This window comes from Catharus ustulatus, chromosome 18 (genome assembly GCF_009819885.2).
Source record: "Catharus ustulatus isolate bCatUst1 chromosome 18, bCatUst1.pri.v2, whole genome shotgun sequence".
Lineage (NCBI taxonomy): Eukaryota > Metazoa > Chordata > Aves > Passeriformes > Turdidae > Catharus > Catharus ustulatus.
In genome coordinates, this window is record NC_046238.1 from 12,781,659 (window position 1) to 13,057,069 (window position 275,411).

At 53.5% G+C, this 275,411-nt stretch overlaps 14 protein-coding genes across 27 annotated transcripts; 9 read left to right on the forward strand and 5 right to left on the reverse strand.

Annotated features, from left to right (window-relative positions):
* Window positions 1-1,688: 1,688 nt before the first annotated feature.
* SF3A1 (splicing factor 3a subunit 1) lies at window positions 1,689-14,649 on the reverse strand. The gene is made up of 16 exons (XM_033076060.2): window positions 14,477-14,649; window positions 12,265-12,377; window positions 10,965-11,169; window positions 9,949-10,206; window positions 9,473-9,547; window positions 8,820-8,970; window positions 8,174-8,367; window positions 7,457-7,574; window positions 7,176-7,361; window positions 6,773-6,894; window positions 6,346-6,588; window positions 5,526-5,736; window positions 4,657-4,811; window positions 3,604-3,705; window positions 3,374-3,445; window positions 1,689-2,369 (listed from the first exon to the last, which is right to left on the reverse strand). The coding sequence occupies exons 1-16, from the start codon at window positions 14,540-14,542 to the stop codon at window positions 2,268-2,270; spliced, it is 2,373 nt and encodes a 790-aa protein (XP_032931951.1). The 5' UTR covers window positions 14,543-14,649; the 3' UTR covers window positions 1,689-2,267.
* Window positions 14,650-14,859: 210 nt separating this feature from the next.
* Window positions 14,860-15,366, forward strand: CCDC157 (coiled-coil domain containing 157). The gene has a single exon (XM_033075992.1). It carries the CDS (start codon window positions 15,115-15,117, stop codon window positions 15,364-15,366), a length of 252 nt encoding a protein of 83 aa, XP_032931883.1. The 5' UTR covers window positions 14,860-15,114.
* A 1,050-nt stretch (window positions 15,367-16,416) lies between these two features.
* On the forward strand, window positions 16,417-22,291 carry LOC117004866 (coiled-coil domain-containing protein 157-like). The gene is made up of 9 exons (XM_033075989.1): window positions 16,417-16,647; window positions 17,132-17,981; window positions 18,271-18,348; window positions 19,069-19,259; window positions 19,365-19,532; window positions 20,008-20,176; window positions 20,547-20,686; window positions 20,950-21,014; window positions 21,092-22,291. The coding sequence occupies exons 1-9, from the start codon at window positions 16,417-16,419 to the stop codon at window positions 21,291-21,293; spliced, it is 2,094 nt and encodes a 697-aa protein (XP_032931880.1). The 3' UTR covers window positions 21,294-22,291.
* On the reverse strand, window positions 21,775-25,772 carry RNF215 (ring finger protein 215). Its single transcript, XM_033075991.1, has 10 exons — window positions 25,485-25,772; window positions 24,705-24,836; window positions 24,373-24,444; window positions 24,214-24,299; window positions 23,521-23,575; window positions 23,196-23,300; window positions 23,001-23,117; window positions 22,782-22,919; window positions 22,538-22,640; window positions 21,775-22,423 (listed from the first exon to the last, which is right to left on the reverse strand). Exons 1-10 carry the CDS (start codon window positions 25,770-25,772, stop codon window positions 22,401-22,403), a joined length of 1,119 nt encoding a protein of 372 aa, XP_032931882.1. The 3' UTR covers window positions 21,775-22,400.
* Window positions 25,773-28,625: 2,853 nt separating this feature from the next.
* On the forward strand, window positions 28,626-33,411 carry SEC14L2 (SEC14 like lipid binding 2). Its single transcript, XM_033076133.2, has 12 exons — window positions 28,626-28,722; window positions 30,400-30,475; window positions 30,560-30,603; window positions 30,762-30,821; window positions 30,914-31,102; window positions 31,837-31,932; window positions 32,081-32,141; window positions 32,216-32,299; window positions 32,424-32,530; window positions 32,606-32,745; window positions 32,828-32,997; window positions 33,075-33,411. Exons 1-12 carry the CDS (start codon window positions 28,669-28,671, stop codon window positions 33,203-33,205), a joined length of 1,212 nt encoding a protein of 403 aa, XP_032932024.1. The 5' UTR covers window positions 28,626-28,668; the 3' UTR covers window positions 33,206-33,411.
* Window positions 33,412-34,066: 655 nt separating this feature from the next.
* On the forward strand, window positions 34,067-36,281 carry MTFP1 (mitochondrial fission process 1). Its single transcript, XM_033076134.2, has 4 exons — window positions 34,067-34,248; window positions 35,277-35,404; window positions 35,480-35,703; window positions 36,073-36,281. The coding sequence occupies exons 1-4, from the start codon at window positions 34,197-34,199 to the stop codon at window positions 36,146-36,148; spliced, it is 480 nt and encodes a 159-aa protein (XP_032932025.1). The 5' UTR covers window positions 34,067-34,196; the 3' UTR covers window positions 36,149-36,281.
* A 408-nt stretch (window positions 36,282-36,689) lies between these two features.
* LOC117004867 lies at window positions 36,690-40,747 on the reverse strand. The gene is made up of 7 exons (XM_033075990.1): window positions 38,758-40,747; window positions 38,089-38,272; window positions 37,840-37,954; window positions 37,581-37,660; window positions 37,235-37,329; window positions 37,046-37,126; window positions 36,690-36,949 (listed from the first exon to the last, which is right to left on the reverse strand). Exons 1-7 carry the CDS (start codon window positions 38,894-38,896, stop codon window positions 36,690-36,692), a joined length of 954 nt encoding a protein of 317 aa, XP_032931881.1. The 5' UTR covers window positions 38,897-40,747.
* A 36-nt stretch (window positions 40,748-40,783) lies between these two features.
* Window positions 40,784-47,694, reverse strand: GAL3ST1 (galactose-3-O-sulfotransferase 1). Of its 4 annotated transcripts, none has more exons than XM_033075921.2 (3): window positions 47,522-47,694; window positions 44,445-44,581; window positions 40,784-42,979 (listed from the first exon to the last, which is right to left on the reverse strand). In XM_033075921.2, exons 2-3 carry the CDS (start codon window positions 44,567-44,569, stop codon window positions 41,830-41,832), a joined length of 1,275 nt encoding a protein of 424 aa, XP_032931812.1. In that variant the 5' UTR covers window positions 44,570-44,581; window positions 47,522-47,694; the 3' UTR covers window positions 40,784-41,829. The 4 variants fall into 4 exon arrangements, with proteins under 4 accessions (XP_032931812.1, XP_032931809.1, XP_032931811.1 ...); XM_033075918.2 differs by having other exon boundaries at window positions 44,445-44,578; window positions 47,522-47,600; XM_033075920.2 differs by lacking the exon at window positions 47,522-47,694 and adding an exon at window positions 46,071-46,328.
* A 2,722-nt stretch (window positions 47,695-50,416) lies between these two features.
* PES1 (pescadillo ribosomal biogenesis factor 1) lies at window positions 50,417-57,959 on the reverse strand. Of its 2 annotated transcripts, none has more exons than XM_033076145.2 (15): window positions 57,643-57,959; window positions 57,169-57,248; window positions 56,399-56,552; window positions 56,212-56,321; window positions 55,274-55,445; window positions 54,986-55,075; window positions 53,488-53,604; window positions 53,272-53,349; window positions 52,826-52,915; window positions 52,533-52,663; window positions 52,263-52,388; window positions 51,984-52,168; window positions 51,744-51,898; window positions 51,202-51,369; window positions 50,417-50,893 (listed from the first exon to the last, which is right to left on the reverse strand). In XM_033076145.2, the coding sequence occupies exons 1-15, from the start codon at window positions 57,664-57,666 to the stop codon at window positions 50,807-50,809; spliced, it is 1,767 nt and encodes a 588-aa protein (XP_032932036.1). In that variant the 5' UTR covers window positions 57,667-57,959; the 3' UTR covers window positions 50,417-50,806. The 2 variants fall into 2 exon arrangements, with proteins under 2 accessions (XP_032932036.1, XP_032932037.1); XM_033076146.1 differs by lacking the exon at window positions 57,643-57,959 and adding an exon at window positions 57,524-57,596.
* An 872-nt stretch (window positions 57,960-58,831) lies between these two features.
* TCN2 (transcobalamin 2) lies at window positions 58,832-61,730 on the forward strand. Of its 2 annotated transcripts, XM_033076072.2 has the most exons (10): window positions 58,833-59,021; window positions 59,524-59,713; window positions 59,787-59,834; window positions 59,915-60,048; window positions 60,145-60,303; window positions 60,447-60,622; window positions 60,804-60,978; window positions 61,060-61,252; window positions 61,406-61,527; window positions 61,624-61,730. In XM_033076072.2, exons 1-10 carry the CDS (start codon window positions 58,961-58,963, stop codon window positions 61,683-61,685), a joined length of 1,320 nt encoding a protein of 439 aa, XP_032931963.1. In that variant the 5' UTR covers window positions 58,833-58,960; the 3' UTR covers window positions 61,686-61,730. The 2 variants fall into 2 exon arrangements, with proteins under 2 accessions (XP_032931962.1, XP_032931963.1); XM_033076071.2 differs by having other exon boundaries at window positions 58,832-59,713.
* A 557-nt stretch (window positions 61,731-62,287) lies between these two features.
* Window positions 62,288-65,369, forward strand: SLC35E4 (solute carrier family 35 member E4). Its single transcript, XM_033076073.2, has 2 exons — window positions 62,288-63,178; window positions 64,491-65,369. Exons 1-2 carry the CDS (start codon window positions 62,575-62,577, stop codon window positions 64,916-64,918), a joined length of 1,032 nt encoding a protein of 343 aa, XP_032931964.1. The 5' UTR covers window positions 62,288-62,574; the 3' UTR covers window positions 64,919-65,369.
* A 12,879-nt stretch (window positions 65,370-78,248) lies between these two features.
* On the forward strand, window positions 78,249-86,725 carry IQCD (IQ motif containing D). The gene is given in 6 exon segments (XM_033076131.2): window positions 78,249-78,548; window positions 79,263-79,438; window positions 79,441-80,055; window positions 81,256-81,489; window positions 83,695-83,766; window positions 86,159-86,725. Coding segments are annotated over 6 exon segments (1,581 nt in total). The 5' UTR covers window positions 78,249-78,349; the 3' UTR covers window positions 86,444-86,725.
* A 1,506-nt stretch (window positions 86,726-88,231) lies between these two features.
* OSBP2 (oxysterol binding protein 2) lies at window positions 88,232-180,562 on the forward strand. 7 transcript variants are annotated; one of them, XM_033075702.1, is made up of 15 exons: window positions 96,070-96,089; window positions 98,565-98,594; window positions 113,815-114,023; window positions 151,801-152,051; window positions 166,540-166,738; window positions 168,783-168,903; window positions 169,764-169,830; window positions 170,160-170,327; window positions 172,982-173,227; window positions 175,847-175,967; window positions 176,641-176,744; window positions 177,013-177,108; window positions 177,451-177,635; window positions 178,488-178,708; window positions 179,733-180,562. In XM_033075702.1, the coding sequence occupies exons 1-15, from the start codon at window positions 96,085-96,087 to the stop codon at window positions 179,873-179,875; spliced, it is 2,166 nt and encodes a 721-aa protein (XP_032931593.1). In that variant the 5' UTR covers window positions 96,070-96,084; the 3' UTR covers window positions 179,876-180,562. The 7 variants fall into 7 exon arrangements, with proteins under 7 accessions (XP_032931591.1, XP_032931592.1, XP_032931595.1 ...); XM_033075700.1 differs by lacking the exons at window positions 96,070-96,089; window positions 98,565-98,594 and adding an exon at window positions 88,232-88,534; XM_033075701.1 differs by lacking the exons at window positions 96,070-96,089; window positions 98,565-98,594 and adding an exon at window positions 88,232-88,534 and having other exon boundaries at window positions 168,786-168,903.
* Window positions 180,563-183,967: 3,405 nt separating this feature from the next.
* Window positions 183,968-189,441, forward strand: LOC117004896. 3 transcript variants are annotated; one of them, XM_033076049.2, is made up of 10 exons: window positions 183,968-184,161; window positions 184,798-184,830; window positions 185,056-185,565; window positions 185,737-185,828; window positions 186,075-186,160; window positions 186,301-186,370; window positions 186,514-186,606; window positions 187,146-187,277; window positions 188,223-188,291; window positions 188,566-189,441. In XM_033076049.2, exons 1-10 carry the CDS (start codon window positions 184,155-184,157, stop codon window positions 188,914-188,916), a joined length of 1,443 nt encoding a protein of 480 aa, XP_032931940.1. In that variant the 5' UTR covers window positions 183,968-184,154; the 3' UTR covers window positions 188,917-189,441. The 3 variants fall into 3 exon arrangements, with proteins under 3 accessions (XP_032931940.1, XP_032931938.1, XP_032931939.1); XM_033076047.2 differs by having other exon boundaries at window positions 184,798-185,565; XM_033076048.2 differs by lacking the exon at window positions 183,968-184,161 and having other exon boundaries at window positions 184,434-184,830.
* The last annotated feature ends 85,970 nt before the right edge of the window (window positions 189,442-275,411 follow it).

A 275,411-nucleotide genomic window follows, 5' to 3' on the forward strand; every position in this document is an offset into this window, starting at 1 on the left:
GGGCTGTAGCGAGACCAGACTGAGCCACAGTGGGACTGGAGGGCTGGACACTGGGACTGCAAGAGGCTTTTGCTGGGAAGCACTGGGGCATGCACTGGCATGGGGGAGTGGTGGGATCAGTTTCCCTCTCCAAGGGGAAACTCTCCCTGCCCTGCAGATCCCACAGCCAGCCAGACCACCGCTGCGTCACCCCAAAGTCCCCATCCACAGCATCCCAGACAGGTAAAACCAGCCCAGCTCTCCCAAAAATAACACACCAAAGGATCTGTAGGAGAATGGGATGTGCTGGGACCTGTCCCAGGTAAAGCCTTCCAGGGGCAGGTCCATCGCACCTCCAGCCGCTTCTCCAGAGCCCAGCGCTCCATTTCCTCCCTCTTATAGCAGAGAACAGGGGGAATTGGAAGGATCCCTTTCAAGGTGGTACCGTGCCAAAGGAAGAGAGAATGAGGCTCCCTCAAATCAGCAACTCAACCTACTTGCAGATTTTTCTGGCAGCTGGGCCCTACCAGTCCTTGCCACCGAAGTGGAAGGCTCCGATGGCGCTTGTTTTGTACCAGACCTCCACACACACAGTCTGGTGCAGTCTTCATCCCTCGGATTTAGACGGAAACAGGCTGGCAAGGCTCCATGTAAGTGATTTCCAGGGGGAAGTTTTCTTGCTGGAGTGCCGGTAAAGGGGCTTGGCTGAAAATGTTACTGAGGGAATAGAGGGAACAGCTCCCACCGGGAAGCTCCGTGGGCACAGCAGGAGGAGGAACACAGGGTGACCTTCAGCACAGCTGGGCCCAGCCCCGGATACAAACACAACTTCTCCATTTCAGAGCTCTCTGGGCAGTTTTTTTCTATCCGCTCTGGAAAACCCCGCTCGCTGCCTGTTTTCTCCAGGACTGTACCTATTGTCTGGTTTTGAAAAGCAAAGGGAAGTGACTATCCCGCCTTCCTGCAGGGTAGGAGCACCCTGCATCCACCATCCAGCCATTCCTGCAGCAGGGAGGGAGCAGGCTGTGACAGGGACACGTGGGGACCTGTCAGAGACAGCAGCTGGACACTGTGGCCAGGGAACACTGGCCACCTGGGCTGGGCCAGTGCCAGCCACCTTCCCCACTGCCACAGGGCTTCCTCCAGATCCCAGGGGAGCACACCAGAGGCAGGAGGATGCCGGCTCTTCCCTCCTGCTTCATCCCTCTCTCCCCTCCTAAGCATAGAATAAGGTAAACAGGATGTTCCTGCACTGCCTGAACATGAGTAAAAATATATATAATAATAAATCTATGGCTTTGGGTTACCCAAAAAAACAGGTACCCAAATCCCAGCCACCTGCCTCTTCCTGGGCACCTAATTCCATGGATTAATTTTGCTGTGTTGTGTTTCTATCAAACCTGACCTGAAGGGCCAGGAACCATCTGTTTTCCAGACCCAGATGCTCTCCAGGACATAATTATTAAATCACATTTTCCAATAAAATTCTTGCTAAGTTCAGAGTATTTTTCTCCCCCTCATACACAGACATAAGCATTCCTTCAGGAATAACTGAGGAGCACCAGGGAAACTTCAATAAGCCCCTTTTCTTGCAGCTTTTCCCAGAAAATAAGAGGATTTCCTATTGTAAACTGCTTAATTACAAATCCTGAGGTATTTCCCCATCCGAGTGCTCCGAAACCAGGCACATCTCCATTTAAAACCCCAAATCCAAGGAAGGAGAACTGCATGTTTATTAAAACAAATCATTCAAACAAATCATAGGCTGTCTAGAGAAGACCCAGACCTCCTCTATCACAGGAACAGCAACACAAGCTCATGCCAAGGGAGGAAAAACCTCCAAGTCAGGGTCAGTAAAGGAACCAAGACAGGGAAAGAACAAGAATAAGGGGGTTAATAAGTATGTGGAGAAGAAGTTTTCAATTAGCAGGAGGTTAAGTGAAGCAGTGAGTGCTGAGGGCAGACAGATGATGCTCCTGGCCACCATAAATCCCTCAAAGATGGATCTAAACTAAGCTGGGCATGACCTTGATGATGTCTTTTCCCGAGGGGATTCAAGGGAGAGCCTGCACTCAAGCAAAGCATTGATCACTACAGACTACTCACTACACTGACACATTTCAGGGCTACATCAGCTTCTCCTCTCTCAACAGTGGGGGTCAGAGTCCCTCTGTTCAAACTACTGTTGGGGGGCAGTGGATGCAGCCCCAAAAAGGCCAGAATGGAAACAGGATTGGGAGGGTTTGGGTCACAACACGGACACTTTACATCTCAGGGCTCCACAGCTCCTATTTCTTCCTGCCTCCTCTCTCTTTGAGTGCCAGGTGAATCAGAGAGCCACTCGTCATGTTGTAATAAGCCAGGGAGTTGGAATCCTTGATGAAGATGCCCTGAGGGGAGGAAAGAGCACAGAGCACAAACCTCAGTGTTGTCTTCCCACAGAATCCCACTCAGATCCCAGCCCTCCTAGCTGTACACTCAGAATAGAGGGATGACATAACACTGAAGGCTTTGAAGACCCCAGAGAGATTCCAGTGTCCAAGATGGACACTGGAGGTGGGTACAGAATCCTAGAATGGTTTGGGTTGGAAGGGACCCTAAAGATTCCCCCATTCCACCCTCTTGCCATGGGCAAGGACACTTTATATTAAACCAGTCAATGTAGACAACGTGGCTCCTACAACACACAGTCATCACAAGGGGAGTTATTCAGGCTCCACTCTCCCCCACCTTTCCCCCTCCTCTCACTTAAAAATAATTGCTTAGCTCCCTTTCTCGTTAAGGGTTAACAGAGTATCTGCCCAGAGATGAACTCTGAGGAGGTAAGTGCACAAAGTTCACTGCTTAGGCAGCAGGTTGTGCCTGCCTGGGCACATGCATGACTAGAAACAAGTCATTAAAAAGGAACGGGGCCTTTCTCACAGCTCTTTCTCACAGAGCAAGAGAGAGAAAAGAAAGTGAGCTCTTCCCTTCCCTTCCCTTGGAGAAAGTCTTCCCCGAGCTGCAAAGCATGCTCGCCCACCTCCACAGCAGAGCTGTGGGAGCAGGTTGCTGCAGTTAAATGTCAAAAAAAAAAAACCAAACAACAAAACCAAAAAAACCCTCTAATAAAACAAGAGGCTGATTTCAGAGAAAGCCACATCAAGTTTGGAGGACTCCTCTGCAGCAGCAACAATGTGAAAATCCACGGATTTAATCACCTACTAAAAGCCTCTCCTGCTGTAACAGAGGGCAGTTCTGTCACAGCTGTGCCATGCAGGTAGGAAAAACATTTCCTTTGCTCTTCCAGTATCTCATTGTGCATTAAGTTATACACTATAGCTTTTCTTTGTAAAAAAGTCATGTGAGAGAATGCACTGAAGAACCCACCAGCATTTGAAGGGCTTATACCCACCTCATACTGCAGCTTCTGCTTCCCAGCTGGCATCCCTGTGGCCTCGTGGATCTTAACCTTTATAACAGACACCTGGGGAGGATCAAAGGGCTCCTTCAGTGCTTTTGTCCCAGTCCTGCTCCCCAGCCCCGTGGAGCTGCAGTGTGGGGAGCAGGCTGAGCTCCCAGCTGCTGCTCTCACAGGCAGCACACGGAGCAGAGCAGGGCAGGGCAGGAGGATGAGCTACATGCCTGGTCTGAGAGGGGCAGGGTGAACACCAGCACTTGGCCATTCAGCTTCCATTCTGTCTTGTCCTGCATGTTGGGAACCTGGACTTTGACCGTGACCGGGCCCTATGGGAAAACACAGATAAAGTGTCTCAGGGCTGTGATAACACAGCACCAGACTAAGTATTTATTTCCATATCTTGGCTCCTCAGTAAACACACTGAAACGTGTTTACAGGTTACTCCACTGCTCCCACAATAAAACATTTAGTTGGATTTCTCTTCCTTTCGTGTGCCATCTATCGAGCACCACACGCACTGACAGTGTTGCAGGGTGAAGGTGTGAAGCACTGAACAGGAGACAGCTTCTCTGTGCAGACGAAATCACAAAATCACAGATTGATTTGGGCTGGAAAGGATCTTAAAATCCATCCAGTTCCACCCTCTGCCATGGGCAGGAGCACCTTCCACTGTCCCAGGCTGCTCCAAGGCCCAGTGTCCAACCTGGCCTTGGACACTTCCAGGGATCCAGGGGCAGCCACAGCTTCTCTGGGCACCCTGTGCCAGGGCCTCCCCACCCTCATAAGGAACAATTCCTTCCCAGTATCTCACCTAAATATCTTCTTTTACTTTCAATATTCCCAGTAAAACCATACAGCCCTTCCTAAGGATTCAAGACTCCTCCTGTGATGCTGGCACTCCTCAGCAAGGAACTGAGGCTCACATTTAGCTCACCTTGTTAAGGAATATACCACATTACCCAACTATCATGCTGGCACTGATACTTTAATCTCTTTGCATCTCCAGCTTAGCCCTCCTCTCCTTAAAAGCTCATTAGCACTTTTAGTTCTTGTCTGCATTATAACCTACCCCTCACTGCCCTTAATTACAGAAGATCACAATCCCACTCTGTGTAGCTCTTCCCAATAAGAGACAAAGGAATTTGGTTTGTTCAGGAATCACAAAAGAAAGAAGATACCCCAGCAAGGCCCTTTTTTGCCCCTCTGTGCAGGGAATCGGCTTTACAGCCCCTCTGGAGCTGGAGTGGAGCAGCCCAGCACGTGACCCACACACGTACCTTGTTTCTGCGCAGAAATTCCTCCTCTGGAATCAGGCTGTCCTCACTCTTCAGTTTCTTGGAGACTGGCTCATCCTCCATGGGTGGCGGGGGGTGAACGGGAGGCATCGGCGCCGGGGACGGGACCGGAGCCACAGGAGGAGCAGGGACAAAAGCTGGAATGGATGGGGGAGACACAACACAACCCACAGTCACCCCCCGAGTGCACTGCAACACCCCCTCACAACAAAAACGCTTATTTTTCAGCACAGGCTGAAAATAAATGCCACAATACATGGAGGAAGTTACAACCAACAGCAACATGCAAACTTCAAACATTCAGAGAGCTCTTATATTGGGAAGCATTCCAGGAAGAGATAACAAGGCATGAGAGCTTCCTGCAGATCTTGCAAAAAAAGAACATGCTCTCAGTTTGGCAGGCAGCGGTGCCAGCTCCTCTAGTTAGGGAAAAAAAAGAAGATGAAAAAAAGAAGAATTGATTCTGACATCATGCTTTTTAACTTCAAAGCACCTAATGAGGAAAAGGGCCAGCAAACAGCTTTTTCTCCAGCAGCAGCAGCTTCAGTAAGGAGCTGGAGCCCCCACTGAGGTGCTGGCAGCTTCTCTTTACCCTGCATTCTTAATTTTCACCCAGGCAGGCTCCTGGGGCCACAGAATTCCCTGCATTTCATGGTGCAGGAAGAGCCTTGAGCCCAAAAGCAGGACTAGATAAGCCATACCAAACACGTCCAAACTCTTAACAACACAACTTAAGGCCCCCGGTCCCAGTTACACACCAGTACCAGGACACAGGAGGAAGAAGTCTCCAAGCTGAAGCCCACTATAAAGGAATTATCGGAGAATTCCCCAGAAAAGCTGAAGTCACTGACCTGTGGGGACTATCATGGGGGGCGGGCGGGGGCTCATGATGGGGGGAGCAGAGGGGGGCATGGGCACCACGTTGATCCGTGGGGTGTGGATGATGGGAGGCATGGGGGTGGCTATGACGGATCCTGGGGGCAGCCGGACCACGGAAGTCATGGGGGGACGAGGCATGACCGGAACTGCAGAAACCACGGCGGCACGGACGGGAGGAGGCATCTGGGGAGAGAAGGTGAATTTCCTTAGCAGGAATCTCCAGGGCTAGCCACAACCCCAATTAAAGTAACAGGGAAAAACAGAACCACGGGTTCTGCTGCCCAAAGACTTGCAGGGAGCCTTAGTGGCCCCACCATATGGGCAACCCAAGCTGCTCTGAACAGGCACAGAAGCCTCATTAACAGATTAAAGGGCTCCTCCCTCCCTCCCCACTTCGGGATCACACCTCCAGGCACTCAGTTCCTTTGCTAAATTGCTATTTGGGACTCACAGCAAATCCCTTCTTACCCTGGGCTGCTTTTGTCCAACAGCACTCTACACCTACAAAGGCCCCCAGACATCCCTTTCTTAGCCATATTCTCTGCTTCCAAGATCCCACGGCCCCAGCTGATCCCAGTCTCTATGGTACCTCTAAGGCGATACCTCCACCTAAGTATTATACTCTATTTTTAACAGCAAGTTCAGTAAGGTTCTCCTAATATTTCCAAACTACTCTTAAACAACAAACTTCCCACAAAATCCTCTTCCATGCCAGCACCTGTACCCTCCATCAGGACTCCTCCTAATTAACTACAGCCTCAGTAACTGGCTTCTGAGAGCCCAAACACTCACAGTGGGTGGACGAGGTACAGATGTGATGGGCTGGGCACTGGCAGGAGGGTTGGAGGCTGAGGAGGGAGGGGGTGGCTGGGGTATCTCATTGGGTTTGCTGGGCCCAATCTTCTCCTTGCTGTCATCCTCTGGCACCAGTCCCTTGGCCTTGTGGATGGCTTCAATTTGCTCTTGCAGAGTGATATTGGCCTGAGCAGCCTGCTGTGTGCGGGCCATGCTGCCTGAGTGGCCGTCCCAGGTCACCTGAGAGAGTAAAATAAATCAGATTAACCCAACCTGGCCAGACTGCAGAGAAATCCAGAGAGTAGCTTGATAGAAAGAAAAAAATTCAAGACTTTTGTGTCTCTGAGCATTCACAATGCTACAGGGACCTATTACTAAAAAAAAAAAACCCCAATCGAACAAAAATTCCCAATTTCAATTGTACCTTTTCCTCTGGTTTCTGGATCTCTTCTTCACCAATCTTTTTACCAATGGCAGTCTCTTCTACACCAAAGATATCAGTACGACGCTCTGCCAGCTGCTTCAGGCTGCTCTCAATATCCAAACCTGAGGGGAAAAGAGCAACTCTTATCTCAAATATAACTTACTCTCTATTATTTGATACCTAGAGGCTGAATGATGCTCTTTTTACACAGAACATTCTGCGTTGGAAGGGACCACAAGGACCATCAAAGTCCAACTGCTGCCCCCTTTCTATTTTTTGGAAAGATACTGGCCAGCAACAGCTGACAAACATTATCACAGAAAGGGCATAACACAGAGCTACGTTTCAGATGGCCCTGATCAGTGGGGGCAGTGAGGAGTGTGCAATCAGTGCTCAGGCTGACCTGGGGCATAGACCTCGTCATCACTCTGCTTCTCCCGGATGGATCGATCCCGCTGCTCCAGCCACCGCGGATCCAGGAGCCCAATCCTCATGTGCTCCTGCATTTTACTGGCAGGAATCTTTTCTCCAGTGATGGGAGACACCAGGTACTCATCCGGAGCCGGGGCGGGTGGTAATGGTTTTGAGGCTAAAAGAACAAAACCACAGTGTTGGTTCAGTCTGGAAACAAAGGGTTTGGGATTCTTCAGAAAGAAATAAAGATGGCTTTTTAGTTTGGTTTACCTTTGGGATCGTAATCTTTCCGCACAATGACCTGATCTGGTGTGGGAGGGAGTGGGGGTGGCATTGGGGTTTCTGGAGGAGGAGGAACCTTCTGACCTTCATCTTCATCATCTGACCCCTTATTGAAAAGGAAACAAAAATCATAGCCAAGTTTCAGTGGTCAAATTCCTTTGAGAGACATAAAATCCTACACAGTGCTGGAAGAACGGATTACGCAGCTTCAAAGCAACAGAGCTATTTTGGACACCTATGGCATAGTGGTTCCTCTGGACCATGCATCAGAAATTCAGCAGCCCCAAAAGAGGAAGCAAATATTCCTCAGCTTCCACATTACAGCAGCCTTGCATGCAGGGGTTTACAGTTAACCACACTCTTGTTCCCTGTTACCAGAAACAGCTTACAGTGGGCAGAGCCTAAGATGAGTCATCTTTCAGTGCTCCTAACTCCAGGCACAAAAAAGCCTGAAAGACTTAAAACCACAGAAATATAAAATCCACACCAGTGGGAGCCAAAATTACTGGATTTCTCTCTTGGAATTTGTATTGTCATGGAAAACATTTTAAAAAGCAGCAATATTCCAGTAGTAACAGGTTGTTTGGACACTTCATCAGAGGGAAATTTCATTTCCTCAAGAAATTGAAGAACTATTTACAGTGAAAGTGGAGACCATCATAAACCACAGGAACTTTAGGGGACAAAATCCTATTGTCCAGTTACCTCATCCATATCCTGCACTTGTGTGTCTTGATCCAGCTGGGCTGGAGGCTCATCTGTTTTCTCTTGTTTTTCATCCTCCTCATCTGATTCCACCTCCATCTCCACCTCCTCACTTTCCCCAAACTTCTCATAACGCTCCTGGATCAGGATTCGAGCTCCCAGCTCCTCTGGAGTGGTGGGAGGAGGGAAATTCCCTACAATGCAGAAAACAAAGCTTCTGTTTCTCTATCCCATGTCATTACTCATCACACACTGACAGAAATACCAATTCTTGAACAAAAAGCAGTGGCAACAAAATCCTTGGCAGCCAGAGGATGTGGAAGGGAATGGATGGAGTCTATACAAACATCAGCATGACACATGGAGATGAAGTGACTTATAAATGAAAGCACTACTAGAAAGTGGGACAAGCTCTGCTGTCCTGGTGGAAGTGGACACTACTGCAGTCCTGGACTTCCTTCGAGGAGAACATCAGTGACTCCAGAAAAAAAGAACAGCCCTGCAAAATATCAGTGTAAAGCTTTTCCCTTCAACTCTGAAGGATAAAAGGTTGTAAATCCCAATGTTTGCCTAAAAATGGCACTTCAAGACATTTCCTGTACGAAGGGGGCAATTCCATAGAGGTGACAGCATTTAATATCAGTACCTTGCTCATTGGGCTGGAAGTCAACTGTTTCCACAACCACGAAGTCGTGCCAGTCAATCTGGGCATAAGCAACACGCTCCTTCTCCTTCTCCTCCTCTTCCTTCTTTCTCTCTCGCTCCTGGAACTTGGCCCACTCCACTCTGTAATAGACCTGCAGGAACAGATAGAGCACAAATGAAAGAAGAACAGCAGGCTCAGGCTGGAGCTCAGGGAAAGGTTCTTCCCTCCCCCAGAGAGTGCTGGCACTGCCCAGGCTCCCCAGGGAATGGGCACGGCCCCGAGGCTGCCAGAGCTCCAGGAGAGTTTGGACAGCGCTGCCAGGGATGGGCAGGGTGGGATTGTTGGGGGGTCTGGGCAGGGACAGGGGCTGGGCTGGATGGTGGGATCCTTCCCACTCAGGATATTCCAGGATTCCACTTTGTAAGCACTTGGAAATGGGGTTGTGCAGTATCTCTGTGCTGCCACAAACTACCCCCAATACAAAGACCAGTTGCAGTTTAATGCATCTTTGAGCCCCCTGTACTCCAGTGACAGCAAAAGACACATCCATTTTATTCTCTATTTGCTGCCAACAAGCCAAAAACATGCAAAGAGAAAAAATTCAAAACATAACCAAAATGCTTCAGCAATTTTGCAAAATTTTTCTGCAATACCTGATCCAGGACTTCCTTGGGATTTTCGGCTTCCTTCTTGAGCTTGAGGAGTAAACCCTTCGGTGGGATCAAGATCTGAAACACATTTTGCATGACAGTTGGTGACAATTCTTTGTACTAAAGCTTCTTTCAGAGCAATTATTCTCTTTCCACGCTGCTAAAAAATACCAGCAGACTCCCAGGGCTATATCCCCATTTATTCTACTGCAGCACTCTCCTTACTTACTGCTCACCCCCCACTTCAAAATATTCACTTGTGGCCTTCCAATTATTCTCCAGATTAAAAAAAAACAACCTACACTGAGATTACAATAATGTGTGGTGACAGCCCATTGTGTTCAGCACAATATGCACTCTGAAGAGTAGGATTTAAAGGATGGATTTCTGGATCTCTATTTCCAGCCTGGCTGATTTGTACGGCTTCATCAGCCCTCCAAACTCATTCCTGCCTGGAGTTATCATCCTGTCCGGAGTACCTTTGTGTACTGCTCCACCAGCTTGGTGAAGTAGTTGAACAGGCTGTGCTGGGGGCGAAGGAAATCAAACTGGTAATTCCTCTGCTCCTTCTGCATGAGCTGGGTGAGGAACTGCCTCCCGTTGCGGGCCACGAACTGCGCCGTGAGCTTCACCACGTCCAGGTCGAAGGCCGAGATGGACGGAGGGTCCGCGATGAACTCGAACTCAGGCGGGGGCTCCTTCGGAACCACGGTCTCCTGGATCACCTGGGCTTGCACCTGCAGGGAGAAGGACACAGGCTCAGTGACTTCCTCCAAGGAACGCCCACCAAACGCTCAGGAGAATCTTTTTTTCCTCCAGCTGCTGCAGGAAAGCAATGCCATTTGTCATCCTGGCAGGTGCAAGGATGAGACACCAACAGGTATAATTTAATATTATTAAAAATGTTGCTCCAACAGCAAACAAATATGGGAAGTATCAGGATTTTGCTATAGCCCTCCCAGGGCCACCAACACCACAGTGTGGCTGTTGGCCATGCCAAGCATGGAAAAACTCTGGATTCACTCCCTGTGCTCTTCCCACCCAGTATGTTTAAAGGCACAGCTGAACAAGGTGAGCATCATTTTGTACCCCATGTTTTAAGGGAGGTCCTTCTAGCAGGAAAATTTTCTACAAAACAGTGCACAGAACTCCAGGGGATTCCCACACCTTGCCTCTGCCACATCCAGTCCAAGTGATCCTTAGTGCAAGTATTTTGTCAGTCAATACAGAGTTAAACTTAACTTAAATAGACCAATTAAACTGTATACTGGCAGTTTCAAACAACTTTGAGTTACCAGCACTTGGGAGATGCACATCTGCATCAAATCAAAGCCCCAGACATTCAACTCCAAGCCTGTCATTGCCAGCATTTTGACAAATGTATAACCAACTGCTCCTTCTTGCCTTTTGAGCTTCCTTCCTTCTCTACCCCAGGCTGTGACACTACTCCAAAGCGGCCAAATTCTTCCCCCAAGTGATGAAAAGGAACACTCACCTTCTGTGGGAGCTGCTGCTGGGCACTCTGCTGCTGCTGCATGACCTTGGGGATGGCAGCTGAAGGCTCCTGGGCTTTGCCCTCCTTGAACTCGCTGACCTTGTGCCGGTAGTAGGCATGGTAAGGGTCGTTGGGGTTCAAGAAGTTGAACTTGGGGTTATTTATTTCATTTTGACGAATTCGGGCTTCAAATTCTGGACCATTTCTGGGGAGCAACAGGAAAAATTGTTTAGGTTGTCAACTCAAGTGTAAAAGCCTCTTTTAGACATGTTGAAGCATTAGCCCCTTGGAAGATCATTTTCTCTCTCACATGGGAGGAGTTTCGCTCTCAGTAGCTCACACTCATCTGGACACAAAAGTTAGAGGCAACTGTCACCCTAATTTTGTCTTTAATGTGAATATTAAAAATTCACACTCACAAGTGTTCCACAGTCACATCTCTCTGCACTCAAAGGTAATTTCCACCACTAACTGAGTTTTATAAAGCATGAAATTCACAAGTTACTTACTATATCAATTTTATCTGCTCTATTGACAGGTTTTCAAGACTAATTTCAGTTCCAGAATGATCATATAAGGAAAAAAAGCAGGTAACCATCAGCCTGTGCAGGGTCTGACCAGCCCAGAGTGCTGCATTTAGGAGCCCCAGCCCAGGTAACATCCCCTCCCCCCACCCAAAGCATGAGCCAGTTATTTCAAGGCAGTTTGAGAAAATTCCCAGCTGCCAGAGGATGTTCCTCTTCATATTCTCTGGATATCTCCCAATCTCATTTAAACATTCCACCTCCTCCAAAAGAGGAGGTCTCTACAATCCCAAAGGATAAACACAGTCCCTTCCTTATGCTCAGAAGCAGCCAACACTCCTTGGCAGCACTTTAGAGATGAGTTACACAATAAGGGTTTGACTGGAGCAACATTTAGTAATTTTCTAAAACCCACCACATTTTAGCACCAAAATACAGCCATGACTCCTGTGCCAAGGCTCCCTTTGCACCTGGAATTTGGTTTCCCCTTCAGGTCATTCAGAACAGGCCCTGTTACCCAGTTATTGCAGCAACCATTGCACATTTGAACAAGCATTTTATTTATTTATTTACTACCAGTTTCTCTAGCAAAGGGTGTCTTACACTCTCTTCAGTAGAATATTGCTGTTTCTTTTCCAGTCTCACTGGTACAGCCTCAATCCTTAAAATCCTTCATGCAAAACTACAAAACTGGGACCTGCTTCAGCTTCTGGAGCTGCACTGAACAGCAGAAGCATGAAAATCCCAGGAAAGAGAGGCACCCCAGGGCCACTTACCTGGCTACAAAGCTGGCAGTCTTGTCCACAATATTCCTGACCTCTGGAGGAGGGTAAATAATTCCTACCACAGGCTTGGCTGGTGCTGCTTCCTCTTTTGGCTCCTCTTCTGGCTGTAATAAAGATTGTTTCATTACAAAAGGTGAAGGGGTGTCAGGATTAGGCATTCCAAATCCCAATGGCACACAGGAACATTTAAGCCATCCTCCCCCTCAGCCCTTCAATCACTGAACTGGTTGAACAATCTGGATCATCCATCCCACCAATTCCTTGGTTTCTTAGGTTGAAAGACAACTTTCTTCTGTCTCTTAGGGGCACCTGCTGCAGGGGCAGAGACAGCAGGACATCAAGGAAACCTCCATGAGAACGAAAACAATTCTCACTAGATCAGCTTGGACCCCAAGTATGTTTTTAAATGCCGAGCCAAGAGACACCAGTCACATTTCCAGGAATAATTCATCATTCCTCACCAGGTGTGGAAGTTCTGAATGTTCCTAGAAGCCTGTGGGACCTGAACTATTAACTCCACATCAAATAAAACACAGCTTTTAATGCCATTGTAGTTGCAACAGAAGCTGTTTTGAAGAGAAAATCTCCAACAGTATTTTCTCACTGATGTTACAGGAGGATCCAAACTAGAATTCCAGAACCCTCCCTGTGGAAGGCTCTGTATTCCAGTAAAACCAAAAGCTGCTTTTTCAGGATACTAAAGATGCTGTTTCTCCTTCCTCACCAAGCAGTTTCCAAGAAAAGGTGTTATAAACCACGACAGGTCTGCTAAAAATGTTTATAATACTAATAGGGACAGTCAGGGATAACTTAAAATCCAGGTAAAGCTTCCAGCTCTGCCAAATCCATAGAGAATCCAAGTCAGAAAATGTTTTCAAGTCAAACTGATCCCTGGAAGTGTCCAAGGCCAGGCTGGACAAGGCTTGGAGCACACTAGGATAGTGGAAGGTGTCCCTGCCCATGGCAGGGGGTGGGATGAGATGAGCATGAGATTAGATGCAAACCATTCCATAAAATACAACCTTAATAAAGTGTGTTAAGAGAAAGGCACCATGAACATTTTTTAGTTTTTATCCCCACTCCCTCAGAACATCATCTTGAGGAGCTGAAAGATGATGCAACACTACACTTGAGATATTTTATTTAACAGTGGTGCCGAGTTGCCTTGGTAACATCGGTGCATAAAAGTCACTGGGTTTCTGGGGGAGGAATCACAACTTTCCAAGTGAGATCAGCTCCCTGTCAGCTCCAAGAGTGCTGATTTTGCTGTGTAAGAGTCAGGACAGCAGCTCCAGCTCCATGGGAGTTGTACTCCCATTAGCAGGAAGGCTGTGAAGAACATGAATATAGCCAAGAGAGAAAATATCTAGGAAGGTACTGGGATACACAGTACTGCCACACTCCCTCAGACTTTTAATGCTTCCACACATCATTCCTGGAGCCAGGGTAGCTCCCACAGCTCCTGGCAACCTGCCATACTCACTGGAATCACACCCCTGGGGTACTGCCAGGGAAGGGCTCTGCTCCTGACCAGCCCCAGCAGGATGCTGCTGTCTCGAAGGAATCCTGGAACGGTTTGGGTGGGAAGGCAACCTAAAGCTCATCTCATCCCACACTACTGCCATGAGCAGGGACACCTCCCACTATCCCAGGCTCCTGGCCTTGGACACCCCCAGGGATCCAGGGGCAGCCACAGCTTCTCTGGGCACCCTGTGCCAGGGCCTCCCTACCCTCAGAGGGAACAATTCCTTCCCAATATCCCACCCAGCCCTGCCCTCTGGCAGTGGGAAGCCGTTTCCTGTGTCCTGTCCCTTCATCCCTCGTCCCCAGTCCCTCTCCAGCTCTCCTGGAGCCCTTTCAGGCCCTGGAAGGGGCTCTGAGCTCTCCCCCTATCCTTCTCCAGGTGAGCTCCCCCAGCTCGGCTCCAGAGCAGAGGGGCTCCAGCGCCGGGAGCATCTTTGTGGCCTCCGCTGGACTCTCTCCAGCAGCTCCAGGTCCTTCTTGTGCTGGGTCCCAGGGCTGGGGCAGCTCTGCAGGTGAGGTCTCATCTGAGCGGGTACAGGGGTCAATGCCGCCCACCGGACAAAACTGCAGCTCCTCCAAGCCCAGCCCGGCCCGGCCCGTGAGGGTCACACTCCCCAACCCCCGCGGTTCGCGCCATTCCCCGCTCCGCTCCCTCACCGCCCTCTTCCCCGGCCCGCACCGGTTTGCTCTCGGCGGGGGGCGCGGGCTGCGCCGGAGGCACAGCCTGCACGGGTCCGGCGGGCATGGCGCTGCCGGGGCCAGGGGGTCCGCGCCGGGCGGGGCCGATCGAAAGGCGGGCAAGGCGCGATCCGGAACAGACGCGGCGCCGGCACCGACTGGGGCGAAATGGCGGCGGCGGGCGCTGTGCCGCGCGTGCGCGCCGGAAGTGACGCAAGAGCGACGGGAGCGCAGGCGCAGATTGCCGGGAACTGCGTGAGCACAGGGCGCACGCGCTCCCTCCGGGATGTACCATTAGCGCCCCGCGCGGGGGGCGGGACAAGGCAGGAATGCACCACTGCGGCGCGGGAGGGGCGTGGTTGCCACGGCGACAGGGCTGGGACGCCGAGGCCTAGCACAGGCCCCGGGCCCGGCGCTTCTTCTCCGCGGTTGCTGCTGATTCCTCCGATCCTGCCGGTTCCCTCCGGTTACCCGGCACTCCTGGAGACCGCCGGGCCTGGAGGGTACCGTGCCCGTCCCTCTCCAGCAGCCTTTCCCGCTGGGGCATTTCCTCCATCCGAGGATTGGTGACCCCATCGGTCTCTTGGTGGCCCCGTTGTTCCCAGTGTCCCTCCGACCCGGCCCGCCCCACCCCGCAGCATGGCGCACCTCCTGGGCCACCGCGGCTGCATGGAGAGCCTGCGGGCCGACCTGCGGGACCTGCAGGCCGCCATCGCCGACGTGTGCTCTCGGGCCGGCGCGGTGCGCTTCCCCTCCTGGAAGTTCCCCGATAAGGTGTCCTGCGACCTGGACATATCGGTGCTGCTGCAGCGCTACAGGCACAGCGACAGCGACCCCGAGTTCAGCCAGCACGCACACGTTGTGCTGCTGGAGCTGCTCATAGACAGGTGAGAGGCCCCAGGCACCACAGAGCAACTCCTGCCCCACGGGGGAAGGGGAGTTGTGTGTCTGACACTTATCCAAATTTTGGGCACCTCAACACAGAAAGGACTTAAAGCTGTTAGAGAGTGTCCAAATGAAGGCTGGAACTGAGAAGACTGAGGTCAGACCTCACCGGGCTGCAGCTCCTCCCGGGGCTCAGCTCTGATCTCTGTGACTGGGGATGGGACCCAAAGGAATGGCTGGAGCTGTGCCAGGGAGGTTTAGACTGGATATCAGGACAAGGTTCTTCCCCCAAAGGTGCTGAGCACTGAACAGGTTCCCCAGGGAATTATCACAGAATCAGCTAGGTTGGAAAATACCTTGGAGATCATCAGGTCCAACCTGTGACATAACACCACCTTATCAATTAAACCATGGCACCAAGGGCCACATCGTGGCCCCAAGGCTGCCAGAGCTCCAGAAGCCTTTGGACAATGCCCTCTGACACAGGGTGGGATTGTTGGGGTGTCTGTGCAGGAATTGGACTGGGTAATCCCTGGATCCCTTTCAGCTCAGGATATCCCATGTTTTTATGAAGTCTTTTGGATGCTTTGTTGCCTATGTATTTCCATGGTCAACACCTTGGCCTCATGCCCTGCTGAGCTTTAAAATCCAACTCCTTTCCCTGCTTAGAGCTCCTAGCACAAACTGGCCATGAAGAAGCAGAGACAGACAAGCTCCACCCAAGAGCTGAGGTGGAGCAGATGGGACAGGCTTGTTTAAACTGCCTCCCAAAACCTTGGAAACACTTGGACACAGCTGTATCGACAGCCCTGGCAGATCAAAGCCCCTTTTGCAGTCTGGGTGAAATAAGTACAGCTCTGGTTTGAAACATGAGCCATTCCCACTGAGGTCTTGGCCCTTAAAGTCAGGATTTGCAGTAGCATGGGTGCCCCAAATCTTTGTGGGGAGCTTAATCACAGCCTCTTGGAAGTGGCAGCTCCATGAAGTGATCCATGCCTGGGGAGCCCCCGGAGCATCAGTCCCACCTTCCTGCATCACACCGGCTTTGTCTGGGTGATGGGAGGGGTCGCATTCCCGGCTGCCTTGCTCCAAGCCGTGTTTTCCCATCGGGACAGGCTGCTGCTGCTGCTGCAGAGCTTCACGGGGTACGCAGAGACGCTGCTGAGCGGGCGGGCGGTGCCACCCGCGCGGGGCCTGGGGCCCTGCATGTCTGCGGGGCTCACGGCCAGGACCTTCTGGAGCACCATGCTGAAACTCGGGGCCTTCTGCCAGCTGCTCCGGGACGAGGTGGGACATTTGGGGACGTCCCATGAGCTGAGTCATTCCCCTCCCCCCATGGATTTGGATCATAGTCCTTCTCAACACCCTGTGGCCACACCAGATGTGTGTGCAGCCTTTAAGTGCTGGCCCCTGTGTCGCACATCTGTCCCCTCCCAGCCTCAGTCCATTCCCTCCACCCCACCCCTCCCAGCTGTGCTGTTGCTTCCATCCTGCTCCAGGATTTTGGGATGAGTGAGCTGGGCTGCCTCTAGAAACTGGAAAATATTCTCCTACTGCCAAAATACTGCAGCTCTGCTGATCTGCTTGCAGATCTGAGCTGCCTCAAGACAGTGAAATAATTGGCAGTAAAAACAACCTCTCCTGCATTTTATTTTCCCCAAAATGATCTTTCTCATGGAAAAGTCTCACAACAATCCAAGTGGCAAAACCAGGAGGCAGTGCAGGGGGTGGGAAAGAAGGGGTGGTGGGGAGTTGGAGAGTTGGGGAGTAGGTTTTGCTGTTGAGCTTGCCCTTGGTCACTGTCCCTTGGCTGCATTGCTGTCCTATCTCCACACCTGATTTAGGCATTTATGGTAATTTCCACTTTGATCTGGGCTCTGCTTTTGTTCTGTGCTCTCTCCCTCTGGAGAAGGATTGCAGATGGGAGATCCCCACACAGCAATCCACTCTGCCCTCTGTTCCCCAGGCTGGGAAATACCAGAAGGAACATCCAAAAAGCTTCTTGCCGGATGTTTTGGAGTCAGGAACTGCTCCAGAGGGTGCCCAATCCACTTCTGTGTGCCTGTGTCCAAGGGTCCATGTGCTGGGCAGCTCAGGCAGCTCCCAGTCCAGGGCTGGCTCCAGCCAGGCTCAGAGCACCCGCAGTGTCCCCACACAGACACCGGGGTCACCGCTGGGCTCCTGTGACACCTGCTCCAGCGCCCAGGCCAGCCTCCACGAGGTGGGCAGAGCCATCACCAGCATCTGCCAGAGCCAGAACATCCCATCGGCTCTCAGCAAATTCCAGGAGGCGCTGGAGGACAGCGCGGGGAGAAGGAACCTCTCTGCAGCAGATATGAGCTACTGGGCCACAGAGCAGAGCAAGGACCTCTCCCGGATCAACAAACACCTCCAGGGACTGCTGCAGCAGGTGAACCCCGTGAAAGCTGAGCTGGAAAACATGGGCAAACAGAAGGAGAAGCTGCAGAAACAGGTTGAGGACTTTTCCAGGAAACTGCAGGCAGAGAAGGACACCCAAGCAGAGCAGCAGAGGAAGGCTGAGCAGAGCCTGAAAGCCAAGGAAAAGGAGCATTCTGAGGCTGTGGCCAGGCTGGAGCAGGACAAGGACGACCTCCGGAGAGGTACACAGCTGTTCCCAGCATCCCCTCCCAGGCCCAGGGGTATTTTCAGGAGAAGAGTCCATGGGCAAATTTTGGCCCCACCACAACCAGCAGGGCATTTTGTAGGTGCTGGGGTATTTTCCCTGCTGTGAGGCTAATCCTGGGCAGTGAGAGCTGGTTGTCTGTTGTCCTATCCCTGGTAGCACAACACAATCACTGGATGAAAACACTTTGGAGTGGCTGTTTGCTGCCCCTTGGTTTAGTTTTTTTTGAGGGACTGATTAACGAGAGGATTTTTGTGCTGGTTTAGGAACTGCTCTGCTGGAGGAGCGACTCTCAGCCCTGAAGGAGGAGCTGGCAGCAAAGCAGGTGGCTGTGCAGGAGCTGGGTAAGGGGCTCGCCTAGGGACTCAGCCAGCTCACACATCTCCCCTCTCACCCCAGTGTTTCACACCCATGTAGCCCCTAGCACCCCCACATTGGGCTGTGGAGCTCGTGGGGATGGGCAGAGGATGGGCCTCCTTCACAGCAGCACCCCAACATCATCCAGTGCCAGAGTGGGCTAATGCTGGTGGAGGTTTGAGGGGTTCACAGGCCTCCTGTCAGACCTGCCTCCCTTTGCCAGGGCTTGTGGAGGGCATGGGGTGTCCCTGAACCACAGAATCATGGACTGGTTTGGATGGGCAGGGACATTAAAGCCCATCCCATTTCACCCCCTGCCATGTGCAGGGACACCCACTGTCCCAGGCTGCTCCATGCCCTGTCCAGCCTGGCCTTGGACACTTCAGGGATCATGGGGCAGCCACAGCTGCTCTGGGCACCCTGTGCTAGGGCCTCAGCACACTCATAGGGAATAATCTCTTCCCCCTATCCCATCTAACCCTGCCCTCTGGCAGTGGGAAGCCATTCCTTGTTTTGTTACTCCAGGCCCTTGTCCCAAGTCCCTCCCCAGCTCTTTTGGAGCCCCTCTAGGCACTGGAAAAGGTTCTTAAGTTCTCTCTGGAGCCTTCTCTTCTTCAGGCTGAACACCCCCATCCCTCTCATCACCTCCATGGTCCTCCAGCTTCTTGCCCTGCCCAGCCTGGGCTATGGTGGCTGTGTCTTCCCAGAGCTCTCCAAGACCACCTTGCTGGAGGAGATGAGGACCACAATGGTGGCCCGGAGCCAGGTGCTGGAGTTGGAGGAGAAGGTGCAGGTGCTCACAGGCCAGAGGGACAGCCTGGAGCAGAAGCTGAGTGCCACCAGTGTGCAGCTGGAGAAGGAGAAGGTCCGTGTGGAGAGCATGTTCCGGCACGAGGAGGTACGGCCGGCTCCGGAGCACTGGGAACGGCTGAGCTGCTGCCCAGTGTCAGGGCTGTGGGGAATGGGTGCCACAGCCCCATACAGGCTCTCCCCCCACCCACAGTCCCTGCAGGCTAAGCAGAGGGCCCTGCTGCAGCAGCTGGACAGCCTGGACCAGGAGCGTGAGGAGCTGCAGGCCAGTCTAGGAGAGGCTGAGGAGGACAAGGCCCAGCTGGCAGAGCAGCTGCAGCAGAGCCAAGACCAGAGTGGGAAACAGCTCCAGGCACAGCAGGTGAGCACTGGTACCCAAGTGTGGGACACAGCCTCTGCCACAGGGCTGTCAGGAGCCACGCACTGCCTTGTCCCACACCCACAGCCAGAATTTTTCCAGGAGGGATGCTCTGGGGTCCAGGGTGGCATTGCCACATGGCCATGTCCTCATGGGATTCCTAGGGAAGAGCCTTCTCCTTCCACCCTGCGCCAGACAAGTCGCTGTGGGAGTTAGGGCAGAGGGGAGCAGGAGGAAGGGACATCTTGAGGTACTTCCACATCTCCAATGTTCTTTTCTTGGACACCTGGACATGCTCCACACTTCATGGCTGGTGCTTCTGCTTCCAGCACACACAGGGATCTCACAGCTAAAACCCTGCACATTGTCACTGTCCACTTCCCACTGTCATAGCACATCCTATGATCATGGGAGCTTTCCATGAGGGGCTGAGTCCTCTCTCCTGCAAACTTCATCTCCTCCCTGCTGTGCCACACAGGAGCTGCTGGACACGCTGCAGCAGGAGAAGCTGGCACTGGAACAATCCATACTGGAGCTGCAGGCAAACACATCCCGGCTGGAGGAACAGGCACAGGACCTGAGGGAGCGGGAAAGGCTCCTGGTGTTCTTCCCTGATCTCCACGTCCCCGCTGAGATGCAGTTTGAGAGTAAGGCAGCAGATGGCAGCACAGTGGGTTTGTGCCTTGGGGTGTCCAGAGCTCCCAGGGCATCCTGCTCACCTCGTTTGTCCCACTGATAATCCAGGAAGGGCTCAGACCCCATGCAGAGCTGTGACCACCCCAGCTTGCTTCCCTGCATGGGTGCTGTGCATCCCATGTCTGGACCAGGATACACAGCAGGACCAGGACATGGCGGAGCTTCCTTTGCCCAGGGGGCTTGAAGTCCCAGCTGCCACTTCCTGGGCTGTGCCCGTGCTCCCTGCCTGGGGCAGGCTCCTTTCCTTGGGATGCAGGAGGGGTGCCCACTGAGCAGGCAGGCAGCAGCAGCAGGCTGGGCTGTCTTGGATTTTGTTTGCAGGCAGCGCGAACTTGACAGAGGACATGGAGAGTCAACTCCAGGCCAACAAAATCCGGATCCAGGTGCTGGAGCGGGAGAATGCGCAGCTCGAAGCTCTGCTTGCCAAGGTGAAGGCAGCAGCTGAGCAGGGTGTGCTCAAGGTGAGCTGGGTGCCACAGGGGTGGGTGCTGTGTACTGCAAAACCACCCTGTGGCCCCCAGACATCCTCTGGGGACCCTGGGAGGGCCAAGCCTGGGCTCCTCATGCTGCTGGGAGATTGCTCTGGTGTTGCCTGAGGTGCCTGAGTCTAATTCCAGCTCCTTTCAATCACTCTGGCCATTGTGCCACCAGCTGTAGTGGCCAAGGGACATGACCGGGGCTGAAGCTCATGGGGGAAAATTTCACCTCCTCTTCCCTTCCCCAGCTTGTCCCACAGGCCCAGCTGGGGTCCCAGCTCCACAGGGAGGCCAGCAGGCAGGGCACTCCTAGGTGAGTAGGAACCCAGAGGAAGGGGCTGGCAGACAGTTCCCTGCTCTTCCTCCCCTTTAACTGCTCCCACCCCACAGGAGGCTCAGCAGTGGAAGCAGCAGAGCCAGCCCAGGGATGCTGGGATGCATTGACAAGGCCTGGCACAGAGCTCCCAGCAGCCAGCACTCCAGGCAGCTCCGGGCAGAGCCCACGTTCCAGGCCAAACCCTGCCTAACGCTCCCAGTGCGATGCCTGGGGCTTGGCCTCCCCTCACACCACACCAGGGCTCACCGCAAATAAACACGGATCAGTCTGAATTTCCGAACCGAGAAATTGTGTTCCACCAGCAGCCACCCAGGGGACCTCGTTACTGGTTCTTTGTGCGTCAGGAAGGCAAATTCCCTCGGGAAACCTGGGCTCTGCCTTGTTCCTTGGGGAGCTGCTCCAGGGATGTTCCTGGACTCTACAGCTCAGTCACCCATGGTTACGCTGCTGCTGGAGTTCCCACAAGAGCCGTGGGGCTGATGCCAGGGCACAGCATGTGCTAGCTCCTGCTAGGAACCATTCCCAAGAGGAGACTGGGATGTGGCCACACTTGGAAGAGGAAAGCAGAGCAGCCCTTAGCCCACCAGCACAGCCACGACCTGGGAAAGTCCCCCCTCCATGAGCACCCAGAGGGGCCGGTAACCACTGAGCCACTGGCACAGGCTGGCCCTGATCTCTGAGCTGCCTCCTCAGCACTGTGAGCCCCATGCAAGCCCCACACAAACCACACAGCCAGTCCTTGCTCCATATTTAATAGGGATGGACACGTGCCACATTGCAGCCTGTGGGGCAGGATCCAGGCAGGGCCCGTGGTGTGTCCCCAGGCACTGTGCTGGGTGAGCCAAGCCCTCTGTTGGCTCTGCAGCTGACTCGTGCCATCCTTTCTAATAACTTATTATAAATAAAGCGTCTGACCCCTGCCCTCCCATGGTGAGGCCATGACCAGCCCTAGCCCTGGCAGGTCTGTCACCCACCTCCCAGAGGGGCTTGCACTACAGCCAGGCTCTGCCTACCCTGCCATGGCCACCAGCAAATAGACAAAAAACCCAAGACTTAGAAAAATTGCTGTGAGCAGGGCAAGAGCACAGCAGGACAAGGGCTCTCCCTGCCCCAGCCCCCACCCCATTACACCCATGGGTGCCCCAAATCTTCCCAACACTGCCCATCTGGCCCCCCCCACCCCTCTACTCACACCCGGCAGGCGAGCCCCGAGTCCTTCCCTCTCCTAAGTCTGGGCACTGTGAGGGCACAGTCACACCAACGCTGCTCCAGCAGCAAGCGCTGCTTGCCAGGCACCCCCTGCCCCCCTCCCTGTCCCTGGAGCAGCCGTGGGTCTGTCCCTGCAGTGTGTCCTCGGGCCAGCTAGCTGTCTGTGCAGCAGTTCCCTGCAAGGGAGGACAGACAGCCTTGGCACAGGGAGCCTGGCAGGCTCCAGGTGCTCCCCCAGGCTGTGCCCCAGGGTCAGCAGGGGCTTGGCTGGGTGCCAGGGCGGTTCTCACCCAGGATGTTGCGCTTGCAGAGAGGGCAGGTCTGCTGCAGCAGGAGCCAGGGATCCACACAGTCCCGGTGGAACTCATGGGAGCAAGGCAGCACCCGCAGCCACTGCCAACAGGGAAGTGAGGGCACATGTGAGCACAGCTGGGTGCCAGCAGGAACACAGTCCAGACCCTGGCAGGGACACCCTGGCCCTGGCCAGTGACTGGAGGCTCAGCCTAGGGTGGGCACCAGTCCACCCAGTCCGACCTGGCTCTTGTGGAACTGGTCCAGGCAGACAGCACAGCTGTCGATCTCGCAGGCCTGTGTCCGGGGCTGCTTCCCGGGATGGTACCGCCGGGTTTTCAGTGCCAAGAGCCGCCGCTGGATGTGCTGCTTCAGGTCCAGCTGTGGGGGCAGAGCTGAGGATCAGAGCCCACCCCACAGCCCCTAGCACAGCACACAGCAAAGACACTCCCACATTCCCACCTCGGCATCCCGCTCCGACAGGTCCTGCCGTGACTGACGCTGGGCCTGCACCATGACGCCGGTGCAGAGCAGCAGAGCAATCAGCAGGATGGTGTTCCACAGCTGCTGCAGGTACTTCTGTGGGGACAGCACGGTGGGGATGGGAGCCGGAGACCCAGCCCCGCTCCCGGCCCCACCCGAACCCCAGCACCGTACCTGGACCTGTGAGCTGCTCTCCCCAGGGCAGATGACCCCCTGCCACTCCCCGTAGAGGCCCCCTCGGGACAGGCCGCAGGTGGACCACAGTGTGAGGGTCACTCCCTGTAAGGCAGGACATGGCATTGCTGACGGCCACGCGGTGAAAGCACACATGTCCCAGGAGGAGGAGCACTGCTGCTGCCAGCTGCTCGGTTCCCATGGGTTCCCTTCCCTTCCCTGCTCCCTGCAGCTGCTTCCCATGAATCAGGAAAGTTTGGCTGGGCACAGTCATGCCCTGCTCTCCTGTTGGCAGAATGAGGAAGAGGAGGACAGACAGACATACCAGGTTCTCCAGCAGAACTGCCTGGTACGTGATCTTCGCCGTAGCCCGGAGCCCACTGTGAGCAAACAGAAAAATGTCAATTCCATGGACACAGCAGGATCCAGGTACAGCTCTCCAGTGACAGGGAGCATCCCCTCCCCACAGGGATGGGCAGTGACTGAGGGGGACCAGAGGAACACGCATGGGAAGTGACAACAAGATGCTTCCCAACTGTGCCCAGCCCTCAGTGACCCTGCACAGGGCTCTTCCTCCCATCCTCATGCCTCAGTTTCCCCATGTGTAACACCATGGCAGCAATCCCAATGTCCCACATGTCAGGAGGATCTATAGGGTCACACAGCTGCTTGCAGGGAGAACAAGTACCCACAGAGGTTGTACAGAGGCTGGTGCCATGATGAGAAACACCCAGTCTGGATAATTTCTAGAGTCCTTTGGGGACCCATGGAAGGGCTCCAGCCCTGGGGGAGGGCTGGATCTGACCCAGATCTCCCCTGGAAATGCATCTCAGCCCCATTTGGCCTTGCTATGATGCAATACCACCCCAGCAAAGATGATGGGCTGAGTGGGAGACTCCCAGGGTGGTCCCTGGGTGCCACAGCCTTCTGGGGGACAAGGCAAAGACAAGGTAGGGACAATGGAAGGACAAGGTCGTGACAAGGCAGGGTCCTGCCCCTCCCACACCCCAGCCCATACCGCAGCAGTGCTCCCAGCAGCCTGGTGACATTGTCCGAGGACTGGATGACGATGACAGGCTTGGCGAGCAGCTGGGACACGTCCAGCTGCACCGGGAGGGAAGCAGAGCTGTCAGAGGGGCACAACCCCCGGCAGGCCCCACCGCCGGCACTGTCCTACCTCACGGATGGCGTTCTGGTTCAGCGCCAGGATAAGCAGGGCAGAGGCCCCCAGCACCAGGGCTCGCTTCATCTGCAGGGGCAGTGGAGACATGATCAGGGGACAGCAGGGCTGTGTCCCCGACAAGCTCCTGTCCTGATGCAGGAGGCACTCAGCGAAGGGGCCCAAGAGGGGTCAGAAGCTGTCAGAGACGCCCTGGCTACAGACCAGGAAGCCCCCAGATCTGACCAGGAGACACCCCTGCAGGTTTGTGAGCTGCCAACAGCATGGCAACCCTCAGGCCGGGCAGGGGACAGGGCCAGGAGAGGGGACAGGGTCAGACAGAGGGTCACCTTGGTGACAACAGCAGTGGTGAAGGACTCCTCCTTGGCACCCCGGGGGCCCTCAGCTGGCTCCTCAGTGCCTACGGGCACCACCCCAATCCAGCTGTCAGCAGCACCCAGGTCCGGCTCCACGTCACCCACCTGGGGACACGGCAAGGAGAGGGAGAGCCGGGATGGACCCCAAGGTTCAGGGCAATCCCAAAGCATGCCCAGGGGTGCTGGGGAGCTGGCCACTGTGTGCGGACAGGGACAGCAGCTGGGGTAACACAGGGAACACAGCCTGGCTCCCACTGCCTCTGTGCCCCTGGCTGCACCTCCTCTCTGCTGCTGGCCACACGGAGCAGTGGGCTACCTGCCCTGCTCAGTCCCCTAGTGTCTCTGGCCTCCCCACCAATTCCCCAGTGCCTCCCAGCGCCCTTCAGTTCCCACTCCTCCCCTCCCTCATTCCTTTCCCAATGCCCAAGGACTCACCCCACACCCTCTGTCCCACAGTGCCCACCGACTCCCCCCTCCCTCCCTGACCACTGCCCTGCCAATGCTCCCTGGTCTCTTAATGTCTCCCAGTTCCCACTGCTTCCCCCTTATCACTGCCACCCAGCACCCACGTCCCCAACCCCATACCCAGTAGCCCCTCAATGCCTCCCACTGCCCTGTCCCCACTTTTCCCTCCTTTCTTTACTGCCCCCTCCAATATCTCCCAGTGCCTTCCAGTTCCCGCTTCTCCCCTCCCAAAACCTCGCCAGTGCCAACAGCACCCCCCAGCCCCACTCCCCGTTTCCCCGAGCTCACCAGCACCAGGCGGCCTCGGATCTCCATCTCCTCCCGCTCCCCCCGCGGGCCCCCCCGGCCCGGCCCGGCCCGGCCGCCCCCCGCTCCCAGCACGGCCCCGCGCAGCGTGTACGAGCCGCCGGGCACCGCGGCCGCGCTGCCGGCCCCGCTGCCGGCCCCATCCCGGTCCGGCCCCGCCGCCCTGGGCCCCAACACGGCGACCTCGACCCGCGCGGGGGTCGCGGGCCCCGACCCGGCCCGGCCGAGGGCCAGCAGCGGGGCGAGCAGGGCTGCCCGCACCGCCGCCATGGCTGCGCGCCCCGCGCCCCGCCGCGCCCCCTGCCGGCGGGGAGGACCCGCCGCGCCCCCCACCTCCCGCAGGGGGAGCCCGAGAGCCCGGGCCGGGACAGGGGTGGGGACAAGAGTCGGGATAAAGACAGGGACAGAGATCGGGACAGGGGTCGGGACAAGAGTCGGGATAAAGACAGGGACAGAGATCGGGACAAGGGTCGGGACAAGAGTCGGGATAAAGACAGGGACAGGGATCGGGACAGGGGTCGGGATAACGACAGAGACGGAACGGGACGGGACGGGACGGGATGGGATGGGAATCAGGGCAAGGGTTGGGATAAAGACAGGAACAGGGATAGGGGCAGGGGGGATGGGGATGAGAACGCAGACCAGGATGAGGACAGAGAGCGGGAGAGGTACAGTGACAGGGAGCGGGGACCAAGACTGAGACAGGGACAAGGACCATGACCAAATGGACACTGGGGCAGAGCAGGACAAAGAAGGTGATGGGGACAGGGACCACGATGGGGACGAGGAAGAGGACAGGGACCAGGAGAGGGGCAGGGAATGGGGACCAGGATGGAGGTCGAGACAGGAACAAGGACTGAGACTGGGATAGGAAACTGCACTGGGACAGGGATGGGGCAGGGACAAGGACAAGGATGAGACCAGGGTGGGAAACAGAAGCAGGAACTAGAAGGAAAACAGAAACAAGGAGAGGCACTGGAAAAACAACAGGGAATGTGACCAACACAGGGACAAAGGCCAGGACCAGAACCAGGAGGAGGGTGGGAATCAGGAGAGAAACAGGGACAGGGACTGTGAGCAGGAGCAAGACAGGGACGAGGGCTGGGGCCGGAATAAGTACTGGCAGCAGCAGCAGGACAGGGATGGATGCAGGGACCAGGAAACCAACTGTGACCAGGAGACTGACAGGGACAGGAACAGGCATGGGGATGCAGATATCATGTCCACCACAGCCCCATGTGTGGATACAGGGACTCTTGGGGACATAGGGAGATGTGTGCTCTGGGGGAACAGGGACATGGGCACCCACACCATGGCACAGGCAGGGACATGGGTGCACCTGACTGACATGGACACACACCAACACCTGAGTACCACAAAACCCAACTGCCCCCCCACCGGCCACCCCTCAACTCCCCCAGCCTGGTGGGTGCCAGGCAGCCTCCAGTGCCACATCCTGGCCCCTGGGTGCCCCATCCTGGCCCCACTCTGGCCACGTGTGCCCAGCACATGTGCCTCCAGGGATTTGCTGGCTGGATTAGCCGCTGCATGGGCCCAGGCTGACCTGCTTTTGGCAGGGGCCATGCTGGGGACGGAACTTGGAGTTGTGGGACCCAGTTCCCTTGGCTGCAGGGTGCTGTGTGATGGGTCTGGGTGTGTCCCTGTGTCCCTCATGCCCCCATCCATGTTGTAAGTGTGGGGGTGTAATCACAGGGTGGGCACAGTCCCTCCTCCCACGGCTGCAGCCAGAGCCGGTTTAACCACATGGTGAAACATCCCGATTGCAACGGGTCTGGATGTGCCATAAACAACAGCCGGGAGCATGACTGGCTTGGGAACCAGCCTGGAATGGCAAGGACAGATGTGGGGGATTTTGTGGATTCAGGGAATGGGTCACCAAAATGGAGCCTGGGGGTGACTGCTGCCCCGCAAAGGGGACACATAAGGGGTGTGAATGGCTCCGTGGAGCATCCATAGGTTTGTGGGATATGGATGGCTTCCTGAACATCTGCAGCGCCAGGAGACACATCTGGGTCCACAGAACATGGACACATGGGACTCCCACTCCACAGGACATCTACGGGTCCCAGTTCCAAGGGACACATATGACTCCATGGCACATAAATGGCTCCTTGGGACATCCACAGATGGGACATAGATGGCTCTGTGGGACATCCACAGCCCCAAGGGACACGTATGGTTTCACGGGATGTTTCCATGGGTTATTCATGCACATGTACAGCTTCACAGGACACCCATGGGACATCCACAGCTCCATGGGAGAAATATGATTCCATAGCACATGCAGAGCTCTCTGGGACAACCCGGAGTCCATGCGGGACATGGGGCTCTGTGGGACATCCATGGCTCCACTGGACATGCACAGCCCCATGGACATCTTGCTCCTGATCCCCGTCTTCCAACCACTGCACCTGAGCCCTCAATCTGTCCCTGTTACCATCTCCTGTCCCTGTCCCTCCTACCTCGCACCCTGCCCCACTTTCGATCCCTGCTCCCTCCTCTGTGCCTATCTCCCATCCCTGTCACTGTCCTCATCACTGTCCCCTCTCCCTGACACCTGCCCCATATCACCATCTCCCACCCCACAGCCACATCTCCCTTCATACCCCAATGTCCTCCCACATCCCCTCTACCCCACTGTGTCCCCCAAACTCTCACAGGGTCCCCCACCGTCCTGCACACTCCATAACCCCCAGAGCCCCCTCATCTCTCCCTTGCCCCCCCAAATCCCCATACCCCCTGTTTCCCACATTCCCCATGCACCCCTACCCCATGTCCCCCATAACCCGGTGTCCCCCTTGCCCCCATATCTCCTACACCCCCACCCAAGTCCCTCATACCCCCCAGGCCTCCTTATGCCCCCAAACACCCCATAGTTCCCATAACCCCCCCAAGTGTCCCATACTCCCCACATCATTTATAGCCCCCATACTCCCCTGCAGCCCCCACGCCCCTCTGTGCCCCCGCACCCTCCATCCCCGATCCCGGGGCGGCGGCGGGCGCTGACCGGGCGGGCAGGGGTCGGGCAGGGTCCAAGGCCGCGGGGTGGGAGGGGGCTGGGCCGGGCGGGGCCGGGGGCGGTCCCGGGGAGGTGCTCGGAGCCATCCCGGCCGCCGGGGCCGTGCAGAGCCGCCCGCAGCGCACCATGAGCGGCCGCGTCGGGGACCTGAGCCCGCGGCAGGCGGAGCTGCTGGCCCAGGTGAGCTGGGCCGGAGGGACCGGGGGCTGCGGGGGGACCGGGGCCAGGGCCGGGCTGTCCTCCCCGATATGCGCCCGCATCCGCCGCAGGACCGGCATCACCCCCACCCCGCACCCCAAACTCACCGGCAGCACTTCTGCTTCCGGCCCCGGGGGACTGCACAGCCCCCTCCGGACCCCAAACACACCGGCATCACCCCCGCTCCCGGCCCCGGGAGCTCCCACCGTTTCCTCCGGCCCCCCCCATCCCGGACTCCGAACCCACCGGCATCATCCCCCGCTCCGGAGGGCTCCGCACTCCAAACATACCGGCTTCACCCCGATTCCTGGCCCTGGGGATGGCCCATCGCCTTCAGCCTCCATCCTGCCCCCTAAATGCGGCCCTGGGAGGCTCCCCCTGCCTCCATCCCTCATCCCGGACGCCAGACACACGGGCCGAGCCCCACTGTGGCACTGCCCACCGGGCAGGACCGTCCTGGGGGTCCCGCTGGCTGGACCATCCCGCTGGTGGGCCCCTATCACTCTCCCCTCCTCCCCGGGACTCGGGAACCTCCTGCCTCACTGCAGGGCCCTTGGGACGGCAGTCTTGTGCCACCTCCATCCCACCCTGGACCCCAAGCCCACGGGCTGAGCCCCCCGTGGTGCTGCCCACCAGGGAAGGACCATCCCTGATGTCCCATCAGACTGGGCACTCCCGAGCCCTATATTCTTCTTCCACCCTTCCCACGAGACTGGCAAACTTCCTCCCCTCGCCACCGGGATTGCGGGCCTGGGGACACCCAGAACCCGTGATTGTCACCCACCACGGCCACCTCCGCTAGTCCCTCATGTTTGGGTGCCAGCCGTTATCGGAGTTCAGTGCACCCCAGCAACGAGGGCACCCTCGTGCATTTATCTTATCGCTGCCTTTCAGACCCAGCCAAATTCCACGAGCGGGCGATGACCCCAGCGGGTGCTAGCATGGGGGGCAGGGGCAGGCGTGGGGCACCGAGCCCAAACCGTGCCCGGTGCCAGCCGTGCCCTGGGTAGGCGAGGAAGGCGAGTGGCCCAACCCGTTTGTCCACCACCACCGGCTTTGTCCCAGGGTGAAGGAGCTAATCCCGGGTTTAATTACCCCTAAATTCAGCGGGAGATAAGCTAATCAGGCTCATTAAGGGGAGGGCCTCGGCTGGTACGGAGATTTGAGCCGTAGCCTGGTTGGGGTGAGTGGGGCCACATAGAGAGGGGACCCTGGGTCCCCCAAACCTCCCAGTCCTGCACCTCAACACCCTCCTGCCTGTGCCAGGGGGGCTGTGGCTCATTGGAGCAGGGGTACACACAGTGACCGCTTTCATCCATCCCAAAGGACCCCCCTGGAGGGGACTGGTTCACCCAGTCCCTGTGGGACACCCCGGGAGGAGCAGGGTGGTGACAGCCCACACTCACACCTTACAAAAGGACTTGGGGACACCCAGAGCATGGCAGCTGCCCTGGGGATATTTTCCTGACAGGTGACTGCTGATCCTGGCTGCACGTGGGGCAGGGAGGGGATGTAGGATGACCCTGCTCCCCTGGTAATGTCCCAGTCCCGGTTGGCATATTTTTGGGGGGACAAGGAAGGGACAAACCTCCAGCCTTGAGGTTTTTGGGGAGGATCAGGGATCCCTTCACCAACTGTCCCTCTTGTTTGTCTCCACAGTTCCGGGAGAAGCTGCAGGACGTGCTGCCCTCCCTACCCTCCCAGGACGACTATTTCCTCCTGAAATGGCTCCGAGGTAACTACCAAGGGGGGGACAGCCCTGGTGGGGTGGGAGCCCCCGTAGGGCTGACAGGGGGCTGAGCTCTTTGCTCTCTTGCAGCACGCTCCTTCGACCTGCCCAAGGCAGAGGCGATGGTCCGCAAGGTGAGAGGGGCACCCTGCTTTTGGAGGGACTCTGCTGTGCTGAGACATATCTGGCATGGCACCCCCTGCCCTGGGCCACCAACCCCAGCAAGGGGGACTCGCCCATGGGGTTCACCTTGTCCCAAATCTCACCCTGGCCTGCTCTGCCCCCGCTGCAGCATGCTGAGGTCCGCAAGCACATGGATGCCGACAACATCATTGCCTGGGAGCCACCTGAGGTGAGTGTCCCTGGCCTCCCAGGGGTGGCCCTGGAGGGGACCAACCCCAAGGGGCGTGTGTGAGGTGCCCTGATCCCTCCGTGCTCCCGCAGGTGATTCGGAAGTACATGTCCGGCGGGATGTGCGGCTACGACCGGGAGGGCAGCCCGGTGTGGTACGAGATCATTGGGCCAATGGACGCCAAGGGGCTGCTGTTCTCTGCCTCCAAGCAGGACCTGATGAAGAAAAAGTTCCGGGACTGTGAACTGCTCCGGCACGAGTGTGAGCAGCAGAGTGAAAAGGTGGGAACCTGCCCACGCTCTGCTGGCCCCAACTGGCCTGTGGGACCATGTCCCTGCCAGCTCCATGTGTCCACATCTGGTCTGCCCCTACCAGTCATCATCTTCCCCAGCCCTACAGGTCCCTGTCCTGTCCATTCCCCTCTGCCCATGTCCCTGCCAGCCCCATAAGTCCATGTCCATTCCCAGAACTCAAAGTCTTCCCCAGCCCCATATGTCCATCTCTGGTCCATCCCTACCAGACAATGTCCTTGACAGCCCTGCATACCTACAGGTCCACATCCTGTCCACCTCCTTCAGCCTGTGTCACTGCCAGCCCATGTCCTGTCCCTCCCCACCACCCAATGTCCTCCCCAGCCCCACATGTCCATCTCTGGTCCATCTCTCCCAGCCAATGTCCTCACTCACCAGTCCTACAGGTCCACACCCAGGTCATCTCCCTCAGACCCACAAGTCCATGTCCTGTCCACCCCACCATGATCCATGTCCCTGCCAACTCCATATGTCCATCTCTGGTTCATCTTCCCACCCCATAACTCTGCATCCTGCCCATCCCCACCAGTTCATGTTCCTGCTGTCCCTCAGCCTGTATCCCTGTCCCAGCTCCCATGATGCCCCTTCTCCCCACATCAACACTTAAGAGGAGGCTCTGGCTGGGGTGACCAGCCTCTTGGGGCCACCCCATCCCTGGACCTTTCAGTGGGTCCTGTCTGATGCCCCCCATCCTCCCATCCCAGCTGGGCAAGAAAGTTGAAATGGTGACGATGGTGTATGACTGTGAGGGCCTGGGCCTGAAGCACCTCTGGAAGCCAGCTGTGGACACGTATGGAGAGGTGAGGGCTCCTGCCAACTCCCCTTCCTGCTGGACCACAGGGCTGATCCCTGGGATGATGCAGGAGCAGGTCCCTGCAGTGCTCTGCACCCCCCAATGCTCTGGGTGGGGTCATGGCATGGGTGACCTGAGCTCCCCCCATCCTGCAGATCCTGTCCATGTTCGAGGAGAATTACCCTGAGTCCCTCAAGTCCCTCTTTATTGTGAAGGGTGAGTTCAGCCCCAGGGTCCTGCTCCCTTTATCCAGGTGCTGACACCCCCCTAATGCCCTCCTCTGCCCCCAGCCCCCAAGCTCTTTCCCGTGGCCTACAACCTAGTCAAGCACTTCCTGAGCGAGGACACGCGCAAGAAGGTCGTGGTCCTGGGATGTGAGTCCTGACCCTCTCCAGGGTGTTCCAAATGGGGGTGACACATGCCTCCTCTGCTGTCACTCCATCCAGGGGGAATATTCCAACTCACAGCTCCCCTCAAACCTGTTGTCCTCCCCCTCAGCTAACTGGAAGGAGGTCCTGCAGAAGCACATCGACCCTGCGCAGATCCCAGTGGAGTATGGGGGGACGCTGACAGACCCTGATGGGGACCCCAAGTGCTCCAGCAAGGTAGGAGGAGCCCCCGCTGGGTTCTTCAGGGCTGCTGGGAAGTTCCTCCACCCCCACATCCTCTGTCCCTTCCAGATAAATTACGGGGGGGACGTGCCCCAGCATTACTACGTGCGGGATCAGCTGGCACAGAAGTACGAACACTCGGTCGTGGTCAACAGGGGCTCATCCCACCAGGTCGAGTACGAGATCCTCTTCCCCAGCTGCGTGCTCAGGTGAGCGGCGGCTCCGCGCTGCACGGAGGGGTGACAGCAGCAGTGTCCCCACCCGCCACAGCACCGGCCCTGTGCCCTGCAGGTGGCAGTTCCGCTCCGAGGGCTCTGACATCGGCTTTGGGGTGTACCTGAAAACCAAGGTCGGGGAGCGGCAGCGAGCGGGCGACATGACTGAGGTGCTTCCCAACCAGCGCTACAACGCACACATGGTGCCCGAGGACGGCTCCCTCACCTGCTCCACGCCCGGCATTTGTGAGTGCCGAGCCCTCCCCAGGGTGTCCCCTGTGTCCCTAACCCCACCACATCCCTGACACTCCTGTCCCCCACAGATGTCCTGCGCTTCGACAACACCTACAGCTTCCTCCACTCCAAGAAGGTGAGCTACAGCGTGGAGGTGCTGCTGCCCGACACCGCCTCAGCCCAGCAGATCCAGGGGGAGTCCCCCAACCACAGCCCCTGAGCCCCCCCGGGCTGCACTGCGCCCCAAGGATGGCCCTGCAGGAAGATGGAGCCGGTGCTGAGTCCCGGAGCTGCCAGACTGAGGCAGGGACCAAGCGGGGCCAGACGGGGCTGAGCATCCGCAGCGCCCCCAAACTCTGTGCCTTATGTGGGTCCCACACCCACCGCTGCTGCTGCCTGGGGTGGGGAGTAAAGGGATGGACTGAGCGGGGTCTGCTCCGGTTTGTGGCTGCCCGGACCCAGAACTGCCCCTACTGCCCCACTCAGTCCTACAACCAGACCAGCTGCCCCCAGCCCCCTAATTGCCCCCTCAGTCTCATACCTGCTCCCCCAAGTCCCACAATTAACCACTCAGTCCCAGAACTGCCCCTGCTGCCCCCTCAGCCCCACAACCGCCCGTTAGTGCCATGGCCACCCCAGCTGCCCCCAGCCACAGCACCGTGCCCTCAGTCCCACACCTGCCCTCCTGTCCCTCCAGAGCCGTAACCGCCCCCAGCCACAGCACCGTGCCCTCAGTCCCACACCTGTCCCCAGCCACAGCACCGTGCCCTCAGTCCCACACCTGCCCTCCTGTCCCTCCAGAGCCGTAACCGCCCCCAGCCACAGCACCGTGCCCTCAGTCCCACACCTGTCCCCAGCCACAGCACCGTGCCCTCAGTCCCACACCTGCCCCCAGCCACAGCACCGTGCCCTCAGTCCCACACCTGTCCCCAGCCACAGCACCGTGCCCTCAGTCCCACACCTGCCCTCCTGTCCCTCCAGAGCCGTAGCTGCCCCAGCCCCACACTTTGGCCCCCCGCCCCACAGCTACCCACGTGACCGCCGGTGACGCAAGGCCGCGGAGTCACGTGCGCGAACAGGCCCCGCCCCCGCCCGGCCCCGAGGGGCGGGACAGAGACGCAACGCGCGGGGCGGGGCCATGCAAATCAGCCGGGGTGGGCGTGGTTTGGTGACGTAGCGCGGGGCATGCGGCGGGAGCGGTGGCGCGCGCCATGGGGCTGGAGGAGCCCGACCTGTACCGGGACACGTGGGTCCGATACCTGGGTGAGCACCGGGAACCGGGCACTGACATTGAGCGCCGACCCCGGGAACCGCGCGCTGGCACCGGAAAGCGGGTACCGGCGCCGGGCACTGACATTGAGCGCTGACACCACGAAGCGGGTGCTGGCATTGAGTGCCGAGCACTGACAGCGGGTACCGGCGCCGGGAACTGGGCACTGACACCGGGTCACACGGGACACCGGGCATCGACATTGGGCACTAACATCAAATACCGTCACCGGAACCGGGGCACTAATGTCGGGTACTGCACTAGCGGGGCAGTGATGCCGGGCGCTGGTCCCTGTTTACAGGGTACCGACAGCGGGCATTGGCAGTGGGTACTGACCTCAGGAGCTGGGCAGCGGTGTTGGGCACTGAGCACAGCGCTGGACGCTGCTACCGGGTACCGACGTCAGGCACCACAGCAGGAACCAGGCACTGATGCCCCGCACTCCTTTAGGAGCGTGGCACCAGACACTGTGTCAGGTGCTGAGCGCCGATACCACGCACTGCACTGCCCCGGGTACTGGGCACTGACACCCAGCACTGGTGCCACAGAGTGCGCTGGTTCCGTGGTACTAGGCACAGGGCACTGACACCCAGCACCAAGTACTGTGCACTGCATCAGGCACGGGGCTCTGGTACCAGATACCAGCACCACACAGTGGGCACTGGCACAGCACACAGGGCAGCAGCACTGCACACCAGTAGCAGGCACCTGTCGCTGTCACCAGCACCGACACTGGCTAGTGGCATCATCCACCAGCACCAGGCACAAGCACTGGATACCAGGACCAGTTAAGGTACTGGGCATGGACACAGGGAGCAAAGTGGGCACTGTCACTAGCACTGGGCAGTCACAGACACCAGCACTGGCAGTGGTCACCCCAGCCCAGCTGTACTGGTGGTAGTGGGTCTAAGGAGATTCAGGCACTCCACACACCCCCTTTGCCACGTCCATCCCATGACATTAGGACACCCTGGAGGGGTGACATGGGGACAGTCGGTCCCTGACCCTACCATCCCCTCAGGTTATGCCAACGAGGTGGGTGAGTCCTTCCGCCCACTGGTACCAGTGCCCGTGGTGTGGGCCAGCTACGGCGTGGCCACAGCCTACGTGACCGCTGATGCCATCGACAAGGGTCGGAAAGCCGCTACTGTGAGTGCCACCCCCTCCTCACCCCCCAGCCTCTCTGTCCCTGCCCTTCCACTGACCCCCCCCGTGTCCCCCCAGGCCCACCCGCAGGACCCCACACGTGTGGGGGTGGCCGTGGTGGACACCTTCGTGTGGCAGAGCCTGGCCTCGGTGGCCATCCCCGGCTTCACCATCAACCGGCTCTGCGCTGCCTCGCTGGCCCTGCTGGGCTCTCTCACCCGCTGGCCCCTGCCCGTGCGCCGCTGGACCACCACTGCCCTGGGGCTGGCTGCCATCCCCCTCATCATCACCCCCATCGACAGGTAACGGGTCCCCGGGACACCCCTGGGGCACGGGGACAGGCGGGTGGCACCACCCCATGCCCACAGCCCGGAGGGATGAAGCACATTTGTCTCCTTGGAGACCAGTCCCAGTATGGGCTGGGAGCAGAGGGTGGTGACGGGATGTCTCCACTCCAAAGGGGCTTTGCTGGGGTCCAACCAGGACATGTCCCTGCCAGGATGGGGATTATCTGGAGCTGAGCTGGGATTAGCACAGTGAGGCTGTGCTAAGCCTGGTTTTGGTGGCACTGCTGTCTCAGGGAATATTAAGGACAGGCCCACCCCTCCCACATCACATGCACTGTCCCAGAGACCCCCCCAGGACCCCGCTGACACCCTCTCCTGCCGCAGGACTGTGGATTTCCTGATGGATTCCAGCCTCCGCAAGCTTTACAGGACACCAGGAGAGCCCCCGACATCCCACTGAGCACCACCCCACGCACTCTGGGGAAACTGAGGCATGCTGCTGTGACCCACCTACTGTGACCTCTCACTCTGGTGACGCCCAGAGTGGCCACCCTGTCCCACACTATTGTCCTAATAAACCATTTCAAACATGACTCCTGATGGGTGATTCTGAGATGCCACCACAGATGGGCTACATCCTCTCCTGGGGACACATGGGTCGGGGTGGGTCCCAGTCCCTCAGGGGTCTCTACCTGCCCAGAGCAGTCCTGCTGTCCCCACCCTGGAACCTCTCCATCTTCATAGCCTCGTGGGACATCCTAAGGAGCTGCCACCATGTCCATGGTCCCCAAGGACAAAAAATTCACCCAGCCAGGGGCAACCATCTCCAGAACCACAGGCTGGAACAATGCCACAAGACCTAGAAGCCACATCTCCAGGTACCTGGAGGAACCTGAAGATGTGGCTTGCCAGTGTAGGGGCACATCTCCATCCTTTGGTGGCATCCACATGCTACCAACCAAGAGAAGCTTTGAGAAGCTTTAGAGAAAGCAAAACCACATTTATTGGTGAGAAAGAGGCTGTGGTCCCATCTCACCCTGTTTCTCCATCTCCCTGAGGACCAGGGCCCCCACCACGCTCTGCAGCTCTACCTGGAAGGGACACCTCTGCCTTGGTGGCCGTTGTCCCTGCCGGGGTCTGCCCGAGCACCAGGTGGTCAGGGCCAGTGCCAGCAGGACCCCCAGCACAGCCACCACCAGCAAGGCACTGCCCACCAGGGCCAGCCCAGCCAGCAGGAGCCTCTTCACCGTCTGGCACAGTGCTGGGAATGGCAAAAACCACACCTGGGAGTCAGAGGGGGGTTCAGCACAAGGAGTGGGGGTTTTGGGGACATGGGAGAGGTTGGGGTGTCCCTCACCTTTGTACCATGGTACCTTCTCCTTCTGCACCAGCACTGGTCCAACTGTCTCCCAGAGGAGTGTCCCCTCTCCTGGGAATGCTGTGGGAGGATATGTCCAATGCAGTCCAGCCCAGGTCTAGGAGCCCTCCCCAAACCCCCAAATAACATGGGTCACCCTGCCTCACCCCTGGTGGGAACCCCACTCACCTGGCACGTCTCCACGGAGGGTGTCAACAGCAGGACAACCAGTGTCACAGCAGTGGCATGGGGCACTCTGGACTGGGTCCTCTGCATTGTGCCAGCTGGGAGACAAGAGGACAGAATGAGAAGTGGGGGGTGGGCACAATTCTAGGAGTCCCCAGACTCCACCACAAGACCCACATGGTCCCACCACAGAGGAGATGTCTCCAAGGACCTCCCCAGCACATCTGCAGCATGAGGGAGCTGGGACCTGTGGCAATGCCACCAGCCATCAAATAAGAGGTCTTCCCAGAGGTGGGTTCTGCCCCCAACACACCCATGGGGTGCTTGTGTGCCCAGGCACCCAGCATACCTGGCTGTGGTGTGGCTGTAGAAGCAGGACCTGGTGGCACGTCCTTGTCCCCATGCTATCAGCAGGCAGTGCACATAGACCTGCTGAGACAGCACATCCTTCCCCAGTGACCCTGCTCTCCTTCCAAACCACCCTGTGGGCCTGAGGCCACCCCAGCAGGAGCACTATGTCTCAGGATAGACAATGTTTTGGGACACCTAGGTCATCCCCCTCCCTGGAACCTCCAACCTCACCACCAAGGGCATCACTCCCACCTCACCTGCTCCTCCTTGGGCTCACCCTCCAGTGTGGGGGCCAGGATGGAGAGCTGGAGGACAGACCCCCCTCTCTGGTGCTGGACAGATACATTCCCCAGCTTCTCCCCATGCAGGCAACTGTGGCAAGAGAGTGACACAGGACATTCCAGGGCTGTCTCCACGCTCTGCATATCCCTTTCCATCAGGAGGTCCTGCAGGACCCCAAGGTGGCTGGAGAAGGAGCCCCTAATTTCTGCCCCACCAGCACTGACCCACGGCTGTTCACCACCATGAAGAGCCTCCTGGAGTGTCCTGGCTGCTCCATGTTGGTCCCATAGCACTGATCCACCTGGATCTTCATGGAGATGCTGGGACTGAAGCGGACACTGGCTTCAAGGTGCATCATAGAGCCGGGGCTGAGCACTGGCAGCTTCTCTGGAGTGGCACTGGAGTCCTCTGAGAGATGTGGGTTCAGTGTGACACCCCCAAACCTATCCCACCAGAGACAGGGGCACCAGACACATCCCAGACCACCACTCACCAGTGTCTTGCCCCCCATCCTTACAGCTTCCCCCTTCCAGAGTCCACCTCCTGTCCTGGCTCTGCCCCCAGGCCTGCCTTTCCTGCTCTCCAGAGTCCAGCACCTTCCTGAACCCCCGCAGGGGGCTGAGAGGGACCATGTCACCCATCAGGGGCAGAGATGACCCTAAACCCTATTGTGGTATCAGGCACAGGATTAGAAACATCATGAAGTCCTATACCCTTCACAAGGACTGGGGGGAGCTCCTGCAGGGACAAGCACCTTTCCTGTTGGTCCTAGTACTGGGGCCAGCCAGGACAAGGCACTGACTGCTACTGGTTGAGCCCAGGGATTTTGGCTGGCCCCATGCCATGGTCTCATGCCCCCCAGCATTTTCCTGCAGCACCCTCAGAGCACTCACCATCCAGGAGCCTCAAGGTGAAGGTCACGATGGGCTCCTCAGAGTGGAGGTGAGCAGCAACCCTCCCTGTCTCTGTGTGTGAGGACTTTGCTGGAGCTGTCACCCTGTGACCAGGGGGCTCTGAGGAAACTGGAGCCATGGTGGTACCTGCAACAGGAGGGCTGAGCCAGCAGTAACATGTCCCAGACACAGCAGGGACATCCAGGTCCTCAGGTGTCCCTATGACTTGTTGGGGACAGGTGGCAGCAGCACAAAGGCAGGGAGAGCACTCAGGAGCACATCAGGAGCTCCTCTGTCCACAGACCCACCCCAGCAGGAGCTCACCTGCACTGGAGGAATTCACCAGGAGCATTCCCATCACCATGATCCTGCCCAGGGCTGAGGACAGATCAGGAGCTGCTCATGACCAGTCAGCAACCTCAGACCCCACCTGTGCTTCTGATGCTTCCCACCCCAAAAAGGTCCCACCAGCCCTGCTGGGACTTTGGGGGAGCTCCTGGTAACCCCTTGCCTCAACCCTCAGAGCTTGGGATGATTTAGGAAAGCTCCTTTACCCCAGGTGACCATCAGGAACCAGCAAGGGACACCCACCACCCACCTCCCCCAGTACAACCAGTGGGACGACTGAAGGTGGACCCCAGCCTCACTTACCTGCCACCTCCAGCACAGCCCCACACACCAACACCAACAAGCACAGCTCCATCCCCAATGAGCAGCATCCCCACCAGCTGGGGGGTCTTTAAGGACTTGGGGCTGGGTGTCAGTGGGTCCCAGCTGGCACTGATGGGATTGAGGGTTTTGCTTGGTCTCTGCAGCCATTGGCAGCCGCACACCTGGGGCTGATCCCACCCCTCACACCTTCCCATTCCCACCACAAGAGCCTGTGCCCATCTTCCAGTCCCCATCTTCCATCCCACAGTCCCAGTGCCACCACTCAGACTGGTCCTGCAGGTGGTCCTGAACCCATACCCACCAGTTAGTCCTGGTCCCATGCTCACCAATCAGTGCTGTTCCTAGGTGTCATGCTGGGCCTCCCATGTCACTGTTGTGGTCCTGGTCCTCAGCAAGTTGCAGATCCCACCACAAGGTCCCATCCCCACCAATTAGTCCTGGTCCTGTGCATGGTGCTGCTCCACTGTGTTCTTTTACTCCTGCACACGGTCGTGAACCAGCCGGTTTGCCCTGATCCCAGTTCACCACATGGCCTGGTCTCATACCTCAGCCTCGGTCCCTCAGATGTCCCTGGTCCCACCTCATGGTTCCTTAGCCCATCACAGTTTTGATCCCACCCTTGCCATGATCACATGGCTGATCCTGCTCCCACCAGAGACCCAATCCCCAGCACCTCTCCTTGTCCCATCATAGCTCTGCTTCAGCTCTGCTGGAGAGGAAAACCACCTGGGAGCAGCAGTTTGGTCACAGCCAGAGACCTGGTGAAGTGCCTGTGTCCCTGGGTCCTTCCTGTCTCAGGTGTACCCATCACAGCTCCAACACCTCACCACAGGCCTCCTCTGAGTGGGCTGACCTGGTGGCCTCGGCACAGAGGGACAGGGAATGTGGAGAAGTCCCAGTGCAAGTCCCATGGCCACCCCCGAAATGGGGTATCCCTCATCAGCAGTAGAGCTGGAATGTGGTGGCATGAGTGGTTTGTGCCACCAGTGATGCCTGGTCCCATGGCTCTGGTGTCCCTGTGAAGCCAGCAGACCTTCCTGGGGGCATCTGCATACCATGGCGATGTCCCCCAGCACCCAGCAGAAGACACTGGGGACAGACCCAGGCACCTCACTTGCACTGAAGGTCTCATTCCTCAGCCTGCCTGGGGGACACGGGACCTCCCACCCTCAGGACTGATGGGGACAGTGGTGTCAGGACCCTGGGGAGCTCCCAGAAGGAGCAGGGATGGCCTGAGCATCCTGCTGTGGCTGTAACAACATCCTCACCCCATCCATCCCATCCTGGAGAAGAAGGAGATGGCTGGAGGCCAGCTGGACCATCCTTATATCAAAAACTACCAAATATACAAGTATATTACAAAAGTAAATAGTTTTTTTTTTATTTCTGGTCTTTACAGAAGGAGCTGAACACAGGTGGGAGGACAAGGGGGTCCATTTGCTGTGGGGGTGGCTCAGCCACAGGTGCCACCTCTGTGCCCAGCCAGGGCTACTCTCAGTGGGACGCAGTGTCACCAGTGTCATCCAGCCCAGTTGGGATGCACGAGGTTTGTCCCCAAGACAGGGTGGGGACTGGGGATGGCCCCTGCCCTCAGCATCCCCACTGTGCCTGGGATGGCATCACTGGGACAGTCCTACCGCACCCACTCCCATCTGCCCACACCAGTTGTCACCAGACCCTGCTGGCCTTTTGGGATGTCCCCTGTGGGGACCAGGGCCGTGGGGCCCTCTAACTGGGATGATGGGGGGCAGGGAGGGGGTGTCCTTTGCCACGGGGACCTGTTGGTAAAGGCCGGGGCTTTTGGGGTGGGTTTTCCAATCTCCAAATGGCTCCGGGTGGCTCTGGGTCACAGCCTGGCATGGAGTGATGGCTGTGGACAGGCTGAGAACATGCTGCACTCATCCCATCCATGGGCTGAGCCAGTGCTGCAGGTTCTGACATTCCCACACCCCAAAACCAGGGCTCAGCAGGGTGATTGGAGGAGCCTCTGGAGGGTTGGGTTCCTTGTGGGCATTTCTGCCCACCCCAGGCAAGGGAGACCCTCTACCACTGCTGTCCCAGCACATCCCTGCCTGCACCCAGTGACCTGGGGATCACTCAGCAGCCCGCTGTGACAAGGCCACATCCTTCACAAGTCCTTCCTCCAGCTTTTCCATGCAAAAGGAAGAAGTGGATCCTGCAGGAAAACACCACCCCTGAGCCCCCAGTCCCTGACCCTGCTGATGGAGGCAGAGTGTCTGCTCTCCTGCCCAAGCTGGGGCTCTGCAAGAAGGTGAGGGAGGACCCCCCAAAAGTTCCTGGGCTCCAGAGCCTCCAGCCAGTTCCAAACCAAGAGAACCATGACTAACAAAAACAAAAGCACCTGGTTCTTCCCCAGGGGAGCGGGGCACCTGCCAGCCCCTACCACTTGAGGAAGTCTCGTACATAGCTCCACAGCTTGGTGATCCAGAGGTTGGCCCCCAGGTCAGTCAGGTACTGGATTTCGGGTGTCAGCATCTTGCGGCACAGTTTCTGGTGCTTCTTGCTGATCTTCTTCTTCAAGTTGTACCCCAGGATGGTCTTCTCCCCCAGGGGCTGCCAGGGCTGCATGGAGGACTCCTGGATGGCACTGGCATCCACGGCGTGTCCCCCATCAATGCAGATGCTGGTCATCTTCTCATTCTCCCTCTGCAGCTCGGCCACGTCCCTGGCCATCCTCTCCCTCCCATAGGCCTCCACCTTGCGCCAAAAGGTGGCATTGAAGTAGCGGTAGAGCTTGGCATCGATGAGGTTCCAGGCAGTTGCCTGCTCGTACAGCTCAGGAGTCAGCCGGGACACAGTGGAGCCCTTGCGGGCATTGAGCTTGAAGTAGAGGACGTCCTCCAGCTGCCAACACAGCAGGTCCTTGAGCAGCACCAGCGACTCATCAAAGTACTCGAGCAACATGACGAGGTGGAAGCGGCGGTCGATCTCCTGGATGTGCTCCTCCACCAGCGGGCTGTTGGCGTCCATGCTGCTGTCGTAGCCGAAGTCAAAGAACAGGAGGTTTTGGAGGTAGTGAGCGTTGAACCCGTTGGGGTCGTAGTAGTGCTGGGGGTCCCGGAGGAACTGGTCCAGCTTATCCTCCCCCGTGATCTTCCAAGTGAGGGGGATGACAGGCCCGAAGTAGTGGAAGGAGGACTCAAAGAGGTAGGCGGGGTCCCGCAGCACGGTCACGAAGGTGGTGTCAGGCGGCAGGAGCTTGCGCACCTCCTCGTAGTGGAAGCGCATGTGGTTGCAGATGATGTTGAAGCACACCCCGGGCCGGTAGTGCTGCACCTGGCTGCGTTCGAAGAAGGACGGGTAGTAGAAGTCATTGCGGCCATTGGGGAAGGCGAATTTCAGGCGATGTTTCTCCCCAAAGCGGAAGAGGATGTTGAGGATGGTGCTGCTGGCAGTCTTGTGGGTCTTCATGAACATGACGTTGAGCTTGGGCCGGCAGCTCCACCCCGAGGCGCTGCCCGTGCCATTGGATGGGGATGAAGCCTGGACGGGGGACAGGTGGGAGGAGCAGGAGACAGGGATGGGGATCCTGGGTGAAAGAAGAGGTGGAGCACCATGGTGAGAGTGGCATCAGCACTTCAAAGGCTTAGGGAGATTCTGTGCTGGAGGAGCTGGATCTGGGGATGAGTTCTGGACCTGGGAATAGGGGCTGGACCTTGGGAACATATGCTGAACCTGGGAATGGATGCTGGACCTGGGGACAGGTTATGGACCTGGGAATAGGAGCTGGAAATGGAAATAGAGTAGGGGGTCTCCATGGGCATGGCCATGGCAGTCCTGGTGGAGGTGATGCCATAAAGTGCATTAAGGGGAATTCTCCATGGCCACAACTCCCTGGAAAGGAGCTGATAACATTTTTATGGGGTATGAGATCTCTTAACCCTTTGTAGATCTATGGAGAAGACCTAGGAGCTCTCAACCCCTTGTAGGATCAATGGAGGAGGTTTGGGAGCTCTCAACCCTTTGTAGGATTCATGGAGGGGGGCCAGGGAGCTCTAAGCCCTTTGTATGATCCATGGCGGAGGCCAAGGACCTCTCAATCCCTTAAAGGAGTAATGAACCCCTCATGAGATCCGTGGAGGAGGTCTGGGAACTCTCAACTCCTTATAGGAGTCACAAATGCCTCATGGGATCTGTGGAGGTCTGGGACCTCTCAACATCTTGTGGGATCCATGAAGGATCTGGCCCCCAGCAAAGAGGGAGATAATTCCAGAGCCTGGCCCCATAGATGAGTTCATGGACCTGAAGGAGCACATGATGATATACGAGACATTATCTGAGCTGCCTGAGGCAGCAAGCAAAGCCCGCAGGTGACGTTGGACACCTGTAATGAACTCTCCAAAGTGATCCTTGATAAGGATCCCATTCAACAGCAGAAAGCTTGTGAGGCACGTGGACTTTGTTTGCAAGCTTGGAGGTTAATTTGATGACAGGCGGCACTGGAAGTGAAAGAGCACGAGACTTGAGTCCTCTCCTCTCCTCTCCTCTCCTCTCCTCTCCTCTCCTCTCCTCTCCTCTCCTCTCCTCTCCTCTCCTCTCCTCTCCTCTCCTCTCCTCTCCTCTCCTCTCCTCTCCTCTCCTCTCCTCTCCTCTCCTCTCCTCTCCTCTCCTCTCCTCTCCTCTCCTCTCCTCTCCTCTCCTCTCCTCTCCTCTCCTCTCCTCTCCTCTCCTCTCCTCTCCTCTCCTCTCCTCTCCTCTCCTCTCCTCTCCTCTCCTCTCCTCTCCTCTCCTCTCCTCTCCTCTCCTCTCCTCTCCTCTCCTCCTTTCCACCTAGGAGCAGTGAGTGTCCCAGGGTGTGTCCCCAGCCCTGCAGGGAATTGGGGGCCACTTCCCCCTGGCTGTGGGACAGGGTGCAGCCTCCAGCAGGAAGGGGACATCTTGTGGTGAACCCACTAGGGCCTGGAAAGCCATGTCCCCCACCTCCAGCTGGGGGTTCCCGGTGTGGAACAGGGAGGCTGAGCTGTGGGGGAACACGTGGGGGACCCCAGACTCACTCAGTGACGCTGACTTGCAGTGGGGGGACAGCGTAGGAGTAGAGCAGCAACATGAAGCTGGTCAGGAGGGTCCCCAGGACCAGCCCCTTGCACATGGACCTCCAGGGCTTCCCATGCCACAGCATCCTGGTCACCTGCTGTCAGAGAGGAGAGATATTGGTGCCAGGGGTACAGAAACTAGAGGGTGTGTGGCTCACACCAGGCACAAGGCACGTGGGCATTTCACAGGCATGACAACTACCAGGCAAGCATCTCACTGGACGCCTGGCATGACCCAGCCATGGGCACAGCAGATCCATGGCTCAGGCTCAGCAGCTCTGCCTGCCCAGCCAACCTTTGCCCGCCTGGGAAAACCGGGTAACTCTCAGGTGGGAGAGGCTGCAGGGCTGGGACTGGGAGAAGGGGGAGCTGGGCCATGGACAGCCCAGGGTCTGAGTGGGCTACTGAGGGACAGAGTGGCCATTCTCCACTGGGACACTACCAGCATCAGCAGGAGCTCCCTGAGGGCGCTGGGATCCATTTTCCCAGGAAAGTCTGCAGGCCGGAGCAGGAGCTGCAGCAGCTCGGGATGGTTTGGGTGCTGCAATACCCTCCCAGTGGGCCTCTCCAGGCCTTGGGGGGCCCCTCTTGCCATGGCAGTTTGGGCTGGCCCAGGGTGGGGGCCAGGGACGCGGGACTGGGGACAGAGGGGTGCAGGCAGGACGGCACCCCCAAACACACAGAACACATGCACACTCACACAGAGCACACACAGACACCTCTGTACCTTCGTGTGCTCGTGGACACACATATATCAGTGCATGATTATATACACACATGTGCACACACAAAATGTGCACGCACAAAATGTGAACGTCAGTCATGTTCATACACACAGAGACATGTATACACAGACATGAGCACACACACACAGTCACACAAACATAAACACACACACACACAGACACACAAACATAAATAGACACACACACAGTCACACAAACACAAATAGACACACACACACAAACAAACATAAATAGACACAGACACACACACTCACACACAGACACACAGACACACACACACACACACACACACACTCACAGAGCCCCTGTTCCCCCTGCCCTCCTCCCCAGTGCTTCCCCCGTGTCGCCATCCCTGTCCCCTCCCTCCTCCCGGGACACGGCGGGCACCCTTGCTGGGGCACCGCATTGCAGCAGGGCCGTCCCCTGCGGCAGGACACGGGGACACGGGGACATGGGGACACGCCACCCGTGACTGCAGCCCTCCACAGCAAAGCTCCGCTCCCGAGAACCCCCCCGAGCTGGGGGCTGAGCCCTCGACCCTGCACCCCCATTGAGCGGCAGGAGCAGCATCACCTGCCTGCCCCAGCTCCCGCTGCTCCCGCAGTTCCATATCCTCTGGAATCCTTCGGCCGAGGCTGGCTGCGCTCCCACTAAATAACACCCCCAAAAATAACCCCCCCAGCCCCAGCCCCCATCCCCGCCTTGCATCGCCCCCTCAGCGCCGCAGACCCCCCGCGGATATTGCGGCGGGATGAAATCCCGTTGCGATGAGCCGTGGGTCCCAGCCCGGCACATCCCAGCCGCCGAGCCCCGAGGCAGAGCCCCCCGGTTCCCAGCTCACCCCCACGCCACGGTTCCCGGCGATCCCGGGGTGCCGCTGCTGCCGCCGCTCCCCCGTTCCGGCCCCCCCGGGTCGGATCGCCTCGTGCTGCCGAGATTTCCAGCTCGATGAATAATGAATGGAAAATGCAACCGGAGCCCCGGGCTGCGGCCGGGTGCTGGGCACAGCGCCGCGGACAGGGGGGGAGCTGGCAAAGGGGCACCTGGGGCACACCAAAAACTCATCCAAATCCCCCCCACTTCCCGTGGAGCCGGGACCACCGGATCAGCAGGGCTGGTGCATCCAGCCTCTTCCCGAGTGGTTTTTATGCGGATGTGGGGGTACACGGTGTCACCACGGGGGGAGCAGGTGGCTATGACTGCATTCCGTGTGGGTAGGAATGCCAGAGGGCTCTATGTGCCCAGGAGCAGCTGAGTTTGGTTTTACACGGTGGCTGTGATTCCATCACAGTCACCACCTGGCACCACCTGGAAAAACCACTGCAGAGGGCTGGGGAGACACCCATTTTTGTGGGTGCCGCCAGGCAGGAGTGGAGCTGGCACCAGCTCCACAGGCGTGAGTGAAACGGCACCATGAACCCTTTTGATGTGTCCCAATGGATCCCAGTGAGTCCAGATGGATCCCAATGGATCCTGATAGATCCCCATGGGATCCCACCAGGCCCCCAGGACCACACAACACCCTGTCCTGGAGCTCTGGGATGCCAAGGGGATGCTTAGCTCCACCCTGTCTGCCTCCCTGGGGTGGTTCTGGCAAACACGTCTCAGCCAAATACTCTATTGACTTTGCCTTCAGTGAGCAGCTTAATTATTAATAGCTGGTTAGGAGAAACCTGGTGTTCTAGGTGTTCTCCTGGGGCTCCCACGGGTGGGGGCTGGCTGTGGCGCCAGTCAGCTGAGATGCCCAGAGAGAACACGGCTGCCCCCACCGTTTCCTCAAGAGTTACCCCCGGGCCAGGCCGGGCAGCTCTGCAGCCCCATGTCCGTGTCCCAGTAGCTCCCCATCTCCCTGGGGGCATCCCAGAGTCTACTTTTGGGTTTTCCCTACAGGATCAATTTTTTTAGGGCCAAGCCCCTGCCATACACAAAGTGCATGCACCTGCTTGCTCCTGATCCTGCAAATCCATGGACACACTGTTTTCAACTGACCCCATCCCACACAGGCACGGTGCTTCCCACCCCGCTGTCCCCACTGTGCCCCATGGGTACACAACTCCCCCCATCATCCTGCCCCACAGAGCTGCTTCCTGAACATCCCACTGCCACCCCAGCAGCCCAACACCCCCCTCAAGCATCCTACTACCTCTTTATCATTCTGCTGCCCCCCTGGCATCCCACTGCCTCCAGGCAATCCAACAAGCATCCCGCTGCCCCCTCACCATTCTGACACCCTCCAAGCACCCCACCACCTCCCCCAAGTATCTCGACCCCCCCACCCCCAGTACCCATCACCTTTTCCTCTCCTGCACCGCAGGCGCTGGGCCGTGCCTCTGCTCTCCTGTGCTGACCAGGCTGCCAGGGGAGCGGGCAGCACGGGGCGGGGGTGCCGATGCCGCTCCGACATGGAATAAGCTCTTCCCGGGCAGCTCCCCGCAGATGCCGGCTTTTCCAAAGCTTCCCCACTGCACCGCGGTGTTTATGGCATCACCGGGTCGCGGCCCTGCGTCGCCGGTCTGGGAAGGGGGAACGGGACAGGAGTGGGAGCGGCTGGCGGGGGGACGCGGGGCTGCGGCCGGGCACTGCCCGGCTCCCCGGGGCCGGCCCTGGGTGCCTGCGGCCACCCCGAGCCACCCGGCCCCCACCCACTGCCGGGGCACAGAGGAGCCATTCAGCCCTCGCCGGGAACAACGGGGACGTTTGTCTCCATCTGTGACCGCTGCCTCAACGGGGACATTGTCCCCGCGGGCCCCACTTGCCGGCCCCTCGGCTCCCCGCCACCAGCTCGGCTTGGCCCCACAGCCCTGGGTGACGATGGCTGTCCCTGGGCGGTGGCACCTACCTTCCGTTCTCCTCCTGCAGCCAGAGCTCACCTGGGTTTAGGGAGCTCGCTCCCTCCAGGCACAGTCAGTTCTTCATTCTCCTGCAGCTTCCCCGCCCTCCTTCCTCCCTCCCACTATGTTTCCATGGATTTATGGTCATAATGAACAGCAATATTCTGGCATGTCTTGGAGTGACAACTGTGCCACAGTGCCACCGGCCTTTTCACCCTCCTCTAGTCACAGCAGTCAATTGGGTGCTCAGAGGGGTTCCCTGTCCACACCAGGAGGGCTCCACCCTGTCACTGGTGCATCACCCTGCATCACCTGGCAGGGTGAAACAGGGGCTCTTGTGCTCTTGGATCCAGCCTTGGCTCTTCCTGCTGCCCTCAGATCCGGCTCTCTGTCACTAAAGGGGGTGGTGTCAGCATTGGGTCCCCAAGCAAGGTCCCCAAGCTTGGCCATGCCTGGGACTCACCTTCCCTGTTAGAGGTGTTGGGGGTTCAAAGCTTGTCCCTACAGAATGTATGGGCATCACCTTGCAGTGAGCTGGCTGCTCTTGCCTTATCTCTGGCAGCTGCCCCATCCTGCCTGACCTCATCAGGACCAGTTCCCACACCAGGGTAACCTGCACAACCCTCCAGGATCAGGAAAAGCCAGAACACCTCAGTTTTCATCATCATCGTCATCATCATTCATCATTATCATGATCATCATTATCATAGCAAGAGGAGGGGTGAAGACAGGTGATTACAGTCACAGTCACAGGATTTGCTGTGGAATTGGTGGCGTGGGAGCAAGGAGCTGTCCCACCCTTCTCTGCAGGGTACCTCTCCTAATTCCAGTTTTCTCCCTCTTTTTTGGTATAGGTCACAAAAGAATCTAGGTTTCCCCCTTTTTGGGGGTGGGTTATGAAGAGATTCCTGGTTTCCCCCTTGTTTTTTCTGGAGGGATGGATTGTGAATGTTTTCCAGGTTTCCCCTTCTATTTTTTTTTTTAAAGAGGTCACAAAGTGTTTCCAAGTTTCTCATTTCTTGGGGAACGGGTTGTAAAGGGTTTCCAGCCGGAAGAAAGCTGCAGTGGCTGGTATGTGGCACCTCAACCATAGAATGCTGACAGCCTGGGGACAGCCATGACGGAACCGGGAAGCCACAACACCCCATTTCCCACATTTCCCTCATCCACCGCATCCCACATCCCACAGGGGGTGATCAGGAGGGCTCCACCACCTCATCCCCACCCCTGTCCCCCACCATGATTTGGGGGTACAAAGCAGCACTCACTGACAGCCGTGATGGCCGGAACCGTGGATCCTGAGGGAGCTCTGGATCCTGAGGGGTTGCGTGAGGAGGCCGAGCAGGCGGCAGCACTGAGGGGTCACACTTGGCCGGACACACGCCTCGATCAGCCAGAGAGGCCCCGGGCGGCCGGACCGGTCTGTGGCCACCAACACCGGCCTTGCCCGGCCCGCCCAGGCCTGGGCCTGGCCTTGCGAGGGAGGCCTGGAGCCGGGGTTTGTTTGGAATCAAGGTTTGCTCGTTGGGAGCTGGGGCTTTTAGGAGCTGAGGTTTGTTTGGAGCTGGTGTTGGGTTTGTTTGGAGCCGGGGTTTGTTTGTTTGTTTGTTTGTTTGGAGCTGGGGTTGGTTGGTTGGTGGCTCTCAGGGCTGAGACCCTGCTTGGGCTCTCCCGCTCTGAGGGGAGCCCCGGCCCTGGGGGTGCTGCAGGGGTCGGCCCTGCTCCTCCTGGGAGAGGACAAAGAAAAAAAAGGGGGGGGAAAAGAAAAAACAAGGTGAGGGGGAAAATGGGGGGAACTAGTGAAGGGGAAAAAGAAAATAATAAAAAATAAAGGAAAAAAGAAATAAAAAGAAAAAAAAAAACAGGAAAGGAGAAGACAGGAAAAAAATGAAAAAAGAAGAAACGGAAAACAAAGGGGGAGAATGGAAACCATAAAAAGAAAAAAAAAGAAAAAAAATTGAAAAAAGATCTGGGAAAATAAACTAAATCTGAATGTCCTTTGAGCTGGGTGTTCCCAGATGGTCCCTGAGCTCACTCCCTTCCAGAGGCTGTTACTCCCGAGATTGTGTCCCTACAGCAGCGCCAGGGCTGTCCTCCAAAAATTCCTCAGTGTGAGACAGAGCCTTCAGCACGTTTGGGGGCAAAGATGTGCCGACAAATGCCCTGAGACACCTTGTCCCAGCTGAGGTCTCCAAGGTGTTTTTGGGGGAAAACCCAGGACTGACAGATAACTGCTGATGCCAGGAACACATCTGACAGGATCAGCAGCCCTGGCCTCAGCTATGCATCTCCACATCCATCCACATCACATCCGGAGGAGCCTCCTCCAACCTAGGCAAAAGTAGCAGACAACATCACCAGGAAAGCGTCACCTTCTTTATTAAAAATAAAAATACAAGGGAATATGGTTTTCTGTGTGGATACTGGGAAGCAGCTCCAGGGTCTGCACTCCTCTGCCCCAGGGAGCTCCTGGGAGTCAGGCTTCAGCACCCAGGGCTGTGCAAATTCACAGACTGATCCCAGAGCTCTCCTTGGCCTCTTCTTCCTCACACAGAGGTGGCACAAGCATGGAGAGGACAGTCCTTGTAACACCAATTCCACAGAGAGGATCAGGGGAAAGGTAGAGCAGCAGGTGTATTTACAGATGGGAAATGTATCAAATACAACATTTCTGTCCCAGGAGCAAAGCCAAGGGTTTTCCACCCAAAAGCAACAGTGGAAAACCATCCAGGAACCCCTGGGCCCGTCATGCTTGTCGCGCCTTCTTCTTCTTCTTCTTCTGCTCCTTGAGGGCTGCATCATGGGCTTTCCTCTTCTCAGCCAGTTTGTTGGCCTGAGGAGAGACCCCCCAAGACCCTCAATCAGAGCAGGACAGGGGCTGCAACCCCTCAGTCCCACTGAAGCTCCAGGTGCATGTGGAGGATGGACCCAATGCCACCGGGAGCAGAGGTGGGATACAGAGAGCGGCCGCAGGAGTCACGGCCCTGAGGGGGCACAGGGAACTCTGCCCCACCATGGGGCAGCCTGAGGACACTGGGAGGGACCTCAACACCTTCACCAGGGACACGGAAGAGTGGAAGGAGCAAGTGGGTTTGGGAAGAGCCCATCCCAGGATGTAGGTAAGGGGCCCAGTCTCCATACCTCACGGATTTTGCGCTTCTTCCCAAACATGATCTTCTTGTAGAGGTACTTCTCCCTCTTCTTCATCATCATGATGGCCAAGCGCTTCTCCTCACTCTGCTGCTCCTGCTCTAGGCGCTGCTTGTCCTCCACCCGCACCTTCCCTGCCGTCACCTTCACAGGAAGGACCTGTGGGGAGCCAGAGAGCTCAGGACACCAGGAACCCACCCACCTTGTACAGGGATAGAGGCATTTCCAGTCCTTTCACTGCGGGCTAGGGAGAGCCACAGCTCCCTCTGGCCCTGCGGCAGGCCCTGACAGGAATTGGAGCTGCAGCTCATGAATGTGGGGCCAGGAGCACCCCTGAAGTGTGCAAGGCCAGGCTAGACAGGGCTTGGAACAAGCTGGGACAGTGGGAGGTGTCCCTGCCCATGGCAGGGGGCAGAACAAGATGAACTTCAAGACCCCTCCCAACCAAACCGTTTGAGTATCCCACTGGTCCCAGGACAGGGGCACCCCTCAGCAGGGACAGTGACACTGGAGCTGCCTCCATGGGCTCCCACCTTGTTGCTCTGAGTGCTCTGAGTCTTCTGCTCTTCCATTTTCTGTAATTTCATCTCCTCTTCTTTTTCAGACTCATCTTCCTCTTCTTCTTTGTCATTGTCACCTTCCTCTTCCTCCTCTTCTTCCTCCTCCTCCTCCTCTTCACTCTCTTCATCTACAATTAGACACCACCGTTACCCTTGGGACGCTCTGGAGCAGGCAGAGCCCAGCTCCCAAACCCCTCCGAGGGCACCCAGCACCTGGATTCTCTCCCCTCTGCAGGGCCAGCAGCTTCAGCTTCTCGGGAGGAACGTAGTCACCCTCCTTCTCCGTCACGAAGGGTGAAAGGTGCGGGGGCAGCAGGACCCCAGGGAAATAATCAGCCACAGGCAGGCACAGCTTGGCATTGACAGAGTCAAAAACCCACTGGGGCTGCAGGTAGTACCTGGGTGAGGAAGAGGGGTCCCACCTCAGGCTCTGGAGCCCATGGGACAGCTCTGGGAGGGCTGTTCTTGGGAGGGCACCCCTGCCTTACCCACCTGCCAACCACCTGTTTGTCCAGGTGGGGCCGGTCGATGATGTGGTGGGTGATGGACGGGTCGGTGGCCTCGTAGGTGGCACCGATGCACAGGGACTTGTCCCAGGACACCTGGCCCCCAAAGCACCTGTGGGCAACACCACCAAAGAGTCAGGCAGGCAGGCGGGACCCTCAGGGTCACCCCACCCACAGGACATTGGGTGGGTTGCCCCCAAAAGTCCTGCCAGAGGGGGAGGCCAGGGCTGCTGAGGCTCTCGTGCCCACCACGCACCGGATGACAAAGGCCAGCGGCTCCCGCGGCACCTCCCTGTTGAGGAAGAAGCGCAATCCCTCAAAGAGCTTCTTGTGCTTCTCCAGAGCCTCCTGCTCCTTCTTCTTGGCATCCATCAGCTCTGCTGTCTCCTGCTCAGAGCAAAGCCCTCAGCCTCCTCCCCACACACAGCCCTTGCCAAGCCTCCCTTGGCAAAGGGGGCGGGTCTCAAGAGCTGTCCCCAAACTGCCAGCCTGGGCAGAGGACATGATCCCCTAAGGATCCTGGGAATGACCCCCTAACCAGGGTCTTACCCCCTCCACAGGGAATTCATCCATCTCCACCTCATCCTCGTGGGTTGGAGCCACTGCCCGGGCCAGGCTAGCGCTCAGACCTGAGAGCTTCTGCAGGCAGAGGACACAGAGTCACATCCAGGGAGTGGGAAAAGGGGCAGCCCCACGGGGGAAGGGGATTTCTCAGAGCAAGAGGCCAGAAGATACAGGGCCTGGACCGAATCCAGCCTCCTCCAGGCACTATGACCAGCATGGGGGGGTCTCTGGCCATGGAAGAGGACACTGGTGGTGCCTGAGGCCAAGCCCAGCTCTGCCTTACAGGAACAGGAGTTTGGGATCAGCCTCCTCCACCCTGCAGCCCCCTCCACCCCGTCTCTGTCCTTCGGTGCCACACCAGATGGGCTGCGGGCAGCACATGAAGGCCACACACTGTCCCCATGGATCACAATGCCAGCAGTGTCCCTCACCTCCAGGTAGCTCTCTGAATCCATTGCATACTCCTTGCCCTCTGCAGGCTTCAGCTCATCCTCAGCCTGGCTGTCGATCTGGGAAGGAAAAGGGGTGTGGTGGCAGCTCCCATAAACAGACATCCCAAAAATCCCTCATTTCCACCCTCCCTCCCACCAATCCGGGTTGCCACTGTTGCAGGGTGGGACACAGTGACCGTGGGGTGGTGGCCTCACCTTGGGGGGGTACACCAGGTTCAGGGATTGGTAGAGACGGAAGTTGACGAAGCCCAGGAGAGTGGTGTAGAACTCGGTGAAGGTGGCCATGACCCGGTAATCCACATCTGTGGGGTGCTGCCAGCACACGAGGAGACACAGAGATAAAGGATCCCTCTCTACAGGGTCCAACCCCTCCCACAGGAAGGAGGACCACATAACATTCCCATATAGGAAGGGACCTACAGGATCATCCAGCCCAGTCCCTGTCCCTGCCCAGACCCCCCAACAATCCCACCCTGCCCATCCCTGGCAGCGCTGTCCAAACGCTCCTGGAGCTCTGGCAGCCTCGGGGCCGTGCCCATTCCCTGGGGAGCCTGGGCAGTGCCAGCACCCTCTGGGGGAGGGAAGAACCTTTCCCTGAGCTCCAGCCTGAGCCTGGGCAGTGCCAGCACCCTCTGGGGGGAGGGAAGAACCTTTCCCTGAGCTCCAGCCTGAGCCTGGGCAGTGCCAGCACCCTCTGGGGGAGGGAAGAACCTTTCCCTGAGCTCCAGCCTGAGCCTGGGCAGTGCCAGCACCCTCTGGGGGAAGAACTCTTTCCTAAAATCCAACCTAAACATGCCTCAATCGCAGAGATGTCACAGCCACCACGAGACCCGGGGCAGGGAGAACTCTGCAGGCTTCCCCCAGAGTCCTGCTGCAACCCCTCCATGCTTGGGTACATGGAACACTTCATCCCATCACAGATGGGGACCTTGGGGTTTGGTCCAGGGAATCCAACTCTTCAAGGTGAAGAGTGCAGGGTATGGTAGAGCTGGGCAAAAGCAGGACAAGGACAATGACAAGGGACAATAGCTTTTCCCCTGAGAGCGGCCAGGGTTAGATGAGATTCTGGGAAGGAATTCCTCCCTGTGAGGGTGGGGAGGCCCTGGCACAGGGAAGCTGTGGCTGCCCCATCCCTGAACTGTCCAAGGCTTAGAGCTACCTAGTACAGTGGAAGGTATCCTTGTCTATGGCAGGGTTAGAATGGGATGGGCTTTAAGGACCCTTCCAATTCAAAACATTCTGATTCAGAACCATAAAACCATAAAGCCTCCATCCAACTGTGCTCAGCCCTGGAAAGCCCAAGAGTGAATTGAAAGCACCCTGTGTTGCCTGTGACCTCTTGCAAAGGCTCAGCACAGTGGGGACCTCCTCTTGCCCTGCTGCCTGAGGTACACAGCAGAACCCCTTGGGGAGGCTGCAGGATCTGACTCATCCTTTTCCTCCTCTCCACTGCTCCTGCAGGTTAATCTTTAATGGCTGATAAAGGAGCAAATTAATGATTGAGGATATGAGGGACTGGGGAGACTGGTACAGGCAGCCCCAGGGGATCCCAAGCTGACAGAGGGCTGTGTCCCCAAGTGCCTCTGCAGCCAGGCCCTGTGGTGTCACTACAGGCTGGGCACAGCCTCATCTGTCCTGGGATGGTTCCTCACCCCTTCCCTGGTGACCCCCCGGGCTCTTCCCAGGTACTCACGTCGTGGGCGAAGGCGTAGGGGGTGATCCAGGTGATGGGTTGCCCCAGCACCTCTGCCTGGTAGTAGATGCCCTTGATGGAGAGGAACACCTGGCAGCACAGAGCAAAGGCTCAGTGGGAGGAAGGCTGCTGTGTCCCTGTCATTGTCACCCTCCCCCCAGCAGGAGGTTCCTCAGGGAGCATCAGACCCCAGTGGGACCCCTGCTGTGACATCCCAGCGGCTTCCAGTGCCCAAAGCCAGCACCCCAGAGCCCCAGGCAGGGGGCCTGACCCTTGCCCTGCTCACACCTTGCGCAGGGAGCGGGAGGCGATGACGTAGTTCTGGAACTCCACGGCCAGGCGCCGGCACAGCTGGATGGTCTGGACGTGGCACTTGCCCGTGCGGGGGAAGGTGGAGAACAGGAAGCACATGGACAGGGCATCGTCCAGGTCCCGCAGGGCGTCTATGAACGTGGGGTACCTGTGCCCAGGTGGGGGACAAGAGGGGGTCACACCCAGCCCCAGAGTCCTGCAAAAGCTGCTGGGGCTGGGGGAAGACCCCAAGCGAGAAAGGCATGGGAACTGTGCAGCATCCACCTCCACACTGTAGCAGAGTTGGTCACAGAATGATGGAATATTCTGGTTTAGGAGGGGACCCACAAGGATTATGGGTTTTCCTCCCTCCTGTGTCCCCTCCTTGCTCACTGTGACCAAACTCACCAAAGCCTTGGCAGCATTAACCCCACATCAGCCCTCTGAGGAAAACACCCCACAGAGGGAGCAGGGGAGTTCCCTGTTTTCTCTTGGACCAGGATGGCCAGGTATCCCCTGCTCTCTCATTCCTTCTTCTCCAACCCAAAGACACAAAATTCCATCAATAACTCCAGAAATTACGAGGTGGATTCCCAGAGAGGGATAAGATACGGTGAAAAATCAGGGAATTCCAGGATGGCTTAGGTTGGCAGAGACCTTAAAGCTCATCCTGTGCCACCTCTGCCATGGCCAGGAACACCTCCCACTAGCCCAGGGTGCTCTCCTGGAGCCCCTTGCAGCCCTAGAAGGGGCTCTGAGGTCTCCCTGGATACTTCTCTAGGTGAGCCCCCCCAGCTCTCCCAGCCTGGCTCCAGAGCAGAGGGGCTCCAGCCTTTGAAGCACATCCATGGGCTCCTCTGGACTCTCTCTAGCAGCACCAGGTCCTTCCTGTGCTGAGCCCTGGGCTCCAGGTAGCTCTGCCAGGGCTGCCTCACCTCTCCTTGACGATGTGGTCGAGTTTGTAGGTGGGTTTGTTGTCCTTCAGCCGCTCTACAGTGCCCCACTCGCTCTTCCCGTATGCCTTCCGGAGCTTCCGGACAAATACCTGGGCACAGGACAGGAGGATGTGGGGGCTCTGTGGCACAGGACGAGCCCCAGGGGCCCCCTGGGTGGGATAATCACCTTGTATTCCCGGAATTTGTTGACAATGGGCTCATGGAGCAGGAATTTGATGTCCTTGAGCAGGTAGAAGGTCCTGGGGGCGGTGGAGCCCTTGTTCACCTTCTTCTTGTGCTTGGGCTCGTGGGGGTAAATCCCCTTGAGGATGCAGAGGCGCCTGGGGATGTGGACAGGGCTGGGACACGGGGGCCACAGCACCTCTGTGTCCCCTGGCACACCCCAGGCCCTTCCATTGGAGGGGGAACCCCAAACTTGGCAGTCTAAAACCCAGGACACTGCTCCATGACCCCGAGGGAAAGGGAAACTCCACCCCTTGGAGAGGAGCTCAGGGTATCCCACAGCCACCCACACCTCCAGCACACAGACCTCAGTCCCTTAGCTCCCCTAAGGGGGACCTGGGGCTCCCAGGAGGCTAAGGGGGGGTGATCAGTGGGGTCTGGATGGACAGGGTTCAGGGGTTCTGGGCACCTCGGGAGAGGTAGGAGAGCTATGTGGTCTGAGGGTATTTTACGGGTCCTGGGGACCGGGAGCGGGGTGTTTAGGCTGTCCCGGGGGGAGTTCAGAGGGTCTGCGAGGGAGTTCGGGGTACCGGGATTTAGGGAGGCCCGGGACCACCCCACAGATCAACCACGGGATCCATCCCCCACTGCTCCCCTGGGTGGGTACCAGGAATCCTGGGGGAGTTCAAGGGGACGGGAACTCAGGGTGTAGGGCCACCTGAAGGGGGAGGGGGGTCTCAGGGGCTCCGGGGAGTTCTGGGGTCCCGGGTGCACCTGAAGTCGGGCAGGCTCAGCTGCAGCTTCTTCCGCGCCCGGTTCCGAGTGATGTAGTTGGTGGCGGCTCCGCGCTCATACTGGGGAGAGACGGGAGTGTTGGAGGGAGCTCGGGGGTGCTGAGAGGACCCCCACAGCGGGCCCGGGGCCACCGGGACTCCTGGAAGTGGAGAGGGAGAAACGGGACCCGGGGGATGGGGGGCTGGAAGCGGACACCATGCACGGCCAGCGCGGGAGACAGGAGCGGATTCAGGCACCGGGAGAGAGGACGAGCACCACTGCCAGGGAGGGCTGCAGGGGCACGACACGGCCGGAGGGGTGTCACCGGCACCGGAACGGGGGAGCAGCCATGCACCGACACCGGGAGAGGGCAGGGAAGAGGGGGAGGAACGGAACGGGAAGACACCGGGCGGCAGGTACAGGCCCCAGGAGCGTGACCGCGGCTGAAAGGAGGGGTCGGGAAGGACCCGGTACCTTCTTCTTCTCCAGCCCACCCATGGCTCCACCGCCGCCGCCGCCACGTGTCCCCGCTCAATGCAGGACCCCGCGCTGCTCGCGTGCCCGCCTGCGCCCGCGACCGGGCCTGCGCACACCAGAGAGACCTGCGGTGGGCACAAGGGCAGCACGGACACCGAGAACAACGCAGGCAGAACGAGTGGTGCAGGCAGAGAGAGCGGCGCGGGCCAGCCGGGGCAGGTGGCAGAAAGGGAGTCAGTCAGGCGCGCCGGAGGCAGCCCAAAGCCCTAGCAGAAGGGGTCCTGAGGCGCAGAGCACACTGAGATATTGCGGTGTCGCGTAGGGCATGCCGGGATATAGCGCGGCAGGGATGGCGCGAAGTACGTTGGGATATACCGAGGCGTACTAGAGCTGAATGCACAGGGGCGGGGCTGCGCAGGGCACGCCGGGACATAATGAGGCCGCGGTGGCGTAGGGCACGCTGGGATATAGTGAGGCAGAGTTGTCCGGAGCACGCCGGGAAACACCCTGGCGGATCTGCGCGGGGCATGCCGGGATATAGCGAGTCAGGAGGGGCGGGCTGGAGGGTCCGGCTTGGGCTCGGGGTCCGCTCGGAAGCCGGAGTCGCTGCCGCGGGTCCCTGCCTGGGCCTGCGGGTCCCGCTGCTCTCCTGTGGTCCCTGGCGCTACAGTACGGATCGCAGGCACCGGCCTGGGGTGCTTGGCCTGTGAGACCCTCAGCCGGGCGGGTGTCTGGGGAACACCCGGGCACGGGGGGTCTCGGTGGCAGGGCGGCCCCCAGGTCTGGGCACCAGCACTGCCTCGGGATCCCCTCCTGGGCTCCGGGGATCCGCTGCTGTGCCTCAGGACTCCACGTCCCCCCGGCAGAGGGGTTTTACCTCTTGGGGCTCAGGACCCCCACAACCCCTGGCTTTAGGGATTTATGTTTTGGGGTTCGTGCCCCCTCCCCGCTTATTCCTCGGCTCCCGGGTGGCGCTGATCGATCTCCATTTTCTCAATTAAATCGTAGTTCGAGGCGAGCATGGGCATTCTCGTTTCTAAAGGAGCCGCATTTCACCTGTGTCTATTTTTGGCTGTGACCGCCGGTGTTGACCCCAGCAGCAGCACCTCGGGTCAGGGTGTCCCGGGCTGCCCGGGGGGGCCAAAGTTCTCGGCTAAAGTTCTGCCCCGTTTGTGCTGACTCGGCCCCGCTGTGCGGAAGCGGCCTCGCCACAGCTTCCTGTGCTGTCCCCGCTCCCGGCCCTGCTCATCCTGCCGCTCCCGGCTGTCCGGCGGGGCTGTGCCTGTCCCCCCGTGTCCCCCTGGCCCGCTCCAGCATGTGGCTGCCGCTCGTCCTGCTGCTGTTGCTGCCCGCGGTCCTGCCCGCCCGGTGCTGCGGTGAGTGCGGCCCCGGCCCCAAATTGCCCGGGACCCCCTGAGCTCGGGGGAGGTCCCCGAGGAGCGGGGCTGGGAGTGATGAGCCCCATCTCCAGACCCTCGGACGGCGACTCCTGGCAGTTCTCGGTGACCATTTCTCCGGGGCTCAGATCCCCACAATCCAGCCCCTGCAAGTCCCTCCCCTGCCCAGAGCCAGCCCGTGCCCCCCACCCCTCCATGGGTCCCTGGGGACAGGGGTGTCACCCCAGCCCCCTGCCACCCCCTCGGGTTCTCTGGGCTCCTGCTCCACGTCGCGTCTCTTTGTTTCTTCCTCTCTTTTTTGGTGGGAAATCTGAAGGTTATGGGATTTGGGGGGATGCGGAGGGTGTGGGTTGCACAGAGGCGTGGGTGCTGGGGCACCGCACAGCTTTGAGGGGTCTGTGGAGCTGCAGGGCCATGCCTGGGGTGGGTCTCGGCCCTCTCGTGCCCCCTGACCTGCGCTGCCTCTCCCCGGCCGGGGCAGAGGTCCCGGAGGGCTCTGCGGGTGCCGTGCGGGCACTGAGTGCGCGGCTGCTGGGGCTGGCGGGGGACCCCGCGCGGGACCCCGACCCCTCCGTGTACCTGGCCCTGCGCCTGGCCCGCGAGCATGACCCGCAGCTGGAGCAGCGGTACCTGGAGCGGCTGCAGGACGCATTCCGGCACCCCTATGGCAGGTGGGTCCCTGCGGGTCCCCCATGGGCCTTTGGGGCTGCCCCTGTCCCCCATGCTGACGCCCTGTCCCCGCAGGAGCCTGCAGGCCCACGGCCACTCCCGGTGGAATGCTGAGCACAGCACGTATGTGTGGGTGTCCTGGGGTCCCTTCAGGGCAGGTGACACCTCAGGCAGTGTCCTGGGAGGTGACCGGTGCCTTGCAGGAGCGTGGCAGAGCCCCCGCAGACGGGGAGGCTGGCACTGTACCTGCTGGGGCTGCGGGCCACCTGTCCCTCACCCCATTCCCATCGCACGCTGGTGACGTGGCTCAAGTACTATCTGGAGGAAGACTGGATAGGTGAGCGTGTCCCTGCGGGGTGAGTTCCCACTTGGCACCTACATGTCCAGCTGTGAGGCAGCGGCTCAGCCCAGTGACGCCGCACGTTGTCCCCAGGCTCCTGGCAGGACGGCCACCCCCTCACCACTTACTACCAGTACGGGCTGGGCATGCTGGCGCTGTGTGTGCACCACAAGCGGGTGCGGGAGGGGGTGATCCGGCGGCTCCTCACGGCCCAGAACTATGGAAAGCTCGGGCACCATGGCAATCTTGTGGGTAAGGGCCCGTGGGCACAGGTGGTGGCACCCTGGCATGTGTGTGACTCCAGGGTGACACTGGGGTGTCCCTGCAGACACCAGGGCCGTGGTGGCACCCTGGCATGTGTGTGACTCCAGGGTGACACTGGGGTGTCCCTGCAGACACCAGGGCCGTGGTGGCACTGGCCTTCACCTGCCTGGAGCAGAGGAGGTTGGTGGACACCGACCTGGCGGCCGAGCTCCGGGTGGCCGCACACAGTGTGAACAGGGGCCTGGCCGAGATCCAGGGCTCCAACGGCATCATTGGCAACATCTACAGCACCCCATGGGCCCTGCAGGTGGGTGTCACCTGAGGGGACATCTGGGCTGGCACTGGGAAGGGGCATGGCAGGAAGTGGGTGCAGATGTGGGTGCCCAGGCAGGAGCAGCTGCCTCAGGGCAGGTGATGCTCAGCAGTGCAGTTCTCAGGTGTCCAACTCTCCTCCCTCTTCCCACCACCTCCATCCCTTCCTGTCCCAGGTGTTCCTGGCCACAGGCACGTGCCAGACGGAGTCAGCGTTCAGCCAGGGCATGGCTGCACTGCTGGAGAACCTGGAAGCCTTTGGCACTGCTGCCACCATGGCCCAGGTGCTGCCGGTGCTGCACGGCCGCTCCTACCTGGACATTGCCTCCATGCACTGCCAAGACGAGCCAGGTAGGAGCCAGGGGTAACAGGACTGGGGTTAGTGTCACCACAGTGGCTGGGTGTCACCTGTGCCCTGGTGGCTTCTCGCAGGCACGCTGACACCCCTGGACATGGAGCCCCTGGCTGAGGTGCCGGGGAACAAGATGGTGCAGCTGGTGGTGGAGTGTCCCCTGCCCTGGTGCTATGAGCTCCGGCTCTACGACCGCCCTGTGCTGGTACCCGCCTCCGCCTCCCTCCTGGACGTGCTCCAGGCGGCTACTGCCCTGAAGCCCCATATCTTCAAGTATGTGGGGGTCACGCTGTGGTGGCCACATGCCCTGCACCTGTGCCCTGTGCCGGACTCACTCCAGTTCCCACTGCACAGCTCCCTTGGGAGCAGCTCTGTACCAGTGGAGGTCAGACCCTCAGCCCCCTGACCCTGCTGTGTCACCCCCAGGTTCCACACTCAGGACACTCCCCAGGGCCCCTTCCTGACCCAGGTGCTGGGGCTGGAGGCCCGGCAGGAGAAGCGGAACTACTGGCAGCTCCTGACGGCGCCCGACACGCCCCTGCAGATGGGTGAGTGGTGGGTGGGGGTCCCTGGGGAGGTGGCAGGGGTCCCCTGCAGCCCCACAGCTGCTGTCTCACCCCAAACTGTTGTCCCTCTCTCCACAGGTATCGCTGACTACAGACCCAAAGATGGGGAGACCCTCATTCTGCGCCTCAGCGAGTGGTAGAGGGTGGGGGTTGATGGCAATGAAACCCCCACTGTGGGCACAGGACCTGCCGGCTCCCTGCCTCCTGCTTTCCATGGGCCAGCACTCCAAATCTGCCAGGGGCTGGAGGACGGGACATACACCGTGCCCTTTGTCCTGCAGGTGCAGGACACCTCCAGTCCTCCAGTCCTGGTCTCACTCGGGAATGGGGCAGGTGACCGCTGGGAACAGCCGGTTTTGGGGTGTCCAAGCATTTTTGGGGCGGCCAAAGATTTGGGGAGTCCGAGTCAGTGCTGCTCATCCTCTGCAAGGTGTCAGCTAGGATGCTCCTCCCCTGTAAGCCCCGGGGGGGTACTGAGCCCCCACTGTCCTCGGGCTCGGGGACCGCGGTGCCCGAGGGGGACCCTCAGGTGTGCCCAAATCTGCGTGATTCCCCTTGGAGTTTAATCCCCTCCAAAACCACCGGGGCAGCGGCGGTTTGGGGCCCGGATCGGGGGGGAGCGGGGATCGGGCGGGGTCTTGGAGGCGGCCCCGCTGTCACCACGGAGCGACCGCACGGTGACGAGGGCCAGGGCTGGCCGCCGGCCCCCCGGGTGTGTCCCCGGTGCCCGTGCCCGCCGTGCCCCGCCCGCCCGGCAGTGACGCGGTGCCTTCGCAGGGAGGAGCCTCCGCCCTCCCTCCCGCCATCGCCAAACTTTCCCGGGGACCCGGCCGGCGCCGCCGCCTCCCCGGCACATGGCACCGCCACCTCGGCACTGAGCACCGCCAGCACCCCCGGCCGGGCCACGCCACCGCAGGGAACGGGGACACCGCCGCTGTCACCGCCGCTGTCACCGCCACCCATCGCGGGGCTCTGGGGAGGACGGGGCAGAGCGGCGAGCGGCGGCCGGAGGCAGCGGAGCCGGTGGCCATGTGCCCGCGGTCGCGGCGGGGCGATGAAGCTGCGATGAGCACGGCGGGCGGGGGCGGCCTGCGGCCCTGGAAGCCCGACCCGGGGCAGGCGGGCGGGGGGCGGCCCGGGCCGGGGCCGGGGCTGCCGCTGACCCTCAGCGTGCTGGCCTGGCTGGGCACCGGCACCACCATGGCCGGCCTCAACAAGTGGATCTTCGCGGCGCACGGGTTCCGCTACCCGCTGCTGCTCTCGGCGCTGCACATGCTGTCCGGCGTGGCCGTGGGCTACCCGCTGGGCTGGGCACGGCCCCCGGGCCCCCGGCCCCGCGCCAGGATCTACCTGCTCAGCCTCACCTTCTGCACCAGCGTGGCCCTGGGCAACCTGGGCCTGAGCTACGTGCAGCTGGACGTGGCCCAGGCCGTGGCCACCACCACGCCGCTGGTGACGCTGGTGCTGGGGGTGCTGTGGGGCCGGCGGCCGCACCCGCTGCAGTTCTGGGCCATGGGGCCGGTGTGTGCCGGGGCCGCCTGCAGCATCGCCGGCGGGCTCTGCTTCTCCCAGCCCGGCTGCGGCTTCCTCCTGGCCGCCACCGTGCTCCGCGCCCTCAAGTCCATCCAGCAGAGTAAGTGCCGCCTGTCTCTGTCCTGCATGTCTGCCTGCCCCTGGCACGGCCCCTGGGACATGGGAGTGCTGGTGTCACCTCGGTGCCACCGCCGGTGCTGGGGGTTCTCCCTGCTCGCCCTGCCACCCACTGTGCACCCTGGTGTCACCCCAGCCCCAGTGCCACCCCACCCTATCACTGGTATCACCCCAGTGCCACTTGTGCTGGTGACGCTGCCTAGCCACAGTGTCACCCCAAACACGGTGGCACTCACTCGGGCTCCCAGTTTCATCCCAGCCCTGGTGCCACCCTCGTATCACTGCAGCCCCAGTGCCACCCCTTGACTACTCTGTTTTCTGTTGCCGCCCCAGAGCCACCCTTGCCCCTCTCAGGGCTGTGTCGTACTCGTGGCCTTGAGGTGTCGTGACTTTGGTTTGTCAGTGATGACACCATTAGTGTCCCTGCGCTGTCCTTGGACCATGGGGGGTAGAAGTGCCCCGGCTCGGCACAGGGTCACCCAGCCTTTCCCATCCCTGTGGGCTGCTGGACTCCTACGAGTCCCCCCTTCCCGAGGACTCTAGTAGCCGTGGTGCCACCTGGGCCGTGGTGTCCTTGGCAAGTGGCAGCAAGGAGCCAGCTGGAATGTTTTTGGCTGGGAAGAGAGCATTTCCTCTGGAGCCTGTGGGGCACCCTGGGGACAGGCTCTGGCATGGGGCCCTGTGCCCACCCCAAGGTCTCCATGGCTGTACTGGGGTGCTGAGACCCCGCCAAGGGACACCACTGGTCATTGTGCCACTGCCCTATCATCTTGCAACCCCCAGTGGGACATGGACAGTGGCCCTGAGGAGAATAGGGTAGACAGGCGTGTCTGTGTGGCAGCCAGCCCTGCTGTGCCTGCTGTCCCCACTGTCCTCAGATGACCTGGAGGGGGGGACAGCTGGGAGGGCTGCCCTATCCAACTCCCCTTGTGGCACTCTGACCCCAAACACAGGCACCCTTGAAAGCAGACACCCTCTGAATCAGGGCATCCCCAAAGTGGGACACCCCGTGAACCAGGGCACCCCTAAACCAAGGAATCTCAGAAATGAAGGATTCCTGAATTCCTGAACAGACGCGTCCAAACCAGGGAACCTCTAAACTGGGACTCCCTGAGACCAGGGCACCCCAGCCCATGGAAGGAACTGCCCCCCCTCATTTCCCCCTTCCCAGTGACGTTTGGCATTTCTTTACTGCTTGGTCTCGTGTTGGTGGGTGTCTCCTGTGGGTGCTGGGTGTTCCTGCGGCAGGTGGGTGTTCCCGTGGGATGCCCACTGACTGTCTCCTGTCCCCCCAGGTGTGCTGCTACAGGAGGATGGTCTGGACGCGCTGTCCCTGCTCGGCCTGACGTCCCTGCCCAGCTTCGTGCTGCTGTTTGGGGCAGCCGTGGCGCTGGAGTTGGGCCCCTCGTGGCAGGGCGTCCTTCGCCCCGACGCCGCGCTCTGGGGCTGCGTCCTGCTCAGCTGCCTGGGCTCCGTGCTCTACAACCTGGCCACCTCCTGCCTCCTATCCCTCACCTCGGCCCTCACGTTGCACCTCCTGGGCAGCCTCACCGTGGTGGGCAACCTGCTGCTGTCACGACTGCTGTTTGGCACACGGCTGGGCGCGCTGGGCTACGCTGGCGTGGCGCTGACGCTGGCGGGGATGGTGCTGTACCACCAGCCCCGGCTCCTGGCCGCCTGCTGGGGCCTGCGTGGGCTGCGGCGGCACCCACGCCACGAGTAGGGACCCGTGGAGGGGGTTGGGGCCAGGAGGGCTCTGGGGCAGTGCTGTGCCAGTGTGTGTGAGTCTGCACATGCTGTGCCTGTGACTCTGTGTATGTGTGTCAGTGTGCACGGCTCTGTGTGCACACAGGAGCACACACGTGTCAGTGTGCATGGATCTGTGTGCATACACAGGAGCACACACATGTCAGTGTGCATGGCTCTGTGTGCACACAGGAGCACACACATGTCAGTGTGCATGGCTCTGTGTGCCCACACAGGAGCACACACGTGTCAGTGTGCATGGCTCTGTGTGCCCACACAGGAGCACACACGTGTCAGTGTGCATGGCTCTGTGTGCACACACAGGAGCACACATGTGTCAGTGTGCACGGCTCTGTGTGCACACAGGAGCACACAAGTGTCTGTGCACGGCTCTGTGTGCACACAGGAGCACACACGTGTCAGTGTGCACGGCTCTGTGTGCACACACAGGAGCACACACGTGTCAGTGTGCACGGCTCTGTGTGCACACACAGGAGCACACACGTGTCAGTGTGCATTGCTGCATGCTGTGTGGTTTCTGGTGTGCCCAGATGTGAGTGTACACATCCTGCTTTGCACAGTGTCTGTGTGTGCTGGTGTGCACAGCACTGTGCATGTGCTGATGTGCACAGGTGTATGCACGTGTGTTGAATTGCACAGTCAGGTGTGAGTGGGTCTGTGCACAGCTCTGTGCTTGTGGGTATGCACAGGCTCTGCAAATGTGGGCATGGCTCTGTGTGAGACATGCGTGTGTTGATGTGTTTGACACTGCACACATTGGTGTGCACGGCTCTGTATGCACAGGCTCTACGTGCTTGTGGGCATGTGTGCATTGGTACAGACTGTACATAGGTGAGTGTGTGGCACATGTGTGCACAGCTCTGTGTGTGTGCTGGTGTGTGCTGTTGACAGGTACTGCTGTAACTGGGTCTCTGTGCAGGTGAGCAGGTACCTGCGTGTGTGCACTGGCTGTGCACATGGCACACCCAGGGACCTGGTTCTGGATACACAGCTCTGGATACACAGCTCTGTGCATCCGGCTGCTGTCCCACCTGGGAAAACAGATGTCTGTCTGTGTGTGTGTGCGTGTGTGTGTGTGTATGCGTGTGTCTGTGTGCGCGTCTGTGTGTCTGTGCGCGCGTGTCTGTGCGCGTGTGTCTGTGTGTGTGTGTCACTGCTGAGCTCTGCTGGCTGGAGTGGCCCCTGGCTCTCTGTGTACACTCCGTTCTCGTGGCTGAACCGAACACCCAGGACAGGGTGGGTGCATGTCTCCTCTCCTGTCCCCATCCTCACCGTGTCATGACAATCCCATGGGGCTGCTGGTGGTGCTGCCAGTGTTGTCTTTGTCCCTACCATGCCCCTCAGCCCCCACAGCTGTCCCCACCCCTCCCAGCTCGCTGCAGACTGGCATCCGTGGCAGAGATGGTGAGAGCCCAGCTGAGGGGACAGGAGCAGCCTGGACCAGCTGCCATCACTCCAGGACAGTGGTGGGCTGTGACACGGGACAGTGCTGGGCTGTGACACAGCACATACTCGCCATGGCAAAGGGACAGCCGGTGTGTGTACCTGGCACTGCTGCTGGGGTCTGTGGTGGCCGTTGCCACACTTGTATCCACGCCGGGGCTGAAGGACCCAGCTCTGATTGCACTTGTTCCAAAATAAAGCTCTATTTTTGTTGTACTCCACCCTCGGCTCCCAGTGATCTCCTGGCCAAGAAGGAAGGAAGGGAGGAACAGCCCGTGCAGGGATAGGAAACTGAGGCACAGAAATGCCTCAGGATGTTCCAGCTCCTGGGAAGGTGTGTCTAGCATCTCCAGCTCCAGCAGGGACAGCTGCGGTTTGGCAGCCCCAGGGCTGACACTGGGACACCCCACAGGACACCAGAGGGATGCAGTGACATGGAGAGCAGTCACTGACCACAATTGTCTGGAAAAGGGCTGGGAGGTTTGCCCTGCCCTGAGGTGGTATGACGCTGGAGCTTCCTGTCCCTTGAATCATGGAATTATGGAATATCCTGGCTTGGAAAGGATCCACAAGGATCATCGAGTCCAGCTCCTTGCCCTGCACAGGACAGCCCCAAAAGTCACACCGTGTGTTGCTTGCCCGTCCCTCTCCAGCCTGATGACTCACTTGAACACACAAGCACAACCTCACTTCCCCTGGAAAATCCCCACTGGTTCCCACCCTCTTTCCCAAACAGCGATTTTTTTCCATGATTAGGGCAGTGATTTGAGGCTGCTTCCAGCAGCACCTGAGGAACGGCTCCTTCCCAGCACTCAGGAGAGGGGCGGGCACCTCTCCGGGGTGTGCCCAGCATGCCAGCGCTGCTGCCACCTTTGCCAAGGTGCCCCAGGTGTGGCTGGAGTGGTGCCCATCCCAAAAAGGACAAAAAGGGCCCGCAGTTATCAGCCCTGCTCTGGCCGGGAGCCTGTTTGCTTTCTGGGCTCACATTCCAGAGGCTTTTTCATAGCGGGGAGTGTTGGAAGGGAGGAGTGAGGTATGCAAACCTGCCACCTGCAGCATCGCTGGCTCAGGAGCCCTCCTCCAGGGACTCCCATCCTATCCCAGCCCCCTGACTCATTTGCTGACACTGGGGTCTGCCTGCATCCTGGCTCCATCCACGGCTTTGCCTTTTCCACCCTGGATTCAGTGCCTTGTGGTGCTCCCGGGGCTCTGCAGCTCCAGGGAGTGTGATCTGTTGTGGCCGTGTGTGTCCCTGTGCAGAGGAGACAGTAGCTGCGCTGTCCCTGGGGGTCCCGAGGGCAGCACTCCTTCTGGGACTGGGGCTGGTGTTGCCCCAATGGAAAGCCCAGCAGTGGTGGGAGGGGTGGCTGGGTGTGGCGACCCTCTCTCCGGGTATTCCAGGCCATGATCTCAGCCTGGTGTTATCCCTCTGCTCTGGCCCCAGGAAGGATTTGGTTTCCCACCCCACTGACAGCTGCTGAGTGTGCTGAGTCCAGTGCTGCTCTGGCCAAGCTGGATGAGGGAAAGGCATCCCAGCCCTGGGTTTTTTTGGGAGGGGAGAAGATGGGACACCTTCCTGGAGAGCAGCCCCTGGCACAGGGCAGGACCAGCCCAGCTGGAGCAGGGAAAAACAGGCAAGGCCCTCATGTGAGCATGGGTAGGGATGGCCCCTTGTGAGGAGGAGACACAGTTCTGAGGGATGGGCAGCATCTCCACATGCTTGGAGGTGCTGACTGACAAAGAATCATGGAATCACAAGATGGTTTGGGTGCGAAGGGAACCTCAAGGTCGTCTCATCCCACCCCCAACCATGGGCAGGGACACCTTCCACTACCCCAGGTTGCTCCAAGCTGTGTCCAACCTGGCCTTGGACACTTCCAGGGATAGGTCGTGGGACAGCCACACCTTCTCAGGGTAGCCTGTTCCAGGGCCTCCCCACCTCACAGGGAATAATTCCTTCCCAATATCCCATCTCTCCCTGCCCTCTGGCTGTGGGAAGCCATTCCCTGTGTCCTGTCCCTCCAGCTCCTTGCTCAAAATCCTTCTGATCAAGGAGCTCCACGTGAAGTGTGAAAGTCCAAGGTGGGAGAAATAAACCTGTGTCTAGTGAGACGGTGTAGTTATGCCATCGGGCCAGACAGTTTTTCATGGATCTGCTGCTGAACCCTTCCTTGGAATTGACGATGGAACGTGCTGGGATGGTGCTGGAGCAGGAGCAGCATGTGCCCACCCAGGGGAGAGGAAATCCAGGGTGGATTTACTGTGTGCCTGGGAGCACAGGGTGGAAATGATCTCTGCTTCAGGACAGGGATTAACTGTTGCCCTGGGGCCTGTCGGGAGCTCTCTGCACTGGCACAGTGGGATTTGGGATCTGCTGCAGAGACAAATACTTGCTAAGCTGGGGAGCCTGAGCCAGGAAATTATATCCTTCCAGGATGTGCTGGGCTGTGCTATCAAACCTACTGCATCTCAGTCCTCAAGTAGTGTCAGGAACTGTCCTGGGTATGGAGTTGGAATTATGGCAAAGCTGTATCTAAGGTAGATGTAGGAAGATGGCATATTTCCTTGTAGGACAGCCTAGCCCAGAGAGCTGAGGGCATTTCAAGCTGCCCAAATGAGACTGGAGGCCAGGAGATGAACAGGATTACCCCTTCTAGCCCCACAGCTGGTTTCACTGCTGGCTCTCTGTGTCACAGGCTCCTGCCCTGCACTGAGCAGGCTCTTGGCTGAGTAGATGAGTTTCTAAAATATGAAATTACAGGAGCTTAGAGGCATTTTAAAAGTGTTAGAATCAGAAAAAGATGGAATGGTTAAGGTTGGATATGCTCTCTAAGATCACCAAGTCCAACTGTTCCCCCAGCACTGTCAAGGTCAGCACTAGCCTATGTCCCCAAGTGCCACATACTCACATTTTTTTAACACATCACAGCCCTGGGTAGCCTGTTCCAATGCCTTACCATCCTTTCTGTGAAGAAGGTTTCCCTAATATCCAACCTAAACCTCCCTTTGTGCAACTTGAGACTATCTCCCTTGTCCTGTCTCTTATTCCCTGGGAAAAGAGCCTGATCCCCACCTGGCTCCAGCCCCTCACATATATTTGGACTATGGGATCCTACCAAGGAGTGGGGTTCTTCATAATCAAAGAGCAGCTTGCTCAAATCATAAGACATGGAATGATTTGGGTTGGAAGGGAAGGGTTGGAAGTTCATCTCATTCCAATGCCCTGCCATGGGCAGGGACAATAACCAAGGATCTCCCAGTGCATCTCCTGAGAAAGAGTTGTGGCAATCAGGTGGGGGAAGAGAAAGGTTCATGACATCTTTGGGTCTCTCCCAACCAGAGATGCTGGAGCCTGTGCTCTTCCTTCCCTCTCTGGAAGGCAGCAGATGACGGGACTTTGAGTTGCTGTTTCAAAATCCAAAGCACTATCCCAGTTAGGAAAAACAAGTGTCAGTGACATTCCAAGTCTCCTGACTCACACAAGTTGCTGTCCTGCCTCAGCAGCACATTTTGTGCTGGAATAAAACAACACTCCCCGAGCACGTGGTGGTTTTGGAGTCCCTGTCAAAGGCCTGGTACAAATGAGATGTGAAAACTGTGCTGATTTTATTAATAGTAAAATTCACTACTCGCTGGGGTATCTCAAACCCTCTGTACTTTCAGCAGCACAGACTTTATGTTCCAGCTCCTCAGATGTGAGTTTATTTTCAGTGCTTCAGCATGGATCTGGAAGAATTGCTGCTGGCTTTCCCTGGATTTCTTGCCAAGAGGTCACAACAGCTCATTTCTACTCGAAGCAGCAGTGTTTCTCCTACTTGTTTCCATAAACATGGGGCACCACCCTGGCTGGAGAGCTGAGCATCCGGATCTGTCGATGCTGAACTTTGCACTGGCCTGACTCTGCTGCCAGGAGCTGCTGTTGGGCTCTATGCTGGGACTGCAGGATTTGACCTTGGAAAAAGCCACTCTGTGCTGGGCTGATTCCCCAGCATGGGCAGCAGGGGAGGGGGATTCTGCACCTCTGCCCTGCGCAGGTGAGACCCCACCAGCCCTGGAGCCCAGCACAGGAAGGAGCTGGAGCTGCTGGAGCAAGTCCAGAGGAGGCACCAAGATGATCAGAGGGATGGAGCAGTTTTGCTGTGAGGAAATGCTGACAGAATAGGGATAGCTTGGCCTGGAGAAGAAAAGGCTTTAGGATGACCTACTTGCAGCCTTCCAGTACCTGAAGGGAGACAAGAAAGATGGAGACAAACTTAGGATAAAGGTCTGGAAGGACAGGACAAAGAAGAATGGCTTCAAACTGAAGGAGAGTTTTGAAGGAGAGTTTTTGCATATTTTGAAGAAACTGTTCTCTGTGAGTGTGGAGAGGCACAAGTTGCCCAGAGATGCTGTGGCTGCCCCATGCCTCGCAGTGTCCAAGGCCAGGTCGCACAATGGGGCACCCTGGGATAGTGGAAGGTGTCCCTCCCCATGGCAGGGGGTGGAACAAGATGAGCTTTAAGGTCCCTTTCAATCCAAACCATTCAATGATTCCATGATTCTATGATTCTATTCCCGTAGGGGACATGGAATGGTGCCCCACCCATCAGGCCAAGTAGCCAGTGGGGACTGACTCATCCCAGTGTGTCCCCACACTGTGGATCCTGACTGTCATTGAGCCCAGCAGCTGGAGATGCAGGTGGTGGAGATGTCCATCATGGGGACACACGGGTGCTCCATGTCGGGACAGAACCTGGTCACTACTCCAGGCAGACATTGAGGATGGCACTGATGTGGTGGGTGAAGGGCTGGGGCTGGACAAGCTGTTGGGACCACTGTGTCACTGAGGTAGAGTTTGGAGGTGTCAAGGTCACCTTGACAACTGACCACCAACAGCAGAGGCAGGAGGTCATGGAGGAGCAAAGCCAAACACGGCCTCGTGTCACCATCTTTGCACCACCCCAGAGCCAGCAGATCAGCAGGCCCCGGTGCAGGGCTGGGGAACCCTCACACTGCCCTGGGGCTGGGGAGCCCTCACACTGTCCTGGGGCTGGGGAGCCCTCACACTGCCCTGGGGCTGGGGAGCCCTCACACTGCTGTGGGGAGCCCTCACACTGTTCTGGGGCTGGGGAGCCCTCACACTGCTCTGGGGCTGGGGAGCCCTCACACTGCTCTGGGTAACCCTCACACTGTCCTGGGGCTGGGTAACCCTCACACTGTCCTGGGGCTGGGGAACCCTCACACCACCCTGGGTAACCCTCACACCACCCTGGGGCTGGGGGCCCCTCACTCTCTGGGAGCAGGTCCGTGGGCCTCTGACACTAAGCCCTTTCTCACCCTGAGCAGCCCTGCAGATTGGGACCTTGACTTGGACTACCCCCTACCCACCTCCAGTGGCCCCACCAGTGCCCGTAAGCTGCAACTCCTGGAGGAGAAGGTGAGGTCTCCTCTTCCCTGGGACAAAGCTCACGGCTCCCTGTGGCACAAGAAGGCCTTTAGATCTTCAGCCTCCTGGATCAGGAGGGGATGCCAAGGCTCTCTCCAATGCTTGGGAGAGGCAGTTGTTGGATTTGGGCCACCTTTGACACGAGTGGTTGTGCCTCCATCCTAACCTCAGGACACAGCTGTCATATCCTGTCTCCAAGACACCTGTGGTTTGGAATAAGCTACAGGCATCATGGCCATGGACTTAACCTGGACTCAGACATTGTTCCAATGATATGCAAGAGAATGCATTTAGATTGGATATTGGGAAGAGATTCTTCTCTGTGTGGAAAGGTGGGGAGGCCCTGGTACAGGGTGCACAGAGCTGTGGCTGCCCCTGGATCCCTGGAAGTGTTCCAGGCCAGGTTGGAGTTGGATGGGGCCTGGAGCAATTTGATTTAGTGAAAGGTGGATTGAAGCAAGGTGAGCTTTAAGGTCCCTTCCAGCCCAAACCCTTCTGTGATTCTGTGATTCACTGTTTCTGTGATTCTGCAATTCTCTGTTTCTGTGATTCTGCATATCTGAGCTTTTTGCTCAGAGATCACCTTGGCCATAGTGAGGGATGTGGCAGGATCTGTCTCTTCCTGAAGACAAGCACCACTTTGGAATTCTTTTTTTCATGGTAGGAGAGTGGAAATAAGTGGCAATAAGGTCTTATGTTTGCTCTCACAAAGGTAAAAAGCTTTGATGAGGCCAAAAAGAAAACTCATCGTCTCCACAAACAATTACAGCAGCAGTTTTTGAAAGAACAGGAGAGAAAGATGATGTTGAGAAAGAAGAAGGCCGAACAGTTTAAAAAGTCCCTGGAAGTGTTCGATCGCAGGAATGGGAAGGTGCCAGCTCCCAGCACCCCTTTGCCTGCGGATGAAGCAGAGCCCTAGGAACAGGCAGGAGCTGCTGACACAAAAGCAACCAAGAGACACGTCCAGAGAGCTCCTCCTGCAGGCCAAGCCCTGGCTCCAGCCACGGCTTACAGCACACAGAGACTTCAGGAAGTCAACGCTCCTTTTACAGCAATAAACCAGTGCAATCCCTCTGGTGTTGCTGCCTTTAAATTGATGGCAATGGGGTCGTTGGAGAGGCCGGACTGGGAGGGAGCAGTGAGGTAGCTGCAGGAGTGAAACACCTCTTCAAGGGACTGCTTTCCTCTAAGGGAGTAGGAGAATGATGAGAAAGGCAGGGAGTTTTTCTGTGGCTCGTGCCTTGGGGGTGGATGGGCACTGCCCCCAGGAGTGTTTGGACAGCGCTGCCAGGGATGGACAGGGTGGGATTGTTGGGACGTCTGGGCAGGGCCAGGGGTTGGACTGGATGATCCTGTGGGTCCCTTCCAGCTCAGGATATTCCATGATTCTGTGTCCTGGTTTTCCAGCCACCATTGCAGAGTTTTGATTTCATAACATAAACCTTTTCTGCTTGAAATGAAGCTGCTTATTTTTCATGCTTCCCAGTGACCTTGAAGGAATAATTGGACCTTGGAAGATATCTTCCATGTCCTCAATCACGTTAGGTCCTCAATCAAGTGTTTCCTTCCGCTGGATTAAAAAATACTCAGTACCTTCAAGCAGTGCCCCTCAGCTGGGATTTCTGCAGGGAATTCTCAAAACTGACAGAAGAGGTGTAGCTCAGGCACCAGGACAGCACAGGTGAGTCACACCTCAGTGCTCAAAAAACAGGAGCCATCAGGCCTTAGCAATAAATTCTCTATTTACTGTTAAATCTGTTATTTAAAGAAGCACAAATCTTTCCCCTAACCTCTCCATCGACATAATTCAGGTGCTGCAAGGCTGTAGAAACACTGCATGGAAAATCAGGATTTGGCACCTGAATTGCTTCAAATCAGATCTATCAAGTCCTGCTTTTCCAGAGTATTTAAGGTACGTTCTTGTCTTTTCTCCTCCCACTTGTGATAAATCTGCTCTGCATCCTTTCCTCTCCATGGATAGACCCCTCCTTCTTGATCTCAGTTTTTGGCTGCTGGGTTTGATGAACTGGTTGATCTTTAAGGTCCCTTCCTGTCATCAGGGTACTGCTGGGAACCAAGAGGGCAGCCTTGCTCTCAAGCTGCCCAAGGACAAGTACTAATAACAATTATTAAACACCTGCTGGATACGTGACAGACGTGATATTTTTCACAGAAGCATGTTTTCAAAGAGGTGTTGCCTTCTTTGACCAATGAGTCTTTCCTACTTTGTTTTTTGCAATCTTCCTTATATAAATGCCATGGCTTTTTCAATAAATCGCTCTTTCTTGCTTGGAAGAGGAGTCATGTTGCTGTGTCCTTTCGCCGCTTCCTAGCCGTACAGTGACACCTTCCAACCCAAACCATTCCATGATTCAGTGGGACAGCTGCTGTACAGGACAGACAGGGAACATCTCTGGTCATGCAGGTACCAGTGTCCACGTACACCAGCTGGCTTGATGACTGAAACTCCAGAAGAGATGTATTGAGAGGAATAAAAATGAAATGTCAAAAAAGCAAATAATGTCAGAAGTTCTTAGAGAGGACCCTAGAGGCTGTCACTTAGGGGTGACCCATGCTGGCGACCCCTAGGGTATTCCCTGTGGGAAGATGCTGTGGGAAAAGGAGTGGTTTAGAACCAAACAGCACCCATCCTGCACACAATGGGAGGGGTTCCCAAGTGAGCACGCAGCAGCACCCAGGGGGGAGTGGGGGATGTGTCCCCCTCCCTGCTGTAGAAGTAGAGGGGCTTCAGGGCTCTAACTGAGCTCCTCTGTGTGGAGGTTATAGAATTCAGCCTCTCTGAGCCCCTCCCAGTCCTCCCCGTGCTGGGAGAAGCCTTTCACCAGTTTCTCTAGACCCCCAGCTTGGTGCTGTCTTTAGTGCCAGCGTTCCCATGGCAGAGTCAGCCCTGCCATGCAGCAGCACCCCTGAGATGAACAGCCCCGAGCCTGGGTGATGCCTGTCCCCCTTTGCCCTCTCCTTGTCCCCTTCCCAGCCCCGTGGCCTTGATGCCTCTGGAGCTGCAGGAGCTGGACCATTCCCCAGGGCAGGCTGGGGGTGTTGGCACACCCTGGGGCTGGCTCTGCTGGGGCTGGGTCCCGGTGCTGATTGAACCCTGCGTGTTCCCACTCAGCAGAGCCAGGGAGCAGCTGCCTTTGCCTGGGAGATAGGAGGCTGTGACTTGCTGCAGACTCACGGAATCACAGAATCATTAAAGTTGGAAAAGCCCTCTGAGAGCATCAAGTCCAACCATTCTCTCACCACTGCCAAGGCCACCACTGACCCATGTCCCCAAGTGCCACATCCACACGACTGTTAAATCCTCCAGGGATGGAAACTCCAGCACTGCCCTGGGCAGCTGTGACAGTGTCTGAACACCTTTCCATGAAGGAATTTTCTCAATATCCAACCTGAACCTCACCTGTTCCCTGGGAGCAGAGCCCGACCCCCCCGGCTGTCCCCTCCTGGCAGGGAGTTGTGCAGAGCCACAAGGTCCCCCCTGAGCCTCCTTTTCTCCAGGCTGAGCCCCTTTCCAGCTCCCTCAGCCTCTCCTGGGGCTGCAGCCCCTTCCCCAGCTCCGTTCCCTTCCCTGGACACGCTCCAGCCCCTCCAGGTCTCTCTTGTCAGGAAGGACACAAGATTTGAGGTTTGGTCTCAGCTGACAGGTTAAGACCAAACTCACACTTTGGTCTCAGTGCCCTGACACCTCCAAGAATATTTTCCTGTGCTACAGCTGCCCACAGCTGGCTGTGTCCCTGTGCACTCCTGCTCCTGCCACCCAGCACCAGCCTGGTGCTCTCAGAGCCAACCCAGCACCTCCAGCCCTCCCATTTTCCCTGTTGGGTCTTTTATCTCGGAGCTTACACCAACTCTACTACACTCATTCCTTTGGCAAACTCTGCAGGGACTCCCTGGTTTCTCTGTGCCCTGCCTGCCTCTTCCTGACAGGCTCTGGGGGGCAGGAAAGTGCAAACTCCTTCCCACCTGTTCAGGATATGGATGCTGTCATCCCACTGACAGCATGACATGGGAATGAGGCAACAGCAGCCAAAGTTGCATGAGGGATGTGGTTAGGGATCAGTTGGCCCTGTGGAGTCCTCCAGGGCTTGGTGTGGTGCCAGAGCTCCAAGTTCCCAGAAGAGCACAGTGTAAGGCTGCAGCAAAGGACCGTGGCAGGAGTGGACTGTCCCTGCAGTGACAGGCTGGGGTGCTGCTGCCTGCAGCAAGGCTTCATTGTGTGCTTCTGCTCTTTCTCATCATTTCACAATCCGGTCAAATCATCCCCCTCCTGGATGTCCCTTCCCAGGTCCGACACAGGGATGGGTGGTAGCAGGAACAGGGAAACCATTCGGGCAAACCAGGCTGGGGTGAATCATGGTTTTCCAAGCAGATTGGACAGCCAGCTCCCATGCACTGAGCTGTGCTTCCCTTAGCTGCAGAGGAGTGGGATTCAGCATCTGGAGAGAGGTTTGGGTGGTGGGTGAAGCCAGCTGGGGCCAGGGAAGTCTCTGGCCTTCAGCTGTCTGTCACAGAGTCCTGCTGTTGGAGCACAGCTGGACTCCAACTGTGGGGGGTGGTAGTGCCCAGGCTGTACCAGGGGCTCCTGGCTCTCCCTTCCCTGCTTGGACATGCCCCACATACTTTGGATTCTTGGGCATTCTCTGGCTCAGGCAGTGATGCAGTCTGGTGTGTTTGGGTACAGATAATTGTTTGAGGATAGATCTGAGGCTTTTCTACATCCTGGATGAGGTGGGATTGACGCAGGTTTGGTGATGTTTCATCCAGCTCCCAAAGTGACTCGGTTGTCTTCCTGGTTGAAGAGCTGCCACTGGCCTGGAGCAGTGTGTGGAGCTTCAGGACGAGTCAGGGCTGCTCTGGACATGTGTCATCACCCCCCATCTCCTCCTGCAAGATGGGAATGTCTTTAATTACCTAGATCCAGGAGGGAGCAGCAGTGATCCACAGTCTTCCCTACTTTAGAGGAGGTTTGGATGCGACCCATGACTCCACCCCTTTCCTTCCTCTTTCTCTGGATGTCACAAGGACTTGCTGTCCCTTCAAGCAGGCTGTACACACCAGGACACAGGGGACTCTGGTGCCAGTCACTGGACAGTTGATGCCATCTCCAGGTCATGGTTGTCAGGAAGTCCAAGTCTGCACTTCTTGGAGAGCAGCAGCACATTTCAAACAAAGCTATCACGACACTCCTCAATTTTTGGAAAGACATTCTTTTCCTGATGGATTTAATTCCAAAATATCTGCAGGGCATGTGGCAGCCTTACAGGGGGTTCAAGGATCCCTTCTGGAGTCCTTGTCAAGAAAAGCAGCAGTTCTACATGTCTCAAAGGCTGTTCTCTGTTATGTGATGAACTCCCTGAGGACACATCCAACTGACAGCACACCCCTCTGGAGCCTCAAATCATAGCTCTGCTGTGCTCTCAATTGTAGTGGAGCCAGGAAATACAGAAAATTTAGATGCAGTGTGATCCCAGTTGCCAAAAGAGAGCCTGAGAAGGTGTTCCTGGGCAGGTCAGTGCTTTCCTGGAGGTTACAGGACAGCCTGGCCCAGACTTGAAGTTCCAGCTGCCCCTTCTTCCTGCAGTGGGGTGGGCATGTCCAAACCCAGACTCACTGTCACACTCAATCCCATTCTTGATTCAAATCAGTCCTTTGGCTGAGCCACTCAAGGTAGGAGGGAACCCACATGGAGGTCACTGCTCCAGGTAAGGGGCCTGGAGGAAAATGACTTGGAGGTGCTGGCAGTGGTATCAGAATTGCTCAGGCAGGCAGGAAAGCCAAGTGTCCCCTCATCCATCCTCACCAGTGCCACACCAGAGTCCAGCACTGGTGATCCCACTACACCTCCCACCACCAGCCCCTCATTTGCTTTGTGTAGGGAAGCAGTTGGGACTGCAGGTTTATTCATGGACTTGGACAATCCCTGCACAAAAATAAAGGAGCTGCTCAGGCCAGGTAAGGCTGGGATCCAGGACAAGGCTGCCCTTGAGGGCACAGCCGTCACTGTGCTGTGCCAGCTCCTGTGAGGGATAGAGCACCACTGTGAGCATGGCCTGGAATTCAGCATTTTGCCATGTTTCCTGCTGGAAACCAAATCCTTCTCTCCCGAGAGCATCCATGTCTCTGCCTGGGCAGAGGGTGAGGGCACTGCTGCGGCGTTCAAGTGCCATCATGTTCTTTGCAGACGTCATCAACTCACAATTAACTCAGCCTGTACAGCATCAGCATCTCCTGCAGCTGAGGTTCATTACCGCTTTTATGGCCCCGCAAAAACAGTCACATTAACAGTGCGGCTCAGGGGAACTCCCTCGTGTTCTGATGTTTCTAAACAGCCCCCTCGGGGCTCCTGGACACTCACTGGGCTGACCCGCGCCTGGCAGATGTGAACTCGGGGGGAAAAAGTTTATTCTTCAGGTTACTTGTTGTGCTCTCAGGAACACAGATCTGGGCAGCCCGAAAGAGTCCGCTTCCCCCTCATCCCTCACAGACCCCGCGGCCGCCATGACGGACCCTGGCCCTGGCGGTCCGCAGCGGAACTCCTCATTGGACAGCGGAGCTGCCAATCAAGCGATGGGGGCGGAACCAGCACCGCTCGCGATAAATGACCGGGAAGGCCCCGCCCCCTATGGTTGCCTGGCAACGGGAGGCGCTGACGGCTGGATCGGGATCGGGACCGAGACCAGGACCGGGATCGGGATCGGTACTGAGTGCGCTGCAGCGGGTGGAAGCAGCCTGGGGCCGGCATCCCCCAGTAACCAACACCTAAGACCGCGTCCTATGCCCGAGCTCCCACAGACCCCCTGGATTTCCCCCGCACAGGTCCCCGAGCCGCCCGCCCCTCACACCGGGGTCCTTCCCACCCGGAATCACTCCCCCGTCCCTGGGGCTCTCCTGCTGTCCCTAACCCAAACCCGAAGGGACCCTTCACGCCTTGTCGGCCCGCCCGCTACAGCTGTCCCCACCTTTCTCCTCTCCTCCTCTCTCCTCGGTCCCTGCCAGATCCCCTCTCCCGCCTCCTCCTTCCTTGACAGGGACAGGCCCGAAGGGTAGAGGTTTTTCCATAGAGGTTTCTTACTGGGAGCCCTAGGCTCCCTCCAGGGTGGTCCAGGGTTCTCAAAGCCCCTCTCCAACACCCCCCTGGGGACTACAGAGCTGCAGCTTGTGCTGCTCTACCTCAGCTGCTACTCAGAAGCTGTTGGGAACTTTCTCTCCACCACCCTTCAAAGCCAGGGATCTATCAGCCCTTTCCCATGGGTGTTTGGCAGCTTCTCTGGGACAGAGATCAGCTCTAATCCACAACCCCACGTCCTGACCCCCTGCCCAGACTGAGAAAGAACTCCGGGGTAATCTCGGACTCTAGTGTTTTTCTGAATTACATTGTGTCTCTAATCCTGTCACCGTGTTTTCCTCTTAGAGAGAAAATCCAAGAAAGGAGATTACCTGACAGCAGCAGCACAGGGACCTCGATTTTCTTCCAGAGTCTCATCTTGTGTAAGAGCTGCTGTGTCCTTTCTAGAGCTCAACCACCCAGGCCACTGGTGTTTAACTAAATCCATGGCAGCAGGGGATCCAGCTGCATTCCAAGCATCCTCATGAAGAGAAGAAGCTTGGTGAAAGGCATGGCAACTCCAAGGAAGGCAGGGATGCCATTAGATGTCGTGAAGGCGTTAGATCCACGCCAGTTAAAGCCTGATAACATGGAGACAGAAAGAATCCTGACTGTCTTGGATGAGACCACTGTTAAACTGGAGATCACTGGGCTAATCCTAAGGATTATTGGCTCCCTGGAGAGGTATGCTAGGATGCTGGGACCTGAGATGACAAGCAGCCTTCTGGAGCATCAGAAGCTTTCAATGGAAGTACAGCACCTGCTCTCCAGCCCTGGAAATGAGAAGAGCAGGAGAGCTGTGGAGCAACGCCTGAAATGTTCCATGAGAAACATCCTGAGGCTCTTCATGGCCAACCCCTTGCTTTACCATGGACTGAAATACCGAATTCGGCTGAGAGAGTCACCAGCTGATGTGTTTATCAAAGCTTTTATGGAGTTCCGGGATTTCACGCTCGAGAGGCTCCTGACCAGTCCTGATAAAGAGAAGGAAAAGATTCAATTAATGGAAGACATTTCCCTTCAGGTTGAGAAAAACACAGAAATGATCTCAGCTCTACAGGAAGAGCTCGCAGCAGCCATCCAGACTCGAGATGAGGAGGTATGATCTTGTGGGAATGTGTTTTCCAACCAAGCATTACTGGAGCAAAAACTTGGTAACTATAAACTGAAAACCTTGGTAACTATAAACTGATCCCTTTATTGCAGTTCCTAAAGAGCAAGTTCCAGGAATCCTTTCTAAACCAGATCTAAAACTTAAAAAAAAAAACCAACCTAAATTTTTTATTGTAAAATATAATGAAAAATGCTTATTGCATGCTTGATTTTTTTTAAACTCGAATTTGGCTTGTTTTGAACCTGTTGTCACCAGCCAACTTAAACAATATAACTCCCTGTGTTCCAGAGGAGTGGCAGGACAGACACAAACTGCTGTGGTGGTATCCTGGCAGGGTGACAGTGCCAGCTGCATCATTCCCTGCTGCTGAAAGAATGAAAAATCATTGCAGGGAGAGATTGCTCTGATTAAAATCCATTTTTAATATCTGCTCTGTCTTCACTCTTGCTTAAACCAACATTTCAGTGACTACCAACTCTAACAGCTGTCTTGGAGCATTTGTGATTAATCAGTGATTATACAAATTACATGAATCTTTAATTTTATCTGCAGCTGAGGTGCAGCTAATTGACTGGGCACTTCCCAGGCACTTCCCCAGCCTGTGTGCCAAGCTGGAGCTCCTGACAACAATCCTTTGTTTTCTACCTGTGCTTCTCTTTCTCCTCCCTGCAAGAAGGGTTGGCTGAGAAGGTTTTGCCCTGTGCTCCCTGCTTTCCCCTTTCCTTCTGCTCTGTGGAGTTCTGGGAATGGAGATTTTTATGTGCAATTTGGCAGCTTGTCCGAGACATGGTGAATAAATCTGTTTCACTGATCCCTGCTGGGGATTTCCCTCTCTTAGCTGTGTCCCCCAGACAGTCACTCAGAGCCTCATCCAGCCCTTGAGGGAGCCATGGGGCTACTCCAGGGAATGTCTTGAATGCTCCTCAGGTGGCAGTGCCAGTGGGGCTTGGGCTGATTTGTTCACTCTGTGCCCTTACCAACAGGTTCCCAGAGGAGCCAGGGGAAGGTTTCCAAAGCTCCTGTGTAAATCTAACTCTTCCCTCAGCTGGCAGTGGCAGGTTCTTGGTGCTACCTGAGCCAGCCCCTTCTCGAGTCTCCTCCATCTTTGCAATGTTTTTTTCTTCTCACCCACCTTCCTTATGCCTCAGGAGCATTTCCCAAAGTTCCTCTTTTTTTCTGGTCTAGGTTAACAGGAAGGACAAAACGATTGAAAACCTCAAAACCAGCATTGAAAATCTGGCCAAGAGTGGCAAGGCTGACATCCAGCAGATCATAAAGGAAGGGGAAAAGCAGCAAAAAGAGGATGAGAAAGCCTCCCAGGAGAGGTGTGCCAGGCTGAAGCAGGACATTCAGCGGCTGAGAGTACACCTCAATGCGCTGGTGCTGAAGCATCGAGCCTCGGAGCTGGTTCTCAGGAAGGTAAAGAGGAGGAGAGCTCTGGGGTAGGAGGTTTAAGCCTGTTTGCAGAGCTATCAGCTCTGGCTGCTGCCTGCTGCAAGGAGCTGCTTGGTCCCTGCTTGATCCTGGCAGGATGCACATGGTGTTTGTCAGAGCACACCTGCCCTGTCCTCATGCTCTGCTGATTGCAGTGGAAAGCAGCCCTGCAGTGACAGCAGGGACAGCCTGTCACAGGTCCTGATCCTCAGCTGCCTCAGCTCTGGGAACACCTTCACACTGTGCTGTGACATTGGGCAGAGCTCAGGGTGGCAAGGCTGGAGCAATACAGATGTGCGATAGTGAGAAACCAGGGGTCTGCTGTAGAGTGAGCAGAGCAAACAATACTAGCTTGGTAGAAGGCCTTTTTTAGAACTGATTTACTGTTCAAGGTGGAACGGGGCTGATGCTGAGGGCTCAGCAGGTCCTGCTCTGCCCAGCTTGGCAAAACAGACAAGCCAAGGAATCAGGCTGGGCTGAATGAGGGGGAAATGTGATTTCACAGAATCATCCCAGAAGAGTTTGTGTGGGAAGGGACCTTAAAGCCCATCCAGTCCAATCCCCCTGCCATGGCCAGGGACACCTTCCACTATCCCAGATAGCTCCAAGGCCCAGTGTCCAACCTGGCCTTGGACACTGCCAGGGATCCAGGGACAGCCACAGCTTCTCTGGGCACCCTGTGCCAGGGCCTGCCCACCTCCCAGGGAACAATTCCTTCCCAATAACCCATCCATCCCTGCCCTCTGGCAGTGGGAAGCCATTCCCTGTGTCCTGTCCCTCCATCCCTTGTCCCCAGTCCCTCTCCAGCTCTCCTGGAGCCCCTTTAGGCCCTGTCAGGGGCTCTGAGCTCTCCCTGGATCCTTCTCCTCTCCAGGTGAGCACCCCCAGCTCTCCCAGCCTGGCTCCAGAGCAGAGGGGCTCCAGCCCTTGGAGCACATCCATGGGCTCCTCTGGACTCTCTCCAGCAGCTCCAGGTCCTTCCTGTGCTGGGCCCCAGGGCTGGGGCAGCTCTGCAGGTGGGGCAGAGGGGCAGAATTCCCCCCTCCCCTGCTGCTCACACTGGGGGCTCAGCCCAGGGCATGGGGGATTTCAGGGTTGGGGCAGGTTCAGCCCTCACCCACCAGCACCCCAAAGTCCTTGTCCCCAGGGCTGAGCAGATACAGGAGGAGGAACAGGAGCAGCAGGCAGACTCAGACCCCTGTAGCAACAGCCCTGCCCTGAGCAGAATACACTGGTGACACAATCAAGAAAAAGGGCATTTTCCTTCTCATTTTGTTCATCCTGGGTATCCTCTCCAAACCAGCACAGCCTCCCATGGGCAGGAAGCCTACATGGTGATGGGGCACCTGTCATTCTTGCGTGGTGGTGCAGCATGAAGGGCTGGGCTCTGATAAAACATCAAACCCAAGTTAGAGCTGCAGTACAACCCCCAAAATCTTTGGCAGAGTGGCTGTGTCAGGCAGTTCCTGCTGCAGTTCCTGCCACAGCAGGACTGCTTGTGGAGAGAGCTCGTTCCAGCACCCCAGCAGATGCATTTACTGACCACAGAGGCGTCCTTTCCTCAGCAAGTACAAGTTGTACTTGTGGTCTAAATAACTCAGGTGGGACCTCGTGATGGCCTGGGAGCCCTTGGGACATCCTGGGGCAATACCACACAGGAAATGGAGCAGGAATGATTCCACAGAGCACACATCCAGAGCTGGAGGTAAACTGCCCCAGGTTGTATAGCAGTACAGCCACTGCTGAACTGTTTTACAGCCAGAAAGATCTCTTTATTTTAAAGGGCACCATCTTCTGACTACTTTCTGCCCCATGTTCATGTTTTGCAGTTCTTTCTTGCTTTAGTTTTAGGCTGGTTGCCTCAGTTTGTCAATGACTTGCCACATTCCATCAGACATGGTCATTTCCTCCTGCAGAAAGCAACTTCCAGGTGCTGTTCAGCCTCCCAGCTCCATGATGTAAACCAAATAAAGCCCTTTGGGAATGTCCCAGGAGAATCCTCAAACCAGGGCAAACCACCTGTGTGTCAGCTGAGGGAAGCTTGCCACAGGGAGGAGGTGAAATACTCCTCTCTGATATAATAATAAGATATAATGATGCTGGGCTCCAAGTTTCCCTGTTTTCTCACTCAGGATAGTTCTTACCAGGCCTCAGATATCTGCAAGGATCTGATCTTGTTTTGTGTTTCAGGAAAAGTGCAAAACAGAGAGTGAAATTCAGAAATGGGTCCAGAAATACGACACAGACATGTCAGAAAAACAGGTATTGATTTTAAGTGCTTTCTGTGCCATAAGGTGATTTGCTCAGGTAGATTCCTGTCCAAAGGGACACATGGCTCTTACTCAGGAGGCCATGGAAGTGAGAGGCAGTTCTGCATTCAGGTGAACTACAGGAAAGGGATCTTTGTCCTGCCTTGTGTCTCTGCTCTGCTGCTTTGGCTTTAGGAAAAGTTACAGTAATTTCACGACTATAAGGTGCACCCTTTTGACTAAAATTTTCCCCCGAACCCGGAAGTGCGCCTTATAGTCCGGTGCGCCTTATCTGATGTGCAAAGTTCGGAAATTTGCAAACCCGGAAGTGAGAGCTGCGAGCCGCGGGGCGAGCTGGCAGGGCCGCGGCTGCTGGGTGGAGGCGGGGCCACGGGGCCGCAGCTGCCGGGTGGAGGCGGGGCCGAAGGGCCGGGACTGCCAGGTGCCCACGGGGCCAGGACTGCCGGCTGCCTGCGGGGCCGGGGCTGTTGACTGGAGGCGGGGCCGCGGGACCGGGGCCGCTGGGTGGAGGCGAGGCTGGGGCTGCTGGGTGCCTTCGGGACCGGGGCTTCCGGGTGCCTGCGGGGCCGCGGGACTGGGGCCGCTGGGTGTCCGTGGGAGCGGGGCTTCCGGGTGCCTGCAGGACTGAGGCTACTGGGTGCCTGCCTGACCGGGGCTGCTGGGTGCCCGCGGGGCCGCGGGACCGGGGCTTCCAGGTGCCTGGAGGACCGGGGCTGCTGGGTGCCCGCGGGGCCATGGGACCGGGGCTGCTGGGTGCCCGCGGGGCCGCACACCGGGGCTTCCAGGTGCCTGCGGGACCGGGGCTTCCAGGTGCCTGCGGGGCTGCGGCCGCTGGGTGCCTGCAGGACCCGGGCCGCTGGATGTCTGCGGGGCTGCGAGGCCGGGGCTCCTGGCTGGAGGCGGGGTCGGGGCTGCTGGGTGCCCGTGGGGCCATGGGACCGGGGCTGCTGGGTGCCTGCCCGACAGAGGCTGCTGGGTGCCCGCGGGGCCGCACACCAGGGCTGCTGGCTGCCCGCGGGGCTGCGGGACAGGGGCTTCCAGGTGCCTGTCGGACCGGGGCTGCTGGGTGCCCGCGGGGCTGCGGGACCGGGGCTTCCAGGTGCCTGCGGGGCCACGGGACCGGGGCTTCCGGGTGCCTGCGGGACTGGGACTGCTGGGTGCCCGCGGGGCCACGGGATCGGGGCTGCTGGGTGCCTGCGGGGCCGCAGGACAGGGGCTGCTGGGTGCCTGCAGAACCGGGGCTTCCAGATGCCTGCAGGGCCATGGGGCCGAGGCTGCTGGGTGCCCGTGGGGCCGCGGGACCGGGGCTGCTGGGTGCCGGCAGCACCGGGGCTTCCAGGTGCCCGCGGGGCCACGGGACAGGGGCTGCTGGGTGGAGGCAAGGCCGGGGCTTCCTGGTGCCCGCGGGACTGGGGCTGCTGGGGGCCTGCAGGGCTGCGAGGCCGGGGCTCCTGGCTGGAGGCGGGGTCGGGCTTGCCGGGTGGAGGCGGGGCCACGGTGCCGTGGCAGCCGGATGGAGGCGGGGCCTCGTCCAGCAAACACGTGGGGGAAGCTGGGGGCGGAGCCTCGCTGCAAAAAAAAAAAAGTGCGCCCTATAGTCCGGTGCGCCTTATCTGATCTACAAAGTTGCGAATTTTGCTGACTCCTGGGGGTGCGCCTTATAGTCCAGTGCGCCTTATGGTCGTGAAATTACTGTACATCTACTTCTAAATCCACAGTATCTGGGGGCAAATGGGTCACCATGTTCTGTCTGGGATGTCCACCTGATGCCAGGAAACAGGTTTTTCAGTTTTGCTTCAATCCTTATGGCCCTACCCAGAGTCCAAATTCTGCTCCTGTTCCTGCTGAATCCTTGGGGGTTGTGGTGGGTGTTAGGAAACCCAACCCTGCACTCAGCTGAGCTGTAACAGGCTGAGGGTCGCATCAGCACCCCCAAAATTTGCCTCTGGAAAGGCCCTGGTGGCTTACCTGTTCTCGTAGTATTTATGGGGTTGGATAAAAGCTGCTGGATTCCTTACAGAGCAAAATGCAGGGAGGGGCCTGAAAGCTGTTGCTAGTTTTAGGGAATGATCCCCCTGTCAGATGTTTAATAATGGGATTATTTTGGTTTCCTGTCTGTGGAGAGGCAGGAGCCCCATGTTTGGGGCAGAATTTGTCAAGGCAGACCCACCTCCACACTGCTGGTTCTCCAAATCTTCCATTGTGGGACCATTTTACAGGGGAGCATCAAGGGACTCAGCATCTCATGAAATTTCCTGGGTACTGGACACATGCCTTCCTTTTGAATCCCTTTGGAAATGCTCCAAGCAGTTGAGGTTCTCTGACTTTGTGATGGGTTTCAGGAGGAGCTGCTGACCTGCTCCTGACTCCTGCTGTCCCACCAGGCTGTCTATGAGGAGCTCCAGGCTATCTACAAGGAGGAGAAGGACCAGTTGTCCCTGCTGATGGAGAAACACGCGCTGCTGCTCCAGGAGTACACTGAGATTGAGGAGGAGCGCAGGATGCTTAAGGAGAAGGAGGAGGAGGCTGCACGGGAAGAGGCCAGGAGGAACGCAGCTGCCACCTGCATCCAGGCCTTCTGGAAAGGCTACTTGGTGCGCAAAATCTACAAGTCAAAACTGAGGAAGGGCAGGGGCAAGGGCAAAGGCAAGAGCAAGAGCAAGAAATGAAGCCCAAATCCCTTTTCTCTCCCTGGGAAAGCTGCTGTGTCTGAGCTCTTCCAGATAAAAGCATTGAATTGTTAAGGTTCAAAAATACTTTTAAGATCATCGCGTCAAGTCAGTATCACCATGTTCACCACTAACCCATGTCCTCAAGTGCCACATCCACATGTTTTATGAACACTTCGAGAGATGGTGACTCTATCACTTCCCTTGGTAGTCTGTCCCAGGGCTTTAGGACCCTTTCCATGAAAAAAAGTTTTGTTAATATTTAATATAAACATCCCCTGGCACAACTTAAGGTCATTTCCCCTCATCCTGTCACATCCTGCTTGTGTGGATTTGACAGCCCACTCCTGACTTTAGGGCCCCTCCTTGCAGCCTCCCTTCCCAGGAGGGCACTGGTGAGACCCCTCTCCTCAGGCATGGCCAAGGAAGGCGTGTTCCCCTCCTGGCAGCCACAAGACACACTGGGATCCATGTGACTTTGAGAAGTTGGTACCCATGTGGAGGGTTTGGGGTGTAGTTACATGAAGGACATTCCCTGTCAATAAGATTCAGCCCCCAAACAGCCTTCAGGGACACCTTAAAGCTCTTTCCAGTGCTTAAAGGGGGTTCAGGAGAGTGGGAGCGGGTCTTGGAACATAGGGAGGGGTTTCCCACTGCCAGAGGGCAGGGATGGATGGGATATTGGGAAGAAATTGCTCCCTGGGAGGGTGGGGAGGCCCTGGCACAGGGTGCCCAGAGAAGCTGTGGCTGCCCCTGGATGTGTCCAAGGCCAGGTTGGACCTTGGGGCTTGGAGCAGCCTGGGATAGTGCAAAGTGTCCCTGACCATGACAGGGAGTGGAACTGGGATGGGCTTTAAGGTCCCTTCCACCCCAACCCATTCCATGCCTGTCTGAAAAGCAGCCTTTGGAGTCCAAAGCACTCTCAGGCTGTTGCTGACCCAGGAGTGGCCCCATAGACTGCAAGGCCCCTGGTGCTCCTGGCTGAAGCACTCTCCAGGGAGGAATCACTCACCCAGCTCCAGAGACGCAGGAGCTCAGCCCAGAGCAGCGCATGGAACATCCTTCACCCTTGGAACTGCCCAGCCCGGATCCCAAGGCTTGGAGCCTGGTGCCCTCCCCAGGGAATTCCCAGGGCTGGGGAAGCCTCCTGAGCCCCTGCATGGCTGGGACAGTGTGTGAAGGTGATGGCTAAGGATAATGGGATCAGGGGGATCAGAGTGGATCAGGCAGATGAGTGAGATGTGATTTATGATGCGGAGGTGGGAATGAAGGGGAGAGGATAAAGGGTGAAAAAGAAACGGGAAAGGGAATAAGGAAGGGTTAAAAAGGTTGGGAAGAGAAAGGGGAATGGGCAAAGGATAGAACCCTGAGCAGATATGGGGACACCCGGCCAGACAGCAGTTGCCACAGGCCTCCACAGTGCCCTGTGGGCAGGTACCTCCTCAGGCACGAAACCCAGGCCCGTGTGCTGCTGGAGGGAGCAGGTGAGCGGGACAGTAGAATGCAGCTTCTCCTCCAAGCAAGGCAGGCGGCACCTAGGAGGATTTTTTATGGGACGATTTACACGGAAAACTGTCCAACCTCCGCTCCCCGGCACGAAATGGCGGCAGGGGGCCAAGATGGCGGGGGAGGGGGTGAGGGCGGGGGCGGCGGGCGCTGTTCCCGCCCCGTTCCCGCCCCGCCGCCGGGGGGCGCGCGCCGCCCCCACCCTCACCCCCTCCCCTCCCCGTGGCGGTCACGTGGCGGCGGCGCCGCCCCCGGTCGGTGCGGACGGGCCGGGGCCGCCCCGGGAGCGGCGGAGCCTCGGCCGGGCCCCGCGGGGTCTATGGGGAAGGCAGCCGCGCTCTGCGGCGGCGGTACCCGCGGGCTGGTCTCGCTCCTCAGCGCCGTCCCCTGCCTGGCTTGCCACGAGCTGCCGGCCATGAGCGCCGATCCGGGTGGCCGCGGCGGCGGGGGCCCGGCGGGGGGGCCGCCCGCCGCCCCGCCAGGCTCCGACACCTACAAGGGGTGGCTCTTCAAGTGGACCAACTACCTGAAGGGCTACCAGCGTCGCTGGTTCGTGCTCAGCAATGGGCTGCTCAGCTACTACAGGTACCGGGGTGGGGGTCCGGGCAGGGGCCGCCGGGAGGGGGGACACGCCGCGGCTGCACAGCGCAAATCGCCTCGTGTGGCTTTTTTGGCTTTTTTTCCCTCGTTTAAAGCCAAACTCGGATTTTGATCCTACAGAGCCGCAGCGGGGTCCGCTGCGGGGCCCCGGGATGATGGAACGCTCTGGATCTCCCATCCTTCTCTCTCTCCATCCCTCCACTCCTGCTGCAGCGGCTCCGGCTGCTACAGCTGCCCAAATCGCAGCCTCCCAGCCAAACACCCCAAACCCTCCTCCCTCAGCTGTGTGACCTGCTCCGACTGCTGCTGTACCCTGCCAGAGCCTGGCAGTCCTTCCCCTAGCAGCGCTGCTGGCTGCGGGCGCTGCGGTGGCGGCGGGAGGATGGCCTGGGATGCTGTGTGCGAATGTCGGGCTGGGGAAGCGAGCCCAGCCTGGGGGCTGTGCTGCTGGGGCACCGTGGGGAGCTCCGGGGGCACCGGAGAGAGCTCCGGCAGCGATGCCCAGCCGTGCCTGGCTCCCCGCGCTGTCTGTCGCGGTGGGTTTGTGCAGACGGGCTGTGGGCTCAGCCAGGAGCGTGTCAGACACCCCGAGGCTGCATCCAAAGCGGTGTCATCTCTGTAGCTTCTCTTGTGCTGCTTGTCTCACTTGAGTGGTGAGAATATAAACATGGATGTTGATGTTTTCATCCTCTGGGAAAGTGTCTCTGTCTATGGCAGGGGGGTGGAACGAGAGAAGCTTTAAGGTCCCTTCCCACCCAGACCGTTCAGGGATTCTGTGATTTGGATCATGTTTATTCTTGTCACTTGGAACACAAGTGTTCTGTCACCCTCAGTGTTGGGCAGCAGATATTGGCTGTACTTTGGGACGCAGAAACAATGATGGATATTAAAGATGGTTGAGCTTTATGAAATAATAAGTCTTTAAAGTGCCAAATCCCCTAAGACAGGAATTCTCTGTAAAGGTTGTATGCCAAAGCTGTTTTTCCTCCCAACATAAAGTTCACCAGCTGATTTCCTCTCAGCTCCAGTTGCTGACATGTAGCCTGAAGCAGATCACAGAGCTCCAGCTCCCTGTCAGATATGAATATAAACTCTTCCAGCTCTAAGAGAGACCTGGAACCTGGGTCCTGGGGTAGGACCACAGCAGGTAACAGTGCAGGAAGTAAATGATGTGTTTATCTACTTGACATTGTTGAAAACCCTCAAAGAACTTAAGCCAAACAACCTCCCCCCCAAAAAATGTAATTACCTCTCAGTAATTCAGCTAATTTACTGTAATCCTTTCTGGAATGCCTTAACTCTGCTCAAAAAGGCTGTTGGAGTTTAACACCCCACTTGTAACCATGTCAGAATATTATTTTTACGTCTTGGTGCAGAGTCTGTCATGAGCGAACAAGCGATTTTCTTCAATTATTTTAGATGGGAACAACCAGGTTTATTTTAAGACCATTTGATCTGTTTTAGGCTGAAACAACAAATAGAAACACCCAAGGAAATTATTCTTAGCAGCATGTGAAGGAGTTGAAACTTTGTGAATCTTTCAGGCAGGGCAGACCTTCAGCAGCTGCTTGGGGAAAGGGATGCTGGAGGTTTTGTGCTTCTTTTCATCGCTGGGCTTGATGACAACTGAATTAATTTGGTTGTGAGTCAGGAGTACAAAAATACAGTGCAGAACACGTGGTGAAATGTTTCTTAAATGGAGAAAAGCCTCCATGATACTCTTCAAAACCAGCAGTCTGAAATAGTGGCTGTGTCAGCTTGAATTGCTCATCTGGGAGCACTTCTTGGAGACAGTCTGGGGTAAAAACTGGCACTTCTGTTTTGATATGAATTCTAGCTCCATGACAGGAACCAGGCAGGTGTCAGGCTGCTGCCTGTTCACTGATAAAGAGCATGTGTCTATATTTGTCTGCCTATATTCTATAGAGGTCTCTGGCATTCTGAGAGTCACGGGTCTTGCTTTCTGCTGTCTTTTTGTGCTCATCCCAGCTCAGCAGGGCCACACCAGAAGTCTCCTTTCCTGCCCTTGCAGGTGAACTGCTGCGCTCTCCTTGTGTTGACGCCTTGGTAGCTGCACAGCCCACCTGATTTAGCTGTGGCTGCTCAGGAGTAGCTTTGTAGAAACTTTGTTTTACTTGTCTCCTAAAATCACCTAAACTAGGAAAGCTGTCCCCTGGTGCCCAATCAATCCTTGTGTGGATTGATTTTGTTCCAGATTGAAGCTTTTTGTTCCATTTGGATTTCCTGCCACTTGCTCTTTAGCTTTAAACCCCAGGCTGTCACATTGCCTGGGAGGATTTTGGTTTGCGGGTTGAGCTGCTGAAATCTCGGGTGTCCCCTCGGTGTCCCTGGTGGTGCTGGTGCGTGGGTGGGTGCTGTGCCATCCTTTGGAGCTGTTCTGAGGGGTTTGCTCCAGCAGCCAAGTGCGACGCCTGTTTGCTGCCCAGTTGGTTTCACAGGGACAGTTTGCTGAATTAACGCTTCTAATTACAGCATTTTTCCCAAATGGAGCATTTAAAGCCTCCAGTATCTTGGCTACATCGATGAAGACATCAAGTCTTGCTGCCAGGGAAATTTCATATGCTTTTGCTTTGTATTCCCTACTCTGAACCTGTGAAAAATAACAGCTCCTGAGGAATTCTCGAGGAGTTCATGTGCAGTACCCTCCTGGAGCAAGGTGTGTGAGTTTAGGAAGTTCTTAAATCCATGGCAATATGGTTGGACCATTTTACTTGCCCTTGATTGTTCTTCCTAGGTTGTTTTTGACCAGGATTTTTGGCTGATTCAGTGATGCTGGCGTGGGAAGGCAGTTTGGGGATGCAGGACTAGTCTGCTTGACTTGCTAATGATCCAAACTCTCTGAACTCCTCTTGCAGGCTGCCACTCAGATTAATCATTATCTATAATTAGCAGCTCTGTATGGGAGAATCTAATCACCTTGAACAGATAAGTGTTTTCAAGGAGATTAGAGAGGATCTTCAGGTGAGTATTAATTCGTGGAAGATTGGTCTTGGCTCATGTGACCATGGATGCTCCAAGTGTTGTGTTCTCCCAGCTGTTCCTTGACCTTTCTGAGAGCTCTGGGCTGTGTTGGCTCCTCTGTGAGATGGGCTGGAGCTGGGTACCTGTGGTTGGGTATCTGGAGAGCCTTGAGCAGTGCTTCGTGTGGGCAGGGGTATAAGAATGAAAGCAGTGACAAATGGAGAGGGGAAAACCTTGTCATTGTTGGGAAGGGAAAGGCTTCTCCATCAAGCAGCATTAACTCCCCTCTTACAGCAGTGATGGGTGCCTGGGGCACTTTAGCTCTCTTGTCTGGGTCATCCTGCAGCTCATTTCCCTGCAAAAGCTTCCTTTCACAGAGCAGCATTCTTCACCAGCTTTGTTTATCCAGCAGTTAACTCTTGGTTGGCATCATAAGGGCTTGAGCACAGCCCAGAGGTTTTTTTCCTGTTTCTTGTACTAAGACTCCACTGAAAGCTGAGGAAGGGACTTCAGGAAGGAGCTTGAAAACCACTGCTGATGGTAGAGATGTGGGGGGATTGAGGGAGCCTAGGAGAGACCTCTGGGATCCTCTGATCCAACTGTTCCCCCAGCACTGCCAAGGCTGACAGTGACCCATGTCCCCAGGTGCCACATCTGTGTGGCTTTTAAATCCCTCTGGGGATGGGGACTCCACCACAGCCCTGGGCAGCTGTGCCACCCTCACCACCCTTTCCATGAAGAAATGTTCTCAATATCCAACCTTGAACCTCCCCTGGCCCAGCCTGAGGCCGCTCCCTCTCCTCCTGTCCCTGTTCCCTGGGAGCAGAGCCCGACCCCTCCGGCTGTTCCCTCCTGGCAGGGAGTTGTGCAGAGCCACAAGGTCCCTATTGAGCCCCTCCAGATCCCTCAGTCGCTCCTCATCACGCTTGTGCTCCAGCCCCTGAAATCTCCAAGGTATGAGCTTGCAGAGCCTATCCAGGCCCCTCTTCCAGTGTTGGACCACACTTGGAGGGGAAACCTTTTCCTTACATTTAGCTTGTACATGATAGAATGAGCGAACGTGCTCTCCTGGAATGATTTTTGTGACACCCTGTCCCTCTGCAGACAAGTCCTGGAGTGTTTGTCTCTCTCTGGGTACTGGAGCACACAGGTTTCCAGAACAGCTCTGCAGCTCCTGGTGACTTTTAGCTACTTGTTTTTAAACAGTGATGAATAATTGGTGTTCCCAGTCAGCCTGTTTGCCCATGGCTCTCTCTGGATCCATATGGTGCTTTGCTGTTGCTCCTTGTTATTTGCCCATTCTAGAGGCAGCTCCTCACTGTGCTTTGTTGCTGGGGACACGGTGCTGCCACAGCTCTGGGGGGACACTTCATGTCCACATGGCACTTGAGGGGTGCTGTGAGGGTGGGGTGATGCTCTTTGGGCTGCTGGTTTCAGGCTGGATTGCTGTGCTCCCAGGTTAGTGCTGTGGAGGAGATGGGGTTCAAGTCCCAAGAGCACCTGCTGCTGACTCTGCAGGAGGATGTGATACATGGATCTTATCCTGGAGGATGTTACCATCATGGATGGCTTGGTTATAAGTGCTGGGTGAGGGGGTTTACAGCTGTTGCCTGATTCTTCTTGCTGGTTGCTAACTGTGACAACAGCCATGACCCATCTTTCTGCTGTATTTCTATCCATATCATCTTTATTTGACTAAATGGGATTGATGTCATCCCTCATCCCATCCTTGCAAGTTCCAGGCTGAGTTGGACTGGGCTTGGAGCAGCCCAGTCTTGTGGAAGATGTCCCTGTCCATCACAGCAGAGTAGAACCTTTAAGATCCCTTCCCACCCAAACCATTCCACGATTCTATACTGGCCAAATACTTAATTTGATGCAATTGTTGAAGAAATAACTGGTTTGTCTTGTGCAGAACTAAACTTTGAGGGGGCCAAGCACTCTGGATTTGTGTGGGAGCACAGCAGCCTGTGCTGCTGTCTCCGTGTTGGTCATGTGGGGATCCCTCAGGTAGCTTGGCTCACATGGCAGTTTTCACTCCTGGAGCTGTTTGCAGGTGTGGAGGATGTTTATGGGCTCATCCGGGGTCCTTACCTGAGTGAGGTGTCTGTTACCCCTTTCTGGTGTCTCCTGGTCCAACTTCCATTGCTGGAGCACACACTGGTGTGGTTCTGCTTTGCTGTCCCAGGCAAGGGCAGGGGGTCACTGTCCAGCCCTGCATCTCTCCCGCATGGTGCTGAAGCTTCCTCAGCTCTGCTGGAGTGGGACAGCAGGGGCTGTGCTGACCTTTGGGAGCAGAGGTGGGTGTGGACTGGCTCCTGCTCCAGGACATCCAGGAGAAGGGTTTTACCCCTGGAAAACCCTTGCCAGCCATTGGTCTGTCTGCTGTCATGTTGCTCCAGGAGCAGGATGGCTGTCCTTTGCCTGTAGAGGTGACTGGTATCACCTGCCTCTTCCTGCAGCTCCCCTGCCTGTCTTTTTCCAGGGAAATATGTATTCAGCTCTGACTTGGCTTGCTCCAATTACAGGTTTAAGTTGGTGCTTGTATGGCCTGACATCCTCTGTACCCACAGTGAGTCACGGGGAAGGAAGGACCTGATCCTTCTTGTCAGGAGTATTGTGAGGAACCTGCTGTGCTTTTCCATGCAGTATTCCTTGTATCCTGCCTCGTTTTCCCCTGAAAAGGAATTTCCAATCAGTGCAGTGTGCTCTGAACTCACCTCTGAACGATGATGACATTCATTATCTGTAGGTTGAGTTATGCTGCAGCAGGTCAGACTACTGAGCTTCTCTGTACTTTGTGCTTGTGTATCAATTGTTGTAGCTGGGTAACTCAGCCTGGTAATTTTAGGTGCCTGAAGTGTTATCAGTGATATCAGAGCCCTCTGCTCCCTGTAGGTCTGTTCAGCTGATGGCCAGCAGCTCGGGTTGTTTTCCTGAAATGTGAGTTGTCCCAACTTGCTGTCAAGGGGGCAGGCAGCATCCTAAATAAAGATAGTGCTTCCAAACCTGAGCTAACTGGAGGTGTTAAATATCCATTCAGGTCCTCATTATACTGTTCAATTATTGTGGCAGTTCCTGCAGCACCGTGACAGGGATCATTCTACACTTTGCATCAGCCATTGTTTGGTTTCGATCAAAAAGCTTGTTTAATAATTAATGACATAATATTCCCGTGTCTGCTGGCTGGGCAGGCAGAGCTGAAGCTGGAGGAAAACAGAGCTGGATGTGTGTGTGGTGCTGGGGCAGTGGCTGCTGACTCACAGCCGTGTGTGCAGAGCCTTGGGCTGCGAACGGATCAACGCTGGAATTAAACATGCAGATGGAAGCGTGGGACTGCGTGTCAGTGGAGCTCTGCCATGCAAGCAGAACAAATGGGAGCAAATCTCCTCTTTGGTCCCCTTCCAGGCACTTGGGATTCGCTTCCCCCTCTGCAAACCAGGGCTCTTGGCAGGGCTGTTTTGTACCTGACCTGCGCTGTCTCCAGGTGATGCTGCTCCTCTCTGTGAGCATCGCTGTGGGGTTGGAGCTGCTCACAGGTCACATTGTGACAGGGGCACTGACAGAGCTGCTGCCCTGTCAGCATTGTTGACTGTGGCCAAACCCGTTGTCACCTCTGTTTTCCCTGCCCTTCCTTTCACACCAAACTGTGTTAGTATCCCCTTTCCTGGCATTTTTTTTTTAGTTTTTATTTTTATCTAACTCTTCAAGGCTATTTCTGCTTTGAATCACGACTGGATAGATGTATGTCCCTGCAGTGACTCGGAGGGAGGTGCTTCATTCCCTAAAAATAGTCTTAATTCTCCAAATCTTTCTGGATGAGAGCACTGTCTGGGCACGCGTGGCTGTTTAAAGCATCTCCTGCAATGCATGTGGGGGTAAATATGGTGAAGTGGGAGTCAAAGCCTTTCTCTTTTCCTTCTTTAACGCAAAGCAGTGATCTGTTATTAATAGTTAGAGCAGGTTTCTTCTAGGAACTTTATAAGAAACAGAGCAGGAAAATGTTGTCCTTGGGGCTTGCTGGATTGCTGTAGTGAGTAAGTTGTTCTCACTTCAGGCTGGTTGGTTGGCACAGACACCTAAACATTGTGCCTGGGTGGGCTCTCTAAGAACAGTGACCTCTCCTTCCCGTGGTACAGCCATGGATGTGACAGCATCCCTGGATGGGAACAAAGCTCCTTTGGGGAGTCACTTGGCCTCCTGGTGCTGGTGATGTTCAGGCCTATGGCTGAGTTTCCTCAGGGATGCTCCCAGAGATGTGGGGCTGTGCTGTGCTGTGTTCCAGCCGTGCTGTGTTGCTGTTCCCAGCTGACTTGGTGCTTTGTGCCTGTCAGTCACCCCAGCACGGAATTAGAGCATTTGTCACAGCAGCAAATATCCATGGCAACTAATTCCCTAACTCTGTAAATCTTAATGATTTTTGAAGTTTCTCTTTTCCTGTGAAATGCACTGGGGTGGTTCCACAAACTTTTTTTTTCAGGTCTTCTGCAACTGTCAGGAGTGGTGGCTCTTCTTGGAAGCGCTTGAAAAATACACCGGTCCCAGTTCGGAAGATGGGGTGAGTTTGGGAGGATTTGGCTGGAGCATGGACATGGGTGACTGGGATGTGCTCATGACATGCACCTCCTCTCCAGGACTATGCAGAAGTGGAGACCACAAGATTAAAGAAGCAGATTTTTGTCTTTGAGGTGTGGAGATGCTACACAGCAGGTGGGGGTGGCAACTGTTCCCACAGCTTGAGAGGAGCCAATGAAGTTGTGTCAGGGGAAGTTTAGGTTGGGTTTTAGGAAAGGATTCTTCCCCCAGAGGAGAGTGCTGGGCACTGCCCAGGCTCCCCAGGGAACGGGCACAGCCCTGAGGCTGCCAGAGCTCCAGGAGTGTTTGGACAGCGCTGCCAGGGATGGGCAGGGTGGGATTGTTGGGGTGTCTGTGCAGGTCCAGGAGTTGGACTGGATGATCCTGTGGGTCCCTCCCTACTCAGGAGATTCCATGATCCTGTGATCCTGTGTTCAGTTTCTGCCTTTGGTTTGAAGCCCTTTTTGAGTGCTCGGGTGGTGCCTGGTATCAGGGCTGTGCTCTCCAGCAGCCCCATTCTTTGTTCTTGGAAGACTGAGACCTTCCATCTTTTCTGTTTCCAAGCATGCATGTTCCTGTGACTGATGCTGAATGCTGTTTACCTGCTGTTTATTATTCCCAAGTTGTTACTGTGGTGTTTCCCAGCAGGGCTTGTGGAGCAGAAGGCACTGCAGGTTTATAGTGTGTGGTCAAGTGGAACTACTCCATGGCTTTATTTTACCCCAGCAGTGTTTTCCATTCCTTGTCAGCTGGGTCTCTGTGATTTGTGCTGGGGAGAGTCTGCTTGAGGCTCCTTGACTTTGCATCACTGCTGAGATGGAATTTTTGTAAGCAGGAGGAAGAGAGTGCTCAAACTAAAAGTCATTTTGTGATGGTACAAAGGTGACAGTCATCTTAAGGCCACATAATTTACATTTGGCACACATGGTACACTATTAGCTCCCACTTGGAATTGTGCACAGCATGCAGGACTCCCTTTGGGAGCTGGGGTGGTGGTGCTGCTCCAGTTAGCTGTATCCTCTCAGGCATTGATTAGTAGTACATATAATTTGATTGGTTTTTGGTAGCTGTGATAAGATCACGGTTCATTAGTTGCAGTATTTGCTGTGTAATGTGGTTATTAACGGGTGAGTGCTGTTACAGCTGGGCTGTGGGTGATGCCAAGTGAAGCAGAGAGGTCACAGGTCTGATTTCAGAGGGACCTGGCAGGCTGGAGCAACAGGGTGATGGGAACCCTGTGATATTCAGCAGGGGCAAACACCAGCCCTGCTCTGGAGCTGCTGCTTGAAGCAGCTTTGCAGAGGAGCCTCTGGGGACAAGAAGGTGACCAGGAGTGACCAGAGGTCAGTGGTGCTCTGGCTGTGGTAGCAGAAGTGTTGAGAGAAGGGGATTGTCTCCTCTGCTCAGCAGAGGAGGATCCTGTCTGGGCCATCAGTCTGGTTTGGGGCCTGCCAGGATGAGGCTGGAGCAGAGAAGACGGGATAGCCACAGCTCCATGGTGGAGGGTATGAGAGAGAGGACAAAGCCTGGCCCTGCTCGTGACAGGGTGAGGCACAGGGCTGGGAGAACACATGGGAAATCCTGCATGGACACATGGGAGCATGTTGATTTGGGAGTGAGGACTGAACACTGGGATAGGGATCTGGAGAGGTGCAGGAAATTCCAGCTGTGGATAGGCAGGCTTGTGAGCAACCTTGTCTGGATGCAGATGCTCAGAGCAGCACACTGGACCTTAGGCCTCTTGAGGTGCCTTCCAGACACATTTCATGGAACATTCTGTGATTATTTCTGACACTTTTTGTGAGTTTACCTTCTGCTCTCTGGGTGCTGATGGGGGATGAGTAAAAGCCATGTCCTGTCTATGGCTTGTCCTGTCAGTGCCAGGAGAGCCCTGGTCTGTGCCTGAAGGGCTCTGTGTCTGAACCCTTCAGGCCATTTCATAGACCAGCCTCCACTTCCATGTCACTCTGCATTGAGGGAGGAGCTGCCTGACACTGGGACAGCCTGAGGATTGGCAAACCAAATTTATGAGATTAAGCTGTGCTTTACTTCTCTATCAGGCTTTTATCTGTTAAAGCTTATTTTAAGTACAGTGTTTTGCTGGGACACTTGGGAGGCAAAGACCTGGTGGTATTTCTGATCCTTTTAGGAGTGGGATTGGCCTAGGAGCTGATGGACAGGAATTATTTTTTTACCTGTTCAGTCTCTGGGATGTACCAGCTGCCCTGGAACTGTATTCCCAGGAACCTGCATTTTTTTGTGAGTAAACACTGAGTATGCTCTCTGTCCCCTTCCTTTTCACCACAAGGAAGGAAGTAAAAATTTCTACTTCTAAGTGGAAAAACCTATGGATGCAAGCTCCTTGAAAATTTAGTGTTAAATTTGAATGTTGACTTGTAAAGGTCTGGAAATTTGGTCTTTGTTGCTCTGTAACAAGCCCATTTTTTCCTCCTTACAGTTGCAGACATCCAGCCTGGAATTGTCACTTGTAAGTACCTTGAGTGGCTGCAGCTCTATATCCCAGCACAGATAAGGTCTGTAATTACTGGATTGGATTGAGTTCTGCTGCACAACTGCAGCCCTAAGGAGCCTTTGCAGTGCAAGACTGAAACCTCTGGCTGCCCATAGCTGGTATTCTCCATTTTTGGGATGTTGTAGGTTAATTTAAGCACCAAGCACACAATGTGAAAATGGGATTGATGCCATCAGGATTTGTACAATTGATTTCCAAGTGCACAATACCTGAACAGGCTTAATAGTTGTGAGAGTCACATCCTGCAGGCAGTGGAGACTGAGAGCTTTAGGGAGGAATCCCTGTGGATGCTGCAGGGAGGCAGTGATGCATTTGTAGGAAGCAGTGGGATTGTGGTGAGGAGCTGAAACTTCTCTCTGTCAGAGGCTGTGGTGTCAGGCCTGGCATGTCACAGGGTCAGACTTGGGTGGGGGAACAAAATCTTTAATCATAGAGTCATAGAATGGCCTGGATGAGAAACCCATCCAGTCCCACCCTGGGCAGGGACACTTTCCACCATCCCAAGGTGCTCCAGGCCCCATCCAACCTGGCCTTGGGCACTGCCAGAGATGCAGGAGCAGCCACAGCTGCTCTGGGCACCCTGTGCCAGGGCCTGCCCACCCTCCCAGGGAACAATTCCTTCCCAATATCCCATCTAGCTCTGCCCTCTGGCAGTGGGAAGCCATTCCCTGTGTCCTGTCCCTCCATCCCTTGTCCCCAGTCCCTCTGCAGCTCTCCTGGAGCCCCTTTAGGCCCTGCCAGGGGCTCTGAGCTCTCCCTGGAGCCTTCTTTCCTCCAGGCTGAACAATCTTAATTCCTTCAGCTTTAATGTAATGAGGCTAATGTTGGGAATTTGGTCCAAGGTGTTTCCATGAAGATTTATAATTTCTGAGGTTTTAGGAAGGATGAATTTGTAAAGTAACTAAAACACCAGTATGATGTCAGGCATTTCCCTGAAGTGAGGCATCCTCATGGGTACAGAGGGAATTAGGGTTTTGTTTGACATTCAAGATACCATCCTCCAAATATTTCTGCTGTTTTCCATTTGCCTTGTAAAGGAAGTAAGTAAGCCCTTTGTCCCATGGGGCAGATACATGAACTCCACTATTAGCATTAGGTGTGGCTTTGATTTCCAAATTCAAAATATTGCCATTCTACCATATAACAGACCATTATACCATTAGGTATAGTTTTAATTTGCAGATTGGTTTATTTATGGACCTGCTGGTTTGATGTACACCCAGCAGAGGTGCTTGAAATCCCTATGTGGGATTAGTGCAGTCTTGTGCTGGCAGTTTGTGGGGGCACATCCTGCTGCTGCACCTTTATCCCTTAACACAACCCTATGAGAAATGTTTGTGCCATGCCAGGTCTCTATAAAAAGAATCTGCTCCCATGTGGAAGTGGTGGAGTCGGAGCAGCTTAGCTTAAGTGAGCCTGGATGCGATGTGATCCTACTCCCACACTTGGGAAAAGGGCACTGTGCTGCTTTTCACTGCTCTGTGCTCCTTAATATCAAGGAGTCATGGAATATCCTGAGTTGGAAGGGACCTACAAGGATCATTGAAGTCCAGCTCCTGGATTATGTTCCTATGGGAGAATTCCCTACAGTGGCCCAGCTTCTGTCCCCTCTTAAACAATTTTTTAAAATCTCTGATAACATAAAAATAGATACAAAATTGAATGTTTCCTGTTTTTCTTCCTGCAGAAGGTTAAAGAAATAAAAATGTGTAGAGAAGGTAAAAAAAAAAAGAGTTTTCAAGCAGTTTGGTGGATCCTGGGAAGAAAGGAGGAGAGTGGTCACAGCTTTATTTGTCCCATGTGAAGTCCTGCTTGGGAAAACCAGCTCAACCCTGGGCTCTGTTCCTCTGCAGCTCAGCTGGCCTCTTCCTTCTCCCTTGACACACTTCCTGTGTCCTCCCTTGTGTGCTTTGGGCTCATTTGGTGGAATCCTTCCAGCTGCTGAACCTGCCAGGGTAAGACCCCCAGAGCTGAGGGTCCTGCTGGGAAGAGGGGCCATGAGCCACTTCTTGGAGTCATTCAAGGAGCACATGGATGAGTTCAGAGAGTGGTTTCCAGGCCAAGCTTGGCCTTTTATCTCTTTAAAGATTTGTGTAACTAGGTACTCTTCCCCACATGGGAGTTTAAAACTGGAGAGCAACATTTCATCTCCCTGCTGTTGGCTGGAGAAGATGAAAAGCTCTGGAAAAGCTTTGGAGAGCTGGATTGCTTATGATGCTGGCTGTACTTGTGGTGTTTGTTGTCTCACACCTCACTGGGAGTGTGGATCACTGTATGGATCCTGCTGGGACACATGGCAAGTGTCTCTCTGCTTCTCCGGTTTTCCTTGTTTTCCTGCACTGGCAAAGCACCCAGACTGTGTGTGGTACCTGTCTGCTTCCTTCCTTGGGTGGGATTTGTCCTCAAGAGCAGCCAGAGCCGTGCATTCTGTCCCAGCAGTCTGGTTTTGTAGTTGTTGGAGGGGCAGGGGAGGAGGTGTTCTGGGGAAGGGAGCATTGGCTGCTGTCCCTATGGAAATGAAAGATGCTGAGGGCTAAAAGGAAACCATTCCCAGCTCTGTCCCTGTGACAGGAACTGCTGGACACGAGCTCCAGGGGATGGAGGCTTTCAGTGTCCTGTATGAAGCACCAGGACCTGGGCTGCAGTGGGATTTTGGGACCTCCTGGCACAATCCTGCTGCTTCCCAGGAGTCTGAGCAGTTGAGGGGGTTGCGGTGTTGTCTGGCCAAGCAATGTGTAAAACTGGGGCTTTTCCTCATGAAAAAACAACAGCTAAAGGGGCTCCAAAAGACCTGGAGAGGGAGTTCAGACAAGGGCCTGGGGGGACAGGACAAGGGGGAATGGCTTAAAGCTGAAGGAGAGTCAATTTAGATTGGATATTAAAAGGAAAATGTTCCCTGTGAAAGTGAGGAGGTCCTGGCACAGGGTGCCCAGAGAAGCTGTGGCTGCCCTTGGATCCCTGGAAGTGTCCAAGGCCAGATAGGACAGGACTTGGAGCACCCTGGGATAATGAAAGATGATCTTGTCCATGGCAGGGGGTGGAACTGGATGGGCTTTAAGGTCCCTTCCCACCCATTGCATAATTCTGTGGATTGCTTGGTTACCTTTGTGTATACAGCAGGCTGCTTTGGAAGCTCCTTGGCTACCCAGAGTGGCTGCTAGAATGGGAAGGAGTGACTTTAGGTTAAGTGCTGGTGCTGCTTTTGTGGATGTGAGCCTTTCCTATGTGGATCAGAGGGGTGGGATGGTAGCTGGATGTTCTGGGAGGTGTGAAGGTGTCCTGTGCAGGGAGGTGATGGCCAGGCTTGGCTGCAGCCGGGTGAGAGTGAAGGGCTGGACTCAGATTGTGCTGAAACAACTGAAATGTTTCTGCATTAAAGCCTCTGAACATTTATTGCACCACACAAGTTGTCTTGCAACACAATGCACTGAAATGACACAGATAGTCTGGTCTGAGCAGTTGGGAAATCGGCTGAAAACTCACCCTCGTCTATGCGTGAGAGCCGTCCCTAGTGAAGGTCAATGACTTTGCCTTCCCTCTTGGCTGTTCCTGGTAACCCACAGTCAATATTTGTAGGGGTTTTTGCAGAAAATGTGCAGCCCTGAGCACTTGGATTACAATTTTATGGAATGGTTTGGATTGGAATGGAATTGAAATAGCATCTTGTCCAACCCTGCCATGGGCAGGGACACCTTCCACTGTCCCAGGCTGCTCCAAGCCCCAATGTCCAACCTGGCCTTGGGCACTGCCAGGGATCCAGGGGCAGCCACAGCTGCTCTGGGCCCCCTGTACCAGGCCTGCCCACCCTCCCAGGGAACAATTCCTTCCTAATATCCCATCCATCCCTGCCCTCTGGCAGTGGGAAACCATTCCCCTTCATGCTGACACTGAGACTCAGTGCAGAAGGATGTTGGGTCTTACACTGAAGCGGCTGGGATGTGCCAGGCCTGTCCCCAAGTTGTTGGCCAAAATCACTTGGACACCTGCAGGATTTGATCCAAAAGCACCCTCGGTCCCAATCATGGCCCAAAAAGTGGTTAACTCTTGATTTCTGTTTTAAATGAAACTCGTGGCATTTCCAGCATCTGGAATGCCAGTTGCCAACATTTTTTATTTTATGGGTAGTGTTGTAAGGGATGGAAAAGGTCTTGCACTGAGCCACACTGCCCCTTGCTCACACTCACACTGCTGCCATGGTTTGCTGTGCTGCTTGCATTTCCCTCTGTTTCCTCAGTTCTCATGGGAAACCTTCTCTCCCTGGGGTTGCTGACCTCCACACTCCTCAGGAGCGTGTCCTGCAAGGATCAGCTGATTGTTTCCTGAGTAGTGGAGGTCACAGAGGCACCTTGTGTGCAATACTCAAGTTGGTGTTCCCTCCTTTTGCTCTCAAGTAGTGATTTCCTGCCCACTGAAGTCTGTTCTGGAAGCAGGCAGCTGCCTGCACTGACCACTTCCCCAGAGGTGACTGCTCCCAGAAGGAGGATATGCTCATTGTAGAGCTGAACATAGATTTGTCACAGAATAAAGTTCTGAGGGGTCACAGGAGGCTGCAGAAATTGCTGCTGTTGGCTGGTGTTGGGTGTTTGCCTTCAGCAGAGGCAGCTGTGTGTCCTGTTCAGGGAGAAGATGGAACTGAAGGATCCTCTTTCCATGTCTGTCCTGACACACACCTGCCTCTACATAGACGTGTAGGAAAGTGGTTTTGAATTGAAGAATTCATAGTCAAGGGCTGAGAAGCAACAGTTCAGCTTTTAAAGATGAAGTTTCATCTTTCTTCTCATGCCTTAAAATTGAGAAAAAAATATATTTATGCACCCATGTGGGCTTTGCATCCGGATATCCATCCTTAAGGAATATTTCATCCAGAAGGAAATTCTGCATCTAGATATCTATCCCTAAGAAGTATCTCTTCCACACAGAGATCCTGAGCTATAATTGAGCATTGTTTGAAAACTGGCAAGAAGTCAGGAGTGTGATGACTTTAGAGTGATGTTTGAGGTCACAGACTGTAATTCATGTGCTGTCTGTGAGGGAGATTTATTGGGTACTGAAAACATTAACATTGACAGTAACGTGCAGAAAAGAGAGATGCTTGCAGCATGGAAAAATTCGTGGAAGTGAGTTCATCTGTGCACCCTCAGTCTTGGAAAGATGGGGTAAGTCTTGTGCTTGAAGCAAATACAGCCCTAAAGTCTATAGTCTGGAGAACCAGGATTTTTAAGCCAGTTGGAATATTGTGAATGAGATGGGAATTGATGGGAAATAAAAATTGGGTTTTAATGTTGACTGTGTGTGCCCCATGTCCTGGTATGTCCTTGGCTGTGGTGGTGAGAAAAGACAAACATGAGTTGACTGTGGCTGATCTTTATGCTGATCATTTAACACAATTCCCAAGGGCTGAAGCACCAGTAAAAACTTGAAAGCAGAGGCTGGAATGAGAGAAATGACTGCTTGAGGCTCTCATCTGCTGCAGTGAATGTATTTCTTGTGCAGAAAAGAGCATTTGTCAAATGAACCTTGTGTGTGGTCACTCCTAGTTGGTCCTTGTTTACAAATGAGCCACCGAGCTCATGGCTTGGGCCTGCCCAAGTCCTGGATTATCCTGCTAGCTTTGGAGGTGACAGGATCTGGACCAGAATGTGCATGACTGATGTGATATCACTGATGTAATAAACTCAGCAGCAGCTGAAATTCTTGGTGGGCTTTTGTGCCAAAGTCTTGGTGGGAATTTTCATCTCTGGATCTCTGGCATTTCACATTGGAAACTAAAGAAAATACCAAACTGTGGTGAAAGGGGGGGATCCTCTGCCATTTTTGGAAGATCTGTGTGCAGAGCCTGGCTCCCCATGACCATTCCCAACTCCCTGTGCAGAGCCTGGCTCCTCACAGCCATTCCCAACTCCCTGTGCAGAGCCTGGCTCCTCACAGCCATTCCCAGCTCTGTGAGCCCAGCCTGGCTCCTCACAGCCATTCCCAACTCTGTGAGCCCAACCTGGCTCCTCACAGCCATTCCCAACTCTGTGAGCCCAGCCTGGCTCCTCACAGCCATTCCCAACTCCGTGCCCAGAGCCTGGCTCCTCACAGCCATTCCCAACTCCCTGTACAGAACCTGGATCCTCACAGCCATTCCCAGCTCCTTGTACAGAACCTGGATCCTCACAGCCATTCCCAACTCCCTGTACAGAGCCTGGCTCCTCACAGCCATTCCCAGCTCCATGAGCAGAGCCTGGCTCCTCACAGCCATTCCCAACTCCCTGTGCAGAGCCTGGCTCCTCACAGCCATTCCCAACTCCATGAGCAGAGCCTGGCTCCTCACAGCCATTCCCAACTCCCTGTGCAGAGCCTGGCTCCTCACAGCCATTCCAGCTCCATGCCTGGAGCCTGGTTCCCGCAGCCTTTCTGCTGTTTTGTTTTCTAGGCTTTGAGGGACAGCAGTGTCCCTGTGCTGGGTCAGCTGAGGGCCAGCTGCCACCAAGGACACGCTCTTAGGAGCATTTTCTTCTTGTCACGTACTGAGATGCTCTCCCCATGCCGAGTTCCTTTAATTGTGGTCTTGCAGGAAGGGAAGGCGTTAAAACCCTCTTTGGGTAGGAACCAGGGTCATTCCGAGTGACACCAGCTCGGGGAGCTGCCCGTGCCCTGCAGAGCTGGGGGTGATGGAGCAGGTGAGGCCCCACTGGTGCCTCCAGGAGCTTCTCGGGTGTCTGTGTTTGCAGGGCTGATATCCTTATCAGCCAGGGCCACACTGGCCACTCCAGGGTGCAAAGGAGATAGCGTGGTGTGCTGGCAGCAGTGGGAGTGCTCGCTAGTAACTTTTTTAAAAATTAGTTTTGGTGGTTTTTTTTGTTGTTGTTTTGGGGTGGTTTTTTTGGTTTTTTGTTTTTTTTTTTGGTAATAAAATCTTCAACACAAAGTCTCAGCCATATCTGCAGGTATCTGCACTATGGCTCAGTTTTTCTCCTGGCCGCTGCTGAAGTGTCCTGGCGGAAAACCTGCACCATGCACGTGTGAGGCAAAAATGTGGTATAAAAGGCAGTCCCAGAGATGTGCAGCAGGATGGGCTGACTTCAGGGTATCTTTGTGTTTGGGGTGTGAGTCTTGTCAGTGGGGGCACTGCAGAAAGAATGTTGAGGAATGAGAGGAAGGGAACTGTGCCTTTTGCTGTGATTCTGATTTTGGCAGGGAAAACATTTTGGGGTCTGAGTGCATTTTTGCAGGTTTTACACAAGTTTTCAGGAAATGAGCCCCTGTACTTGGCACCAGCTCAGATATCTTGTATATTGGGAAGAGCTTGCTCTGTGTTCCTCGGCCTCCCATCAGCTCAACCTCGATTTTATTTAGGAAAAGAGGTGAGGGTAGGTAGCTTGGGTGTTGTTTTCATAGCCTTTTCAGCTTGGCAGTGTTGGTTCTCCTGCCCTGAGCATGTCTTACGCTCATGCACTTCCCCAGCAGGGTGTTCTCATGGAACTCTCTCACATCAAAGGTGCTTCCAAGCAGGAAGTGCTGGCGTTGGCACAACATCCCATCCTCCTGGGGTGTTGCACAGAACCTTCCTGGCAGGCCAGGTCCTGTACCATGCCTCTGAGGGAATTTATCTGACCAATTGCCTGTCCTGAGCTCCTCTGGAGGTTTTTTCCCTCTCTGAGAGCCAAGGGCTGTTTATGAATGTTCTGGAGCAGACGGTTCTTCCTTGTCCCTTTGTTGGGGTGGGTATTGCAGCCAAATTAAAGTGGAAAAGCACTGGAGAAAGGAGTGTGAATTGCTGTGCTTATTACTTGCTTATAGAAGAGCTGCATGGCCAAATTTTTCTTAAATCCATGCTTGGGTGGTCTTGCTGAGGCTCTTTGGTGTTGGGTCCCAGTGTGGGCAGGAGTTTGTCCTGGAAACCAGCTTGGGAAGCTGCTGGGTAGGTTGTTGGGGAATATTCTCTATGAAGGTGGTGAGTACCTGAGCTCTAGACATCCCTCAGGCTGGTGAGGATTGCAGCTAGGATTGCAGCCTGGATTGTGTCCCTCAGGGTGGTGAGGATTGCAACGTGGATTTCAGCGTGGATTGCAGCCAGGATTGCATCCCTCAGGCTGATGAGGATTGCAGCCTGGATTGCATCCCTCAGGCTGGTGAGGATTGCAGCCAGGATTGTATCCTTTAGGCTGGTGAGGATTGCAGGCTTTTCTTTAACCCTGATTATTCCCAATCCGTGCTCATCCTAACTGGAGCCAGTTACAGATTAGATGGCCTTTAAATAGATCTAAATCCTATGCTTTTACAGTAGTTTCAGCCCAACACTTGCCATGCCCTTGTTTGGGGTCGGTTTGTGCTTCCTTGGTTTTGGGGAAGGGGAAAAGAGGAAGCAAAGGGGAAATCTGAGCTGTTTGTCACATGGAGCTTGTGGTTTGTAAGAGCCCTGCTAACCAGCTGTGGTGTGTTGAACTCACTGGGAAAATACCTCTGGAGCCACACGCCTGCATCCCCTTGGGTATTTGAGTTCTGGGATTGAGTTGTCATAAACTCCCTTTTTCCTTGAACCCGGGGAGAGTAATGACCCCAAGAGGTTGGTTTCAATGTTCCATGCCCTGACTTCAGGCATGTGAGCTCAAATTCAAGTGCTTTTTGGGATTTCTCATGCCTAAAAGGTTTTATACCTCCAAAAACAGAACAAAGGACATGGGAAATCTCATATTATTGGGAAATGTGCCTTGGAGCACTTGTGCCGATGGGCTCATCTAATATTTCAAGGTTGGAGTGTGGGGGTGACAGGGAATTCAAACTCCAGATGTGGGCATGGATACTCTGAAGTGGGAGTGGAGCCATGAGGAGCTGTTGTCTCTCATGGTGTGGGTGATGCTGGGAGGGGGTGGTGGCACAACAGCCTTTTGTTGGCAGTGAGCAATGGGGAGTGCAGCTCCTGTCCCTGCACCCTGTGGGAATGCTGTGAGGAATGGGAGAGCTCTACCTAACCCAGGCTGCCCTGGTAGACTCTGAATTCTGCCTGGAAATCCTTGTGCCTTTTGCTGCATCCTGTGGGGAGAGCGACTGTGCTGCTCAGGTACAGCAGGGACTCAGGGCTGTGGCATCTCTTGTGCTGCTCCCACTCTTGGGAAGGAAATAAAATACTGTCCCCAGCTACTGAATTGTCCAATTCTACCTGGTTTGTTCCCTCTCCTTGATTTATCTCCTTCCCTTTGCCTGCAGCAGTCCTTGCATCTGACTCCAAAGGACATTGCCCAGTTGGTCTGCCTTTCTCTAAGGCTGCAGAGCCCTTAATGTTGCAATATTTTCCAGTATGATGAAAAAATGAATGTTATAAACTGGTTTCTACTTAATCCGTAAAAGAAACAGTAGAAAAATACCAGGTCTTAATCTCTGAGTCTGGAGAGGTCAGTGGTGTAATAAGCAGTGAGGGTGTCACAGAATGATGGAATAGATTGGCTGGATGAGACTTTAAATATAATCTTGTTCCACCTCCTGCCTTGGGCAGGGACACCTGCCACTGTCCCAGGCTGCTCCAACCCCAATGTCCAATCTGGCCTTCGACACTTCCAGGGATCCAGGGGCAGCCACAGCTTCTCTGGGCACCCTGTGCCAGGGCCTGCCCACCCTCACAGAAATTGGAGTTTCTTTCCAATATCCCATCTAATCGTGCTCATGTCCAAGGGAAGCCATTCCCTGTGTCCCTCCAGGCCCTTGTCCAAAACCCCTCTGTCTGTTTTATGAAGCTCTTGTGTTTGTGTTGTGGGGGGGTGTGTTTGCTCCTGGCTGTGTGGGATTGGGCTTTGGGTGTGATCTGCAGCAGCTCAGGAGCCTAGATTTGTACTTGTGTTGCAATCTGACAACCAAAAAGTGTTTCTGAGCTGCAAATGCAGTGTGGTGGTGGAGCTCACTGGGAAAGTCCCTCCATGTGTCCATCTGCCAGCTCCAGGGATGTATTTGGGACTGGTGTCCTGCTCCATCCCACGTGTGTAGTGACAAATGTTGCTGTGAAGTCTCTGTACCTCACAACCATAGGCTCAAAACCCACCCCAAACCACCAACAATTTCACTTTCTTGCCTGATAGTTTTTGCCTTTTTCTTTTCAAGCTCTTCAGATGTTTATTTTCTCCTTGAGTCCTGCCTAAGAGAGCAGGAGCTGGGAGCATCCCTGCTGGCTCTGCCCTTGTTCTGTGCTGCCCTTCCAGCTCAAGTGTGGGACCTGCAGGAACCTGTCTGGTTGTGCAGGGGAAGCTGTTGCTGGATTTGCACTCACCCCCCCAAACCTGGGCAGCAAAACTTCCTCGGAAAACAACTTAAATAATTATGTAAGGCAAAGAAAAACCCCCAAGATTGTGCAGCAGCAGCAGATTTTTCTCTAAATGCTGTTTGAATTAGGAAACACTTGCTGGGTAAGCAGTGTCCAGGGAGCTGAGTGGTGCCCTGCAAATGGTGTGGTGTGGCTCCTGGTGCCTCCTGCTTGTTCCAGAGCTCCCAGCAGGTCCCTGTTGGAGCACTTGGTGCTGCTTTCCCAAGAGAAGGCTGAGTCAGAGGCTGCTCATGAGCTGTTCTGGCTCCTCCTGAGCTGTGCTGGCTCTTGGATGATGCTGGGTGAAGTCCCTGGAGTGTGTGGTCTGAGGCTGGGGGTTCAGATGCAGCCTCTGAACTCCTCAGTACCCAGATTTCACTGGTTGTGGTGTTAAAGCAGGGAGTGAAAGCCCCGGGGGAAGGAGACACTGGGATAAGGAACACAAAACTTCCTGAGTCTTTAGGAGTCTCACCTGCTCACCTTGTCTTCCTCTGAGCCTGTCCTGGGAAGGTGGCTGAGTGTGAGCCCTGCAGTGACCTACATTTACACCAGGAAACAGTGATAAGATGGGAATTCAGTGTTTGACATCCTATGGACAGGCTGGGAGAGGTGTTCACCTGGAGAAGAGAGGTATCCAGGAAGACCTGAGAGCCCCTGCCAGGGCCTAAAGGGGCTCCAGGAGAGTTGGAGAGGGACGGGACAGGACACAGGGAATGACTTCCCACTGCAGAGGACTGGGCTGGATGGGAAATTAGGAAGGAATTGTTCCCTGGGAGGGTGGGCAGGCCCTGGCACAGGGTGCCCAGAGAAGCTGTGGCTGCCCCTGGATCCCTGGAAATGTCCAAGGCCAGGTTGGACATTGGGGCTTGGAGTAGCCTGGGACAGTGGAAGGTGTCCCTGCCCATGGAATGAGATGGTCTTTAATGTCCCCTTGCAACCCAAACCATTCCATGATTCTATGATGTAGAATCAGGTGTGCTGATTTCTGAGGCTGATAGCAAAGCAATGGTTTTGGGATAATCAGGGAAAGCTGTAGGACAAGAGTATGAATGTATTTCAGGATATAACTGAAACCGTATTTGGCTTTCCCTGTGGAGGTGCTATAGAACAGGGGTGATACTGGAGCCTTTGCCAGCTTTGAAGGGGACCCTCAGCTCAGTGTTTGTGTGGCTCCCTGCTGGGTTTCAGGTGGATAATCCACTCTAGAGGTCTGTCCTTTACTACCCTGAGTGTTTTTGACCCTTCATGATTCCGGATGCTTCCAGCCAGGACAGAATGTCACAAGGTCCCTCCAGGTGTCACTCCCATGCTGCTTGGCTGACCTGGGGCAGCTGTTGAGCTGCCAGGATTGCAGGAATGCTCTGGGCCTAGGGTTGGGCTACTGGGAGCTCCCTGACCTCCTGTGGATGCTCAGGCTGGAGTTCTGCTGTGCCTGGGACAGGGAGACAGTCTCAGCTCCCTGCTGGCTTCCTCTGCCCGATGCTGTCAGACAAGAAGTCGAGTTTGCGGAGGGACAAGGCTACCCAGAATGGGGCAGAGCCTTGCTGGTGAAAACAAAATGGTAAGAGAAATTCTATGGGCATCCCTTGTGCTTGTTAAGTGTTGGGAGCAGAGTGTGAGCTGAGTTTGTTCATTCCTTGCTGTGTCCTTTTAACTTCCAGCAGAGCCACGCAGTTACAGTTACAGATTCTGTGTAAACAGCATCTTCCCAGCATCCAGAGCTCGGTCTTCGGCTTTGAGATAGCCACAGGCGTGGAGCTGGCAGGCAAAAGCCATTTTATTATCTCCTTTTTCACCTTCTTCTCTTTGCTCTGTAGATAAACCTGTCCTATGAGCCCTTACAGGGAGATCTGTTGTTTATATCCAGGGAGATTTGGTACAGCTGTTAAAAATTGGGAGCATCTTTCTCTTGCACAGCGCTGGCATGCTGGGAAACCTCCTGGAGCTCAAGTGTCCCTTCAGAAGTATGAAGCAGGACTTTAAATTATAATTTGCTGCTCTTTCATGGCACTGCGGTGTGTCAGGCTGTAGTATCCAAGTCACTGAAAATCAGACTGCAGGAGTTTTAGACTGAAGCCCTTTTAAGGAACTGATGCTGTAAATTGTCTTGTCAAGCTTTCTGTGTTTAGATTTGTGGTGTTAAGGAGCTGAAGCAGCTTTTTCAGTAAAAAAAAAGGGTGAAATGCTATAAATAATATTTTTAAAAGAAAATCTTTCAAGATTTTTGCAAAAGTTGTCACTGTGAGTGGCTGGGATACAAGAGTTGTGCTGGGCTGGTGGGTAGGGGGAGTGATGGAGATGCCACAATTTTCACCAGTCTGAAATTTCTATGATTCTGTTGAAATAAAAAAGGAAAATATATATTCAGAGCAGCAGCATCTGCTGACTTGGACAAAATTCATGTGGGAATTGGGACCTGTGTGTCCAGAAGAGGTTGGACAGGAGGTTGAAATAGGGTCTTGCTGGCATCATGGTAAAAGATATCAATGGTTTTAGAGTAAGGAATCTCCTCTGTGATGATCTTTGCACATCCATAACAGCATTGGTCTTGCCACAAGCCTGATTTTGGGGATAAGCCATGCCATCTGTCTGTGATTCCTGTCCTGCTGTGTCTGGACTGAGTGCCTGGGCTGGGCAGTGTTGCCTTGGGCCGATCACTCAAGGCTTCCATGGAGCATGTCCTGGTGCTTTGGGATCTTGCTGCTGGGAAAAGGGACATGCTGATGTTGATATGATGATGTTAGCTGTCTCCTGGCTGGGTGGGTGGGTGCTTTAGTCATATTTTGGGATATTTTTTCTCTCTGGTGTGTCCTGGTCAGGACTCTCTCCAAGGCTGTCATTCCCCCCAGCCTCCCATGCACAGCTCTAATTCTGGCTCTCCGAGGGCGAATCCTGCTGGTTTTTGCTCCCTCGCAGAGCTAAAAAATCCCAGAGGCTCAGCTGCCTCCACCTCTGTGTGCTCCATGTCCATGTTTAACCTCCCTCAGCCAGATGTTTTCCAAATGCAGCACTCCAGTTACTGTGGGAAGGGGAGAACTGGGAAATCTGCCGGGATCACGTTATGTAAGAGCCGAGTGCGAGCGGTGAATAAGCAGATCCAGCTGACCACGAGGGCTCTGAAGGGCACCTCTACTTCTTTCCCTCTGTGTGGGCACTGGAGATTGTGTTGGCTCCAGGCTGGGTCAAGTGCCTGCCTCGTGTGTGGGTGCTGATTGATAGGAATTGATTTCCCATGCAGATTGGCACAGGAAGGGAGTTGGGGGAGCAACATCCCAGTTTCCTTGGGTGGGAAAGCGAGGCTGTTTGAATGTCTGCAGTTGATTTAGTACAGTCACCTCGGAGATCTTTGCTGTGTGGAGAAGAGAAAATGATTTTAGCAGCTCTCTCAAGGTGGGAAGGGATCCCTCCTGGGAACACAGTAGTGCTGCAGTGTGAAGGGATGACTTGGGAATGAAAATTGGGGCTTGATTCCTTTGAGGCCAGCTCATCCCCTGCAAAAAGTGTAACCACAGTGTGCACTGGGTCTGAACTTACCCTGTGGTGCTGAGAGACACGAACTGTAAATCTTTAGGATGCACATGGAAGAATTCATGTCCTCATGTCAAGCTTGGATATGGCCCTGGGATAAATCTGTCCCAAAAACCAGTGTCAGTCAGGGCTGAGCAGGTGAGAGATGTACTTGAGATGTTTGGGGGGTTTGGGTGCTTGAGTTCCTGGTCAGGCAGAGTGGCTCCCTTCTGTGTAACTGTGTAAAAAAGCAACTTCAGGAATCAGGTTGGCAGTGGGTATCCCTGGACTGCTGCCCATTCTTCCTTGAGAGGGACCATATCTCCATCCTGTCGTGAGCTTGATCACCAGCACTTTTTGAGAGCAGCTCTGAGCTGTGCCTTAAAACCTCCCTGCTCCCATGTTCTTGTGGATTTGTGGAGTCTTTGAGGTTGGAAGAAAGATCATTGAGGTCAAACATTAACCTGCTACTGGCAAGGCTGCCACTAATCCATGTCCCCCAGTGCCACACAACTGTCAAATCCTTCCAAGGATGGGGACACCAGTATTGCCCTGGGAGCTGTGCCAGGGCTGGACAGCTCTTTCCATGAAGAAATGTTCTCAATACCCACCCTGAGCCTCCCCTGGCCCAGCCTGAGGCCGTTCCCTCTCCTCCTGTCCCTGTTCCCTGGGAGCAGAGCCCGACCCCCCGGCTGTCCCCTCCTGGCAGGGAGTTGTGCAGAGCCACAAGGGCCCCCCTGAGGCTCCTTTTCTCCAGGCTGAGCCCCTTTCCAGCTCCCTCAGCCTCTCCTGGGGCTGCAGCCCCTTCCCCAGCTCTGTTCCCTTCCCTGGACACGCTCCAGCCCCTCCAGGTCTCTCCTGTCAGGAGGGTCCCAGAGCTGTCCCAGCACTGGAGGTGCCCCAGCAGGGCCAGCACAGGGGACGGGCACTGCCCTGCTCCTGCTGCCACCCCAGGACTGGCACATACAAGGTCTAAGCATGGTTGGATAAAAGCAGTGATGGAAGGGAGAGGGTAAAAAGAGCCACAGACTGCTGGATTCTGCTGGAGGTGGGACTGCTGGGAGAAGGGAGAAAAGCGGCTGTGGAAATGAGATGAGAAAGACAGTGTTGTGTATTTGGTAACTTTGCTTTTAGAGCCGCCAGAAGCAGTGGACACAGTGGGATGTGAATGTGTAAGGAATGATGGAGCGTTGCTCCTCCAAGGGAACAAGCTCCATCTGAACACCTCTGCCTGTCCTTGTTTCTCTGTTTGAGGACCTTTTCCAGCTTTAGTGCATTGGATGTGAGTGCTGCCAGCTTGGGATGTCTCCACAGGTCTGTGCTGTGCCTTGGAGGTGATTTGGAGTCAGGTACAGGGGCACTGACACTTGCTTGTCCCTCTGTTCCCTGCAGGACACAGGCAGAGATGGCACACACGTGCCGGGGCACCATCAACCTGTCCACGGCCCACATCGACACGGAGGACTCGTGTAACATCGTGCTGTCCAACGGGGGCAGGACCTACCACCTGAAGGCCAACTCGGAGGTGGAGAGGCAGCGCTGGGTCACGGCCCTGGAGCTGGCCAAGGCCAAGGCCATCCGCATGCGCAACAACCAGTCAGGTACGGCTCCCGAGGGGCACAGCTCCTCTGGGCTCTGCAGTGCTGCACAGCCCACCCAGATACGCATTCATGCATAGCTGGAGGCTGTTGGTGGTCTCTCAGAGACAAAGGGTTGGACAAAGCCCTGCTGTACCCATCTCATCTCAGCTGCCTGAGCAGGTTTTAAAGCAGTGGGAAAGTGGGAATGGCTATGAATTGTGGAGACCCATAACAGTGAGCTAATGGTGCTGCTTCTGGAAGGCAGAATGACCTGGAGACTGCTGGGAATGCTGTGGTCAGAGGCCCAGGCACCACATGGGAGGTGTTCCATAGCATGGGGAGGTTTGGTGGATGAATGACAGATATTTTAGTTGAGCTGTTTCAATGTGCATCTCTCTTTCTGCCTCTTTGTTGTGGTGTTAATTGGAATAGGTATGGGACAGGTATGTGTGTAAAGCTGTCAGAGCCCTGTGGCTGGTCCACAGCTCCTCCCCAGGGTGACATTGGTCTGCTTTGTAATGGGTCAGTTAAGTTTGACAAACAGAATATTTTAGAAGTATTTTAATGATTCTGTGAGTCTGTATTTCAGTGTTTATAACTCTTCTGGGATTAACATTGGGTTTTCTTCTACAAGCAAGCACAGCTTCAAGCTGCAGTAAACAAACTTCAGAAAAGGAAAAGAGAAGGCTCCAGGGAGACCTTAAAGCACCTTCCAGTGCCTAAAGGAGCTCTAAGAGAGATGGAGAGGGACTTGGGCCAGGAGGGCCAGGACAAGGGGGAATGGCTTTCCACTGCCAGAGGGTAGGGCTTGATGGGATATTGGGAAGGAATTGTTTCCTGGGAGGGAGGGAGGGAGGGGAGGCCCTGGCACAGGGTGCCCAGAGAAGCTATGGCTTCCCCTGGATCCCTGGCAGTGTCCAAGGCCAGGTTGGTTGGGGCTTGGAGCAGCCTGGGACAGTGGTAGGTGTCCTTGCCCAGGGCAGGGAGGTTGGACTACATGGTATTTAAAGTCCAAACCATTCTGTGATTTTAATTGCTGTGAACTTTCTGTCCCTTAAAAGTCCATCTCTGGAATATGCAAATACTGACAGAGAGCCCAGCTGATCTAGGAGAAGGAGGAAGTTTCTGGGCAGGGTGGGACACTCTGCTGGTCCTGGCTGCACTGACATGGCTATGGGGGCTGACCAGTCCTTCAGCTGGGTGGGTGTGTGGGAAAGGATCTCCTGGAGAGGTGGTGTGTGGGAAAGGATCTTCTGGAGAGGTGGTGTGTGGCTTTACCTTCCCTTCAGGCCTGTGGGGCTGTGGCAGTGCTGGGTCAGGGTGGAGCGGTCACAGGGGCTGTCAGCTCTGCTGCCTGCCGAGTCAGGGACAGCTATTTTGGTTTGTATCTGCACATAAAAATAGCAAATGCAGAGCCTGGCTGCGCTGAGGCTGTGGCTGTGCTGAGCTCCTGGCTCTGGCTCCAGGGTCTCTAGGCTGAGAGCAGTGCTGTGGATGTGGCTGCAGCTCTGCTGACTCAGCTCTGTTCCAGGCCATGGAGCTGATGGGAGAGAAAATCCACACCAGATTCCTGCTTTTCCAAGCTTTCCTGATCTGACCAGAGGGGATAAGACACTCTGTAAATGAGTGCTGTGGAGGTAGAGCTGAGCACAGCAGTGAATTACTTTATGGCTTAATGTTCAGCTGACTGATGGTTTGTCCCAATTAGAGATCTTTTAATTATAGTAAAGAGTGACTGTGTGTTTGGCTTGAATCAAAATAGAATTCCTGATATTGTGCCCCTGTGAGCTTTGAATGGATATTTGCAAGTAAAGGGAAGAGGTTCTGGATTTGCTGTAGAAGTCCTAGTCCTTCAAGTCTGCTCATGTGCAGAATTGTCTGAGTTGCTGCCTCTTAGCCTGAGAGATCCCCAAAACCTGTGTGTTCCCCAAGAGCTGCTCTGCAGAGCTCAGGTGGGCTGCAATGAATGTAAAGGGTAGTGAGCAGCTAAAGGGATTTGTGCCCTCAAGGAGGAGCATCCATGGCTCTGGGAGGCCAGAAGGTGGGGAGAGGGTGGCAGAGGGGGCTGGTAACATGGGCAGAGGAGCAGTTTTGTGTCTGATGTTGTCTATCTTGGCAAAGGACACAAAGAGCATCCATCTGTGCTCATGGGCATTGCCTGCTTCAGAGGCCAGGGCCTGCCCACCCTCCCAGGGAACAATTCCTTCCCAATATCCCATCATCCCTGCCCTCTGGCAGTGGGAAGCCATTCCCTGTGTCCTGTCCCTCCATCCCTTGTCCCCAGTTCCTCTCCAGCTCTCCTGGAGCCCCTTTAGGCCCTGTCAGGGGCTCTGAGCTCTCCCTGGAGCCTTCTCCTCTCCAGGTGAGCCCCCCCAGCTCTCCCAGCCTGGCTCCAGAGCAGAGGGGCTCCAGCCCTTGGAGCACATCCACGGGCTCCTCTGGACTCTCTCCAGCAGCTCCAGGTCCTTCCTGTGCTGTACCCCAGGGCTGGGGCAGCTCTGCAGGTGGGGCAGAGGGGCAGAATTCCCCCCTCCCCTGCTGCTCACACTGGGGGCTCAGCCCAGGGCATGGGGGGTTTCAGGGTTGGGGCAGGTCCAGCCCTCACCCACCAGCACCCCAAAGTCCTTGTCCCCAGGGCTGCTTTCAAGGAGTTCCTCTCCCAGTCTCTGCTCACAGCTGGGATTGCCCTGACCTGGATGCAGGACCTGGCACTTGGAGCACTTGGACTTGTTGAACCTTGTGAGGTTCTCCTGGGCCCTCTCCAGCTCTCCACCCCCTGCATGTTTCCCATCCTTCTGTTGTGTTGACTGCCACACTTAGCCTTGAATCACTCACAAACCTGCTGGAGCCTGAGCTGGGATTCCATTCACTGTTTCTGCAGGAATCAGTGATCCCTCAGTGCTGTTAGGCTGTTTGAGATTTGATGGGAAATTTGATGGGTAGAAAGACTGGGAAATTGTTGCCCATAATCCTCACTGCTGGGTCATGATTTTGGGGTGTCTTTGCCCCTGGAGTTCTTCTGAATTGAACAGCTGTGGAAATGTTTTTAACTGGGCTGCTGGCTGGAGCTGTGCACCCACAGGCCATTTCACAGAACTGCTTTTCATGTCTGTTTGTAACAGCAAAACCTGTCCCCAAACCGAGTGTGGGACAGGAGACTTTGCTGTTCTGTGCATGGGGGAGCTCTGGTTTCCCCTCTGCCCACTGTGCAGTCAGGAGTATTTTGGTAGTGAGCTCTGACCTGGGGCATTGGTACTGGGAGATGTGACCTGAGCTCCCTGTCCTTATCCTGCTTCCCAGGGAGAAACCTGCCCAGGGATTCCGGGCGGATTAGCGGCAGAAAGTGAGAGCGGAGCTGAGCTGCTGGCTTAGCTCTCTCCTCAATTACCACATGTGCTTAATTCCTCTCAAACACATGGAGAGTGTGACAGGACAGTCCCAGACCAAGCTCTGCTCAGCCAAACCTGGCATTCCTGTTTCTAGGTGGGATTGCAAAGTGTTGGTGAAGTTGTAGTAAACTCAGTTTGTTCTCATCCAGCTCCATCACCTGCTTGTATCAGTACTGGCTGTTTCCCTATGCTCTTTCCAGATTTCTGTTTTCACCTGCTGTGTTTAGTGACTGTGGGTGGTGGCTTTTCTTTAAACAAATGCAAAAATAGATGTAAAAGTATCCTTTCTTTTTAGAGCAGTATCATGACATCCAGGAATTGTGTGAGTGCTGAATATATGAGGATTGTTTTCTTGGCTGTGTAATAAAGGGGTCTTTGGAAAAGTGTGCAAGGGAAGGGTGGAAATCTGTTGCTGGTATTTTACACACTAGGAAAACTATCCAAAATGGACTTGGGCTGCTTTGAGAGAGAGTTGATGAGTCCTTTTGGTTCCCTGCTTGGGGATCCCTGGCAGGAGAGAGGGTGAAAGCCGTGTTGTGATTCCAGTGCTCACCTGATCCGGAGCAGATTCCGGGCTGACAGAAAGTGATTTTGGTGTTCTTGGTGCTGAAATCCAGGAGTTCACTGGACAGGTCAGTGTTGGTGTCTGTGCCAAGAACAACTCACCTGCCAACCACTCTGAGAGGCATCTGGTTCCTTTGGCTGAGGCTGGAGTCAGTGCAGCAGAAAAACTGGGAGTTGATAATCAGAGTGGAGAAGAAGGAATGCAGGTTTCCTCTGTATGCTGCTGTGATCTCTTCCCTGGAGATGCCCTGTCTCTCCCCACAGTGACTCACAGAGTTTTCAGCAGAACTTGAAAAGAAAACCCAAACAACCAAACAGGCACAAGATTAACCAGAGAAATAAAATCTCCTCTGACAAGGGAAGGAGGATGATGGAAAGTGTGTTGTTCATTTGGGAGAAGGACAGCTGAAGGTGCCACATGGGTGATGGTCAATGGTGCAGGAAATGTGCTAGAGCCCCCCAGGAGAGGCTGAGGGAGCTGGAAAGGGGCTCAGCCTGGAGAAAAGGAGCCTCAGGGGGGCCCTTGTGGCTCTGCACAACTCCCTGCCAGGAGGGGACAGCCGGGGGGGGTCGGGCTCTGCTCCCAGGGAACAGGGACAGGAGGAGAGGGAATGGCCTCAGGCTGGGCCAGGGGAGGATATTGGGAAAATTCCTTCCTGGAAAGGGTTTTCCAGCCCTGGCACAGCTGCCCAGGGCAGTGGGGGAGTCCCCATCCCTGGAGGATTTAACAGCTATGTGGATGTGGCACTTGGGGACATGAGTCATTGGTATTGGTGGCCTTGCAGTGCTGGATTAATGGTTAGACTTGATCTTAAAGTCTTTTCCAACCTCAACAATTCTGTGGCTGTCTGAGTCTAGGAAAAGTTGGGGACAAGTGCTTATAACAAGAAAAAGGAGGGAATTATCAGGTCATAGGTTTAAATGGAGCAGGAATAATTAATATTTTGTAAAACCTCCAATTAAATGGTGGCACTTGCTGCCGGGAGCCAGAAAATCCAGGGAGACTCAACAGATTCGGGCACAGTTTCATCCCTTGGGGTACAAGCTGTAACTGTCTGGGTATGGAATGTGACCTGGGGGCTCCTTGTGCAGCACAGCTCTGACAGTGAAGGATCAGTGCCCAGAGGAACCACTGCCTGTGCCCTGTCCCAGTATCCTGTTCTCAAAATACCAATTGCAGTTTGCTTGCTGGGGAAGAGATGGAGTTTCCTGCTGTTTTAGATTGACCTTGTGTGACTGTCCTGGGGTGGAATCACTTTGAAACCAACACCCTATGGTGTGGGTCAGTGATCTGGGATAATGGGGATTGATTACTTGGGTTACCTGGTTATTCCTTCTGCCTTAATCCATTGTTTTCTTCTTGAAAAACAGGGAAGGATTGCTTTTGGGAGCTTTGTGTGCACTGCAGGAGGATGGGAGCTCTGGGCAGGGGAGAGGAAGAGGCTTGGTTGTGCTGGTGATGCCCTCTACTCTGGTCCTGGGGTAAATTCCTGTTGCAGTAGAGTGGAAAGGGCAAATCCAGCTCTGGAGAGGGACACTGGAACTGTAGAGATCCCACTGCAGGGTTGGGGTGCAGTTGGGTGGGTGGAAGCCAAGGGGCAGCTCAAGCCAGCAAGGAGTTCCCCTTCAGTGTCCCAGATCCAGCCTTTATGGCAGCATTAAAAAATAGCCATAATTAATTATTCCTCAGCTTTGCCTTTAATCACTCCACTGATAATGTCACTTTTGTTGCTCAACTCATGTTGGCCTTTTTTAGTCCTTTTTCCAAGGCAGGTGTTGGTTTGTAAAAGCCACTTTGATTTGTGTCTGTGACACTGCAAAGCATCTGGCACCTTCCCTGTCCCATTCCATGAATTATCCCCTTGTTGCTCTCCCCGCCCTCACAGAAGCTCCTGGCCAGGTGGCCTTGGCTTGTGGCTCTGCTGGGGTTGTGGCAGGACAGGACAATCCCTGTCATTGTTGTCCCAGCTCATTGCTGGCTGTAACAGTCCAGCTATTCCCAGCTCTTTTGACAACAGCATTCCCTTTTCCCCTCCTCCCTGTGAGTTCCCCATCACTCTGAGCTGTTTTCCCTGTGGCTCATGCCTGGAGGCACCTGCTGATAGTGCTGTCACCTTGCTCTTCTAATTGTCTTTTTATCCTTGGAGTTCTGATTTTCCCAGGATAGCCAGCTGTTGTTAACTATGCCAGGAGCTGCTGCTATGAGAAATAGAATTGGCAGTGCTGCTGATGGAGTTGTTTGCTTGGATTTCCCATTCCTAATGATTCCTGTCTCCTCTTAGTGCCTGCTGCTCTCACTTGTGTTCCCTCCTGCAGTTGGCAGGATGCTCTGGCAACCCAGTTTCCTCATGGATTGGGGTGGGTTAGTCTATCTCAGCCACCCCCAGTGAGCTGCAGGTAACACTTCAGCTCCTCCTGCCACAGCCACAGGCATGCTGGAGGGCAGGAAGGGTTTGCAGGGGGATCTGGACAGGCTGGATCCATAGGAACCTGTGCCAGGGAGAGGGACTTTGGACAAAGGCCTGGAGTGACAGATTAGGTGGGATACTGGGAAGAAATTGTTCCCTGTAAGTGTGCTGAGGCCTTGGCACAGGTTGCCCAGAGAAGCCGTGGCTGCCCCTGGATCCCTGGAAGTGTCCAAGGCCAGGTTGAACATGGGGCTTGGAGACAACTGGTCTAATGAAAGGTGTCCCTGCTCATGGCAGGGGGTGGGACTGGATGAGCTTTAAGGTCTCTTTCCACCCCAAACCAGTGTAGGGTTCTATTATCTACACAGCCACCAACTGCTCCCTTCTCCTGCTGGTGCAAACATGAGGAGGATGGGAGGAATCTTTGGATTTTTCTATTTCACAAGCCAGGAACCACTTCCCTCCCCTGCCTCCCCCGCCTTGTTATTTTTCTAATCTGTTTTTAATTCCCTTGCTGCTGTTTTCCACTCCACTTACATGTGGGGATGGAGTAACCCCAGAGCTGAGCTCCCCTCCTGGCTGTGGTGCTGCTCTTCCCGTGATTCCCAGGTACCACACCACATTCACTGTTGTTGTTTTGCAGATGTAATCCGTGATAATCACTCCCAGCAAAGGAACCCAGAAAACAGTACTTACATAACAGCAGGAATTAAACATTCCAGCAGGAGCTCAGAGCAGCCAGCAGTATTTAGGCCATTCCTGCTGCTCCTGCCTCATCCTCTGGCGTGAGAGGAGGAGCTGTGGCTGCTCCTCAGCACTGGATGGTGTCCATGGTCCAGTGGAAGGTGTCCCTGCCCATGGCAGGGCTTGGAACAAGATGAGCTTTAAGGTCCTTTCCAACCTAAACTATTCCATGATTCTGTGACAGGACACAGGGGATGGTTTCCCACTGCCAGAGGGCAGGGCTGGATGGGATATTGGGAAGGAATTGTTCCCTGGGAGGGTGGGCAGGCCCTGGCACAGGGTGCCTAGAGAAGCTGTGGCTGCCCCTGGATCCCTGGCAGTGTCCAAGGCCAGGCTGGATGGGGCTTGGAGCAACCTGGGATAGTGGAAGGTGTCTCTGCTCATGGCAGGGGAACTGGATGAACTTTAGGTTCCCTTCCCACCCCAACCATTTTGGGATTCAGAAGTGGGATGGGAATTGATGACACAGCTCCTGCTGCTGTCCAGTGCTACTCTTAGCCCTGCCCAAGGGCAGAGGCACGTCCCCCCTGCCTCCCCTGTCCTGTGCCACTGCCCAGGGAATCCTGGTGCTCCATCCTCTGGGCAGTCACCCTGTCCTTTCACCCTCTTGGCAGCTTCTTGGAATGTTTTAGGTCTCCTGAAATCCCTTAGCAGGGTTGGCATTCAGCTGTATGTGGTGAGCCAGGCCCTGTGGCAGTTTCTCCATGGAGCTTTTTGGGCTCCTGTGTTTCAGCATTCCAGGTGAGGCTGCAGCAATAACCCTCTGGAAATAAACACAGGAATGTGAGAGAGCAGAGGAGGGGTGGGGGCGAGGCTCTGGGAGGGGCTGGCGCAGCAGGAGTGGAGCAGGGGGTGGGCAGGAGCTCTGTGCCCACGCTGGAGCTCAGGAAAACGCTCCTGCTGGAGGAGGGGGTGGGAGGTGCAGCACGAGGATGCTGGGGGAGGTTTAGATTGGGTACTGGGGAAAATTCCTTCATGAAAAGGGGGGTCAGGCTTAGGAACAAGCTGCCCAGGTGGTGGAGTTGCCATTCCTGGGGGGATTTAACAGCTGTGTGGATGTGGCACTGGGGTACGTGGGTGGCCTTGGCAGTGCTGGGGAACAGCTGGACTTGATAATCTCAAGAGGGCTTTTCCAACCTGAGTGATTCCACGATTCTCTGAAATCTGCTTGAACACCGCGCCCCTTCTTTCCTCACCAGGGTCACCTGGGTCAGCTGGGGTGAAGGAAAAGGCCTTTTTTTGGCTGAGCTGATGCAGAAGGAGTTTGGTGCAGGAACACTGGGAGGAGAAATCCTTCTGGGTCCTTGTTTTGTCCTGCCTGGTGCCTGTGGGAGCTGGGAGGGTGGCCAAAACCCAGGGGTTAAAGTATCCTATTGTACACACAGGGCTCAGTTCACTGTGTGGCAAGTTGGAGAGCAGATTCTTCTCCAGCAAAACTGGGAAGGAGAGGGATAAATTCCTATGGTGAAGATTGTGCTACTCCTGGAGTTGATAAATAGCAGGGAAAAACTGGTTATAAATTGATAAAGTGATAAATACCAGGGCAGAATGGTCTCTGCTGTGCCGTATTTGTAGGTACCACAAATCCATTCTTATTTCCAAAAATGCTATGGATTGTGTTACTGGTTTGTGTTTCTCCCATGCCCACCTCCTCTGTTTCTCTAAGTCTGTTTTGTTCCCTCATTTCATTATTTATGGCCCTTTTCCCCATGCCCTGGACAAACACTGTGAGTGTGTGGCCTAAGTAAGAGGATTTCCATGTTTTCCAGCTGTGAGTGAATATAACTGAGTGTTGCCTTTCTCTCATTCTCAGTGCCTTTTTTTTTTGTTGTTTCCACAGGATCTCCTCCCTTCCACACATCTTTTTGACAAAAGAACTTCCCAAGGTCACTTGGCAAGCCTGCAAAGCCCAAACCAGTGACCCCTGGGCAGCTGTGCCCACATTGCACCTTAATTCAGGGCTAATTATTTCCCTTGGGGAATTGCAAGTGGCGCTTTGTGACCTCCAGCCAAAGGGGTTGGAGCAGCCTTTGCAGGGTTATAGAATCATGGAATGGTTTGGAAGGGACCTTAAAGCTCCTGTTGTCCCACCCCCTGCCATGAGCAGGGACACCTTTATCCCAAGCAGGCAGAGCTTTTCCATTCCCAGTGCCTGGCTGGTGCCCAGCAAGGAGGAACCCTCTGTGCTCAGTTCTTCCCAACTCGAATGAAAAGTTCCCAAAATGACAAACCCAGTCAATATTAGCAAGTGCATCAGGGAAGGAACAACAAGGACCATCCTTCCCACTTCTGCACCCACGCAGGAAGGGGGATTTTTAAGATCCCAGGGAATACACAGTGCTTGCCTGGCAGGGAACCAGGAGAGACTCACCCTTGGTGACAAGGCTTTGGTGTTTGAGCAAGAAAGCACTTTTATATACTACAAACTTGTTATTTTTCACAACAGGCAAAAAATGTGGTTTCCCTAAGTACCAGTGACACACCAGGTTTAGATCAGGAAGACTTTCAAAAATATTTGTGCTAAAAATAATATCAAACTTTCAAGCACTTCTAGTGCTGTCTAAAATGGGAGCATCCATCGTATTTATATGCTGGAGAACCTTACCCCCACACTAAGATTCACAGGTTTCTGGAAGAATGACAGAGGGAAAGGGGCTGGAATCACAGATAAAGCAAAACTTTATCCACTGGGAGAAACCAAAGGATGAGAGTACCTGAAGGTAGCCTGCAAGAAAGATGGAGAGGGTCTTGGGAAAAGGGATGGAGGGACAGGACACAGGGAATGGCTTCCCACTGCCACAAGGCAGGGCTGGATGGGATATTGGGAAGGAATTGTTCCCTGGGAGGGTGGGCAGGCCCTGGCACAGGGTGCCCAGAGAAGCTGTGGCTGTCCCTGGATCCCTGGCAGTGTCCAAGGCCAGGCTGGACATTGGGGCTTGGAGCAGCCTGGGACAGTGGAAGGTGTCCCTGCCATGGGATGAACAATTCCAGCACAGGGGTTCCCGGTATGGGGAGGGGGTGTGGTGTCCTCATGGAGAAGGGGTTGCAGGAAGGGGACAAAGCTGGGTCCTTGCTCACCCTGGCTCTTGTGCCCTGAACTCTCTCAGTGCTGGGAATAGACTCTGGTTACTGATTTTTAAGGCTGATTTAACCTGTAAGTAGTTTTTAATGCCACGTTTAGCAGCACAACAAGGATTTTCATACAATTGGGAGCACCAAGGGGGAGATTCCCAGCTCAGGGAATCAGTTCAGTATCTCACTATTATTGTCAGTCATTCACAATTCCCACGGGTTTTTTCTTTACCTGGCACAGAAAAAGGCTGTTGGAGGTAAATCAAGTTTGAACTCTGGAAACAATAAGTCCTTGCTAATTAGAAATGAGTCACTGAGTGGAAACTGATCCTTCGGTGGGTCTGGAGGGTTGGGCTGGGGCAGAGGGGGAGGTGCAGAGCTCTTGGACGCTGAGGAATGAGGGACTGGCAGGAAACCTTGTGATATTTGTGTCTAATGAAGCCCAACAGCTCCTGCTCCTGGCCACAGAAGGGAAAATGGGTTTTGGATTGGGGGTGGGCTACAACAGCTCTGTGCAACTCTGGCTGGGCACAGGGAGTTCCTCAGGATTCTCCCTGAACATAAAGGAATTTGGTTTGGATGTTCATTTGTTACACAGGTATCAGGGAATTGCTGGGACTCACACCTTGAGGGAACAGAGCACCTGCAGAGCTTCCATCCCCATGGGATTTCTGACATCCCTCTGGACAAGGTACATGAGATATCTGAGCATACAGCGGTTACAGAATCACAGAATTGTTTAGGTTGGGAGAGCCCTCAAAGATCACCCAAATCCCTCCCTTCCCCAGCCTTGCCAAGGCCACCACTGCCCCATGTCCCGAAGCGCTGCAACCACACAACTGTTAAACCCTTCTAGGGATGGAAACTCCAGCACTGTCTTGGGCAGCTGTGCCTGGGCTGGACAATCCTTTCCAGGAAGAAATGTTCCCTAATATCAACCCTGAGCCTCCCCTGGCCCAACCTGAGGCCGTTCCCTCTCCTCCTGTCCCTGTTCCCTGGGAGCGGAGCCCGACCCCCCCGGCTGTCCCCTCCTGGCAGGGAGTTGTGCAGAGCCACAAGGTCCCCCCTGAGGCTCCTTTTCTCCAGGCTGAGCCCCTTTCCAGCTCCCTCAGCCTCTCCTGGGGCTCCAGCCCCTTCCCCAGCTCTGTTCCCTTCCCTGGACACGCTCCAGCCCCTCCAGGTCTCTCCTGTCAGGAGGGTCCCAGAGCTGCCCCAGCACTGGAGGTGCCCCAGCAGGGCCAGCACAGGGGACGGGCACTGCCCTGCTCCTGCTGCCACCCCAGGGCTGGCACAGCCCAGGTACCTTTGCCCTCTGGGCCACCTGGGCACACCTGGGCTCATGTCCAGTCATTGTCACCAGCATCTCCAGGTCCCTTTCCTGCTGGGCCCTCTCCAGCCATGTTGTAGCTCCCTGCTCCCATCCCAGGCCATGCAGCAGGAGCAGGTTGCCCTCTTCTGGTGCGCTGCTTCCATGGATTCCTGGCTGCCTGTGGAGCTTTCCCAGCTCTTATGTAATCCCTGTCTAAGCCTTTGTCCAAAGCCAGGCCTGGCCTTGGAGATGCCGAGATTATTTGCTGCCTGTGCTTGATTTTGCAACTGGCCTTTAATGGATGTCTTGGAAAACAGGGATTTGCCAGCCAGACCTTGTTGGACACTCCAGTAGGGCAGGAGAGTTGCCTTCCCCCTGGGGAAGAGCCACTCCTCTCCCTGCATTCCAGCCCCTTTCCCAGCCCCAGACAGAGCCCTAAGGCTGCTCACAGTGTGTGGGGACCCCCAAATTCCCCCTGCACCGACACTCCAGGCTGGCAGTGGCTCATCCAGCTGGGCTGTGCTGGCATCTGGTGATGCCTGTGCGTGTCTATTCAATTCAGCTTTGTCACCTCCTGTGCTCCTGCAGCGCCTCGCCTCGGCTCCTCCCAGTGCTGGAATCTGATGCCAGCAGAGGCTCCTTTGGGCCATTTCCCCCAATCCACCTGGGTGATTTAGAATCCTTGTGGAGTTTTAGGAGTCTTTAATCTAAAATTGTCACTCTAGGGAGTGAAGATCAGTTTGCAGAGGATATAATGCCACTTCTCTACTGCTTAGCTTTTTATTTTATTTGAGGAAAATCTCTCTTGTGTAATAACTTGGAGCCTTCTCCATTGGCTCCATTGGTGCGGGGTGGGATGGGATTCATGGAATGCTGCTTCTGCTGGGAGGTCTGCTGGGAGTCCTGGCCCTGCTGGGCTGAGGACATTTGGTGCTCTGGGTGGGCTCAGCAGCCTCTCCTGCAGGAACCATGTCCTGGGACAAGTGTGAGCAGGGATCTGACTCCAGCTTCTCCCAGGGAAACACAAACCTAGTGTGGAGTGCAGAGCCACTTCTCCAAGGATGGGCACAGCACCAGAGCCTGCCTTTTCCCATGGAAAAGGACTTCTGGTGGCACTGTAATAACATCATGTTGGCAGGGATGCTGCTCCTGAAGATGGATAACCAGGGAGTTTTGACCTCAGTTATTAGATTTGTAGCTTCAACTAAAAATTTAGCTCTAAGCAGTGTTTCCAATTTAAAATGAATCTCCTCAGGGAGCAGCTCTCCCTCTGGCAGTAACTCATTCATGAGGAACTCAAGTATTCATTTACAGTTAAAGCACGGCAAGGAAAGGGAAAACAAAGAGGACTGAAAGCATGACAAGATGATAAACACCCAATTTGGGATTTTCCCTGAAATGTGCTGGTAGGAGCTCAAACTGCTGCCAGAGCCTCACTGAGGAGTGTGGTGGGTGTTGGATTTAGGAGCACAGTGGTGACAGTGGCGCACTGGGTTATCCCTCAGCTCCTGACTGAGGAAGGGCTGAACCCTTGGATGCAGAAAGCAGCAGTGAGAAGGATCTGATGATGTAAGGGAGAGGATGGAGGGGTACAAAAGCTGTTAATCTTTTATAAACAGGGTCCTGGGTGCTGCAGGTGTAGGTTTTCCAACCATGGAGGTTGGTTTATGAAGAGGAAGTTCAGGTTAGACATCAGGAAAAATTTCCTTCATGGAAAGTGCTGGAAGAGTTTGCCTAGGGAGGTTTGCAATCCCCGTCCCTGGAGAGTCCAAGCAATGACTGGATGTGGCACTCTGTGCTCTGGGCTGGGGACAAGATGGACATTGGGCACACCCTGGACCTGATGGCCTGGGAGGGCATTTCCAGCCTCAGTGGTCCTGGGATGTGTAGTGGTGAGGGGGTTGGTGCTCCCAGTGCTGCCAGGTTCAGAGCCCTTGAGCACAGCCAGCACTGCTGTTCCCTCTTCCCAGAAATGGTGCAGGGTGTGCTTGGTGCTGGCAGGATTCCCTGGTGGAGGAGCACAGCTCATTGCCATGGAGAGTGAGTGCAGCAGGCAGTGCTGCCATCCCAGGGCACTCAGTTACCTGGCTGCTGTGTGGGGAGCACACAGAGGGCTCCTGCCTGGATTTTTGCTGCAGACTGCAGGGAATGATGGAACTCCCTGGATCTCTGTCTCTGTGTAACTGGCTCTGGAATTCCCAGTTTAGCCACTTGTCTCCTCCTGCTGTAGCTCTGTCGTTTTAGGGCAGCTCAGGTGGCTCCTCCCTTCTCTCCCTGTTCTGGGGAGCCAGACCCAGAGGAGCATTTTCCTGCTCTTCTCCCTTCTCCTCCCTTGGCATCTTGTCAGTAAGCTGTGCAGAAGAAATGTACTGGAGGGTGAGTGTCTGGCTTTGAACAAGGAAAGGAGTGAAAAAACCTCAAATTCCCTCCAGGTTCTGCTTCTGCTCTCCAGTCCCTGGCTACAGGACGGAGCTGCTGGATGAACCAAGCAGAATGTTGGAGTGTGATGGAAAACTCATGTATGAGCTCTTCCAACTGCCTGTTTACACTAAAACAAGGATATTTTGATAATTCCTCTAGTTTTCTTCTTTAGGGTGAATTGTGCAACTGAAGAATCCAAGATTTTCATAGCACACAAACCCACCATGGGATTCAGTGTCACCAGGATGGGGCAGGTGGGAGTTTCTTGCACTCCAGCAGCATTTTTGAAAGGAATGAAATAAATGCAGTCAGGAGCAAACTGTTAAAAACATCCAGTTGTTGGGCAGAGCTGTTGAAGAGCCTTCAGGGAGCTGTTCCTCTGGAGACAACCTTTGTGGTTGACCTTGGACCACGTTGAATTCTGGGCATTCCTGGGTTGAGATCTGCAGCCTGGCTAAAACTGCTCAGGACCTGCAGTGGTGTTTCCTGGTGATATCCAGGGGCTGGAGTTCTTCTCAGGCAGGAAGGAAAATTCCCCCAGTATAACTGGTAGGCTTTTTTTTTTGCTTTTAGCTAATTCTTTCTTTGATTCACACAGAGCCAGGAGAGAAGATCCGTTGTTACCTCCTCTCCTAGAGAAGGTTTAAAGTGCAGGGGTGGCACTGGATGGTTTTTAAGGTGCCTTCCCACCCAAACCATTCCATGATTCTGTGATATTTAAGACACATTCATTTGATTCCTGTGAGTGTGAATTTATGTGGGGTGGTTTTGGGCATCATACTTGAAATAGACAACAGGAATTTGGAGAGTTGAGGGACACCCACCCCTCTAGAAAGCACTTAAAAGAATCAAATTGTGTTAAAAGCCCCAAGAGCAGCAGAGGATGAAGGTATGCTGATGTTTTCCAATGCAGTGAAGGTTTTTGCAGAAGGAAGTGCCACTTCTCCTTTGTGTCTGCAGGGGGCAGAGACAATCTCTGCAGTGGAGCAGGGAAATAATTTGAGGGTTGGGAATAACTCTGCCTACAAAACACAACAATCCCAAAGCAGGAACACCTGGAATCAGCACAGCTGTTTTATTTTGGAATATTTGGGCATTTCTGGAAAGAATATTTCAAGGCAATATTGGAAAGAGTATTTCAATGCAATATTAGGTTCTGTACAGTAAATTACTATATTTAATATCTCATATTTAGTGTATATGAGTTATAAGTCCCCAGAATTATTTTCAGGTGGTTTTATCACCATAAGATTTGAAGCAAGGACTTGAAATTGGGCAACGAATGTCTGTGTTGCCCCTGATGTGCAGCTATGCTGTGGGGTGCTCCAGAAGAGACCCCAAAAAGGGGCTAGCTTTGGGTTTTTCCATTGGAAACTTGTAAAAAGTGACATTTCCCAAGTTTCTGTTTTTTCTGAGCCCGTTTTCTGTGTGCTGGGGCAGCACAGCTGCTGTGAGTGAGGTGGAAGAGAGGGAGAGGGAGGAGGAGGAGGAAGAGGAGGAGGAGGCACTCCCCAGCCCTGAGCATGGGGAATGAGAGCTGTGGAAAGGGGAAGGGAAGAAATGAGAATATGGAGCCTGTGGAGAACATCCTGGGGGAAAGCTGATCCCACACCCTGCCAGCCCTGTCCCTGTCCCCTCTCTGGAGCACTGGATGAAGAAGAGGTGCTGTGGGAGACGCAGTATGTAATTCTCTGAATCCAGCCTGGGGAGGCAGCAGGGGGGCTGAGCTTTCTGGGTGCAGCATGTGGGCTGGGCTCCTTTGGGTTGTTCAGTGGGTGTGGGAGTGTTTGGGAGAGCCCCTGGAGCTGGTGAGACACTTGAGTTGATTATGAATGGATAAAGTGATGGGTGTTTTCATATGTGAGGAGTCCTCCAGTGGGGCAGCCCTTCTTCCCACCCTGCCCCATGCTCAGCCTGGATGGGGCTTGGAGCAGTCCCATGGGGCTGGAATGAGATGGGATTTAAGGTCTCTTCCCACCAACACAGTCCATGATTCTTCCTGGTGCAGAAAACCTCTGAAACAGGGAGAAGTTATTGTAACTGCTCCAAATAAAGCATTTCCAATCGATTTTAATGGATGAGCTGGAAATTCAGGTGGTTTGGTCCCACTGGTCCTGGCAGGGCTTTGTAACAATGACCTGATGTTTTTGTCAGGTGATTTGGGAGGTAGATGTGAGGCAGAGCTGTAAAGATACTAGAAAATTAGGGATTATGGAGGCTTTCAAGATGAACTAGATAATGATAAAGGAGATGCCAGGATGAAGAGTGCAGTGACTGCAGCTGGTACTGTTGGGAGCACTTGGAAATGGGAAAACAGAATTCTTGAAGTTCTCCAGTTTGTTTTGGAATTTCATCAAACTTGGAGAAGAAGTCAGACCAAACTCAAACTGCAGCCATCCTCTGACCTACCTGCCTTGTTTTCTTCCAGGCAAAATATTTGGAAGGTAGCAGTTGCATTTTTAAATGGCTTTTTTAATTTGGTACAGTTTCTGGAAGGTGAATGGCCTGGTGTTGCTGGGATATCCATGGTCTGGGAGTGTGTTGTGGGATGCTGTGTGTGCCATGAGGAGATGGATTGTCTCCTCCTGGTTCCCCTCATTCCCTATGTTTGTCCCAGCCTTTCCCTGGCCCCTCATCCAGCTCTGGCTGTTCCACACCCTTACTCCTGTTGCCATCTGAGTCACCTGCTGAATTTCAGTTGCTCAGCAAGAAGTAATATCATGATTCCAGCATTTCCCTTGGAAAGAAATGAGAAAGCTCATCCTGACACAGAGCAACAGGGCAGGGAGCCTTTCCCAGGCACCTCCTGCTGTTTCCTGGGATGCAGGTAACCCCTGATTTGCTGCAGAACAAGCTAAATTCAGGGATAAACCTGCAATCTGTTGATAGATAGGGAACTTCAGGACTGATTTCCACATGTTCAGATGAGTGATTGGGGGCATGACTTAAATACTGGCAGGAGGAGGCTGAGGTCAGCTGGCAGAAAAGATGCAGAGCTGTGTCAGTTTGGGAATGTGATCCTTAGGGAGAGGATCCTAGAGTTTTTTTCCATGATCATGCCTTGGTTTCCTGCAGCAGGAGTGGAGCTGAGTTGTGTGACCTCCATCCCTGCTGATCAGGGCTTGGGAATGAGAATATAATACAGAATATAAATATGTGTGTGTGTCTGTGTATGCATTGCCCTGTATAGGTATCAGCTCTGGTCTCAGTGTCAAAACCCAGATCCTGCCTCCAACTTGTCCTCAGATCTGATATCAGAGTGGGAAATGCTTATTTTGAGCTCAGTCCCATCAAGACTTGCCTCTCCTCTCCAATTAAAAATCCAATTTCTTGTGTTGGTAATTTTCCCCTTAAGAACTGCTGATGCTTACCCCAAGCATCAGTAAATGTGCCAATAATTTTATAAAATCATTGTGTGTATGTGCACTGCCAGCATTAGTTTCCCTGGCTTGAATGCAGAGAGTAAAGATAGTGTGATCTGGCTGAATTTCTCCTTTTTCCACACAGAATTCTTGCACGCTCCCTGCCTCTGTATTCAGATGTGTCCACAGAAAGTGGTTACAAGTTAAAAGCTGGAATACAAACATTTCCTTCTTGCTGTAAGATCCTTGTAATCCATCTGGAGTGGGAAAAAAGAAAGATCAAATGCAAACTCTTAATCCATGTGGGTCCTGGAGATTCCCAATTCGTGCTCCATGCTCACACACAGCGGCTCCCGGCTGCGGCTCCCGGGCTCTGAATTGGGATTTATGCCGCATTTTTCCTCCGGAATTACTCATTCCCTCGAGACCGGGAAAATTAAAGCTGGGAAAATCCAATGGTTTTGGAATGGAGGGGTGAGAAAATGGATGTGAGGGAGGACAGGGCTGGAGGAGCCTCTGGGCATTTGTTACTGTTGGAGCTGTTGGGATGTAAAATGTGGCCGAGTGACTAAAATGGATAACGGACTTTCTGATTAAAAAAAAAAAAAGAAAAAAAGGAATTCTGATCTTTATTTTAAGCCAATGTCCTAAAAATAACCTCCAGCAGCATTTAAAGGGACAAGCTTCCAAATCTCCCCCTCCCTCCCCAAAAGCCCAGCATCCCTGTGGGTTTGGGGCTGGGTATCCAGGAGCAGTGTCACGGAGCCCAGCGTGCCGGGCTGGGCTGCAGGTGCCGTTCTCCATGCCCTACTTTGGGGCAGGAGCGGGGGCTTTTCCGGCAGGGATGGAGTTAAGGGCTGCTCCGTGGTGCATGCTGGTATGAGGCTGCTTTGATGATGGAGCCGTAGTGCCCTGCTGCCGGCATGTGCCGGGGATGGATGATGGCAAGTGTGGCACTGCAATAAGGACGTTCCCTGGGCCGCTCTCTCTTCATTCCCGTGGGTTCTCCTCCGTCCCAAAGCTGGCAGCCATGTAGGAGCAGGCTCGGCCGAGCGGTCCCGCGGTGGGGATGAAGGGTAGGGGCTGCTGGGAGACAGGATCCCTCCGCTCCTTCTGCAACGCCGGCTGTCTGAATAAATTCCACAAGGGTCAGTGGCCTCCCCGGCCTTCCCCGTGCATCCCTGGGCTTCCCTTGGGGCTCCTCTGCTGGGATGTCTGCCCGGGCTGGGGAGGGGCTGGTTCACCCCACCAGGAATATTAGGAATGTGCAATCTGCCCTGCAGGCATCACTGTGCTAAATCCCTGCTGGGTTTGGTTGGAGATGGACAAAGTGTGGGGTTTCTGCTTTATCAGGTGTTTAAAAAATCCAGATTGACTCAGATTGACTCGGTTTTAATACAAAAAAACCCTAAATTTGCTGATAATTTGTTCTTTTCGGGCACCTTTAATTGCACAGGGTATTGGTCTGTTTGTCATGGGTAAATCAGTCCCTGTGTTGGTGGCAGGATGTATTTTTTTAGTTCTAAGCCAAATTCCTGTGGAGTTGAGATGAAATGAGAGCATTGTTGTTGTCCTGTGCTGCTCCCTGCCCACGCCCTGGTGAGAGGCACAGATGTTCTCCAGGAGCACTGAGCTGTGATTTAAGGTGTACACTAAAATATCCTGTCTGTTACTGCCCTCTGTGTTATTCCAGGTGTTTCCCAGTAGAGCTCAGTGCTGAGTGAGCAGGAGCACTGTCCTTTATGGGATAAAGGATACTCTACCCAAATCTGCACTGGTTTGGGGCAGAAATCCCCAATTTGGATTTTTTTTTCTGAGTAGGATGAAGCAGGAAAAGGCTGGGGGTTGGTCCTGGCTTTCAGTTCAACTTTTGTGTTGCTTCGTGGTAGCACAGCAATTCATGGAAGTGTTCCAGGCCAGGCTGGATGGGGCTTGGAGCACCTTGGGATGGTGGGAGGTGTCCCTGCCCATGGCAGGGCTGGCACTGGATGGTCATTCCCAACCCAACCCATTCAGTGGTTCACCAGTGGAGGGGCTGAGCAAAATCCAGTGTCTCACAGTGGAGGCTGATGGTGAGAAATGAGGATTTGCAGGATGTTCTTTGCTTTCCTTGCAGACCAGAGACAGCTTCCCTGATCCTGGGCATTGGCAGCTTGTCCTATCTCATGTTTGATTTCTGTCCCAGCTGTGTTCCAAGGGTCTGCCTACAGGGACCTGGGAATACCTGATGATTCACACCTAGGCCTTGCCGTGGTGAAATCCAAATGTTGCTTCTTTGATGTATTTTGGAATAATGACAGGACACAGGGAATGGCTTCCCACTGCCAGAGGGCAGGGATGGATGGGATATTGGGAAGGAATTGTTTCCTGGGAGGGTGGGCAGGCCCTGGCACAGGGTGCCCAGAGAAGCTGTGGCTGCCCCTGGATCCCTGCAAGTGTCCAAGGCCAGGTTGGACATTGGGGCTTGGAGCAGCCTGGGACAGTGGAAGGTGTCCCTGCCCTGGCAGGGGTGGCACTGGATGAGTTTAATGTCCCTTCCTCCCAACCCATTCCATGATCCCATGGTCCATGTCATTCCGCTCCGTCCTGTGGTCCTGTCCTGCTCTCAAGTGTCACTTCACAATAAATTATTTTATCTAAATACAATTTCTTTCCCCCAGAAGAGGGTGAGGAAAGGAGGAATGCAAATAGGTCAAATCAAAATTCAAGCAATTGAGGATTTACAGCTGGCTTCAGATGACCAAAAAAAAGAAAATCTTTTTTATCAAATCCATATTGCCCCCTTCCCTTTGCTTTCCTTCTGGAGCTGTTTTTCCAGCTGGGTGACGTAAGGACATGCGTGTTCCTGGAGTTCTGCACAGAGCTTTACATAACGAGACTTCAGTGGAGAATAAAATGCCCTAAACCAGAATTATTCTCATCAAAAGCTGAAACCAGCCTTGTGTGAAAATTCAGGGGAAGGTGAGTGGTGAATCTTGGAGAAATGAGGAGTGGGCTTGGGAACTGCAGGGAAGAACCTGGGGACATGTTTCCAAGGGGGTCTGAGGTGAGATTGAGGTATTTCCATGGCTGGCCTGGTCTCTTTCTATCCCCAAAGCACATTTCCCCCGTTTTATGGTGGTATTTTTGGAAGGCTTTGCAGTGACATGGAATACCCTGTCTGGTGGGGGAACATCCCTTTCACACATGTGGAACAAATTTGACAAACATAGAGGCTTTGGCCCTGGGACATGACAAGCAAATATTTGTTATGTTTTAGCAGCAAACTGAACCCCAAAGCTGGGAAAATGTTGGCTTTTAAAACCAATTTACTGTAAAAACTGTGATGTGCAAAGAGTGTCGCTCTGGTAAGCACATTCCCCATTGGAAATGCAATATTTTGGATGGGAAAATACGTCCCAAGGAGGCTTTGCTTTTCATTTGGAAATCTTCATGCTGTGATTTTTTTTTTCCCTACCAAGATTTTTGTCCTTAAAATTCACTTATCTCCTTGAAAGGAGCTGTCTGAAGCATGTTTAAAATGCTGATGATTTTTAATGAGCAGCCCAGGGAAAAGCTGGGCCTGGCTCTGCTCTGCAGGAGATTCCTTGGGAACAGAAGAGCTCAGCCTGGAGGCTTTGGGTGGCTTTAGGAGTTCTTTTTTGCTTGTAAGATAAAACCAATTATTGAATCTTTGAGTAGAATGATTTGATATTCCACAATGATTGGGTTGGAAGAGTCTTTAAAGCTCCTCCAGTGCCACCTCTGCCTTGGGCAGGGACACCTTCCACTATCCCAGGGTGCTCCAAGCCCCATCCAGCCTGGCCTGGGACACTTCCAGTGTCCAAATTGTGCCAGTGCTCTTTTGATTATACAGAGACAAAGGAAGGTGAAGATGGATTTAAGGAGAGGTTTTGTTCTTTGTGTGTTAAGGGGCTGATCTGGCTCAGTCAGAGCTGACAGGATCTTGGGTTTTGGGTTCATGGCCAAATTAAGGAGGAAGGACTGTGGTGCTGAAGTCTTTAGAGAAAGAGGAATGCAGACACTTCACTTGCTGTGCACAGAGAGGTCTGTGGGTAGCTTACAGATAAAGATAATTAGCTTATCATGAGTTAATTGTGAGGATCTCAAAGCTCTGCTGGTAGAAGCAGCAGTGTTCCTACTTTCAGAGGGCGTTTCCATCAGGAATTTCCCTCTCCATCTCCATGCTGTGTGTTTGGTGCTGGGTTTCTTACCATGCCTAAATGCAATCTAGTCATTAATATTTGATGGTGACATAGACAATTATCCTCAAAGGAATGTCAGATCCTGGGCTGCACCTGGCCCACAGCTTCAGCACACAGAGAGGACCATAAAATAGATGGAAAAATGCATTTCTCTCCCTACAGACGTGCAGAGTGTATTTATTTCATGGCCCAGCTAGGAACCATTTAAATGAGTGTTTAAAGTCTGCTCAGGAATGAGCTAGATTAAATTTCCAGCTGGACCAATCACATGGACAGGCTGTATCCTGCTCCCAAAGCAGATATGTTGGTTCAGCCTTTCTACAGATTTGTTCAGAAATTTCTTGAGGTGGGGAGCTCTTTCCTGAGAGTTTTGGCATGGGGAGGTGCTGAATCCATCGATGACATCCTGGTTGTTGTTCAGCTCCTGGGTTAAGAGTCTGGAGTTTGGGCTGGGGCTGTGCCTGGCTGGATCTGCTGGGGAACTGGAGATGTTTTGTTGCAGCTTTAGCATTTGTGGCTGCTGATTTATTTGTGAAAAGGACTTAAAATCTGTAATCAGGGCTGGTGGATTCACCTCGTTTAAAATAAAGCCATGGCTGAGTCATGGGTCACACAGGGTGCACTGACATGGGGCCCTGCCTGGTTTCCTTTGCTGTGGATGGTTTTTCCAGGTGAAATAACAACGTAGGAATGTCCGTGGAGATATTTGGAGATGTTTCATGTTGTGGAATCCTCTCGCTTCAAGAGGTGGGAGCTCAGGGAGCTCAGTGTGAGCTGGGATGTCCGGGTCAGAAGTGGAAGGAAACCCTCGCCCTGCGACTGCCCTTGACACCCAGGGCTGGGGGAGGTGGATGTGGAGGTGTCTGTGGGCTGGGCCAGGGCAGGCTCAGGCTGGAGCTCAGGGGAAGGTTCTTCCCTCCCCCAGAGGCTGCTGGCACTGCCCAGGCTCCCCAGGGAATGGGCACGGCCCCGAGGCTGCCAGAGCTCCAGGAGCGTTTGGACAGCGCTGCCAGGGATGGGCAGGGTGGGATTGTTGGGGGGTCTGGGCAGGGACAGGGGCTGAATCCATGATCCCTGTGGATCAGCTCAAAGTATTCCATGATTCTATTCCATGATTCTATTCCATGATTCTCACTGGGATGAGCTCATAGGGCAGCAAGTGTCTGTGGGGCCATCAGGGAATTCATAATGCCCAGAGCTGGCCAAGCCCTTCCTTCACAGCAGGGAGCCCTCAAGGCTCAGCACAGCAGCAGATCATGTGCTGAGGGCAGGGCATGTTCATTTTCTTTCTGAATGATGCCCTCTCTGCCCTGTTCCCTCTCAATTTTAGCAATTGTGAAGATGGATTCCTGCCCAGGAGGGCACGTGGCTTGGCTGGGAGAGGATGCATCCCAAGGATGTGCAGGTGCCATGAGAAGGGTTCAGGGACATGGTTTAGGGTTGAGCCTGGAGGTGTTGGGAGTTAATGGTTGTACTGGATGACCTTAAAGGGCTTTTCCAACCCAAATAATCCTGGGATTCCGTGACATGGATGCACGGCCTTGGAGCTCCCGGTGCAGGCACAAGGCAGGAGCTCTCTGCACCTCAGAGCTGATCAGCAGCAATCACTAATAACAGGAGTTTATTAGCTGTATCTTAATTACAAAGCACAGTAATTAGGGAGGAAGTGGCCATCTTGACAACCTGATGGTGTTAATTAGAGACCAGGAATGCTCTTATCGGATTGGAAGGGAGATGAACTCCCAGCTCCATCAAAGGGCTCTGCAAATAGAGACCCTGGCTGCAGCAGGAATGGATTTATTTCTTTCTTTTCCTTTTTTCCTGATCTGTCTGCACTGACAGCGAGCACAGCATTTCCTGGGGAGATTGTGCAGCATGGAGTGCCCTTCTCCCTCTCTGTGCTGACCTGCTGAGACGTTCCAGGGATGGACTGGTTGTTCTGAGGAGCTTTTGGCAGTAAATCTTTGACAGGACCTGCTGTGCAGGGAGTGGAGCATGGCCCAGCCTCAGCCCTGCCTGCTCTGTGTCCTGCTGCTGGAGCAGCTGTCAGTGGAGCCAGTGCTGCTGTGCTGCTGCTTCCTGCAGGGATCAAACCTGGGTTTATGTGTTGTCCCACAGCAGGAACTGAGCCTGCCCAGGAGGGGCCTTGGGGTTGTCCTGACTGTAAAGGAGGTGGGTGCCAGGCATGGGGCCTGTGGGGGATGGTCCATGGCTCACCACAGGCAGTGGAACTGGGACTTTGTGCTGTAAGCTGGGACATGTGACAGTGCCCTGGCCTTGGTGACAGGTCTGTTATCCTGTGACACCCTTGAAATCACCTGTCCTTGCAGGGGAGGTGACCTGGGGACAGAGAGGCTGGAAAGCTGCTGCTGGGAAAAGCCCTTGGGATGCTGGTGACAGTGACTGACATGAGCCCAGGTGGCCCAGAGGGCAAAGGTACCTGGGCTGTGCCAGCCCTGGGGTGGCAGCAGGAGCAGGGCAGTGCCTGTCCCCTGTGCTGGCCCTGCTGGGGCACCTCCAGTGCTGGGGCAGCTCTGGGACCCTCCTGACAGGAGAGACCTGGAGGGGCTGGAGCGTGTCCAGGGAAGGGAACAGAGCTGGGGAAGGGGCTGCAGCCCCAGGAGAGGCTGAGGGAGCTGGAAAGGGGCTCAGCCTGGAGAAAAGGAGGCTCAGGGGGGACCTTGTGGCTCTGCACAACTCCCTGCCAGGAGGGGACAGCCGGGGGGGTCGGGCTCTGCTCCCAGGGAACAGGGACAGGAGGAGAGGGAACGGCCTCAGGCTGGGCCAGGGGAGGTTCAGGGTGGATTTTGGGAACATTTCTTCATTGGGAGGGCGGTCAGGCATTGGAAGGGGCTGCCCAGGGAGGTTTGGAGTCCCCATCTGGAGGTGCCCAAGGAAGGCCTGGATGGGGCACTCAGTGCTCTGGGCTGGGAACAAGGTGGGGATCAGGCACAGTTTGGACTTTATGGACTTGGAGGCTTTCCCTGGCTGTGGGTTCTGAGGGAGCAGGATAGAAATCCAAAGGCAAAAGAGATCTCAGTTGGATGCCTTTTTTGGGCTAGTGCTGCCCTTCTGCCATCCTCCCCGAGCCTGAGGCTCTGAGCAGAGCAGGGGGCTGGGAGACTCCCAAGTCCTGCATGTCTCTGCTGTGCCTTTGGCATGTCCTGACCTTTGGGAATCGGAGTAGGGTGGATAACTGACACCCCTAGATCCTCTTACCCGGGGTAAGCTGAGCCCTGGCAGCTCAGGAGGCTTTCAGTGCCCATCAGGACGTGTCTCCATCTCTGTGTCCGCACTGCAGCTCAGCCTGGGATGAGCCGAGCTTGGGGCCTGCAGGGATGTGCTGAGCCCTGATCCCAAGGCTAGGGACACATCAGCTGCTGGATTTGGGAGAAGGGAGGTTCAGGGACTCTCTCTGAGCTGCTCTGGGTGGCACAGCAGCAGTTTGGGATGGGTTGCCCATGTCCAAGCACACCACCCCCTCTGTTGTTCTGCTGCTGCTGCTGGGTTTTGCTGTTCCCCTGTGATCCTGCACAGCTGTGGGTGTGACAGGGACAGGGCCATCACAGCCTGTCCCTTCCCTGCCTCCCTCTCCCTCTGCTCCCCCTCCCTGGGACTGAGGGCCCTTGTCATCCCCCTCCTTGTTCACAGGGTTAGTGAGCAAGGAGAGAGCTGTCAGGAGTGTCCTTGTGTCCTTTGCACATCTCCCACTGATTTCTGGGAGGAGGAAGCCTGGGGCAGGACATGTGTTCCCTGCTGCTGGGAGACTTCCAGAAAAAAAAAGAAGCTCCTGGTAAAAAACATAAAATAAAGAAATCCTGGGCCAGATTCACTGGGGTGAACCCCTGGGAGTGGTGCTGGGTACACCAGGGATGATGTTATCCTCAGGGATGGGAGCCTCTGGGAGCTCTCCAAGGCCATTGGCTTCCACATCTCCTTCCCTGATGGATGTCAGGGAGAGAGGCCAGCCCATCCTTGCCCTGCTGACATTGGAGATGGACCTAGGGCTGGAAAATGTTTAAACATGATAAAAAATGGATGTTCAGTGATGCAGGAGGAGACATCCAAGACCTGCGATGGTTTCGGTAGCAGCAGCCAGGGCTTGCTGTTGTCTGGAAGAACAGGGTGTCACTCTCCAGCTGTGACAGTGCTCACTTCTGTGAGTTTCTGCTCTGAAAAAACCACATTTCTTCCAAAATATTTTAATTTTAGTTATTTCTGAGATTGTTCCTGGCTAAGGAAGCTGCTTCTGCCTGGCCCGGTGTCCTGCCTGTCACCTCTTCAGGAACTTGGGGACTTCTTGTCCCCAGGCTTATGGTGCCACCACACTGTGGCAGCTGCTTCAGTGTGGGGAAGTGATGCAAATCCATAGTAATCACTGGATACTGAAGGGTTCAGTGACTAAATCAACAGAAACAATTAATTAACAAGTTTTGTACATTTTCTGACGTGCTTTCGACAAGAACAAGTGACTAAGTTATTTATGATGCCACTTGTGTCCATGGCTAAATATTCCCTTGGAAATGATCCTGGAGCTGCAGGCAGGGCAAATCCTCCCTTCTGGGATGTCTTGGATCAGGTGTGGGCTGTGAATTCAGGGAGTACAGGGAAATAAGAGCAGGGGTGGTTTAGTGAAGGGCAAATGGGAGATGTTGAGCTGGATGTGGATCTTTGAGAGGCTCAGAAAGGGACACAGGGGTCTGTGCCTCTGTCCTGCTGATCTGGATCTATCCAGGGATGAGAAATGCTTTCACAGGAAGCTTTGGGAGGGGCTGGTGGGGAGGGTAACTGGATATCCAGGCTGACTGCAGGATTTTAGAGTGATGGGGCCTCCTGCAAGGTCACCATAGCTCAGAGTCATGGAATGTGTTGGGTGGGAAGGGACCTTAAAACTCATCCAGTTCAATCCCCCTGCCATTGGCAGGGACACCTTGCCTTGACAGTGTCGTGGGATGGGTAGGGCTGGAAGGGGCTTTAAAGCTCCTCTCATTCCATAATGTGCCATGGAACTCCCACTGTCCCAGGCTGCTCCAAGCCCCAATGTCCAACCTGGCCTGGGACACTGCCAGGGATCCAGGGGCAGCCACAGCTTCTCTGGGCACCCTGTGCCAGGGCCTGCCCACCCTCCCAGGGAACAATTCCTTCCCAATATCCCATCCATCCCTGCCCTCTGGCAGTGGGAAGCCATTCCCTGTGTCCTGTCCCTCCATCCCTTGTCCCCAGTCCCTCTGCAGCTCTCCTGGAGCCCCTTTAGGCCCTGGCAGGACCTGCTGGGATCCCTGGACACTTCCTGGGCTTGCAGAAGAGATAAAGAGCTGAGGGTGATGCTGCAGGCACTGGGGCTGTGAGCTTACCTCCTGCCAGTGGGGCCAGGTCCAGCTTCTCCCGCAGGGATTCCTGGCAGGGAAGCATTTTCTAGGTGTGACAAGAGGCAGTTGCTGTCCCTGGCCCCAGCTCTGCACCCCAACTGCTCCTGGAGTTCAGCACTTTGTGTGTTGCTGCTGTTCCGAGCTTCAGAATGAAGAAGTTTCTATTTTTATCAAGCCATTATTTTAAATTTTTAAAATTTTCTTTTCTGGCAATGAGCTGTGCTGCTGAGCCCCCAATTATCTGCTAATGAGCCGTTATTTCCCTGTAATCACTCCTTCTCCTCCATGTTTTTGCCCATTGCTATTCACAAGTCCCCACAGGGGACAAGAGGGACATTTGGCTGTGTCCAGCAGGACTAACTGTGACTCTCCAGTGCTCCCACAAAAGCATCAGCTGGGTTCATTTTATCTCCTCTCGTGTTCCCTGCCTGCTCTGCTCCTCAGTCTCTGAGGTTCCTCTTCAGGCGGTTTCAGGGCTGGATCCATATTTTCCATAGGGCTTCCCAACTTCTTATCCTGTTGGAAATAGGGAACAGAGTATTGTAGTCAAAAGGCAGAGCAAAAAACCAACCACCAATCCTCTACCTCCTCCAAAAGGCAGTGAAGTGGCATCTTGCAAAGCTCTCTTGGCTCCTCCTGAGAAGACTTCAGGAAAGCAGTACTGATGCCTGCCTGTGTTTCAGCCCCCACACATACATATATGTATATATATATATATATATATATATATATATATGTAGGCATTTATGGAATCACAGAATGGATTTTAGGTTGAGTAAGTCCCCTGAGAGCATCAAGTCCAACTATTCCCCTAGAACTGCCCAGGTCACCACTGACCCATGTCCCCAAGTGCCACATGGCTGCTAAACCCCTTCAGGGATGGGGACACCAGCACTGCCCTGGGCAGCTGTGCCAGGGCTGGACAATCCTTTCCATGAAGAAATGTTCTCAATATCAACCCTGAGCCTCCCCTGGCCCAGCCTGAGGCCGTTCCCTCTCCTCCTGTCCCTGTTCCCTGGGAGCAGAGCCCGAACCCCCCGGCTGTCCCCTCCTGGCAGGGAGTTGTGCAGAGCCACAAGGTCCCCCCTGAGGCTCCTTTTCTCCAGGCTGAGCCCCTTTCCAGCTCCCTCAGCCTTTCCTGGGGCTCCAGCCCCTTCCCCAGCTCTGTTCCCTTCCCTGGACATGCTCCAGCCCCTCCAGGTCTCTCCTGTCAGGAGGGACACAGGGACAGTGCTCTCCACCCCTCAGGGCTCAGTGTGTCACAGCTGCTCCTCCACAGCTGCTCTGTTTTCCAGCTTTGCTTCCTGAGTATCTTGAGTTGTTCCTTGTACATTGTCAGAATGTCTCCAGTTGACTTCTCCCACTTCTGCCCAACCCTGTCCTTCCAGTCACTGTCCCTTTGGGATGTGTTTCCCAGCCCCAGTGCCATCAGGGGTGTCCTTTCCTGGGGCACTCCGAGAGTGTAGGATCCCAAACTGGCCATGGGCTGGTGAGGACTTGACAGAAATCACCTCATGTCTCAAATTTGCCTTCTCTATTCCTATAACCCTGAACTCTTCTTAAAAAATTTTTAAAGTTCCATTGGATTTTTTATGGATTTAGAAGTAGCCATGACCAGTGGCTCCCAGTGCTGCCTGTTGGGTTGGATCTCTCCACTGACGCCTCATGATCACATCCTGCATTTCATCTCCAATTCTTCAGTGTGTCCATCCTGTTTGTAGTTTAAACCCTTCCTTTTGGTATGTTTTAAACTCAATCTGTGTGACTGTGTAGCCTGAATTTCAACTTACGGGGGTTATTCAGGTGTTTGGGTGTTGGGAAAATCCCATTTGTGCAGGGAACTGCATGACTGCAGTCCAGACAAAGTGCAGCCTGTGCTGCTCAGGATTATTGACCAGGAACATCATCATTTTGTAATTGCAGCAATAAAATGTTCAATAGCCGGGCTGGGAATGCTGCAGTGGTGGGAATGGAGATGCTTTGTGCTTTCCCACTGCCCATTTTTGTATCCTGCTTATTTTCGTAGAATCATGGAATGATTTGGGCTGGATGGGCTCCAAGCCCATCTCCTTGCACCCCTGCCATGGTCAGGGACACCTCCCACTGTCCCAGGCTGCTCCAAGCCCTGTCCAACCTGGCCTTGGACACTTCCAGGGATCCAGCGGCAGCCACAGCTTCTCTGGGCACCCTGTGCCAGGGCCTGCCCACCCTCCCAGGGAACAATTCCTTCCCAATATCCCATCCAGCCCTGCCCTCTGGCTGTGGGAAGCCATTCCCTGTGTCCTGTCCCTCCATCCCTTGTCCCCAGTCCCTCTCCAGCTCTCCTGGAGCCCCTTTAGGCCCTGGCAGGGGCTCTGAGGTTTCCTTGGAGCCTTCTCTTCTCCAGGTGAACACTCCTAGGAGCAGTGGCCTTCGATCTCTTGGCTTGTTCTCTGGGCCCTCCCCACCTGTTCTCACTGAATGTGACTTCAGGATATGTCCCAGCTTGTCACAAGTTTCCCTATTTTTAGGCTCCAATTTGCCTGTGCAGCTTTCCCTTTGCATTAGCAGGAAGAAGCAACAGCCCTGCCAGGTTGGTGGTAATTGCTGAGCGATCACCCGGATTTGGAATGATTTATGAATGATTATTTTCCCTACTATTTTGATGATTAATTCTCAGTGTAATTCTTTCTAACCACCAAAATTCTGCCTGTTCCTGCATCTGCAGCTGCTACAAACCTCATCCATCTCCCTGGCAGCCAGGCCAGGCTATTAAATATAGATCCCTGCTCCATTTAATATTCATAGCGATTAAAAGTGATGAAAGCAGCTGTGTCTGCCAGAGCCAGGGTGGAAATTGCTCTGCTTCAGGAATGATGGGTGAGCAGCATATCCCAGAGATCCGGATAATTCCACCCAGGAAGGGCTGGTGATTCTGAATCATACCCTTGCTTGGTGTTGGGATAAGCAGGGAACCTGGAAGGGAGGTGGGATTGATTTCTGTGGATTTACTGTGAGGAGAAAGAGCTTGGAGTTTTGGCTGTGATGGCTGCAGGATTTGCTGCTGGCTGATCCTCGTGGATATCCTCCACTCTGTCTGTGGGAGGAGAAAAGGCTTTTTCCAGTCAGTGGGATACTTTTCATACTTTTAGATCCAAAACTCCCAGACAAGTGTGAGAAAAGGCAGTTCCACAAGAGGTGGAACTGGGAATGGAGACATAATCCATGCTGTTCTGATGGTTGGACCATCCAGGCACCTGAAGGCTGCTTGTTCCAGGCATTGGGAACAGCCAGGGCTGGGGCTCCGATGCTTCCAAGCTCAGCTCCCCCTGGCAGATGTGCAGGTCCTGCTGCTGATGGGAAAATCGGCTGCTGAGATGCCCCATTGTCCCTGCTGTGATCTCTGGTGGCTTTGGGGCATCCCAGGAATGCTGTTTGAATTAAAGACACCAGCATTCTTTCTATCCCATCAGAATTTTCCCTGTGGACAGCACTCGGGGATCTCTGCTCTGGCTCATCTTCACTCCTCCAGTACTGATCCTGCACTTCCAACCCCACCATCAGCTCATTCCAGCTGCCTCCAGGAGAAAGCTGGGTTTCATTTCCAGCACAGGGCCAGTCCTGCCTTTGGGAGGCTCCAGTGGAGTGGTAGGGAAGCAGCTCAGGCTTGCAGAAGGACTGGGGAGAGATTAAAGTGATGCAGAAAGGACGAGGAGTGTTGCTGAAAATGAGGATACTTGGGAAGGGAAAGTTTTCCACTCACAAGGAGAAGGAAGGTGAGGGATGGAGGGTGAGGGAAGCTGTGCTGGACTTGGAGTGGAAGATAAGCAGGGACAAACTGCCGCCCCAGCCATGGTGTGGGGCTGAGGAACTGTGGTGCTTTGGGCTGGACACATCACAGCCAGACTCTGGATGCAGTTTGGGAATTTTGGAATAAAAGGTCTAATGCTGAACCCTTCAATCCCTTCTCCTCCTCCTAGTTTATCCCTGAAAGGGCTTTTCCCAGCTCTGCTCATCCACAGGCAGCACTGGAACAGCCCAGCCATGAGCAGCAGCTCCCTGGGATTGCTCCCTGGTGGTTTTGGGGTGGGAGCTCAGCGTGGCAGTGCCTCCTGTGGATCCCTGGGATCCCCATGGACTGCACTGCAAAGCCCCAGTGTGTCCCCAGAGCATGGGGAGGCTCTGGTGTTGGGCCTCCAGCCAGCAGCCTTCCCACCAGCTCTGGAGAAATTTCAGGCAATGGCAAACATTTATCTGAGGGAAGACTTCAAGATGGAGAAAGGGGGTGGAAAGGGAGCTCTGCCTTAGTGGCTTTGGCGGGATGCTGCTCCAGGCACTGAGGTTTGTGTTCTCTGGGCTGAGAAACAAGCCCGAGGAGGCTTATGGACGGTGGCTGCCGATCCATTTTCCATAGATTAAATTGCATCACAGCTCCAAAAATAATCTGCCCAGCTTACGGTGAGGCTGCCTGTTCCTATAGCAACACTGCGAGCCCGTGCCCTACAAACCAAACCCAGCCCGGATCGCCAGAGCTGCTCTGAGTCCAAACAAAGCACAGGGGCTGGCCTGGGGAGCACTGGATGTGGGGTGGTGTAAAGTACGAGCCTGGAGTGTTCCTGGAGAGGGGATTTGTGGGAAGCTGCTGTGGTTTGTGTCTCTGGGATTTGAGCCTGTGCTTGCAAATGTTCCCCGAGTGCATCGTGAGGAGAGCAGGAAGCAGCAGCTGCATTTGTGGAGCCTTGCTGGAGTGAGGGGGGGAAGAGGGGGAAAAGGAGGAGGAGGAGGGTGTTATGTGGGTTACTGCAGCTCCTGGGGCCAGCCCTGCTGTGCCACACTGGTGCCATGGCATGGGGAAAAGGGATGGGCTTGGACTTGGGTGGCGATGGCCACTCACACTCTGCTCAGCCCAAATCCACTGCTCCAGCCCAGGGTCCTGGAGGTGTTGGCACCAAGCCCTGCACAAGGCTTGGCTGCAGGATGGAGAGGGGGATGAATTAAAATCATGGGTAGTCCCTCTGTGCCACTGGCGAGCACAGGGAGATCTCCAGAGCACACTGGGGATGCAGGAATCCTTAGGAGAATACTGTGGAGGCTGGGCTGCCTCATCCACAGCACAGGAGTCAGAGGAACCTGGCAATTTGTTGTCAGATTTTTCCTGCCAGCCTTTCATGTTTGTTTTCTTGAGGAGCTTTTGTTCCCTGGGGAAGAGCGACAGGAATTCCTGCTGAATGTCTGCCTTTCATTCAGAGCAGGGTGAGCTGGGGTGACGCTCCTGAGCTAGGGATGTGCTGCTTCTCAAGGGGATCCAGGCCCACCAGCGTGGGACTGGGAGCCCCCCACCACCCCCTGAGGGTTTGCTGCTCTAGGGAGGCTCTTTATTCCATGGAGAGCAAATGGCAGAGCTGGAGCACGAGGAGGGATGAGGGTCGGTGGGAGCACCGCTGTCATCCCACATTTAAAGAGGGAATCAATCACTGAGCCCTTCCCTCTGCAGGGACAGGGTGTGCTGGGGGCTGGAAACCAGGGATTAAAGCACTCTTTGTGTCCTTGGAGGATCTCCCTGTGTGGGGGAGCAGGGAGGCTTTCCTGGCACTGCAGGACCTCCAGGCTTTTTGCTGGTCCCAGACAAGGTCCCAATCCACTTTGGCCCTGCCCAGCTGGGGGATGTTGGTTTGAGGTTTCAGGGAATTTAGGAGCTGCTGGGAGCTGAGGATCCAAAAGGACCAAACTGGGGAAAGGGGTGGGGGCAGCATCCAGAGACAAGGAACACAGAGCATTGGAATAGAATCCCAGAATCATTAAGGTTGGAAAAGTTCTCTGAGGTCGTCGAGTCCAACCATTCTTTAGCACTGCCAAGGCTGCCACTGATCCCTGTCCCCAAGTGCCAATCCACACGACTGTTAAATCCCTTCAGGGATGGGGACTCCAGCACTGCCCTGGGCAGCTGTGCCAGTGCTGGACAATCCTTTCCATGAAGAAATGTTCCCTAATATCAACCCTGAGCCTCCCCTGGCCCAGCCTGAGGCCGTTCCCTCTCCTCCTGTCCCTGTTCCCTGGGAGCAGAGCCCGACCCCCCCCGGCTGTCCCCTCCTGGCAGGGAGTTGTGCAGAGCCACAAGGTCCCCCCTGAGCCTCCTTTTCTCCAGGCTGAGCCCCTTTCCAGCTCCCTCAGCCTCTCCTGGGGCTGCAGCCCCTTCCCCAGCTCTGTTCCCTTCCCTGGACAAACTCCAGCCCCTGAGCATTCTCCAGCCCAGCCAGTCTTCACTTCCCCTATTCTGGTTCCTTCTCATTCTCTGCATGTTTGGAATTCCCATCACTAAAACTCCTTCTGGGTTGTGCTGTCAGATTCTGCTGCGTGTCCCTCACCATCACCTTGTGGGAGTCATGTTTCCCCCCTCCCCCTCCTCACTCTCCTGACTCCTCCCAAGTATTTAGGAATCTGTGTTTTTGCAGCTTCCAAGAGGTTCTGTGACTCCAAGTGGGTGCCTTTAGGAACCTCCCATTTGGTTTGAAGTCCGAGCGCTTAGATCTTGCTAGGCCTGCTGCACTTTGGCTTTTTCAAATCTCCTGTGGTCCATGCTTGAATGAGGAGCCCTGGATAAAATCTCTCTGTGGGTATTTCCTGACCTTCAGGGTGTTTTCCCAGCCTTAGCAAAGCCAAGTAATTTTTTTCCCTGTCTGAGCTGATACAAAAGCTGGAATAAGGGCATGATCCTCAAAGCTGTGGTGTTTGGCTGGGCTCCAGGCAAAGACCTCCAGGCAGAGGCTTGCTGCTTTTCCACCTTTCTGGATGGGTGACTCCTTCATCCTCAGAAATAGAATAAATATTTCTGCAACTCTCTCCTCCAGCCCTTCATGATAATCTTCAGCTGTAACTGCAGGAGTTGGTGTGTCATGTGCAAAGGATGGTCAGAGGTGGGACATGATGGCCTTGGAGATCTTTTCCAGCCTAAATGATCCTCTGATTCTGAGCAGCTTCCCTGGGAGCAGCCCTGATGGGGGAATGAGGGGATGCCAGAGCCCCTGTCCTGTGCTGTGTCACAGCATTCCCGTGGCAGTTCATCCTGCTGGTACCAAGATGGCCTGGTGGGAGCAGAGCTCCTCTGCTGGGGTCTGAGGCTGCTGCTCCAAAGATGCTGCAGCTCTGAGTGGCTGCTGCTTGCTGCAGGAAACAGAAGGATTCCTGTTTCTGTGGGTTTGGGATTTGGTCAGCTTTCCCAGGAGCTCCCAGGAGAAAGGTGGAAGCACCTTCAGAGCCAGTGTCAGAGCTTCACCTTGGGAATGGCAGTGAGGAGATCTGGGTGCTCTGTGTGATCTTTTGTGCTTTCAGCTGCTCTAATTTATTTGACTGTAGCTGTGACATTGGATTTCCTTCTTCCCGTGCTTTGATTTGAGATAATTACAACAAATTATGTTGCTTGAGATATTTATATAAATATATGTATTTTAAAATTATATAATTAATTATATACATGTATAATTAATTGGTTCCTGCTCTAGTGGAAGGTCCCTGCCCATGTCAAGAAGATGGAAGGAGGGGAGCTTTAAGGTCCTGACCCAAACCATTCCATGATTCTGTGATTGCAGCTGCCCAGGCAGGAAGAGGAAGGTGGGGTCCTGCTGCCCACCCTGGCAGCATTCCAGCATCCCACAGCAGCAGCTTTGGGAGCTGCTGAGGGATGCTCAGCCAGCTCAGCTGGAATGAGCAGCATCACAGGGCTGACCCAGGTTCCTTCCCCCTTTTCCTGGACTTTGAGGCATTTATATAATTCTGCACAGTGATAAAAAATTAGGCCATGCTGTGTTCCTGCCTCAAGCTGAGCACTTGGGCAGGGATTGTTCCCACAATCAATGGGCAGGAAATAATGTCCTGGCAAAGTGCAGAGCACATCCCTCTCCGTGCTCTGCTATCCCCGTGTTGGCACTGCCCAGGCTCCCCAGGGAATGGGCACGGCCCCGAGGCTGCCAGAGCTCCAGGAGTGTTTGGACAGCGCTGCCAGGGACAGGGTGGGATTGTTGGGGGGTCTGGGTGATCCTTGTGGGTCCTTCCCAGCTCAGGAAGAATCACTCAGCTGTGATTCTATGTAAAATCCCCTGCCTGTGGTCTGTGATTGCACCTGGGCAGGGTGGTCCAGGCTTTGCCATGGAAATCCCAGAGCACTGACAGCACACGGGGGCCAGAACTTTGGCACTGCATTTTGTGTAAGGCAGGATGGGGGAAAAATTAAAGGGAGGGATTTAGGGGTTAAATACTGCCTGGGGATTGGCAGAGAGGCACTTTCTCTTGCTTGGCACAATTTTTGCAGCACTTGTAAGCAGATAAAATTGTCTTTGTGAATTATTTTTGATGTCTGCAAACAGAATTGGGAAATTTGGATTGTCCCCTGGAGTCCCTCAGAGGTGGGTTCTGCCATGTTCAGGCTCCTGTTGGCAATGACAGCTGAGCCAGCAGGCTTGGCTTCTGCTCCTGGGAGCTTTATAAAACATGTGACTTTGTTATAAATTGGCTGTTAAAGTCCAGCCTCGTTAGTGATCAGATCCCAGAGCTCTGGAGGAGAGGTTCTGCATCCTGGAGTGAAGGCAGCTGGTACAGCCTGGAGAAACTGCTGGGATGCTGGTGGGAAGAGCACAGCTTCTGACCTGGAGGGAGAGATGGTGAAGGAAGCCAGAGACTGCCCTGGACAGCCTCAGAGACACAGCTCAGAGCAGCAGGGGCAGCCTGGTGTCCCTGTGCCAGTGAGTGTCCGGGGTATGAAATGCTCTGTCTGTGGAAGCACTGGCTCAGGACAGGGGCAGAGACAATATCCAAGGCCAGGGAATGTGCCCATACTGCTGGAGACCCTTTGTGTGCCCCAGCACAGGTGGAAGGCAATGTGGGAATACTTGAAACTTTTGTATCTGAAAATAGACTTTGAGGAGGTTTTGGTTATTTTCTGCATTAGTAGAAAAGTAGCTTTGATTTTCTCGCCAGGTCTTTCGGAGTTGTCCTGTGATGTGAGCCTGTGCCATGGCTGTGGTGCCTCTGTGCACCCTCCTGGGATGGAGTCCTTGGAATCCTTCTTGTTCTTGTTCCCCTTCCCCTACCAGTTGTTCTGGGCACTTCACTGATCCCGGGTGTGTTTTCAAACCTCTGGTCCTGTCCCTGTCCAGGCTCAGCAGCTCCCCAGCCTGTCTCAAACACTCAGCTGGCAGCTCCCCTTCCTTGAGGAGCTCTCAGTGGTTGTCCTCTGGGTGCTCTGATTGTCCTTGGTGGCTGCTTCCTCTCCTGGCTCCAGCAGCTTGTGTTTGTCAGCTGGGTTGCAGAGGGACCGAGTGGTGACATTGGGGAATGCTGTCCTGGTGCTTCATGAGCCACTTGGGCTTTGCTCTGTGCCCTGTTCCCTTGGATTTTCTCCCACTGTCCTTGGGCAGTGAAGTTGGTCCTGCTGTGGAGGATCAGTGCTGTCCCTGAGCTGTGCCTCCTGTCCCATCACATCCATTCTGGGGAGGTTCACCCTGAGTCCTGGTGTGACAATGTGCTGTGCTCTCCTCCTGCTTCCACTCTGGGTTAATGATCCTGTCACATTTATCCAGATCCTTGCCTTTGAATCACAGTAATCAAAGGGTGCTCTTCCTCTGGTTTCCTTGCTGTGGATTCAATCTGAGCAGTGCCTGAACACTTCTCCCAGTACCCACAGCATTTCCAGAGCTTCTATCAAGGAGCCAGGAATAGCAGCCAAACACCCACCTGCTGGGGAATCACGGGTTTCCTTCTTTCCTCACAGCCCTGAGAGGGAGTGTGCTGCTCCCCCATTACACCAGAGCCATCCCTGAGCTCCGTGCCTGGATTGTTTGGAGAGTGTTCTCACTCCCCCAACTCCCCCAGACCTGGCAGAGAAGCTGCAGCCAGGCTTTTTTGGTGCCCATCTCTCTGAAATCCAGAAACAGAAGATTAAGGGAAGGGAGATACAGGAGCAGTTCCCTGCTCTGCTGCCTTGGTGGGTTTTGGAAAACTTTCAGCTAAACTTTGGAGCATAAGGATGGGGCACAGCCCCTGCCCAGGACCTGCTTCTCTCTGTATGTGCTTTGGGTGCTGCTGCATCTTGGGGCTGATCACCTCCTTCCTGGGGGGAGCAGTGGGATGATCAGAAATGCTGTGTTCCCCCCAGTGAGTGGATTTGGGTTAGTTTCCTGGTTTTAATTGTTCTGGAGTTGCAGGAATTTTTGCTGTAGCTGAGGTGCTGATCTTGGAGTTTTCTGCCCTCTGAAGACATGGTGGTTTTGGGTAAAGTGTCACAGTGATTTTGGTATCTCTGTGACTTTTCCCTCAGGTGACACAGTTCACGCTGGCCCAAGCAGAGCTAGCAGAGCCCCTGGTGCAGGGTAGATCGACCCCAGTGAGCCTGGGAAGGGCAGGTTTGGTGTGTGGCACCCCCTGTGCCACCCCAGCACCCAGCCCTGAACCAGATCTCAGTGACAGCCACAGGAGCGGCTGCTCAGGGCTCTGGGTGCCACTCCCACCACACCATGGTGGCCATGACCCCCAGCCTGGTGCTGGCAGGGGGCGGGAGGAGAGGTCCCTGATCCTTGGTCCTGGTCCCTGGTTTCTGCTCTCTGATCCCCAGTTGCTGCTCCCTGGTCCCCAGTGGCTGCTGTCTTGTCCCTGGTCCCTGCTCCCTGGTCTCTGGTCTGGTCCCCAGTTGCTGCTCCCTGGTCCCTGCTCCCTGGTTCCTGGTCTGGTCTCTGGTCCCTGGTCCCTGGTCTCTGCTCCCTACTCTCTGGTTCCTGGTCTGGTACCCAGTTGCTGCTCCCTGGTCCCTTGTCCCTGCTCCCTGTTCCCTGTTCCCTGCTCCCTGCTCCCTGTTCCCTGTTCCCTGCTCCCTGTTCCCTAGTCCCTGGTCCCCAGCTGCTGCTCCCTGCTCCCTGCCCGTGGCGCTGCCGGGCTCAGGGCCGGGGGTAACCATAGAAACGCAGTTCTCTCCATCCCTCCCTGTGCAGATGACTCGGGTGACGAGGAGCCCGCCTCGCAGTCAGACAAGAGCGAGCTGCACGGCCCCCTGAAGACCCTGTCGAGTAAGCTGGAGGACCTGAGCACCTGCAATGAGCTGATCGCCAAGCACGGCGCGGCCCTGCAGCGCTCGCTCAGCGAGCTGGAGAACCTGCGCCTGCCGGCTGACAGCGGAGAGAAGATCAAGGCGGTGAACGAGCGTGCCACGCTCTTCCGCATCACCTCCAATGCTATGATCAACGTGAGTGCCGCTTCTCCTGCCCCTCCTCCTCCTCCTCCTCCTCCTCCATCCTCCTGCCCTCCCTGTTTGCTCCCCGTGGCTTGGTTCGCGTTGCTGCAGGGATTGGCATGGCTGGGGCTCGGCACTGGGTGAGGGCATGGGAAGTTGGGAAGGTGCAGCTGGGAAGAGGGCATGGATATGGACTGCACTGAGACACGTACCTGCTGCATCCTTACAGCCTCCATGGCATAGGTCATTTTGGTAAAGCTGGGAAATGTGGATGTTGGGAATGCTGAGGGGCTTTCTCCTGCTCTGTGGGGGGAATTCTGCCTGGCACAGTACTTCAGAGCCTGCTGCCCACTGCAGGTTGAGACCCACATGACTCACATCCTCCTTGATTCCATGAAGCTGCTGGTGTTCCACACAGCTGCGGGATTTAACTCCCTCCGGGTCTCATGCTGGCTCTGCTCTCCCAGCTGGGTTGTTGGAGGTCAGGAAGCAGTGCTGGCACTGCTGCTACTCCTGCCTTGTACAGCTCACAGGGCTGCTGCTGCCTTGTACAGCTCACAGTGCTGCTGCTGCCCTGTACAGCTCACAGGGCTGCTGCTGCCTTGTACAGCTCACAGTGCTGCTCCTGCCCTGTGCAGCTCACAGGGCTGCTGCTGCCCTGTACAGCTCACAGTGCTGCTGCTGCCCTGTACAGCTCACAGGGCTGCTGCTGCCCTGTACAGCTCACAGTTCTGTTCCTGCCCCGTGCATCTCACAGTGCTACTCCTGCTCTGTGCAACCTCACAGTGCTGCTCCTGCTCTGTGCAACCTCACAATGCTTTCCAGGTGTTTTTTGGAGAGTCAGCTCGTGTTTGGAGTGTGGCTCTGCCTCCAACGAAATGAGACGGTCCTTCCTGGGAAGCCTGATTTACTCTGGGGAGCTCTGAGAGAGAGCAAAACTGAATAAAATATTGAAAGGAAATTTTGAAAAAAGCAATTCCAAAGCTTCATAGGGCTGGAATAATGTATGAAGGCAGAGCTCAGGGAATTGTGAATGGAACAGTGTCACTGTGCTGTCCCAGCCTTGAGCAGAACGAGATGGGGTGGTGTTTGATGGGGACTTTAAAAAATAACAATCATTCCCAGCAGGAGCTGGAGGGTACTCAGAGCCCCACGGTCGCAGCATCCTCCCCATTCCCACTCTTGGGATTCTGTAGCCACAGAGGAAGTGGCTTCCTGAGTCTCTCTTGTGTTTCAGAGCAGTTTGGGGATGCTTGTGCAGCGCTCTCCCCATGGAGAGTTTGTCTGAGTTTTAGGAAAGGGGTAGATAGTGGTGGGAGGTGCCAGCAGACCCTTGATGCTGCCCAGGTTTGCTGTTAGCCAGAACAGCAATGGGGTGTGGGCAGAGAATTGCCAGGGAGAGAATTCTCCAGCAGCCTTTGGGAAAGGATGAGCAGAGCAGTATTTGCTCTGTCCAGCCCAGAGAGGAGGAGGAGGAAGAGGAGGAGGAGGAGGTTGTGGTGGTTGCAACGTGATAAAATCTTGAGCAAGACTGTCTGGAGGGTGGGAAATGCCACAAAAACCATTGTGCGGGGATAGAACAGGCAGCAGGAACATGTCTTGTCCAAAATCCCAAGCAGGTAAGAGTGGCTGGGAGGGGGGTGGGAGGGTGGCAGGGGTGATAGGGCACGTTCTAACGTGGATGCTGTGGATCTGTTTCCAGCAGCATCCTTTGGTACTTTGGATCTGGATGGGCATCCTGAGGAGATGCCCGAGGGAATGGCTGTGTCCTGAAAGGAGCAGGATGGGAGATGCCCGAGGGAATGGCTGTGTCCTGGGAGGGCAGGACTGGAAGGAGCAGGGTGGGAGATGCCCGAGGGAATGGCTGTGCCCTGGAAGGAGCAGGGTGGGAGATGCCCGAGGGAATGGCTGTGCCCTGGAAGGAGCAGGGTGGGAGATGCCCGAGGGAATGGCTGTGTCCTGGAAGGAGCAGGGTGGGAGATGCCCGAGGGAATGGCTGTGCCCTGGAAGGAGCAGGGTGGGAGATGCCCGAGGGAATGGCTGTGCCCTGGAAGGAGCAGGGTGGGAGATGCCCGAGGGAATGGCTGTGCCCTGGAAGGGGCAGGATGGGAGATGCCCGAGGGAATGGCTGTGTCCTGGGAGGGCAGGACTGGAAGGAGCAGGGTGGGAGATGCCCGAGGGAATGGCTGTGCCCTGGAAGGAGCAGGGTGGGAGATGCCCGAGGGAATGGCTGTGCCCTGGGAGGGCAGGACTGGAAGGAGCAGGGTGGGAGATGCCCGAGGGAATGGCTGTGCCCTGGAAGGGCAGGACTGGAAGGAACAGGGTGGGTGCAGCGTGGCAGCTCCAGGAGGAGGTTGTTGCTCTCCCAGATCCCTGCTGAATCAGTTGTTTTGGGAGGAGGTGATGGAGCTCTGGGCAGGGGGACACTTTGAGGGGCTGGGTTAGAAAAGCAGGAGAGGAACAAGCAGTGAGGGTGGGACCAGCCTGACCCCCCTGTCACAGGGACTGGTGGCTCCCAGCCACCCTGTCATCTTTTCCAGCATGGATCCCTTTCTGTGCCTTGATTTCTCCTTTTAGATGGGCTGATGTTTTCTGGAGCTGCCAGGAGCCTCTTGTTGGGGGATGGGGGGAGCTCTGTGCAGTGCAAGGGACCCAAAATCTTCTGTATAGAACACAAAACATTGCTCCAGGGAAGCAGGTGGAGCTTCCTGGTAAAAACACATGTACTCATGCCCACCTCCATCCCCGGTGGGAGCACAGGGTGCTTTTGCCAGGCCAGGAGTTCCTTGCAGGAGAAATTAAAGTGTCCTTGCTTGCCAAGTTTTTCCTAGAGAGATCCCAGCCGGCAGCACTGGGCTGGTGCTGGCACGTGGATGCTCCGTGTCCAGGCTCTGCCCTGGCTGCAGCACCAAACCTCAAGGATCTGCTCCAGGGGAGTGAATTTGGATCTGTGAGGTTTGGTGCTGTGGCTGTGAGTGGAAGGGGTGGGTGCTCCTGGGAAGAAGGGATGGGTGCTCTGGGGATGCTCCAGGGAAGGATCAGGAAAGAAGGATGGGTGCTTCAGGGAAGGGAGGAATGCTAGGGGAAGAAAGGATGGGTGCTCCACAGTGAAGGAATGGGCGCTGTAGGGAAAGGATAGGTTCTTCTGGGAAGAGGGAATGGGTGCTCTGGGGAAGGGAAGGGTGCTCCTGGGAAGACGGGCTGGGAGCTCTGGAGCCGGCGCGTGCAGTTCCTGTGCAGCCGCCTCTGATCCGATTATGTAAATGGCCCTGGAGCCGCGGGGAGCACAGCAAGCACAGGAAATAAATAAATAGAGATGGAAATGCAAGAGCTTTGCTGCCAAGGTGACCTTCCCTCTGTGATCTGGGTGCTGCCACGCCTGGCACGGGGTGCTCCTCTCCAGAGGTTGGGAGCATCACCTGGGTGGGTGGTGCTGGGAGTGATGGGGAAAGGTTTGGGCAGGGGCAGAGCAGGATGTGCTGGGCTGTTGTGTTACAGGTGAGGATTTCAGACGTGCTGGATTTCCAACTGGCTGTTTCAGCGCTTAAACTGAAGCCCAGAGCTCCCTGAGCCTCCCCTTGGCTCTGCTCCCTGTTGGAATCTCACCAGGCAGAGTCCAGGCTTGCTGGGATGGTGGAGCCCGGTGTCAGCAGGGTTGGGCAGCAGACACGGAAAGCCAAGGCACAATCTGCCACGGGGGAGGAGTGGGAGATGTGTAAGAATAAGAAGCAACAAATTACCAGGATGAGAGGCCCAGAGGATCCAGAGCAATGTGCTGAGTTGTGTAGACTCATCTAAGAGTGGGGAAAGCTCCGTCTCATCATTCAGCAGGAGACAGCAGGCAGGAGGGATGTGTGGATGCTCTGAGGAAGCCAGTTTGGGCGTTGGGAAGAGCTCACAGGGCTGTGGGCGGTGATGGAAATAGGTTTTTAATGGGAATGGGGATGCTACAGCAGAGGTTTGTGCTTCCTCAAGGAACGGGAACGTGGAGAGCAGCAGGGCTTGGACTTGCCTGTGTCATTCCTGGGTTGGTTTGTGTTTTCCCTTGAGGTTTTGGAGGTGCAGGGTGCAGGAAGGCTCTGCCAAGCCAGTGCAGCCCTGACAGGGAAGGGTGGAAGGAGCAGGGGTGTGGTGTTGGGTGGGAGACGCTGCTCCATCAGGATTTGGTGAGAAGGGACCACCTGGAGCAGGCAGTCCCAGGAACAAAGGACTCACCTGCCCTTGGGAGGGACTGCTGGCCACCCCAGCCTGTCTTGCAGGGATGCCAGCACGTGCTTTGAGGCAGGCTGATTTCCCATCCAGCTTTTCCTTTCCTGTGGGAATGAACCTGTCTGGAGCAGCAGCACCTGAGACATCAGCACAGAGCATCCTCCATCCTTCAGGCCTTCCAGGAGGGCTTCCAAGAGTGTGAAACACAGAGCTGGAGCCAGAGTGAGGTGAACAACAGCATGTGCTGCCTCTCTTCCAGGGAAGGGCCCCCAGGCTGTCAGTTTAAGCCTCTCCAGGACACCCAGCAGCATCCCAGAGGCTGCATCCTCCAGTCCTGGCAGGACTTCTCCCTGGGGATCCCTCCAGGGCTGTGCTCTGGTTCAGCAGCACTTCTAGGGTGGCCCTGTGCCATCTGCCAGTGGCTCAAGGAATCTTTGGCCTCTCCCTGCAGCCCCACTGGGCTCCTTGGGGACTCTGAGTGGCATCTGCCTGGTGGAGTTGGTTTATTTGGAGCCCTTTGGGTGCCTGTGCTGGAATGAGCTGCCTGGGCATAAGATGTGCTTTCCCAGAGCTGCCTCCAGCTTCCCTGTGGAGCACCGAGCCCCCTCTGCCCCATGGGGATGCTGCTGTGATTGATCCATACTCCCTAGACTGTTCTCATATTAACTCAGGTGATGCTGAGCACTTGCTCAGAGCAGCCTCAGGTTGCCCAGCACAGCCTTTAGCCTGGTGTGTGTGTTCTGGGTTCATCCAGTGGTGGATGATGGATACACCCTGTGAGTGTGTATCTGTCTGCTTGGGAAACTGCTCAAAGCTGGGACGCACAGAGTCCCTGGGATCACCTGGCTGGGGTGATCCTGGGGCTGGGGTGATCCTGGGGCTGGGGTGCTGCTGTTGGTCCATACCTTGGGCGTGTCTCTGTGCTGAACTGCTTCCCGTGTGCATGGACATATGGTCTGTCCCTTGGGGTCCCCAAACCCATCATGGCACAGGCAGAATGGTGGAACTGACATCCTCCATCTGGGCAGCAGGAAGGGACCAGCAGCCTGCTGTGCTGCTCCGAGTTCACCCCAGTACAGGCAGTGGGCTGGAGGAGCTCTCCGTGTGCATTCAGGGGTTAATTCCAGCACTGCATGACAGAACTCCAACTTTAACCCTTGCATTTGCTTCTTCAGGGCAGGGATTCCCTCTGTGACCCCAGGCAGCTGCTCTGCTGCCCAGAGCCCCAGCCAAACCCCACAGGGGGCTGGGGCTTGTCCCCCGTGCCCGGGGGAGGTGATGGCGCAGGAGCTCTCCTGGCATGTGGCACAGGCTGTGTTAATTATCCGTGCTGCGCTAACCACGCGCACTAATCAGCGCCTCGCAAACCATGTCACCGACCCAGAAAAGCCCCGGCAGTGGGATTAAATCCCTAACCCAGCCCTAATCCCCCTCGGATGAGAGGGCTGCAGCGAGGGCTCTGGGTGTCCTGCGTGTTCCTGCTGTGGAGGTGCTGTGCTGACCAGGAAATAACTGGTGGGTGCTTTGTTCTTATCGGAGGGGGGGGCAGTGGGAGGGTGACAGTGGCACCCTGGGGTCTGTCCCTGCCTCAGTGGGGCTGGAGGAGTGGAACTGTGGAGATGTGGAGCTTGGCCCTTGCTCTCAGAGCTGTTGCTCCTTTCCCAGAGCATCCTGTGGTGCCTTTAAATGTAGAGGTGTGAGGGTTTCTCTGATCAGATCTGTTCAGACAGGCAGTGCCTTTCTCCCACTCCCTCCTCATCATCATTCTCTGAGTGCTTCCAACCGGATTTTATCTGGTGTGTTTGTACTCAGCCCTCATGTGTGGCTGTGGGGCCTCTGTGCTGGCTGGGGCTTTCAGTGGGTGCTCCTGCTCACCCTGCTGCAGGGGTTTTCACCTTTCTTCCCCCTCTTCTGTCTCCTTCTCCTCCTTCTGTCCATCTGACCCCCAGGAGGTTTCAGACTGTCCCAAGGCTCCCCTCATAACCTCATGCAAAAAGAGATGAATCTGTCCCCAGCACATGAGGGTGCCTCTTGCAGCTCTTCCCTCCTGGATGTTTTTGGCTGGGAGGGATGACTTTTCCACTGAGGAGAGCTGGGAGTGTTTGTGCTGTGCTGCTGGGTCAGCAGGGCTGTGATGGTGGGCCCAGCACGGCCCTGCACCGTCAGCAGTGCTGGGGTTGAGCAGCAGCTCTGCTGAGCTGGGAGCCAGCCCAGCCAGGCATCACCTCTGCCATTAACCTGTGCCCAGGGATCCTCCTGGGAATCCTCATCCCTGCCTGGAGGCTGGGGCAGGATGGGGCTGTAGGGAAGGCAATATCAAAGCATTGCTGGGTGAATCCCTTTGGGGTCACAAGGGCTGTGTTTGCCTCTTCCCTGGGCTGGTGTCCCAAGGTGCTTCACTCCAGCTCCTTCCTCCAGTGTGTGCCCAAGGAAAAAGCACTGGAATGGCAGCTCTGCTGTACCATGGATTTATCCAGGAAGAAGTTAGGGCTCTGGGAGATGAGGGAATTGTGGGGTCTGCTCCTGCAGCTCCTGTCATAGTGTGGGGAGGTTTGCACGAGGCTGAATGCAAGAGACAATCCGAGGTAGCTTCCTGCAGATCCCGGGGTTGGAGCTGCCCACAGGCAGTGCCAGCTGCTCCTGCCACTGAGTGCTTGGACAGATGCTCCTCCAGCCTGGGATCTGCTCCATCAGGGGATGAGGAAAGCAGCCAGCAAGAGCCTCAGGAAATCTGTGATCCTGGGAGCCATCAGCAGGACAGAGCTCTTTGGGCACACCGGCACCGGGACTGGGGCTCCAGGGGCCTGGAAGTGGAGATCGGCTGCTCTCCTCAGGCTGGCTCTTCTGTGCAGACCCTGGGAGGGTCCCCCACTGCTGGGGTGGGTCTGGGGGCTTGGGCAAGCAAGGAGAATGAAGAATGTACAGCAGCCACCTGGAGGTACCTCCCTGCAGGCAAAGAGCCAGTGCTGGGAGCTTCCCAGGGAGGGGATTTTTGGCACAGGTGGCAGTGGAGAGGCCCCACTGCTGTGCAGGCAGGTGAGAGCACCAGGACAAGCCTGAGACTTTTCCTGGCTGGAGGAGAGCAGGGAGGCCCTGCAGGGACACAGTTCTGTGGTGGCCACTCTGCAGCAGGAGGTCCCACGACAGTCTCAGCTGCCAGGATATCCCAAGATACCTATATGGTTCCAGCATGTCCTGTGGCATGGCCAGTGGAGGCGTGAGGTTTGGGATAGAGGGGTTGGCACCCCCGAGTATCCAGCAAATTCCTTTGTTGTTTTCCCACCAGAAACCAGACCCAGATCCTTCCTGTGGCACAGCTCCAGGCTGGCATTGCCTTGGTCTGTAACCCATGGGCAGCGTCGGCTCGTTCCCCTTCCCAGAACCACACTGAACACGTCCTGCTCTCCTGCCAAGTGCCAGTTCCGGACCGCGCCGTGATTCCTCCTCCCTGGAGGCTGTGTGGGGTTGGGATTAGAGCCTCTTAGCACAGCCAGCCCGGTGGATTTGCCACTGTTTCCCACTAATCCCCTCTTTATTGCATGGGGTGGATTCCATGGTGCTGGCAGGTGGGGTCTGGATGCTGTGCCAGCCCCGGTGCTCCAGGGTGAGCTCAGCTCTGAGGAAGCCCTGACCAGGGTGGATCTGCTTGGAACACTGCTGTGTCCATGGCCTTTAGGCAGGTGGCAGAAAATAACATGGTAAGGTAGAAAAATTCCCAGATTCACAACCAGGAGACAGGAACTGGTCCCACCACAGAGTGCATGTCTCCATCCTGGACATACCTATCCCAGACTTCTCAGTCTTGGACGTCTCCATCAGGGACATCTCTGACTTCCAGGGAGTCCATGAGCCCCAGAGAAAAGCTGGCACTGCTGGAGCACAAGGTGTCACATGGAATGGGACCATCAGGGATTTTGGGAGTGCCTTGTTCCAGCACTGGGGGTCTGGCTGAGCTGCTGTCAGTGGCATCAAGGATTGGGCTGGAGCCTGCTCTGGTGTCTTCCCACTTCTTGTTGGGTCACTAAGGATCTTTTCTATGTCTTTCTTTATTGTAGCACCCTTTTCCCCTGGATGCAGAGGGAGTGAGGTGATTTTCCATGTTGAACTCACAGGGTTTTAAGCCGTGTCACCTTGCTTTCTCAGGGTGTCAGGATGTGCTGAAGCTCAGCCCAGCTCTCCCCACCAGCCCTGCCCCAGGCAGGAGCAGTTCCTGGTGTTCCCACATCCTGCTTCAGACAGCTGGGACACTGGCTGAGGGTCACTCCAAGGATTTGGGACAGACTTGCTGTCATTTTAGCAGGCTGTGTTGATGTGGCTGAACAGCAGCTTGGCTTTAGGCCCCGGCATGGCTGTGGGTGCCATCGCTGTCGAGCAGATGACCACACTCCAGACCATGTCTCGTTGCCATCTGACTGTGTGTGGGATGATTTGGGATTCAGGTTGCCTCTATCCTTATATGTGCCCTTTGCTTGCTGCTCAGAGTGTTTTTATGGGGAGGAAGGACAAATTAACCCTCCCTGGGTGCAGTAGCAGATTGTAACTCTGTATCTCACTGCTCTGAACCCAAATGGCTTCAGCCCCATCCCTGGGAGTGTTCAAGGTTGGACAGGGCTCGGAGCACCTTGGTGGAAGCTCCCCCTGCCCATGGAGGGGGTGGAACGAGACGAGCTCCAAGGTCCTTTCCCACCCAAGCCATGATCCTGTGATTCTCTGGTTTCGTGCTGTGCCTCGCTGTGTGCAGAGCCAAGCAGAGGCTCCGCAGTCGCCCTTCCCTCGGGGGGCTGTTCTGCAGCAAGCAGCAGCCAGCTGTGTCCCAGGCTTTTGATGACTCCAGGAAGGGAGCACTTATCTCCCAGGCACTTGAACGGCAGAGCTCTGTCCCTGCTGAGTGCAGTGATGGGCTCCTGCTCTGTCGTTCAGCCAAGAGAAAGAGATGATTGAATACATCTGGCACTTGGCTCCTCTCATGTCACTCCTGGGCCACGAAGTGGTCCTTGTCCCATCCTTGAGGAGCAGGAGGTGTTGGTCCCACAACAGCAGGCACTTCCCTGCTGGATTTTTCCTGCCCAGAGGTTGGATTTGAGTGGCTGATCCTCAGGGATGATTGGACAGGTGAGATTGCAGGTGTGAGAATGTTCCCTTGGCATCCGTCAGCGTTGTGCTGGAGACTGGGAATGCTCAGCTGTGCTGGTGCTGCCCCAGAGGTTGTCACCCTGTGGTGACCCCAGGCAGAAATTGTTCCCTGTGAGGATGGTGAGGCCCTGGCACAGGGTGCCCAGAGAAGCTGTGGCTGCCCCCGGATCCTGAAGTGTCCAAGGCCAGGCTGGACAGCGCTTGGAGCCACCTGGGATAGTAGGAGATGCCCCTGCACACGGCAGGGGGATGAGAAAAATGAGCTTTAAGGTCCCTTCCAGCCAAGCCGTTCCATGATTCCATGAAGTCTGGCAGGCCTTGCTGTGATCGTTTACCCTTTCAAGCTAATTAACCTCATCTCTTTGTTCCTTCCATCCGATTTTGACTGCTTGCTGCACTGAGGAAGCAGAGATCCCCGCGGGTGTGTGGCACCACCACCTCGGCAGGACGTGGGTGACCTCGGGTGATTGTTTCCTATTGCATGAATAATCTGGGGGCTGTTAACGACGTTCCCATTAGCCAGCAACAAGCTGTGAAATTGGGATATTTGCCGTGACAAATGTGTGAAAGGTGTTAAATGTGCCCTTGGCAGGCAGCTGCTGGGCACAGGGAGGGACCGCAGGGCTGATGGCACCAAGTCTTGCCTCCTGCTCCTGGGCAGGATCTCGATGGCACTTTGCCTGTTCCTCCACAGGAATTTGCAGGAGCCTCGGTGGTGTTTTTCCATGTCTTTTGGCCACTTTAGCTGTGCCTCCCTGTCTTGGCTGGGATTTACAGTTCCATCGGCCAGTGCTGGATTAGGACCGACCACAATTTTTTCCAGCCATCGAGAGGAAGAGAAACCACCTCTGTCCCTCTTTGCCACATGGTTGCAGGTAACACTGGGGTTCCCTGAGATGAGATGGAGCTTGCCTTTATCTCTGGTCACTGGTGATCTGTCAGCCTGGCTGCTGCTCTCCAGCCCCCGTCTGCGCTGTGGTGATGCTGAGGCAGAACAGCCTTTGGAACTTGAGGATTTGATCCAGCTCTGGCCCTGGGGTAAAATCCAGGTCATGTCCTGTACCTGCTGCCCCTGTGTGAGTGGGAGGCAGCAGTTTCGATGCTGTGAAGGATACACCCAGTCTCCTGATGGGATGAGAAGCACGTGGGCATGAGCACAGCATCCTCTGCCCTTTGCTTTTCTCTGCTCTGCAGAGGATGGATCCTGGGAGAGCTTTGAGAAGGGTGGTGCCTCCCAAGGCTTTGTAGCCTTAACTCCTCAGCCCTACAACTCACTTTTCCTGCACTTTCATCCTTCAGCCTGGGCTCTGGGCTCTGTGCTCTGCTTTGGGTGTGTTCCTCAAATAGCCTCTTCCTGCTGTCCTGTGTCCCTGTGCCAGCCTTGTGTGGATTTGTGGCTGAGTCTTGCTTACATCCCTGAGCAAGTTCAGCTGGAACTAAATTTAGCCACCTCTCCATGAGAATTTTATAAGCTGGATTTTGAGGTGTTGCTCCTGCTCAGTGGCTGGGATGGTTTGTACCTTGGGAGCACCAAGATAGGGGATTAATGCTGGGAATGAGTGGTGAGCTGGGATATTCATGTCTGAGCTCCTCACCCCAGTGCCCTGCAGCCCTTGTTCCATACAGGGGAGAGTTTTGGCTGAGGACTGAGCTCAGTCGACAGAGACTGTGAAAAAATATCCCCTGATCCCTGTTTGGTGCTGCTCCTACCTCCAGTGAGCATCCCTGTGGAACTTGGCACTGTCTGGCTGTAGGGGCTATAAACCCAAATTAATCAGTTTAATTTTCTTGGCTGCTGGTGGCAGCCATGAGGGCTGAGTTTGGCAGATCCCTTTTGCAGGATATTCTCCCCTCTCCACCCTTGGCATCACTTCTCTCCCAAGGAGCAAACATGATCCTTGTTTGGGTTGACTCGGATACTTTGATCCAGTTTGGATCAAGACATTGTCTTACAAAGGAAGAGGCAGCAGAGAGGGGCCCCTACAGCCTTTCAAAACCAGGGAATAATCCCAGCTCCTAAATGCACATGGACACCATTGTGGGATGCAGTGTGGACCATGCACTGTCCTGACCTGCTCTGTGGAAGCTCCACAGCCCATGTGGGGTCTGTGGCCTCATGAGGACCATCCTGCTCCTCTTCCTGAAACCTCCCCATGCTCTGCAATGCTGATAACCGTTCTTCATCACTTGGATTTTTTTTATGGCTGTAAATGAAGCCCAGTGGTGCAGATTTCCCTTTGGGATACAGCATGGAATCCTCCTTGAAGCTTTGGATGAGAGATTCCGAGGTGTTACTGCTGTTTTTCATTAGATGTTGATTCCCAGCAGCTGCTGGAGCAAGTTCTCCTCCCAGCTCCCAGCCTTGCCTCTCTGTGGCTCCTCTGTAATTACTTCCTTTCCCCCTAATTCCCTGTTACACCTTCCAGCCTTCCTTCCAGTGGTTAATTGCAGTAGGATAATTACAGGTGATCTCGTTTAAAGTGCTCAGACCCTGAGCTGACAGCAAACAGCAATTCCCACCCTTGGTGCCAAACTGGGCATTTCTGTGCCTGCTGTCTGTGGAGCTGGACCTTTGGAGCAGATAATGAGCTTTGCTGGGATGGGAAGGTCATGGCCATATCCCATTACTTGCTCTGGTTTCATCCTCTTAGCCCAGTGCATCCTTGGGACACGTGGAGCCGGTGGCTGGCCTAGGATGGTGTCACTGGGAAGAGCCAGGGCAGGGTCCCCATAGGCTTTGGGCCATGGGTGGCTCCCAGAAAGGATTTTGGGGTGGGGAGGAGTTGAGTTGTTTCCAGAGGAGGAGGTGAAAACATGGCCCTGAGAATGTGGGGTCTGGTGTGGCCCTCTGAGAACATGGAGTCCAGTCATTCCCCAGCACTGCCTGGGCCACCCTGATCCCTGTCCCCAGGTGCCACATGGCTGGTAAATCCCTCCAGGGATGGGCTTCTACCCCTGCCCTGGGCTGCTGTGCCAGTGCCTGAGGACCCTTTCCATGAAGGAATTTTCCCAGAATCCACCCTGAGCCTCCCCTGGCCCAGCCTGAGGCTGTTCCCTCTCCTCCTGTCCCTGTTCCCTGGGAGCAGAGCCCGACTCCCCCGGCTGTCCCCTCCTGGCAGGGAGTTGTGCAGAGCCACAAGGTCCCCCCTGAGGCTCCTTTTCTCCAGGCTGAGCCCCTTTCCAGCTCCCTCAGCCTCTCCTGGGGCTGCAGCCCCTTCCCCAGCTCTGTTCCCTTCCCTGGACACGCTCCAGCCCCTCCAGGTCTCTCCTGTCAGGAGGGTCCCAGAGCTGATCCCAATTTTGAACACATGTAAGATGGAAGTGCAGATGGAATTTGGGGGGACAGGATCCTGAGCCCTCCCTGCCTTCAGTGGGAAAAGCATCAATGGGGTGATGGAGGGGACACATCTGGGTGTGTCTGGTCCCTCTGTGTTCCAGGTGTATGTGAAGCAAAGCCTCAAATGAAAAGCTTCTTTCCCTGGATGAGTCTCAAATCCTGCTCCTATCCAAAGGAAAGGTTTGATGAAGAACTGATGAATTGGAGCTTTTCTTGGACAAATCCTGGTAAAATCAGAGCAAGTCATGGAAGCTAAAACCTGCTTGTCCAGGAGTTACCTCGATCCTCAGGTGCCACCTGCAGCCCAAATGCTGAGTAACCAAGCCAAGAGCTGGATGAATCATGTGTGGAATCCAAATAGCTGCAGACAGAAAATAAGCAAGTCCTGGGAATGCTGGAAGTCTGTCAGACATCCAGAACTCTGGTTTGAATAAGTTTGGGTTTTTCAGCTAGCATTTATCCATTGGACTTCCTTGGTAGGACAAGGAGTTGCACAAGCACAGTTAATTTCCCTTCACGTTGCCAGCTCCTGGAGAATATCCATAAAGATCCTGTTTTCCTACTTTGAAACATAAGAAGAAGTTCAGTGTGTTGCATCTGGCAGGGATTCAGGGTGGGAGGAGCAGCCCTGCCTCCGTGCTCAGCTGCACGTGGGGCTGATGGCAAAGGAAGCGGCAAGGCCACGGGAACTCAGGGTTTCATCCAAGATGGAAAATAATGTAAAAATAGAGCTGTGAGGGCCAGGCTGTGCTGTGAGACCATTGTCTGGGATGAGGCAGTGTGGGACAGCCAGCAGTGTCCCGGTGTCCTGCCCTGGGCGGATGTCCTGCTCCCGGAAAGCTCCTGCTGGGAGTCTGGTGCAGCTGGGGCTGGGTGATGCCAGTCCTGGGGGGCTTTGGGAGGGGGTGCCAAGGGGTGCTCCTGCCAGCCTGGATTGTGGTGTGCCAGCTGTGCCCTGCCTGGTGGCACAGGATGGGGATGCTGTGTGTACTGCAAGGCTTCACTTGGAGCACTCTTTGAGCCTTCCTTCCCTGTGCCTGGTGTGTGTGCGGGGTCCCCGTGGCTGGGGGATCTCCTGGGCTCACTAGGGAGGGAAATGGGTGGTTCTGGCCATGGTGGATGTGTTGCAGGGGCCAGGCCAGGCCCTGTGCTGTGTCCTGGGCTGTGCAGCTCTGGGGAGGAGCTGGGCATCCTTCCTCTGTGCCTCCCTGGAGCACAGGGATTGCTGGCTCCTGGCTGGAGTAGCCCAGAGAAGCTGTGGCTGCCCCTGGATCCCTGGAAGTGTCCAAAGCCAGGTTGGATGGCACTTGGTGCACCCTGGGCTGGTGGAAGGTGTCCCTGCCCATGGAACTGGATGATCTTTAGGTCCCTTCCCATCCAAATAATTCCATGATTCTTTGATCCTCTCCTGTCTGTGGCTGTCACCCCAGGGACCACTGTCCCACCCAGCTTTTCCTCATTTGCTGAGTTTGGGCATGAAGATGCCACTCAAGACCTCTGGGCTTAGCTGAGGGCTGTGAGAACCCAGCCTGGGCTCCTGGGGACCACAGTGGGATCAGGGATAGGGATGGGGACAGGGACAGGCTGTGGGCAGCCTCTGGCAGGTGCCAAGGGCAGTTGTCTGTGCTGCAGCCACCACCTTGGGGATGGTTCAGCTTTGAATGCCCAGAGCTGAACTGGGGGTGTGGGGATCGAGCAAAGCTCTGGGAGTTGGAACAAGCACACTCCTGGGAGAGGAGCAGGAGGGGGTGCTGGGGAGCCGGCGCCGGGGTCACCGTGTGCCGTGACACCTCCCAGCTGAGCCGTCCCTTCCTGCCACAGGCCTGCCGTGATTTCCTGGACTTAGCCGAGAGCCACAGCCGGAAATGGCAGCGGCTGCTGCAGCATGAGCGGGAGCAGCGGATCCGGCTGGAGGAGACCATCGAGCAGTTAGCCAAGCAGCACAACAGCTTGGAGCGCGCCTGCCGCGGGGCACCCGGCCTGGCCTCGGGCACTGCCAGCATCGCCAGCACCGCCAAGGGTGAGTGCCTGCAGGGGCTGCTGGGTGCCTGGGCTGGGATGCGGCTGCTCAGGGATCCCTGGAGTGGGATGGGGCTGCTCAGGGATCCCTGGAGTGGGATGGGGCTGCTCAGGGATCCCTGGGCTGAGATGGGGCTGCTCAGGGGATCTCCTGGAGCTGGGATGGGGCTGCTCAGGGCATCCCTGGGCTGGGACATGGGGCAATTCGGGAGATCAATGGGCTGGGACTGGGCTGCTCAGGCATCCCTGGGCTGGGACAGGGCAACTGGGGGACAAGGATGGGACAGGGCTGCTCAGGGATCCCTGGGATGGGAGAGGGCAAGCTCAGGGATAAAAGGATGGGACAGGGCTGCTCAGGGATCCCCAGGATGGGACAGGACTGCTCAGGGATCCCCAGGATGGGACAGGACTGCTCAGGGATCCCCAGGATGGGACAGGGCTGTTTGGGGACCAGGATGGGACACCACAGCTTGGGGGCTCCTGGGATTGACCAGGGCTGCTCAGGGTCCTCCTGGATGAATCAGGGTGTTCCACTCAGGCTCCCATGGGATGGGACACAGCTGCTTGGGGAGCCCTGGGATGAACCAGGATGTTCCACTCAGGGACTCATGAGATGGCACAGGGCTGCTCTGGGACCTCTGGAATGGGATGGATCTGCTCAGGGACTCCCAGGATGAAGTGGTGTGTTCCATTCAGGGACCCCCAGGATGGGACAGAACTGCCTGGGGACCCTTGGGATGGACCAGGGCTGTTCAGGCACCTCTGAGATGGATCAGGGCATTCTGTCTGGCTGCTCCCAGCGAGCTGCCAGCAATGGGAAGGATGCCCAAAGCAATGCCCTGTATCCCCATGGTATCACCATCATTATTCCTAATTGTCCTTGCTTGGGGACTTGGATGTCCCCAAGATTCAGATGTGAGAGAGGGCTGTTCCCCCAGATCATACTATTCTAGACTATTTTGGGAGCTTTAACCCTTATTGGTGGGCACATTTCCAGGTGTTGGAGGGCAGCATGGCACCGGGAAAAGGCTCAGGGTCCCTGGCACTGCTGACTTGGCTGCGTGGAGTCGAAGTGGAACATCCAGGGCTCGTTTGCAATACGATCCAGCAGCTTTGCAGATTCTTGCCAAATATCCTTCCCCCAGGGAAGCATTACTTGCAGCCACAAAAACTGCTAATAGTGCTGGGTCTTATTTTTAGAGAAAATGCAGACTCGAGGGAGAGAGCAGTGGCTGCTGGAGGTGGGGGGGTGATGTTGGCACTGCCCTCGTTCCTCTATGGCCTCAACGTAGGTTTAGTTTGGATATTGGGGAATATTTCTTCTTGGAAAGGGTTGTCCTGCCGTGTCCCCATCCCTGTATGGATGTCCCCAGCTGTATGGATGTGACTTCTGGGGACACAGGTTGGTGATGGCCTGGGCAGTGCTGAGAGAATGGCTGGGCTTGGTGTTCTCAGAGGGCTTTCACAGCCTAAACAATTCTGAGGTGCAGCTAGGTGGAAATCGCTGCAGGGACAGGCACAAGTGCGCCTGAGCTGGTGACACTGCTTCTGGGAATGAGGCAGGGAATGGGATTGTCCGGGAGGCTGCACCAGGACTCCACGGTCGCAGCCATCCATCCCTCCCAGCGCAGCCATGGAATGTTTGGGAATGCGGGGCTGGGAAACCTCTCGGAGCATCACCTGAAACACGTGATTTTGTTTTCCTGCTCTAATGCAAAGCGGATTTCCCGACGCACGGGGCGGTGCTGGAGCGGACATCAGCGGGTTGGGCACGCCCGTGTCACCCTCGGGCGGCCCGGGGACATTTTCGGGGCTGCTGTCAAGCATGGCAGGGTCGCCTTGTGTGCCTGGGCTGGGGAGCAGGGCACATCCTGCCTTCTAGGAGCTGGGAGTCGGTACAGCATCCTCGAGGTGTGGGATGCAGAGGAGGGGTCGGGCTGTGAGGGAGCCGGCCAGGAGGGGACATAGTGGGGGCTCTGGGGACAGATCCTGCATGGTGGGCTCTGGAGGGGACAACAGCACAGATCTCAAAATCTCTGTGCCAGCAGGGAGTGTGCAGTCTGCCAAAGGAGAGGCCAGTGATGAAGATGAGGAGACGGAGTACTTCGATGCCATGGAGGACGCACCAGCTTTTATCACTGTAACCGCAGACCCCAAGCACCACAGGTACCACCCCCGGCCTGCCTGGGAATGGGGGAAGGGCTGGGAAGAGCCGGTTTTCCTGCAGCAGCCCCTCCCATGGGCTCACTCTATGGCCATGTCCTCCTAAACTTTCTCAGCCTCTGTCCAGAAGTCCATCCTGGTCGGGCTGCTCCTGCATTCCTGGAGCAAGGCTGAGGATGGCTCCCAGTTGCAGTGAAGCAGGTGAGGAAGGGCAGGTGTCAGCCAGGGCTGTGGGACAGCTGAGTCGTCTGCCTTTCAGCTAATGGGAGCAGGACCTCGCAGGGAAATCCTTCAGAGTGCTGGGCAGAGGCAGGGAGCACCTTGCCTTGACACTCATGGGATGGGTGGGACTGGAAGGGGCCTTAAAGCTCCTCTTGTTCCATACCCTGACACAGACCTTCCACTATTTCAGACTGCTCCAAGCCCTGTCCAACCTGGCCTTGGACACTGCCAGGGATCCAGAGGCAACCACAGCTTCTGTGAGCAACTTTTGCCAGGGCCTCCCCACCCTCCCAGGAAACAATTTTTTCCCAATATTCCATCAAACCCTGTCCTCTGTCTGCTGTCACCTGCTCTTATTGCTCCATGGACATCTGGGCTGGAGGAACCTGTGGTCTGACCCATGGTCACTTCACCGGGCTTGGTTACAAAAGCAGAATATCTCTGTGCCCCCAGGGCTGCAGCTAAGAATCCCTTCCAGAGCATCCTGTCCTTAGAAATCTCCTTAGAATCCCCTCCTAACACCCGTGCACAGCCCCTGTCACCCCTTTTCTTTCCTGGCTGTCATCTGGGGTGGTGCTGCACCAGCCCTGAGTGTTCTCTGCCCTGACCTGTGCTCACCAGTTGCTATTTCCTTCCTGCAGACGTTCAGGCAGCAACCTGAGTGGGGCCAGCGAGGGCCACCCCGAGGACTGGAACCTGGAGGACAGCGTGAGTTGGCTGGGCAGAGTGGGAGGGATGGTCCTGGTGGGGTGGACCCAGAGGAGAGGGGATGGGGAAGGGACCCTCCATCAGGGTCCTGATGCTCTGTGGTGCTTCCTCTGTGAGTCACGGGTGGGGGACAGATGTCAACAGTCATCAGCATCCTAAACATTCTCATGAGGGAAGCAGGAAGGTGTTTGGGGACAATTGTACCCCTGTTTCCCTGGGGAACAGGCTTCCAGCAATGCTGCTCGGGTGTCTCCTGAGCTGTGGGCGCTGTTCCTGCTGGGTCTGGTTGGGTCCAGCTTAAACCTGAGTTCCTTCTGTTGCTTCCACAGGTCTTTGAGAGCTCAAATCAAAGCAGCTACAATGAGTCCACGGGCAAAGATCTCCTGCCAAGGAAAAGGAGACGGACTCGCATTCCTGACAAACCCAACTACAGCCTTAACCTCTGGAGCATCATGAAGAACTGCATTGGCAAAGAGCTCTCCAAGATCCCCATGCCCGTGAGTCTGAGTGTCCCTGGCACCCAGGGCTGGCACAGGGTTTGGGTTATGGCTCTGGATAGTCCTGCTGGTGCTGTGGTGGCACAGCAGCCCCAAGCAGGGACAGGAGATTGTCACCAGGGACTGGATTTTGTGCTGGAAAAGCCCTCTGCAATAGCTGCATGCTTATCATGGAATTGTGGAATGGTTTGGGTGGAAAGGGACCTTAAAGCTCATCCAGTGCCACCCCTGCCATGGGCAGGGACACCTTCCACTATCCCAGGCTGCTCCAAGCCCCAATGTCCAACCTGCCCTTGGGCACTTCCAGGGATCCAGGGGCAACCACAGCTTCTCTGGGCACCCTGTGCCAGGGCCTGCCCACCCTCCCAGGGAACAATTCCTTCCCAGTATCCCATCCAGCCCTGCCCTCTGGCAGTGGGAAGCCATTCCCTGTGTTCTGTCCCTCCATCCCTTGTCCTCAGTCCCTCTCCAGCTCTCCTGGACCCCCTTTAGGTCCTGGCAGGGGCTCTGAGCTCTCCCTGGATCCTTCTCCTCTCCAGGTGAGCCCCCCCAGCTCTCCCAGCCTGGCTCCAGCCCTTGGAGCATCTCCATGGCCTCCTCTGGACTCTCTCCAGCACATCCTTGCTCCAGGGCAAGCTGGAGTAGAGGGCCCATTGGCTGAGTGTCCTCTGCACATCCAGCCATTGCAGAGGCAGGGAGGGAAGCAGGGCTCTATGAATCCCTGAGGATTCATGAAGAAGGGGTCCTGTTGCTGGTGATGTTTTCCCCAGTGTGGTCCAAGACAGGACACTCAGGGCTCAGGCCCACCTGCACCACCACAACAGGGCTGGGTTCCTCCCCAGGGGCTCAGAGAGCCTCATTTCTCTCCTTCTTGGTGAAGGAGGTGCTTGGGGTGGTTCAACCATGGGGGCAAAGGCTCCCTGTCTGGCCAGAAGGGGTTTGCTGAGGGTCTATGTGGAACAACCCCTCACATGGGATGCACTGAGCCATACTCATGGTCCATCCTCTGTTAGGTAAAGAACAAGGAGCATATTCCAGAGGCTGGGATGCTGAATTGGTTGTGTTTTGTCTCTTCAAACAGAGCCTGAGTGAGAGCTCAGAGCTCTGGCTGAGAGTGATGAGCTGTCTCTTCCTCGTGCTATTTCCAGCTGGGATGAACAGCCCAGCACCATCCAGTTCTGCAGCAGCAGCAGAACAGGGCATGATGGGCACAGGAATAAGTTCAGGATGTGAAATCTTAGCAGCTGCTGGTGCCTGGAGAGAGAAATTTATATTTCTCCTATCAGTCAATTCATCCTGGGAGCTGCTTGAGTCCAAACCTGAGGGCAGTGTGGAAGAGAGGAGGTTTAGATTAAATATAAGAAAAAATTGTTCCCCATGAGGGTCTGAGGCCCTGGCACAGAGCAGCTGTGGCTGCCCCTCCATCCCTGGAAGTGTCCAAGGCCAGGTTGGACATTGGGGCTTGGAGCAGCCTGGGACAGTGGAAGGTGTTCCTGCTCCTGGGACTGGATGGGCTTTAATGTCCCTTCCAGCCCAAACCATTCTGGGATTCTGTGAAATCTTGAAGAATCCCATGGTCACTATGAAATGAGAAGGAAGGTCCTGCCAGAGATGCACCAGGATCCACCCCACAAGCTCAGCTGCGTGTGGACATTCTTTGGGGAGATTCCTGATGAATTGAGAGCATTTCTGAGATACTCTGAGGTCTTCTGAGATCCATCCCCATCCTGGGGATGTGATGGACTTGACAAACCTCTTGTGCAAGCAGCTCCTTGATTTTCCCTCTGGATGAACAAACACTGCAGCACTGAAAAGGAGGAAAATAGTTGTAGGAATTTGGAATTTGGGTGAATTCATTTTCTTCCCCCATGAAAGGGTTTCACTCCCTGTTGCCTCAGTAGTGCTGAGGGTGCAGCTGCTGACTTTGGTCTCTGCATCTCTCCTGAGAATTATCCCAAGTGATTTGCTCTTTATGTGGATTTGATGCTGCTTTTTCTCCCCAGCTCTCTCTTTCTCTGATGCTGTAAGATCCCTGCCACTTACAGGTTAAATCCCTGGGTGGAAAATCTCAAAAAAGCTAAATCCTGGAATCTGGAGTTTGTTTTTTCTACTATGAAATATTTAACTTGGCTTACAGAAGCAGTTTTTAAGCCATCTGCTCCTCTTAAAATATATTTCTTTGTTTTGAACTGAAGAAAGGCAAAAGACCTTTCATGGCTCTGTCTTGTTTCAATTATTTTTTAATTTCAGTATTTTCAGAGTGAAAAACAGGGGCGTTGTCATGGGACTGGAGTCCCAGGAGTGGGGAGACCCCAAAATGGGTCTTTTTCAGGTTTTCTGGGCAGCTGAGTCACCTGGCACAGGGATGGCTTTCCCTGGAGGTGCTGAGGAAGCTGAGGCTGGGGAGCAGCATATCCCTGTCCTGTGGCTGGTGGGATGCTGGTTGGGAGGCAGCAGGGGCTGATCTCATTGTTGAGGCTCATTGTGGGGTCAGGGTGATAACCTGGGGTGATCCCTGGGCTCCCCCACACCCCGAGCCTTGGTGCTGCCTGGCACAGATCAGGGAGCAGAGCACACACTCCCTTCCCTGTGGCCTTGGTGGTGCCTCTTGGGGATCTCTCCTGTTTTCTGAACCCTGCATTGTTCCCCTGCAGGTAAACTTCAACGAGCCCCTGTCCATGCTGCAGCGGCTCACAGAGGACCTGGAGTACCACGAGCTGCTGGACAAGGCAGTGAAGTGTGAGAGCTCCACGGAGCAGATGTGCTTTGTGGCCGCCTTCTCCGTGTCCTCCTACTCCACCACTGTCCACCGCACTGCAAAGCCATTCAACCCCCTGCTGGGGGAGACCTTCGAGCTGGACCGCCTGGAGGAGCTGGGCTTCCGATCCCTGTGCGAGCAGGTCAGCCTGGGGCTCCTGGGTTATCTGCTGTGCTGCTCTTCTGCACCACTTCATCAGTGCTTTGTCTGGAGTCTCTTCTGCCTTCACTCAGAGCCAGGATTAAAAAACACACAAAGGAAATGGATTTTCTTGTGTTCAGGCTTGGTTGTTTATTAAATCTTACCAAAAGTACAGAAAGTTCAGCAACACCCCTAGCTACCAGCTAGAAGTGAGCAAAATGGAGATGAATCTAGCTAGTTACAAGGTCTTTTAAAGCTAAACAGTCCAACAGAGAATTAACACTTACATTATTTATACTTTTGAGCTAATAACCAAACTCCTGTGACCCAGAGTGCAGCACTAACTGTCCAACCAAAAACTACCACCTGAAACCATGAAGAAAAAGGAGGAAGGACACGGAAAGAGGCACCACCCAAAATCCTCCATCTTGCCTCATACCTATTACTATACAATGAAAAGCTCAAATTTAAACCCTTCACCATGTGAAATCACACACTTCTATTTAACTACACACCTGTGATTGTAACTCCATCACTTGTGATCTTAACTCCATCACTCAAATTTGGGGCCTTCTCCAAGGCCTCAGGACAAAAGCAGTGTTCTGCAGGGGTCAGTGCCAGTTAGCACAGAAAGCTCAAAAACCTCAGGTTTCTGGGATCCAACACTGGTGCTCTTGGCCTGCTGGGGGGAGCCAGCACCTCCCTGAGCCTTCCATGGGCTTTTCTCCCAGCAATGGCATGAGGACAAGGTGGTGGAGTCCCCACCCCTTGGGGTGTCCCAGGAAGGACTGGATGTGGCACTCAGGGCTCTGGGCTGGAGACAAAGTGGGGATGGGTCACAGGTTTGACTGGATTGGCCCTTTGTCCCCAGGTTTGCTGCGGTTGCTTCAATGGTGGCTCTGCCACCAGCTCCCCCATCCCCATCCCATCCCATCCCCATCCCATCCCCATCCCTCTCTCTTGGCCGTGCTGCTCTGGGCAGTGACAGGGAACACTCACACAGCAGTGTGACCCTGTGCTTGTGACACAGGGAAGGTCCTGCAGTATACAATCCCCAAAACTCCTGGCTCTGCTGTCCCTCCACACCCCCAGTGCTGTGTGCCTGATGTCACCCAGCTCTGTACATCCCCAGATGGTCAATCCCAGCCTGGGAGCCATCCCAGTGCCTGTGGCTGCAGCGAGGTGGGACACTGCCAGCCACAGCCTGAGCCTGCTGCAGCCCTCCTGCCTGCCCTGCCCTGCCTGCCAGGGTCAGAGGTGGCCTCAGGCCTCAGCCACCCCAGCACTGTGGCTGTCACAGGGTTCAGGTTCTCCCATCTCAGTAGTGTCACAACTTCACTTCCCCTTGCCTGGCAGCAGTTCCTGGTCTGCCACCTGGTTTAACCTGGGCCATTAGAAGTTCATGATTCCTGGCCAGATCCATCCCTTAGCCAACTGCAACCTTCACCTTCCTGGGGTACAGCTGGAACTGCTGGGTGGACTTAACAGCCTCATCCCAGATGTGGTGCCCAGCCCAGGGCTACCTGTTGGGTGCCTCTGGATACCTTAGACTACACTAGTCCCAGTCCTGCCTGTCCAGTACTGCTGGACAGCCCTGACTGCATCATTCCCAAACTCTCTCATCCCTGTTCTCATTCTTCCATCTCATTTTCACCATGGTCCTTTGTCCATCCCTGTTCTCTCCCAAATAAATAACTTGTCTGGAATTACTTTCTCCAGTTGGTCCCAGTTTTCCTCTATTTGTACCCAAATCTGATATTTCTGACCAATTCCAGACTCTGAATTTTCCTTGGATGCTGCCTGTGCTGCTCAGCCCACCAACACACCCAGCCAAGCAGTGATAATCCAGTGCCTGAAATCCAGTTATCCAAATAGGATTTCCTGCTGCTGGTGACTGGGATTTAATGGCGAGGCCTTGGCCCTGCCCGTGTGTGTAATCCAGAGCTCGGGGTGCTCAGCTGTAATTACAGCAGGAAATCATCCTGGAGCTCTGGGGATCGCTGGGTGCCTGTGCCAGGCTGTGCCACCAGCTGAGAGCCTGCCTGAGGACAGATACCTCTGTCTGGGATATTCCTGCTCCCACCTTTGTTTTGGACAGCTTTTCCAAGGCAGGGCAGGGTGAGCCCCATCCTCTAACAAGTCACTCTCAGGATTTAGGATGCTGTGTCTGCTTTTCCAACCTGGTGTGTATGAGAGGGAAGAGCCAAAGTCTAGCTGTGTGTTTTAGACAACTTGTGGGTCTGTGTCCTCTGGGATTTCCCACGTGCTGTTTCAGTGGGGTTACTGAAGTACCAGCACATCCAAATTTCTCAGGATCCAAGGAAAGCAGGGCTGTGATCCTGGGATCACGAAACAACAGGATCTCACAGCAGTGGCTAAATGAACATTTCATGGATCATGCTTTGAAAGGAGCCTTACCAAATCCTGGCAGGATCCTGGTGTGTCTCCCTTTGCTGCCAGAGCACTGTGTGGGGGTCCCCCCAATGCCCAGGAGGAGACTGGGGTGTCCAGAGCCTGGAGTGTCCCTAGTGCTGAGCTGATGTGGAGCTGTTCCCTCTCTGAGCTGTCAGCCAGGCTCTCTGGTGGCCATGTCCTCATGGGCTGTGTGTGCTGTCCCCAGGTGAGCCACCACCCCCCAGCAGCCGCCCACCACGTGTACTCCAGGCGAGGGTGGACGTTGTGGCAGGAGATCACCATCGCCAGCAAGTTCAGGGGCAAATACCTCTCCATCATGCCACTGGGTAGGTGATGGGTTCTGGGATTATCTGGGACTGCACTGCTCATGCAACACCCAGCAGTTAAAGAAACTGCTTCCTTAGCCCTTCCTGGGGTTCACCTGGGGCACAGAGAATCCCCTGGGCTCACCTGGGGCTCAGTGAATTCCAACCCAAGCAATTAAGGAGCCCAGATTTGTGCTCCTGATCAATGGTCCAACAATAACCTGGCTTCCCTGGAAATGGAAATGATGCCAGCTGCAAAAGCTCCTTTGCTTTGGAAATATCCTGCTTGCCCAGGAACTGATTTCTCTTTCCATGATATTTAAAGTTAACTTGCTGCCTGATTTAACCTTCTCCCTGCCAGTCAAGTGCAATAAGCTACCTCCTTCCAGCATTTTATTTTCCTTTTGCCTGTCCCTGGGCTGGGCAGCATTCCCAGAGTGGTAGCAGTGCCTGAATCAACCAGGCAGCACATTTCTGACCTGCTTTTAAAATGAGTACTTTTGGCAGAGGGCCTCGCAGGAGTTGCACCTCCCTTCCTGGAGCAGACTGAGGGAGGGATGAATCCAGAGCCAGACCTGGTTGGGGGATGCAGGGAGGGGGATGGCCCTGAGGATGAGCTCAGTGCTGGGGTGCTGGTGGTGGGCTCTGGGGAGCATCTGCCCCTGCTGAGCTCAGATCATTCCTGTCTCTGCAGGCGCCATCCACCTGGAGTTCCACTCCAGTGGGAATCACTATGTCTGGAGGAAAGTCACCTCCACTGTGCACAACATCATCGTGGGCAAGCTCTGGATCGACCAGGTGGGTGAGGGGGCAGTTCTGCCTGGCTCTGGGGGCCTGGAGGAGCATTGCCCTCCTAAGGCACGTGGGAGGCAGTGCTTTCCTGCAGGGATGGGAAAGGCTTCCTGGAACCTTCCCTGGCTCTTCCCGGGGCCAGTGCGTGGTGGGGGTGGCTGATGTGGGGAACAGCCACTGGTGCTGCTGTGCCCAGTGGTGATTAATTGGTACCTGCACTGCAACTAATGCCTCCTCTGTCTCTCCCTGCTGTGGTTCTGTGTCTTTTATCCAGTCTGGTGAAATAGAGATTGTTAACCATAAGTCCAAAGATAAATGCCAGCTGAAATTTACCCCCTACAGCTACTTCTCCAGGGATGTTCCCCGCAAGGTGAGTATCCAACAGGGACTCTGCTCCTTCAGGGGTCACACCTGGCTCCTCCAGGCTCCCAGTACCACTGGGATGAGCCCCAGCATGGGGCTGAGGGGCTGGCCAGGCACCTCTAACGTGGGTCACCAGGGAGGGCTGGGTGGCACCTCCGTGTCCTGTGGTTTGGCTCTGATGTGCTGGAGCTGCAGCACTAAGACCTGGGAGGGGTTTGGCGGATTGGACACCCACCTGCAAGGTCAGGGATGGCTCAGGAGACACAGCAGCACATCCAGTTGGGCACCTGGAGGCTGTGGTGTCCTCCTGGGCATTCCGAACACCAGCAGAGCCGTGTCCCCCTGGCAGGTGACAGGCGTGGTGAGCGACGCTGATGGCAAAGCCCACTACGTCATGTCTGGCACGTGGGATGAGAAGATGGAGTGCTCCAAGATCATCCACAGCAGCCATGGCAGCACCAGCACCGAGGGCAAGCAGAAAACTGTGTACCAGACACTGTCCCCAAAGGTCCTGTGGAGGAAGTACCCACTGCCGTGAGTCCCTGGGAGTGGGATGGGACAGCAGGGTTGGGATTGGGATGGGATTTCCCTTGTGGAATAGGAGCCTCACATGCCCAGGTGTGAGGACATGTCAGACTTGTGAGGCTGAGTGGCTTTTCCTGAGGTGGGAGAATAGGTCCCTGGAAGGGCAGGGTGGCTTTAGGAGTTACTGTGTGTGGGTTTGGGGCACTTGTGGGGGCTGGTTGGATTTTTGGGGCTGTGGGCTCTGGCAGGGAGGGCTGTTGGCTGCTTTGCCTTGTTGGTCATTGTGTCCCTGGCCATCGTGTCCCACCAGTGTCTTTGTCTCCCTGGAGACCAGTCCTCCCTTGGCACTCATGACTACAGCAGGGTTGGGCTCTGGGAGCACCAAAGCAGTCCCTCCTTTGGGGATATTCTCTTGGGATAGGGACTCCACCAGTGGCCTGGACAGCCTGTTCCAACACCTGACCACCCTTTCCAGGGAGGAATTTTCCCTAATATCCAATCTAAAACAGCTGTGGTGCAACATGAGGCCATTTCTTCTCATCCCATCCCTTGTTCCTTGAGAACAGAGTCCGACCCCCCTGGCTGTCCCCTCCTGGCAGGGAGTTGTGCAGAGCCACAAGGTCCCCCCTGAGCCTCCTTTTCTCCAGGCTGAGCCCCTTTCCAGCTCCCTCAGCCTCTCCTGGGGCTGCAGCCCCTTCCCCAGCTCTGTTCCCTTCCCTGGACACGCTCCAGCCCCTCCAGGTCTCTCCTGTCAGGAGGGTCCCAGAGCTGCCCCAGCACAGCAGGAGTAGAGCAGTGGGGCTGGGAGTCAGTGCCTGAGCCATCCCCCAGCCCCATGCTGAGCAGGCTCTCTGGATTCAGGGAGAATGCCGAGAACATGTACTTCTTCTCGGAGCTGGCGCTGACGCTGAACGAGCCCGAGGAGCGTGTGGCGCCCACGGACAGCCGGCTGCGCCCCGACCAGCGGCTCATGGAGAGCGGCCGCTGGGACGAGGCCAACGTGGAGAAACAGAGGCTGGAGGAGAAGCAGAGAGCTGTGCGCCGGCGCAGGGAGGCCGAGGCTGTGGAGGCCCTGGAGGAGGGTGAGTGCTTAGGGATGGTTCAGGATGGTTTGGGATGGTTCGGGATGGTTCAGGATGGTTTGGGATGGTTCAGGATGGTTTGGGATGGTTCAGGATGGTTCAGCCTGCAGGGACTGAATGGTTCAGGATGCAGAGACTGCGCTGTGGGATGGTTCAGGATGGTTCAGGATGCAGAGACTGCGCTGTGGGATGATTCAGAATGGTTCAGGATGGTCCAGTGATGGTTCAGGATGGTTCAGGATGCAGGGACTGAACAGTGAGATGGTTAAGGATGCAGAGACTGCGCTGTGGGATGGTTCAGGATAGTTCAGGATGGTTCAAGATGGTCCAGGATGGTTCAGGATGGTTCAGGATGGTTCAGGATGCAGGGACCATACTGTGGGATAGTTCAGGATGTTTCAGGATGCAGAGACTGCACTGTGGGATGGTTCAGGACAGTTCAGGATAGTTCAGGATGGTTCAAGATGCAGGGACGGAAAAGTGGGATGGTCAGGATGCAGAGACTGTGCTGTGGGATGGTTCAGGATAGTTCAGGATGGTTCAGGATGGTTCAGGATGGTTCAGGATGCAGGGACTGTGCTCTGGGATGGTTCAGAATGGTTCAGAATGCAGGCACCATGCTGTGGGATAGTTCAGGATGGTTCAGGATGCAGGGACTGCACTGCCCTTGCTGCAGGATGGGTGTTGAGGACAGACTCTGCAAGGGGGAGCAGCTCTGGGGGACTCTTGTGGGTGGGTTTCAGGCACTTGTGGGGGCTGGTTGGATTTTTGGGGCTGTGGGCTCTGGCAGGGAGGGCTGTTGGCCACTTTGCTTTGCTGATCATCGTGTCCCTGGCCATCATGTCCCCCTGGAAACCAGTCCTCCCTTGGCGCACTCATGACCACAGTGGGGCTGGGCTCAGATCAGCCCCTGAGCCCTGGGAGCACCAGCAGACACTCCTGGCTCTTGGGGCAGCTGTGGGAGCTGTGGGACTGCGGGGTTCCTGGTGGAGAAGCCCCCCTGACCCCCGTTCTGCCCGGCCAGGGAAGGACTACGAGGGGTACACCCCGCTGTGGTTCGAGCGCAAGGCGGACGCCGTCACGGGGGAGCTGATCTGCGTCTACAAGGGCGGCTACTGGGAGGCCAAGGACAAGCAGGACTGGAGTGTGTGCCCCGACATCTTCTGAGCCCTCTGTGCTCCAGGGCCACCCTGGGACACCGGCACAGCCCAAGGGACAGCAAGGACATGCTGGCAGCGTCCTGCCGGGCCGACAGTCAATACCTGCAGAGATCCAAACAGGGATTCCAAACCTATTTTTTTATGCACTAATAAATAGCACCTTTTTTTTTTTTTTTTGGGGGGGGGGGTGTTGTTTTTGATTTGTTTTGTTTTGTTTTTTTTTAAATGATGGCTTTTCCAGAGACTGCTTAGGAGTGAGGACACATGGAGCTGGTTGGGTTTAGGATGTTCATCTCTGTCAGGAGTTGCTGCCTATATCCTCCAGCACCTCGGCTCCAGCGGCTGAGATATCGACTTCCAAAGATGCCCGGGGTGTGGGAATGCCGTGCTTGTGTGAGCTCTTCTCTTTGCCATTTTTTTTTTTTTTTTGGGACCCCATTTCTGTGTGGACTTTATGGAATTATTTTTTTAAAAAAACAAATCCTGCTCCTGGTTCAGGATTCCTTCAAAGACGGACACAAACAACTCTGCTTGGAAAACTGTCCCCAGGAGCCATGGCACTTGATCCCAGAGGCTCTTGGTGGTTCCACAGTGCCCAGTCATCCCAGTAACACCAAGCAGGATATTTCAGCTGGTGACTTCAGGATTTTTGACCTGGTTTTTGTTCTTTTAAAGAGCATTGGAGGTGCTTCCCCACAGTCTGATGTGTTCAGGCAAAGCTTGGACCTGTGTTTATCGTGTGGGAGTGGTTTGAGTGAGGTTTGCTTTGGTTTTCCTGCAATCACATCCGAAGGGGGAAATGGCCTCAGCGAGGCTGGGATTGCCAGGCTGATGCAGTGAAGAGTTTTTATCCCAGTGATGCTCCTGGCTCTGTGTCCCTGCTCCATATCCCTGTACACGGGGGCTGGGTCTCGATTCCAGCTCTTCCATCGGTGTCTCCCTGCTGAGCTGTGCCCAAGGCTGGGTGGGAGAGGAGGGGAGAGGTGCTGTGAGGAGAGAGGAGAGGAGTGGAGGGGAGAAGAGGGGAGAGATGCCATGGGGAGAGGAGAGGAGGGGAGAGACGCCATGGTGCTGCTGGGATGGAGCCTTGGTCCTGTTCAGCCAGACAAGCCTGGCCCAGGCTGAGGCTGGAGGGTCCCTGTTCCCAGCTCCCATCCCTCTCCTCCCTCATCCTGGGCTCTCCCTGATGCAGCTCCAGTTTTCCAGGGCAGGGAACTCCTCGTCCCCCTCACCCCTCCTGGGTGCCATCCCCCTGCCTGGCCCTGGATGCACCAGGGGAAGCAGAGCGAGCACTGCTGGTGACAAGTGAGGACTGGGAGCACAGAGGGGAAGCAGGAGGTGGCAGAATCCCAAAGATGGCATCTGCTGGGCCAGGGAGCATCAGGGAACACCTGGAGACATTCACTGGCCCTGCTGGATCTCATTTTTGCTGTCTCCTTCTCTGGCTCTCCATCATATCACACTGACCCTGCCTCCGGGGCCGCCCCGAGCCGGGCCTGTCACACCCACGTGGAAATTAATTAGCAATAACGAATCTTGAGGCAATGGTAACTGGAATATCCAGGCTGCACACGGGACACTTATGCAATCAGGTTCCTCATCCATCAGTCTCCTCCCGATCAGCTTCCAGCACTTCCATTCCTGTGATCCCCACAGTGTACAGTCCGGACGGCGTCACTGTGCACTGAGAGCAGTGCACCCTTTAATCTTATTTATTTGCTTCTAATTTATACATATATATATATATATATATATAAAATTATTTTGCTTACATTTCTATGGTACACAATAGATGTAAAATGATGAAGACAGAAGTGTCTGTCTGAGTTTTTACAGCACGAGTACGATTCCCCTCAGCTTGTCCCCGAGCCCGGGGGACAGTGATGGAATGATTCCCATTGCAGGGAAGCGATGGCTTGCTCCAAAGCTGGATCCTGTAGCATGGAAAAGGTGTTCCAGAGACATTCCCACCTGGAAACGGTGTGTTAGGGGTTTGAGGAGTGGCACTAGGGATTCCTGGGAGTGGGGTGCTCCAAGCTGCTTCCCAGTGTCCCGAGAATTGCAGCAGCTGCTCCGGAATGTTCACTCCTTCCTGGAGCTTTGCCCTGGCTCGGGAAAGCTGATCTTAAATGATCCAGCCTGGGATTTGGCCTGTGCAGAGCTGCCCGTGTCCCAGCCCCAGGTGTCCTGCCTGGGAGCAGGAGGGTGCTCCCCACCGATCCCTGGTGCCACTGCCTTGGTTTGTGGCAGCACCAGAGTGTCCCAGGGATTTGTCCCACTGGAGGCCTGAGTCAGGTCTGGAAATGGCTGAAATGGAGCTCTTCAGAATGCCTTATTTTCCTTTCTGCTGTGTCAATGCAAGTGGAGCTTGGAGCAGGGAGAAGCTCCAGCACAGGCTGTTCCCAAGCTGGATTGGGGTGTTCCCAGGTGGAGCAGAGCAGGGAGCAGGATGCTGCTCCCTAAGTGCTGGCACCGAGGGTCCCCTCTGCTGTGCCCCCAGGGCCTCATCAGTCTGGGAACCCCTATCACAGACCCTGCACAGCTCCACAGAGTGTGGGGGAGCACAAGGAGCACCCCAACCCGGAAATCCCCTGGGTTTTAGGCTAATGGAAAAAATTGCTCCATCTTCCAGAGATCATCTTATCAGCAGCACTTAACCAGAGCACCATCTCCTGGTCCTTCTGTTCCTCCTCGAGGATTTTAATGTCATTCCACTATAAATGCTGTTGAATGTATTTTCTTTTTGAACAATAATATATTGTGAGTGATCCCTCTTCTCCTACACGGAAATAAAACTTGGATTCGGGAGTTTTAAAAGCCGTGGTGCTGAGATGGTCGCTGGCTCCCAGGGCTGCAGCTCCTGGAGGAGCTCTGGGTGTGGGAGGGGATGTGGAGGATGGGGACGGATCCTGGAAGTTGGCACAGGAAGGAGAAGATCCAGGGCACGTTGCTTAAAGGAGGAGGTTGCCCAAAGGACAGGGAGGTGCAGGGAGCTGGTGGTTCAGGGAAGGAGAAGCGTCCGGGGGAGAAGTTGCCAAGGGGAAGAGATGCTCTGGGGAGGAGATGGTCTGGGGAAGGTGGCTTGAGGGGCAGGAGGGGAGGTGATCCAGGGCAAGTTATCCAAGGCAGGAGGTGTCCAAGGGCAGGAGGTCCAGGGAAGCAGGAGCATGGAAGGAGATGATCTGGGAGCAACAGCTTGAAGGAGGAGAACCAGGGCAGGGTTTGGCCTAGGAGGGAGAGGGGCCAGGACAGGAGATGATTGGAGTGGAGATGTCCCAGAGCAGTCTGGCCCAGAGGAGGAGGAACAGGGAATGAGAGACAGCAAATGGGGCTCAGGAGAAGGTACCAGACACGGAAATTCCCTGGGGATGGTGGAGAGGAGCTGCCCCAGGGGACGCTGTGTGGGGCAGGAGCTGGCCCGGGGGAGCTGGAGGAGGGTCCGGGCAATCCGGGCAGGCTGAGACCAGTCCTGCGGGATGTTGCCAGGAGACAGGGACACACAGCCCTGCCCGTCTGGCTCTGCCTTCTCTCACAATATCATCCTAATTTTCCGGCCCCAGGTGAGTCGGGGCTGTTCTGGGGGGACCCCGGCACTGGGACCCCCCTGTGCTCTGGGCACGGCGGTGGCCCCGGGGACCTGCAGCTCCCGAGTGCAGCTCCAGTGCCGATGTCCTGGTTTTAAGGGAAAACAAACCCGGGCCCACCACCCGCTGGCACTGCAGCTCCGGAGTTGGCTGGGCCGGGCTGGGCTGTGTCGCCCTCAGCACCTTCACTGAGCCCTGGCCCAGCACACCCGGCCCAGCACACCTGGCCCAGCACACCTAGACCAGCACACCTTTGCTCCAGCACCGACTTGCCCCATCCCCTCCAGCCTGCAGCGCTTTGGGAGCCCAGGGTGGTTCCTGCCCTGCCCGGCCTCACTGGAGAACCCCCCTGGGGATTTCTGGCTCACCCTTGGCTTTGAGACCCTCGGCACTTCTTTCCTCCTCTCTGCAGCCTTGGACCCCGGGGTTTTCAGGATCCTGGATCTGGAGCCTGCCCGGTAAATCCAGGTGTGGGGTGTGGGAAGGGGAGGGTGGGGGTTCCTTTGTGGGGCTCAGATGTGGGGGTGCAGATGCAGCACCAGCACTGGGTGCCCCTGGTGAACACATCTGGCAGTGCCCCATTCCCCGTTCCATTCCCCGTTCCATTCCCCATTCCATTCCCCGTTCCACCCCCTGCAGCAGCAGGTGTGCTGAGCGCTGGTGGCTGCAGGGACAGTGACTCCTTCCCAGCAGTGTCCCGGGATGGCCGGTGAGTGGGGATGGGGCACTTTGGGGCTTTCTCAGCTCTGCTTGCCCCCCCAGCCCCCTCTGCCAGTTCTCCTGCAGAGCAATTCCTGGCCGGGAATGCTGGGGGAGCAGAGGTTCAGGGAGCTGGGGAAGGGACTGGAGCCCCAGGAGAGGCTGAGGGAGCTGGAAAGGGGCTCAACCTGGAGAAAAGGAGGCTCAGGGGGGACCTTGTGGCTCTGCACAACTCCCTGCCAGGAGGGGACAGCCGAGGGGGTCGGGCTCTGCTCCCAAGGAACAGGGACAGGAGAAGGGGAAATGGCCTCAAATTATGCCGGGGAGATTTAGATTGGATATTGGGAAAATTCTTCCTGAGAAGAGCTGACAACATCCCTCCCCCATCCTGGACGCTGCCAGCCCTCCCTGCCAAGCTGTGCCGACCCTGGGAGCATCAAGGTCAAAAATGACCTGGTTTAAAATGAAAATAAGGATGATATTGTGGCTTTTCCTACTGGAAGCAGCTGAGGATCTTGCAGGAGAGGGTGGGATGTGTTCAGTGTTTTGGTGCACCCCAAGCACCCCTCCAAGGTGGTTCGGATCCAACAGGATGGGATGGCTCCTTCCCACTGGGGTGGGCTCATGGCTCTGCTGTGCTCCACAGAGCTGTCAGGACATCGTGCTGGATGTGCCCGAGGTGACAGCCCTGTTCCAGGGGAAGAGAAACACTCCTGGGCTCAGCTCCTGGGCTCCCGCCCCAGCCCGGGGCACTGGAGCAGCTCCAGCTCCATCTGCACCGAGGACTTTGCTGCCAAGTTTTGGGAGGGAATGGTGGAGCCACTGCTGTGCCAGCAGGAGCCTGCTGGGCATGTCCCCATGGAAGGAGCTCATCCTGGGCAGGATGAATCCTTGTTCCCCACAGGGAGAAGCCTGGACACGGGGACACAGCTGGTGATGGAGCTGGACAGACGCCCCTGGCAGGACAGGCAGGACAGGCAGGACAGGCAGGACAAGCAGGACAGGCAGGACAGGCAGGACAGGTCTCCATCCCGGAGCAGGAGGGAGAGCCTGGAGTCCCTGGGAGCGAGGATCTCCCGCCTGAGCCAGAGCCATGTGGGGGTGTCCTGGGGGGTCCCCTGGGCATCCCCCTCTGCCCAGCCTGCCCTGGGCTACAGGGACTCTCCTCATGGGGACCTGGTGGTCACAGACTTGCCTGAGCATTCCTGGAGAACTCCAGGGATCTCTGCTGGCAGGAGCAAGGCTGGGACAAGCACAGGCAGCAGTTTTCCCAGGGCCACCCATGCCAGAACCAGGGGACATCCTGCCCTGGACATGAGGCGACAGGAGCCACCAGCTCTGTGGAGACGTGGAGGGAATGTCACCTTCCCTATGGATGACACGGACAGGACACAGGCAGCAGACAGCAGCAGGAGTGAGTCCAGACTGACCATGGGGCACTGGGAGGTACTGGAGGAGGGTGCAGGGCTGGAACCAGCAGGGGAAGGGATGTGGCAGGGCCAGGGTGGCAGGGACCAGCCCCAGTTGCCTGTGGGGTTTCTGTGGGTTTGTGGACCACCTCCCCCAAATGCCATTTTCCCCACAGGTGCTGGCACAGCCGTGAGAGCCCCTGGGCACTGGGGGTCCCCTGTGTCCCCAGGGCTGCGTGGGGACCAGAAAGGGGGGCTGCTCTGCAAGGTATGGCCCTGGAGTCTGGGATTTGGGCTCTGCCAAGGGCACAGCCCCTGCTGGCACTGGATGCATTGGTGGGGGCAGGGATGGATGCAGAGATGCTCCTGGCTCTGCTTCCTGCTGGGATCTGAGAGCAGCAGGGTGAGGCCAGGACACCAAGCTTGGCCCTGGTCTTTGTGTCCCATGGAAACGCACGAGGAAATGCAATGGAAAAGGGACAAATGGGTTTGTAACCCCAATCCTGGATGCCAGGGGGTGCCACCACGCTGGAGGAGCCAGCAGGGGACACGAGAGCTGGGATCTGCAGCCAAGCCTTGGAGCCAAGGGGACAGAGCCAGGTATGGGGGCTCCAGGGATGGGTCCTGCACTGAGCTGGAGCAGAAGGTGGCACTGGAAGCCCAGGGGGAGGTGGGCAGCCTGAGGGCAGAGCTGGGCTGTGGTGTGACTGAGGATATGGGTGACGATGTCCCTGGCACAGGACTGGCCTGGCACTGCTGGGACACGCCTGGGACACCCATCACTGGTGCCACAAGGACCTGCAGAGCACGGTGAGGTGACCTCGAGATGGCCCAAGCAGGGCTGGCCTGGCACTGCTGCTGGTGGCAGGGACAAGCTGGGGCAGCTGTGTGGGCCAGAGCTGGCTCCTGGAAAAGGCAAAGATGTGGGAATGGGAAAAGAGGGGTTTTTCCAGTCCTGGCAGGGAGCCTGTGTGGGCCAGGAGCGGCTGGACAAGGAGAGAAGGAGAACAGCAACTTCACTCAAACAGAAACTGGAGCTGCTGGAGGTCAGTGCACTCCCGGCTTCCCAGAGGGGCCAGGATCACACCCGAGGGCCGTGGGAATGAGCACACACATCACTCACTGCCCTGTCAGCAGCTCAACCCTTTTTCCAGCCACACACATCCAGGGAAACATTCTGTGCTGCCCAAATTCCTAAAGAGCCAAACTGCATTTATCCACGGGGAGGCTTTATTGAGGGACTGAGGCTTTTAGAAGAATTTGTTGGGAAAGCCACCCCTTGTGGCTGTAGGCAGACTGGGGTGACTGTCTGCAGGCCAGAAGGTCCCTGGGGAGCCCCGGCAGAGACAGGGAGAGCTGGATTTGGGAAAGGCAGAGGAGCAGGCAGGGCTTGATGCTGGGATGAGAATTCCTGGGCACTGACCTACCAAACCCCAGCTCTTTTCCAACGTGCATCACGGCTGGGGTAGTGCCACCCTGGCAGGAGGGACCTGGGCGACCTGCCTGGGCACTGTCCTTGGGAAGAGCCCTGCAGGAGCTGGAGGGTGGCCCTGGGCAGCCCGAGGTGACTCCGGTTCTCCTGCAGAGGCTGCGGGAGCTGGAACGGGGCAGCCGCTCCCTCCTGCAGCAGCGGCTGCGAGTGATGCAGCAGCTCCGGGGGCTGCTCCAGAGGGACGAGGCGGAGACACTTCGGCAGCTCCAGGAGGCCCTGGAGCAGGTCAGGGAGGGGAGGAGAGGACGGGGGGATGTGAGGGAGCTGCCGGGACACAGCCAGCCCCAGAGCCGGGAGCGGGATCCAGCGGGGCACCCAGCCCAGATGTGCTGCTGCTCCTCTAAGGCCACCCCGAGGCTTTGTCCTCCCAGGCTGGTGGGGACAGCGGTGTCGGGGGCACGGACTGCGCTGGGGGTGGCGCGGGGCTCAGAACAGGGTCCCCCGGGTGTTTCTGCGCTTGTTCTGCTCCTGCCAAGCCTCTGCTCAGCCCTCGGGGCTCCAGATGTTCCAGATGTTCCCTGGAAGCTCTGACCTGGCTCCAGAGCTTTCCTAGGGGAGGCTGAGCGGGCTCGGGGGGCAGAGCTGGTGCTGTTCTGATCCCTCTCCTGCTCCTCCAGGATGGGGCCGGCAGGAGCGCCCGGCGGGAGCATCTCCCGATCCGCCCGCGGGATCCGGCGGGGCCGGGGCGGGCCGGGGGCTCCCCGGCCGTGGGGACCCCCCCCTGGGGACACGGCCCCCGCCCCAGCAGTGCCCTGGGACTCGGCCCCTCGCCGGCAACTCTCGGGTGGCTCCCGGGAGCTGCCCGGGGGGACAGGGGGTCCCACTCGTGCCCCTCCTCCCTCCCTGTGCTCCCCAGCTCATCCCTGCCCTCCCCCAGCCGCGCTCTCCTCGTCCTGCGAGGGCTCCGGCAGCAAATCCAGCGGCGCCTCGGGCAGTGGCAGAGGGTGCAGGGAGCCCTGGGAGCCGCTGGACAGAGGGAGGAGGTGACTGGGGGATTGGGAGGGAGGACATGGAGCCCGTGACAGCATCAGCCCTTGAGGAGCCCGCGCTCCCCATCCCTGGAGCCTCCGCTCTGCGGTGCAGGGTGGGGGATGCCAGCCCCGCTCAGCCCCTGTGCGGGGACAGAGTGCCAGGGTGACAGGGACCAGCCGTGTCTCTGTCCCCATGCAGGACGGTGAGCAGAGGCAGCAGACAGAGAAAACCTCAGCTCCAGGAGCCCCCGGGGAGCCCCTGAGCCAGGTGAATGCCCCAGGTCCTGCTCCGAGGCTGGGCTGTGGTTCAGGTGCCCGGGTCTCAGGGGCTTGGGGTCTCAGGGAGCCTCGGGGACCCCCAGATCAGCTCCAGAGGCTCCGTGTCCAGCACTGTCCGTCAGGTGACAGGATGTGTGTCCTGCCACCTGGAGCTGCCCCATGTGTCCATGGCTGATCTCCAGGCCAAGAGGAGCCAGGATTGTGTGGGATCTGCCTGGAGCTCCCAGGCCTGGGCTGACCTGACCCTTCCCTCTCTTGTGCAGGGACAGAGGGAACATCCCCATCCCTCCCCGTCCCTGAGCTCCACGCCCGGGCTCTGCCAGCGTGCCCGGGGCTCCCTGGGGCTCCTGCACCACCTCCAGGAGCTGCAGCTGGACAAGACACAGAACTCGGGGACCCCTGGGGGGACAACTGGGCACGAGGAGCAGAGAGGAGGGACAGGGACAGCCCGGGGTGGGGACCCCCCCTCTACCACAGCCCTGGCGCTGATCCAAGGGGAGGAAGAGGGGCAGAGCTCCAGCATGGAGCACAATTCCTGCTGGGAACGGCCCTGCAGTGGGGCTGTGACCTCAGGCAGGTCCCACCACCGTCAGTCTGTGCCATGGCCCCAGTGACCCCGGGGGTGTTTGCTGATCCCGAGGCAATCAGGAGGGATGGCCATGGAATGCCAGGAACCCTCCCCAGAGCCCCCTGGGTCAGGCACAGGGCTCCCACATCCTCTTCCCACTCTGCAGCTCCTCCTCTGTCCAGGCTCCCATCTCCCACTCTGGGACAGGGCCAGGTGACATTCCCTTTTCTGCTCCACCACAAAGATACTGGTTGGATATTTGGGAAAAAATCCAAGCTGAAAAGGAGGTTAAACGCTGGTCCAGGCTGCCCAGGGCAGTGGTGGAACCACCATCCCTGGAAGCGTCCAAAAAATGGGTCTGTGTGGCACTTTGGGATGGGTTTAGTGGGATGTGGTCAAAGGTTGGACTTTGTGATCTTGGAGGTCTTTTCCAGCCTTAACAATTCCATGATTCTGAGTTTTCTCCTTGGACACTGAGGTCCCAGTTATGGAATGCACTGAACAGAGCAAAGCTCCTGCAAACTCCTCAAAAAGCACCACGAGGTTGTGACAGATCTTGAAGCTGCCAAGTGCCCTTGGACAAGTGAGATCTCCCCACAGAGCCAGGCTGGGATTGCTGACCCTGGGATAGGAAGGTTTAATGGAAAAAACCCGAGGAATTGTTCTGTTTGGATGCTTTAATTTAATTTGGAAAAGGAGAAACCCATTCCTCCATCTCTGCACGTCTTGGGAAATGCTGGTTTTAATTTGCAGGAGAATATCCAAGCAAAGTTTCTCCATGTGAAAAGGAGAAAATGGGAGTTTGCAGGATTTTATTGCTGTGCCTCATTCCAGGGGGAGGGAGGGGATGAGGATTGAAATATCTGTGTGCTTTCTTTCCAATGAAAATAAATGGGTTTTATTATGTTTCTCTGAAGTGTGAGATCAGGGAAAATCTGGAATCCCTCAGGATGCTCGTCCAGTCCATGGCTGAAGTTCAGGATTTATTATTTTCCTTTTAAGTTTCACAACCAGAACAGTGCCACAAACACATTTTTATGCAGAGCTTTTAATTAAATCCCAAATGTTTGCAAGGCTCCAGGAATGTCCCTGCCAAGCTCAGGGCTCCTGGACATGAGGATGACACCAAGGGACACAAAACTGACCTTTCAGCAGAAGATTGCTGGAGAAATGTCTCCCCAAATCCCTGAATGGTCACAGCCAGAATTTCATCCTGGGCGATTTTCCACCTTGTCCAGTCCCAGGTGTTCCCTCGTGGTGCCACAGAACCAGGGAATGCTGGGGGCACCTCCAGGGACACAGCTTGGGGGGTGGAGCAGGGACTCAGAGCTCCAGAAGTGCTTGGGGTCCCAAAGAGTGCAGGATCCAAGTGTTGGGGTGCAGGGTCCCACTACTGGGGTGCAGAGTCTCACAGTGCTGAGACCCAATTTTGGGGTGCAGAGACACAGTTTTGGGCTGTAGGGTCCCAGTGTAGGGGTACAGGGTTTCAGTGTTGGGGTGCAGGGTCCCAGACAGGGCTGAGTGCCCATTTTTTGGGTGCCAGGTCCTGGTGCTGGTGCACTGTGCAGGGTCCTGGCTCATTTGGAGTCTTCCCAGTGCCACAAGAACCTGAAATGGTTCCCCAGGAATAATTAAAAAAAAAAAAAGAATAAAAAGGATGTGATTTCATGGAGGCCTTTAGTTGGGTTTGATTCTGGAGTGGGATATGTCCTTTCCAATGGGAAGTGAGCTGGGAACGCTCTTGGGATGGATTTTTACAGCCCTGTGCTGCCATTGGGATTTTGGAACCCATGGAGGAACCTCTAAAGGAGTCATAAAGCAGCAGATGGAGTCAGACTTTTAAAAATATTCATTAATTCAGCTTTCTCCACTCCCATTTTGGACCTTTATTCCCATCCTGGGATGGAGTTGGAATGTGCTCAGGATGGACACCTGCAGCCACTGCCTTGCTCTGGAGCAATCCAGAGCATCCCAGGGATTGCTTTGTTTTGGAGCCATCCAGAGGACTGGGATTGCTTTGCTCCCTGGACAAGGGAAGTGTTGCTGCTGCTGTTAAAGGCTCTGAAGTGCAGCACTTCCAGCAAAACAGAATTCCTCATCCTCTGCTCTGGAGCCAGGCTGGGAGAGCTGGGGGGCTCACCTGGAGAGGAGAAGGATCCAGGGAGAGCTCAGAGCCCCTGCCAGGGCCTAAAGGGGCTCCAGGAGAGCTGGAGAGGAACTGGGGACAAGGGATGGAGGGACAGGACACAGGGAATGGCTTCCCACTGCCAGAGGGCAGGGCTGGATGGGATATTGGGAAGGAATTGTTCCTTGGGAGGGTGGGCAGGCCCTGGCACAGGGTGCCCAGAGAAGCTGTGGTTGCCCCTGGATCCCTGGGGGTGTCAAAGGCCAGGTTGGCTGAGCTTGAACAGCCTCATCAGCCTCAAATGAAAATGAACCTCCCTAATTCCCATTTTCCCTGGACAATCCTGGTTGATCCCCTCGATTCCTTTGATGGTGATGATGCACTGCAGCCGTGCCATAAGGAACAGGGTGGCTTTAGGGAGGGATATTGGCCACAAGCTGATTAATCCCTACTATTCCAAAGCTGTATCAGCCTGGAAAAGACATTTTTATTCTCCTGGTTAATTATTACCCACAGTAATGAGGGTGCAGCAGTGCTGAACTGAAGGTGCATTTGCTGTCTTCTCTCTAATTCCAGGAATTCCTGCAGGATGCTGTTCCAGCAGAGCGTTTATTCCCATTTTAAGACATTTTGTAACTAAACCTCTCTGAAAGGCACAAGTGGCAACGAGTGTCTTACTCCAGAGGGTAACTCTGATTGGAAGGGGATTTTAGAGGTCCCACAGGAAAAATTCCCACCCAGCCTGGAGAATTCCACTCCTCCCACTCCTCAGGCTGCCCATCCCCAAGGAGTGCAGCTCCATCAGGTGTGTTCTGTTGAAATCCCATCATTTTCATGGAATGGCTGGGACTGCTGTTCAGCCCTTGTCCATTACTGCCCATTAAGCAGGGCCAATTAATTCTCTTAATTTCGGTGTAATTAAATTTATTAGGTGCATTTTGTACTCCCACTGAACAAGCCCTGCCATCATTTATGGCTCTGGTAGCCAATTGTTGGGGTTTTCTTCTCATTCCCGTTCTCTGTGGATGCTCCCAGCTGATTGTGCCCACGGTGAGAAATTCCCACCTTTCCTCACTGGGTGGAAAAGGAGGAAATTTGCCCTGGAATTGATCCTGGAATCCCTGGAACCCCCAAGGCCAGGCTGGATTTGGCTTGGAGCAGCCTGGGACAGTGAGAAGTGTCCCTGCCCATGGCAGGGGTGGCACTGCATAGGATTTAGGTCCTCCCATCAGATCTGTAATTTCATCCCTTGTGGAAGGAGAATAAGATGGAAAAAAACCCAAAGAAAACCTACCCACTCAAGCAAGAGCAAAGAAAATCTTTTTCCACTTGGGTGGTGTGAGAAACTGGATGGAAAATTGAATGGGAAAAGGAAATAAAAACAAAAGGAAACCACGGAAATCAACGGAAAAAGATGGAAAATGATGGGAAAGAAATGAGAAAAATGTAAAGCAATATCTGCCACCATTTTGTTGGGGAATAAATTATAAGAAAGGAGATGAAAGTTCTGCTGCCCCGCTGGGATTTAGGATTTTGACAGCATCTCCTTTTAGGGAGCAGCAGAGCAAGGAAATTGTCGCCCTTCCCAATTCCAGAGGGGAAGAACAGGGGAAAAATTCCTTTACTTGCCCACCCCCGAAAAAGTAAAGCAGAAAAAAGGTGAAATCTGGTGAAAAAATTTTTCCACACTTTACTGAAAAAAGGAAGAAAGTCTGAAGAAGATGAGGGAACAAGTGTGAGAATCAATTAGAAAAACTGTGGAAATAAGAAAAAATTAATTTCATGGAACTTTGGGAGCAAGATCTGTTTAACAACAACATTGACACAAAACCAGGACACAGGGCTGAGTTTGAGCAGGACTGGGAGAAATCTGGGAATTCCCAATGGAAAAGCCAAGCAGGGAGGGGCTGGGGGAGTGGAAGATGCTTGGAGCCAACAAATGGAGCAGTTTGGGAAATCCTGGTGCCTTTCCCTGCCCAAACCAGGCCTTACACATGGATTTTTGATGGGCACCCTGGGACAGAGGAAGGTGTCCCTGCCCTGTCCCTGTCCAGGGGGATGTCCCATCCCTGGATGGGATTTAAGGTCCCTTCCCACCCAAACCATCCCATGGTTCTGTGAAATCCTGGAGAATTCCTGATGCTTACTGGACAGAGGTCAGCAAATCGGAACTCCTGTCAAATCTTTTCAAAATGTGGGATCCTCACAGAACGCAGAGCTGTGGAATTCCCACAGGAATTGCAGCTTGAGCACCTTTGGGGCCGTTTGGGGGCATTTGGGGGTGTTTGGAGAGGGATTCCCCTAAGGCCCAGGGGAGCACCCTTTGTGTGCTGCTGATTTGTAGGACTTGCCATTTATAGGGAAAAAAAATGGTTTATTACCTTTTTTTATGCTTTCAAAATCCAATTCCCCACAGGAGCTGCATCCAGTGGGCGTTGGAATCACGCAGAGCTCCTGTTTTAATTAGAACCCTGGAAAATCTGGCAATTAGGGAAGGAGTCAGAACAGCTCTGCAGTCACTGAATGCTGCACTGGGTCCGCAGCTGCAGCCTCAGAGCCCAAACCAAGTCCCAGACAGGCAGAAAATTCCCAGAAGAGCATCCTGTGGCTTTTTCCTTCCCATGGCCACACACAGGATCCATCCTGCCTAAAATTAGTGGAATAAAGCCAAGTTTGGGGCTAAAAGCAAGGCGGGGGTTAAAGCTAGGCATTTAATCTCTGCACAATTTGCAGGGTGACGCATTGTGGGAGGCTCTGTGCTCATCCCGAGGGTGACCTGGCAGCTTCTCCTTCGGGGTAATTCCCGCTGGGGCAGGGTCCCGGCGCGGGGACAGCCCCCGGCAGCTCTGCAGGGATGCTCCGTCCCACTAGATGGCAACTTCGCTCTGCGCAGCGCTCGGGAAACCGCAAAGAGGTAAAAACCCAGCAGCTCCCGCTTCCCTGGGGACTTGCGGGGTTTCCTGCTCGGAAAGCAGCGGGACACGGCACAGGGACAGCTCTGCGAGCAGGGAAGGGCTCCGGGAGCGTCCCGAGCACGTCCCAGAGCTGCCGGCATCCCTCCCCTGGGAAAGCTGCTCTTCCCAAACGCTGCCTTTGGGATTTCTGCCAGCCTGAGCCAGGGGGTCTCTGCGAGAGTGGGGGGTGCAGAAATGGCCCCTGCCAGGTCCAGAGCCACAGGATCCTTCCCACACTCCGTGTCTGAGATGCAGAGCTTGGATGAAACAACCTAAAGCCAAAGGTTAGGCCTGGGCTTGTCATAGAGTCATGGAATATCACAATTAGAAAAGACCCACAGGATCATCCAGTCCCACACCTGTCCCTGCCCAGACCCCCCAACAATCCCACCCTGCCCATCCCTGGCAGCGCTGTCCAAACGCTCCTGGAGCTCTGGCAGCCTCGGGGCCGTGCCCATTCCCTGGGGAGCCTGGGCAGTGCCAGCACCCTCTGGGGGAGGGAAGAACCTTTCCCTGAGCTCCAGCCTGAGCCTGGGCAGTGCCAGCACCCTCTGGGGGAGGGAAGAACCTTTCCCTGAGCTCCAGCCTGAGCCTGGGCAGTGCCCAGCACTGGACACCTGTAATCACCAAAGGAGGGATAAGGAACAGCTTTCCCTTTTCCCCGGTGTTTCCATGTTCCCCTGGGCAGGTGTCTCCCCATTCACCACTTCCAACAGAGCAGCTTTGCCGGGCTCTCAGGCAGGTTTGAGCAGAGCAGATTTACCCCAGAGCACATCCTCCATCCCAGGAAAACTCCACACAGCCAAAGCAACATGAGTAAAAACCTCCTCCACAAATCAGGAGATTTCCATGTCCAGCCTCACTGGGGGGTTGAGAGCAGGACATTTCCTGTCCTTTGTGTTCATCCTTGTTGCACCCCTTGGACCACTCCTGCTCGACAGAGGCTGCTGTACCTGGCTCAATCCTGCCTGGAGTCAAAGCCAGGAGCAGGGAATTTTACCCCACCTCCAAGATCCTCATCCCTACAATACATGGAAGGAGTTGCCTGAGGTGTTTCCTCTTCCAGAGGCACGGGGCATTGCTGGCTCCTGTGCACCTGGAAAAAGGGGGCTGGAAAAGTGTTAAACGCTGCAGGTATTAATCCTGATCCTCACTGGCACTCAGGGGTTGCTCACACAGAGCCCAAGGAGAAACCCGAGGCTGCTCTGTCCTCCAGAGCAGGGGGAGGGAGGCACTAAAGGAGCAGTGGCACCTTCAGTGAGGGTGACACAGTGACCAGAATGTTAATGCTGGCACAGCTCCCTCTCCCAGGCAGGAAGTGCTTCTAACAGCACGGCAAATCCAATTTTTGCTGGATACAAATTCCACCAAACAGCCAAAGCCTCAGTGAAATGCTCAACGAGGCTGGAATTGAATTGGAGCTGTGGGAGACAGGGAGCAGCTCTGAGCTGGGAGGGGCTGGGGGGAATGTGAGTGTGGGACAGGGCAGGGAGATTTTGGGAGCACAAAGAGGCTGTTGAAGGAGAACACGATGGAGGAGAATCTGGATCTGCCTGGGGCAGTGCAAGGGGGTGTGAGGGAAGTTGAAGCTGGATCTGCCCCATCCCTGGAAGTGGCAAAGGCCAGGGGTCATTTGGCCACTTGGCCACTGCTGCCTCCAGCCTTGCCTGGTTAGCAGCACATGGAATGCTTTGGATTGGAAGGGACCTTAAATCCCATCTTGTCCCATTCCCTGCCATGGGCAGGGACACCTTCCACTGTCCCAGGCTGCTCCAATCCCTGTCCAGCCTGGCCTTGGGCACTGCCAGGGATCCAGGGGCAGCCACAGCTTCTCTGGGCACCCTGTGCCAGGGCCTGCCCACCCTCCCAGGGAACAATTCCTTCCCAATATCCCTTCTAAATCTCTCATCTTTTAGTTTAAAACTTGATCTATCACTCTCTGCCCATGTAAAAATTACTGCTCCATGAAGATTTGGCTGCTGTTCCTGCAGGATCTGGGTTACCCTGGTGTTTATCCTGGGAAAAGGAGGCAGCAGAGGAAGGAGGACTGGGTCAACATGATTTCAAGTCCTGGATCCTCCATGAGGCTCATCCTCCACATCTTCCATAGGACCCTGCATCCCTCCAGTGCCCACTGGAAGTTCAGGCATTGCCCCCAGGGCTATTTTCTTTCCCAAACACCCCTGAGAAGGAAGCTGGAATAATCCAAAGCACGGAATGACGACGATCAAACTGCAGCAGAGAACCAACTGCAGGTTTCCAGGAAAAAGGAGTTTCCAGGAATCCTCAGTCTGGAAACCTTGATGGGGGACAAGTCAGAAAATGTGGCTCAGAGTGATGTCGCAGTGGGTGAAGTTATAAAACAACCTGACAACATAAACGGTAACACTCGGGTGGTGCCAGCAGGTTCTCATTCCAGAGCTCCAAAGGAACTCAAGGATGAAATAGCTGAGCTATTAACAGCATTAACTCTGCTGTGAAAGCTCTCACTTAACATTTCCTCACCATCAGAGGGAAAGAAAGCAGAGAGACCTTGATTGGAAAAAATGCTCCTGAGCTGCTCCAGAAATGGCAGATTATTAAAAGTGATGTTCAAATGAGGTAGAACTGCACTAAGGAGGGGAATTAAGGAGCATGGGAGACCAGTTCCTGGGAAATGCAACCAGGCTTTTGTCCTGGAGTTTCTGAGGGGCACAGCAAGGGAGGAGATCAAGGGGCCCAGAGATCCAATGGGTAAAATCTACTTGACTTTCCTAAATATTCTTACCAAGTTCTCTAATCAAAGACACATTGTCACAGGGGCATGGTGAGACCAGGAAAAGGGGGATGGATTTAAGGTGAAGGAAGGAAGGTTTAGACTGAATATTGGGAATGAATTCCTCTCTGTGAGGGTGGGGAGGCCCTAGCATAGGGTGCCCAGAGAAGCTGTGGCTGTCCCTGGATCCCTGGAAGTGTCCAAGGCCAGGTTGGACACTGGGCCTTGGAGCAGCCTGGGAGGTGTCCCTGCCCAGGGCAGGCGTGGGACTGGATGAGCTTTAAACTCCCTTCCAATCCAAAGCATTCCATGATTCTGTGAAATCTTGAAAAATCCCAAAGTCCCTGCGAATGAGAAGGAAAGCTCTGCCAGAGGTGATCAGGGTAAAGTCTGGGAAGCAGAGAAAAGGTTCAGGCTGCACAGGGATGAGCTCCACAAGGCTTGACCTTCACAATGTTTGAAGGTCTAAGCTCCAGACTGAGCTCACAACTGACACATGACAGAAGATGAAACCAGAGCCTGACTGTCCCACGTTTGGACAGAAAACAGAATTAATTCTGAGTGAGAGCCTGTGAGATACCAAGCCAAGACAGCCTCAGCCAGTGATGAAGAGGAGACACCAAGGCCAAGGCTGGAATGAGAGCTCCTGGACCTGGGTCCATGTTCTGGTTCTTCCATGATCTCTGCACCCCTCTGGCTCCTGGATTATCCCAAACAGTTGTGCCCTGGATCTCATTCCCTGGAGCAGCAATAACAACATGGTCAGTGCTCAGGGAAGCCTTGGAGAGCAGCACCAGCCTGTAGAGATGAGAATTCCTTGGCTCCCTCTGCCTGTGCCTTGGGGATTCCCTTTGGCCTCTCTTTAATAGCTCTGCACCCTAATGTCTGGTTTTCCTTCCTTATTGCTCCTCTCAGTAAATCCTCTGCCCTGTGCTTCTGGAAGTTGGGGTGAGGACAGGGAAGACTCCCAATTTCCTGCTTGCAGCTGAACCTCTGTGTTTTACCAGGATGGTTCCTTTTCATTCCCTGCCTGTCCTCACCATTCAGTTTTCCCATTTTTCTGACCCCTGCAAAGAGCTGCATTGACATTTCCTCAGAAACGTCCCTCATAACTCCAGCCCTCCTTCCTGAGTGGGGATTTTTCAGAGCCCATTATGGTTCATTTGGAGTCAGGGTTTGTTTTTCCTGTGTGCATCCATTTCCATTTGTCTCCACTGAATTCCAGCTGCAGTTCTGTCACCCTCTCACTCACTATTATGAGCTCCTCACAGACTTCTCTGAAGGCAACTTCTGCCTTTTCCACCTTCAGTAACTTAGCCCTGAAAATCTGGTTATGATTCCATCCTGTTCTTCCCAGACCGTGCAGAAGTGTCCTGCCTTCAGCAGAGATCCCTTCACAATCCACTTCCTCACACTCCAGGAACCAAGAACTTATGCCTGTTCTTTGCCTCCTGCTCTTTTGGACTTTTTTAGGGTCTTTAGACCTTTTTTTTTTTTTTTTGCCATTTTAGAAATTCTCTTACCATCTCAGATTGTCTCCAAGGCTTTGGGGAGACCACGATCCTGCTCCAGCAGCAGATTCCTGAGCCTGAGGAGGTGTTCAGAACCCCTTGGTGCAACTTTCCCCAATTCCTCTCCCACTTTTCCCATGGGCCCAAACAGGATTTCAGCACTTTCAGTTTTCCTCAGTAAGAAGCTCAGCAAATCCAATACCTGCTGCATGAAGAAAGAGGATCTCTGTTTGTTTTGACCTTGATTCCTGCTTGTTTCCACTTTTTCTTCTTCAGGAAGAGAATCAAAAGCTGAGTCCTTGAGGTTCTCTTGTGATTTTGTTGACTTCTTCCATAGCTTTGTTACAGCAAATCCCTTTTCTCTACTGGACAATCTCATCCCCCATTTTCATCACGCAAAACTATTCCAGAGCTTTGACCACCTCCTTGTGCCCCTGTTTTCCTGGCTCTGAGGCATCATGGAAGGGGATAGAAGGGATCCTAAAAACCACCTGGTTCCATGTGTCTGAGGAGAGGAAGCAACAATGGCACCAGAGGCCAAGGGCATGGTCCAGCCATGGATTTACATAGCTCTGGAAGTGCATTTCCATGCATCAGATAATTTTCTGTGGATCAGATAATTTCCATGGATCAGATCACTCCCATTGATCAGATCGGATCATTTCCATGGATCAGATCATTTTCTGTGGATCAGAACAGATCAGATCAGATCACATCCACAGATCAGATCATTTTCCATTGGTCAGATCATTTCCCATAGATCACCACCATTCCCTATGAGGTTCTCCAGGAGCCACCACTGGTTTTGTTGCCATCCCTGCTGACTGGTTTGATGCCAGAGATGCTCCCTCACCAAGGATCTCCCTCCACCCTTGGGGAGTTCTGGGCTTCTCTTGTCACCCCCAGCGTTCCCCTCCTGGCTCTGCTCCATGATTTCATCCTATGATTTAGTGCTCCTTGTTCCTCTCCCTGGCTCCTTCTCCTTCCCTCATCATTTTACAGCTTTTGAGGTCCCTGTTCTCTTCCCAAACCAGTCTGCAGCATTGTCCACTGAGGTGCTTTGCTCCATTTAGGAAATGCATTGATTTCATTATTAATTGTGGCACTTTTAAAAGAAGGATGTGAAGCCCTAAATCACATCCCAGTCACAAGAGCAGAACGACGCCCACAAGTCGTGTTCTGGCTCAGGTAACCTTTTAGGGGACACTCAAATGCTGCATTATGTGGTGCCTGATCTCAGTGCTCATTTGCTGCAGGAAATGGTCCCTCACAGGAGGCTGGAGGAGATTTGTGCTGGGCACTTGGCTCTGAGGAGGTGCAAAGAGATGCAATAAGGCTCTAATATCTAATATTGCAAGAGATGAAAAGAATATCTGGACTGTTTGGGCTGAGCTGCCACCCTTTACAAAGTGAATGCAACCTCTGTTTCCATCCTCAAGGTGTTTTTTTCCTCCCTGCTGAACTGGTAATGGCTCCTTTGGAACCTTTGGAATGGAGGTTTCCTTACCAAGTGACCTGTGAAATATTTCACTGAAAGCTCCTCCCAGAGCCAGAAAATTGATTTTCAGATGTCTTAGTAATTCCTCTGAGAGAGCAGCTCTCCAGGACTCCTTGTTTTTGAGAGAATCCAACATGGAGATAAAAGCAGGCACCTTGCCCACGGAGACAGAGTTTGGCAGTTTATCGTGATAATCTCATTCCCTAGGACCAGGATTGCTCCTGCTGCCCCCCTTTGTGTCACCCCTCAGGGTCAGGAGCACAGCAGGAAGGGAGGGGACCCTTCAGACCATTTATGTATCAAACTCCTTGTCCATCATTAAGGAATATTTGAAAAAACTCATGTAACAGAACGTGGTCACTGTTCAGAGCACTCCTATAGGAGGTAAATTGTTGATATGCACAAAATCCATGGGGGGAAAAGAGACCCAAAGGATCCTGAAGGCCCAGAACCCAGGGCTTGCATTTACTGAAATTATCTTTTTTATGGATACAGTCTCCTGCTTTTCAAAGTCGAGGATGCTCCCAAATCAAGCCCTGTGGCTCTGAGCTGCCTGCAAGAAGGTTTGATTTATGGAGCCACGTGTGAAATGCTGACAGGGAGCCCCTTGAACTGACCACACAGAGCCTCTCCTGAGATGGGATCAAAAACTCACATTTGAACCTGTGCACTCAGCCGTCCCCTCATTAATGACTGCAGCAGAGCCTTGATGTTGACTTTGGACCGAGGCTTTTCTCAGCAACCAAAGCTCATGGAGTGTGTGAACTGCTCAGAGCTGCAGTTTGTTCCTGGCTTTGCCCCCTCAGTCTCACACAGGGAGAGGTTGGGGCTTGACCACGGTGCATCTGCAGCTGTTCTGTGTTCAAGCTCATTCCAGCACTCAGGTTTGGTATTTTGTGGGAACACTCAGAGGAAACTCCTGTGTCTCTGGCCAGCAAGAGCTGTCCTGGCTCAGTCCAGTGTGAGAGCCACAAAATTATGGCAAAGTTTCTCCCAGCAGTGGAGCTCTGGCTGAACCTTTCAAGGGGCTGTGCTGCATCAGTGACCAAGACACAGAAGGTTTTTCACCCACCTTGGGAGAGAAGGCAGTGCTGCTCCACATGGAATCATCAAGCTGTTTGGATTAAAAAAACCCTCTGAGACCATCACTCCAACCACAAACCAAGCACCATTGCTGGGCTCAGCTCAGCTGGAGAAGAAGAAAACCTTGGCCTAAGGCTGTGGGAACACCCTCGGTCATGGTGAGCACAAGGCTCACCCCCAAGATCCCCCTGTTCAGCTATGTAGATTGTTACTAGAAAGTTCTCAGTTCTCTTTGTTACTATTGGTTACTTTTTGCTGCAGAAATCATAATATTCTCAATCGCTCTTTCCCATTGGATCTCTCCCTCAGACCCTGCCTTAACCCCTCCCTGCACCCAAGTGAATAAATATCCCTGCTCTACCCCAGACCCAGCTTTTTCTGGTTTAATTCTGGTACTGTGTGCTCCTTCTTGTGTGTTGTTTTCACCTTTAAATTAAAGTTCTGGTTCTGAACAATCAGATCAAAGCTCTCCATAAAGTCCCCAGAGCCATTTCCCAGGGAAGGCACTGGGGTCAGACTGTCTGAGCTGCGACTGGGGGATTTCACACCAAATGTTCCCCACTGACCCCTGCCCACAAGTGCCTGCATGTGGCTTTTAAATCCTGCCAGGGATGGGGACTCTGCTACTGGCCTGGGCAACTTATTCCAATGCCTGACCACCCTTTCCATGAAGGGATTTTCCCAATACCCACCCTGAGCCTCCCCTGGCCCAGCCTGAGGCCGTTCCCTCTCCTCCTGTCCCTGTTCCCTGGGAGCAGAGCCCGACCCCCCCGGCTGTCCCCTCCTGGCAGGGAGTTGTGCAGAGCCACAAGGTCCCCCCTGAGGCTCCTTTTCTCCAGGCTGAGCCCCTTTCCAGCTCCCTCAGCCTCTCCTGGGGCTCCAGCCCCTTCCCCAGCTCTGTTCCCTTCCCTGGACACGCTCCAGCCCCTCCAGGTCTCTCCTGTCAGGAGGGTCCCAGAGCTGCCCCAGCACTGGAGGTGCCCCAGCAGGGCCAGCACAGGGGACAGGCACTGCCCTGCTCCTGCTGCCACCCCAGGGCTGGGGCTGTCCCTCTGCAGAACACAGGGCCACCAGAGGCAACCGTAGGGACCAGCATCACCTTGCAAGGTAAATTACAGATACACTTCCAATGGTTTTGAAGTGTCTGTGGTGCCCCTTCTCTTTTTAACAATCCTTGTTCTGGAAGCCTAGTTCCAACTAATGGGGGAGACAGGGTGTCAAAACATGGAATTTTTCCTTTTTTGGAAAACATGATCACTTTGAGAAGTGCAAAACTTGGAAATAATATGGAAAAAACTATTGTATTCAAACATAAACACACAAAACCCAACCAGGAACTTCTCAGGGTTTCTCCTGTACCTGCCTTGTGGGGCTCAGCTCCAAAGGATGCTCTGAGCGTGTTCCCTGCCCTGCCAAGGCTGGCAGTGCCCTGCTCCTGCTCCTGTTGCTGTTCCTGTTCCTGCTCCTGCACTGCTGGGAGATGCACTGGATCCTGTGGATCCACACAGTGGGGCTCCCGTGGAAGGATTCTCCCGAAGCCAGAGCTGACCCTGGCTGGACCCTTCCTGCAGCTCCATTTTGTGGTGAGCACCTCCTGATCTGCAGCTCTTCCTGACTCCCTCGAGGTATGCTGGTTATCCCACTGGATTCCAGTAGAGCTGAGGTTTGCCTGCTGCTCAGCCCCACCTGTGGAGGATCCAGCTGAGCCTTTTTGGGGGGTTTTTGGGGATTTTGGAAGGTGGCCTCAATAAGAAGCACCTTCCCAGTGCCTTGGAATGATCCCTGGCACTGATTTGGGCTCAGGTGATCCTAGTTTATTGGGATGGCACCTGTGCCCTGGCCCCCTCTGGACTTCCCAGCGAGATCCTGCTTCTCCCTGCTCTCTCTTCTCTTTCCTGCTTTATGGCATCCCAGCAGCATCCTGAGCTGGATCATCCCAGACTGGCACAGCTTTGGGATGCAGCAGCTTCCAGCGAGGCAGGGCCAGAATTTTGCAATGATTCAGGTGCTCAGTTACCTAAAGCTTTCCCTGCCTCTGTCCCTCTGCTCCCTCCCTCCCTCCCTCCCTCCCACTCCCTGTCCAGTGCTGGGGATGTGCTTCCAGAGGCAATTCCTCCACGCAGAGGGAATGTGACAGTCCTGAGTGTGTCCCACCCCTCTGTGACACTGTGGGCAGCTGTTTCTCCCTCTCTGGCACAGGGAGCTGTGGGGGACAGCCCTGTTTTCCCTGTTTTCCTGCCAAGGGTTAATTCCCCCTTCAACGCCAGACCCAGGAGAAGTTTCCAGGAGCAGCACCCACGCCATATGCCCAGGATTTAGCTTTATAATCATCCTGGCTTTAGCAGCAAAGCTGGAAAGAGAAGCATTTTTGTGTTTATTAGACATAAGAAGATCTCGATTAAGAATCCACAGGGCTGAAAATGGGAAAAAAAGAAGGGAAAAAAAAAGCAACAAACTCTTTGATAAGCCTGAAAGATTTGAGAGCTGGAATCTGCATCTGTGTTGCCCAAAATATCCTGGATAAGCTGCTGGGGTAGGGGGAGCCATGTGAGTTGTGCCACCCCACTGGTCCTGCCCAGGAGCACCAATCCCTTCATCCTGCCAGCATCCCTTTCAAGTGGAATCTAAGCCCAGGCTGTTTGTTTTCACTCAGTGTTTTCCTCCCTAAATGTATCCTGATTCTCCTCAGGGAGAATCCCCAGCAGGTGTTGAGAGCACACAGGAGTCTCTTCCTTCTCCATGCTGAGGAAATTAATGTAGTGGTTGGATTTTCTTACTCCCAAACCCATATGTCCATAGAAAGCAGCACAGAGTGGGTACCCCTTTCCCCATCCCACCCCAAAACCAGGAACCACAGAATCCTGGGATGGTTTGGGTTGGAAGGGAGGTTAAAAATCACCCAGTGCCCCCCCTGCCATGGGAAGGGACACCTTCCACCATCCCAGGGTGCTCCCAGCCCCAGTGTCCAACCTGGCCCTGGACACTTCCAGGGATCCAGGGGCAGCCACAGCTGCTCTGGGACATGCAGGGATGTTCCTGCTCCAGCAGCCTGAAGTGCTGTTTGCTGTTTCCTACTGCTGGAGAATCCCAGGATCCCAGAGTGGTTTTATTCCAATGGGTGTCATCAAAACAACAGGGCTACAAATGAGAATAAACTCATCAAACATTAATGGCATTTTCATGGCTGTGCTTGAAGAATTGTCCCTCTTGCCCATGGAATCCTTCTGCTTGCTTCAGCACATCCCTGGGTGCTGGCACAGGGTGACCTGGCAGTTTCTGCAACAAATATCCAGAAAAAAAATTGGAAAACCTCCACACTCCATTGTAGGCTTTGTGCAAAAGTCTTCTAACATGACCTGGCTCCATCAATGGCCTCATTTTTCTTTTCCACACTCTCTCCTCTGCTCCTCTGCCAGAAGATTCGTCTTTTAAAGGTTCATCTAGGCTCAGATGTGGCCTCAGGCCAAGGCTGGTGCAAGTTTTAGGTGTCCTGGCTGCTTTAATAACTCAAACTGGGCTAATGTTCAAGGGTAAGGGCTTGATGCTTTCTGGGAATCAGCTCCCTCTGGCATTAGCCACCCCCAAATCAGAAATATATGGAATTAAACAGAAATAATAAACCTTTGGGTTGCTTCTCTGGTTTGTGGTGAAGGAGAAACCAAGGGGTAGAAAATGGCCCTTTAGCCTCGTGTCCATTCCCTTCAGGATTTCACATTTCCAAAGCTCCTTTTACACATGTGGGATTATATTTTAGTCCAGTTCCTCCCAGTTTTTGCTGTCCTGTCACTGTCACCATGCTCTGGGACCTGAACCATGGATGGTGAAGGCACCAGAGAGGTGGGAATTATTTTTCCAGGTGGTAAGGTTTGATTTCACAAATTGTAGGCCTTCTTAAAAGTAACATAATAACATTTACAACCCTCAGACAATTTTTTTTATGGAAAGTCACACATTCATCCTTTGGAAACCCCTCTGGAGCACATTCCCAGTGGTTGGCACAGCCTGTGCCATAGGTCCCTGGAGCCACCCAAGCCTTTGGTCACCTGTGCCAAGTGTTCCCCCAGCAGCCCCAGTCCCTGGGAATGGGGCAGGGTGGAGACAGGCCCTGGATTGGCTGTTGGTTGTATTTCAGGACTATTGCATTAAAACAAACTTTTAATACATATTCTATGCCAATATCCAATTAAATTTGGGAACAGGATCTTCCTGTTAAATTTTTCATCCTTCCTCCTTCAGTTAACACATAGGAAAGTTTAAAATGTTTATTAATTGTAGCTTCCTTTCTTCCCACTGTCCTCAGCAAAGTCTTGGGCTTGGAGTTAAGAGTTTTCCTCTTTTATATTTAAATGGATAAATCTTTTCTCATGGATCCACCCAAGCTGTGTTTTCCCCACTGAGCCAAGTTTTCACTCCACCATCCTGTTTCTCCATCCCTGGAAAGGCAGGAAAGGCTTTGCTTGAGGGCAATCTGGGACTCTGGGGTGAAAATATGAAAATGCACACCACAGACACTTGTCCTGTTGTCCCATCCCTATCCATGCCCGTGCTCTTCCCTGCTGCACATTCCAGTTGGAGCTGGGAGATGCCAAAGTGCAAACAAAGGATCCTGGTGTGGGAAAAATGCTTGGGAAACACCCCCCACCTGCCTGGGATTGCAGGATCTCCTTCCTTCATCCCAAATCCCACAGTGCCCACACTGAAGGAAGCTGATTCTAGAGTGGAATCCAGTAAAGTTTATTTGGAGATGGGCTGGGCATCTGTGCTTTGTTCTAAAGCAAAACTCCTGAACCAGAAAATTAATTATTTCCCTATCACATTTATTATCCCCCTTTTTTTTACATATACTCCATATTACAGTCAAGCTTGGATTCTCCACATTGCCTGCATTGCCTCACTCTCCATTTGTCACTTGGCTATACAGGATAAATTTTAAGTGGCATTCCTTCAAAATACTCCTGGGAGTTTCACTGGGTGGCTTCTCTCCCATTTTGGGTCCCTAATTCTCACTGGGCAGAAGTGACAGAAACAATTTCCATAGTGAGGCTGGGTAAACCTCTCCCAAATGGAGCCTCTCTTCTGCTTGAATTGATCTACAGTCCTTGGATATCTCTGATACCCCTCCCTGGAATAGTTTGCTGGGGATGGAACGTCCCCAAAAGGTCATCAAGTTGTGCCAAGTTGTCACAAGCTCCTGGGAGGCTGCTGGGAAAATCTTAACCCTCCTACACGATCCTGAGCCAGGCATGCCTTAAATCATCCCATGGATTTTGCACGTGGCACAAACTGGTGCTCAGGGACAAGGAGGTTTGTACAGAAATTGGAATTATGTGAGAAAAGGGGCAGTGGTGAACATGGATTTTAATCTTGGTAAACGCAGGTAAGGCCTTTACCATTTTTTGGGAATTAAGTTTATCATTGGGAAGGGGGACTGTGCCCTGTGGAGAAAAAACTGAGGGGGGGGTCTCAGGGTGCTGAGGCCCAAAAATTGTGCAGTGCAGGGACTGCAGAACTGACCTGATCCATGAAAATGCAGGTGGGGATCAGCAATGCAAGAAAAAGGATGGGGAAAAGGACAGGGAAAAACAGTGATGGCCTTGTACAGAAAATGTTGCAGCTATTTTCCTTTATTGTGGGCAGCAGATGAGTGCCCTCAACCCATAAATAGAAATAAATTGCTGAAAAGTGGAAGATCATGAAATCACAGAGTTACAGAGTGGTTTGGATTGGAAGGGATCTTAGAGCTCATCCCATTCCACCCCTGCCCTGGGCAGGGACACCTCCCACTGTCCCAGGCTGCTCCCAGCCCTGTCCTGGGCACTTCCAGGGTCTCTCCAGTCCCACAGGACAGTGAGGTGAGGGGCAGGGGGGGCTTTGCTGAGACAGGAGGAGAGGAGACCTCGCCAGGAAACCACTCCTGCAAGCTTGGCCCCAGAAGTTGTCTCCTAGAGCAGCTGTGACTGCCCCTGGATCCCTGGCAGTGCCCAAGGCCAGGTTGGACATTGGGGCTTGGAGCAGCCTGGGACAGTGGGAGGTGTCCCTGCCATGGCAGGGGTGGCACTGGATGAGTTTTAAGCTCCCTTACACACAAACTCCATTTTGGGAAACAGGGACAAATGAAAATCCTGGTTAAAATGGGGAATTTTCTATTCCTTTCTGGACAGGGAGAGTGAGTGCAGAGCTTCAGGTAGAAGCAGTGACCACCATGAGGGCTGGCCTGTGCTGGGCTCAGGCAGACCCTGGGGACAGAGGACACCTGGTGCTGGCAGGACTGGCTGTCCCTGGGATGCTGCAGCACCTCTGCATCCACAGGAACATCCAGCAGAGCCTCCATGGCCAGAGCTGCCTGCTCTTCATCTCTAAACCCTCAGACATCTCCTGGCTGCTGCTTCCTCCTCCTCCTCCTGACCATCCCTGGGCCTGTCCATCCCCATCCCTCTCCATCCCTTCCCCCTGAGCTGCTCTGTATTCATTTCCCACAGATCCCAATCTATGGCACAGCAGCAGGGGGGGCTGTGTGTGGAAAAATAGTTTCAAATTTGCACATCAAAAGGAGGCCACGTCTGCTATCAGGAAAATTAATAAGAATTAAGACCCTTTCAAGAGCTGTGCAGCCCAGTTTTTGAAATGGAACCAATTAAAAATATTCTGGAGATGGCAATGCTCCTGTGGGCTCGGTCCATGCTGAATAGGCCTTTCATTGATGAAAGGAGCTCTTCCCCCAGCTCAGACAACCAGGAAAACATCCAAGCACCCGTTTTTGAGGGAAGAATAGACATAAATTTCTGCCTGGGAGCTTGCTTCCCAGGAGCTGCAGAGAATCATCTGCTGAGAGAATAATGAGGAGACAATTGTGGGCACCAGCATGCGACAAATTAAGAAAACAATTTGTTTATAGGGTGAAAGAGCAGCAAAATGATCCTTTGTGACAGGGCTTGGAGTAGGGAAAAAAGGGAATATCTGTCAGTCTGTGAGAACAGAGAGTTGGCTTGAAACAAGAATATTCTGAAGTGCTCCACTCTGGTTTATTATCATTATCATTGTTATTGTTATTACTATTTATCTGTTACAGAAACTGAGCTGGTTGCTAAAGCTGAATTCCAAGATCTCTGATTTCTTCTGGGAGGGGCAGGAATGTATGGAAGCAGTGGGAAGGATGTGGAGAACTTGGGGAAGAAGGAAGACAGAGTTCTGAAACAGCACTGACATTTCTGGGTGCTTGTTCTTCCCTCAGCTGGGCTCAGCTCAGTGGTTTGGTGCTGCACATCCTTAATTTGGGACTTGGATCTGTGGGTATGGAATTACAGTGTCTGAGCAAACCCTCCTGGGGCTTCTCCTGGGCACTGGCACCTCTGGGGCTGCACCTGGGGCAGTTTGACTCACCTGAGATGGGGAGGTGTGTGCTGGGCTGGGCACCACTGTCCGACCTCTCCTCTCCATAAGGAACCAGGGGCTGGGCATGGATTTGTCCATGGAGACACCTTCAGTCACCTGGAGAGACACTGCTGCTGGACTGGGACTCTGCTGGGGCACCAAACACACCAGTACAGCACCAGAGCTCAGAATCTGACTCTAGATCTCAACAGCTTTCCCATTTCCCTTTCCCTTTCCCTTTCCCTTTCCCTTTCCCTTTCCCTTTCCCTTTCCCTTTCCCTTTCCCTTTCCCTTTCCCTTTCCCTTTCCCTTTCCCTTTCCCTTTCCCCTGTCCCACACTGTGCCCCCCACATTCCCCCAGGGATTTGTCCTTGTGGAATCACAGAATTCCAGATTGGTGTGGGTTGGAAGGAACCTTAAAGCCCATCCAGCCCCACCCCTGCCATGGGCAGGGGCACCTGCCACTGTCCCAGGCTGCTCCAAGCCCCAATGTCCAACCTGGCCATGGACACTTCAGGGATCCAGGGGCAGCCACAGCTTCTCTGGGCACCCTGTGCCAGGGCCTGCCCACCCTCCCAGGGAACAATTCCTTGTCAATATTTATTCTAAATTACTCCTCTTTGAATTTAAAGCCATTACTCCTTGTCCTGTTGCTGTCTGCCCCTGTAAAAAGTCACTCCCCACTGTTTCATAACTCCCGTCCAAGTGCTGAAGGGCCACAACAAGGCTCCCCTGAGCCTCCCCCAGCTCTCAGCTCTCTCAGTCTTTGCAGAAGAGCTGCTCCAGTCCTCTCACCATTTTGCATCCCTCCTCTCACAGAATCCTGGAATATCCTGGGTTGGAAGGGACCCCCAGGGATCCTGGATCCAGCCCCTGTCCCTGCCCAGACCCCCCAACAATCCCACCCTGCCCATCCCTGGCAGCGCTGTCCAAACGCTCCTGGAGCTCTGGCAGCCTCGGGGCCGTGCCCATTCCCTGGGGAGCCTGGGCAGTGCCAGCACCCTCTGGGGGAGGGAAGAACCTTTCCCTGAGCTCCAGCCTGAGCCTGGGCAGTGCCAGCACCCTTTGGGGGAGGGAAGAACCTTTCCCTGAGCTCCAGCCTGAGCCTGGCAGTGCCCAGCTCCAGCGGTTCCCTGGTCCAGTCCCTGCACCTCTCCCTGGGAGGGGTGCTGTGTCACAGGGACGGCTGCTGAATGGTGCTGCTCTCCTGGGAGGAAAAAGGAATTTTTAAATTTCCTATTATGGAGGAAGGACCAACAACTTCGGAAAAAAATCAGCCCCAAATAAGAAGGGATGTGGAACAGGAGAGAACAGAACAGAAAAGGATCCTGCTGCACATGGGGACAGTCCTAACTCTGGCCCCTCAGAGGAGACAAAAAATTTCTCCCCCAGGCATTGCCTTGGGGTTGGATAAAATTCCTGTCTCATTTCAATGTGGCAGCAGAGCTGGAGCTGGGATGGGCTGTGGCACCAGTGCTCCCATTTCCTCTGGAAGTGCCCATGGATCAGGAAGCTCAGGCAGTTTTAATGAAGTGTCCACACAGAGCTGTTGTCCCAGGAAAAAAAACGTTTCTCAGGAGCTAGAAAAGACACATCATGTCTCAGTGACACTTTGGGACAATCCAGGGGAAAATTCAATTAAATGCAAAATCCAAAAGAAGCCTGACAGAGTTTCAGGTGCTTTTCAATTTGTCACTTTTCAATATTTCTGGAAGTTCCCCAGGAACAAATATCCAGAGGTCATTGCAGAAGCTGCCGTGAAGAATGAGCCAGAGGAGCTTTCCTGGGGGACCCACCCTCGCCTTGTGATGGAAAATCCTCTCCATGAGCTGGAAATTTGGGAGCAGACAAATGTTCTGTTGTGTCATTACATCCATCTGGATCTTCCCTGTGCATTTTGATTTGCCTGGAACTGGTGCTGGATTGGAACCCACGTCTTTCCTGGGGGCTTTTTTCAGGTTTGCTGCCATCCCCATCTCCTGGAATTTCGGGATTCTGAGCCTTCTGCACCCAGGGAAAACCTTCACACCTTGGGGTGACAATTCCAACTCTTCTATTTACATGTTAATGAAAACATTTGCATTTTCCCTTGTGTTTGGAACACCAAATAGTGGGAAAATTCTTCTGTCCACCTGGGTAAAGCCCTAAACTCATCCTAGGGAGAATTAAACCTACATATTGCATTTCAGTGTTTTTCAGGGAAGGCCTGCTTGTTCCACAGACTATCCCATGATGTATTCCAGCACCAATAAACTCCATGCTGCCAATCCCAGTCCTTATCACAGCTCTATTGGCTGCAGTATTGATCGCTTACAGCAGTAATTGCTTCAATTTACTGAAGAAACTTTCACAGGAAACAAGGGCAAGTTGTTAAAATGTTGTAAATCTGCAACTCCATGGAGAGGAAGCAATGGATAAGGGCAGATCCAACCCCCAATTCCACACTTTTTAATGTGTAAGTTTGGTATCAAAGCAGCACAAAAATTGTGGAGCTGGGAAGAAACAGCTGAATACGTTTGCTAAGGAGTAGAGAAGAGGGATTCTGTTGAAATTCAGCCCCAGAAAGATTGGGAGGCTGATCCTGAAAAACATCTCCCTTAAAGCCACTTCCTGACATTTTTAGGATCATCTCTTCCTCGGTTCTGCTGGTCCAGGGGGCTCTTGTTCTCTTCTGTGCCATCCTGAAGCTCACTTCTATTCTAAAAGCAAACAAGCAAACAAAGAGCTCTCAGAAGGCAAATATTTATATTTAATTCATCTGTGACCTCCTCCATCTTCTTCCTGAGCACAGTAATTTGTGGGAGAGCTCCCTGCAGTCTGTGGGCTCACATCCATTGGAATGAATTCCTGATGCCCACAGCTTTGACCCCAGAAATTTCAGCAGAAGGGGGATTTCATCACTCCTGGGGAAGGAGCATTCCTCCCTTCATCCCTCCCCTCATCCCTTCCCTCATCCCTTCCTCCACCCCTCCCCTCATCCCTGCTGACCTGCTCAGACTTGATCATGGAAAGGAATTCACTACCTGAGCATAAATAAATAAATCACACCATCCATCCTATGGGACCCATTGCAATCAGGATCCAAATCCATCTCTGCCCATGGCAGGGGGTGGAACGAGATCATATTTAAGGTCCTTTCCAACCCAAACCATTTCACAATTCTGAGCTTGGAAATCAGAGGAGCTGCCACCACGTCGGTGTAACCAAAACCTGGTTGATATTTATCTTTGGGATAAATCACCTTTCCTAATGCAGATGTGGCATCACTTCACTTCCAGTTGCTCACTGGGAACTTATTTCAAAATTCTTCTCTGTTGATTAACACCTGGTAATACTGGGGAGACAACCAACCTCTGAGCAATGTCCATTAACTCAGCTGATTTGTTTTAATTGGGCTGAGAACCATTATTGGGCAGTTGGGAATGTGTTCATCTCCGCCCCCTCTCTCTCCCTTCCTTTGCAGACACCAGGGTAGAGGAGGAGGGAATTTGGGAGCAGGTGAATTATTACACACATCCACTTTTCCTGCAAAACCTGCACTGGATTTTGGTGTCCTAGGGATGCTCAGTGAGGCACTTCATTTGTCCAAAGCCCAGGGAGATGTCTGTGGAGAGATAAACCCCACAAAGCTGAGAGCAGCTGGAGCTGCTGGACTCTGTTGTCACAGCTCCTCTGATGATCTCCAGCTCATTAAAAGTGATAACTGGACCCATTTTGCTCTTCTTAGCAGAAGCCCTGAGGAATTAATGAGCATGAGAAGTGCTAAAGCTGCCTCTGAACACAGATCTGTGAACTCCAGAGCTCTCCAGGTGCCTCCAGGCTCTTGGCCAAGGGCTTGTGTGAAAGGAGGGTGTGGTGGGTGGGCTGAGGAGTTTGGGCTTGATGGTGTGTGGATCAAATCTAAATCAAAATTCTGCTGTTGCTGCTCCTGCAGTGGAAGGACCTGGAGCAGTAGGGATGGAAAAGTACCCTGAGAGAGCCAACTCCCAGGCATGGGCTCCACTCCTTCCTTTCCATCCCTTCCAACACTGACTCTGTCTCTGCTGTCTCAGGTTTGCAGAATCACAAATTCATCAAGGTTGGAAAAACCTCCAAGATCATCAAGTCCAACCTTTGCCCTATTACTCACATCCCCACTGAACCACACCATGGAGAGCCATGTCCTGCTATTCTTTGGACACTTCCAGGGAAATCTCATCCAAGGTGACATATTCAGTTCTGCTGCTGTGCCTTCAGCCCTGCCTTTTCCACCTGTTGGGGACCTGCCCTACCAGGTCTCCAGGCTGTGGCAGTCCTGGAGATGCTCTCAAGCCTGTCTGAGCCACTGCACACAGTAGGACTGTGGCTTTCCCAGGCCAGGAGGTGGCTCTGGGGACATCTAAATTCCAATCCTGCCCTGGAGTGTTGTACCAGAGCAGGAGCACCAATCCATCACTGGGTTGGGACAGGTTAATCTGATTTATCAAGTTTCAGCTTACAGGCTGGGGAATGATTGCTTCTCCCTGGAAGTGAAGGGGAGTTGTGTGCTTGGACATCCAGGCAGGATGTCACTTTGTCACTGAAGGAGCCACTGAACAACGGAGTAGCTGGGCTGGGCTTCGGGATCAGGGTGCTGGCTGTGCTCTCTGCCTGCAGAAGAGGCTGTGGAGCAGGGAGAAAAACCACAGGGATATTCAAAGGACAAATTTCCTCTTCCTTGTGCCTCTCCAGCTTCTCCAAAGCAGGGCTCAGGTGGCCCCCCAAAGGGGGCTTTGCAAGAGCCTGGACAAGAGTGAAAAATTTCACTTTTGAGAGTCACATGCAGAAGCTGAATTTTCCAAAGGCACCATCCTCTGACAGACTTTAATCTTGGCCTGAGAGCAGCAGGAGATGTAGTTTTGACATGAGGGGCGCCAGTTACAGTAATTTCACGACCATAAGGCGCACCGGACTATAAGGCGCACCCCCCGGGAGATGGCAAAATTCGCAACTTTGTAGATCAGATAAGGCGCACCGGACTATAAGGCGCGCTTTTTTTTCGCAGCGAGGCTCCGCCCCCAGCTCCCCTCGCACAGTTGCTGGACGAGGCCCCACCTAAAGCCGGCAGCCATTGGCCCCGGGGCCCACCTGTACCCAGCAGGGGTGGTGCCGTGGGCCCCCAGGCCTGCCTGTATCCAGCGGGGCCGGGGCATGGCCGCCGCCCCTCCGTGCCGCCTCTCCGGGGACGGGCTATGGCTGCTGCCCCTCCGTGCCCTATCCACGGGGCCGGGAGGTGCCTGTGTAGGGGCCATGCCGCCTCCACGGGGCCGGGGCGTGCCCACCGCCACTCCGCCCTGCCTCCACCTGGCTGCCGTGGCCCTGCCGGCTCCCCCCGTGGCTCGCAGCTCTCACTTGCGGGTAGGCAAATCTTTTGAACTTTGTCCATCAGATAAGGCGCACCAGACTATAAGGTGCACTTCCGGGTTCCGGGGAAATTTTTAGTCAAAAGGGTGCGCCTTATAGTCGTGAAATTACTGTAATTTGAATTTTGGTTGAAATTTGGTGGATGAATCCAGCCCGTGCATGCCCAGATCCAGTTTTCACCTTGGCCAGAGAGCTGAGCTTGCCTGTGGATGTGGAAGAGGAGCAGAATTCCAGAGAGATGCAGTTCTGCACACAACAGCCTGGGAGTTCATTCTTTAGACAGCTCCCCAAAAATAATCCATGCACCACAAGTGACACAATTTGAGGAGCTGCAGTGTTCATTCCCAGAGCTGCTGAGCTGGAATTCAGAGCTCCAGGATTCTCCTCGTGCCCAAGGGGAATTCTGGAGCTGTGTTATTGGTTACAGACCAGCAGAGCTGCCCAGTCTGAGCATCTCCAGAGTGTAGGAATATTTTCCCTGCTTAGATCTACAGGGGGTGGATGGAAAGACCCCAAATGTCAGCAGGGCACCCTCCAGGGATTTGGTTTCCCAGAAAATGCCATGGGCATGGAGACCTTCCACTATCCCAGGTTGCTCCAATAATCTCAGAGAGAAATAGCTGAGGGCAATGAGGGATAATTCATCACTACAACACCTTTCCAAAAGCTGGTTTTTGTTCACTGAGATTGTCCATTTTTCAGTTTAGCCTTTGTTCTTCTCCTAAAGGAACAAATTTTGCTACAGATAGACTGGAAGAGGCATAAACACAGATAACACTCTGGAAAAGTGTTTATAGTTGATCACGGTGGTTGTTCTATCTTTCTACCTGTGAGGTTTTTTTTCCTTTGTGGAAAAGTGGGTGAGAAATGAAGGAATTAATTTTTTTTCTGTCAGTATTTTAAAGCCCAGCTCTGAAGCAGAAATTTGATCAGATCTGAAGGAGGTGAAAGTGTGAAATCCTTATTAGCAAATGTTATCCTGAGTGATTAATGGGGCTGCTGAGGAGACTTTGCCTTACAAGGACTATCAGGTGGCTGAAGAGAAAGGGGAACACATTTATTTGCAATGGATTTGTCTGATAAGAGGAACTGGGCTGAAAAGGTTTCTCTCAGCTGTTTTTATGGATCTGTTCCCAGGACACAGGAACAGGCAGCACAGGGAGTCAGCCAGGGAATCACTGTCCCTGAGCATCCCAGACACTGGGGACAGATCCCACACCAATATTGTGTGTCTGGGACGGTCACTGGCAGGTTCACACCTCTCCAAACAACCTTTGCACTGTCCCTGGTGGACACAAATCTGGATTCCACCCCAGGGTGGCAACAAAGCCACAAAACTCAACCCACGCTGAGGAAGTGTTCAGAGAATCCCAGAATATCCTGAGTGGAAGGGACCCACAGAGATCACCCAGTCCAGCTCCTGGCCCTGCACAGACACCCCAACAACCCCACCCTGTGCCTTGGTGGCATCAGAAGCTCCTGAAAGCCCTGACGTGGTGGCAGAGGGTGCTGGAACATCAGCACTACCTCTTCCCAGCAGCTTCACGTGGTTCTAAGCAGTTTAACTCTGTGTAAAGGTTGCCAAAACTCCTGGAAAGAGTATTTTCCTCGGGCAGTTTGCTGAGAGCTTCCTAAAGCACGGGAAGAGATTTAACAGGCAGTTTACACAGCAAATACAGAGAGCAGAGCTCAGGCTCAAGGGACACTGCCTCATTCAGAGCCAGCAGGGGCAGATCACCTTGCAGGCACAGGAAAGGCCAATTTTCCTCACTGCAGAGAAATAATTGGATGGTGGGAGGTGCAGAAGGTCCAGTTTGGATAAATATCAAAGATGGGCCTATGGGATTACATGGAAAGGTTTTTAATACAGAAGTTCTTTCCATGGGGACACACTGGGGACATTGAAGCCCCCCCACATTCCAGCTGAGACACCCAGTGAGTTGTGAGTGCACTACTGCAGCCAGGAATTACTCCTGGAGTGGGAGAAAAACATAAACTCGGTTCAGTCCAGCTACTCAGAGCTTATCTCCTCATAGCCAAGAAAACTCTGCCATGCATTTTGAATTTGGCAAACAGATTCTCCTTTGGGCTTTTCCTTGGGAGCCGTTTGAGCTCAGGTTGCTTTAAGGCATCCTTCTAATGATGCCTGAAGGAATGACCTAGGAGAGGGCAGCACTCCTGGCTCCCCAAATCTCTGCTCCAGGCACTTCTCTTGCCAAGCAGGGCAAGTGTCCAACACCTTCTATGGCAAGTGTGACATTGGGATGGGCCACTGGTCACTGGAGTCAGTAATGGGGATATTTTGAGATTTCTGAACTCCTCCAAACCTTCAATGTTCTCATCTAAGAGAAGGAGGGCTAAGGAGGACTGTAATGGTTGATCTGCTGAGCTGGACTGTCCATGGAATTTTGGGGATCAGCTTCCCAGCAGCATGAGAAAGGGGTGTCCTCAGCTGATGTGACATCAGAGCCTCTGCAGCAGAAATATTTGTGTTCCCGGAAAAGCCTGGGGATGGAGGGAAGGCCCAGCAGGAAAACAGCAGGTGGTGGTGGGTTCAGAAAGGTGGAGGAGAAAGAAGAGGAGACTGCTGTGGGATTGGGGACACCTGGGACTACAGGTCTGGCACAAAGGGACATGGAGAGAGGGTGGAAAGGCAGCCTGGAGTGATGTGCAGCCAGCAGCGACCCTCCTGCCAGGTGAGCCAGGACACATTGGGTGACTGAGGTACAGAAAAGCCAATCCTGCCCAAGCAGCAGCGTTTTATCCCTCAGTGCTGCTCCTCCAGCCTGTCCTGGGTTGTTGTGAGGGGTGTGATGGAATGGGCTCTGCCAGCTGCGTTAAGATCCCTGACAGATAATGCATTACACTGCCAGGCCACAGCATAACTTTTCCCACAGTAATTACTTTCGATTTTCTCCCAATAAATACACTGCTCCTCTTCCCTGTGCAGTAATTGAGGGTATTTATTCCCCAGGAAGACTAACTGTCCTTTGGAGCCCAAAATGGATGGGGGGGCCTGGGAAGATCAATGTGAGTGCTCATCACAGCTGTGTCTTTGAGGACCTTCCCGCTGGCCCAGGTGATCCCTTCTCCTTTCTCCCTGAGCATCCTGGCCCAGTGGGAGCTGGCCCTGCCCAAGATGGGCTTTGAGGTCCCTTCCCACCCAAGCCATTCCATGATTCTTTTGGTGGCCTCCCCCTGTGCTCCATCAGAAACCTCTGTTTAGGCCGGGCTGGTGGGTGTGTCCTGCTGATTCACCCCTGGATAAAGCAGAGATTTAGGTTCACCTCTCTTCTATTACTCTGTCATTTCCACTGTTTTTCTAAGTTGCTCTCTTATGCCTTTCTCCCTGAGTTCTGTGGCCAGTGTCCCAAGAAGGGAAGGATTTTCCCTGTGAGTCCATGCTGTGGGAATGTTCTCCTTGAGGAATGTGCATGAAAACAGGCAGTGAGGAGATGGCACCGAGACATGGAATTCTGGAGAGCAGGGGGAGAACTCAGCCCTGGGAATGTCCTGCAACACAGCTGAGTGATTGTCCTAAATCCTCACAGCTCTCTTGAACTTCACAGGAGAAAATGAGAGAGTGCAGCTTAGGAAAGAGGAAAATCCCAGTCTTTGGTCCTGGGATAGCTCTGATTCCCATAGGGATTTCAGCCATGGCTGGCTGGTAAGATTTGTCACATTAGAATTCCTTAAAAATATATTAAATGAAAATGAAAATAAAAAATAAGTCCCTGGGTTGCTCTGCCTTCCCACAGCAGCCAGGACCAACCATCTCCTTAAGGATGTGGAAGGGATGGTAAAACACGGATGTGAAAATCCCAAGGAAAAACAGCTTGAGCCCAGGCCTAAGGTGAAAGTCTGGACTTAAAACCAGTGGGAGCAAGGCCTGAGCTGTGCATCTTTCAGGATTTCCTACTCATATCCACTGGGAAATGTGATCCTTCCACTGCCTTTCCCAGGGCTCAGTTTTCCCTTTGGTAACAGGGATGTGCTGATAACATGGAAGAGCTTAAGGAAAGCAGCAATCCTGTGGGATATTGCACTGCCAGGAAAATGACACCTCCATGGAGCCACCAGGGCTTTTTTCTTCCTTCAAGGTGGACAAATGTGCTCTTTCCTTCTCCAGAGTGCTCCATGTGTGGCCTTTTCACAGGAACTGTTGGTGCCTCAAAGTTCACAGAGTGATGTCTGTGCTTCCCATCTCCTTCTGCACAGGGGGAGCATCTCTGCCTGCCTGGAAAACTTGGAATCATGAGGTGGAAGGTCTTTTGATCCAAAAAATCAAATTCAAGACCTTGTAGAGTTGACTGAGCCAGCTGGCATTGGCCTCAACTTCTCCACATCCAGGGAATATCCAGCAGGAGGGAAGCAGAGCTGACAGAGTTTTCCAAGGATGCAAAGACCAATTTTGCAACATTTTTTGATCTGTTCCAGGTGAATTTTTAATACAGCTTTTAAAAACCACAAAATATGGGAAAGAAGTCCTGGCACCCCAGAAATGACAGCAGCAAGGGATGGGAGGGACCTGAAACCCATGAAAACTCAGAAAATAAAAAATATCTTCTTGGACTTTTGCCCAACAACCTCTTGGAGGCTCCAAAATTTCCACTTTGCTCAGGCAGGTATTTTTAGGACCATTATTAAATATTAATTGTAAAATCATCATATGAAGATTCCTTCCACTGTAGATATTCTTAACTACCTCGTTTTGACCTAATTACCTTAAAAAGTATCCAGGTTTCTGGGTCTTCAGTAGAAGCCCTCTTGAAGGAAAATTTGATTTCCTCATTTTCTTGGCCCCCCTTTTCTTTCAGTTTTTTCCTAGGGGTTTTGTCCCATCCCACATTGGATGGGCTTGGAGGAACCTGGAAGAGTGGAAATTGTCCATTTAAGGTACAAGGAAATGTTCCAGTGCAGGTCTTGGTGGGAGCAGAAGACAAATTCCACAGTCTCTGGTTCCTCTCCTTTTGGAGCCTTTTGTAGATGTTGTTAATGAAAGTGAAATAAAATAAGTGCATGTCTCATTTTCTTATGGGGGTATTGTGGCGATGGTTGGACTCAATGCCCTTAAAGGGCTTCTCCAACCGTAATGATTCCATCATTCCACAATTCCCTGTGGAATTTCTTCACCTTCATCACAATTCCTTCACCAGAGCACTGCCAAGGGCAGCTCAGCCCTCTTCTGAGGGGTTCCTCCATTTAGAAATTTTCTGAGCTCCATCAGTCTGGAGGGCACCAGAGGGGTCTCTGTGATGATCCAGTAGCAGGAATTTTGTCTCCTGGGTCACAGGACTCTGGGAACATCCCATCCACCTCAGCACCGAGGTCAGGACAGGCTTGGGATGATTCTCATCAGGATTCATTCCCACAGCTCCCAAAAACTTTGGCTTTCCTCTCACTTTCCTGGCTCCTCCAAAGGAAAGCACAATGATTCCGTTCCCCCCATTAGCAGGCATTTGGTAATTACTGGCCAGCATAAATTTTAATAATTATTATTATAATTCCTAATGCAATCATTAATCAATTCCTTATTATTGAGATAGCAATTATAGAAAGATTAATAACTCCAGCTAATACTTTTAAATGAATGTAATTTGGGGAGGTGAGGGAGTGAAATGGAAACACTGCACTGCAGGCACTTCTCAGGGAGACTTTTTCTTTTGGGCTTTTTGCACAACTCCTGCATTTCCCCCACACTGCTGGACTTTTCCTACACTTGTGAAAGTCTCTAGGTTGTTTTTTTGGGATACCACAGCATGGTTATGGAGCTTTTAATCCTCTGGAGAGGAGGAGGAGTTTTCTTCCATGTCTTTCCAAACACCTCCCTTATGCTACACAGAGGTTCTGCTTCCCAAAACAGAGCAAGAGGGATAAGAGTTGGGTTCCCACCCTTGTTTTCCAGCCTTGACATTCCCAGCTGCCAGGTCACTTGGAATCTTCCCCCTCCTTGCCATTCTTCCACTTTTAACCTTCTCCTGTGCCCACCCTGACAGGGAGAAGGACCTTCCTGGTGGAAAGCCTCCAGTGGGATCCTGGTTTTCAGAGGAGATTGTATCAATGCCTGAGAAACACTGCAGTGAGTGGGATGAGCATTTATTCCCAGGAGAAATCTCTTCCCTGATTCCTGCTCTGCCATGGAAGAGTCTTTCCCAAAGACCATAGACTCCAAAATCCTAACGTGTTTTGGTTGGGATGTTCCTTTCTCTGAAAAGTTATTTTTCATGAAAGAAGGTGAGAAGGAGGAGCTGGGAAAGCCCAGAACTGATCCTGTCCCACATCTCTCGCTGTGGGAGGAGCAGGGACAGCCTGGCCTGTGGCTTCTCTTCAGCCCTGAGCTGGCCTTCAGAATTCCAGGATTTAAACATTTGGGTGTGACTCCTGCAATTCCATGTTGGAATGGTAGAACCACAGACTGCATTGGGATGAGAAGGATCTTAAAGCTCATCCAGTGCCACCCCTGCCATGGCAGGAACACCTTCCACTGTCCCAGGCTGCTCCAAGCCCCAGTGTCCAACCTGGCCTGGGACACTTCCAGGGATCCAGGGGCAGCCACAGCTTCTCTGGGCACCCTGTGCCAGGGCCTGCCCACCCTCCCAGGGAACAATTCCTTCCCAATATCCCATCCAGCCCTGCCCTCTGGCAGGCTCAGACTCTTTTGAAAGGATTAAATTTCACACAGAATCCCAGAATATTTGAATTGGAAGGGGTCCACGAGGACCATCAAGTCCAGCTCTGAAGTGAGTGGCTCATACAGGGACCAAATCCACAATTTTGGTGTATCAGCACTGTGCTCTGACCCACTGAGCCAGTTCCAGGTGGTTTTGTAACCCAGCACATCCTGTTCACCCACAAAGGGGTGATTCCCTCTCTGGGAAACTCAGGAATGTTTAAAGACAACCTGTGGAATGTTCTGGAATCCATCCCTGGGACAGATATCCAGCTTCAGGAGTGGGGAATCCTTCCAGCCTTTCCAGCCATGTGTTCTTTGAATCACTGAGACTGGAAAAGACCTCCAAGATCACCAAGTCCAACCTTTTATTTGTGGATTTACTTTGTTCTCCTTCCCTTCATGGCTCCTCCTTGTTTTTTCTCTCCTCTGGAATCTCATGGTATTTCTGGTGACATTTCCTTTGTGGGAAGAGGCTGCTCAGCCTGTCTCAGCTGGGTTCCAATCTAACATCCCACATCTCCTCTTGTCTCCTAATTTTGGGTCATGGAATGCTCGTGGGACTCCTGAGCTGTTTAAACCCCCTCTGTGCTGTGAACATTATTCCCTGTTTTTTTTCTTTTTTTTTTGTTTTTTTTTTCTTTGTTTTTAAATTGACTTCCTCATTTAGTATTTGCACAGAGTAACTCGGGGGCTGAATTTCAAAGAAGATCTGTGAATTTTTACCTGTTTGTGCTCTCCCTGTGCCGTGATAATTGCACAGAGGCTGACTTTTAATTAGCTCCAAAGCTGTGTGATATTTTTGGGAGTCAATACAGTCCTTTATTTGTGGAAAACACATGGAAAATATGCTGAATAAGCTGTAGAGTTTCCCTCCAGAAAGCAAGGAATGAACCAATCTGGTTTATGTAAGTTCACTCCAAGTTTGTTTTTGCAAGTTAAAAGAAAGATGGAAAAAGGGAAACAAAAAGAAAGGAAAATAAAGAAACATTTATTACACTTTAATGAGAGAAAACTGAGCCCACACAGCAATGGGGGAGCTGACAATAATATATGGCTTTAATTAGCAATCAGGATTTGAGGAACAGCTTATTATGCTAATGGGTTCAAAGCTTCCCAGGAAAAAAAAGTGCCTATGGAAAGAGTTGGTAATGACAAGGAGATCTCCAGTTTGTAACAGAATCCTGGAATGCTCCAGACAATAATTTCACATTTCCATGTGTGTTTGTGGTGAAGCTCTGGATTTCAGATGTGCTGGGTAATCCCAGTGGACTGAGGAAGAATATAATGACCCCAAACTTTTATCCCTAAAGACAGGGAATGAGTGATTTTGCTCTCCAAAAGAAACTCTGCCAATGCCATGAGTTTGAGTTGAAGGAGTTGGAATCTGAGCTGAATTAATTGGAAATGCAGCAATTTAAATAAATTTTCTTTAAATAAAGCAATTAACCTGCTGGAGTCTGTCCAGATTGGAGCTGGTGGTCAGAGCAGTGGTTCCGAGGCTGAGCAGTGCAGAGGACACACTAATGAGGTGCTGGGTAATTAAACTCCCAGCTGCAGGATTCCCAAGGGAATGGGCCTCACAGCAAGGATTTGGGGATTCAGAATAAATATTTTTAGGGACATGAGGGTTTATCCAGGAAGGAGTGATGGGTGCTCATGTGACAGGAGCAGCAGAGGAGCTTCTCACAGGAGGTTGGTGGGGAGGGGATGGAGGCACTGTGGTGCCTTCACACCCAGCTTCCCTTTGGATCTGTTCCTTCCCAAAGGATAACCAGGAAAGCTGTGTTAAGCCTTTTGCATTCATTTTTTTTTTTGGAAGATGCCTTCCAAGCACAGCCTGAAAGCTGCTGGCAAACAGGAGAGCTCCTCACACTCATCTCTCCATCATCCTCAGGATCTTCTCCCAGAGATTTCAAGATCCTCCCTGGGACAGCAAAAAAAATTCTGAATTTCTGTCTTGTCCCTGCTGCAGTTCACTGGATTTCTTCTCATCCCTGCACAGGGATCCAGGGCAGGGGCAGCTTTAGGAGCATCATCTGCTGAACCTCTGCTGCTCAGAAGGTCCCACCCAGGTCCCTTTGGATGATTCTTCACTTTGGGGTTTGAGATGGGTTTCCAGAGACACAAAAATGCATTTGGTGCATAAAGCATGGAGAATTCATGGAGAGAAACCAGGGGGAGGGGAGGGGAGGGGAGGGGAGGGGAGGGGAGGGGAGGGGAGGGGAGGGGAGGGGAGGGGAGGGGAGGGGAGGGGAGGGAAGGGAAGAAGAGAGAAAAGAGAAGAGAAGAGAAGAGAAGAGAAGAGAAGAGAAGAGAAGAGAAGAGAAGAGAAGAGAAGAGAAGAGAAGAGAAGAGAAGAGAAGAGAAGAGAAGAGAAGAGAAGAGAAGAGAAGAGAAGAGAAGAGAAGAGAAGAGAGAAGAGAAGAGAAGAGAAGAGAAGAGAAGAGAAGAGAAGAGAAGAGAAGAGAAGAGAAGAGAAGAGAAGAGAAGAGAAGAGAAGAGAAGAGATCTATATTTTCTTGGAACCTTTATCCCAATGAATTTAACATTTCCACTTCCTTGCATTTTCCAGATCAGGTCCATTTGATAAGCAATCCATGTATGCACTAATTCAGGAAGTGTGACACGTGATTCGATGGAATGAATTAGAATTATGTGGATCTGTAGACTGAGATGTCTGGAGAGTGCAGGGAGCCTTTCTGTTTTCTGTTGTAAAAAAATATAAAAAATAAAATACAAATAATAAATAGTGAATTTTTAAGCACTTTCTCCACTTTGGAAGTTGTATTGCTGTACTAATTCACCCAATTCCTTTCAATTAAGCAATTAATTTTAATATTCCAGGTTATTATACAGCATCTTTAAGTTGCTCAGTGTTATTGCCTTCTTGTGCTGGCAATTTCCTTGCATTCCTCAACATGACAAAAATTTAGGGAAAACAGTAAAATCCAGGAGTTTTTTACATGTATTAGGTTTCATCCATCTATTCTTTTTTATATCCAATATTTTTCAGCCAATGTTCCTGATGATGGACACAGAACAGCAGTTAAAGTACAAGACAGATGAGCCACGTATAGGAAAATGCATTTCTGAGTCATAAGATTAATAAATACACGGGCTTTGGGGCTTGGAGTCTGGGAGTTAATTAGGAAAATTGTTCTCCAGAACTTTTAATTTTCTGCTGTGGTTTTTTTCCACCTAGGATGAGTAAAGTCAGCTTCATCTCCTTCCCTCAGTTCAGCTGGAAGGGGAAATCCAATCTGCTGAGCAAAATGGGCTCTTCCCGTGTCATTCCCACCTTGGGAGGGGGAATGGCAGCTGATGGCAAAGAGCTGCTGCAGAGCTTGGCATGCTCCACGATCCAGCCAGGAAATTCCAAGGAAATGCAACAATTGCCAAGCTTAACCAAGCAAGGTGTGCCCTGGAGCGGCTGCTCCTGCTTGGGAGGGAAATCCTGGAGCCACTCCCAGGATTCCTCTGCACATCCAGGCTGGGTGATGCCACAGATCCTTCAGGTGATGTCAGGATGAAGGGATGGAGAGGACAGCAGGGACTCCTGCTCCTCCAGGGTGCACTCCTGATCCCTGTGCTGGAAAAGCAGGAACAGGCTGGAAAAGAGAAATCTGAGCAGAGAAAGGCAACAAGAGGGATGGAGACCTGGAATGGCCCCCAGGATGGACAGGGGAGGCTGGGCTGGTTCAGCTGGAACAGAGATCCAGGAGCAAATCCTAAATGCCAGAATGGAGGGGGAATGGGAATTCCTGAGATCATCCAGTGAAAGGGCAGCCAGTGAACAGGATGATGTGAGAACAGGTATAGACCAGACTCAATGTAATGGTTTGGGCTTTTTCATTCAAAATTTAATTTCATTTGGTGTTTTTTTCCCTCAACATAAGGCTGAATTGCACAACTCTTGTCCTTGGTGTCTGAAAGGATCGGAGAATTCCATCTGTGCCTAAAGAAACACCTAGAGAAAGGACAGGAGGTGTTATTGAGCACAAAGATGCACCTGAAGCCCTCAGAAGATTCTTTTTCTTTGTTTCCTTTTCTTCTTCATTTTTTTACTTGTAAAAACAAACTTGAAGCCCTCAGACTGAGTTCTGAGCTGTAGTCACCACGAGGTGCTCCAAGTACAGGGATAAAAAAACTGTGTTTTCCTTCCCTCTGTTCTCACATGGAGATCAGGGAATGAAAGATGGGCCTTAGTGTTGGCAGAGAATTTTGGTTCCATCAGGTCCTGGTGGGATTGCTGGGGAGTCTCTGCAGGACTGGGAGCTGGATTTGATACTCCTGGTGGGTCCTCCCCACCCTCTCAGGGAACAATTCCTTCCCAATATCCATCCATCCCTGCCCTCTGGCAGTGGGAAGCCATTCCCTGTGTCCTGTCCCTCCATCCCTTGTCCCCAGTCCCTCTGCAGCTCTTTTGGGTGCCTCCCAGCTCAGGATTATCCATGATTCTGCGATTCTGTGTCTCAGTGACAGAAATGAGCTGAAATCCCAGGCAGAGGAGCTGCCCCTGGAGTGTTGGCCGTGAGTGTGACCCAGGAGCTGCCCACTGCCTCTGCTCTGGGCCAGCCCCACTCTCAGAGGGGTCTGCATCACACCCAACAAATTCCATGTGACCACAGCTCCTTCCACTCCAAAAGCCTACAGGAATTTCCTTGGCCCCCTCCTCTCCAACTGGAGGATTTTTGATCCCTGCAGGATATTGCAATGGAAGCTTTCCCCATTTTCTTTTCCAATTGTTGCCTGCTAGACTGCAGAGACCAATATGTTTATAATATAATATATTGTAATTGATTATCCAATTTCAGAATCAAAATCCCACTGCATTGTGTGCAAATTAAATCCTTTCATTGGCTGTTTGAAATTTCCCCCTCAAGAATTACCCAGGAAGAAAATATCAATGTTTGGTTTCACATTCCTTTTGGGACTATACTTGAAAATTTCTAAAATTCTTTGTGATAAAACCCAATTCTTCTCTTCTGCTCTGGTTATCAGAGCCCTGTTAAACCCACACGAAGCAGAGCTTTGTCCTTGGCAGGGAGAAGGATCAGATACTGCCTGGAGCTCACTGGGGATTTAATTCTTGTTATTTATTTTATAGAGAAGCTGTCCAGATACCACAAAGAAAGGGCAGGAGCATGTCCCCCTCAAATAGATCATCAGCCCGAATTTATTAACAGGAGCTCGTTGGAAAGGCAGAAACGGGGCTGGTATTTTGGGTTTGGATTCTGCTCTGGGTTTATTTTAGCCTTTGACACAGGGAAAAGAAAAGACAAATAGCTCAGCTGTGGCTCAGCTGTGTGTTGCACCATTAGCAAGACATCAGGGCTGGGGTAGAAATAGGAGATTTGCTTTCCCAGATATTTTTTTGTCCTGGTGAAAGCAGGGTTTCTAGCCTGTGACAAAGAGCTGTGCCAGCTCCAGTGAGGGTGATCCTGTGAGATTCACCCTTGAGAGTCCTCACTCCTTGGGGACACTCACAGATGTGAGGAGAAGGACTCAAGCTGCTCCAGGAGAGGCTCAGGGTGGTCATCAGGAGGAATTTCTCCATGGAAAGGGTGGTCATGGATTGGCAGGGGCTGCCCAGGGAGGTTTGGAGTGCCCATCCCTGCTGCCCAAGGGCACTCAGTACTCCAGGCTGGGGACAAGGTGGGGGCTGGGCACAGCCTGGACTGGTGATCCTGGGAGGTTTTTCCAGTCTCAGTGGTTCCATGATTCTGGAATGCAAATAAGAAGTAGCTGTACTGAATTTAAAGCAAGAATTAAATGCAAACAAGGACATTAAAATCTCCATGGACCATTAAAGCCTCGCTCTTTTGTAGTGTTTTCAGAGTTTTTTGGGGGGAGAAGTACCTGTGGTACCTGGGGCTCACAGCAATGCTTTTGTTGTGAAGATGTATGAAATGTAATTTCCATGGAGGGATGTCCATAAGCAACAATGGCCTTAAACCCACATCCTTTTTCTGGAAAACCTCTGGAATGGGATCTCTGTGCTGAGCCCTTCCTGAGCCTGGGGCTGGAACTGGATGGGCTTTACAGGACCTCCCAACACAAACCATTCCATGATTCTGTGACAATTCTGGGATTCTCTGCCCAGGCTTTGCTTATTCTGTAGGTCCAGTGGCAGGCAGGGAGGATAAAGTGGAGAAATATCTTAGGATCTGGGTATTTTTATCGAGTTCATGGGTTTATTTCTCCCTTTATTTTATTTTCACAATCACAGCAGCACAGTTCAGAACAAGTTTCCATGAATGATTCCTGCTTTTCAATAGAATTAAAATAAACAGGGAATCCTGCAGGAGTATCTTTAAACAAATTAAACCTTGATTGCACTTCCAATTCCCACCTAATGATTCATTGGAGATTATCCAAAGAAGTGTGGGGAGCACAGGGCTACACTCCCAAAGCCAATCAAGTTTGATGGCTTCAGTTTGGATTTTCATGTGTGTGGAAGTTGATCAATAGGGAGACTTGTCCAAAATGTTGTGCCTGCTTTTGCAAAGTGGATGGGAAGTGTCCCCAGGTGTTTTTGTGGCACACAAGTGGCACAGTTTTTTGGTAAACAGAGAGTTTGGTCTTGAGTTTCTAAAAGCAAAAGGATGCAATAAATAATGAGCTGTTCAAACCTACAAGGACTGGTGCAAATCTGTATTTTGGGAATTGGAGCTTCTGCCATTCCTGGATTGCCTGAGGAGGGCTGAGAGCTCCTGGGGGTGTTGGGGGATGGCAACTGCTGGTCTTAAATCAGGGCTGTGTCATGGAGCCATGGAATGGTTTGGGTGGGAAGGGACATTAAAGGTCATCCCATTCCACCCCTGCCATGGGCAGGAACACCTCCCACTGTCCCAGGCTGCTCCAAGCCATGTCCAACCTGGCCTTGGACACCCCCAGGGATCCAGGGGCAGCCACAGCTTCTCTGGGAACCCCTTCTCTCACACCCTCCCAGGGAACAATTCCTTCCCAATATCCCATCCAGCCCTGCCCTCTGGCAGTGGGAATCCATTCCCTGTGTCCTGTCCCTCCATCCCTTGTCCCCAGTCCCTCTCCAGCTCTCCTGGAGCCCTTTTAGGCCTTCCAAGGGGCTCTGAGCTCTCCCTGGATCCTTCTCTTCTGCATCTCACTCAGCTGCTCCTTAGAGGAGTTTCAGCCCTGTGCCAAATTGGGAAGTTCTCCCCTGCACTCATTGGACTCTTCCCAAATTTAAAAGCAGGAGCATTTCCCACAACATCCAAGCACTGGCTCCAAGGGCAGCAGCAATTTGGTCCCAGTTTTGTGCTCAGAGCTCTCCAGTCCCTGTGCTCACACTCCATAATGGAAGAATAATGGAAATGTGAGCTGCACCCCCTGCAGGTGCGCACACACAGGAGCTGCTGTTCCTTTGGGAAGAGGGGCTCTGTCCATGTGGGAATCACCTGCAGCTGCATGGAGGCAATTCCTTAATGCAATCAATAATCCCTCACCAGGGTGATGCCCTCACACAAACAAAAACAGATCCAGAGCCTTTTCCTGCCTTCCTGCAACTTTGATTCTCCCCCATCCATCCCTGGGAATGTTTCTATGGTTACCTCCTGCCATACCAGTTTGCCAACATTGGGTTATTTCCATCTTGGAACCTAAATCCAAGCTGGTTTTTCATCTGGGCTCGACTGTAGTGCTGAATTTAAGCCTCCTGAAGAGCTGGAGGTGTAAAGCTTAGACAGGAATGTGTCACCAGTTTTGTGGTGACTGTCACAACTTCAAGAGCAATGCAGAACTGAGTCTAAGAAGAAAAAGACAAAATATAATGGATTTCATGGGATTGTGGTGACCTGTGGCAGCTCACAAAGATGCTGCAGACGTGGCCACAGAAAGATTCTCCCAGTCCAATCAGGTTGTCTCTGACTCCAGGTTCTGGGATTGCTCTCGGGAAGGACAGAATTAGGACTATTTTAGAATTAACCTTGAATTTTAATGAATTTCAGCCAGACCTTGACTGTGCCCCTACAAGGAACTCCCACTGGGAATGAGATGAGGGACAGTGTATCCCTGCTTGATGTATTTTGTTGATAAGAAGTGGGAATTGTGCAGCTCCCTGGGCTTCTGTGGAAAGGCTGGGAGGGTTGGGATTGTCCAGCCTGGATAAGAGAAACTTTGGGTTGACCCAATTTTGGCCTTCCAGGACCTGAAGGGAATCAACAGGAAAGATGGAGAGGGACTAGACAAGGAATGAAGGGCCAGGACACAGGGAATGGCATCCCACTGCCAGAGGGCAGGGCTGGATGGGATATTGGGAAGGAATTGTTCCCTGGGAGGGTGGGCAGGCCCTGGCACAGGGTGCCCAGAGAAGCTGTGGCTGCCCCTGGATCCCTGGCAGTGCCCAAGGCCAGGTTGGACACTGGGGCTTGGAGCACCCTGGGACAGTGGAAGGTGTCCCTGCCATGGCAGGGGTGGCACTGGATGGGATTTAATGTCCCTTCCCACCCAAACCAATCTAAGATTTTATGATTCAGTAGGCAATCCTAATCAAACATTCCCTAAGGCAAAACCTTTGAGTTTGAGTCCTTGTGCAGGCTGGAATCCATCCCTCCAAGTGCAGTTTCCACCACTGAGCTGCATTAGGAAAATCCTGTGAATGTGAGAAAAGCTGTGAATCCTCATTGTCAGCTCTAAACAGCACAGCCCCTTCCTTCTCCTTCCAAACCAGGGGGGCCATGTTGCTGATAGTCACAGAAATGAGGCTTCTTTGTGTCAGCATCTTTGCCTGATCTGTCAAAAATGTCACCACTTGCTTGTAAATATTCTGAAAACCACAAGTCCCTGCTTCAAAGCCAATTATGGGTGGCTGACTGACAGTAAAGCCCCTACTTAGCACACCTGGCCACTTAAAAGCAACAGAGAGAATGGTTTGGGACATCACAAGCCTCCAAATGCCCACAAAACAACCCAAATTATTCTGATTAGGCATAAAATTTTATCCTAGCTCAAGGCCCCTGATTGTGACCTAAATGGGATGTTACTGTTCCAGCAGCAAATTCAAAATGCAAACACAGCACAAAGGACTTTTGCAACAGGGACATAAAAATTATAGTGATGCAGTTTTGTGACATTTTCACCTAGCAGTGACAGTGCTCCTGATTCCAGTGCAAAACAAAGCAAAAATCAAAGTTTTTTTGACACAGAACAGATTTATGAGCACAGTCAGAGACAGTTCTGTCAGAATTACATCTAAATCTGAGATGCAGGGTATAAAACTCCTTCAGTAAAATAAAAGAGTGAAATTTTAGAGTAGACAGAGGGAGGAAATGGAGTAAATAAAGATTTGATTATCCCAGAGTCTCCCTGGGTGTAAGGCTGAGTGATGATCCCAGGGTGGGATTTGTGCAGGGCCAGGAGTTGGAGTCCATGATCCCTATGGATCCAGCTCAGGATATTCCATAATTATTGTGCTGTTAAAGGCAATAATTCTTGCTTTACTTTGATATTCCCAAGTGACTTTGGGCCTCCAGGAGCTCAAAGGTTTAAACAGGAGGATCTGCAGAGAAGATGCCAGAAGAGGAGTTACCAGGCTGGATCCCCTCTTCCCAAAGGAAAAGGCCTCAGGGGCTGGGCTGAAGTTTTAAAGAGAGATGCAGAACTTGGCAAAATTTTGGATGTTTGGAAGGAATTGTTCCCTGGGAGGGTGGGCAGGCCCTGGCACAGGGTGCCCAGAGAAGCTGTGGCTGCCCCTGGATCCCTGGAAGTGTCCAAGGCCAGGTTGGACAGGGCTTGGCGACACCTGGGACAGTGGAAGGTGTCCCTGCCCATGGCAGGGGGGGAGTGGATGGTCTTTAAGGTCCCTTCCAACCCAAACCATTCTCGGATTCCGTGATTTACTAACATTTTACTAAGTGTCTTTCCAGAACTGAGGAAAGACTGAAGTGTCCTGCACACATTGATGGGATTCCCCTGCAATCCAGGAGCAGAGGAACTCTGGAAAAACCTCCACGTGTGGGGACCATCTCAGGGGTCAGAAGTTCTGTGGGTGAGCACAGAGAACCTGCAGGAGTAGAGGAAGGGGGGCAGCTCTTCCTAATGAAACCCCTGGAATAAAACAATAAGGAGAGGTGGGAACATTGTGAAACCTCAAGGGAGAAGCTTCCTTGAGCCAGGTGCTGCCACAGCCCTGCCCTGGTGTCCCCCTGCTGCTCCTCTGGTGGCAATGGTGGGAGGGGGAAAAGGGGGATCTGAAAGTCTCTGACTGCTGAGAAAAGGCAGCAAACCCCACAAATTTCACCTTGGCAAGGGTTCAGCTGGAGGGCAGTGAGGGCAAGGTGAATTTGGGGTGCTTTGCTCTGGAAAGGGGAGCTTGGCCCTTCAGAGGGGTGGAGGAGCTAGAGGAGAGGACATTTCTCACCTGTGCAGGAGAGGAGGGCAGGGGGCCCCAGGAGCCCATCCCGGGGTGGCAGGCAGTGGGTGGGGGGTTTGGGCTGTGTGGATCCCTCAGGAGCTTCCTGGCGCTCCCAGGAGTGCTGGGATCCCTGGGCAGCCCCACAGGACAAAGTGCAGAGCAGGGAAGGGGCTGGGCAGAGCTCTCCAGGCTTTGGGACAGAGCTGGGAGCTCTCCCTGAGCCTGAGCAAAGCTCTGATGCCGAGCAGATCCTTCAGGGGCTGATCCAAACCTCCCCCACACCGAGCCATCCTCATCCCATGGTCTGAGCACACTCAGAGCAGGGAATTACACATGCAAGGCTGTAATTGCCTTGTTATCCAATTAGCAAACCCCAAATGATTTCCCAGTGTCACTGACAAATCCTTGCAAGAATCCTCCTCCTCCCGTGGCCATCACAGCGTGGCTCTGGCAGGGCTGGGGAGGTTCTGCTGGAGCTGGCACCGGCCCAGGAGAGCTCTGGGCAGCTTGGTGGTCACTCTGTGTGGGCAGGGTGTGGTGGGCACTCTGTGGTGGACATGCTGGGGTGGTCACTCCCTGTGAGGGTGGGCAGGCCCTGGCACAGGGTGCCCAGAGAAGCTGTGGCTGCCCCTGGATCCCTGGAAGTGTCCAAGGCCAGACTGGACAGGGATTGGAGCAGCCTGGGACAGTGGAAGGTGTCCTTGCCCATGGTAAGGGGTGGAATGGGATGACCTTTAATGTCTCTTCCCACCAAAACCATTCCATGATTCCATGAAAGGAAGGAGAGTCTCATTTTCCTGCTGGTGAAGACAAACACCACCTGTAGGTGTAAAACCAAAATGGGAAAAAAAAAAAGGGTTACAAACATCTCAACAAGACACCATCCATGATCCAAGTGCTTTTCACTTCCTCTCCCCAGGTGCTCTGGGATGGGCATTCCACACTCTTCCCTGCATTCCTGAATCCCTGCACCTGCTCAGGGCTAAGGTTTGGGATGTTGTGTTCCCCAAGTGCTCCTCTGCTTTGGGAAGGACAAAGTTGTTAGGAGACCTCTTGTGTTGTCAGAGGAGCTCCATCATGACCTGCTCTGTCCCTGCTCTCCTTCCCACAAGAATATTATCTGTCCCTGAGGTAAAGACTTGCAATCAATCCTAAAAATCCAAACAATTCCACGTTTGTGCAGCCCCAACCCTTCCCTGTGCACAGCTCCATGGACACTTTCTCTAAGAAATCTGGATGATCCATAAGGAGGTTTTTCCTGTAACTCATTATTCCATGCACAGTTAAAACTCAATTAGGATTGGATTTCTGGCCTCACTCTGTGTGTGTTCCCATCCCAGCTGGGAGGGGAATTTGTCCCAGCTGAAGGGTGGGAAGCAGGATGGGGCTCAGACACACAGACCTCACTGCCTCAGGAGCTGAGTGGGATTTAAGGCAATTCTCTGCTTTTAGTGCTGCCACCAACACTGGGAATGCTTTTTCTCAGTTTTCCCTGATCTGTGAGGCAGTGAAGGAGCCATTAGGTGGTGCCCAAAAGCAAGGAGGCTGGGAGAGAAACTCTGTGTGATGCTGAGGGGACACCACCAGGACATTTCTGTGGCAGCCAAAGGCTCATCCCAGCATTCCCAGCAGAAGGTGACTTTGTTCCCACAGGGTTTTCCCTCTCATTAGTGCTTCATTTGCCATTTTATGGTGCTCACAAGTCTCTAAAACTGGGGGAAGAAAAATCTCTTCTCCAGATCCATTTAATAAGACAAAAATGGCATTACAAGGTCATTCTTTAATATGTGACAATTAAATATGTTGGAGAATTTATGCCATGGAATCACTTCTTTTTTTTAAGATGTTCCAAATAAAAAGTAAATCCACAAGCAGGGACGATCCCGCAGGATCCAACCAATATTAATCCCTCCCCTCTTTCTGGAGCCAGGGTGTCTGAAAGGTTTGTTCCTTTCTCCAGAGTTTGGCTTCCCTTTGATCCCCATTTTGTGCAAGGCAAATGTTCTGGATTTCTATTAAAACCCTGTTATTCAACCCCAATCACTGCTGTAAAGCTCAGCCTTTGGAACTTAACAATGGAAATTGGTTCCTCCTCTGGCTGTGGTGTAGCCATGGGGGCATAGCTGAGGAGGGAAATGCAAAGTTTTTAACCAGAAAGGCTTTTCCTTCCCTGGCATTCCAGCAGATCCTTGAAGGAGAAGAGCTCCAGGCTCCACGCCAGGCTCTGTGTCTATCCAAACGCAGCCTTTTGCTTGTTTCCCTTAAAATGGAATTAAAAGGCATTAATTCTATTTTTTTTATTATCATTCCTGCACTGCTGCCACTTTATTATCCCAGCTAGGCAGGCAGGCAGCCCATTCGAGGGAATGAGGACGGGAAAGGCACAGCCAAGAAGGTTTAAATGCCACCTGTAGGCAAATTGAAATGTTCCCCTCCAAGTGCTAATCTTTCCTTTATTGCTGTAGTGGCACAGCCCTTGTGGTTCCCAGGGAATTCTGCCACGTTTATTTAAAATCCAAGCCTAGAACACCCTGAAATGCCTCTGCAAAAAACACCAACCCAAGAATCCAAATATTTTATTCCTTCTGAGGTGATTCCTTGTACTTGCAGGGAGCTGTAATTGAGACGCTGCTGTTTGTGGCTGCTGGGTTTGCTGCCCCTGTGCCTCCTGCATTGCTGAATCCCTAAAAACGGGGTGAAAAAGGCTGGAGAGGTTTGCTGGCAGCTAACAGGAGTTATCCAATGGATAATTAATAACTGTGCAGCACCAGGAGAGCCAATGTCCCAAGAAGGACTGATATGGTCACACAGGATTCAGCCTGGAGACTCCTCGGGAGGGCTCTGGACCAATCTCCTGTTCACAGCAGGAGGAGTCTGAGGTCAGACAGGGCAGCTCAGGGCTTTTATTCCATCTGATCTTGGAGTCTCCACAGTCAGAGGCTGCACAACCTCCCAGACTCCTCCCCTGCACACTGCTGATGTCTTAATGTGGAGCTTTTCCCTGAGTTCTCCTCTCTCCTTGCTCTGGCTGCGTTTGTATTCCTTGGGTAGATTGGCTGCAGTCAGGTCCTGCCTGAAAGCTTTGCTCTCTTAAGGGCTCTACAAAGACATGAAATAATCAGGGTCTGTATAAATGGCTCTTAATTCAATTACTTCTGATAATTGATTTAATTAAGAGCACGGATGAGGTGGGATTGCTGCTCCCAGAAGTCAAAGTTAGGACTCACACTCTGGAAAATTTGGGCATCAGCAGTGCCAGCACTTTTGTTTGAGAGGGGCTTAGGACAAGGGACCTTAAAGCCCATCCAGTGCCACCCCTGCCACGGACAGGGACACCTTCCACTGTCCCAGGCTGCTCCAAGCCCCAATGTCCAGCCTGGCCTGGGCACTGCCAGGGATCCAGGGGCAGCCACAGCTGCTCTGGCCATCCACACTTTCTTCACTCAGGACCTTCCTCACCCTCTGGTCTCTGCCATGAATCCAGGATCCCTGAGATCTTGAAGCTGGAGCCCATCTTCAGAGTTGGAGCTCTCCTATCCATCATTTTCCAGGATGCTCAGGGAATTTGGGTCCTGCCTTCCCGAATCCAATAATAAATTTTTCCACAAGATCAAAGTGACTTAGGGCTCAGAGGATCTCAACTTCCTACCCTTGCCTTCCCCTGGATGCTGGAGCCATTATAAACCCCAGCTCGTCCTGAAAAAGCAGGGGTGGTTTGGGTTTAATTGCAGTTATTAATTAATTTTATTACTGTAGAATCTGCAGCCTGGTGGGAAAAGGGAAATTCCATTTAATTCATGGCTCTCTTCTCTCAGCACTTGCTGGAATGTTTAGCACTCACTCTCCTGTCCTTGGTCAGAATTCCTGCCACATCCCCAGCTCCTCTTCTCCAAAATCCTCTCCAAGGTGGGCAAATGATCCTGCCTCACCCTCCTCTTCCTCCCCTCTGGGCCTCTGCAATGGCACCCGAGGGCAGGGAGTGCCCAGAGCTGGGGGTGGAGGTGTTTGGATCCTCTGGGCAGGAGGATCAAGGCTGAAACCTTCTGAAGAAGGAGCCTTGCACATCCTGCTATAAAGGGAAAGGGAAAAGGGAAAAAGGGTCTGAACTCTGCTTGTCTGTGGGCAATAAAATGGAGCAGCTGCTGGGAGGTTTCATCCTCTCAATGAGGCTTCATCCTTCCTTAGGAGAGAAGCTTTGGTTCTCAAATTACCCCAGGAGCTGGTGTAAGGGGCTCGAGCTGCTGCAGGCCTGACTGACGCCACCACCCCCAGCCTCTGCCATGCCAGGTGACACCAACTTGGTCACTGTGGTCATCACATTCCTGTTGTCCCCCGTCCTCTCTCCCAACCAACCCCATCCTGGGCTCCACTTTTCCTCCCCTCTGTAATGGTTCAAGGTTTTCCTGCACTCTTCTGTCTCCTCAGAGTCTTGTTAGTCCTGTCACCCTCTCCTGGCTCCAGCAGACCTCTCCTGGCAGCATCCCCCACCCCCATTAATCCTTGTTTACCAGGAATGTACATATTTATTGCTTTTTATCTTGTTTAATCTCTCAGGTCTCACAGCCCCTATTCATTGTTGCTGCTTCCTTTCTAACTCCCACCCATTTATCTTCCTCTGCTGCTGCATCTGCTCCAGCACATCCTGATTATCTGCTGCCATTCCCTGTGCCAGCCCCGTGCCCTGGCCTGGGATTCGACTCCCTGGAACAGTTGGTCTTCCAAAATCATCATTAGCTGAGTTCTGGAGGAGACAGGAAGAGATTCTCTCCCTGGACCTGGTGTCCTGTCTTCCCTACTTAGCGAGCAAATGAGGTTAATATTTAATGGATGTGGAGGTCAAAACAAATCCTGGATATTTTGTTCCATATTTCCATGCTTCCAAAAGGTAAATAACCACGAGAGGTCCATCTAACTTAGCGTTTCTGACAATAACCTCCAGCAAATCCTGAGAGAAAAGTTTTGCGATGTCAGACGCAGGAAAGAAATTCCCAAAATAAATTCCCCTGCAGTTCTGCCCATGCATCCTCCTGCTATGGAGCTCTTGGCTGGGATCAGTTCTTGCTGACATTTTGAGGTGACATCTCCCTGCCAGGGTCCAGGAGGTCGAAAGTGCTGAACCCCTGAACCCTGTCCTGATCCATGGGATCCCGTTCTCAGGAGTTCTGGGACAAACATCTCTGCTGTGGGGCTGCCAAAGGCCAAACAGGACTTTGGTGTGAGCAAAAAAGAGCAGCTTTTTCCTCACAGATTGTCACCTCTGCCTCCACCTCACCTCACCTCTACCTACCAAGGACAGGTGACTGGACTTTTCTGGGAGGACAAAATGAATTGTGAGGCACTGGGGACTCAGGGAAAATAATGGATTTCTTTCTAAACCTTCTCCATCAGAAAGGGAGATCAGAAATGCCTCTGCAGGGACTGTGCACCACACCAGTTCCAGCCACTTCTCCTTCCAGGAGCAAGGACATCCACAGTAGCAGCTGGACACACTGACAAGACCAGAGCCACAGTGACTCAGCCTGGCCTTTGGATAAACATTTCCCTTCCCTGGTGGCTTGTTCAGGATCTTTGACTCATCCCTGACTCCTGCTAGGGCATGGTGTGATAGTCCTAAAAGCCACAGAGGTGTTCAATCATGTCATTAGTGACTGATTAGCTGGAATGTTTGTGGGATGCAGATCGAGGTGAGGTGATGGCTCTGGGGGCAAAGGCAAAATAACCACAAACACCTGCTCAGAGGCAAAATAACCACAAACATCTGCTCAGAGGCAAAATAACCACCAAACATCTGCTCAGAGGAAGGGCAGCTGTCCCCGAGCCTGGGCTGGGATGGGCAGAGCTGCTGGAGTTGCTGCCTTCGGCACAAATCCATGGAGCAGATAAGGGGTGGGTGTGTTTGAGTCATTGTCAGGAAATCCCGAGGCTGAATCCAGCTGAGTTCTGCTGAACTGGGAAGCACTGGGATACACTGGGGGGAGCCAGTGCCACGTGCCACTGTGGCCTTGGATCTCCTGGGAGCTCTTATCTCCTGCTCCAGTACCGCTGAGCTGCTCCTGGGTCTGGCTGCTGGCCAGCAGCTCCCAGCATCAGCTCCCAACAAGCACAGCAGTTGTCACAAGCAGATGAAGAAAAATCTCCTGGTTGGAGCTGAGCAGAAGGAGGGCCCTGCTCAGATTCTGTCAGGGGCTGGATGGGTCTGAATCTCCAAAAGGGGCTCTCTAATTAGGGGAACCCTCTGAGTGTGATGGATGAGCTCTGTGCTGCTCATCACTGCAAATCCAGCCAGAATCTGCTCCTTTGGAGCTCAGAGGAAATGTCCCTGTAAAAAAATCCTTATTCCTGAGTGTCTGTAAGTGCTGCCAAGTCCTCCTGCTCTGCCCAGAGCTGCTCCCTCTCCTGCCTGTCGTGGTGTCCCCTTTCCTGGGAGCACATCCTCCTTGGAGGCTGGAACTGGAGCAGCTCCTCGCCCTTTCCCAGGCTCAGAAATTAGGGCAGCTCAGAGAGATCAAGGAGTTTCCTTTCCTGCTGATGGCTGTGCCTGGCAATATGTGGGAGAGGGAAGCAAATTCCTTCTGCTTCTCCTCCAGGAGCAGGGCAGATGCAGTTGAGCTGGAAAAATACAATGGGACAATAATTGTTTTATTGGGATGCTGAAGTCACTGAGGACTTCAAAGCCTGGGTGAGCTCTGGGAGTGCTGGAAAAGGGAAAAGATGGAACAAGGTCACAGAGGGAAGGGTAGAGAGCACAGACTTGGCTGCATGGTGGTGACAAGTGTGACCAGCCAGGCTCCCTGTCCCCTCCCACCAGCACACACCAACACCTCCTGACCCAAAAAGGGTCACAGCAGAGGAGAAGGAACTCCCAACCCCAGCTGGTCCAGGAGAAGCCTCAGGGATACAAAGTGATCCCTTGAAGTTCATTTGTATTTTCTATTTATATTCCACATTTGAAGTTATAAAGCAGTGCCCTCATGGTGGGACCTGCTGGGCCTGGGTGGGCTGAGGGCTGCAGGGAGGCAGCTCTGTCTGGACATATCCTCAAACAGATCTTTGGAGAACCCATTTTGCCCTGCTGGGTGGGGATATGGAGTTCGCAGGAGGTGGAAATGACCCAGAAATCAGGGCTGGAGCAATTCCCATCCCTCACAGCACTGGATGGGACCCCAGTCTGGTTCTTCTGACTCCACACACTGGCCTGGGAGGGAAAGGACCTTAAAGTTCATCCCATTCCTCTGTGGACAGGGACACCTCCCACTGTCCCAGGCTGCTCCAAGCCCTGTCCAGCCTGGCCTTGGACACTGCCAGGGATCCAGGGGCAGCCACAGCTTCTCTGGGCACCCTGTGCCAGGGCCTGCCCACCCTCCCAGGGAACAATTCCTTCCCAATATCCCATCCATCCCTGCCCTCTGGCAGTGGGAAGCCATTCCCTGTGCCCTGTCCATCCATCCCGTGTCCCAAGTCCCTCTCCAGCTTTTTTAGCCTCCTGTGGCAGTGGTGACAACTTTGTCAAGGCTATTCCTGGCTCCTTCCCTGGGACCCTGGAGCAGAAGGATGCTCTGTGCTGGGACACTCCTCTGGCTCTCTGGTGGAGTTTGCCAATCCCACCCTGCTCCTGCTGAGCTGTGCTCTGGTAGGACCCAGGAAGGGATGATTAATGGCTCTAATAAATATGTTAATCTGCAGAAATGAAATTTTCCTAATTAAGAAACCTCTTCTGGGGTTTTCCCTGCTCCTTTCCCGAGCTGCTGTGAGAGCAGCTCCATCCACTCTGGGGTGAGGAACAGCGGGACCAGGGGTGTCAATCACATTCCATTCATCCCAGTTTAACAGAGGGGATTATTCCACTCTGGCAGAAAGGGGGAGTGTGCTCCAGCACTGCTGACTCCTTTCTCTTTGGAACAGCCTCGCCCGTGCTGGAGAAAAGCAGGATTTAGGCTAATGAAAGGCTTAGGATAATCCCTGTGTACCCCAGGGCTCTGAGCCCACTCGGATCCATCACACCTAGCAGCTCCAGCAGGGCTGGGCTTCCTCCTCCACCTCAGTCCAGGCTCCTTCTCCATGGGCCATGTCCTGCTCAGGACAGAGGTGGATCAGGGAGTCCCCTGGCTAGGAAGGGATGTTCAGAGCTCTCCATCCCCAAAGCCAGGGCCATCCCTGGGTGTGGATTCCATTCTCCCCCTCACATGGAGGAGAACTCATTCCCTCCTGTCCATAGAGATTACTAGATATTTGTTCAACACTTTCCGCTCATAAAACCTGAGGGAAAATTGAAACATCCTGTATTTGGAGGCAAGTGAGACAAGGAGGGGGCAGTTTTCCACTAACAGTGGAATTGTTCCTTATAAGGGTGTGAGGCCCTGGCACAGGGTGCCCAGAGAAGCTGTGGGTGCCCCTGGATCCCTGGCAGTGTCCAAGACCAGGCTGGACAGGGCTTGGAGCAGCCTGGGACAGTGGAAGGTGTCCCTGTGCACAGCAGGGTGGCACTGGATGAACTTCATATCCCTTCAATCCCAAAGTATTCCATAATTGTAGGATTCTATGACCTTGCCACACAAGTGTTGAGAGATTCCTTCAAGTAAAAGGAATAATTGTTTTCATCATGTGCCTTTTTATTCCTTTAATTCCAATAAACACAGCTAAGTCCTCCCTCAGGTTGATTCCCGAGTGTATTTTTTAACATATTTATGAAAATCCTTCCCCCAGAAAAAACTGAACTGGAGAACCTCCAGAGCAAACCCCAGAGCCTGGAAAAGAGAAGGCTGGCAGTAAACTCTGGGAATGTTGGAGGTTTCTTGTCTCTGAGGAAGCTTCAGGACACACAATGTTGGTCGGGTGTCATCAGGCAGATTCCTGAGCATGAAGAAATGGGGCTGAAGATGGATCAGGAACAGCAGGAATCTGCTCAGGGAGAGGTGCTGGAGCTCACAGCCAGCAGAAACATCCCAGGAAAACTATTTTGCATCTCTACATTGTTTTGATTGCTGTGCTCTTGTAAAAGCTGAGAGATTCCTCCATGCATTTCAATTTTTGATGTCCAATTTATTTGGAATCTCCTGTCTGGCACCTGGAATCTGACTTAGCAGAACACAAACACAATCTGGGGCAGGCAGGGTGACCTCCTTCCCATCCTGCCTGCTCCCAACCCTCTAGAGAAGGCTGGATCCAGGATTCGCCTTGTGTGAAGGGAAGATTAATAGGCAGCATAAGGAAAGGTGTCACCAGGCTCTGTTCCCGATGTTTTCAGTAACAAAGATCATTCCCTGAATTGATATTCAGGACAGGAGTGAGTTTGTTTTTCCATATGTGTGTTGAATGATAGTAGGAAAATCCCAAGGGGAGGATTGCTGGATGCACAGCCCCTCATCCCAAGCATCTCTGTGCCCTTGTGGGTGTCACGTCCCAGGACTGGCACCTCTTACTCTGCCCTTCCCTAGGGCCACTAAAGTGGATTTTGGGGTTCAGATTGCACAATCCTGCTGGAATAACAGGTTGTTTTTTTTTTTGTGGAAGCTGATGGAATTCTGCGTATCAGAGTAGATTTTTCCAGCCTGTCTCTCCAAATGGGAATAATTATTTCGAGTGTCTTCCGTGGGCTTTAATAAAACAATCAGCTGGAACAACATCATTACTTAAAGTTTGATGCTATTCCCTGAGAGAACATTCCTGGGAATCCCTAAACACTTTGGATCAGTTTGGATCTGCTTGGCTGCTTCCAGCTGTCTTGAAGCCACTGGGAAAAGTGGAATGGATTGATAGAAATTATTGGAGATATTCCCAGCTGGACACAGCAGGGGGGTTGGGATTCTCCTTTTCCATCCTCAAATATTTCATGGTTTTGTAAATGAGCCTTCTTTTTATGTTCTTAAACCTGTGCCTGTGTGTAACTCCAAAGGATGTGGAGACCCCGGCAGGCATGGGGCTCTTCCCATATCTGGCACACTGCTCCTGGTTTTAACCAATTATTAAGGGAACAGCATTTTATGTTGTATGTTCCATGTGAGGAGTGCAGGAGACACCACCCCTGCATGCCAGGGCTATCAGGACCTGTTCCATTCATTACCATGCTCCATTAATTAACATGTTTACATTATGTAACATTCCCATGCTGCATTTTTAATTGTGCTAACAATCGCTTTCCCGACTCCTCATTATTGGGAATCATTGCATAGACCAGGTGGCTCATCAGGATTTTAATCTCTTCCCTCCCTTTTTGGCCAAGCTTTTTGTGTGCTTGTACCAAAGGTAGGCCAGGGTGGGAGAATTGCATTCTCCCAGACCCTGAGCATCTGCAAATCCTGCAAAATTCCTGCTATTCAAGAGAAAAAATATCCTGTGGAGCCAGGCAGGTCATTGGCACCATGGAAAAGGCTTTTTAGTGGGGCAGGGAAAGGTTTCTGGAAATGTCAGAGACATCTTGGCCACCAAACCCCATCCTGGGCACCTGTCCTGGTTTAGAGCACAGGTGTCTGCTAAGAAAGGCAGGAGCTTCTCTTTGAAATGGAGAATGTAAACCCCCTCCCTCTAAATTATTATAATTTTGAAATCAAGGGGCTCTCAGGCAAAGATATGGGAATTAGAAATAACAGTTCTTTACTAGGGAAATTAAAATAGAAATACAGTACTACAAAGAAACAAACCCCAAACCCTGACAAAGTCAGAGTACAACCTGACACCCCGTCAGGCAGGGTGTTGGCAGCAGTCCCATTAAATGGTGGCTGCATCCTCCTGCAGTGACAGATGTGGCTCAGTTGAAACAGTGGTCTTGTAGAAGGGTGCAGGTTTCCTCTGAAGGTTCAGTGATGATGTGGAAAAAAAGTCCAGTTTTCCTCTGGAGTCCAGTGGAAAAAGGGCAACTTGGTGTTCTAGAATTTCAGTTTTTATCTAGGTAGGAAAGCCTTGGCTCATTTCTCTGGCTGGAGCAACTCCCAATGGGATGCAGTAATTTTATCAGTCCCACAGTGGGACTCAATGGCCATGAGCAGAAAATGACTCACTGGAGGAAGGATGGGTTGTGAAAAGATAGAGAACAATGCCCTGCCTGGTTTCAATGGATGGCCCATTAGCAGAATATCTCCCACAGAGATAAAGATCACTGCCCCACCCGGTCTCAATAGATGGTGATAGAATAGATACTTTTGGTCACATCCTGTATTGTAATCTTAGACAGCACCAAACTCTGTCCTGGACCACCAAACCCCATCCAGGATGGCTGTGGGGCTGTCAGGTGACAGTTGGATTAGGAGATTTTGAAGGTATTTTCCAACTTGTTATCAGGATCTTTGTCCTTCATTTCTGAGATTCCAGCTGGGAAAACCTCACTGAAAACCCGGTGCTGACCCATGGGAACACGAGGGAAGCACAGACAGCTTTTCCAGAGTGGGATCTGTCCAGGAAACAATTCCTATTTGTTGCAAAAGGAATTACCAGGATTCCCACAACAGTCCCGGGATGTGGAATTCCCAGAGAAGCTGTGGCTGCCCCTGGATCCCTGGCAGTGTCCAAGGCCAGGTTGGACATTGGGGCTTGGAGCAGCCTGGGACAGTGGGAGGTGTCCCTGCCCATGGCAGGGGTGGGATGGGATGAGTTTCAGGGTCCCTTCCCACCTACATCATTCCAAGATTCCACAATTCTTATCTGGAAGAGCCAAAAGGTGTGAAATGAGCAGATTTCCCAAATAAACTATGGAAGGCCAGGAAGAACTGGTTGAATGCAGTGATGGAGGCACTGGTGCCACAACATTTCATGCTCATGGATGCTTCCCTCACCAAAGCTCCACCACTCTTGCTTGCTGATATTCCCTGGGAAAGATCAGAAAAGCCTCAGAAAACACAGAAAAAATCCTAAACGTGCCCTAAATTCCACACTGCAGTGGGCAGAAAGTCCCATTTTTCTCTCCAGAAACCCATTCTGAGGCTCTGATGAGCATTCCTGGGATCTAAACACTCATTTTCATCACCCCAACTTTTAGAGCATAAATGCTTCATTTTTCAGGTCTAAAGAATAACTTTGAGGATTCCATTTTAAGGAAGGGCTCACCCTTCCAATTTTAGCCATAACCCCTCATTTCCAGCAGCCAAAAATCCCAGTTTGAATGCCCAGAAGCATTTACAGAGCCCCAAATTCTCTTTTTCTCAGGGCTCAAAGCCACATTTTTAGGACCCATCCCTTATTTTATGCTCCAAATGCTCATTTTAAGACCTGAAGCTCAATTTAAAAGGTTGAAACATTCATGTTAGGAGCCAAACCCCATTTTTATGGCCCAAATTTTCCTTTTTTAGGGTCCAAAGGCTCCATTCCATTAAAAAAATCTCCTTTTAAGAGTCCAAATCAGCATTTTATTCTGCAAAGCCTCCAGAAGGGCATTTTTAGGATCCTGCCCATCATTTTTAGGATCCAAGCAACATCCTCAGTCTCCAAACCCTCAACTGCAGTTTACAAATTTTAGGGCCTAGATTCTCATTTTTACAGCCTGAAGTTTAGCTTATAGGCTTGAAATCCTCCTTTTTAACATCCAACACCTCATTTTAAGATACAAACTCCACACTTAGGGCTCAAAGCTTCATTTCTGATGTTCAAAGGCTCATTTTGAGCATCCAACCCTCAATTTTTAGATGACAAACAATGAGATAACAGAAAGTCAGGACTGTGAATCACTTAAACAAAACCCAAAACTAGCAGAGGAATCCCCCAAAATGCTGAGACTGGTTGAATATTCAGATTTAACCTCAACTTGTCTGTATTTATGAATTTGGAGACCATTTTTTTCTGATCTTCCTGATAATCCCAAGGATCAGAGTAAAAAAACGCACTTCAAATTTTGAAGTTTGTTGGGTTTTTTAAAGGAAATAATTTTTTATTGCGATGTAATGGCATGAATTGGTGGTGTCCAAACTGCAGAAATTCCAAGTAAATTATGGAAGCGCTCAGTCCAGAGGGAAACCTGGAATTTCAACCTTGTCTAAAGCTGTGGTGGCCTGTGATGTGTGTGGTATGGGGGCAATTTTTTCCCCCTAAATATCGAATTTAATTCCCCCATAAAAGAAAAATGTGACTGATCCTTTACCAATTCCACATCTCCCACTTCAGCCCTGCCATGAATCCCTGAGGATGCTCCTGTGGAAAGCACAGACTCCCTGCTGTGCTGTAAATTTAAAAATTATGGAGCCCAAAGGGAGGTTGGATGTTGTCCTGGAAGTCTGGGATGAGCCACCCTGCTGATCTGGAAATGGTTTTTAAGGAAGGGGATTGAGAGGACACATGGCATTGGTGACACCCAAAAATATTTACAAGGAGCAAACCAAGGAATTGCTCCAAACTGCAAATTGAGGCAGCAGGGAATTTGGGAAGTGGGTGGGGGAGGGAACAGAAGCTGTCGTGGGGGGTGAAAGGACAGGACCCTCCACAAGCTGATCCCTTACTGGGAGCAGTAGGAAATGCAGTTCATTTCCTGCACTGGAATTAATTGTTCAGTTCATTCCCAAGCAATCCTTTGGAAAAGACCTCTCCTAATCGTGAGGAAGCCCAGGCACTGCAGAGCAGACAAGGAGTGCTCCTGCCAATTACCTGCCCTCCTTTGGAATATTTAATATTTTTCCTGAAATTCTCCTGTCTTGAGGGAAGAAGGGAAGCTGTGTTCCACTAAGGAACATCTCGTTAATCAGCCCCGGAATGAATGACTGAAATCAAGGATCATGAATGTCAGATTAGCTCAGTAATTATTGAAAGGCTCAGGTCTTGAATGGAGAAATAGAAAATTACTTTTCTTCCTTTTAATCAGAGCCTTGTGCTCCATGAGGAGTTTTGTGGGAGCAATGCCCTGGGAAGGGTTCATTCTCCTTCTGTGGAAGGAGGTGGGAGAGATTTTCTATCCAAGTCTGCCCTGAGGGAGCAGCTTCCAATCCAGGCAACATTCTGAGCCCCCAAGTACTTGGAGAAGCAGAAAAAAAGTCAAATGGGTCACAAAAGTGGGATTTGAGGGAGAACCTGGCAGAGAATGCTCTGAGACAGGATCAGAGATCTTTTAGCCCAGGGTTGGGGTTTCCAAGTGAGCCCACTGGGGAGGATTCATCCTTTTGTTCTTCAGGTAGCAACTCTGGTCTGGGGCTCTGGCTCCTTCCTCCACCACTGTCAGCACAGCCTGATGGCATCAATGGGCTCTGAACATCCACTTTTGTACGTGCCAGACTGGGAAAAAAAGTTTGACTTTTCAATCAAATTAGATTTAAAAACTCCTTCTGGCAAGAACTTGAAAATGCTTCTGGGTTTGGTGTAAAAATGAAGGGTTACAAGGTGTCTCACTGAATGTTGTGCTTTTGTCATTTGAAACTGAGAAGTTACTGTTTTGAAAGGAAGAAGTGAAACATTCTTGGGAAACGTTCCACTTTTCCAAGTGGATCAGAACCTCAGCTGAAGGAATCCGTGCAGTCGGGGCTGGTTTTACAAAAGGTTTCAGCAGGCAAATGCAAACTCCAGGCTTCTCTCAGCTCAGAGGGTTTGATCCTGCCCCAAGGAAAACACACTCCTTCCAAAACTGGAGGACTGATGCCCTCCAAAAGGATTTTTACGGACCTGGACTCTCCCAGCCTTGGGAAGATCCATCAGCAGAGGTGTTCAGTGTGGTGACTCTCCCAGTTGCACTAGATTTTAGTTGGATAATCCAGGAAAATGAGAAAACCTCAACGGGGATTGCTGCCAGCATAGGGCCTCCAAATCCAGGGAATTTATCCTGGACCTTGGACTCATCCAGCTGCACAGAGCTGCACAGGTGTCTTTGGAGATGACCAGGCCAGGATGTCACTGTCCTGTGACACAGAACCAGTCAATGCTCAGTGCAGGGAAATGGAGCCAGCAGGTGACCAGACTTCAGTGAAATGATCTCCAGGTTAGACCAGAATTCAGGATGGTAGGATCATCCCAATGGATCCCAGCTCAGACAAATGGGTTTTAATTGAATTAAAGAGCAATTTTCTGTCCAAGGCATTGACCAAGCCAAGAGCTTGGTGGTGAGCAAAGACTATTCCAGGACAAATTCCTTATTCCCAGCATAGGACATTGATCTCTCTGTGGTGTCTTCCCCAGAACAAATTTTCCCCTTGGATTCATGGGCAGATCCAAGCTAGGATTCGTTTTTCCCTGAGAGCAGCATCTCTAATCTCTCCACAGATGTCCAGGCCTGTGCCAATGGGTTCCCCCTCTGTCCCTGCAGAAAGTTGGGACCCTCAGGAATGTCCCCTTCAGCAGAGGTGAATTTTCCTGGGTGCCGCCACCAGCACTGGGTATCCAGAGTGCAAAGCTGAAGGCACACCCTGCATGGGATCTGCCTGCAGCTGATCCAGCACCAGCTGCAGCCACCTTGAAAAGCAGCTCCAGAACCAACAGCAGCTCCACCAAAACATGCCCCCCTCTCCATGCAGGAGAACAGGAACGATCAGCAAAGGAGCGTGAACAGGTCTTTATTCAGTTAATGAATTCCCACCAAACCCTATTGAAACGCTGCTGAGGAGTGTTTATCATTAAGACAATTATTTGAGGCTGCCCTACTTTTGTTGGGCTCTTTAATACCGTGGGCCCCTCATTAGCTGTGTACATGGCTAACGAAGACAGCAAGCTAATTGGCAGCAGCTCTTGAAGAACTGAAGCAGCCTCATCGTTTGCCTGCTCACGTTCTGCCATTCCAGCGAGGAACTGCGGAAGATGTTCCCTGATTAGGCTGTTGAATTATGAATTAGGCTCTGCTCCCACTGCAGCTGTTTTCTCCATGTCATTCCCAGCCCTTTATTTCCCCATCTGCTTATAAAACCAGGAGCTTGATCCTGCAATAAACACTTCAAATGGTTTCTTTTTTTTTAGGCGCTAATTAATTGTGTTGCATTTCTTGAGGTGCCCTGGCTTGCAGCAAATTAACAATGCTAATTTTTTCTCTGCTCAGTGCCCAAACAATCCCTCCTAAAGAGGAGCTGGAAAGCAAAGAGGATTCTATCAAACCATTCCCATGTTTTAGCTTCTTCCTGTTTTGATCCTTCCTGTGCATGATGCAGAAGGGGTGTCCTCATTTGCAAACCATTCCCAAAGCTGCTGGGATGGATCTTTCCAGGAAGGAAATAAAACAAGGAGTGACATTTGCAGCTGGCTCATTCCTGGTGCTCAGTCCTAATCTCCAGTTGGTGCCTTGGCCACTGGTCTGTGCCAGCTGGAAAAGGCCCTGCTGGGGGGGCAGCTCCAGATGGAGACACGGGAATGTGAAATTGGGAATTGGAAATGGGAATGTCTGACTGAGAGATGAGTGAGGCTGCATAAAAGTAACAGCTAAATAAGAGACTGGGTTACATTAATGACCCTTTAAAGCCGCTCTGGTCCCCAGGAATTAGGTGACAAATTGTCCTTTCCTGCCCACACGGAGCTCAGCGGGGATCAGCTCCAGGCCGTGCTTGGGTTGGGGTACAGGGATGTTGGAGGTGGCACTGGAGCAAGCCAGCCCCCTCCTGCAGCTGGGCTGTGGTGCCAACACATCCTGTGTGCCCAGGGGAACCTGGGGCTCTCCGAGCTCCTTTGGGGCTCACAGGGACCCCCCCGAGCCAAGGGGCTGCACTGGGCTCTGCCTCTGGAGGGGGGAACAGAAAAAAAGCACACAGAGCATGGACCAGCCCTCCTGAGGGGACACAGTTCCTCATTGAGTCCCAACTAGGAGGAAAATCCATTCCCCCAAGCTGTTCTACTGCCTCACTCAATGCCTTGGATTCTGCCTCGATGAGGAAAATGCTGAACATTTTCATCCTCCACCTTTCCACAGACAGCAAATTCGAGCTGGTGGGAGGATGGAAAGGAGAGAAGAATGTTTGGGAGTTGATGTGGAGGAGGCAGCAGGGCTGGAGCCTCCAGATCCAGCCTTACACAGCCCAGTGATGTTTTTATCTGGTGTCCTCACATTCTCAGAGAGAGAAGTGCTGAGGGACACTGGCCTGAGATATCAGCCATTCGTTCAGGGGAAATGGAATATCCCAGATGTGCCAGCAGCTCTCTGGGGAAATGAGGAACTTGGAAAGGCCAGCTCAGAATGGAGACAGAAAATGGGAGGTGAAATGAGCTCTGCTCCTTCTGCTTGATCACTACTCAACATGAGGTTATTGCATTTTTTCTTTACCCACTTTATCCTCTTTTCCCTCTCTCCTCCTCTTTTCCATAGTACCACTCATAAATGGTGCAAGAGCCCATATCCCTGTTTTCACCACTGGGTAGCACAGGATGGGAAGAGGTTTCCCATGGAGGCTCCACACCTGCAGGTTTTTAAGACAAACCTGGAAAAAGCTTATCTTATCATTGACCTTGGAGGTATCTTATGCTTGGAGGAAGAGGTTGGACTCTAAACCTCCTGAAGCCTCTTCCAAGCTGATTATTTCACCATTTTTTCAGCTTCTAGAAAGTTTCCTAATTTTTGAATTAGTTAAAAAATAGTTTAATTTTTTTTTTAGATTTGAAAAAAAAAGATTTTTCAATTTACATTTTTAAAAATTACTTTAATTCTTATAATGATTATGTCAAATTTCAGTAGCACTTGTGACTTCCATTCCTCCCTGTGCCATCATTCATTTGAGATGGACTTTGCTAATTAATGAACCTTAGTCTTGGTCTAGTTGGTCCCTGCTCTGGTGACTGTGACTTTGCTGTGACCTCCAAACCCTGCTGAGTTGGGATCAACCTTCTCCAGGTCCCACCTTGCTCCTGGCTGAACCTCTCACTGCTCCACCTTGGGCCAGCTGTGGTGACATCGAGGTAAGGCCAGCAGAGGCCACCCCAAAAAGGGCTCAGCAAGAGCCAGACTGGGATTTTTGGCTCCTGACAGGACAATTTCTCCTTGCTTGGGGCTGCAGGAGATCTTCTGATTCCGCTGCTGAATTCTGGTTGCTTTTTGCAGCATTGAAACATTCAGGGCTGGTCTCCAAGTTCAGGGGTGTTCCTTTCCATATATATTTAATACATTTTTAAATGAGCTACATGGAACCCAATCAAGCAGTTAAGCTGCAGGATGAAGGTGAAGTCCTGCCTAACATCAGCCTTAGCTCCATTTTTGCTGCAAAGCCTCAGCTTTATGGGTTTAGATTTGTAAATACTCCTCCTAAAGCCAATAAATTAAAAGAGCCCCTGGTGTATCCTCAGCGTTCAAGACTGAATGAGCCCAATTAGCCTGTGAAGAGCTGTTCCCTGCAGAATAATTCCAGGGTTTGGGCCAGTCCATTGTGAAAATTATTTGCTGCTCTCCCTGCTCATTGATGGTTTCTCATTGAGCACAAGAAGCTCCAAAGGTGACTTGGTTTCCTGCCAGAGCCGCTGTGTTGATTAACTCTCTTCTCTCTTTTTCATCATCCTGCTCCTTCGATCCTTGCTGGGAAGGCAAGGAACAAATGCAGCTTTGAAGGAGGGGAAAGATTTCTTTTGCTGCTTTGTGCTGTTTCCTCATCCCTGCTTTTGTGTCCTTTGCTGTTCCAGGGGTGCCTGTGACATCCAGCCCAGGGCAGGAGTGACAGCAAAGCTCTGCAGCAGCCCTGGCGTCAGGAATTACCCAGGATGGTCCCTGCCCCATGGAATTTATGCCCCATGCCCTCCTTCCCTCTGTCCTGTGTGACTGTGGGCTAGGGAATATATTAGGAATTCAGCCATAGAAAAAATCATGAGATCATGGAATGGTTTGGGAAAGGACATTTACTCCACCCCTGCCATGGCAGGGACACCTTCCACTATCCCAGGCTGCTCCAAGGCCCAGTGTCCAACCTGGCCTTGGACACTGCCAGGGATCCAGGGACAGCCACAGCTTCTCTGGGCACCCTGTGCCAGGGCCTGCCCACCCTCCCAGGGAACAATTCCTTCCCAATATCCCATCCAGCCCTGCCCTCTGGCAGTGGGAAGCCATTCCCTGTGTCCTGTCTCTCCATCCCTTGTCCCCAGTCCCTCTCCAGCTCTCCTGGAGCCCCTTTAGGCCCTGCCAGGGGCTCTGAGCTCTCTGTGGAGCCTTCTCTTCTCCAGGTGAGCACCCCCAGCTCTCCCAGCCTGGCTCCAGAGCAGAGGGGCTCCAGCCCTGGGAGCAGCTCTGTGGCCTCTGGATTCACTCCTCAGGTCCTCATCCCTTGTAGCTGGGGCCAGAGCTCACTGTGGAATTGAGATCTGACAGGATAATCTGAATTTCTGATGATAGCCACTCATTTTAAGCTGTGAAAGCCACACCAAACTTCCACAAAGCAGAAATCTCCTGTACATGCTCCTGGCAGTGTGTGGAGATTCTCCCATCAGCAGGGACACTCAGTTCATGGAAATTCCCAGGATTTGAGTGAAGGAATCTGGATATCCTCATCATTTCAGTGGTAAATCACATTCAACCCCTAATCAATACCATTTCTCTTACTCTAATATAGGTACCTTGCTCTACTGCACTCTTTTAAGTTATTCTATAATTTACCAGTAGTTCTTTTAATTTTACCCCATGTAGTAATTAATTCTGATTAAGATCTTTCATCGGTTATCTCTTGCCTGTTCATTTGTCTTAATAAATAATTCATTTTTAAAAATAGATCTGATTTGCCAGCATTAAGAACATGAGGGACAAAGTGATTCAATTATACCTCCATCACTTCCTTAAATTCAAACTGCTGCCAAAATCCGAGGCTAAGGAAGGATTTAGCTCCATTTAAACCCTTTCCGAAGGAGTTTAAATACACACTGACACTTCTCAGTGTTTCTTTGGGATAATTATCCTTTTCCTGGCATCTCAAACGGAGAGTGGGCAGGGAAAACCTCAATTTACTCCTGGAAGGGGCTGAGATTGCTCTTGTGACTGTGGGATTTTAAATTTCACGCTGTTGGTAAATGCTGGATCAAGTTTTCCTCAGATTTACCAATGGAGTTTCCTCTGGAACCCTGCCAGGACCTGCTCCCAAAATCTGTACAATAACAGGAGAGCTTCCCAGTGCAGACAGTGCCACTGGTCAGAAAAAGGAATGTTGAATCCTATGAATTCCTTTATTACCTTTTTCTTGTGAAAAATGGTATATATTTTGTAAAAAAAAAATACAGAAAACATTGATTCAGATGCAGACTCTCCTCCCTAATTTTCTCCCAAATGCTGGGTGTGGGATTTCCCAGAATCATGGATCCCACATCCTGTTGGATGTCTCCTTCCCAGGGGATATTTTGAAGTCAGCTGGCCACAGGACCTAGTGTGAACAGGGAGGTTGGACAAGATGAGCTCCAGAGGTGCCTCCCAAGCCTATGGGATTTTGGGGTTTGTGTGTGTGAAGGGTGCTCTGTGTGACTCAGGAGTGGGGGGGTTAGAGCCAAACGAGATCCTGGGAGCAGCTCCAGGCATGGTTTTGTGGGATTACCAAGGTGAAGCCAAGCTCTCCTGCCATGCAAAGAAAATTATTTATTAGCTCATTCAAGCACTTCCAAGTGATAAAGATTTGCAGGCAGGGGTGACTTTGAGCAGGCTTTAGAGAAAATCCAGGATTTCAAACAATGCTGGAATTTATTACGTGTGCCACAACCACCCCAGAGACCTGAGGCTGTGCTTTATTCCTCCTTTCCTGCTGATCCCTGTGGTTTCCTGCTCAGGAGGGCACCTGGTTTCCTTCCTTGGATCAGCTGTCCCCCAGTGTTCAGTGTCCTCTCCTGCCAGGCTTGGCTTCATTCCACCACCAGTGCCCAGCATTCCTGCAGGGCCAGGGCCAGACCCAAATCCAGACCCAGACCCAGACCCAGACCCAGGCCTTTAGCCAGGGCCTCTGATGCTCTTCCCATTCCCTGTCTTCCAGGGAGCATGGAAAAGTCCTGGGATCCAAGAATGGTTTGAGTGGGAAGGGACATTTAAGCCCATCCAGTGCCACCCCTGCCATGGGCAGGGACACCTCCCACTATCCCAGGCTGTTCCAAGCCCCAATGCCCAACCTTGGACACTTCCAGGGATCCAGGGGCAGCCACAGCTTCTCTGGGCACCCTGTGCCCTGAAGTGTCCAAGGCCAGGTTGGACATTGGGGCTTGGAGCAGCCTGGGACAGTGGGAGGTGTCCCTGCCATGGCAGGGGTGGCACTGGATGCGCTTTAGGGTCCGATCCAGATTGATAAAATTTAAAAAGAAGGAAAAAAGAAATATAGTATAAAAAAATGGAGGTGGGAATTTCTTTCTCTTCCTCTACCCACAAGAGCTGCTGAGCACCTGGAGCAGCATGGAACGGGTCAGCCTCAGAGCAGGAAAATTGGGAATGTTTTCCAGCAATGGGGCACAGCCATGGCCCCTCAGTGGGAATGATGGGCCTCTGATCACCAAACATCCAATGACAGCAAAACTTACCCAAACTACTTTCAGCTTCCTAAAAATTCCATGTCCAATCAGCAAATGATTGCTAAGGAAAAGCCACACCTCTGATCCATCCCACCTGGCTGAGCTGTGTCCCACGTGCTCTGTGCATCCCACAGCAAATCCCTTGGATTAGCTGCACTAAGTTAGAAGCACTCAGCCCCCTGCAATCACTGCAGCAGACAGATGCTCATTACTTCTCTTGAAATCTCTATTTTTCATAAATTTCATTTTCGCTGTTTGCAGCTTGGGCTCGTTCCCAAATAAAGCAGGCAGTGATTGAGCCTGGCTTTATTGCTCCCACAATCCAAATTACAGCCATTATCCCAATCTCCCCCCTGCAATTATCCTCAGCCTGCACATTCCATCTCTTTATCCAGCCAGACTTTGTGCTGATGGAAGGTGATAGACGGGCAGCCGGGAAAGCAGCGACTTCTCTCAGAGCAGCAGATCCAGAGCTGCTGCTCCAGCCCCTCTTGCCCTTCCCAGGATGCAGCTCTGTGTTGTTCTCCAGCTCTCAGGGACACTAGATAATCAGACTGATAAGAGGTGGCCTCTGTGAACCTCAGCTATTTCCCCAAAGATCAGGATTCCTGAATTTCTTCTCCCTTACTGCACCCTCCTGCAGGCTGGGCTGTGGCAAATCTGCATTTCATGACATGATCCTGTCATTTGATCCAGCCAGGTGGGTTTTTCTTCTCCAGAGAACCCATCCTGAAACTTCTGCAGGTGAATTTGCTGCATTATACATTCTAAGAATATTTTTGCCTCATGATTTGGAGACATGAAACACAGGTGCAAACCCCAAATCTGCAACCCCATTGACAGCAAAACTCTTAATGGGATTCTGGTCCCTCTCAGCTGCCTTGAAATCACAGAATCCCAGGACAGTTTGGGTTGGAAGAGACACTAAAGCTCATCCTGTGCCTCCTCCTGCCATGGGAAGGGACATCTTCCACTGGACCAGGTTGCTCCAAGCCCCAACTCTGGACTGTTCTGGATTTGTGGTTTTTTTACCTTAAAATTCTCCTTGAACACCATTTTCTCTCATTTCCCTCTCAGCCACGGATGCGAGGCAGCTCCTCCATGCATCTTCCCAACTCCCAGACTGGTCCTCTTGAAGGAGAATTATTGAGATTTGGTTACCACAGGGCTGGAATGAACTCCAGTCAGGTCAATCCCAGTGGGATGGGAGTGTCCTGGCCCCATATCCTGGGATACAGAGTCCCCATTGCTGGTACAAAAGGCCCTTCCCAGCACAAACATTCAGCTCCAGTTCCATCCCACATCCTAAATTCTGAGTTATTTAGGGGGCAGTTCCACAAAACAAGAGGACCCTATTCCTTCCCCCCAGCTTCCTTTTCCCAAGAATCCACTTGAGAAGCAGTGAGAGCTTCCTGGGAAAGGAGAAGGTGTGCTGAAAAAGGAAATAAATACCCAAACTCCTTCAGGCTGGGTGAGTATTTTTGATTTAAAATCAAAGGTTGCTTGGTGTCAACAGTTGCTGTTGTGCTTCTGTTTACAATCTCCCTGCTGTCTCCCACATCCCTCTTTTAAGGTCGTTCAAGAAGGAATTTTTGGATAATACAATTCCCCTGCCTCACGATGGAACAAGGGAGGCACTTGAGTCCTGTCTTCTGCTACAAGGGGGATCAGTGAAACTGCTCTGCCTTTCCTGACAGCAGAACTGAGCGGGATCAGCTCCTGCTGGGGGGAATTAAAACTCCACAACAACAACCCTGGGCTCTGGGCAAGATTCCAAATGGAAAAGGCAAAGCGCCCTGACAGGCTCCATGAGCTGCACTGACAACTCATGTAAGCAAACTTCAGGGGCAGAATAAACTGATCTGGAATTTTTTGCTCTGATCTGCATTTCAGAGTAATTCTGTGAAATGACCAGCCTGTTAAGAGGGAACAAACAATCTCAAGAAGAGAAACCACTTTCTGTCTTTCAATTCAAAGGTTAAATGTGTTGAAATCCACTTCTGTTGAATTCTAAGTCACTGGGGTGATCCAGCTCCCTGCTGAATTCCTCTCCGTGCAGGGGGATTTTGGGACAATATCCTGATTACTCCACTTAAGACCAAATACTTAATTTGGGGGGTAGAATGATCCTGCATCTCTGAGGTATGACACTTTTCCTTTTTGTTCCAGTGAGTAGAGCATGAGTGGGACAGATTCCCTACAAAACATGGAACAGACTCCCCATGGAACATGGGACAGATTCCCCATGGAACATGGGACAGATTCCCTGTGAAACATGGGACAAATTCCCCATGGAACATGGGACAGATTCCCTGTGAAACATGGGACAAATTCCCCATGGAACATGGGACAGATTCCCTGTGAAACATGGAACAGATTCCTCACGGAACATGGGACAGATTCCCCATAAAAGATGGAACAGATTCCCTATGGAACAAGTAACAGATTCTCCCAAATCATGGGACAGATTCTCCATGAAACATGGAACAGATTCCTCCTGAAACAGGAAACAGATTCCCTATGAGACATGGAACAGATTCCCTATGAGACATGGAACAGACTCCCCACGGAACAAGGAACAGACTCCCCATGGAACACGGGGACATTGTCCCTGTTTGGAGGTGGGGACACCACTCCAGACCTCGCTCATGCTGAATGTAAGGTGCTGTTGAGTGTAAAAAGATGCAATAACTTTGCAGGTTCATTTTCCTCCAAATGGCCCAAACCAGAATAAACTTTGTTTTTAATCACTGAAGTGGAATTGTTTCATTTTTCTTTTTGGCAAGGAAACTTGAAAACATCTGCTTGGGTTTGGAACAAATTGATTTTTTTTTTTTTTTTACTTTTTAACTCGGTATTTGAACTGAAAAATCAATTATTCACCCAGTCTTCGTCCCAGCACATGTCCAGGAGCAGAAACTCTGGGTTTTATTCAATAGCAGGTGCTCAGCAATTGGAGAAAATGAATGTTGGGATAACTGGATTTACCTGACTCTTCCTGTCTCACCTACAAAATCCAACCAGGACTGCAGGGATAAAATCCAAAGGGTTTCATTTCTTGGTGTCCACTGAGCCAGTTTGGCTGGATATACAAACCAGGATTTTGATCCTGATGGCTCCTGATGCCATTGTTGGGTTTGCAGCCTCTGTTTTAGGATGAAAAGAACTTTCCTTGGACCAGATAACGAGATTCCTGGGAGAACTCAGACCATTCCTGTCTCATCATCTCCTGTCACACCAGTCTCCAAAGGGAGATTGTCACTAAATGGGAAGTTTTAACGACAGTAATTCTGCGTCATAGTAAGAAAAACAACTTCATCAAGGGCATATTTCCAAATAAACAGCTCTGCTGGCAAGAATTCTCCTTTCAGGCATCACAAATCCTGCTGTCCCTCATGTCCCAGCAGTGGTGGAAGGGTCCAGTTCACAGCTGGCATGGTGCTGAAGATTTGGCTGTCCAGGAGGTGACAAGATCAGCTCTGAAAGCCCTGCCTCCATCACATCATTGCTAGAGAACTCCAGGAAAATGCAGGATTCTCACTCGTGTCCTTTCTCATGACACAGAGAGTTCTCTCATGAGTGTGTTCTCTCACTTAATGAGTTCAGAGGGTCTGGAGGAGCCCCCTTGTCAGTGCTGGAGGTTTTCTGCTTCCTCTGGGTGCTTTGCAGATGACCTTGAGACTTCACAGGAGCCCCTGATCCCCTTCAGTGCTTGAGTCTCCTGCACACAACATCCTTCCTGATGGATATGTGACATGGGCAAGGCAGGAATGAATCAGTGCCTTCACCCTCCTCATCTCATGCTGTCCTGAAGGAGATGAGAGACAAAGCCCAGCACTTTGATTCTTGACCCAAGTCCATCTCTGTCTCATCCCACAGGTGAATCCTGCCCCTGAGAGGAGAGCTGGGGTCATTCCTCTGGCCAGGAGGCCTGACCTGCCCCACCACGGGCCAGAGGGTCCTGCTGGCCTTGGGAGGATTTTCCTGAGCACAGGGGCTCAGCTGGGAAGGGAGGGGCTCCCTCCTTCTCCATCTCACCACCTTCATCCTCCAAAGCGTGGAACTGATACCGATATCAGCCAGATGGAAACTTTCTGAGTGTTAGAAATCAGGAATTCTGGATTGCAGTGCTGGGCACAGGGAGGGTCCTTCCTCTGATTGAGCACTGGGTGAACAGAGTTTTTATCTCACACTGATCACACATTGATGAGCTATCCCTGATTACCTGACTTCATTTTACACAGTCACACCCCTTATCAAAGTCCTTCTGGGGTTCTTTGGGTCTGTCTTCAATGTCTGCTGTCCTTTTAGGTGGCTGTTCCTCAACCCCATTTTTGAGGAAGCCCAATATCTTTGTTTTCCATAACTTCTGCTTTGTCAGCCTTGCAGAGCTGGGCTTTGTGCTTTACCTAAATTACATCCTTCATCTACTTCTCTAAGGCTCTGCTGTTCTCCTGCCCTTATCAGAGTCAAACCCTGTTCTGTCCCTCTGTCTTGCATCAGGACCTGCCCCAGCTGCCCCCCAGCAGAGGCTCCCATGAGAGCAGAGCCCTCCCTGGGCACTCTGCTCTTCTCCAGGGTCATTGAATCCAGAATGGGCTGTGTGGGAAGGGTCCTTAGAGCTCCTCCAGCTCCATGGCACACACACCTTTTTCACTCCCCTCCCAGCGATCTGTTGAGGTGAGAAGTGCCCAGTTTGTGCTCCAATTCCCATGCCAGGTGGGATGCAATCCCTTTCCCAATGTTTTGGCTGTGTGAGGAGCCAAGAGCCAATCCATCACCTGGCAATGGCAGCAGGAGCTGACAGGGAGTTCTGAGGAGAACATAAAGCACCCAAACTGCAGCCTGCAGCTCCTGCCTCCTCCTCTGACCTCCTTTAACCCCAGCCCTGATCCAGCCTTCCCGGGCTTTCACCAAAATGAAAAGTCTGGCTCGTAAAACAGCTGGAAAGGAAAACTGACAGGAAAATAATAAAACCATCATGAGCTGAGAGCAGACGTGTGGCAGAGACAGCCCTGTGGAGCTCATCACGGGCTCTGTGGCTCTGGTGAGGAATTAAACCTCTCCATCTTCCCAGTGGAATGGATGCTCAGAGTTCCTGTCTTGCTGCATCCTCAGGGAAAGATGGACGGCTCCTTTTCCCATTTTCTCCTCACGCTGCTGGAGGTGCAAGGGATAAATCCAGGCTGTGCAGCACTGCAGGGAAAAGATTCCCCCTGGGGAGCTCAGAGTGGTCACGATGGTGACAGGGCTGGGACAGCCAAGGGGAGCTTCACTTCCTCTTGGTCTGGCTGAGGTTTCAGCTGATGCCTCAAGGCTCTGAACTGGATCCCAAATCCACTCCAAGAGTGCTCAGTCTGCTCTGGCTCTGCAGGTGCTCAGTGCCACAGTGTCCTGTGCCACTCTTCCTGTGGCTGCAGCTCCCCCTGCACATCTGGAGATGGTCCTGGGAGCAGGAATTCAGCAAAGGGCCAGGATAGTGGGAATGGGATGGGTCAGGGGTGGGAATGGGATGGGTCAGGAGTGGGAATGGGATGGGTCAGGAGTGGGAAGGGGATGGGTCAGGAGAGTGGGAATGGGAATGAGGTGGGTCAGGAGTGGGAATGGGGTGGGTCAGGAGTGGGAATGGGGTGGCAGCAGCTTTGGTGCCTTGTGAGAGCTGGGACTGTTCAGCCTGGAGAACAGGAGACCTTTTCCATAGCTACCAACACCTGGCAGGATGTGGAGGAGTCGGATCCAGGCTGTTCCCAGTGGTGCCCAGTGCCAGGAACAGGGACACTGCTCAAAAAATTGAAATTCAGGAGGCTCCACTCACACCTAAAAAGAAGAATTTTAGGGTTGCTCAAGCACTATTGTCCAAGGATGCTGTGAACTCGCCATCCTTGGAGATATCCAAACCCTGGTCCTGGACAATCTGCTCCTTGGGCAGAGTCCTTGTGATCTCCCGAGGTTACTCCACCTTCAGCAATCCTGTGGTTCTCTGAAAATGAGGAACAACCAGCTGGAAATGCAGAAATTATGGTGTGTGTTGTGACATTTGGAAAACACTGTTTACTTTAGCCCAACATTTATTTTTCTTTCCAGTAGATGTTACTGCTGCTCTCATAAATAATTCAGGTTTTATAAGCCGAAGTATATTATTTAAAATGGTACAAATTAATCACCTTTAGTGCGTTCTGGGGCTCCTGTGTTATTTTTAATGAATTTGTAAAACACTCCTTAGGTGTATGAACAGGATTCACTTCCATTTGCAGGCCAGCCTGGACAGATCAATATTTCATGGATTTCTGTGGCTCATTCATATTTAGTTCTTCCAGAAAAGCCTTTTTTCCCCAGTGATATGGGGACAACACTGGTCCCTGGTGTGAGAAGTAGTGAAATAAATATTTAAAGAAATATTTAAAGTTTAAATTTCAGGTATTTTCACATCCAGGGCTCCTGGGCTGTTATCACACACAACCTGTGCTGACTTTTTCTGCACAAAGTAGTCAAATAAAATCAGCTTAAAGCCTCTCAAACACCTCCTCGTTATCCTAAAATGTGATGGAATGAAACTTCTTGGCTTTTTTCCACTTTCCCAGTGCCTGTCTTTTAAATAGGAGCCGTATTTGTGGCCAAATAATGTCACTTGTTCCTTTCTTTTTTTAGCTCTTGCTTTAATGTTTGCAATATCTCTTAGACAGAGCACAAGATGAGTCTGCTTTAATTAGCTCAGGCATGAAAAAAACCTCTTTTGGGAAATAAATAAATAAATAAATACATGCATATTAGATTATTAGAGGGTCTGTGCACCCCAGCTTTATTTCTATGTAATAAAATTAAAAATTCTATGTGTAAAGTCCTTCTGGATATGCAGGACTGACCTTTAATGACTGTAAATCATTTAATGAGCCTGTTAGGTGCACATTAGAGAGAAAAAATGCTTCTGGGGAGACACCTGGATTTCTATAGGTTTAAGGTTGGCAAATTGAAAGATTTCTGTTGTGCTGGAAGAACTTCCGTGAATTAAGAGGGATTAGAATTGGTTACTCACAGAATCCCAAATGGTTCAGGTTGGGAAAACCCTCCAAGATCATCAAGTCCAGTCATCAACCCACATCCCCAAAAAACCACATTCATGGAGTTTTTGACATTTCCAGGGATGGGGACTCCAGCACTGCCCGGGGCAGCTGTGCCAGGGCTGGACAATCCTTTCCATGAAGAAATGTTCCCTAATATCAACCCTGAGCCTCCCCTGGCCCAGCCTGAGGCCGTTGCCTCTCCTCCTGTCCCTGTTCCCTGGGAGCAGAGCCCGACTCCCCCGGCTGTCCCCTCCTGGCAGGGAGTTGTGCAGAGCCACAAGGTCCCCCCGAGGCTCCTTTTCTCCAGGCTGAGCCCCTTTCCAGCTCCCTCAGCCTCTCCTGGGGCTGCAGCCCCTTCCCCAGCTCTGTTCCCTTCCCTGGACACGCTCCAGCCCCTCCAGGTCTCTCCTGTCAGGAGGGTCCCAGAGCTGCCCCAGCACTGGAGGTGCCCCAGCAGGGCCAGCACAGGGGACGGGCACTGCCCTGCTCCTGCTGCCACCTCAAGGTTGGCACAGCCCAGGTGCCCTCACCCTTTTTGACTATTCCAGGGATAAAATTTGGGTCCGTCCATGGCATTCCCTGTTTTGGACGGCTGGCTCATACAGTGCACATTCATTTTCTTCTCCTGTTAACTCAGAGTCAAATCTACCAAAATAAATATTAGCACAGAAACTACAAATGATGATAAATAGACCAAAGCTCAAAATGTTTGATGTTTTTTTTCATATTCTGCAATAATACCTCTGCCACCTTTCTTATCTTGAAAATAATCAAGCAGCTGATAATGATGTTGCAATGCAAATCAACAGATTTTGTTATTTTCACAGCATGAAGCATCAACAGTAAAGAAAACCACATCCAGCCTTTATTAATAATTTCTCTCAGATGAAGGAGAACTAATATATTGTTGGGAATATCCATCCTGCTTTTATCCCACAAGGATTTGCCACTTTAGAACTGAGTGAGGACTGAAAAAAGGGGTTTAATTTGCTGTTGCAATCCCCCAAATCCATATTAATGATTGCTGGTACTGCAGGGATTTTTCTGCAGCAGATCCCTTCTCCTTTCCCCATATTCTCATTTCCCTCACGCAAACCTTTCAAGGGTTCTTCTCTTCCAAGTTCCATGATAATGATATGAAAATAATCACATCAAAATAATGATATACAAAAATATTTTGTAATTATAGTCCATAAAATTCTAGTGCCATCATTTGAGCATTTGCACTTGTCCCATTTGCATAGTGACTTATATCTGATGAACCACCCCAAGCAACTGAGGACCTACTTCCATATCAACTTTCAAGATGCATGGAAATTGTGTTATATTTAGGGATTGATGGGAGAGCTTCCCAGTTGGGAGAACAGAAAAATTCTTTTTAGAGGCCTCTGTTGCCTTGCAGCAGTCCCTGGAATGGTCACAATCCACGTGGGACATGGAAATTGCACCGTGACTGGATCTTGGTCACCAGGGCCAGCCAGGACTTGCCTAGCCCATATTTAGGGATTAAAAATCCCCTTTTATTGAGAAAAGATTTATTATGTAGAGTTATCTCACCTGTAGGTTATTGAAAAACATTCCAAGCTGAACTGGATGCCAAAATTTGGGAAATCAGGCAGTTTTCAAGGAAGACAACCCCAGTGCAGCTCTGAGCCCTTCCTGCCAGCCAGGGATGGAGATTCCTGGAGTGCCAGGCCAGGTGATGAGCTTGTAGAATGTCCCTGTGCTGCCCTTCATCCTTGCTAAATCCTGGGAATAAAATGTCATTGTCCAGGTGGGCTGTGGTGGTTTAATCCCACTTGGAAACTCAGCCCAGCACAGCCCCTCTCCCACTGCCCTGCCCTGAGATGTGAAAGTAGGAAAAATCCTGAATTAAGGTAAGGACAGTTTGATGGGACAGAAAAGGAAGAAAATAACAATGGTGATGATGGTAAAAAAATTAGAAGATACAAAAGAATTGATGCTCAGTTGCTCAATGCTTGCTGATGGATTTTTCAGTGCACAAGGAACGCCAACAACACCCCTCACCCCTCACTTTGTGATTAGTTCCTGTTAAAAGACAAGGTTCCTCCAGGCTGAATTCCACCTCAGAGCCAGCTTTAATCAACGGTGGGGCTGCTTCCTCTGCAGGCTTTGCCTGATTGATGCAGCCTCCCTGGAACTCGTGGAGCAAATGAAATCAGGGTCATCTGCTGGAAGAAGCAATAAAAAATCACCTCGAGGAAGGAATCAAGGCCATCAGGGATCTGCCTTTAAAATAAGGGACATGGAGCCAGCATAACTCTGGCTGTCACTCGCTGGTTCCTGTGACAAGGACCCACCTGTGTGGACAAGTCTCCTGCTCCTGTGTCCCTGCTGAGCAGGCAGAGATTGGAAGAGACAATTTCAGGCCTGATTTCTTCCCAGTCACTGCTGGAGTGGCCCTTAGGTGACCTGAGCACTGCAGTGTGGGGGTAAAAGAGTGTCCCTCCATCAGAGCCACCTGAAAACTTCCTGTCACCCCAATTCCTGAAGGTACCTGGGTCGCCTGCAGCCCCTGGAGATGTGACAGCACAGCCCTGGTTAATAAAAGATAAACCTGGCAGGTTTGTTCGAGCAGAGCAAAGCAGGAGCAGAGATCCTGCAGCAGCTCCCAGCTGGCACTCCCCTCACTCGTGTGGGAATAACTTGGATAAACAGATGGAATATGAGGTTCCAGCCTTGTCTGGGCACTTGTGATGAAGTTTGCCTATCTGGGCATGGTGGTGTTTGGCCAAAGGTTGGATCTGATGACCTGGAGGCTTTTTCCAAGCTTAATGTTCCTGTGATCCTGTGGAGGCCCCAGGAGACGATCCTGAACCAAAACTGGTGCCACCCATGTTGGAGCCATCCCCTTGAACCCCCAGCTGCACTGGGAATGTCCCACTCAGGCCAGCACTCAGCTCAGGACCCCCTGGCACACACTACGAGAGGGAAGAAAGCTGCTTCCTCCTGTCAGGATCAGCTGACACAGGAATTACAGTGATCTTACCTGAGACATTGCAGATGCATTTTGCCTGATTCCTACTGAAAATACAATCCCAAGAGTTGCTTTACCCCAGATCCTGCTGGAGTGAGCTCCTCTGGCTTGTAGTATGTTGTGACTGAACAAAAGAGCTGTTCCTTGCTCTGACTTTTCTGGGATTTCATCTTCTGCAGACGATTTGTTACTGCACCCTGGAATGTGTGCTCAGCATCCTCCCATTGAACTGCACTGCCCCCTCATCCCCCCTCCCCAACTTCCCCAGGAACCTGGAGCCTTTCTCTGGATGTTCCTCCTGATGCCTTGCCTGGAATCAAGAACTCTGGATGCTTGGCCAGTGTGAGGACAGTGGTGATGCTTTACAGACGGCCCTGAAATCCTGGCAGGCAGAGAAAGAAGCACTGGAATGTTCGGGTTCCCAGAGGGGCAGGGAATTGTGCTCTCCATGAAATAAATGCAGCAGCTTCTCAGAGAGCTCCAACTCCTTTTCCTAAGAACCCTTTTTCCTGCTGCCTGGGATCCACCTTTCCATCACAGCTCTGCTGATGCTGGGTTGTGTTCCAGACAATAAACTGAACTCCTCCCTGGCCACTCCTGAGCTGCTGCTGGGTTCTGTGCTCACAGAGATCAGGGGAGGAGAAAAAATAAATCCTGCGTTTTTTCCCTGTGTAAAATTGTGCTGAATGTGTTCCAGGGCAGAAAAGGTCCTGCAGGAGCAGGACTCTCCACATGCTCCTGCAGAAGGAGGGAAGGGGAGAAAAATGAGCTCAGCAGCCTTTTCTGATCCCATTTGGTACCAGATGGACACACCAGGATCCACTCAGGATGGCCCCAGCTTTTCAGGCACCTTCCTACGGTGCCTTCCAGGGCTCCCCAGACCTGGGATTATCTGTAGGATGGCACCTTTTGCTCCCCACTTTCCCTCAGGCAAAAAGGATTTGTTTCTACACTCCCAAATTCCAGCACTCATTTTGCCCTTTAGTTCTTCCCCATCAGGATCACCTGACCCGGGTTTTCCCTCTCCCCAGAACTCCCCAAATCTCAGGGAATGCAAGGTGATCCCTCAGGAGGATCCCTGGGACACAAAAGGCTGAGTTGTATCTGGAGAAGGTGTCTGGGTGACTTTCCCTGGCCTGACCCGGCGCTGGTGTCGCTGTGCCTGTCCCAGCTGACCACGATGAACACGCCAGGATACATTCCAGGGATGAACAGCTCTAGGGACAGACTGAGCAGTGTCTGTGTCTCCTTCCATTGCTTTTTGGGTTGAATTTACCCTGGGATCAATGATGCTGCTCAGCTACATGGGCAGCAGTTCCCTGGGGGATTTATTCCTCCTAATTTTTAATTCCCCTGTCTGATCACATCTCCATGGGCTCCCTTTGCAGTGTCTGGAGGGAAAGTGACACTTCAGGTGCTCTTCACTGACCTATTTTAGGCTTTAGGCCAGGATTAATGGTAGCTTAGGCTCTGTTGCTTATCCTGCTGAGAGCTGCAGAGGGACACATGGAGCCAGATGAATCCCACTCCCAATAATTGTGGGATGCAGGGGACATTACCCACTGACAAATAACCAGACAGATGCTAGGCTTTTCACCATTTTTCCAGAGTTATGACTTCATATTTTCAGCAGACAGCACAGGTTACACCTGCTTCCCATTGGAGTGGGTTGTTTACAGCCATAATGGATTAAATTCTAGCTCCAAATCTCTTGGAGAAGAGCTCCATCCTGGCAGCAGCCAGGAATTATTGCTGAGCCTTCAGCTGGGCTGTGGTCACGGGTGGAACTCGCCCCCTCTGAGCAGGATAGTTTGACACTGTCCAAAGCTGTGTTGTGGGGAGCAAATTAAGAACCAATTACTCCTGAATAATGCCTGCAGTTCAGGTTCCAGGTGTAATTACCTTCTCTGGGATGTGACCAGACCTTTCTTATGGGGTGAGGAAGGTAATTAGTAGGGAAAGCAGGACATGAACTTTATGTTTCGTTGCAGGGAGCCCCGATGCTGGCAGGGCTGTGTTTGCTGCTCACTCCTGCTCTCACCTCCCCAGGGATCACCCAGAGCCTCATTCCGCTTCCACAGAAGGGAGAAGAGCAGGAGACAGTTGATTTCCTGGGATTGCACCAAGCCCCTCTGCCTGACATCCTGTCCCCATCCTCTGTCCAGACTGGAGCTGATCCATGTGCTGCTCTCTGCACTCTGCCACGGGCTGGCTCCAGAAAAACCAGCAATGTTTACTTTGTTTTTTCCCTGCTCTGCCCTACTGAGAGAAACCCCAGACCCCATTAATCCCCTTTCTAGGACAGCTCTCTCCTGTAGCTCCTCCAAGGCCCAGCTCCTGTTTCCTGTGCTGTCCCAGCCTCCCCCACCTGTGACTGAGGCTCTGTCCCCTCCCCATGTGAGGTCCCAGTAAACGATGGGATTCTGCATTTATCCTCCAGGGCCAGGTTGGATGAGGATTTGCAGTGGCTGGGAGCTACTTCCTCTGTTTTCTGTGCATGTCTCCAAGCAGGATGCTCTGGGAGTGTCCAGAAGCTCCCTTGAGACATTCCTGACCTGTCTCCAGTGTTCGCCTGCTCTGTCTCTGGACCTGTCACCTTCTCACCTTGTCCCTGATTTTTGTATTCCTTGCAGTCACCTCCGCTCTGAAATTCCCTGAATTATCCAATTGCTCCTTCCATGACCTTCTTCAGCCCACTGTGGTTTTCTCCACCTTTTTCACCTCTTCTGCATTCCTGCTCCAGATGTGAGGGCCCAGAGCTGCCCAGTATCCAGGCACAGGTTTAGCATGAGGTTTATGATGGATTTCCCAGTATCAAACACAGATTCCTGTGTATCTGTCCTCTCTTGTCCTGATAGTTCCATAATTTGATTTGCTTGCTTTGTGTGCTGAGCTGGTGTATTTATGGAACCAATAAAATCTCACTGCCTCACTCTGGAATGACAATAATCCACTTGGAGTCCATCCCTGGAGATGCCTAATTAGGATTTCCCCTTTTGCATTTGACTTTACATTTATTTAATTCAACTTCACCTCCCTTTTCCTCACATTGTGATTCCATAATTCCTTCGCCTTGGTCCTCTGAGCAGGGATGCCCCAGGAGCCCCTCCCTGGGCTCTCTGCTCTTCTCCAGGATGTTTATCCCAGAATTCCAGAATGGTTTGGGTGGGAAGGAACCTTAAATCCCATCCAGTGCCACCCCTGCCTTGGGCAGGGTCACCTCCCACTGTCCCAGGCTGCTCCAGCCCCAATGTCCAATCTGGCCTTGGACACTGCCAGGGATCCAGGGACAGCCACAGCTTCTCTGGGCACCCTGTGCCAGGGCCTGCCCACCCTCCCAGGGAACAATTCCTTCCCAATATCCCATCCAGCCCTGCCCTCTGGCAGTGGAAGCCATTCCCTGTGTCCTGTCTCTCCATCCCTTGTCCCCAGTTCCTCTCCAGCTCTCCTGGGGCCCCTTGAGATACTGGAAAGGTCTCCCTGGATCTTCTCTTCTCCAATAGCATTAAAAGCCATTTATTTTTTTTCCATTAAGTTAAAAATTATATACATTTTTTTTAAATATTTGTATTAATTATTTCAAGGCTTTTGCTCCAAGTCTTGTCCATCTTGGCCTTGGACACTTCCAGGATGGGGCAGCCACAGTTTCTCTGGGTGCTTATGAGAAGATGAGCCCCTGGCACAGGTACCCAGGCAGGTCCCTGCCACCCTCCCTGTGATGGAGGATGACAACTGTGATGCTCCTCATTCACCCCCAACCCCTTTCCTTCCTTCCAGCCCCACACTCACCCCTTGAGGACCGTCCCCTTTCTTCCTAAGCCAGTACAATTCCCCTAAAAACCCCTTGTGAGGTCCCTCCCTGTGCTGTCCTCAGACTTAGGGCAGACAGAACCACCCAGGGGTCCTCTGGGCTGTGGCTGTTGGGGCTCCTTTGGTGATATTTGGCTTCCCCTTAGCTGCTCTGACTCTTCCCTGAATTTTCTGGACTTTCAGACATGTTAAATAAACCAGAAAGCTGAAGAAAATTCCCTGTTCTGTGCTGCTTTTATAGCAGGCTTGCCCAGAGCAGCTGGTTTGTCCTTGAGCTCCCTGGGAACTCATGTGGGAGCACTGCCTGATTTGGGGAGGTTTCCTGCCATTTTATCATTTTGTCCTCCAGCCTTCCTGCCTGGGTTCCTGTTAAAAACCACATTCTTGATAAATAGAGCCAGCCCAGGGGCTGATTTATTCTGAGACACCACCAGGGTCTCTTCAAACCCTGCGTGCCCTTTGCAGTTGAGCAGCAGAGCACATCCTCCTGCAGGTGTAAAAATGCAGGGCCAGACCTGCAGCAGGAACAGTTTCTGTTCTCTGCAACCTCACTGCAGTAAAATCAGAGGGTCAGGGCCTGAAAATTAAACTGACTCAGGGTTCAGGGTTTAAACACCCTGCCCAGGGTGTGTGACAGCACAACCAGGCTGGGAGCGAGCCCATGAAACCTTTATGGGGCTGGATCTTATGAGGCAGCAGCAGCAGGCACAAATATTTTATCCCAGGAAAAACCTCAGCTTCTATTTGCTTCCCTCTCCCTCTTTGTTAGACTCAGAGTTGCCAGGCTGATAAATCACCACTCTATTAATTTAATATCATAGGGGAGAGTCATAAACACCTGACTCCCACTCTGGAGTCCATGGATCTCTCTGATGAATGGGGAGTTTCTACTCCAAAAAACTTCCTGTTAAATCCCGTGCCTCGGGAATGCAGATGAGCACTAATGCAGCAGGCAGGCTGTGGTCAGTGGCTTTGTGACTGTCACAGCACAGGTGGCTTTGGAGCAGAGCTCATCATTTCTTCTGAGAGGGGTTGTGTTAATTCATGAAGCAGTTAAATCTTCGAGGGATGTAAAACTCTGAGGATGTGGCTCCTGAGGACATGGCTTAGTGGTGGCCTCAGTGATGTGCCTGTAACCAACCAGGTTCTGTTACTTCAGCAAGAAATCCATGCAGCAGTGGGGTAAATGTTGGAAAATTTTAACTTTAGGACAGTAGTTTATGATCCCACATTTGAGGTTAATGCTGAGTTTTGTACCCTACAAAATACCAGAGATTCATGTGGCTTTGTGCTAATCCCCCACATCTGTGACTGAAAGATCTCGTGCCAGCCAAGGCTTCCCTGTTTCCTTATATCCATGGTTAATATGGATTGGGAGATGCCTGAGTTTTGAGAACAAAGATCAAGTGCCAGAGTAAAGAATGTAACAGAAGGTGCATGGTGACCGTGGTCACATATTTGAGATGCTCTCCAGGAGTGAAGATCCATCAGAGGATCCAGGACCATACAAGGGGATTTTGAGGAATGGAGTGCTCCAAATGCCACCAAAGACCCTTCAAAGACCCTTGCCCATATCCAAATAAGTTCATAATGAGCACAGAAATGTAATGAATATGGAAGAGAAATGTGAGGAATATGTATTAATTTGATGGATATAACCTGGTCTGTAGGCTGGAGAATTCCCACACCCAGCACTGCTAATTACATAATAATTAATAATTTCTAATCCATCAAATGGGTTGGAGAGTTTATTCCCTGGTTTTTGGTGACACAGTGGAGTCAAACCTTGCTAGAGGAGACACTGAACCCCCCTTCAGAAGCACTAAAGGGTGATGTGCCTCTTTCCTTTTGTCCCCATTTCAAATGGGAATTCAATTCCCCTTTATCCATTCATCCAGGAGAATTTTACCCCATACAGATCCTTTGTCATTTTGTCCTTTAAAATCTGGGGATCAAGGTTGGAATTGCTCATCCACACAGGAATCATGGCAGAGAAATTCTATGTGTGTGACATCCATGGATCAAAAGCAATCTGGGATTTTGGACAAGAGGAAACTAACCGCGACTAAAATGCTCCATGCAAGGATTGTTTGTATGAACATGGAACTCAGCTCAGGGAGCTGATGGAGTTGCTGCAGTTTTTTAAGACTTTGGAGTTTTCTGCTTGAATAAATAACCCCAAAGTGCCTTTAAATGAAGACTTTTCACAGTGTGCAAAGCAGTTCTTGAGACATCTCCACCAAAACAAATTGGACTCAATGATCTTTCAGGTCTTTGCCAACCTAATTCTGGGATTTGGAGTTCTAAGAGAATTGATCTGGCTCCACATCCAGCCCAAGACTGTTCCATCAGGACTTTGAACCTCCAACTGTGGGGATTTTATGAGGAATTTTCTCTCTGCTTCTGTTGCCTGAAAGATCCTGAGCAAAAGTCCTGAAAAATGAATCTGCTGAAAAGAAAAACATCTTAAAAACAGGTCCAGAAAAAGGAGTGAACAAATTTGAAATATGGGTATGGAAAGAGAAGGGAACAACTTGGATAAGAGCAGAGAACAAGGAATGAAGGCATCTGGGAATTCCTGGTGTTAGATCTCCTTCTCTGAGAGGTAACATTTGGAATTGCTGACTCTGCAATTCAGGATATAACATCATAATCCAACCAAAATTCCCCTTTGGAAATGTCAGGACAAGCTCCAACAAACAGGTTTAGAGGAATCCTGGGCTGCACTGGGAAGGATGGAGAGCAGGAAGCATCTGGAGAGGGAGAGGTTTTTATTCCCCTATTCCCCAATCTGGAGAGGGAGAGGTTTGTATTCCCCTATTCCCCAATCTTTTCCATCCTCCTGGCTCCCTCATTTCTGTTGGAGGTGACAGGGGATGCTCTGCTTGCTGTTCCTTCCTCCTGGAGTGGTGTGTTATGAACAGAGGAGAAATCCCAGCTCTCTGCTCATTCCAAGGATCTGTAACAATTCTGCAGGAGCAGACAATGGCAGGACACAAAAGGAAGGATGGAGACAGGATGGAAGGAACCAGTGAGAGAAAGCCCCGAAGCCTCAGAGGGTGAGTGACTCAGATTTCCAGCTTGTCCCTCCTGTGGAACCTCCCTGGGCCAGACAAGCCTGCAGGAGTGGGAAACAGAGGGGCTTTTCCCAAGTGCATCATCTTCCCTCCCTCTGGATTCTCTGCGGGCACTCCGGAGACATCAGTGTCCCAAGCTGCTCTGACATCTCCACATCACGGAATCCCAGGATGGGCCAGATTGGAAGGACCACAGAGGGTCCCTGGTGCCACCTCCCTGCTCCAGCAGGGCCATCCCAGAGCTCAGGACACAGCACTGTGTGCACACAGCTCTGGGATATCCCCAGGAGGAGACCCCACAGCCTCTCTGGGCTCTGCCCAGGGCACAAGTTCTGCCTCCTGTGCAGGGGCAGTTCCTGGGCTCAGCCCCTGCCCGTGGCTCTGGTGCCACTGCTGGGCCTGGAGCAGAGCCTGGGGCTGCTCTGACCCTCCTGCACACAGGGACAGACAGACAGGGACACACAGGGACACACAGGGACACACAGGGACAGACAGGGACAGACAGGGACAGACAGACAGGGACAGACAAACAGGGACACTCAAGGACAGACAGACAGGGACAGACAGGGACACTCAAGGACAGACAGACAGGGACACCCAGGGACAGACAAACAGGAACAGACAGACAGGGACACCCAGGATCACCCAGGGCTCCCAGGGCTGACCCCCTCTCAGCTGGGGCTCCTCTCCAGGCTGAGCCCCCCCAGCTCCCCCAGCCTTTCCTGGCACTGAGATGCTCCAGCCCTGGCTCAGCTCCAGGAGCTCCTGTCCCTGCTGTGCTGAGGATCCAGAGCTGGGCACAGCACTGCAGAGGAGCCTCCAGGGCTGGGCACAGGGGCAGGATCACCCCTGACCTGCTGGCAATGCTCTTCCCAATGCACCCCAGGATCCCATTGGCTCCTTGTCCCCAGGACAGGTCACGGACTGCTCGACGTCCACTGGACACTGCTGGCCCACGTGGATGTTCCTTAGCTCCTTCTCCATGTTTTATTCCCTTTAATTAGTGCAATAATGAGGCAGAGCCTTTCTCCAGTCTTTTCCTGCAACTGCACAAATCCAAGGAAGGAGTGGAGACAGCAGCCTGAAGAAGGGCTGGAAAATTGCCTGATTATTTTTTTAATTCCCTGAACTAATGGGGAATGCAGGAGTTCACCTGATAAGCACCCAGTCAGCAAGACTGATGGTGGTAATCCCTCAAAGGACAATGCAGGGGTACAAAAGCCACCTGAGGGATTGATAAGACACCTGGGGGAAAGATAAGCAGGACAGGAAATATCCAAATACATCCTCCAAAAATAACAGCAGCATTCCTGTGGAGAAAGGTAACCAATAAAAATGAGCATAATGACCATGATGGACAATTCCAGCCACTGGGAATGCAGAATTTGGGATATAAGGAACTCATTTTGCGTCTCCAATAAGGAATCTTAGCTCAGTGTCTTTGGATTTGGTCAGCTGGAAAGCTGAACCACACCTGGTGCACTGGTGCTGCTGGAAGGATCTGGAGCTGGAATGAATCCCAGGGAGAGGAAAACCGCTTTTGTGGGATGCATTGTGTGACATATGTTGTAAAGTAATTTGTGTTAATTTGAGATTTATGTAAGATAAATCATGTTCATATAAATAAATTAATAAAGAAACTTTAGAACATTAGCCTCAGCGAGGAGGAAGGATTGCCTCACAGAATTCCAACGCTGCAACTGCTGACAAAACTGGGATTAGCAAGTTAATGGAATCGGCTCCAAACCGAGGCGGCTAGTCCAGGAAACACCCAAGCGATGAGCACTCGATAAGTATCGCCAGTCAAGAGAACCAGAGTCTCAGGGAGAACTACATCTTAATACCTGGTAAACCAAAATCAGCACTCATCAAAATTCACTGCTGCCCAGAAATGGTTTTGTCCAGCCTAATGCAGAAGATGACCAGATTCATCAGGGAAAACTGCCTGGTTCCCATAAGAATTCATCAAAGTCCATCACTTCCAGAAAAGGTTTTGTCCAGCCCAACGCAGAGAAAGGAGACTACATGAATATGTGAAACTGCGAAGGGAAAAGAGGGCCACTGCTCCAGGCTAGAAAAACTGTATAAAACCAGGACTGACCGAGACACATTCATGAACATAGGGGGATGTGAAGCGATAGAGTTGGGATCAGTGTGTGTGTTCACCCAGCGCTTGGTGCTGTCCTTTTTGATTGTGGCTATCGAGGACCTTATTTTGGTTGTGAAATAAAAATTGTTTCTTTAATCATTCTTAATTTGGCTTGATTAGTTTATTATCTCTAACAATCTTGGTGACCCCAACGTGATCCTGATTTGGGGCTCCAGGAAGGCCCCCCTCTTCCGCTCAGGAGGTGCCTCGCTGATTTCAGCGGCCTGATGGAATCGGGGAATTTCTTGGAACCAATCAGGATTCTGAACTGAAAGCCGGAGCCACAATCTAAAAGGGGGTAAAACGGACTCAGAGCTCTCGGATAACTGCGGCAAATTTTTCACTCATAAAACTTGATGTGCGCTAAGAACCCATGCAGGGAAAGGAACCGTAAGTATCGTGTGTTGAGTGAGGTGTGACTGAGCGCGTGGGTGAGACGTGATCTGATCACGGAGCGAGTGCAGACCCCAACATCACAGTTCCACCATCCCGCGAGGGACGTGGTCGGTCGCGGGGGAAGCAAACTAAGGGGGTAGAACTCTTTCTCGCGTGTCAAGCTTAAAACTTGGGAAGTTTTAGGGGTCGGTCACAGGGAGGATCAAAAGGGAGGGTACATTCCCCAGCAATTGGGAACTGGGAAACCTTTTAGATCCAGGACTAGGTAAGTCCGGGGAAGGGAAAAGAGAGCTCATTACCTTTCGAAAAACCCCACGGAATGGTTCTCTGTGAGATGAGTAGACTGGTAAATTTGAACAGAAATTAAACTCAAGTACGGTACTGCTCAGACTTAGAAAAGATGTATTGGAGGATCCCGGTGTGAAATCACGGTAAGGAAATACACAAAGGTAGTGTGTGGTAACCTTTTAGAAGGATGGGACAGAGGAAGAGTAAACTTCAGGGAAAAGCCCCAGAGAAGCTGGTAAAGGGGCCAATTTGCCCAAAATCCCGAGAAACAGCCCATTAGGATGGGTGTTAGAACATTGGGAGGAGTGTCCCGACAGGAGAAGGAGGTCCAAGAAGAAAATAATTCCCAGAAACGGTTTTGTCCTGCCCAACGCAGAGAACGGAGGCTAATTGGATATGCAAAACCACGAAAAGAAAGGAGGACCTCTGCCCCAGGCTAGAAAAACTGTATAAAACCAGGACTGACTGAGACACATTTATGAACACAGGGGGATCTGGAACGATAGAGTTGGGATCAGTGTGTGTGTTCACCCAGTGCCGACCCCGGGATCAGTGTTGTCCTTTTTGATTGTGGCTATCGAGAACCGTATTTCAGTCATGAAATAAAAATTGTTTCTTTAATCATTCTTAATTTGGCTTAATTCTTTTATTAAATTCAGTTAATTCTTTTATTACCCATAACAGGTTTGAGTGTTTGGGGGTCAGAGACCGCCAGGATGGCAAGACAAGCAGTGCCAGCACTCTGCAACAAGAGAACATTCCCAGGGAATATATTTCCTTGTACTGCAGGATGTTGTTGTGCAGTTTGTGAGGCTGCCTTGCTGGTTGTGAGTAATTTATGTATTTATTATGTCCTCTGGCAGTGCTGTTTCACTAAAGCTGTCCCTTTTTTTTTTCTGGTACTCATTCATCCCTCTGGGAATAGAGCTGATATATCCTTAAAGAAAACAGAGTTCTTTCATATTTCCGCAATGGGATTTTAAGTGGAGTAATGCAGATGAAGGGTAGCACACAAACACAATCCTGCTTTGTATCTTAAATAAAAAATATCTTCCTCACAAAGGCAGGCAGTGGGGATTTTTCTCCCAGGCTTTCCACACAAAGTGGTGGCTCTTAAAGGACTTCTCTCTGTGTCTCTAAGCAATTCTGAGCACATTTCCCCCACACAGTTCTGCTGAGTAAAATACAGGGAGGCTTTTATCAAGTGTCTTTTGTGTATCCCAGGGCTTCTCCAGGTGCTAAGTGAGGCTTAAGGAGATGTCAGAGTGTTTAGAGGGAAAGAAAGGGAGAGGGGAGCGGGGATGCTCCCAGACACTGATCCTGGGAAATCACAGACTAAAGCAGCTCCACCCTGAGCTCTTCCTTTCCCTGGGTGAGGATCTTGCTGCCTCTGGGTCACTCGGGTGCCTGGATCTGCTCCTTCTCCCCAGGCTGACAAGAGCTTTCAAGGCCAGTGATGCCAGCAGGAATCTTGTAGGAATCTTGCAGGAATCTTGCTGTGCTGCTCTTTGCTGTGTCTGTGGGATGAAGGGAGTGCAGAGATCTCCCAAATCCCTGCAGAGCCAGGGGAACATCCTCGAGCTGCCCTGACAAACTGAGGGTGCAGCAGGGTCAGAGCCCACCTGCGTCCTTGGTGAAGAGCTCAGGTTGGAAAACTGGGAGTGGGATTGGCAAGGGAAGTGCAGGAAAGGGAGCAATTTTCCTGAGCCTGTGTTGGATGTGGAGAGAGAGGAGCTGCTCAATGTGAGCAGAGCTGTCAGGGAAGTTGCCTTTGCAGGGAAGAATCCCCCATGTCCTTCCTCCTGGCACAGATTCACGAAGGATTCCCCCTCTGCCACGATTCCAGTGCTTTCAGGGGAGCTGCTGGCCCTGTGTCCTGCTGTTTCTGGGGAGTGTCACTGTCACTGGGCTTTGAGCCTCCACTGCCACTCACACGTGCTCTTCTCAGGGTACGGATGTGGGGATTTGCCCCAAAATGTGAGTTCATGGCTCTGCTCCCTTTCTCCCACTAGCCTCATCCCTGCTCATCTTTGTTTCAATAAAGGAGTCACGAAAGTGGAGTCAGCCCTTCCCATTTATCTCAGCCCTCCACTTTTCCCTCTTAATTTCATCTCTAATCCAACTGGGGCAGACCCGGACCCCTCACCCTTCTGGAGTTACTGGAACATATCTGAAGTGTCAGGATGGAAAATGGGATTGAAAATGCATCAGGCAGATTTGCCAAGGGCCTGGCTCTGCATCTCCCCTTCCCTGTTCCACGCACAGGGAGCAGTGAGGTGTGGGGAGAGGGGGCACAGAGAAGCACCAGCTGCTGGCAGAGATGAGGGAGGTGACACAGAGGTTGTGTGAGGAGCTGTCTGCCTGAGCCTGTGGACACTGAGCTCACCCCAGCACTGCCCAGCTCACCCCAACCTCCCAGCAGGGCCACAATCCCATTTGGGAGGGGATGGTGTTATCTAAGAACAGCCCCAGCAGAAAATGAAGATGGAAACCCAATCTTGGCTGGTCCAGGCTGCAGCCAGAGGCTCTGGCTGCAATCACAGCACCACAACCTTGTTTGCAGCACACGTGGGACATCCTCTGCACAATCACACAAAACTTTGGATCCAGCTGCTGCTCCCCATATTTCCATTTGGCAGCACAGGGAGAGGGAGCAGCAGATCCTGCTGGAAACGTGGCACTGCCCCAGGCCTGCCCAGCCCGTCCTTCCAGCATCCCCTGGAGCAAGAGATGAGGTGCCAGCAAAGCCATCCCAGTGCCCAGGAACCCCTCACTTTCCTGGCCCCACTGGGACCCCCTGTTGAGAGGAATGTTGGATTTGTCTTTACAAAGACTTTAGTTGTGGGTCTGCTGGTAGATAAAACCACCACTGAGAGATAAAAGAAAGAATGGGATTGATTGCACTGATTGATGAATGGAAAAAGATATTTGCCTTTACAAACAAACTGTAGGTTTGCTGAGAAATGAAATTGGATATTGAAAGATGAAAGAAGCAATGGGGAAAAACTATGAATTCTATAAGAATTAAAAATTAAAAGGGAGAGTTATACATTAGAGGGGAATCTCAGGTATCAGGTGTTCTGGAAGTATGTACCTCTCAAGTACCTCAGCCAATGGGGAAAGAAAGAGGGACATGAGGCTGGGAAAATAGGATAAAAAGGAGGCTGCGCCTTCCAAAAATTGGAGATATCCCAGGGGAATGCCCCACGGCCTCTCCCTTTATTCAAATAAAGTTACAGGACTCCTCTGTCTCCTTTTTGGACAAAATCTCTGGTGTTTGTGGATTAATTTTCCTGACAAGGGTGAATGGACTGACTGCAGCCCTTGGTGGGGATGGTCTGAAGCGGTTTTTTAGTTCTCTCTTACATCCCAGGCTTAATTCAGGTCTCAGAGTCTCAGTCAGGCCCTGACAGCACCCACTGCAGGAGAGGAGAGGAGAGGAGAGGAGAGGAGAGGAGAGGAGAGGAGAGGAGAGGAGAGGAGAGGAGAGGAGAGGAGAGGAGAGGAGAGGAGAGGAGAGGAGAGGAGAGGAGAGGAGAGGAGAGGAGAGGAGAGGAGAGGAGAGGAGAGGAGAGGAGAGGAGAGGAGAGGAGAGGAGAGGAGAGGAGAGGAGAGGAGAGGAGAGGAGAGGAGAGGAGAGGAGAGGAGAGGAGAGGAGAGGAGAGGAGAGGAGAGGAGAGGAGAGGAGAGGAGAGGAGAGGAGCCACATCTCCT

Excerpts from the sequence above, each read along its gene's own strand:
- TCN2 (XM_033076071.2), top strand. The coding sequence starts at position 59,100 with ATGAGCCCCATCTCCAGACCCTCGGACGGCGACTCCTGGCAGTTCTCG. Across the intron at positions 59,714-59,786 it reads TTCCGGCACCCCTATGGCAG|GAGCCTGCAGGCCCACGGCC; the intron begins GTGGGTCCCTGC and ends CTGTCCCCGCAG. Across the intron at positions 60,623-60,803 it reads GCACCCCATGGGCCCTGCAG|GTGTTCCTGGCCACAGGCAC; the intron begins GTGGGTGTCACC and ends TTCCTGTCCCAG.
- MTFP1 (XM_033076134.2), top strand. The coding sequence starts at position 34,197 with ATGGGGCTGGAGGAGCCCGACCTGTACCGGGACACGTGGGTCCGATAC. Across the intron at positions 34,249-35,276 it reads CACGTGGGTCCGATACCTGG|GTTATGCCAACGAGGTGGGT; the intron begins GTGAGCACCGGG and ends CCATCCCCTCAG. Across the intron at positions 35,704-36,072 it reads ATCATCACCCCCATCGACAG|GACTGTGGATTTCCTGATGG; the intron begins GTAACGGGTCCC and ends CTCCTGCCGCAG.
- PES1 (XM_033076145.2), bottom strand. The coding sequence starts at position 57,666 with ATGGGTGGGCTGGAGAAGAAGAAG. Across the intron at positions 55,076-55,273 it reads CCTCCCGCTCCCTGCGCAAG|GTGTTCCTCTCCATCAAGGG; the intron begins GTGTGAGCAGGG and ends CTGTGCTGCCAG. Across the intron at positions 52,916-53,271 it reads ATTCAGAGAGCTACCTGGAG|AAGCTCTCAGGTCTGAGCGC; the intron begins GTGAGGGACACT and ends CTCTGCCTGCAG.
- SEC14L2 (XM_033076133.2), top strand. The coding sequence starts at position 28,669 with ATGAGCGGCCGCGTCGGGGACCTGAGCCCGCGGCAGGCGGAGCTGCTG. Across the intron at positions 30,604-30,761 it reads CAGAGGCGATGGTCCGCAAG|CATGCTGAGGTCCGCAAGCA; the intron begins GTGAGAGGGGCA and ends CCCCCGCTGCAG. Across the intron at positions 32,531-32,605 it reads ACCCCAAGTGCTCCAGCAAG|ATAAATTACGGGGGGGACGT; the intron begins GTAGGAGGAGCC and ends TGTCCCTTCCAG.
- LOC117004867 (XM_033075990.1), bottom strand. The coding sequence starts at position 38,896 with ATGGCTCCAGTTTCCTCAGAGCCCCCTGGTCACAGGGTGACAGCTCCA. Across the intron at positions 37,330-37,580 it reads TACAGCCACACCACAGCCAG|CTGGCACAATGCAGAGGACC; the intron begins GTATGCTGGGTG and ends CTTGTCTCCCAG. Across the intron at positions 37,127-37,234 it reads CCTCCGTGGAGACGTGCCAG|CATTCCCAGGAGAGGGGACA; the intron begins GTGAGTGGGGTT and ends ATCCTCCCACAG.
- LOC117004866 (XM_033075989.1), top strand. The coding sequence starts at position 16,417 with ATGGGAGGGGTCGCATTCCCGGCTGCCTTGCTCCAAGCCGTGTTTTCC. Across the intron at positions 16,648-17,131 it reads GCCAGCTGCTCCGGGACGAG|GTTTTGCTGTTGAGCTTGCC; the intron begins GTGGGACATTTG and ends GTTGGGGAGTAG. Across the intron at positions 18,349-19,068 it reads GGTGGCTGTGCAGGAGCTGG|AGCTCTCCAAGACCACCTTG; the intron begins GTAAGGGGCTCG and ends GTGTCTTCCCAG.
- OSBP2 (XM_033075700.1), top strand. The coding sequence starts at position 88,269 with ATGGGGAAGGCAGCCGCGCTCTGCGGCGGCGGTACCCGCGGGCTGGTC. Across the intron at positions 152,052-166,539 it reads CCTCCAATGCTATGATCAAC|GCCTGCCGTGATTTCCTGGA; the intron begins GTGAGTGCCGCT and ends TTCCTGCCACAG. Across the intron at positions 175,968-176,640 it reads CCTCTCCATCATGCCACTGG|GCGCCATCCACCTGGAGTTC; the intron begins GTAGGTGATGGG and ends CTGTCTCTGCAG.
- RNF215 (XM_033075991.1), bottom strand. The coding sequence starts at position 25,772 with ATGGCGGCGGTGCGGGCAGCCCTGCTCGCCCCGCTGCTGGCCCTCGGC. Across the intron at positions 24,300-24,372 it reads ACCAGAACGCCATCCGTGAG|CTGGACGTGTCCCAGCTGCT; the intron begins GTAGGACAGTGC and ends CTCCCGGTGCAG. Across the intron at positions 22,424-22,537 it reads CTGCAAGCGCAACATCCTGG|GGAACTGCTGCACAGACAGC; the intron begins GTGAGAACCGCC and ends CCTCCCTTGCAG.
- CCDC157 (XM_033075992.1), top strand. The coding sequence starts at position 15,115 with ATGGCGCACCTCCTGGGCCACCGCGGCTGCATGGAGAGCCTGCGGGCC.
- SF3A1 (XM_033076060.2), bottom strand. The coding sequence starts at position 14,542 with ATGCCCGCCGGACCCGTGCAGGCTGTGCCTCCGGCGCAGCCCGCGCCC. Across the intron at positions 7,362-7,456 it reads GAAAGATTACGATCCCAAAG|CCTCAAAACCATTACCACCC; the intron begins GTAAACCAAACT and ends TTGTTCTTTTAG. Across the intron at positions 4,812-5,525 it reads CCCCATGATAGTCCCCACAG|CTTTTGTCCCTGCTCCTCCT; the intron begins GTCAGTGACTTC and ends CATCCATTCCAG.
- SLC35E4 (XM_033076073.2), top strand. The coding sequence starts at position 62,575 with ATGTGCCCGCGGTCGCGGCGGGGCGATGAAGCTGCGATGAGCACGGCG. Across the intron at positions 63,179-64,490 it reads CCTCAAGTCCATCCAGCAGA|GTGTGCTGCTACAGGAGGAT; the intron begins GTAAGTGCCGCC and ends CTGTCCCCCCAG.
- GAL3ST1 (XM_033075921.2), bottom strand. The coding sequence starts at position 44,569 with ATGCTGTGGCATGGGAAGCCCTGGAGGTCCATGTGCAAGGGGCTGGTC. Across the intron at positions 42,980-44,444 it reads CTGCAAGTCAGCGTCACTGA|GATCCCCATCCCTGTCTCCT; the intron begins GTGAGTCTGGGG and ends TCTTTCACCCAG.
- LOC117004896 (XM_033076047.2), top strand. Across the intron at positions 186,607-187,145 it reads AGAAACTGGAGCTGCTGGAG|AGGCTGCGGGAGCTGGAACG; the intron begins GTCAGTGCACTC and ends GTTCTCCTGCAG. Across the intron at positions 188,292-188,565 it reads CCGGGGAGCCCCTGAGCCAG|GGACAGAGGGAACATCCCCA; the intron begins GTGAATGCCCCA and ends TCTCTTGTGCAG.